The sequence below is a fragment of the Nomascus leucogenys genome, chromosome 25 (genome assembly GCF_006542625.1).
Source record: "Nomascus leucogenys isolate Asia chromosome 25, Asia_NLE_v1, whole genome shotgun sequence".
Classification (NCBI taxonomy): domain Eukaryota; kingdom Metazoa; phylum Chordata; class Mammalia; order Primates; family Hylobatidae; genus Nomascus; species Nomascus leucogenys.
Genome location: NC_044405.1, coordinates 27,358,995 through 27,642,827, shown reverse-complemented (window position 1 = coordinate 27,642,827; position 283,833 = coordinate 27,358,995). Strand labels below are relative to the sequence as shown.

Here is a 283,833-nt window from a genome sequence, read left to right as displayed (position 1 = left end):
CTGCTGCTGCAGGGTGAGACCTCCTGCAATGTGGGTCCAGCCGCCACTTCAAGGCCCCGGGGAAAGCCCCCATTCTCTTTGCCGCCTGATCAGGATAATCCGGGATGCTGACAACCATAGGAAGGTATGAGGGGTGCCGAAAGGAAGGTTATAAACCTGGGGAACGCTTATGACCAGTCCATCTCCTCAGCATCTCAACGTCACAGGCTCTCATTAGCTCCTCATTAACATCAGTCATGTATCCAGCTGTCCCTAGATTAGCCTGTGCATCTCCACGTGCATTTCAGGGAGACAGTGACTGACAGCTTGTCCCAGGATGGCAATGCAGATAACAGAAGCCTGATCAAAATAGAATGGGCAGGATTTTTAGGACCCCACACACTTCAAAGCACAGCTTGTGCAGGAAAAAAAAAGCCAAGTGGTCTTGGGTGGCTGAGCGAGTCGAGCTGTAGAAAGTGACTTGGCCCTGCTGGGGGTGCTTCGTCCCCTTGAACCTCTTTTTCTGGCTGTCCCCTGACTCTGCTGGTACAGCAGGGTTGTAGACCCAGAAAATCTAAGGCAGGTCTCAGTTAATTTAGAAACTTTATTTTGCCAAGGCTGAGAACGCACGCCCGTGACACAGCCTCAGGAAGTCCTGGGAACATGTTCCCAAGGTAGTCGGGATGCAGCTTGGCTTTATACATTTTAGAGAGGCATGAGACATCAATCAAGCACATTTAAGAAAGACATTGGTTTGGTCCAGAAAGGTGGGGCAACTCAAAATGGGGGGCTTCCAGGCTATCGGTGAATTTAAACATTTTCTGGATGACAATTGGTTGAGTTTGTCTAAGGACCTGGGATCAATAGAAAGGAATGTTTGGGCTGCAATAAGACACTGTGAAAACCAAAGTTTGATCATGCAGGTGAAGCTTTTAGCTGTCAGGCTTCAGGGAGAACACGCTGTGAAATGGTTCTTCAAGTCTGTGTTGAAGTTAATGCTGGAGAGGTAAACATAATCAGGCATGTCTGACCCCTACTTCCTTCATGGTCTGAACCAGGCTTTCAGGTTAAATTTAAGACTGCCCTGCCTGAGGAGGGAGTCCGTTTAGATGGTTGGGTGGGGGTGGGGGTGGGGGAGGGCCTTAGGATTTTATTTTTGGTTTACAGGATCTCGATGTGGTTTTTCCCCTACTGGACCACAAACTCCTTGAGGACTGGGAGTATATAAGATATATAAGATATAAGATTTCCCTCTGTAATCGCCGCAGCACCCAGCATGATGCCAGACACACCATAGGAATTCATTTGTTTTAAAGGAAGGCGTGAATAAAGGCAGCAGTGTCTGGGCGGTAGATGGGCTCAGCCTTCTAATGAGAGGCACATGGCGCCAGACGCTGACGGATTCCTCCTGCCCTGCGTGATGACCAGGGAGACAGGGGAGGCCAGCTGGCATCTCCGATATGGCAGTGACCCATCCTGCACCAAGTTCAGTCACTGGCAGGCCGGTACAAGAGTGGAGGGAAGTGATGCCTTCAAGTTCACCAGCAGTGGATATATGACAGTGGCTAAATCTTGAACCCAAGAGCTTTATGCAATGCCCTTGTGAAGAATAATAGCAAATAGGTTGATGCACCATCTGTTCACTCATTCATTCAGCAGTATGATTTTGAATGTTGATATGTATTGGGCACTGAGCTGGGGCCTTGAGATCCAGGTTGAGAAACCACAGCTCGTCCTCATAGAGTCCTGGCGTGGAGACAGACACGGAGCAAAGAACTCCAGGGAGGGACTGGACTGCATGAGGGCACCAGGGCTTAGGGAAGAAGCACAGACCCTGTCTGGGGAAGAAGAGCAGCCCCCATTGGTGGACATCACTCATCCAGAGGAATGAGGGCAAGCACCAGGGTGTTCTTTCTGCTCTCTGGTGTTCTGACCACTTGTCATTCTGGCTAAATGGTGTTGATGTTAAAGGAAAGTAGAGAAGGATTGAAGTGGGAACTGTCTATACTTTCAGAGCATCTGTGCAGCCTGAATGGAACGGCCAAACAAGAGTGTTGGACTCACAGTTTATTTTATTTTTTATTTTTCTTGAGATGGAGTTTCAGTCTGTTGCCCAGGCTGGAGTGCAGTAGTGTGATCTTGGCTCAATGCAACCTCCACCTCCTGGGTTCCAGTGATTCTCCTGCCTCAGCCTCCTGAGTAGCTGAGACTACAGGTGCCCACCATCACAACCAGCTAATTTTTGGATATTTAGTAGAGATGGAGTTTTGTCATATTGGCCAGGCTGGTCTTGAACTCCTGACCTCAGGTGATCCACCCTTCTTGGCCTCCCAAAGTGCTGGGATTACAAGTGTGAGCCACTGCACCCAGCCTTGGATTCACAGTTTATAAGGCAGAATAAAACATCTACCCTCTACAAAGTTATTTAGAAGGCTGCTAAATCGCTCATCTTGGGTAACAAGAACAAGTGCATTTTTCCTGATTCCTGACAGTCAACTATAGCATAAGCTGCTTGAGGATGGAGATCAGGTGTTTCATAACCTATCTGGCACCTTTACTATTTAACCCATTTCTTGTTTACAATAAGTTCCCAATAAATTGCTGACAATGGACAGATGAGCTTAATGCCCACACTTACCCTATGCTGTGACAGGTGCAGCTGTCTTTGTAAATGTCTTTGTGTCTTAATAGTAGTTGTTTTCTTATTTTTAGCTTTTAATTGCATTTCTTTCATATACTAATACAAAAAATGGTATAAATTTCTGGATGTGCTTTAACTCATCCATATAGAAGATGGGATGTCTTGGACAGATGTTTACATTTATTCCTGAAATCTATGATTTCTGCCAGCTTTCTATTGCCAGAGCCAGTCCCTTATAAGTTTTTGAAGCAGGAATGAATATCACGTTTTCCACTCACATCACACACAACATAAAAGTACTGAGGGGAAAAAGATGATTTGACTTAAAGGGCTTACCTGTGCCTGCTGGCACCATTTTCAACCTTTTCAACTTTTGTCATGTCAAGTTGACAATAATTCCTGTGAGCCACGCCTTAATTCACCTTCACCTTTAGACCGTTTTGGACAAAGATTGTAGCTCTCTAGAGTTTCTGTGTTGAATGAATCATATTCATGTTAGGAATTTCCACTGCAGGCCACCCCATGGTGACAACAGGTCAAATCTGAGCATTGTCCTAAGAGAACATGAGACAGTGTGCCCTGCCAGCAATGAGGACAAGAGGAGGGCTTATTCCTCATAGGGGTATGAGTAGATTTTTCCTATTTCAGAAATCTCAGTAAGTACATACACCAGTTTGAGATTTGTGTCTGTATACGCGCTCAAGAATTCTCCGTGAGGTCCTGTCTGGGTATAAGGCCCCATTGTTTTAAAGACAGCAACTTATAATAACTTAAAATGTTTGTTTTGCCTGGGCCCACCATGGAAAGAATTGAATTAACCTAAAGAGAGTGTTGCCGTGAGTGGTGTGAAGTATAAATTGCTCCCTGAGAAAGGGATTTGGAAGCCCCTGAAGATCTTTTCAAATAGGATCATTGTGTGAAACCCACTTTCCATGCCACTTAAGCCCTCATGTCTTCTTTGTGAAAGTTTTTCAAGAGGTAATGGCTCATGGAGAAAATGCAAGCCTTCGGAAGATGCTGGGGGAGTAATGTGTTGCGAGGGAGTCGTTGGCACTGAGATGTCCTGGGAAACAAGCGGTGATTTGTATGTGGGAAGCAGTTAAGGACATGGTCTGTTTCCCTCATTTCTGGCAGGCAATGGTGGGTTACCTCTTTCAGATGCAAAAATAATCATTGAAAGAAGGCCCCTATGTGACAACAATCTCTCTTGGGGAGTAAGAGAAATTGGCCATGGCCTTACGATGGGTCTGAAACTAGAAATAAAAGCAGAGATTAATTGTTTCAGCATGTCAGTAAGACTGGACCTACAAAGATTGTGTGCCAGCCAGGGTACCAGCTCAGGTACCAGTCACATGTTAGGTCAGGGGTATGTGCTGGGAGTACAGTTAGGGATGCCTGCCTGGTATATGGTCGGGGGTATGTGCCGGGTGTACAGTCATGGGTGAGAAAGACGAACCCCTAAGTCCACCAACTGACTGAACAGACTCCTCTCGGCCCAGAGGAACTCCAGGGAAATCAAGTTCCTGGCCCTGATGGGATGGGAGGTCAGATATAACTCATTATGCCCCCTCCCACGTTAACTTCCCTTGTTTCTTTCCTCAAGGCTAAACAGAAACCAGCCTTTTCAACAGACTCCACCTGATACTCACCCACCGCTGGACTCCGCCCCTCCCTTGTGTGCTTTCAACAAGCAACCGACCAGCATTCCTGCCTGACGAGAGGCCGTGGAGTGGATCTAGATGGTCTACAGGGGATGCCCAGTGAGGGTTCATGCCCTCAGCTTCACCTTTTGATGTCAGAGGTCCAAACACTCCACCCTTGGATGGTGCTAATGCTGCCATTTTTTTTGTTTTTCTTTTCTTTCTTTTTTTGTTTGAGACAGAGTCTTGCTCTGTCACCAGGCTGGAGTGCAGTGGCGTGATCTCCGCTCACTGCAACCTCCGACTTCCTGGTTCAAGTGATTCTCCTCCCTCAGCCTCCTGAGTAGCTGGGATTACAGGCACGTGCCACCACATCCAGCTAATTTTTGTATTATTAGTAGAAACATGGTTTTGCCATGTTGGCCAGGCTGGTCTTGAACTCCTGACCTCGTGATCCACCCGCCTTGGCCTCCCAAAGGCTGGGATTACAGGTGTGAGCCACCGCGCCCCGCCTGTTTTTCTTTCTTGTTGTCACCCAGGCTGGAGTGCAATGGTGTGATCTTGGCTCACTACAACCTCCGCCTCCTAGGTTCAAGCAATTCTCCTGCCTCAGCCTCCCAAGTAGCTGGAATTACAGACGGCCACCACCATGCCCAATTAATTTTTGTATTTTTAGTAGAGACAGGGTTTTGCCATGTTGGCCAGTCTGGTCTTGAACTCCTGACCGCAGGTGATCTGCCTGTCTCGACCTCCCAAAGTGCTGGAATTACAGATGTGAGCCACCATGCCTAGCTTAATGCTGCCATTTTTTTTTTAACATGCGCCCCATGGAGAGGCCTGAAGCTCAGTTGCACATACATGTGTTTCTCCTTGTATAAATAAATATTCATGGCTTTACTAGAGCTAATTGAATATATATATTTAGCCACGCCACCAGCATAAATTCCTCTTCCCTTTGCTCCTCCCTTGAGGTGCCTGTTTGTGGCTTCTGGCTGGAGGCTACGCTTCCCAGCCTGTCATAATGGCCACCGTGCAGGCTGCAACACTATGAGAAATAAAACTCTCCTTCCCAAATTCATGAACCTCATCATTTGTCAGTTAACAGAGGTACCCGCCTGGAGTACAGCCAGGGATCCCATCCTAGTTTACAGTCAGAGGGTACCTGTCTGGCGTACGGTCAGGGTTTCCGTCCCGGGGTAGAGTCAGGGGTCCCATCTGAGTGTACAGTCAGGGGTCCCAGCCTCCTGTATAGTCATGGGAACTGGCCTGGGGTACTAGTGAGGGCCACCATCCCTACCTACAGCCAGAGGTACTTGCCCAGTGTACAGTTGGGGGTGCCAGCCCTGTGCACCAGTCAGCAGCACCTGTCAGGTGAGCAGTCAGGGAATCCTCCCTGGTGAGGGGCGTGGGCCTGTATTCCTGTTTTGAAACGACAGAAACCAGCCTCCCTTGAATAACCAACAGTCATGGGATTGAGGAAAAGCCAGAGAGCTGGCTGAGGAAAGGACAGGGACCCAGGCAGGCCCAGCAGCTGAGAGCATGGTCAGATCACCCACAGCCATCTGCGACAACATTATTGCCTGCAGACACCGTCACAGCACAGCCACCTCTGAAGACAGCCCCGGCCCCTCTCCCGTTCCTGCAGTGCAGTCACAGATACCCCTCGCCCTTGCTTTGCTTTGCTCTCAGCAATTTATACATCACAGAACTCACTGCAACACACTTCAGGTTAATTCAATTCTTTCCATGGTGGGTCCAGGCAAAACAGACATTTTAAGTTATTGTAAGTTGCTGTCTTTAAAACACTGGGGCCTTATACCCAGACAGGACCTCACAGAGAATTAATGAGCGGGTATACAGTCAAACATCTCAAACAGACGCGTGTACTTACTGACGTTTCAGCAAGCTGTCTGGCCGAGAGCCACAACTCCACATCTAAGCTTACAGGGAGAAGGGAAGAACTTCGTCTTTTCCTGCTCTTGTGGCAAAACTTGGGGGCCTTGCTCCCCAACTTGACGAGATTCCTCACCGCAGGAAAAGTGTTGGGATACTGCCTGGTCAGCCGCATTTTAATAAAGATCACAGAATATCTGATGAAGAACCACCAGGTTAATGAGACATTATTAAATTGTGCATCGGTTTATTTCTTTGGAAGCTTGCTTCCTTCCTTTTATCTTCAACTCTATTATTGGTAATATTGCTTACATAAGGAGCCGGGATAAAGATCACTATGTCTATAATACTGTCTGAAATATCAGTGATAAGTACTTAACGAATGTCCAAAGAATGAATGAATTACAGTGTTGGGCAGTGAACAACCAGTTAATTATTTTAGATACTAAATATAGACCCTGAGATCAGCACCATCAAAGGTCCTTCCACCACCTGGTGACGCTCTACTCCAGCACTGGTTTAATTCTCTAAGGGTGGAGGGTGGCAGGCGCTGTTGGCTGCAAGCCCTTTGCTGTTGCTAATGAACCTCTGTTTTATTTAAGCAGTGATTTCCCCAGCCCCAGGATTAACTATTTTCTGGTGCAAGCCAACCATGGCTGTCCAGTCCACCTGTCCCTGTGAACAAGCCAGAATTCTGCAGGTCACCCAGTTCTGACCGAGGAGACACGTGGAGAAGGCACCTAGAACATTTCTGGGAAGTATTTTCTTCCCTGATAAGAAAAGCAAGTTTTGTGAAAACGTCCTTTTGCATCTTCGTCCTTCCTGCTGTGGATTCTGTTGTGGGAGAACTGGAGGTTGGATGTGTGGCTTTTTGTTGTTGTTGTTTTGTGATGGAGTCTCGCTCTCTCGCCAGGCTGGAGTGCAGTGGTGCGATCTTGGCTCACTGCAACCTCCACATCCTGGGTTCAAGCGATTCTTCTGCCTCAGCCCTCTGAGTAGCTGGGACTACAGGCACCCGCCACCACGCCCAGCTAATTTTTGTATTTTTAGTAGAGACGGGGTTTCACTGTGTTAGCCCGGATGGTCTCAATCTCCTGACCTTGTGATCCACCCACCCCGGCCTCCCGAAGTGCTGGGATTACAGGCGTGAGCCTCCACGCCCAGCCAGATGCGTGAAATCTTTTGGAAACTGTGTGGGGGGCACATTCTGACACCCTGGGGGTGGCAGAGCAGGAGTGCAGAGGGAGCAGAGCTCTGTAATCTGTCAGTCCCGGCAACGCTTGCGGGGAGGTGGGGAGGTGGGGAGGCGGGGTGGTTCGTGCTGGTTTTAACATCAGTGTTGGGTGCTTTGCTGGAAGCTTCTCAGGTCATCGACTCCTAAGTCCTCCCTATGCTAGGGCTTGACATCTGGGCTTTCTCTGCACCTGGAATGATTGAGACCATGCAAGACTTCACTAGCCACAGCTGTTTTAAACATATTTGCACCTTAGAGGAAGCAGTAGAAAGACGTGGCAAGATCAACATAAATCCATCCCTATTTCAGGAAAAATGGCTGAGTGCGCGTCCACCGCCACCGTGGCTCAGGCTGCCTTCTCTAGACGTGGGGATTCCGCAGCGAGCAGCTCCCTATGGACGTGCCCAGCAGAGGCGCGGGGGAGGCAGGCGAGGCAGGGCAGGACAGGCAAGGGGGACGCGGTCTCAGCTGAGGCTCGCCCCCACCCTGGCCCACAGGCAAGCCCCGGAGTGAGGGAATCAGGAGCTGGTCCCCCACCTCGGCTGGGGACTGTCGTCAGTCACTGGCTGGGGACATCACCCGCGGGCGGGTGGCTCCCTGCCCACGGAGAGTGACCCCTTTGGAGAAGACTGCAGCTTAGCGGGCGCCATGGGATGTGCACACCGACCTGTGGAAGGGCTGGGGGCAGATACAGCACCCACCACAGTCTTTCCCCACACCATGCTGGGATCGCACATCAAGGGCCTCTGGCTTACCGTCGGGTGCTGTCAGATTTTTGTGGGTCACAATTTCTGGGAACACTTAAAAGAACAGAGCTGGAGTGATGGCTACGGCTCCGGGCGGCGGCGCCTTCCGGGCCCAGCACGGCTCCCATCGCACCTTCCTCTGCCATGTGCCGCAGGGCCTTGGCCGGCGTCTCCGTGGGTATGGGCGGCTGGCTGTGGTGCAGCCCAGATGCGTCCCGGCACCGCTGTGCCTTCACCGGGCTGCGCTTGTGCACTTGTCTGTTTACAACCAGAGCCGGCCGTGGGAGAGGCGAGGTGCCCAGGGGTCACACGGCTGCCAAACACGTCCCTTCCTCTACCTGCAGGCAGCAGCAGCCCCCAACTCCGTGTGACCGGGACGCCCATCCCCGCCAGGGGGCCCGTGCCCGTATGAGGAGTTCAAAGCGCTGCTGCCACTGGCCTCTATCTCTGGGATCTCATCACCCTATTGTTCCTATGGCTGCTTGGGAGCCCAGGACTGCAAGAAGCCCCCCCCTCCAGCCCCATCCCACGGAGGACCCTGGCACTCTCAAGTGGAGCCCTTCATGGGTGCACGTCGAGGACATCTGGAGAAAAACATCACCAGTAACTGTGATAAAGACTTCGGAACAGTCGCACTATGTGCACACAGAGGCTCTTTCAAATCAATGAAAGAGCTCTCCAAGGGCGGGGAGGATTCCACGGAGCTGCTGGCAAGCCAGCGAGCATGGACCTCACTGAAGTCCCACACATGCAACTGAAAAGAACGATGCGACACCGTCTTTCTCTATCAGGGGCAAAGATTGAAAAGAACTTTGGGTCTTTTCGTCCGCAGGTTGCCTGAGGCTCCAGTGGGTCTGCAGACGGTGTCTCTGCACCTGTCTCTGCACCGGGTTTCTGTTTCCTGGAGGGCGTTTTCTCGTTTCTTCTTGATTGTTCTGTTTCTTAACTGCACCCATTAGTGAGCTTTGCTGCTTCACGTTCACAAATCGCTCTTCATTCCTTCTCTACACACAGGACGTAGGGTGGCCAATATTACCACCCCCGACATGATACCTACAGAACAACTTTGAAATAGAAAAATGCAGACACTTCCCTGATCAGAGCAGTAAATATTGGTAGAACCAGAAAAATTATTAGTGACCAATGCAAAGTTGGGCATGGCTAGGGGTCATGTCCGTGTGTGTGTGTGTGTGTGTGTGTGATGTGTGTGCTCGTCTGTGTAGTGTGTGTACTTGTGTGTGTCTGTGTGTATGTGTGTGTGCAACTGTGTGTATGTATATGTGGTGTGTATGTGTGTGTGTGTATATGTGTGTGTGGTGTCTGTGTATATGGTTGTGTGGTGTGTATGTGTATAAGTATGTATGTGTGTGTGGTATGTGTATGGTGTCTGTGTATATGGGTGTGTGGTGTGTATGTGTAAGTATGTATGTGTGTGTGGTATGTGTACGGTGTGATGTGTGTGTGGTGTATGTGTGTTTGCATGGTGTGTGTATGTCTGCATGTGTGCATCTATGATACGTTTATGTGTGTGGTGTGTATATGCCCCAACATATTTCTTAAATATATTTGATTGATGTCTCATGTCTCCCTAAAATGTATAAAACGAAGCTGCACCCTGACTACCTTGGGCACATGTTCTCAGGATTTCCCAAGGGCTGCGTCACGAACCACTGGTCACTCATATTTGGCTCAGAATAAATCTCTTCAAATATTTTACAGAGTTTGACTCCTTTTGTCCACCAGTTCTATCAGTAATGCCAAAAGGGAGGAGGGGATAATAAGGTATGTCTGGCTCTTGATTCCCATCACAGCCTGAACTAGCTTTTCAGGTTAACTTTGGAATGCTCTTGGCCAAGAGGAGGCATTCATTCAGATGGTTGGGGGGGCTTAGAATTTTATTTTTGGTTTACATTGGCTTATGATTAACACTCTGGGGAGGCCTCTAAGATTTCCAGTTTATCTACCACTCCCTGTGTAAGAGCAGCTGCTTACTGTAGGTCCTGGCCTTAGGTCAAACAACCTTGACATCATCCTTCAATCATCCTGCACATTCCTCTGAACCACTCCTCCCTGTGCTATATAAGCTCTGGGTCTGGGGCTGAGGGGTAGGGATCCACCATCTCATCTCGCTGCCGCCTGAGACAAGGACATGGCTTCTCTTTGTGAGTCCCTATGAAACATTTCTTTCTAAGAAACTCAATGTGTCAGCCTCTCAGCTTCTTTGGACTTTGGGGCTGGTTTGCATAGACCTGCCCACTGTAAAACGTGGGCTGAGAGACCAAGAAATGTGCAAAGCGAATGAAGCATCTGTGGGAGAAATCCCAGGCAGCAGCCGCTTCCACGTGGAGCAGCATGGTTCGCCTTTTAGATGCATGTGTGTGAGTGCAGTGATGCCCCTAAAATGCTGGCATGTTTAGAGCAATCATTAGCTGAGAGCCGTCCATTACACAGTGGTAAGGAAGGGCGGTGAGCAGCTACTGCTGTGGACAGCTGCTTCTAGGGGCTGCCTGTTTGGTGATGGAGCCCAGCCAGCAGCAGAGGCAAAGTAAAATGGCTTTGGTAGGAATTACAATTGGGAAAAGGTTTTTAAAAGAGCTCGGCAGTCAAAAGGTAACTTGGTTCAATCTGCCATGTGGGTTTTATATGTGTGCACGCCTATTGCTTATTGCCTTTTTTTTTTTTGAGACGGAGCCTTGCTCCGTCATCCAGGCTGGAGTACAGTGGTGAGATCTTGGCTCACTGCACCTCCATCTCCCAAGTTCAAGCAATTCTCCTGCCTCAGCCTCCAGGGTAGCTGGGACTACAGGTGTCCGCCACCATACCCAGCTAATTTTTGTATTTTTAGTAGAGTCGGAGTCTCACCATGTTGGCCAGGCTCGTCTCAAACCCCTGACCTCGGGTGATTCACCCACCTCACCCTCCCAAAGTGCTGGGATTACAGGCTTGCACCACTGCGCCCGGCTTGCTTATTGCTTTACGGCCTCTGCTCTCTGTAAAACTTCTCAGTTGAGAACCCTGTCTGTTTCTCTGTTTGCTTCTGTCTGTCCCTCTTTCCTCTTGCAACCCTCAATGACACACGAGGGACCTAAACAAGGAAATTTCTGACAGCCTAGGATCCTTGGGGAACGGGGAAAAGGCACCAGTCTCCTCTCTTTGGGAGGAACCTGTTTTTCCTCATGGTATCTTAGGTTGTAAGCAGACAGGTTCCCCTCAGGTATAGGGCTCTGCTCTCTTGTACTGTTACTGGGCTGGTTGGCTGTTTGTAGGGCACTAGAGACTGCTCGGCACTGTGAGAGGACTTGACCTCGATGTGTGTGATGGCTGGTGGTTGATGGTGGGTGAAAGCCACAGTGTTGGAGGCGGCTCAGGACAGTCGTGCAATGGAAACGATCATTGATACGGGGGTACGTGGGTCTTTGCACGTTTGAATAAGAAAGTCGTGGTTTAGGTCCTAAAACCTGCATGCTTTCTTGGTCCTGGTCCTTAAAGGGCTCTACCTTAAAGCTAGTAATCTAATTAAGAAAAAAGCTAAATTGAAAAGACCGCCTATCGAACGAATCAGCCTTCAAAACGCTTTGTAAAGGAAATGTACATCTTTAGGGGAATCTCCATTTGTAAGGGCATCTCTGTCTCCGTACTGAAACCATCAGAAACCTTCTCTACGGAGAAGACAATGGCATAAAGTTTACATAACAGACCTTGCTTTTGCTTAGATTGAAGTTCTGTTCCTTTCTACCTGTTTCCCCAGAGTCCTGTCTTGGGAGATGCAGATTTAGAATTTTCTCCCTAACATTTGTTTAGGGCATGAAACAGGAAATCAAAAGATTAATAGTCTAAAGTAAGGGAGAATCTTTAAAAAATGGCAAAAGAAAAATCTTATTAAATGTGTAAGATCTGCTGCTGTGTCTGCTACATCTACATATGTGTCATGCGTATGTGATACTTCACTACTGTAGAAAGTAAAAAGTTTCCTCTTCGAAGTTTCCCTTCCTGTTAAAGAATAAATCATAAGTGTTAGAAATAATAGTTTCTTTTAAAGACTGACTTTCTTCAAGCCTCCTTGCTTTGTGCTAATAACTCTTTGTTAAGCCCTATCCTATGTAGCTGTTGGACATGCTCGCAGGCACGTTCCAGCTCACAGCCTATGCCCCTTCCTTATTTGGAAATGTTATTGCTTCTTTAAATCTTTCGTAAGCAACTTCCTCCTTTCCTTTGTTCTCCCTTTGCCTTTACCTATTTAAGAAAGTTTTAGGTTGTTAGCAAGTCGAGTGTCAGTTTAGACTGTGAGGTTCGGCTCCAGCCAATGGATGCAGGACACAGCAGTAAGGATGACCCAAATACATAAGGGATAAATACATCTGCTTTTCCTTTGTTCAGTGTACTCCTGTGGCAAGACTGCTGGTGAGTGCACCCTTTCTGCAGAAAGTGAAAATTGCCTTGCTGAGAGAATTAAATTTATGTTCAAGTGCTATTTCTTTTTTTTTTTTTTTGAGACGGAGTCTCACTCTGTTGCCCAGGCTGGAGTGCAGTGGTGCGATCTTGGCTCACTGCAAACTCTGCCTCCTGGGTTCACGCCATTCTCCTGCCTCAGCCTCCTGAGTAGCTGGGACTACAGGCGCCCACCACCACGCCCAGCTAATTTTTTGTATTTTTAGTAGAGACAGGTTTCACCGTGTTAGCCAGGATGGTCTCAATCTCCTGACCTCATGATCCTCCCCCCTTGGCTTCCCAAAGTGCTGGGATTACAGGCATGAGCCACCGCGCCCGGCCCTCAAGTGCTATTTCTTTACGGCACCAGGGAACAAGCATTTTGCATTCCTAACACTACCAAAACATGTGAAAGAGAACATTTACATGCTTAAATCAAATATTTTATCAGAAAAATAGATGGTAGCTCAAATGCCTTTTGGCACATGTGATTTTGGTAATCTTTGGTAAATAAAACCAGTTTCAAAATTCTCTTCAGGAATTTAAGATCTTGAAGTCATGTTATGTTAAATTAATCCTAGGGTTTTCAGCAGAAATTGGGATTACTCAGAGTGTGTTTGGTAAAGGTTATAAAAACGTGGTTTTTGCTGAAAGGAAAAGCAATTTTATCTAGAACAGAGGATATTTAAAGATTGTTTCAAAATGAAAGGAAGAGAATGCTGTGTTGGGCCTTGGGCCTGGACCAAGCTCAGATCCGGGTCTGTCCGAGCTCAGATGTGAGTCTGTCTGAGCTCAGATCACCAGCCTCAAAGCTACCCACAAAGGGGAGAATTATGCCAGGAACGAAAGAAATTACCTTTGAGACCTGTAGTTATCAAGAAGATAGTCAATGTTGGGGAAGGGAAAAACCAAGCAACTATTGAAACTAGAGGGGAGTGCGAAGGAATTGTTCCATTTTGTAGATCTGGATCATCAGCTCCCTGAAGAACCTTTATGAAAATGGATTGTGAGAGCGACTAATTTGGGAGCAGTGTCTCTGGTTTAAAATGCTGCAGAGGGAAAGAGCATGTTTGGGTTGATGCAGGACCCACACTCACCACTGAACAATTGCAGCTGGGTATACACAATCCAGACACACAGGAGAGTATTCCTGAGGGAGCAGCCAGCTTGGGGAACCAGATAAAAGGCACTGGAAGGTCTGTTTACCCTGAGAAGGGACAGTCTGACTCCACTATAAATGCCAAGTGCAGCACCTCAGATGAAGCAGCTGACTTTTTCACATGGGTCTTACAGATGCTGATAAAAACATGAGGCTAGTTAAGAGCAGGGGAAAGGCAAAAGGAAGAGTCAGAATCCATCAAAGGGAAGTGGACATTTTTAAATGGTTATTTAAAAATAAGGTAAATAGGCCGGGTACCATGGTGGCTCACACCTGTAATCCTAGTACTTTGGGAGGCCAAGGCAGGTGGATCACCTGAGGTCAGGAATTCAAGACCAGCCTGGCCAACATGGAGAAACCCCATCTCTACTAAAAATACACACGCACACACAAATCAGCCGGGCATGGTAGTGGGTGCCTATAATCCCAGCTACTCTGGAGGCTGAGGCAGAAGAATCACTTGAACCCGGGGGGACGGACGTTGTAGTGAGCCGAGACCGCACCACTTCCCTCCAGCCTGGGCGAAAGAGTGAAACTCCGTCTCAAAAAAATAAAAAATATAATAAAAGTAAGGTAAATAAATTTTTAAAAATTGATAGATGAGGCTAAGAGGAAAGACGAGAGAGTCCTGGGGCTTATCCAAGGGTGGCAATCTTTAGATAATTACTAAGAAATGGAATGAACTGAGGACTTATTTTGTCTTATTTTTTATCTTGCCCAAATTCCTACTTAAGGGGTCTGGGGAATCATGCCCTACAAACCATAAATTCTCATCAGATGGGTTTTATTTAACCCTATATATTGTGACTTACTTTCAATCTGACTCTGGCATAACATTATGAGACAAGGAAAAAATAACCCCAAAATGTATTTCCTTGCCATACCTTGAAATTGCCCTGCAAAGTCTCTTGTGGGAAAAATCCGCATTCTAAAGAGAATACTCTTCTCACTTTGTTTTCCTTCCTTTTTTTTTCCAGATCCCAGAGATAATCAACTAGGAGTCAGGCACCCTTTTAGGTCTGAAAAGAAACATTTTACAACCTGCTCTCTCTCTCTGAAGTCTGCTATCTGAGCGATTCCTCTGCACAATAAAACTTGGTCTCCACGATCCTTTACCTTAACCTAAACATTCCCTGCCATTGATCCCAGGTCTTCAGATAAACTCAACCAATTGTCAACCAGAAAATGTTTAAATTTACCTGTAGCCTGGAAGGCCCCGCTTTGAGTTGTCCTGCCTCTCTGAACCAAACCAATGTATTTCTTTTTTTTTTTTTTTTTTGAGACGGAGTCCTGCTCTGTCTCCCAGGCTGGAGTGCAGTGGCGTGATCTCGGCTCACTGCAAGCTCTGCCTCCCGGGTTCACGCCATTCTCCTGCCTCAGCCTCCCGAGTAGCTGGGACTACAGGCAGCCGCCACCACGCCTGGCTAATTTTTTGTATTTTTTAGTAGAGACGGGGTTTCACCGTGGTCTCGATCTCCTGACCTCGTGATCCACCTGCCTCGGCCTCCCAAAGTGCTGGGATTACAAGCGTGAGCCACCGCGCCCAGCCCAATGTATTTCTTAAATGTATTTGATTGATGTCTCATGCTTCCCTAAAATATATAAAAACAAGCTGTGCCCCAACCACCTTGGGCACATGTTCTCAGGACCTCCTGAGGGCTGTGTCACAGGCCATGGTCACTCAGATTTGGCACAGAATAAATCTCTTCAAATATTTTATAGCAGCAACAGAATAAAATGGAAATTGATGGAGTTAAAAGTTTTTTTTGTTGTTGTTGAGATTTAGTCTTGCTCTGTTGCCCAGGCTGGCACTGCACAATCTTGGCTGCTCACTGCAACCTCAGCCTCCCAGGCTCAAGCAATTCTTTTGCCTCAGCCTCTCGAGTAGCTGGGACTATAGGCATGCACTACCATGCCCTGCTATTTTTTTTGTATTTTTTAGTAGAGACAGGGTTTTGCCATGTTGGCCAGGCTGGTCTCAAACTCCTGACCTTAAATGATTCACCCACCTCAGCCTTCCAAAGTGTTAGGTAACATGGGGTACCTTAAAATGGCGCCGTACCTTAAGATGGGGCCGGTTCCGGGTTCTTCTCCCCTCCTTGACCAGGCACTGTCTGAACCCGCCAAAGGAGGGCCAATCAGAAAGAAGCATCTCCCGCCTTCCCTTGGGCCCGCCCCTAGCCCAATCCACGTAGGCCCAAGGGATATAAAACCCAGCACACCAGCAGCCCTCTCTCTCTTCTCCTTGCGTGGTGCCGCTCAATACCTCCAATAAAGATCTCTTGACCGCGACCAGTGTAGTTTGGTCTCTACCCAGCCCCTTTCATTGGTGCCGTGATTCGGATCGGGACTCCTCACCCCCCTTGGTGGGACCCCGATCCCTTTCGGGCTCAGTCCAGACCCTGGCTGGTCTTCGCTCATTCTCCTGCTCGCCAAGCTGTTCACCCAACACCGGCCTCGTCTCGGTAAGTCTTCCCCTCCGGGGTCTACCTCTCTAGGCAGGCAAGAGACCCCATGAAGCGCCTCGCCTCAAGCCCCTAAGGCCACGGTAGACCCCAAATAGCAAAACTGGCCCACATATCCCCTAGACAACCAAAGCAAATGGCCCACTTATGGGTCTCTCGATCCTAACATTCTCCAGGATCTCTGCAATTATTGCGAGCGAACAGGAAAATGGGTAGAGATCCCATATATCCACAGCTGCTTTCTCCTACGGGATAGACCTAACCTTTGTCTCCCTTGCAAACCGCAGCAGCTCCTTGCCGCTCTTAAACCGCCAACCTCTCCCTCTGCCCCTGACTTCAACCCAGCCGACGAACCCCCGCCATACCACCACCCTCCGCTGCATCCTTCGGCCGCCACCCATCTGGAAGTCGCCCAGCCTCCCGCTGCCCCCCTCCTCCACGCCCTCAACTGCCTATCCCGTCAGCCCCGGCCTTTAGCCCCTCTCACTCGCTCAAAGTCACACCCCCCGCTTGCCCCCCTTAGAGAGGTGGCAGGAGCCGAAGATATTGTCCGAGTCCACGTCCCCTTTTCTATGGCTGACTTATCACAAATAGAAAAACGCCTAGGCTCCTACACTTCCAATTCTGCTTTATGTATCAAAGAATTCCAATACTTCATCCAAGCTTATAGCCTTACCTTCCATGACATCTATATGATTCTCTCTAACACCCTCCTCCCCGAGGAGCGTAGGCGAGTCTAGGAACAAGCTCGAACTTATGCAGATGAGGTTCATCAAACAACCCCAGCCCTACTGCTAGGAGCGCAGGCAGTACCTGAGGATGAGCCCAATTGGGATTATAACACCCAAAATGGAGTATCAGCCCGAGACCATTTCGCTACTTGCATCATAGCCGGTCTACGGAGGGCAGCTCAAAAAGCAGTTAACTTTGAAAGACTTCATGAAGTCATACAGGATAAAAATGAAAACCCGTCCGCTTTTCTAGACCGCCTTACACAGGCACTCCAACAATACACCAACATAGATCCCGAAACCCCAGACGGTAGGCAACTCCACATGTCCCATTTTTTTGCTCAGAGTTTTCCTGATATCAAAGGTAAACTAAAAAAACTGGACAGAGGCCCCCTTACCCCTCAAACCGATATCTTAGCGACGGCATTTAAGGTGTATCACAATCGAGATGAGAAGGCAAAGAGGCAAAAGTACCAGTTACCGGCACAAGCCCTTCAAGCCTCCCCTCGATCACACGGCCATAAGTTGTCATCTGCCCGTCCATCCCAACGTCAGCCCCCAGGGCCCTGTTTCAAATGCGGAAAGGAAGGGCACTGGGTCCGAGAGTGCCCAAATCCCAGGCCCCCCAACCGGCCATGTCCTAAATGCCACCCATCTGGCCATTGGGGCGTAGACTGCCCCGGCTCCCGAAGGGCGGCCGGGCCGGCCACCATCCCAGCTCCCGATATTCTAGGCAAGACTGACGGGGCCTTGGGACTTCCTTCCCGACACAAATCATCACCACACAGGAGCCCAGGGTCTCTTTAACAGTGGATGGACGTCCCATCACCTTTACCTTCATCACCTTCAACCCAATCACCCTCCCGTAATCCACCTCACTCATTGCCTTGGTGGCGAGTTCCATAGATTCGCTCCCAGCCAGCGTCCTTAAAACCCACACCACTTCCCTAGCCAACTCCAATATCCTCTCCCTGTCTCCAGCCTGAAAGGATTACAACCAACCTCTTAAGAAAAGGGTTCCTCAGGCCAATCCATTCTCCATTTAACACCCCTAAAAAAACCCAATGGTAAGTTCCGCCTCATCCAAGACTTCAGCTCTTATCCTCTATTCCTCCTAGTGCCACACATTTCTCAGTCATAGATCTTAAAGATGGCTTTTTCACCATTCCCCTCTCCCCTCAGTCACAAGACCTGTTCGCCTTCACTTGGACTGACCCAGACACTAAACAGTCACAACAGCTCACGTGGACAGTGCTTCCCCAAGGGTTCAGAGATAGCCCCCATATCTTTGGTCAAACTCTTGCCTCAGACCTACAAGAATTACACTTTCCCCAGTCCACCCTCCTACAATACGTTAGTGACCTCCTCCTATGCAGTCCCTCTCTAACTGTCTCACAAACTGACACCACTTCTCTTCTCAACTTCCTTGCTGACCGAGGCTACCGAGTATCCCCCCAAAAGGTCCAGCTCTCCCTCACTCAAGTCACCTATCTAGGAGTCCTCCTTGCCCATGACTCAAAGGCCATCACCCTAGACCGAAAGTGCTTCATTAGAAGTCTTCCCATCCCAAAAACCAAACAAGAGATACTCTCCTTCTTAGGACTAGCAGGCTACTTTAGAACTTGGATCCCCAACTACTCTTTATTAGCAAAGCCACTATATGATCTCTCCCGAGGTACCCCATCTGAGCCTGTAGAGGCCACAGTCAAGCAGCCCTTCCTGTCACTCCAACAGGCACTACTCAAAGCCCCAGCCCTACATCTTCCAGACTTACAATAACCTTTCATTCTATATGTACATGAGCACAATGGCTTGGCTCTTGGAGTCCTAGGTCAGATGCACGGACCTACCTTTGCAGCAGTTGCATACCTATCCAAACAATTCTGAGAGCGAACTCGGCCCACAGGGAACTGAGTTTTCTCCTTTCCCTCTTCACTCATCCGGCCTGGGTTTCCTCCCTTCTCTCGCTCAAAAAATCCTGGCACCAGGTAACCCATGGCCCTCAGCCTTACAGAGGCCCATCAGTTCTTTCATTTCGGTGACGACTGGCTCAACGGTTCTGACTCACAACATGGCCATTGGCTACTAGGGGATGCCCTGTCCAGCCAGGCGCCATATACATATACCCCTTCCTCTCTCACCATGGGAGGCTCTGCATCCCTGCCGGCCGACTAGACCCCACTGTGCGAGGGTGGGCCCCCTGCCTTTGGGCCCTGGCTGCAGCCTACCTACTACTTCAAGAGTCAAAGAAATTAATGTTTAGGGCAGCTGTTGTCATTACCTCCCCCCATCAACTCAAGGAACTCCTGACCTACAAAAGTCTCCGCTGTAACTTTCCAAACATGTGCACCCCTCAATCCCGCCACCCTCCTGCCTGTCTCTCCTTAAACACAAACCCACAAACCCCTCTAAAGCCAGGCACGCCCCGTACCCCACAACCCTCTCAAAGTTTGCATTTGTAAAACGCCCTCCTTTCCTACTATTCCTAAGGCATAAGCTGCCACCCTCATGCCTGCTTCGAGCCTGCTCTTCTGGCTCTCCGCCTCTTACATCTTCTTCTATGGACCCTCCTCTGCCAACAGGCCCCCTTCACAACCCTACTACCTGTTCACCCTCAAAGAAACCTACAACGCTAACCGAAGGTCACACACCAATGTCATGTTACACCCGATGCTCCATCGACGCATCCTCAGTAAACCTTCCCCTCCCTAAACTCACCATAACAAATAGCGGTTAGGACCCTCATTTCCACATGTTCCACTTTGCCATTTGCTTTCCACACCAACAATCCCGCAGCGCCTGTAAAACTGAATGGCCCCAAAACTATAGGTGTCCCTGGACCAGCTGTGTTATGAATTAAATCACCAAAAAAAAAAAAACAGACAGACCCCATTCATATATTAAACACCTCTCAGGTCCCTACTTCTGATTGTTTCTTATGCGCAAACATCAACGAACCCCCTCTTGCTGCAGTTCCACTATCTAGCTCCATAAACACAAGCAACTCCTCCCCCCCGACCACCGGCTTTGTAATCTCCCATGTCCCCCTCCTTGCCAACCTCAGCATCCCTATTCCTACCTGTTACAACACCAGCTACCACCCCCCATCGCCCCACAATGTAACATGCAAACAAACTGTCACCGCCTCCCCCAACTTTCCAGCTCCAGACGGCCTTTTTTTTTTGGTGTAACGTCCATTAATTCCTCTATCCCTGGTCCCTGCATACCCACCACACTAGTCCCTCAACTCACATTGCTCTCCTTCTCTGAAGGCCTTCAAGCCTATCAGTTTAATCACCCTAAACCCAACTCTCCTGAGGACCATCTCTAACAACCTCTCTCATAGGTATACAGCGTATCCCAATTTTCAGACGGCCATTGAGGAAACGGCTCAGTCTCTAGCCGCCCTCCAACGACAAATCACATCTCTAGCTGGTGTCACCCTTCAAAACTGCCGCGCCATCGGCCTACTCACAGCCGAAAAAGGCGGTACTTGCATCTTCTTACAGGAGAACTGTTGTTATTACATGAATGAGTCCCAAGTAATCGAAACTAGCATTAAAACCTACATCAGATAAAACGTAAACTAATGAATGCTAGCACTACTCCCTCCCTTTGGGAAACCCTCAAAACCCCCCTCTTAGCTTGGCTCCTTCCCTTTTTAGGCCCCCTAATGGGTATCCTCGCTTTCTGCACACTACTTCCCTGCCTCATTAAGTTTCTCTTCCATATCTAACCAAACATTTAACCAGTTTCTCCTCAGAAACTACCAACTTTTAGCCACCAGTGAGGACGGGACAGATTCCACAGGCGGGCTCACAACCTGCTAACCCAAGCCAGTCATGACAACCGCCAACCGATTCCACAAATTTCTCAACCATCTCCGCGCCGACAGCTGGCTCATCGCCAACCCATCCCTGCCCCTCAACTGGCTCATGGCACTGGAGGATCTATACCTACAAGGAACATTACCCCATGCACAACCCTGACAGTTCTCCTGTGCCCCCCCCCCACAGCACCCCCCACTCAGCAGGAAGCAGCCAGATGAACCACGACGCCCATTTTCCCCCATTTAAGAAAACAAAAAGGGAGGAATGTTAGGTAACACGGGGTACCTTAAAATGGCGCCGTACCTTAAGATGGGGCCGGTTCCGGGTTCTTCTCCCCTCCTTGACCGGGCACTGTCTGAACCCGCCAAAGGAGGGCCAATCAGAAAGAAGCATCTCCTGCCTTCCCTTGGGCCTGCCCCTAGCCCAATCCACGTAGGCCCAAGGGATATAAAACCCAGCACACCAGCAGCCCTCTCTCTCTTCTCTTCCTTCTCCTTGCGTGGTGCCACTCGATACCTCCAATAAAGATCTCTTGACCGCGACCGGTGTAGTTTGGTCTCCGCCCGGCCCCTTTCACAAAGTGCTGGGATTACAGGCATGAGCAATCACACCCAGCCAAAACAAAGGTCTTAATTAACACTGTCAAAAGTTGGATGAACCAAAGGAAGCCTCCACTGGCCCCACAATGTTAAAGGGCCCCAAACCAGTTTTCTGTATTTATCCCAGATTGGATAAATTAAAAAAAAAAATCAGGCGGCAAAGATTGCAATGAGAAAGCTGAGCAATACTTGCCTAGGGCAATGCTGATACAGATAAGTCCAGATTAAAGTTTGGCAAGAGAGACCCTTGGCTCAACCCCTGCTGGGAACCTAAATCTTTTTTACAAGAGAGGGAAAAATGGTCTAGGGGTTGAAAAAAGAAGTTCCTGGTGCTGTTACAGGTGTAGTTAGACACTCATGAGCAGAGGGAGGAGAGAGCTCTTCTCCCACCCACTAGGAATGTCAGGTGATGGTTTGGCAATGATCGCATTGTCTCTCTAAAAGGGATAAATTGGCAGCCGGCACCAGCGAGAGGCCATTTCCTGATGGTCTACACCTGTTGCACTAAAGTGTTCATTGAATGCAGGCGCCAGGGAGAAGCACCTTCCCGGCCACGTGCATTAAGAGACAAAATGGCAGAATGTGACCTTCCAGGGGCACACCACAGGAAAAGGGAAGAAAGCCTCAGAGGGGCATGCGTACCACTTCCTAAACACACTATGTGTGCTCACCTCCCAAGGGTAAGGAGGGCATGTGCATGCGGGCAGCCCATCCTAAGAGAAGAACCATGGGAAACGGGCCATCCTGTAAAGCCCTAGGATCACGGTTAAACACTGCACTTGACCTTCATGTGCCCACTTGGGTCTCTTCCAAGTGTGTTTTCTTTCTTTCCTGTCCTAAAGCCTTTTAAAAGAAACTTCCATTCCTTTTCTGAAAGTTGCCTCGGTGTCTTTTTTTGCCTTGTGCCCCTCAGTCTAATTCTTTCTTCTGAGGAGGCAAGAATTGAGGTTGCTGCAGACCCATAAGGATTCACTGCCAATAACTCAGATACTTCCACTGGTAACATATTTGGTACCATGAGACTCAGATATTTTTCACCCCTAATAGGACCACAGCATACAAATGAAAAGTTGACAGGACTATGTAAGTTGAAATGTTTAAACAGGATTTATGCAAGCTGTTGTGACTCAGTTTTACTCTTAAGGAGCTGAAGGTTAGGGGTGGTGGTCTTCAATGTATCTCTAATTTACCAGGCTGGCCTCTGCAGAAATAGGAGACTCCTGGAGGAATAGAGTGGACTTCAGCAAGCTGCACCAAGGAGAATCCACAGTGGCAGCTGCCCTGCCAGGCGCGGGATCTTGGTCAAGGTGGATCAACACAGCCTCAGGTGTGTGCTCTGCCCCACTGAGATGGCAAGTGCATTCTTTTCTATTCCTATGAGGAAAGAGCATCAGAAAGAGCCTGTATTCACATAGGATGAATAACAGTGGACCTTGGCTTTGCCTCAGTGTTATGTGCTAATAAACCATGTGTTCTATGCCCTAAGGAAGCCCAGAGAGAGCTGGACAAGCTGGATATCCCAAAGAGCATGATGACGCTGGCCCACCACATTGATTACATTGCGCTGGCAGGGTGCTAACCAAGAAGCGGCTAACACACTGGGAGTCTTGGTAAGATGCCTGAGTGCCTGCAGCTGGCAGACAAATCCTACAAAGATTGTGGGTACTGCCACTAATAACACTCTTGGTGGGGAGGTCCCATAACCAGGAGGATACTGGGTCTCCTGTCCCCAGCAAAGAGCCAATTATTGCATCTTGCATCTCCCATGACCAAGAGAGACAGACAATGCCAGTATGCCTTCTGGAGGCAGCACATTCCACACACATGAAGACCACTCCAGCCTACGTACCATTGATACGAGAAGCTGTCGGCCTTCCCTGAGCCTGCAGCAGGTCGAGGCTGCAGTGCAGGCAGCCCTATGACTCAGGCCCTGCAGCTGGTCAGACCCTGTGTTATGAGAGGTATCAGACATGAGAAAGCAATGCTGTGTGTTTATGGCAAGCCACTATGCCAGAATCACACTGCAGGCCCCTGGGATTCAGGAATAAAGCCATGCCATCTGTGGCAGAGGATTCTGCAAAAAATTCTGAAAAGTCCCTGCTGATGTGCTCCTGGGGCCTGGGGTGATGGCATACCTGATTGTGCATGTGGACCTGCTCAGATGAGCTGGATTCTGTCACACCCCTGGGTCATGAGGTTGGGGACTCAGAAATAACCCATCACAGGTGGGAGTGTGCGTGTGGCAGCAGCAGAAGCAGGAGCAGGAGGCCAAGCAGTGGCAGCTGCCCAGTACCCCGCCACCCTCCACAGCAGTCCCCACAGCCCCAGTGGAGGAACCTTCCAGTGAACTGAGGAGGGAGGGACAAGCCCGGCCTCAGTTCATGGAGGTGTCTGCTCTGCCTCTGGGGCCAGCCCAAATCGCCTGGCTGCCATACTCCAGCCTCAGCAAGCTGCCCTTTAAAGAGGGTGATATGGTTTGGCTCTGTGTCCCCACCCAAATCTCATCTTGAACTGTAATCCCCAGGTGATGAGGGTGAGACCTGATGGGAAGTGATTGGATCACGGGGGCGGTTTCCCCCATGCTGTTCTCGTGTCGGTGAGGGAGTTCTCATGAGATCTGATGGTTTTATAAGTGTCTGGCAATTCCCCTGCTTGCACCTGTCTTTCTCGCCCGCCACCATGTAAGACGTGCCTGCTTCCCCTTCTGCCATGATTGTAAGTTTCCTGAGGTGTCCCCAGCCATGCAGAACTGTGAGCCAACGAAACCTCTTTTCTTTGTAAATTACCGAGTCTTGTGTAGTATCTTTATAGCAATGTGAGAATGGACTAACACAGAGGGTGATGAGGGAACATTTTCCCAGTGGTCATCCCCCCTGTGTAAGTGGCTGTGAGGTTAGAAGATCTCTGAACCCATGGGCAATGGCCGACTTTGCCAGCTGAACCCAGAATGGGAGTGATGTGGAGAGTGGGGATGGGCAGTCAGGGCTGAGGCATGGGGTAGACATGGGGGAGTGGGCAGGAGGTGCAAAGATCTGTGTGTAACAGGCAGCTGCTCCCAGGGAACACCTGCCACAGGGGAGGCCTGAACGACCCCTAGGGAAGGTCAGGCATGGCTGTTTGGGCCAAGTGTGATGGGCCGGTTCTCTCTCTCCATGGGGGCTCAAGGCTGCCATCCTCTCTCCCTGTGCCATCCTCTGCTGCCTCCTTTCCACGACCCTTGACCCCAAGGGAACTTCACGATGAGCCTCCTGCCTGCTAGGCTCCAAATCTGAGTCTGTTTCCTGGGGACCCGCCTACCACACTGCCACCCTCCCAGAGTAGAGAAACCAGAAGTAACTGAGCAGTGCTGGCGTCACATGGCCATCCCAAGGTCAAGCTTCTTCCCCTCACGTATGAAGAACATTCTCTCTCTCCCACCTGAAGTTCCCGCCAGTCCTGCCCAAAGTGCTGTGGCTGCCCTGGCGATCTAGGTGGTCTCTCCATTGTGGGTGGCGCCCAGTGGTCCTCAGTGGGTCTGGACAGGCCCTTTCTGGACTGGAGACCTATGAAGTGGAAAGACAAGTCATTCACTTTTCCTACCTGTTTACTATGAAATGCAAGAGCAGAGACAATAGCAACCAGCCCCCATTCAGAGAGGGGCAGAGTGGCAAGCACATGGCAATCGTGGAGTGTGGCCAGCCTGAGATCCCAGTATGGTAGAGGACACTCCTCGATGTGGCCCCAGCTCTCCTCCCTAGGCAGGCCCCAGTCCATGTTCTCGGTGGCAGTGACTGGCCCTTCCTTTGGTCTGTCCCCTGGGCCACCTGCATCCCAGGCACTGGAGAGTCCCCACTTTCTCAGCCTCTTCTGCCACTCCTCAAAGAATGGGAGCCTTGGGTTATTCTCAAGTTCTCAAACAACCACAAATACAGTCTGTGAATTCACCCGCTGGGGAAAACGCATTTGTAACCCCCACATCAATACTTGGGGCACTCCGGGTCACTGGACACACACAGGGAGGGGGAAGTTTGAGACATAGGATGTGCATGTTCCCAGCTGAGGTCGCACACAGTGGCGTTCTGCCTTCTCGTTCTAGCTCATCCTGTAAACACGGGTCTATCCATGGTCTCCTTAGTGACATTTTTTTATTTTTTTTGGTGGTTTTGCTGTCTAAGTTGGCCCAAGCATAGTGCTGAAGTGGTCCTAAGCACAGGGAAGCCAGGTACCCTGGGCCAGACAGAGAAAAAAGGCATCTTAGAGAAAGCTTCAATGTTAATGAGTCAACAATATTACACAGGTGTCTTTAAACAGAAATACACATAAAACAAGATCGTGTGTGGATTGATGAAAATTTAGTGACCAGAGCTCTCAGGAATCTTAACCCTGTCTTTCTCCTAGGAGCATGGCTCATTCATCTCTAATTCTGCGTTTACAGTGACTTTTTAGAATATGAACTGCTGCCGATAATGATAATCGATGATTTTCTTCTAGGTTTATAGGTCCTTTGGTGTTACCATCCTCTTAAAAATGCGTTTGTTTGGCTTCTTACTGAAATTATGGAGAGAGACGATTACAGGCCTCTCAAGGCGACAGAGCTTACATGAGAACGCCATACCCTTTATCTGTTTTTCCCGAGCCATTGTGTCCACCTGACATGATTCACTTTGGTCCATTCAGACATTGTAATATTATATATAAAAAACATATATATAAAAAAATGTGGACAAAACCCCATATAGATGTATATACATATATGTATATGTATATATACATATATACACATATGGCTTAATATATGCATATATGATTGTGTGTGTATATATATATATATATGGGGTTTTGTCCACAGTTCCTGGCTCATAACTCCCACAGCCCTAACAAACAGAATCTCTCTCCTTGACCTTCTTCTGCCCTCTTTTCACCTGCCTTGGGCAGGTGGAACCCTAATCTGCTTGTGGGTCATAAGTCCCTCATTCCAGAGGGGGTCCTACCCCACACCCTGGAGGACGGAATGCTGCCCAGAAAAGCCAAGAAGAATGTGACCAGACAGCCTCGCCGGGTTTAGACCATATCCCTTTGGGCCAATCACATTTCTACATGGTTGTCAATCATGCCCACCCCATGCGTCTCCATGAAAGGCCCAAGAGGACAGGGCTCTTCAGGATGGCTGAACACTGACCACACAGAGGCTCCTGGAGGAGGGTGGCCCCTGGGGAGGGCGTGGAAGCTCTGCACCCTTTCCCCCATACTTTGTCCTATGTGTTTCTTCATCTGTATCTTTTGCAATGTCTTTTATAACAAACTGGTAAACATAAGTGTTTTCCTGAATTGTATGAGCTGCTCCAGCAAATTAATTGAACCCAAAGATGGGGTTGTGGGAACCCTGATTTATAGCCAGTTGGTCAGAAGTTCCAGAGGCACCGGCTTGCAACTGGTGTTTGAGGTGGGAGAGGGGCAGTCTTGGGGATGGAGCCCCCATCCTGTGGGATACAAGCTCTCTCCAGGTAGAGTGTCAGGATGGAATTACAGGACACCCAGACGGTGTCTGCTGTAGTGCTGACTGCTTGCTTGCTGGTGGGGAGAAATCTCCACATATTTTGGGGTCACAGAAGTCTCCTGTGTGTGAGAGCAGAGAAAAAAAGATTTGAGTTTTTTCTTAAGAGACGTGGTGGAAGTGGACATGAGGCCATGGCTTGATTTCCCTGTTGAAGACGTTGAGCTTTTGTGGCAGCTGTTGCTTCAGGCATCTTTCCATTTTACCATTTTGCTGTTGGTATTTGAGGAGCTTCTGTCTAGTCCTGAATGTTCCTGAATTGAACTCTCCATTCCCTTTCATCCTGGCTTACAAACCACATAATTACTTTCTGAGTGCATCATTTCCTTATAATGTCTTTCTAACGCAATCCAAAGGCAACCAACACCCATTACTACTAACATCGTTTCCAGGCCCCTCCTCCGGAGTTGCGATTTTGTTAGGTGTGAGGTTGGCTTCCCACAGCGTCACAGGCACAGTGTTGTAAACGAGCCACCTCTGCCCACTGAGCACCACCCCGGCCTCCCCATGGCCGTCCTGTCACATTGGTTACCCAGTTACTGGGGGGCTACTGGGCGGGGGACTCTGCCTCACACTGCCACGCCTGGACCAGGCTCACTGAGCAGCCGACGTGTTGGACGTTGCCAGTCCCCATGGCCGAGGGGAAAGGGCTCTGCCACATGACCCATGCCCAGCCCAGAAGGTTCACGTGTCAAAATGTTGGCCAACATGGTAGGAAGCTGGGAGTGGAATTGCTGCAGGAGCCTAGAAGGGGCGAGAATTGGAAATACTTGGCAGAAAGCATTAGTGACTGTTACAGAGGACTACAGAGATGGGGCATTCTTAGAGGACTTGAGGGGACAGGCCTGCTTGATCCATGCCCCAGGGTGAGGGAGACTGAGCCCGACAGCATGGGCCTGCAAGGTGGTCTGGAGGGCAAACGCCATCTCTGAGTCCTGCCCTGCCCCACTCTGCTGCACAGGGTGGTGTCTGGATGGTGGCAACTCTCAGCTCACGGGCAGCAAGCCTTGGCGTGGACGTGGTCATAGACCTGAGAGGCCTCAGCATTCCCTCCAGCACCCCGCTCCGAGGATCCCAATTCAGGTGGGAGTCCTGGATTTCGGCTCCAGTGTAGTTTGGGAGCCCTGGACGTGCTCAGCCCGGCCTGCTTCCCACGCTGTGCTTGCGAATGGCTGGGGAGGCTTCGGAAGAGAGCCGGGTCTTTCCTGCAGGGTGACAGCAGTGCCATCAACTTGCCGCCCAGTTGAAGGGCCTCCAGGAGTTCCCTATCCCGATTGAATCCCACCCCAGCTCCTGTGAGTCATTGGCACTTGGGTGGTTTTCTTGCATTTCATATAATTTGGAGGCATGGATTTATCATTTCCCCCACTCGGCAGTCTGGAGACATTCATTTTTTTTCATTTCATACTGCGGTTTCTAAAAATAACGTTAGTGGTAACTTCAATTTCTTACTCATTTCTCTCCTCCTTCTGTAGGAGGCGAGGAGATTTAGAGTCCTGCTGCTGAGGGGACGCCAGGGGACAGAGCACCCGTGGCTTGTTCCTCTCACAAGGATCCACCCTCCTGCCTCATCCCGGTGGCATGCGTGTGATCACCTGGGGACAGTCCAGGCAGGGCTCATTCCCTCCTGCCATGCCACCAGGCACAACCAGCATCCCCAGAGGGCTCTGATCAGACCCTGATCCTGGGGGCTGCGCTGTGCCAAGTCACACGGCCTGTAGGGGCGTCAGTGGCTTCGTTCGTCTGGAAAGTGGAGAAGCCTGGCGATCTTCATCCACAGAACAGGAGGCTGGACAAATGGCTGTGTAACACAGCAGCATTGTTTGGGTGCAATGGTATGATCCAATAATTTGCTTAAAAATACATAATGAGGCCGGGCGTGGTGGCTCACCCCTGTAATCCCAGCACTTTGGGAGGCTGAGGTGGGCAGATTACTTGAGTCCAGGAGTTTGAGACCAGCTTGGCCAACATTGTGAAACCAACATCGTGAAACCAACATCGTGAAACCCCATCTTTACAAAAATACAAAAATTAGCCAGATGTGGTGGTGTGAGCCTGTAATCCCAGCTGCTCGGGAGGCTGAGGCAGGAGAATCGCTGGAACCCGGGAGGCAGAGGTTGCAGTGAGCCGAGATGGCACCACTGCACTTCAGCCTGGGTAACAGAGTGAGACACCAGCTCAAAAAAAAAAAAAAAAAAAAAAAAAAAAGCAAACCATATGAGATAAAATGAAGGCTTACATGGTGGGATAGATTTGAAGCAGGAAAGGCAGGCTGTTGACAACTGTCAAGGCTGGGGGATAGGAAGTGGCACTTATTACGCTGTCTATTTTTATGTACCCATGAGAATTCCCATAGTAAGAAAATGTGAAAAGAAAATCATAAAATGAAATCACAAGGAAGGCTGGTTTGTTGCAGCCTTTTTTGGGTGGGATTTGGGTTGAGTCTAGGCTTCCCAGCAAGCTCGAGGAAAGGACGAAGGTCAGGCTTGTGGCCTGGGTCCTGGCCCTGAGCGTGGAGTCGAGTGAGGCTGGCTCCCACCCCTGAGCCATGGACGTGGTGCCTGGGTCCTGACCCCGGTCAGCCACAGCATGGCTTTGGGAGCTGAAGCAGGTCACCCTCTGTGAGGCTGTTTCTCCACTTTTTACTAAAAGGCGGGGACAGCAAGGCCTCAGAAGGAGCGCTGGGAGGAGGGGTGGCAGATGGGTGGGGAGTGGGTGCCCCACGAATGTCCTCTTGCCCCCATCCTCTCTCCTCGGCCAGCCCCTGTCCCCAAAACCCCCGCTTCTGCCCTCCCCTTCTATCCTAGAGCCCAGGCTGGCTCTGGATACATTTGATTTCTGATTCGTCATTAAATGTGACAAGCGAAGCCAGAGGACCCTCTGACACCCAGGACTTTGTGCACCCCAGGAGGGGCTTGCCGGGGTGTGGTGGAGGGGGCAGCGTGGCCCAGCTGGGGCAGGGGTGGGGCCAGGGCTGGGGTCTCCCGAGCGCTGGATATCTGAGCTGCGGACGGGACAAGATACGCTCCTCCACAGGGAGGGCCTCAGTAAGCCGGGGCTGGGGGGCCCTCTTGTGGCAACAGAGGGCCTGGGTTCTATGTAACAAAGCAAAATCAAAACGCAGCTCGCCGGTCCCCTGAGGCCACCAGCCCAGCAGGCTGCAGGGAGCCTGGATCTGCAGGCGGTGGCCGAGGCCGTGGTACAGCCCACCCAGCGTTCACCCTGTGGTCCGTGGCAATGGCCAAGGTCCTGGAGTACTGGAGGTGCCCTCCCAGGTGCCAAAAGCAGCCTCCGCAGACACAGTTCCGTGTGCAGGGCTCCTGGCAATCGAAGCGCAGGGCCGGCCTGGGCCAGAGCACAGTTGAGTGCAGACACAGGCTGCCTTTACAGAAGGCACAGAGCCGTGGCTGGAACCCCTGGGTCTGGTCTCCACGGCAGCTTTTGGGGCCTTAGTTTCCTTATCTGTCACATGGCCTCTGAAGCTGCTGTCGGCTCTAAATTGTGATTATTGGACCAAAGTTGAACCTGTTACTCTTCTCTGAGAAGTGGCTTTCCTTCTGGTCCTCCCATTTCTGACTCTTCTCACTTACTACAATTTTCCAACGGCACCTCCCTCCAACCCCTTCAGTCTCCATTGTGAGAGTCACGCCCTAGGTCTCGTCATTGGCCACGCCCGCCGGTCTCCAGAACCTCCGCTCCCAGGACCTCACCCACCTCCCATCTGTCCAGATCAGCCCCCAGAGAGCCTTCCAGCCACTGGGACCACTCATTCCCCACTTGCTCCATCATCCACCTCTTCACCAGCCTGAGACCAGGCTTGGGTTTCCTGGGGCACCAGCCTCGCCTCTCCTTTCACACTCCTGTCCTTGCCCCTCCAGCCTTTCTGGTATGGAAAACCCTGATCCTGGTGAAATTGGTGAAATCAGTGACCCTCTGTGGCCTGTGCTTCTGAACTTCCTTCCTGGACCTCCTCCAGGGTCTGGAATGGCCTTTCCCTAGATCTGCAGGGTTCATTCCATCACGCCATTATCCCATCCTCGAAGACGACCGTCAATACACAATCACACACCCCCCGCTCCTGCCCTGGACTGTTTACTGTTCCTTTGTCAGTCGTCTATTGCTTCTCCTAGACTCGACTCCATGGGGCCGATTTGGCTTTCCCGGTTTATTACTGTATCCCTGCGCTTATTCTCAGGGCTTGGCGATACGAGTGTGCTGAATGAATGAACAGGCAAATGAACGCCGCTCTTCTACCATCAGGTTTGGAATCATGGCTCTGGATTTGGGTAAATTTTACAACACCAGGCACCCAAGAGGTGTCTTCATGGGGCTGGCTGCAGAGTGGGCCGTTCTGAAGGCAGAGCTTCTAGAGCTGGTGACCTTGCTGTCCCCAAAGCTGTGGTAGGATGCGGGGCTCACACAGAGTGGCTGCAGCAACTCTTGGGAAAATGTGTTAAAAATACAACTGTCCCAGGAAGAAACAGCCCCGGAATAGAGTGTTTACATTCTTTTTGGTACTCACCTTGACTTTTAAAATGAACTTAATTACTTCTGATTTTAAAGATAAGACAGGTCCCTGTAAAACAGGTAGACAATGCAGAAAGACGATGCATCCTCCAGGTTCAGCCAGAGGAACAGAACCAGTCGGAGATCACACACACACACGCACACACATGCACACACATGCACGCACACACATGCATGCACACGTGCGCACACACACATGCATGCACACGTGCACACACATGCACGCACGCACACGCATGCACATGTGCATGCACACATGGATGCACACATGGACACACATGTATGCATACACACATGCACACACATGCATGGACACACACATATGCACACACATGCACACACACATGCACATGTGCACACACAGATTCACTTCAAGGAACTGACTTATGTAACTGTGGGGGCTGGCTAGGCAAGTCTGAAATCCAGGGCAGGTGTCAGGCTGGAAAGTCTCAGGCCGGAGCTGAGGCTGAGTCCACGGGTGGAATTTCTGCTTCCTGGGGGAAGCCTCAGGTTTGCTCTCAAACCCTTCAACTGACTGAACCAGGCCCACCCAAGTTATGGAGGATAAATCTCCTTTAGTTAAAGTTGATGGATTGATGGTGTTAAGCACATTTATAAAATGCCTTCACGACAACATCCTAAGTAGTGTTCACTTGAATAACTGGGTCCTAAGGCCTGGCCAAGAGGGTGCAGAAAACTAACCCTCACAGACGTGAACGGAGCTCAGAAGGTACTGACACAAATTAGTTAGAAAGAGACAAAAGGCCCAGTATGACGGTGGGCAAAGGCTGTAAAGGGGAGAGGCGTGGCTGAGGGGATCCACATGGCCCACCAGGTAAAGTCAGTTAAAACCCCTGGGGCCAGACTGCCGTTTCCTCATAAGGGCTGTTTCCGGAGTGCTGGTGACATCTGATTTCCTGCCCGGGAGAGCGGTTGCATGGGTGTGCAGTCACAGCTAGTTATTAACCTGTGCGTAAAGGCTCTCGGGGCCCTGGGGGCAGGCCCTGAGTTCTCAGTAAGCGAGTAGGGGGACCACAATGCTGGCACTGGATCCTCGGGGTCTGACCACAACAGGCTGTGGGGGCGTCCTGCAGCCTCACCCTCCTGAGCAGGATGCCTGCCTCTCGGGTGTCCACCAAAGTACCCCGCGCTTGTGACACGGCACCCTCAAGTCACACTGGTGATTGCTGCTGCTGCCCAAACCCGCTAGCCGGGCCAGAGACACCTTTGGCAAGGCACGTCTGGGCCAGGATAATCGGCAAGTTTCAAGGCCATAAGCTTTTTTTGCCTAAAAGCAGTCAAATTAGTCTAAGGCAGTCCATCTGAATTCCAGGGAATTCCTGCACACTCACACACACGTGTGAATGCCTCAGAGCCCCAGGGGAGCCATTTGGTGCTATCAGGAAGTCATCAATAAAATACCCGAAGAGAAGACAAGGAGAAAGGATGACTAGGCCAAAGCTAGTGAGGCCTCTGGATTGAAAAGGCAAGAGGAAAATGCAGGCATAGATATAAACACGGTGGCAGGCCCGATGCAGGTAAGGGGAAATGCATGCATGGATATAAACAGGGTGGCAGGCCCGATGCAGGTAAGGGGAAATGCATGCATGGATATAAACAGGGTGGCAGGCCCGATGCAGGTAAGGGGAAACCCATGTGTGGATATAAAAGGGGCGGGAGGCTCGATGCGGGTAAGGGGAAACGCATGCGTGGACATAAAAGGGGCAGAAGGCTTGATGTTGGTACCCGCTTCACAGTTCTGTCCTGTGGCTACTCGGCCCTGATATTGGTCAACGTGCTGAGCTTGGCACTTCTTTTCCCCGCTGCTTCTCCTCAGGTGCTGACTGCAAGGGGCAGAATGAGTAAGGTCCTTCCCACAGGGTTCCCTTGCCTTCCTGCGTCTCAGGCCTGTTTCCCGGAAAGCTGTTATTCCGCCCGCTAAGTGGTGCCGAAAGCGTCTGAGGGACTCCAAACTCCTCTTCAGGCTTATCGTGAGCTGGTGTAGACAGAGGTGTTTCCATCCTTTAACCCAACCCTTCTACTCATGTAACTTTCCCAGCAGCTCCAAGAGCAGCCAAGGCCCCAGCTAAGGTTTTTGTTCTTACCAGAAGTAAATACAAAGAAATGTTGGTAACTTGCTGAGACACAGAAAGTGTGATGAGAGTCAGATATGCTGCATCCTGCTGCCCCAGGAGGCTGGGGTGACTCCTTCCCGTCTGCGGACATTTGGGGACACACCAGGAGAGCCTCAAGGCTTCGCTGCCAATAGCAGGTGGACGATCAAGGGGTCGTGGGGATGTGGAAGAAGAAAGCCTTATTGAAAGCTGGTGCCAAAGGGAAAGAGAGGCCAAAGCAGCCCCAACCATGGCCTGCCGGCCGGGGCCCCTGCTGTGGCCTGGTGGCTTCCGGACTGTGGCCTGCCTGCCGGGGCCCCTGCTGTGGCCTGGGGGCTTCCGGACCGTGGCCTGCCTGCCGGGGGCCCCTGCTGTGGCCTTGTGGCTTCCGGACGTGACAGCCCAGCCATGGTCCTGCTGGACATTTGTTTCCTGGGAGAATTCTTGGAGGTCTGGTCCCTGGTCCGTAAGGACGTGTAATTCTCAAGCCATGTTTCCACTGGAGATGCTAATTGTGAGTGTAGGCTCCTTCCCTGCGTTTCTTTAATGAATCAATGGCTTAGCATGGAAGGAGAAGCGGGGTCTATTTTTCACCTTGCTCCAGAATTGTAGTGCTCACAGGCACCCTGGGCCCAATCTCCTTGAAAACTCTCATTTTTAATGGGAGGGGAAGGGGAGTGATCACTCACCAGGTTTGAGTGACCTTCTGGGGTGATGAGACGTGTTGACCTCGAGAGAGCTGGTGGCTGCAGAACACTGTGGATGCACCAAATGCCACCGACCGTACGCTTTGAAATGATTATTTGCATGTTATGTAAATGTCACCTCAGTTCCAAAAAAATTAATAATAATAGCCCTTGAGACCGGGAGAGGCTGCCCCTCCAGAGCCACTAGCTCCTGCTTTTGGGCTCCAGGATGCCTGGGTGTGGCTGCCACTTCGCCGTGGGGTGCAGGGACTCCTTAAACGCATATGCCATTTTTCTGCATCTCCACTCCAAGTTCCTTTTAGAGGCAGGCAGGGTGTGGATTTTAACAGTAACAGAATGTCCAATGCCTGCCTCATTTTAGAATTTCAAAGAGAGACAGAACCGTCTTGGTTATTATCAAGTCAAGGAAGAAGGGAATGGAATATTCAGGATCAAGATGCCTTCAAAGTCCGTGTTCACTGTTGGCCCAAATGACACATGACATCCACTCACCGATCCTGTTTTGGTCAAAAATTGGCCTGGCTGGTCGGGCTCAGTGGCTCACGCCTGTAATCCCAGCACTTTGGGAGGTCGAGGCGGTTGGATCATGAGATCAGGAGTTTGAGACCAGCCTGGCCAACATGGTGAAACCCTGTCCCTACTAAAAATATGAAAATTAGCTGGGCATGGAGGCTCGTGCCTGTAATCCCAGCCACTTGGGAGGCTGAGGGATGACAACTGCTTGAACCCAGGAGGCAGAGGTTGCAGTGAGCTGAGATGGTGCCACTGCACTCCAGCCCGGTGACAGAGTGAGATTCCGTCTCAAAAAAAAAAAAAAAAAAAGTGGCTGTGGGCGTAAAAATCACAGGATGCCCAAACTTCTTATGCCAAAGGGAAGATTAAGCCTGGAGTGAGAGTCACGCAACACTGCATCCGTATGGACAGCTGTCATGAGTAGGATGCATCAGCCAGGTCCCCATAGAAAGGTGGAGGCCACAGCCGTCTTCAAGCGCTCCCACAGACCTTTCATCAGCACAGTCTTTGCTGGGCTCCCATAACCAAGCACAATCGTAACTTTAGGTGTGCAATCTAAGCCCAGCTCCTAAAACAAGAGTCTGTTCCATTCCACGCTGATAATGTCCTTTACAAGCTTGTCTTCCCAGGGGCAGGCTAAAGACGAGATCAAGTGTTCCTCCACCTACCCAGAGAAGTCTGCAGAATGGATTCCTCCTTTGCTGCCTTCTCCTCTTCAAATATCTACCTTATGTGAAATGCAGATTTACTGGGTGCTAACTGAAGTCTCACAAGAATGTCACCATTCACCTCACCTCAGTGTCTAAATACCAAACCTCCTGTAAGCCTCTTTAGAAAAACAGCCACAGATGTGTCTCGCACCTGCGCCCGAGGGTGGGTTGAGTGCTCCACCGTGGCTGTGTGGAGATTCTGAGAAGCGCTCTCTTTGCATCTGTGGTTTGTAAGGGAAGTCCAGGGGACAAATGGAGCCGGCACTGAGGGACTGGAACTTTGGCTCTTACGTGATTCTGACTTCACCACCTCCCCAGGAGGGGCCTAGGTTGTGCTCCCACCTCAACCCCCCTCCCCACCCTGGGAAGTGACCTGCCTACTGGCCGTGGTGGGCCTGGCAGCTGCCCCTGCCTGGCAGCCAGTGCTACAGCCTCTTCTACTGCCCTCCAGGGACCTGGGGTGTCCTGTGCAGAGACTGTGGGTCAATGCGGAGCCTTGGGAAGGGAGGTGGCCTGGTGCATCGGAGCCCTGTGGGGGACAGCCTGGGTGCCTTGTGGGCACAGCCTGCAAGGGACACAGTGCCCTCCCACCTGCTTCTCACCTGGCCCAGCTGTGCTCTGCTGAGTCAAGACTGGAGTGGTCCTGTGGCCATTTAGCAGAGTGGTTTTTGTGTCTGTTGAATGATAAAAAATCAGGGCTCATTTTTTTTCAGCTCGTAGTTTATCAAGCAATTTAGTTTTCTTGGATTTTACAAGCTGGCGATGGGAAAGCTGGCTCTGGTCTGACTGAGACGCACCGTATAGGAGCCACCAGGCATCTGTACTCGCGGCAGCTCTTAGACTCTGAGGTGCGTTCACTGAGGTGAGCTTCCAGAAGTAGTTTTTCCTGCCTACAGACAGGCTGGAGAGCTGGAGTCCCACCCTGAGCTCTTTCGTTGGCCCTGTCACCAGCTTGTGTTTCCATCATCCGGCATTTTTTTGTCAACATGAATAGGAGAGTCTTAAGTGATGTGCCATGCTTCCACATGATGACAAGTGCAGACGTGCGTGACAGGCAGAGCCACGCTTCCACATGACAGCAAGTGCAGACATGCTTGACAGGCAGAGCCATGCTTCCTCATGACGGCAAGTGCACGCGTGCGTGACAGGCAGAGCCACGCTTCCACATGACAGCAAGTGCACGTGCGTGACAGGCAGAGCCATGCTTCCACATGACAGCAAGTGCACGCGTGCGTGACAGGCAGAGCCACACTTTCACATGACAGCAAGTGCACATGTGCGTGACAGGCAGAGCCACACTTCCACATGACAGCAAGTGCAGACATGCTTGACAGGCAGAGCCACGCTTCCACAGGACAGCAAGTGCAGACGTGCGTGACAGGCAGAGCCACGCTTCCACATGACGGCAAGTGCACGTGCGTGACAGGCAGAGCCATGCTTCCACATGACAGCAAGTGCAGACATGCTTGACAGGCAGAGCCACGCTTCCACAGGACAGCAAGTGCAGACGTGCATGACAGGCAGAGCCACGCTTCCACATGACGGCAAGTGCACGTGCGTGACAGGCAGAGCCATGCTTCCACATGACGGCAAACTCAGACGTGCATGACAGGCAGAGCCACGCTTCCACATGACAGCAAGTGCACATGTGCGTGACAGGCAGAGCCATGCTTCCACATGACAGCAAGTGCACACGTGCGTGACAGGCAGAGCCACGCTTCCACATGATGGCAAGTGTGTGTGTCTCCGAGCTGGCTGTTTGCAGATGGAAGATACCTCAGCTATGCTCAAATGAAGATGTATTTTTATATTGAAATCATGTACTTTTTTCCTTAAAAGTCATGATGAAATCTTCCATCCATGAATCAAGGTGAATTTCCGCTAAATTGCTTTAAAAAAATAGCTGTGCGTATACTCTTCGTTTTAAAAAAAGGATCGACTCTCCATTTCCAAAGGTTCTCAGGGTTTAGCTCAGAGGGTTCAGAAATCGGAAACTGCTCTTCCTTTGTGAGTTGTGGGAGATTTTCTTCTAGTACTTTAGTTCATTGAGTTGGGGAAATAGCGATCGTCACCTCAAAGCTGCTGTGCTGAATGCTGGCTGGTGGCTATGGGCTGAGGAGGGTCCGCTCTGGCCCCCCAGCCTGGGCCTCTGACTAGATGAGGCCTCAGAGGGGACACTTCTGGAGAGGCAGGGGGCAGTGAATGCAAAGAATTTTGTTTATGGAAAAAGCCCTCTGTGCATTCTGTAATGATACTGTGCCATCTGCCTCATCCCTCACTTGTTCACCCCACGGATACGAATGCTGCACACACGGAGGGAAGAGGTGCCCTGTGGTGAGCACGGGGCTGGTGCCCGTCCTCAGGGATGGCAGCCAGCAGGGACTCAGGGCAGCCCAGGCCACTGTGACACCAGCAGGAGAGGGTTGGATTGGTGCCTGGAGCCCGGTCAGGGAGAGAGGGAAGGTGGGAGGCTCCCGGGAGCGTGCGCCCGGGCGGGGGAAGCACTGGGTGGGGGACCGGGAAAGGCCAGCGCAAGCTGAGTGCGCTGCGCGTGTGGGAAACACACTCCATCCATTTGGTGTTTAGGGAATTTCTTTTTTAGCAGAAAGCTTTTAAATGTATAAATAACTTGCCATTAAAAAGAGAGGGAGCCAATCTGGTGAGGCAGCTGGCACGCAGAGGCCGCCACAGCCAGGTCTGTTGCTCCTGTGGGCTTCTCCGCAGAGCTCGGGCAGGAGGCCCCTGAGAACCGCGGGGCACACAGTGTGTTGCTTCTGACCTTTGCCCTGCTGCTGTAAGAGGTCTTCAGGTGAACTTCCACAGCACTCCATCCGGAGGAAGCCCGCACCACGCACATCTGGCCGGTCAGCATTCTGAGGACGTTTGAAAGCCTGGACCCCACCATGTAGTTCCCAAGGTCAGCACCTTCCCCCACTGCCACGGGGTGTGACGTCTCCTCGTCAAGGACAAATCTTAGGATATTCTTTAAACTGTGTGATTTATAAAATATCCAGATGGCTGTTTACTTCAGCTTGGCCTTCTGTGCAAACAAGGGACCGAGAGGTAGGCCCCTTTTCTGCTGGAAATGGTCTTTTCCCAATATGTGTCCAAACCTGAGAAACCTGAATGTGTCCAAACCTGAGAAAACCCAAAACACACAACACGATTTGGAAGTTCTCTTTTTTAGCGTAATGGAAATGTGGGCAGAAATCATCACCATTCTCTGAGTGTTCTGAGATTTTTTTAACAAAAACATTTTATTTCAAAGGGCAGGTAAGTATTTTGCTAGACACAACTGAAAACAACGGCCAGAGAACAATTGGAGTTTGTCTTAATAACAAAATGCCATTTCTGTTTCTTACACTTCATATGACACAATACACATCTTAAATAAATAACCCACTCTGTTGCTATGTATTAAAAACAGTCCCAGGTGTGGTGTGTGTTGTGGAGCGAAGCCAGTTGCTGGGCTTGGACCTGCCAATCCCAGTGCTGGTGGGGAGGCCGCTTCCCAAGCCTCCGCCGTGCCCCTGTGCCTGAGCTGAACAGCAGCGCCGTGGCCCCGGAGGGCAGCAGGAAGGCCAGGGGCTGGGATGACGGTGACTTCGGGGCGCTCTGTGGCTGGCATGCCTGGGTGCCTCCAACCGGAGGTGCTTCCTGCCTCCTCACCCCTGGCTTCTCGACAATTAGTTTTCAGGTCAGTCCGGAACATCGTGGGTGCTGGAAAAGCCTCTGGGTTGATGTGGTGGGTCTGAGCTCCGGCTTGGTTTCCGACCTGGTTGTCGGCCTTCTTGATGTCGTGTGGCGCTGGCTCTCTGCTTCTCTGCTGGCCGGCACTGTCTTGTGGGCTCTGGTGTCCTGTTTTTCCACATGGCACATACAGGTTCTCTGAAGCCACAGCCAGCGTGGCCCTCGCTCACTTTGATGTTCTGTGGCTGAAATGCCTGAGAGGGTCGGGGCTACCTGTGCACCCCCCACTCTCCCGGCCTTGCTGTCACACATGCATTTGGGTGGCTGCATGCGCACACGCCTGCGAGGCCAGGGCCAGCCGGGTCTTCCGTCCTCTGGCTCGGCTCAGGCAGCAGTTCCTGCAGACTTTTCTCACTGCTGTTCAGCTCTATGTATCCTTTAAAATAGCACCAGGAGTTCTCAGGTTGGCTTCTGTGTCTTTTCCAGGTGCATGTGCAAAAGGCAAAGGGAGGTCGCTCTTTCCATGCAGGGTCCTTTGTCTGAACTGTCCTTGAAAGGCAGTTGTGAAGGGAGGGCCCAGACCCCCTCCACGGGACTGGGGGTGGGGTGTCACTGCTCCTTAAATCTGAAAGGATGAAAGAAGAGCTGCTCTAACAGCCAGCAGTGGCTCCGCAAGAGATGCTGAACCTCACACACCATGCGCAAATCCCATGGGGAGCCAGCTGCCCTCCCGGCCCAGCGGGGAGCCACCTCCTCTCCTGCAGGGGTGCTGGACACTGGATAAACCCTTGCACCTTTCCCACAGCCTCCTGGGGGCCAGGAAGGAGGGAGAGGGAGAACCAAGGAGGGGAGGGAAAAGAGGAGGGAGGGAGAAGGGGGCGAGCAGGAAGGCAAGGAGAGCTCGAGGGGCTGCAGCTCCAACAGAATGCCAAAGACGGCAATTCCCTCACATCTTCCACTCAGGGTTTGAGGAGAGATTACCACTAACCCATCCAAACAGAGGTATTTATTAGAAAAGAAAAAGCAAGACTGAAGGTGGCATGACGTGAAAAGATAAGCCACGCGTTTTCTTTCTTTTAGGGAAAGCCAGGTGGGGAAGGCAGATAGGACAGAAGGCGCCCTGGAGCCGGCTTTCACGCACGGAGACAGGGCCCAAGCGGGACTTACGGAACTTGGTCCCCCGTAGCCGACCCTGGGCAGCTCAGCTCCTTGTGTATGAGGCGGATCAGGAACTGCACCAAAACAAAGGTGAGCCCACCTGTTACTGGAGCAGGCACAGGGCGGCCCGCGCTGTGGGCACCGTGAGGACCTGGCCTGCAAGGCCCGGGCAGGTGGCTCTCTCCCCACAGCACCTTCCCTGGGGTCGCCTCCCTGCAAGAGCAGTGGGGCCGGCATGTTCAGCCCGAGGCCGTGGCTCCTGTGGGCAGGGCTGTCTGATGAGGGCCCAGGAAGAACCAGGAGTTGCCCTGAAAACAAGGCTTTTGGGAAAGATGCAGCCTGAAACACTTCTGGGTTCAAGTCATGTTTAGAATAAAATTAATCCAATCATAAAATGTCCACAGGGAGGAAAAGAAAATAAAGACAAGAGGACCATAATGCTGGTGGCCCAGGGGGTGGACCTGCGAGCTTCTCAGGCGACTCTAAAGCCAGGTGAGCGTCTCCTCTGATGCCACCCCGGGGTCTGAAGAGGCTGTCATAGGACAGCTGCACCCCACTGGGAGCCCCTTGGAGGCCAGGCCTGGCCAGGGCCCAGGGCTTTCCACCAACATCACTGCCTCAGCCTTGGCTCCTCTCCGGACCCAGAGCTTTAACTCCGTGCCCTTCACATGTTCGAGGGCTCAACGCCAGCCTGCAAATCCAGACAAATGATTGTGCTACCTCCAGTTAAACTAGTGCATTTTCCAGTGTGGATCCACTCTCTCCCCAAGTGTGACATCAGCCCACAGGAGGGCTCTCCCTGGACGTGGCCCCTCGTTCTTAGAGGGCAGCAGATGCCCTCAGACCCAGGGTGGATCACTGGTCCAGGGGAGGCAGGGAAGGGGTGCTGGAGGGTCTCGAGGGGCTACTTAAAAACCAAACACATGGCCCCACCCCCAAGCCTCAGGTCAGAGCTCTAGAAGGCAGAAACTCTTCTATCTCCTTAGGTGCTTATGGTTCAAGTAGGGGCTTAGGAGTCCCTTGTATGAAGTGAGTTCAAGCTGGAGAGAACAGGGGCCCCTCCTACAGATAAGATGAATCCAGCTGCTCTGCTTGGTGCATGAAAGGTGTTTGCGACAATTAGGTGGTAAAGGTCGTGGGAACACGGCAGGTACTAACAATAGTGCTGGTGGCAATAGCAAGAATTTTGTTCAATAAATCCATCTGTGTGAATCTGAACCTCTAGCTCCGACTATCGGCACAGGCTTGTTGTTTGAGCCGGTACCTTACCCACATCTGCATCCTGCCAAGTGTGATGTATGAAAAGTGCTAGCCCGAAGAGGCCTATGATTATGAAAAGCCGATCATTAAGAGAGAGAAAAAGATGAAGAATGTAGTAGCAAGTGTTATCTGTGGGTACGGGATGAACTGTAAATGGTGACAGTTCTGAAGAACAGAGATCCAATTTCAAAACATGCCCACATGTTTGGCTCACGCATGCAAGAATGACCAACAAGGAGGGGCCCTGCCAACTCCAGGAGCCCAGGCGACACGCACTGGAGACCTGAGTCTCCAGGGCATGGAGTTAAAGCTCTGGGTCCGGAGAGGAGCCAAGGCTGAGGCAGTGATGTTGGCAGTCCTGCAGGCCCCGGAGCTGGCCATCAGTGTGCGTTGTGAGGCAGGAAGCATGGTGCCCTCTGGCCCCCCAGGACACCTGCTCAGATCATGGAGGTTCTCAGCCCCAGACTTGGAAGGAAACACTTGTCTATTTTGGTGAAGATACCAAAAAGCATGTTGATCAGTGAAGAGAAAAAGGTATGTCTAGTTCTTAGGTTTGAAAAGCCCAACTCAAGCTCACGGGCCTGCTGCACATCCTGGTACAGTTCCTTCTCCACTGCAACAAGCCCCCATCTCCCAAGTGCTTCAGCTTTAGGTCTCTTTCTTCCAACGCAGCAAATCCAGCTTCCTCTGGTTATTATTTACCTGTCGTGTACTTTCCCATTCTTTTACTTTCGTCTTTTCAGAATTCCAGCGTAGCCGGTGTGTTTCTTGTAAATAACCAGTGCCTGTATTTTTAAAAGCAACCTGACAATCTCTGCTCCTAACTGATGAGTTTAGTTCATTTATTGTTACTGTGTTGCTGGTTTGCTGGGATCATTTTCATCCATGTTGCTCTGTATTTCTGTATTTACCCTGTTTTTTCTATGCTTCCCCTGACCCTAGGTTCTCTTAGATTAAGTCTTCATTTCCCTGTATTGCCTTGAAGGTTATACATTCTATTGCTATTGGCTTGACAATATAAGAACTGCAGTGTGCTGGAACTCTCATTGTCCCACTTGTACCTTACATTTTCAGTATTTCAGTTCTTTTTTATATTGCCCAAATTAGTCATTATTGCTGTTGTTTTAAACTAAGAGTCAGAAAGCTTTTTCTGTAAAGGTCTAGATAGTAAATATTTCAGGCTTTGCAGCCATATGGTCTCTGTTGCACATTCTTTTGTTGATTTTTTAAAGACATATTTAAAAATATAAACCATTCCCAGCTGGAGGATCATACAAAAATAGGCCACAGTTAGCTGGCCCCTATTTTATATGGTCAATACTCATTTAGATTCATCCTTAGGAATATCACTTTTTTTTGCTTGCATTTCTCCTTGCATCTCAGACTTTCCTTCTGGATCTATCTTCCTTCTTTAAATACATTGTTTAGCAATTTTTGCTGGGAGCATCTTTGGTTAAAAATGTTTTCACTTCACCCTTACTCTTGCATGCAAGTTTATCTAGTTACAGAATTCTAAGTCATTTGATTCCTGAATCTAAGAATGTTTATCTTTCATGTATCTGGAAAATTCTCAGCTATTTTCACTTAAAATATTGCTTCAAATCCAGTCTATTATCTTCCTCTGGAATTACTTTCAGATAATATTAGGCCATCTCATTTGGTCCTCCATTTTATATTTAATTTCTCTTTAATATTTTCCATCTTTTTGTGCTGAATTCTGGATAATTTCTTCATATCTATATTTCACTTCAGTAATCTTCTCTTCAGCGATATCTAATTTGCTTTTCTAACCCACCCATTGAGTCTTTTTCCAGGCTAAAGATCATATTTTTCATTTCTATAACTACTGTTTGGTTTTTTTGAAGCCTGCTCTGTCTTTTTGATAGTGTCTTGTTCTTTTTTCATGAGGTCAGTTCCTTTTTTTTTTATGTCATTAGTAACATTGCATAAATTTATTTTTAGTTTATATAACTCTTTTATCTGCAGTTTTGGGGGAGTCCAAGTCCACCATTTTTTTATGTCTGTTACTGTCATTCAAAGTGGATTGCTTCCTTATGTTTCATGATTTTGGATTGTGAGCTCATCTTTAGTAGGGTGTTAGCTACAGAAATCCTATGCTGCAGGGTTGAGATTTGTCCCTATTTGCTTCTGCATTATCACTGCCTAAGGACCAACTTTGCTCATTTAAAATATATTTATATAAGCTCAAAGATTAAAGCTGACTGTGGGGAGGTCTATGGCTAAAAATTTTCAAGGGAGATTTTTCCCCCCTAATCTGGCTAAGATGGGCAGATTCCCATTGTCTTCCTGTGCCGGTGTGCAGATATCATCTAGTACACTCCTTCACTGCAAGCATGGCTCTTCGAGGGTCCTGGCTCTATGACGAAGTCTCCAGTTCCAAATCCTCATCTTGTGCCAACCTAACGCCTTGTCTCTTACCCAGTGTGGGCACAACCACCCCAACCCGTTGATTCCTGAGCTTGTGTATTTATATTGCCTTTACAGTTCTGGCTCCTGGGGAATTCCTTTACTTTCTTATGAGTTTGGCTAAGCATCAAAACAATTTTCAATATATATTACCAGATATTTCTGAAGAAGATATTTCAGATTCTCTGAACAGCTGTAATGACAGGAATTTTACTGCTACTTAGTGGAAATCCATCTGGAGGCTTCATCAGAACATTCAGGCATTAAAAAAACCCACAGATGATCCAAAGAACAGCCATTTAAACCTAGTAAATTCATAGGTTGACAGTTGGTATTTGATTTTGTATGTGGTGGGGAAGTTGAGTTTTAGAATTTCCTGGAATTAAAATATAAGACTTTAATTGAGTTGATATTTCTAAAATTCTCAACTCATTTTTATTGGGATCAGCCTAAGGTTTTGTCTGCTGAAGTGAGAGGAGAGGCATGGCTGTGGGTCTGGGGACTTTGTGGCCAGGTGACTTGTAAAGATGTGTATGTGCCCCTCACAAGTGCATATCTATGTGACTGTGACATCATCACTGGTCTTCCCTACCTAGGGGAAAACCTCAAACTTTCTCAACACAGGAGGGCACAGAAGCAGGAGCCCAGAGAAAAGGGGGCAGAAGCCAGAAGGCAACTCAGCGTCTGCACTAGCAACCTCTTCCCTCCTTTATTCTCTCCCATCCCTTCAGGTGAAAGAAGTTGGGGCCGCTCCCGCCGTCTGACAGCATGGCTGCAGGAGGGACACCAGGACACTGATGACCACTGGGAGGCCGGGCTCTGTGTATCATCTGCTTTAATTCCACAATAATCTTGTCACTGGGTGCCATTATCATGCCCATTTTAAAGCTGTGGAAGCTGTGGAGCAGAGGTTATGAAACCTGCCCAAGTCACACGCATGACAGGTGACAGGCAGGATCCAGAGCCACGGAGCTCCGTGCTCCTGGCCTTTGTGCTATCCCGCCCAAGGCTGCAGAGCAAGACTGTCCTGCTTCTGTTTCTGACTTTTTCTAATCAGAGAGAGAAGGAGCTTTAGACCATGCATATTTAGAAAAGATGGGAAGACCCACACCTCTCTGACAACTCAGGAATGCATGGGAGAAAGTTCCACCAGTGTTTGGCCACAACCACAGAGATCTGCATTCAAGGTGGATTGGACTAAAAATAGGCCGACTTACCAGTAAGGCACAGGCATCTGCACACATCAGCATGTAAAACACATTGCTCCAGCCGGACGGGGAGAGGAGCCCAGCCAGCAGGGGGCCCAGGGCTGCTCCTGAAATCAGGCAAATGGACACACATGGTGCTGTTTAGAGACCACACAGAATGGGGCTCAACACCTCACTCACAATGAAAGGAAAACATGGAACTACACTACCTCATCCTGACCTATCAGATTGGGAGCGGGTAAAAGGCCTAGTATAGGGTGAGCCTTTCAAATCTGAAAACCTGAAATCCAAAATGCTCCAGAATTCGTAACTTTTTGAGTGCCGACACTCAAAGGAAATGCTCACTGGGGCATTTCAGAATTGGGATTTGAGATGCTCAACCAGTATAATGCAAATATCCCACAATCTGAAAAAATAAAAAGACATAACCACTTCTGGTCCCAAGCACTTCAGATAAGGATACTCCACCTGTACGCCTCAGTACTGGGAAGGCAAAGCTGGCACAGCCTTTTCCCAGAACCATCCTAAAAATGTGTGTTGACATTGCAATGTTCATTCTTTTCATCCAACACTCCCATTATTTTCTTGAGTACATGTAAGGAAATCCGAATTCAGTGCACAATCTTAGATATTCTTACGCCATAAAAACGTAACTGGGTAAAATTTGAATAAGATTTGTAGATACTAATATTCTTTCAATGCTCACTTTCTGATTCTGATCATTGCACTGTGGTCTGTCATGGAATTCCTTGTTTTTAGGAAGTACGTGAATAGTTATGAGTAAAGGGGCAGCATGTGTGCATCTTACTCTTAAGTGGTTCAGAAAAATTATGCATGTATGTGTGCATATATGTGTGTGTGTGTAAAAACACGAGGGGTGCATGATGAACCACATGTACTAAAATGTCTGAATTCTTTGAACTATTTCTGCAACTTTCTTGAAGTCTGAAATTATGTCAAAATGTTTTTTTAAAAGATGAAAAAAAAAATAAAGTATCCCCCTAAATGCCCAAGGACTGCTGTTTAAGAATGTGTTTTGTAGCATCTGATGCATTTTACCAAGAGGGACTGAAATTAATTCTGATACACATTTAGGATGGCCTGTTTTGGTAGATGCATGGGAAAAAGCATGAAGAATGCACCAAGCTATAAACTGACATTCGACTCTGAGAGGTAAGATAACCAGGGTCTTTCATGCCCTAGGCACTCATTTTTTTCAAGTGTTCACAAAGTGTACTTCCTATTTTATAATCCCAGGAGCAATTGTATGTTTTTTTTTTTGTTTTTTTTTTTTAATTCTCAGAACTTCCAGGTAAACATGGTCGGCTACTCATGTGTTATCTCCACACCCCCCAAGCAACATGAACTGCACCATCACTAACTTCTAAAGGTGATAAATCCTCCCACCGAAGGGCACGTAGTTTTGGAAGATGGACACAGAAGGGCTGACAGCTAACACAGCCTCCAGTGTTCCCTGCTCCACTGAGCATCCTCAGAGGGAGACAGCACAGGGACACCTGGAGCAGAGCGAGGCCCAGAGGAGCACAAGAGACGGGAGGGGAAGGCAAGGAAGGAGGAAGGCAGGGGGAAGGGAAGGGGGTCAGCAAGAGAAAAAGGGTGCATGGGTTGAGTCTTTTATCACAAAGTGTGAGCTACATTCCCTCTGCCGCACCTCGGATCCCAGGTCTCTTTTCTCATCCTCACTAATAAAGAGACTCCTCCTGACGCCCCGTGCAGGAGAGCGCAGCTTAACCCGTGGGGACACTAAGCCCAGTGCAGGACAGGGATGCTCACCTAACAGGCAACGGGGGATCTGGGGAAAGACACCAGCTTCCACCAAGCAGCCACCCATGGTTCCATGCCATGGCAAGGATGTCGGCAGCTGGACCCAGGCTCCCCTGGGCACTGAAGGAGTCTCCTCCTCCAGGTTCCGCAGGGTCCCACTGCCTGGAGACCAGCAGCCAGCACACCGTCCCCACAGAAAGACTTCAAACCACTATGCAGGGCCCCTTCTTCCATGGGAAGTGATGAAGGGGCAACCAAGGTCTGCCCTGTGTCTGGGGAACGCCCCAATGCGAAAGCAAGCAAGCTGGGAGGAGGGAGCCTGGAGGAGAAGAACATTCCCAGAGCTCATAGCACCCCCAGAGAGCCAACAGAAGACTAAGTTGAACCTCAGGACACTCCCCCCTCCCCCCTTTTTTTGTGGCTGAAAACCTGTTATCAATTTCACATGATTCAGTCTAACATGAAATAAAACAGGATGCACTGAAAGGGCAGAGAAACATCAGTAAACATTGAAAATATGGCAGGAAAAGTAAAATGGTCGATACAAAGGTGGAAAATACAGTCAAGAATCTCCCTGAGAAAGTATGAGAAAGAACAGGGAGACAGGCAGGAAGGGAAAGAAAGAAAGGAAAGTTGAAGGATTAATCCAGAAAAGCCTACATCTGACTAATACATTTTCCAGAAAGAAAAAACAAATCAGAAAATGGTAGGAAAACTTATCAAACGAATAGGGGCCCAATTTCCCTAAAGTGAAGGGCAGGTGTTTCCAGACTGAAGGCGCCACCAGGTGCCCAGGACAGTGGATGAAGAAAGGCTGCAGGGGTAAGGAAGGGAACCTGGAGATTTCTAAGAGAAAAAAGAGAGGGTCAGAAAGCAAGGCTGGGGTCAGAATGTCTGTGAACGTGTCAGTGATGGCAATGGGGGCTGGAAGACGGGGGTTCTGAAGAGAAGGTGTTTCCACGTCCACATTGCCTCAGGTGGGAGCAGAATCCAGCCATCACGCACTTGTAAGCTTGCAGAACCCACCTCCCCTAACTCAGGAAGCTGCTGAGACAGTTTCCACCACAGGAATGGTAAACAGGGGTCTAGACTGGTAGGGCTGTGTCGCAGGCAGGAGAGGAGGGACTCCCAGCACTGTGGTGACAGGTGCTCTGGGGCCAAGCCGCGCGGTGGGCAGAGTGAGGCTGATGGTGTGAAAGGGGTGGGGCAGGGCAGGATGGCGACCACGGTGCAGAGAAGGAAGAACTTTGTCTGAAATGTAGAAAAGATGAGATGTTTACTTACCCGGGAGAAAACAAGATGTATCTATTGAGGGTGCATAACTAAAGTTTCTTTCTTGGCTGGAAAGTGAAGGGCAGAAGCATGGCCAGTATAACTGAGGAGGGGGGGTAGGCAATGTCGGGGTGGAAGGGAGCCAGGTCCCCTCTTCCGTAAGAGGAGCACAGCTGATGATGTTAAGATGATGAACTGAGAAACATGCAAATACGGAGGTAAGCAGAGAGAGGCAGCTGAAATTGGCTGCCTCTAGAAAGAGAGGGCTGGGGAGGGGGACGGAACGCCACTGTACAACATAATAAGCTTGTAGGACTGTCTGGCTTCTAAGGTACATTATATTTTACTTTAATAAATAAAAATTAACTTAAAAAAATGCAGTGCTCTATTTAATTGCTCTGCATGAAATGTACAGAAACGGCAACCTCTGCGATTCTAAGCACTGCGAAGGTCCCAGGCGCACACCGTGTCAACCAACCGTGTGGCACTTGGGAGAAGGCAGGGGTGATTTACGATTAGTCATGTTTTGCCTCCACCCGAGTCACTGCCAAGGAGTGGACAGTGACACTAAATAAGCATGCGGCAACTCCCTCGGGAAGGGACTTGGCTGACATGGTGGCCTTCCCCCTGGAGCCTGTACTTTGTCTCGCTGGGCAGCACTCATGGAAGGAATCATGACCGAGGCGTGGTGGTGGGGGTGGGCAGGCCTGAGCGCCGTTTCCATGGTGACCATTTACTGAGCAGGCAGCAGGCACTGATGGGCAGTGGAGCCTGGAGGAGTCGGGTCCTGGTCCTGCCTCTGGTGTAACGCAGCAGCCATCAAGGTGGGCGCGGCAGCTCTACGGACAGTCAGGACTTGGTGCAGGTTAACAGAAGGCCAGAGGGGGTCCGGTGTGTGTGCCACCTTCCTTGTGAGGGGCCGAAGGCATTCAGAACTGCGCCTCCCTCCACCTGCTCGGGGGCAGTGGTGGGCAGTGGCCTCTGTTCACAGATGCAGGGTCTCCACCCTTAGCCACAGACTTCTGCTTCCCTCTCATTTTGAGAATATGAAGAAAAATGTGTTTTTTCACCTAGCTCATGATTTCCTTCTCTCTTTTTACGCTGATCCTCTGCTTTTAAAAACAGCCATCGGGGTTGCCAGTAGAGCGCCAAGTTAGCTTTAAGAACAGGGTTTCACAGCGGAGTCAGACTGAATCGCAGACCGCAGGCCGCTGGGGCACAAGGCCAAGAGAACGCTGCGTAGTCACAACGTCAATCAGAAATGAGCTCAGCCCCGCAGTGCCCCGACTTCCTACCGAGATGCCCAAGACAGAAGATCAGAGGGGTGACCACTGCTGCCACCCAGTACACTCAAAGCCCCTCTGGATCCAGTGAAAGGAAGGAACCAACATGAAGGGCAGAGACGAGGCTGGTCTGGTCTCACTTTGGTGAACAGCAAAAGCCAAAGCGTGGCTTTCTGAGCAACGGCCACCCTGCCCACCGCTTCTCAGAACGAGGCTGTGTGTCACATGACAACGGCCACCCTGCCCGCCACTTCTCAGAACAAGGCCGTGTGTCACATGACATGGCAACGGCCACCCTGCCCACCGCTTCTCAGAACCAGGCTGTGTGTCACATGACAACGGCCACCCTGCCCGCCACTTCTCAGAACAAGGCTGTGTGTCACATGATAACGGCCACCCTGCCCGCCACTTCTTAGAACCAGGCTGTGTATCACACAAAGCCAGCCCTGGCAACGCAGCAGCAGCCCTGCCCGCCGCTTCCCAGAACAAGGCCAGAACAAGGAAACGCAGAACAAGGAAACGCAGCAGCAGTGTGGAGCTGGGGTTCCCGCCACCCAGGGCTGGGCAGGGGCGCCTGGGGCCTGTCCGGCCTGGCTCCTCACTGTGCAGTCAGCTGCCTGGGCCCTGGCTGCGATTCTAACTGTCTGGGAGCAGCTCATTCAGTTCACTGGGATACAGCAAAGAAGCAGGCAAATCCCGTCCTCCTGGAGCTTCCGTTCCAGTGTCAGGAGACAGAGGAGACAAAGCAGAGGAGTGTACCGAATCCCACTGCGGATGGGGAGAGCGCTCCGGAGAAGAACAGACCTGGGAGAGGGGCCTGGAGGCCGGGTTAGAAGGGTTCACGTGTTCTCAGCAGGGTGGTCCCAGGAAGTCTCGCTGAGAGGATGATATCTGGGCAAAGACTCAAGGCACGAGGGAGTGCGGCTCGAGGTCACCTGTGGGGACCTTCCCAGGCACGGGGCGTGGCCAGAGCAAAGCGCCCGCACAGGGGCCAGCCTGGCCTTCGGAGGAGCAGCAGGGAGGCCATGTGGCGGGAGGGCTTTGCATTCTGCATCACTGAGACAGCAGTGGGCACCCAGAAACGTGCTGTGATGTTTCCACCTACTGGCACCAAGGCCAGGGGCAGCCAAGAGCAACATCAGCTCCCTGCATGAGCCAGCAGGAAGGCTCCAGCACCAGGTTCTGGCTGACCTGGGTTTACTGAGCCACCTTCATCTAGCAAACACTCGGCTTTACTGGAGACCCCCACGCAGCAAGTGACACACCAGGTTGGCACCCCAGACCCTCCTTATTAGCTGTGAGAGCCACACCAGGCAGCCCCCCATTACGTCCCCTATGTAGGAAGGACCCTCCTGATCTTCACCTGGCAGGTGTGGCAGCTCCTGATCTTCGCCTGGCAGGCACAGCCACTGTGGGTGCTCCCCATACAAGGGCTCAGGGAAGGCCACGGCCATGCCGTCAGGCTGCACATGGGCGAGGAGACTGGCGCTCTGCCAGCTCCCACCTGCCTGCTCCCTAAGGGGATGGCTTGCTTATTCTGCCACCTTTTTAAATTCCAGAATATGCCACTGAATTCTCTTCAAGAGCTTCGACGATGCTGGTAACACTCAGAACCCTGTATGCTTTTGGACCAATTAGTTTTTCTGTAATTTAAATAAGATTCTGCCTTTCTTGAGATGAAGGCAATAAATAATGAGTGGACTTGAGTTAGCCCATGGGCTGTAGTTTGCCAACCACTGCCTCGGGTGAAAACCTGGACACACACAGCTAGTCACACACCCATCTCTTTGAAGCCACCCAGGCATGCATGACCATCTCTGTGTGCCGATGTCCCCTGCTCATCTGCTCGTATAGTAAGAAGCCGGCCCACCCAATGTTATAGATGCAATTGGAACCCTGGGCACCTGTTCACAAGCATGTGACAATGTGATTTCCCCCAAGACACCAAACCTCCCAGAGCTAAAACTCTCGGCGCACCTACAGAGCCGGTCCCGTCGATGATGGCCGTCACGGTGGAGAGGGCGTGCGCGTTGCCTTTCAGACTTTTATGAGTCCCCTAGAAGAGAGGAAAAACAGATGTGCAGCTTGTCGCTGCAGCATGAGAAGTAAACCTAAGCCTCTGTATGACCATTTACTCAAACTGCTCTGCAGAACAACTCATCATGAGGGTGTTTCCCATTATTTAAACTCCACCCCAAGCTTGCCTTGGAGAGTTAAAACTTCAAGGGTTTTTAAGAGTCAAAAATCATCAGAAATGCTTGGTTCTAGTAACAAGAACTCTTAGGATTCTCTTCAAATAAAAAGTTTGTTCAGCACAGTCCTGCTCCTCCCTGAGGCCCCAGAGCAGTGAGCGTGAGAGGCATGAAGATGCGTGACGCGCGACCCCGCCCTGAGCTGCGCCGGCCTTCCTTCCCAGACACATCCACGTGTCTGCTGGATTCCTCGACAGCCGGGGCCTTCCTGGGACCCCTGTCAGATGTCTCTGCAGGACCTAAAATTCAACCTGATCGATAGCAAACGCCAGGGGAAGAAGGGAGGAGGGGAGAGCTGAGAAACCAAGGCTGGTGCAGGTCCTCAGTGAGCAGCCGCCAGGAGCTCTGGTTTTGAAAATGTTGCATAGATAACGGGAAAAAAGCACAAATTGAGGACAACGGGAGGGGAAAAAGATCAGGGGAAACAGTGCCTGGAAGCCTAAAACTATAAAAATGAACCAGCGTTCAAAAAAATAAATGCTTGTATATGCATGTAATATGTATATAAAATAAAGAACACACAATATGAAAATCATACAGAACCTACGTATTTTGAAGTCTAAAAAATAAGTGAAAGTCTCTCCTCTGCCTCTACCCCGTGAAGGCTGACCATTGCTAATGGTCTGATGTGGATCCTTCCAGAATTTTCCATGCCCATGCAGACACAAGTCTGCATGCTCACGCACACTCAGGCAGTTTCAGGACACGCCCAACACAAAGGTGACCAAGGCAGGGCATGGTACCTGGATGAGGAGGGCCAAATCCCCCAGCGCCTCTTCGTGGCCCCTCTCTCTCTGCAGAGGCGTCCAGGACAGGACCCCCTCCCCTGCCCCCTTGGATTGAAAAGGCACCTGAGTCATGAGGATGGCGCCCAAGAGCCTTTTGTTGTGCTGAACGGTGAGTTTCGCACCAACCTGCCCATGATTCTAGGAGAAGGGTAAACGGGGGGCAGGTGCAGGAAGGCTGGAGACCACAGGTGTAGGTGAGCTGCCAAACAGGTGCTTCTGCAAATGCAGTTTTACTAACGGTAATGGAGGCCACTTTTGTCATGAACGGCACAGGCACATGGCAGGGTGCCCACAGGGCTAGTGTCTCTCCCGGTTCTACTCACCAGGTCGGCGGAGACGGCGGTGGTGATGAGTGCGTAGGGCCCGCTGACCAGGGCTCCGCTGAGCAGCAGCATGGCTGTGGGAGGCAGAGGGGTAGAGAATGGAAACGCGCCCTCCGGAGAGCCCCGCATGCATAGGAGCAGCCTGAGGTGGGCGCCTGGGGAGCACAGGGAGGGGGTGCAGCAGAAACAGCTTCCTCTAAACTTGTCTAGTGAGGAGCTAAAGCAAATCGTACCCTCCCTAAGACTCAGGCTCATCCACCCTCGAAAGGCAGCAGCTGCCGCCATGAGGGAGCGAGCACAGGCCGGACCGTGGGCCTGACCCTGGGCCTGGGCTGACCCCTGCTTCATCTGCAGCAGAAAGGCCTTCCTCTCCTCACCCACAGCTGCTGCGGTACTCGCTGAGGGCAGACCCCCACCCTCTCTCTGGACCAGGTCACTTCCTAAACTCTCCTCTAGGTTCACACTCAGGTGAGGAAGCTTCTGGCCTGAGCGGTCACAGGAATTTCCGCTTCCTCTCCTGTGGGCAAGTTGCCTTCTGGGTAACGTTTCAGGGGACCACACACATCCCCACTGCTGGCTCATTAGGACAGAAAGCATACTTCTAAGTGCTGGAGGCAAAATTTGATAGCGCTGCCTGCAGGGTGTTCAAAATCGTCCTTCAAGGTTATGCAACCGCTCCTGGAGGGGCAGCTGACAAAGCTGGGAGGAGGTGGCTGGGGGGGCCACTTGCCCTGGCTCCTGGCGGGACCCTGTTCAGGTCACACCACCAGGTTCCTGGCTACCTGATGCGGCCCAAGAGCCAGCCTGGGCTGCTCTCACCACCAGGGGTGCAGGGTGCAGGTGGCAGGTCGCAGGCTGCTGCAGCCCCACCAGCCCCGCCAAGGCCCCAGGAGGGGCTGCCCTCAAGGTCACATCTGGCTTCTCCACTGAGCGCCCAGGGCCACTGCCCCAGACCAGGCTTGCACTCTCCCAGCTCACACTGAAACCCACAGACTGGCAAGCCTCGCACTGGGGAGAGGAGACCCCGGCCTCTGCAGATGGCTGTGCCCAAAGGAGGACATGGGACAATTTTAGCCACACCATGTGCTCCAGTTAAACCAGCTCAATGCGCCTGTTGATTTTAATATTTCATCTGGCCAGTTGTGTGAACTTTAAAAACGTGTGTGAAAGAAAAGCAGGAAGGCCTCCATACTCACCGATGGTGGCCTCAAGCCCCATCTTGCTGATGGTGGAGAAGATGTAGAGCTGTGGACATCAAGACACAAGGTCAAAGCCATGGCTGGCTGCAAGCAGTGTGAGATTGCTGGAAATGTACTTCTCAAAAGCTCGGCGGGTGATTCTCAGGCAGCCATCCCAAGAGTGGAAACCCCTAAAAAAGAGTGACGGCCACGCCCCCTCCCATCTCAGGCACTGAGCCTTGTCCCCACCACGAGAGCTTTGGACCAAGCACCCCAGGCGACCTGGGCAAGTCTGCAGGGTGCTCCCACTCTACACGCCCAGCCAAGGGCAGCCTTCCTGAGCTCCTGCCCAGCCAAGGGGCTGCCTTCTTGAGCTCCTGATTTGTGAGTCTGACTGCCAAGTCCTCAGGCTGCCCACCCCCAGTGGCAGCAAGGGGCCCACCCAGGCATTTCTTCACTCAGCATTCTTTCAGGTTCTGTGTTGGGCCATGTCCAGGACCCCAAGATGGCTGAAAGCCAGGCCTTGTTCTGGGGCTAGTGGAGAGGCTGACGTTCACAGAGCTATACCGTCCACTGACAAGCCTGTTACCTCTAAAGTTACGATGATAAAAACAGTAATGATGTGCATTGTTTCTAACCCACTGCAAGGTGGTGATACTGACATCCCATTTTCCAGATGAGGGAACTGGGGCATAGAGGGGGGTGTCACAGCCCAAGGTCAGGAGCTACGAAATGCTTGAAAAGTACTATGCACTATGCATCATGATGGGAGGGGTCAACGATGCCTAAGAGGTGGGGGAGGTGTTGCGGATCCCAAAGGATGGGCAGGAGCTTGTCTGGGGCAAGGGGGCACCCCAAAGAGAGGAGCAGCTTGCACGCAGCCCATGCTAAACCAGCAGCAGCTGTGCATGTGCAGGAGGGAGCCTGGTGGAGACCTGCAGGTGCCAAGGGAGGGGTCGGGGGGACAGGAGGCATGAGAGGGAATGAAGTGGGCTTGTCAGGAAAGTGGAGCACGGGCCAGATGGAAAGATGCTGGCTGGTGGGGAGCACAGTGGGGGACTGTCTGCAGGCTTTGGGGCCCAGGGAAGGCAGCACGGCTGACCGTGGGGGCCGCGAGCAGCAGCATCAGGCCGCAGGTGGAGGCCCTTTTCTCCAGTCGGTCTGAGATCACACCTGCCAGGATCCCACCTGCAACGGAGAGGCGGGCTTCAGGCGCTGACGTCCCGGGGTATGAGCCCATGGGGAGGAAGTAGAACTGCAGGAGCCCGGAGAACGGCCTCCTCCTTTCCCAAGCCCCTCTCTCCATGCATCACGGGCAGGCAGCCTTCTCAGAGCCCTGACCTCCCCACAGGCCTCCATTGGTTGTGGTCAGATGTGAGAGTCTTGGAGACATCTGCAGGTTCAGGTTTTAGGCCAGCCTCGAAGCCCCTTTACCTATCAAGGTACTAAGGTGGCCAGTCTGTCATCTGCCCAGGAGGCAAGCTGCTGCTTTTTTTTGTTTTAGTTTTGAGATGGGGTCTCACTCTGTCACCCAGGCTGGAGTGCAATGGCATGATCACGGCTCACTGCAGCCTCAACCTCCCAGGCTCAAGCCATTCTCCCATCCCAGCCTCCCAAGGCTGGAACCACAGGCTGGAGCCACCATGCCCAGCTATGTTTTTTGTTTTTTTTTTGTAGAGAGGGATCTTGTGTTGTCCAGGTTGGTCTTCATAACAAGAAGACCTCAAGCAATCCTCCCAACTGGGCATCCCACAGTGCTGGGATAACCGGCATGAGCCCCTGAGCCCAGCTGGCATGCTATTTCTAAGGGAAGCTGTTCAAGTGCAGTCAGGGCCCTGGGGAGGGAGGGAGACCATAAGACCACCCCCAGGTGACGGCCTGACCCTTTTGGGCTGGGTCCACTCAGGGGATATGAGACCTTGGGGAACCCTGTTCCCTCTGAGCAGTGAATCAACTCAGAGATCACGCGCCTTGCGAAATTATTGTTGCAGCAGAACAAGTCTTAATGAACTCACCGAAGATTCCGCCCACGTCAAACAGGGTGGAGAGCTCCCCCGCTTTTTTGGCATCAAGGTGATCTATTAAAATGACAACGGAGTGTGAAACAATGAGGATCTCTTTCATGCATCACAGCGACACACCATGGCAGAACAGGACCCATGCACGAGGCTCCGGTTCCATAGCTTGATTTATACCAAGGAGCAATTAGTGGTTAACTCAATTTAAAAAACAACACAGAAAGGATGAAAACACTCTTAACCAAAATCCGTGGCCTTCCTCTGCTCAGTCTAATTATCCCACCTTTGGTTCAGAGGCCCCCCAGGGGCCCCTCTGCCATGAAGTTAGATGAACACAGGACAGAAGTGGGGTGTGGAAGGCGCCTGGATGCTCGAGCATCCTGTCACACGTGCTGTCTGACCACGTGGCTTTAGAGCTGCAGATGAGGACACAGAGGCCTCCCCGCACCAGCTCAGGGTGCCCTCCACGAGGTTTTGTACAAGTTCTGGGCTTTAAGGTGGACTGAGCTGGCCACGGCGTGAGAAAGGAGACTGGGCTTTAAGGTGGACTGAGCCGGCCGGGCGTAGGAGAGGAGACTGCGAAGCATCTGGGGCGCGGGTCAAACCCAGCCGTTCCGAATCATCAATGGCATGGACAGGAAACTTTGCTTTTTTCAAACAGACTGGAAATGTCAGCAGTTCAAGACTCAAGTCCTGAGAACGTCACCCCTTTTGCAACCACAGGGGAAGAAGGGAGAAAGAAGGCCCAGCTGTGTGCAGCTCACTGGCCAAAGTGAGGCGGGGGTCATGAGGCAGGGAAGGAACCTCAGGATCCAAGGGTGCTCCTTGCTGCCTCCCCAGTCACTGGCCCTTGGGCAGGCCCTGTCCCTGCTAGGCTGTGGGACAGTCCTCAGACCACCTCCCCAACTTCCCTCCTGGGGTATTCAGCCTCCAGCCTCGTGCTGCCAGCATTCTCCTCTGGTGGGATCTGCATCCCCAGAATAGGTGGTCTGCGCTCCTCAGCCTCCCGCATTCTCAAAGGCCTCCTCTTTGAGACATCGCCGGACCCTGCCCCTCCCTGACGGCCCAGTGTGTGTCTTCTCCTTCCTCTCGCTCTCTCTGGCTCCCTGGGCGAAGAGCCCTCCACGTGCTCCTGGACCATCCCCGCTTCCTCTCAGCCAGGGTTCTGGTTTCCCCACTCAACGGCCCCTTCCCTTAAGTACTGTTCATGCCCTCTTGTCTGTCCTGTGGTCACACATGACATGGGGGGGCATGTTACTATTTCACTGGCACATTTTCTGATAATCTATAGCCGCAGCCACTGCGGGGCTTCTGAAACATAAAGCAAAACTGTCGGCCCTGCCAAAAATGAGAAGCTATCTCCCAGAAGCCATTTCCAGGTCAGAGTATCAGAGATTTCTTCTCTCAGGTCTCCAGAGGCTTTGCTTCTGCTCACTGGCTGCTAAGATCCAAAGTTCAGTGTAGCCCACATCTAAACGCAGGCTGCCCCAGAACAGGAAGTACCTCATGAACTGGTAGACCTAGCTGGGATAGAACGTGTCAACCGTTAAGCCCCATAAAGTTTACCATTATGGCAATACAATTTGCATATCTGAATTCTTTTTAGCCTATGTTTCATCATAGTACTTTATTGAAAAGTGTGCCTCTCAAATCACCCTTCGTGACCTTGTGTTTCCAAGACTCTAGAAGACAGCAGATAGAAGAGAGTTCAGACCCCAGTCACTGTGCGGAATTTAATGTGTTCTAGCGGCGGATACTCACCCACATTCGTGATGTACAGGGGCAGCCAGAAGAGGAAAGTATAGCTGACCAGCTTGGCGAACAGCAGACACAGCGAGAACTCTATCACACCCTGAAAGACAGAGCAGTCGGGCGTCTCCTCCAAATGTGGAGTCAGCAGGTGTGTAAATACGCAACAGAGTTAAATACGACTTCGCTCCCATAAAGACATCCTGTCTCTGGGCTGGCTTTATCACCTCCAGACACGTACTGGGGAGGGTGCTGCACCGCTGTGTGGTGTAGTGAGGACCCGGGAACAGTGGAGGGCTCACCCCAGCAGGGGCACCAGGGAGGGGCGGGGCCCCTGAGATGGGTGGGGCCGTAGCTGCAGCTCCTTGGCCACTGTCACATGGGGTGCAGGCCCAGTGTGGCCAGATTTTCTGCTCTCCAAGTGAAGACAGGAAGCCCTATTTATCTATGAAATTTCTGAATTTTGAAATGGAGACTACCTTTTAGGATCAAAACCCAGTGTCTTTACATCAGAGTAGAGTCAACGAAAACATGTACGGGTTTGATTTTCATACTACATCGCCTGGAAAACTTAGCTATTAAAGGAGTTCTCGTATAGCCAGGTGCAGTGGCCTGAGTATTGAATGGCTCCTTCTTCTTCCCTGGAACTGAAATTGTAAATTATCAAGCCACCTGGAAACACACAGATCAAACAATTCCGACCATTCTGTCAGCACACAGGCGTACAGGCTACTGCATCCCGCCTTGTGAGTACTACAAACCAGTCCATATCAGGGAAAACAATGAAAAGAGACACGTAGGTATGAGTGAGGAAATCGAGTGGTGGGTTCTGTAAAATGCCTGTTTGTGTTTGTTTTACATCTACTTTTAAAAAGAGGTGGCACTTGTGAGATAAAAATTCCAGATGCCATCTGAAAATTCAGAGTGGGAAATCCAGTAACTCTGCGGCACTGAATCCCCCAGCCGTCTGTGCACTGAAAATCAATCAAAATGGGGGCCGGGGGAACCCAGCGCTCTACTTCGCCAAGTCATTCTAAAATGAAACGAGTTGATGTCTTCACAGTTCATGAGGATGTGTACGTGTAATTTACCATATGCCTTTCACGGGCCTGGCATTGTGTTTAGTTGTCATTAAATGACCTCACTTCATCCTCAGAACAACGAATGGTATTACCCCAGGGATGGAACCCATGTGACAGATGAGGACATGGAGGCTCAGAGTGTGCCACACTTGCCTGGAACACTCAGCTTGGTGGTGGCAGGGGGAGGCTTGAGCGGGACCTCTGAAGCCCATACTGTCTATACCTCCACTATATAAACACCTGTATTTTTATACTAGTGTGCACCCTACTTTTAGTACAAGTATTTGGGGGTAGCTACAGAGGAAGGTATAGCAGAAAAGGTCACTAGTATTAAGGACACAATTAAAAACAAATCTTTTTACTTAAACCCAGCAGCTTCCACAGGCCGGCATGCACAGCCCTTTCCCCATGAGCTGGTGCCCAGCCTGGGCTGGGACGTTCTCCTCTGGCTGAACACTGGCTCCAGGGTCCGCCTCTGCAGGCCCAGTTTCTCCTGGGCACTGGAAGACTTTCTGTTCTGAAGCCGAGGTTCTCCCCAGTCTTTAATTTCTGTGATAGGATTCTGAGGTCTGGGTTGCATTGTTTATACTTCCAGCCCTGACCTGCTGAGGGGCCTCAGGCCTGTGCCCCTGACCCTCTGCCTTTCTCTAGCTCGTGTCAACAAGTGAGAGCTGTGTCTGCTCCCTGGTGCTGTGGCTGTCAGTGCTGGAGGGCACGGCCTGGACAGCCCCCGCTGGACAGCACTCCCTGGACAGCGCCCCCTGGACAGTACTCCCTGGACAGCCTGCCCAGCCCACACAGCAGGGTCTGGTCTCCCTCCCACGCCCCTGCTCTCAGCTCTCTGCCCCCATCGGAAGAATACAGTGTCTCCACACCCTGTGCACGGCTCCTTAGATTCTCTGCTGAGGGAGTCCATGAATGTAATAAAAACTGAAAGCAGCAAGAAATCTCCCTACAGTGCCCCTCCCGCTCATCTGCTCCAAGTCACCTTGTTCCTGATACTGATCACCCACTGAGGGGCACAGTGACGCCCTTCTAGTCTGGAGGCAAGGCCAGCAGCACCACCGAGGACCAGCCCGGTCCAGATTCTGAGGGCCCCAAGGCTTCTCCCGCCTGTGCTGCTCGTTCTTCCCTTGGTCCCCGCATCCTCCCCCTCACTCTTGGCGTCCTCTGCTCACATGCACAGGCAATCAGACCATGGGCTGTGGCACTGAAGGCACTTTTTTTTTTTTTTTTGAGACAGAGTCTTGCTCTGTCGCCCAGGCTGGAGTGCAGTGGCACAATCTTGGTTCACTGCAACCTCCGCCTCCCGGGTTCAAGTGATTCTCCCGCCTCAGCCTCCTGAGTAGCTGGGACTACAGGCGCCTGCCACCACGCCCAGCTAATTTTTGTATTTTTAGTAGAGACGGGGTTTTGCCATGTTGGCCAGGCTGGTTTTGAACTCCTGACCTCAGGTGATCCGCCTGCCTCGGCCTTCCAAAGTGCTGGGATTATAGGCGTGAGCCACTGCGCCTGGCCTAAAGTCACTTTAAAGGGAAAGAGAATCCAGCCGGGCTGGCGAAGGCCACGGCATGGCACTCAGTGACAGCGCCTCCCATGGGCTCACGCTCAAGGCCTGTGGGAGGGCAAGTGCACTGGGGAGGGGCCGGGACACAGGGGCCAGGTGGCAAAGTAGTCAGGGCCTCAGTTCCCCAACCTGTCAGGTGGGGGCAGGCCCAGGGCGCCAGGCTTTCCGTTTTTCCAGTGAAGGCAGGGAGCCCCATTTTTCTATGAACCTTCTGAATTTCTACATGGAGAAAACGAATTTCAAAGAACATTTAAACATGGTATGAGGCAAACCAAATATCACTGCAGACATATTCAGTCCCGAAGCTACCACTGTGCAGCGTCTAGCTTTGGCTATGGATTCGAATCCCCGGGTTCTATAACCACAGATTTCTTTTTAAGCTTAATCATCAACCGACCAGACTTCCCACAGCCAGCACAGCAGCCCTTTCTGAAACTCCTCCTGGGCACGTTTACTTACTGGAATTTTCAAGGCCCCTGTGAAGCTGATGGCGGCTGTGCCACTCCCACCGTCCCCGGGGAGAATGACGACGTGGTTCGGGTGGATGGAGCCCTTCCCATCTGAGAGCAGCAGGCACTGCATCTCTGGGTCCTGGAGGCAAATCCATTGGGAACAAAAAGGAAAGGTGTTACCAGCCGGGCAGTCTGGGTGAAGTGGGGCCAGGCTTCCTAATGACGAGGGTGCCTGGCGGCTCTCTCTTCCACTGCCTTGGAGACATCCTGGGTGACATTCCCACCTGGCCACTGCGTTAGAATGATTAGCATTCATGCATTTTCATGAACGGCTAGGTACACAGATCCTCTGATCCAGAAATTCTAGGAATCTATTTGCAAAAAGTAATTTGAAAAGTAAAAAGATACTTATAAAGTAAAATGGACGTCACATCATCGAGAAAAATCAGAAAATTCAAATACATCCATACGAATGACATCTTGTAAAAAAAAGCTTGGGAGATTTTAATGACAGGAAAATGCTTACGACACATCAAATAACACATCATTCAAAACTGCATGTCACTGTAACCTCAAAGAATGTATAAATATCTACATATATAACTAGGCAACTATAGGATCTATTTCTAGAAAGAAAGAAGCTAAAATCTAAGCCAACAATGGTTGTCACCAAGTGGTAGAATTACGTGTAATTTTTATCGAAATGCTAATAAGAAATTCTTTACATGATCCTGTATTTTTTAGGAGTTCACAATGGCCATATATGACCAGAAACAACATTATTTTAAAATACACCAACATTATTTTAAAATACACCTATTCTGATATTTAGGAATTCTGATTGTCTAGACGTTCCTAAAGGACAAAGTGTACATTCATTAAAGCAAAGAAGAGTGATTCCCCAACCTAGAGTGGGATTTCAAGTCAGAGCAAGGATAACATAAAAATAATCTTAGCCTGGGCCACACAGTAAGACCTAAAAAAAAAAAGTGGAATGTGGTGGTATGCGCTTGTAGTCCTAGCTGCTCTGGAGGCTGAGGCAGGAGGATCACCTGAGCCCAGGAGGTTGAGGCTGCAGTGAGCTGTGACTGTGCAGCTGTACTTCAGCCTGGGCAAGACCCTGTCTCAAAAAAGAATGAAAATAAAATAAAAATGCTCTTCATGAGTGAGCTATGAGGTTCAAGGTCTTACAAAGAAATGCTTCTAGGTATCTCAGACCTTTCACAAAATCAAACAGGCTTTGTGGTATTCATCTCACTATAACCTGTTATAAGTTGGACTAAAAATGTAGTTTAATATAAAAAAAAAAGAAAATGGTAATGTATTCCACATTCCCCTGCCCCTTGATATTCAGAATATTTAGAATTCTCTTCCAGTGGAAAACGGACATTTGGAAACCGGGTGGCAGGTGGCACCGAGTGCAGCCCAGTGTGGGCACCCAGTGGGTGGCCTCGGGGGCAGCCCAGCGTCTACATCCCCCAGGAAGCCTGGCTTCACGGCTAGGACTCTGGCATGGAGAGTGGGTCTCTGATGAAGATATTCATATGTGGCCACATAGTCAGGTGCTCTGGAATGAAGATGACAAGCCTGAGTGCAGATGCCTAACATGCTCCCGATGATAATTCCATCACGGCCCTTTGTGAAAGCAAAGAACAGCGACTCGAGTTTCGGAATAAACTTTTCTCTCATGAATTCTGCTAATCGTCCAGTTTAGGAAACTAAATCAGTAATGCTCTACTGTGGCTAAGCACTGGAATCTCCCCGGGGGGCTTTGAGAAGCCCCAAATTCCACCAGCCCCGCGGAAGCAGTCCCTGGGGCAGCCCCAGGCAAGTTCCACTCATAGCAAGCTGAGGGCTACAGGACTTCACAGGCTGTTCCGCAGGAAACAGGCTAAGCAGTGGGTGAAATGCAGCCAGCTGGAGAAAAGTCAAGTGGAACGAGGCCGCTTAGCCAGGAGAAGCACACCCTCCGACCCACAGAGAAGTGACCGCAGGTGGACACAGAAGACCTACTTGGCCTCAGGTAGGACCCAGGTGCCCAAGGGCCACCCACAGTCCTTGCAGGATTTGTAAAGTGCTCCAGGGTCCACTTGCTGGGCTGGTTTAAAGCCAGAGACACAGATCCTCTGCTCCTTATCTAAGCAGCAAGGAGCCCCCTAGACAGACGGAAGGCTCTGTTTCTGCTGAGAACAGGCCCTGTGCTCAGAGCCACTCATCTTAAACAGGGCTGGCAGCCACCACACCCCAGTTGTTTGCTCCTGGAGGAGATGGGAAAGAGTGTGAGGCCATGGCTGGTTTTCCAAAACAAACAGGGGGCTGCTGCTGCCTCCTCCTTACACAGCAAACAAGAAGCCACTGGGTGGACCAAGACAAGGCTGGAGGCCAAGAGGCACCTCTGCCTCTAAACAAGCAGTTTCCAGTCTGTGTCCCAAGAGCCCCAAATGGGATCTGTGGAGCCCCCGGTGGGTGTGGGGGCTTCTGTGGCCAGTGCGCTCCACGCTTACGGCTTACACTTTCAAAGAGAAAAGGGCTCCCTCTACTAAAACACACACACACACACAACAAAAATACACACAGACGCATGTGGGGGGACTGTGTAATAATGATCGCTCTATCTAAAAGTGCTAAGCTCACCCCGCTACCCGATGGTGTCTGCAGCTTCCCTTTGGGAAAAGCCATCACAGAGAGATTTGTGGAGCCCCACTTGGCGTGCAAAGTGCATGGTGGAGTCACATTCAACCTCCAAATACCCACTCCGCGCTCATGCCGTGTTTGGTGGGCCCAGCAGTTCTTGAGCCACAGCCAATCAGAAGGATCCTCAGAGACATCAAGGAGGAAAAGTGACAAGTGACTACAGGGAAGGCAAGCACGACCGTCCCCAAGACAATCCTCTAAAATGCCCATGGGGACTTGCGGGTGTGCCACGTGGCCAAGTGACAGCAGAGCCTCCTTCTCTTCCCCACATTTGCTCCCCGCCCTCCCAGCTTTCTTTACATGTCTCTTCAAGAGGCCACTGAGAAAGTGCCTGCTACGTGACATAATGTAGCAGCTCTGTCTGAAAAGGAGTGGAGGTCAGGGGCTGGGTGACACCCCACTGAGCCCAGCGGTCACTCTGGGAAAGGGGACATCCAGAGTGTGCAGCCAACCTCATGGGGCACTCTCCCCGCCTACCTGATCCAAGAGCAATGGCAAGCCTGCCGAAAGGGGATGCCACATAAGCGAGGCCAGCATGCGACCGGTCGTGGTCATCTGAAGCATCACCCTCGGCCTGAAACCAGGCCTGCCAGTGCCTTTACTTACGTAACTGGCTCCTTCATGGCAAGTTTGTAAACAGCCTTTCTTAGAGGGCCGGAAAAGGAAAGAGAGAATCTATACTCAGAAGCCAAGGCTAGTTCTATGGGTCAGTTACTACACCAGAAGAAAGGGCCTGTGGTCTTGATTCAGAGCAAGTGGCAGGCTTCAGTATCATCAGAGAGGGGTGACAGCCTTTTGGACACTGATTGGGACATGATTTGTTTAAATGTGAATTCAGAAGTAAGTACAGATTTTAAAGCATTTTGGTTGAATTAGTCACTGCCTACGGTCTCCCTAAAATCCAAGAACCCAGATGCACGAGACATCATTCTTCCCTTTTCTAATATTTCAGCCACTACAAATAAATTTCTCCAGTCAATAAAAAAGTGAGATGCATGTTTAGTACATTAATCCTTTAAGCTATTTAATTTACAAAGATAGGGAGAGCAACCCCTCACACTTGCTGGAGGGGTCTTTCTCACAGAGGAGAAGCCCTGTGTCTGCTGTAGAAGGTTAAACCTGATTTAGAGGCTGGGTGCGGTGGCTGAAGCCTGTAATTCCAGCACTTTGGGAGGCTGAGGCGTGTGGGTCACCTGAGGTCAGGAGTTCAAGACTAGCCTGGCCAACATGGTGAAACCCCACCTCTACTAAAAACATACAAAATTCAGCCAGGTGTGGTGGTGGGTGCCTGTAATCCCAGCTACTAGGGAGGCTGAGGCAGCAGAATCACTTGAACCCAGGAGGCGGAGGTTGCAGTGAGCCGAGATCATGCCACTGCACTCCAGACTGGGCGACAGAGTAAGGTCTTGTCTCAAAAAACAAAACAAACAAACAAAAAACCTGATTTAGAAAGAGAACAGCTTATAACTTCAATGATTAAACTCAAATTTAAAATGCCTGCTGCAGCTTGGTGTGGTCAGCTAAGCAGCAGCAATGTGAGGAGCTTCTACAAGGATCGAGGATGGGAAGGGTAGGGGACAGGAGGCCTGATCAGGTGCTAGGGGTGGGCCAGACCTGCACTGAGGCCTCCCTGCTACCGCGGATGACAAGGCAGATTAACTTAGCATTTCTGTGTCCCGAATTCCTCATCTGTGACATGGGGGAGGGGGAGATGCCTCCTTCTGTTACCTGCTTCTCCCTTACCTTTTCTTGGTCCCATGATGTCAGTTTTCTGTGTGCACCTCACGTGGCCAGCCCACTGTGCGCCCCTCACCCTGACACCCTCTGTGCTCAGGCACCTGCAGACTCTCCCTCCAGTCCCTCACAGCTCTGTTCCAACACTGCCTGCCTAGGGAAGCCTCCCAAGGCCAGCTGAAAATACAGCCTGCTCAGCCTGTCTTCCTGGCCCTTGGCACCGCTTGGGGGATGTCTCTGCCTGCTTTCTGTCTATGCCAGCACCGCCCCCAACACCTGGAATAGTGCCTGGGACATTGAAAGCTGCGGAGCTGCTGAATGAATGAATTGGTTAAGTGTAAAATCCAAAGAGAGCCAATAAGGGCAAACTCACACTTTACTAAGAAATAAAATGAGACACAATTTTTTTAAGACCTGGATGTTTGTGACACATGTCACATAGGCAGAGGGACAGAGAGCCGGCGTGGCTCAAAGGAGTTTTCCTGCAGCTCCGACATTCTAGGAAGTGGAAGTTGTGGTGACTTACCAGAGGCTTGTTCTTTTCGCTCTTCAAGATTTGCTTCTGGAGTCTCAATCTGTTTGTACCATTCTCATAGCCTTTTGAGTGCTGGGGAAAAAAAAGTTTCATTAGAGCAATACTGATTCAACAGCTAGAAATTAAACCTGGCTTTACTGTATCCCAAAAAAGCTACCAAGAGGACATAAGACAACTGATTTAAACAGAATAATGGTTGATCTCAACACTCCAGACTCTCAGATAATAGAATGTGAAAATAAAATCCTCTCTTGAAGAAAGAGCTAAGACAGAGGTGTAACCAAATGTAAAAATACCCATTAAGCCAACTTAACTTTTCTGAATGGCTGTGAGATTGTTTCAACGGTTTTGAAATGAAAAGGCACAGACCAATCTTTCCCTTTAACCTGTGAGGAACACCTGCCCTCCCTAGGTCAGCCAGATGCTTCTGAAGGAAAAAGCCTGTCTCTACGGAAGGAGAGTGTGGCTTGCTCAACAGCCCCAGAATGTGGACCTGCCAATAGGGGGCAGGGAGGTGGAAGGACTGCACTGATACACTCCAAAACTCAAAATCCTTTCAAAGTGATCTCCTGTTACCAAGTGAAAAGCGAAGAAATGAAGGCAGTTTCTTGGGCACTAGAATAAAGGTACCATTTCCTAACCATTATTTCTATAGGGCTCTATGTAGAACCCCTTTTGAAGATAATTAATGGTATAAAAATAATTGTTGAAATTCTCTAATGGTAAAATGTCATTGTTGTTTGTTGATGAAATAGTCCAAACAAACTTCCTTTAGAATAAGGAATCAGTCTGTACTTAGAAAGATGTTATTCATTCACTCTAGTATAAATCATAACAAAACAATTTCTAAGGCTTAGAGGGGCCCAGACGATTTAGATTTCTGGCACTAGTGCTGGATGCATTTGAGAAGAAAAACCACCAGGCTTGCACGCTACCTATGAGATCTGCAAGTAGAGATCTATGGGGCCTCCAAACGGTGGGAAACACGGGGAAGACAGAGCATGGGTTAAACTCCGTTCAGATGGACAGTTGGATCCCACCCTTTACATTTCGAGGCATTTCCCCTGAAAAGGTTTCTGAAGGTTAAGAAAAACTATTGATCTTATTACCTGAAAATGTAACAAAATACCTTTAAAAATACATTTGTTTTGTGCTCAGAGGGAGGGCAAAGCCTGCCAGGCTAGGGGCGATTATCTTGCCAGTTTATCACCCGATCATTCCAGGCAGAAGCAGAGATGGGTTCCCGCTCCCCAGCACTCGGGCCCCCCGCGGTGTGCAGAGGCTGCCAGCATCACCCGGGCCCTCTTCTTCCTGCTTTTCAGCCAGGAACGTGGGTGCTCAGGCAAACCCTATCTTACAATTCCTTTTCAGCTTGATGTGGTCAGCTAAGCAGAAATGATGTTAGGAAATGCTAGGAAGTCTCCTGAAAGAGAAGGGGCCTGTCCCTAATGTCCTTTCGCTCCTTCCTGCTGGCTGGAATACAGATGTAATGGCCGGAGCTCCAGCAGCCACTGACCAATCATTCACTCACTCATTCAACAAATAATTATTAAGCATCAACTCTGTGCCCAGCACTGTTCTAATTGGTTGGAATATATCACCTTTGGCATGAAGCCATGCACAGGGGAAGAACGAAAAGACAAGAGGAGTCTGTGTCCCTGACACTCAACACACACACCCCACATCATCCTGGGCTGGCTCTCTCCAGATTTCCTGAATAGAAGAGAGAAATACCTTCCCATCTTGTTTTAGTCACTGCTTGTGGGCTTTTCTGTTGCTTGCTGCTGAACACAACCCCAACTAATCTGAAGATATTAATAAAAAGCATTAATTTTGACACAACTGATACAGGGTTTTGAACCCAATGAGGTCCTAGATTAGGGCACAAGATAGATATCCTAAACCTAAGTAACCTAGGAATCAAATACAAATCAAAAGAACAGGTTCCCATGGCTCTTCAATAGCACAGGGCAGAAGCATAAAGAGACATTCTTATTAGCACCCTCAGACTCAAGGCAAATGGTAAATAATTGAATACTCTCTTTCATATTAATTGTGATTCATTTGAAACAAAAACTAATTAGAAAAATCAAATCTGGATCAGATCAAGGTTTCCAGTTTCCAGGAGATACAGGGGATAGAGGAACACATGAAACACACCCCAGGTACAAGGTCAGCAAAGCCTCAAATGTGGGAAACTTGGTAGAAAAAATGACCATTTTTTATTTTGACAAAAGCAATTCAAAGGAGAATAACACCATACCAAAAAAAAAAAAAAAAACATTGAGGTCCTATAAATTAGAAGAGGCTTAAGAGGCATATTAAATTAACTAATCAGAAGGAGTGGACCTTGCCTAGGCCTTGCTTAAACACAGTGCAAAATCATTTATAAAACAATCAGCAGATCTGACCATTGAGTAGTTGTGTGATAATAGAAAGGATTATAGATTTAAAAAATTCATAATAGCATTGTTGAGACAGAATTCACATACTGTACCATTCACTCATTTAATGTTCACAGTTCAGTGGTTTTTAAATTCAGAGTTTTGCAACCATCACTACAATCTGAGAACATTTTCATCACCTCCAAAAAGAAACCCCATACCTGTTAGCAGTCATCCCCCCTTTCTTCCCACCCTAGTCCGTGACAACCACTCATCTCCTTTCTGTCTCTAGGTTTGCCTATTCTGGACATTTCATATGAATGAAATCATATAATATGTGACCTTTTGTGACTGGTTTCTTCTGCTTCGCATAATGTTTTTTGATGCTATTGTAAATGAAACGGCCTTAATTTCATCTTCGGATTGTTGATTGCTAGTGTATAGAAATACAATTGATTTTTGTATACTGGTCTTGTTTCCTACAACCTTGCTAACTTGTTAATTCACTCTAACCATTTTTTTGAGGACTCCTTATGATTTTCTGCATAAAAGATCATGTCATCTCCAAAGAGAAGTAGTCTTACTTCTTATCCAATCTGTATGCCGTTTATATCCTTTTCTTGCCTAACTGGCCTGCCTGCATTACAATGGTAAATAGAAATGGCAAGAGCAGGCCTCCTAGTCTTGTTCCTGATCTCAGGAGGAAAGCACCCAGTCTTTCACCATTAAGCAGTGCTGTGAGGTGTGGGTTTTATTAGATGCCCGTTGTCAGGTTAAGGAAATCGCTTTCTATTCCTAGTTTGTTGAGTGTTTTCACATGAAAGGGTGTTGGATTTTGTCCAGTGCTTTTCCTGCTTCTCCTGAGATGATCATGCAGCTTTTGTCCTTTATCCATTCATATGGTGTATTACATTAACATTACCTGTTAAGCCAACTGTGTATTCCTGGGATAAATCCCACTTGATCATGGTATATAATCCTTTTGTAGGTGGCTGAATTCAGGTTGCTGCTATTGAGTTTTGCATCTACATTCATAAAAGATACTGTTGTACAGTTTTCTTAAGAGGTTTTAGTCTTCTTTTGTTATTACGATAACACCTCATAGGATGAATTAGGAAGTTTCCCCCTACTTTTATTTTTTGGAAGAGTTTGTGAGTAATTAGTATTAACTCTTCTTTCCATGTTTGGCAGAATTTACCAGTAAAGCCATCTGGTCCTGGGATTTTCTTTGAGTGAAATTTTTAAATTAACAATTTAATTTCTTTACTTGTTTTAGATCTATTCAGAATTTCCTCCTCTCTTGAGTCAGTTTTGGTAGTTTCTGTCCTTCTGTGAATTTTTCCATTTATTCTAAGTTTTCTAATTGGTTGGCATATAGTTCCCTCATAATCCATTTTATTTCAGTAAAGGTGGCAGAAATGCCACCTTTCCTGGTCCTGATTTTGGTAATTTGAGTCTTCCTTTATTCTTGGTCAGTCTAGGTGCAGGATGATCAATTTTGTTGATCTTTCCAAAGAACCAACTTTTGGTTTCATTGATTTTCTCTACTGTTTTTCTATTCTTTGCCATTGGTTTTTAAGTGTGATAATGGTATATTACATTTTGTTTCACATAAAAGAGTCCTTATATTTTGGAAACATGCTGAAGTAGTCAGAGACAAAATATTAAGATGATTGCTATTTGCTTGCAAAATACATCAGCAGGAGGTGGGAAGGGACAGTATTAGAAGGGGCGTTCATAGAATCAGATTGACCAACTGTTGGAAACTTGGGTAATGGGTACACAGGGGTTCATTATACTGTTATTTTTACCTTTTTATATGTTTAAAGTCTCCATAACAAAAACTTTAAAATATTGGAAAAAATTAGAACTTTATCCTAAAAATAACACTTCCACATGGGAACTTCCCAGAACAAGTCAGCACATCTGAAATCTCTTACAAATGCATTTTGCTTTGCCCAAAAGCTCCCATTTGTGATAAAGGGAAGATACTACAGAAGGACAGCAGCTGATGGGACATTGGCCAAACTGCCCTCGGCTCCCTCGGGAAGGCCCGTGACAAGGGTCTTGTCGGTGTCCTGCACAGAGCAGGTAACATTCCTGCAGGAAAAAGAACTTTGGGGCTGTTTGCAGAAGATCCCCAGATATCAGCCATCTCTCCCTCTGTGACCAGCCAGCATGGAGAGGAAAGAGGACAAGAAGCTGTTTCTCTGGACCACCTGCCTCATGGCACATCAGGGACACCTGGGCACCATTAGATCTCAGTGAACTGCTTGGAGAGGATTTGAACAAAAAGAATGAAACACAGGCTTCAGCCCCAAACTCATACACACAAGGAGCAGAAGCAATGCCTCTCGCTTAGATGTCAGTGAACTGCTTGGAGAGGATTTGAACAGGGAGAATGAAACACATGCTTCAGCCCCAAACTCGTACACACAAACAGCAGAAGCAATGCCTCTCGCTTAGATGTGCTCTCATATTCCTAAAAGCTGTGTTGAGGAAGACCTGCCCCTCCCCAAAACCTCCTGCACGCCTGCTTCCTATCCTCAGGCCTGGCCGCCCCTGGGTGGGAAAAGCTCTTCTTAGAGGACAGAAGATGTTCCAGGGCGGAAGGTGTGTGCCGAAGTTCTCCCCAGTCTCAAGATGGGTGGTCCAGGCAGCTTTAAGCTACTTCACAGCACGACTGTACAAGCTTGGAAATTGAAATTCATGCTCATGGCAGGAACACGGCTTTTTAAAACATTTTAAAATTTCAACCATAGTTTTAAAAACATCATATGGTGTTTGACCTTCCTGAAGGCACTGGTTTTCAAACTTCATTTTGTTTCTTTGTTTTTGTCATCAAGTATCAGAACCCTTCTTTCCACATGAATCACACCCAGGAGCCCGATGGATTAAAAGACAGAAAAAGGACTCTGGCGCCCTCTCCTGCACGAGGCCAGGTGGTGCTCCAGGCGCAGGGACCCAGTGATGATCCAGGCCCGAGGGGCTCGCACCCTTCTGTGAGGGTGACCAAAGATCAACCAGATGAACTGGTGAGGATTTCACATGGGGTGACATGGAGCCACTGGACTGTGTTATGCAAGGGCTGATGTGCTCTGACGTCTGTTTCAATGCAGTCTCTGCAAGTGAGGTGTGAAGAAGAGATTCTGGGGAGCAAAAGTGGATCGTTCCAGGAAGCTGATGAGCAGTGGCTCGGAGGAGAGCTGACGGCGGTGACGGGGACCAGGGGGTAGATGTGGAGGAGGTGAGAGGGTTTCCATTCCACACCCCCTCACAGAACAGAGTAGAACTGACAGAACATGGCCAAGGAGGGGGTGCGGGGCTGAAGGGAGGCGGTGTTAGGCTGGCTCCTCAGGTCTGGCCTGTCCACAGGGTGGACAGCAGCTTCCTGACTGAGATGGGGGATGCTGGGGGATCGGTGTGTTTAGGGGTAAAATCAAGAGATCTTCTCTGGTTGTGTTAAGTCTGAAGGACACTCAGACATCTCTGTGGGAAGGTTGAGTGGTGGTGAGGTCTCAGATTGTGGAGCTCAGGGGAGGGGTCACTCTGGGGACAGCATGGTGACTCGACATCAATGCACCTGGGGGCGCTGAAAGGCCCGAGCGCGCTCTCCTGCAGTGAGCGGGCAGACAAGGAGAGAGGAGGCCGCAGAGAAGCCTGGGGGCACCCCCACATCGGGGGTCTGACACTCGGCACAGACGTGACTAACATGTTAGCCCAGGGAGGGGAGCCTTTCCCAGAGGGAGGGAAGCATCGGGTCAGATGCGAGTGACAGGTCCAGCAGGGTGAGGCCAGAGAGCTGACCACCCTATGTGTCCAGGTGACGTTGCTGGGACCTGGATGGGCTGTTCCTGTGAGGTGGCGGTGGCCTGCAGACAGGAGGGGTGTCATGCCAGTAGACATGGGGAGCAGGGTGGCTGGGAGCAGGCATGAGGGCCAGAGGGACTTTCTTCCAGGACAGCCATCAATACTACATGAGTGTGCCAGGAATGGTATTTGGGGCAGGGGGTGTGTCTGCGGGAGTCAAGCCCTGGGCCATGAGAGGGAGGGGACCGGTACCACGGGAGGGCTGGCCTTAGCCAGATGGGGAAGTGGCCAGTGGTGACTGGCTGCGGGTGGAGGCAGCTAGGGTAGGGCTCGTTCATGGCAGCCAACGTGGTCAGCAATCCTGCCTGCAGGGCCTACGCTGGCTGGGCTAGGCAGGGGTACAGAAGAGAAGGAATGGCATGCTGGGCAGACCTCTCGGCCACCTGAGACATGCAGCCACCAACTTAAGTGATGGCAGCCAGCTGACACGTGCATTTTTCCCCAGTCACGCTGAGGCCCCTGGGGAAACCAGGAGGTCTCCACTCCTGAGGAGGCCTGGCCAGGATCCAGCCTTTGGTTCCCCTTAGCATGAAGTCCTTCATCTGGACAGCATTGAACCTCTTGTCTGGGTTTTGCTGATAAGGTTATTATCAGCAAAACCCAAAACAGAATATTCTCCATTCTTAGAACTGCCAATATTTTGAGGGTGGGACTTCTGTCTACCCTGTGTGTTTCTGTCTGACAGCGCACAGGCAGGAGCAGGCTGGGGAAGTGGTCAGAACTGCATACTGTTCTAGAAAAGGACAAGAAAACAGGGTCCTTACCGTCACCAGGGTGGAGGAGCACCTGACGTCCTTCGGATCTGAAAGAGCAAACATGAGTCCAGGCTGAGCAGGTCCACCACCACGGCAATGCCAAGTGAGCTACGTGACCCGAGGGCAGGGCAACACGGGGGCACCGGCGGTGAAACTGGACTGTGTGCAGGATTCACGTTAAATGAGTGGATTTGAGCTGCTCTTGCCACAAAAACAAAAGCGGGCAGCTGTGAGTTGCGATGGCTATGTTAACTTGCTTCACTTTACTAGTAACCTTTTTACTATCTCTATGTATCTGTAACACCATGTTGCATACCTTAAATATACACAATAAAATTTATTTAATAAAACACAAGATGCCATCTTATACCTTTACTAAATCGGCATTCGTTTCAGAAAAAAGCCATCACTATAGCATGCCAGGTAAGGGCAAGGGCACAGCTTGGCTGGCCCACCAGTGACTCCCACACACACCCCTGCCTGTCCCCAGTCACTCGGCCTGGCAGCCCACTTGTGTGCAAGGGGGGTATGGCAGATCACCGCCAGCCAGTGCCAACACTGTGAACGTGAACGCTACTTTAAATACGGAAAATACTTCCCAGCATGGCCAATAATCACAAGCAGAGCACGCGGACGCTGTGCGGACAAGCCTGTGACCCTCATTCAGAGGACGAGCTTTTCAGAAGAAAAGCAAAACCAGGAAAAGCACATCAGGGGAGCGAGGCTGGAAGAATGTCTGTAATGAGGTATTTCATGTTATGAAATTCATTAGAAATAAAAATGAGTGGAGATAAAACATCTATCTTGATATGGAACAAACATCTTTGTGTAAACGCAAGGAAGGGAGGAAACTTGAAAAGGAACAGAACCAGAAGTGAGGCTTCAGCGTGTCCTTTACAGATGCCAGCAACCTGCCCCGAGCAATGCGGGAACCCAGAGCCAGACCCCAGGCCTCTAGGCGCTGCGGGAAACCAGCCCTACTGCTTCTCGCTCCATCTCTGCAGCCCCCTCTGACTACCCAGCACCTTGGTCTCTTTATCACCTTGGATGAAACTGGTTACTGCCTTGCAACCCAAACGAGCTACAGGGCTGCAGGCTCCCACCGGCCAAGTCCATTCCCACACAACACAGGGTGACATCATAGTGGGGCATGCAGCCGCCGAGCACACTCCTGCTGGCCTCGAGGCCAGCATCGAACCTCTTGTCTGGGTTTTGTTGATAAGGTTATTATCAACATGCTGTAGGGCCAGGTGGGTCTGCACCCAGAGGTCCGTGGCTGGCTGCGGGGTGTGTTGCCCTCCTGTCCTGGGCACAGCCCATAGGGCAAGGCCACTGACCAAGGACACATGGTTGGCATGTTGGGCAGTCCCAATGGTCCACCTGTGATGTATGGTCACCAATTTAAAGGACATGAGCCAACTCGCCCCATCGGTATCCACTCACAGTGTGATGCCCCCAGGGGCAAGCCAGGGGGTTCCCCTGATATGGCTCTTCCTGGACTTTCACCTTCAGGGACTTGAGCATACACGTCCCTTGGCTGGGACACATTTGAGAACAGCTTCAGAAAGGAGACTCAGAGAGGCCTGAGAAAGGAGCAGGGGATGCCCTGTCCTTTGGGGCTCACCTTGGGCAGGAGACAGGAGTGAAGGAGCAGCAGAGAAAGCCACATTCTCTGTTGACCGCAAGAATGGCACATCTGATGCCTTTAGTACCTGCCCAGGGTCAGTGATTCGGGACAAGGAGGGGGCAGAAACAAACCAAGGGGCACTTGATGTTTCCTCCCTATCTGCAAAGTGCTCCTGTTCTCAGACTCAGCATCCAGCCATTGTTGTCACAGCTGGGTCTCATCATTCAGACACAGTGCACCTCCCAGGCACAAGGGGAAACTGTCAGAAGGATTCCCTGGGCAGAAGGTTCTGGTAGTTTGGTTTTGTTTGGCTAGAGATGAAGCATGTAGCCCTCCTGTAGGTGAGTGGGCCTGTGGCCAGAGAGCACCCAGGGACAGGGGGCATCTGGCTCATTGCTATCTGCCTAAATTGGATCAGGGAGGCTTATTCACAAGAGCCAAGCTCTCTCTGCTTACAGAGACAAGCATCAACATAGGGCCCTGAATGCCTGGAGCGGGTGCTGAGGTTCCAGCCATTGAGCAAGCTCCTTTCCCTTCCACATGTCCTCTTCTCCCCAGAGCCAGCCCCTTTCCAGTTACGGAAGAGAAGAGAAGACCCCACGGACTCTACCCTCAGGCAGGAGACACCCAGGGGCCCCTGTGTGCTAACAAAGAGAGGCACATTGTTCTCCGGGTGGCTGGTGTCTCAAACACTTGGAGAGCAGGGGCACAGAACTCCAGGTTCTAGGAACCAGAGCAGAAGAAAACAGGTGGTGGAAACGGCCTTTCTCAGAACTGCACTGACACACGAGCCAGAGCTGAAAGCCACATGTTGGCCCACTGGTGAGGGAGCCAGAGCCCCACCCATCCCACGAGGTCCCTGCTCAGGCTGTTTGCGGTGTGGCCGAAGGCTTACTCAGCCTCTGCAGAAGGGGGGAAAGGGGAGCTGAGTGCAGCCCGGGGCCCCCACTTTTCGCTCACACCAATGGGTGTGTCTGGACATTCCTCATCTGAATGTTTATTTCCATTTTCACCACATAGAAGCGTGGGGTGAGAGTCTTCAAACTCATAGCGTGGCCAGATGATGGTTATCTTAAAAATTAAAAGGTTAGCTTTTGCAAGACAAAAAAAGTGAGTGACTAAATGGAATATGGATTAACTTCTGCATGCAGAGCTGAAGTGATCTGCAATGCCCAGCGTGACTGGAGGGAGCTGGCTCTGAGTGTCCCTACGTGGCAGGCAGCAGGGGGGAGCTGTATCCTGCCATGTGGTTTCACTGTGGTTTAAACTCAATCAAAGAACTAAGTGTTGAGTACAGCTTATCAGAATGGCCTGCGGGATTCGAGCCCCTGTCGTGTGACCGCCAGGGCCACCCGGGTATCTCTATTCTTTCTGTAACTGTCCTGAATCTTCTCAGCACCAGAGCCTGCTGGATCTCTACTTCAGAAATGAATTTCAAATTCAATTAAATAAAAAGTTTGCTATTGAATCTGAAATGGAATAAGAGATTTGATTTTCCAAGAGATACTTTTTACCCAGTTAAAATATTAAGTAAGTCTTTTATAACCAAGATATATCTTATCAAAGGCAAAGAGCTGACTGGGTCCAATTCAGGTTGTGGTGGCAAGATGGGAATGAGAAGGAACAGCCTGTGGGAAGATGGAAGACTCCCAAGCACGACCGCCTGATGCTGGGGCAAGGGAGGGCAGGAGGACGGCAGGAAGGAATGTGGACATGGGTCACTCCAGAATCAGGGGAGAGTAGAAAATCCAGCAAAACCAGGAGAGAACCGGCTCCCCGGGGAAGTCTCCCTGGTAAGAAGAGCGCTGAGGCAGCCACGGGCAAACAGGGCACTAGGCCACGCAGCTCTCACACTCACCCCCAAGGCCCACCCGGGCAGGGAAACCCGAGGCCTCCCTTGGTGGGTGGTCTCCAAGGCCACGTGCACTTACGTTCAATGAGGAAGAGAAAGCACACTATCCCCATGGCTGCCACGATGGCTCCAGGCACGACGAAGGACAGGCCCCAGCATGTGGACACCCAGTAGCCAGCGATCAATGACCCCAAGATGTTGCCCACAGAGGTGTGGGAGTTCCAGACCCCCATAATCAAACCTCTCCTGCAACACAACAAAACAGAAGACAGAAGATGGAGCTGAGAAGCTGAAACGAGTCCAGCAGTGCAGGGCGCAGCAGTGCCTGTAAAGTAGGGAGTCGGTGCAGAATCAACGAGGGCCGTGCAGACTCTGCTTCTGTGCCATGCAGGACTCGTGATGCTCACAAGAGCTGATGTGTTTATGTAGCCTCAGGCTGTGCCATCACCCATGCCACCTCTCCCTCTGAGCGCATTCTGTACTCAAGAAGAAGAAAGAGGCCTTTCCCTGAAAGTCTTGGAAGGCCTGAAATTAAAATTTGTGCCTCTACAATCAATTAATACATACAGTCACTTGATGAACTGTCATTTGAACAAAACTCATGGATGCACACACCAGGTGAATAAGGCACAGTATCTAAGACTTAAGACCTGATGACGCTGGTGTTCCTGTTTTAGCTTCCGCATCTTGTTTGCGATCTTCCACCATAAATAAGCCTTTGGCCTGGCTGAGCTGAATGTTACACAGCCATTTACAAATAAATCTGGACTCGCCAGGCTGGGTCCCAGCTCTGCTACTTTGGTGCTGTGCGCCGGGTGACCCAGGTCGGGACTTCCCAAACTCCCATGTTAACATGTAGCTTCGGCTTCAAAAGGCCTGGGGCAGGGTCCTGGACTCTGCATCTCCCACAACACCTGGAAGGCCAGATGCAGCTGTCAGAGGAGCCGTCGAGTGACACAGACTCCACTGGGCCCACAGTGGGAGGGCGGAGCTCCCCTGTCTTGTGGGACACAGGCCATCTGAATTTCAGCAATTCAAGCCCCAGAGGTTTCAGCCATCTTATTTTAAAGAGGATACTAAAGTGTTTTTGCTGTAATCAGTCTACAGAAAAACTAAAAGTAAAATGGTCTAGTTTTCATCTGCTATTGGAAACAGGGCTGCTTTTTCTCACCTTCCTTTTCCAAACCAGTTGCCGAGGCAGGTGACGACGCTGGGCCAGCCGGTGGTCTGCACCAGCCCGTTGATGACCTGCAGGAGAGGCCAAAGGAGAGACTGACCCGTGGGAAGCAGGCCCGGGACAGCGCCGCAGGGAGGTGCACAGAGCTTGTTCCGTTTAAACAAAGCAGAGGGCACGACAGCCAGAGATGGACTGTCAATCGTATTATTTATATACAGTTTAAACTACATATGTATTTTTAAACCGTGTATACAGGTATCTATATATTTTTCAAAATAAAAGCAATGCATGCCTATTGTGGAAATTTTAAAATAAGTAGAGAAAAGCAAGAAAAAAAAACCCAGCCAGAACCCCACCACCAGGAGGTCACACCTCATAACAGTGTGGGGCCAAGCTTCCCGGTCTCTTCTGAATCCAAAAACTTCACAGAAAGAGGCTAGGGCAGTGGCTCATGCCTGTAATTCTAGCACTTTGGGAGACCAAGGTAGGAGGGTCTCTTGAGTTCAGGAATTTGAGACCAGCCTGGGCAATATAGAGAGACCCCCTTGTCTACAAAAAATTAAAAATTAGCCAGGTGTGGTGGTGCACACCTGTGGTCCAAGCTACTCAAGAAGTTGAGGTGGGAGGATTGCTTGAGCCTGGGAGGTCAAGGCTGTAGTGAGTTGTGACTGCATCGCTGCATGCCAGCCTGGGCAACACAGTAAGACCCCATCTCAAAAAATAAATAAATACAAACTTTTTAAAGAGAGAAAACCTTTCTTCTCTTTATGAACCGTTTATAGAACTATATGACAAACATGGCTTGTGAATTGCATGTTTCCCTTGCCATGCCATGGAGAAGGTACCGTTGTTAATCATTCTCTGGAATGAACACAAACTTGACTTCGTGCCTGGACAAAGTATCTCCGCACTTTTGAAGAATCCCTGACTTGAGTTTCATGAAGGGACTTGGGGAATGTATTGCTGAGGATGCTCTAGCGTTTTGAGACTCGGGGGTGGCTCTACGAGACTGCAGGAAACCAGGGCCAGCCTGGCAGCTCCGACCACCTCACTGCAGTAAGCCAGCTCTCTAGAGCAGGGTCCCCAACCCTGGGCCAGCCTGGCAGCTCCGACCACCTCACTGCAGTAAGCCAGCTCTCTAGAGCAGGGTCCCCAACGCTGGGCCAGCCTGGCAGCTCCGACCACCTCACTGCAGTAAGCCAGCTCTCTAGAGCAGGGTCCCCAAGCCCAGGCACAGACTAGTCCTGATCCGTGGCCTATTAGGAACTGGGCCACACAGCAGGAGGTGAGTGGTGGGAGAGCGAGCATTGCCGCCTGAGCTCCACCTCCTGTCAGATCAGCGGGGGCGTTAGATTCTCACAGGAGTGCGAACCCTACTGTGAACTGCACATGTGAGGGATCTAGGCTGTACGCTCCTTATGAGAATTGAATGCCTGATGACCTGAGGGGGAACAGTTTCATCCCCAAACCATCCTCCTCTCCCCAACCCTGGTCCCCAGTGGAAAGATTGTCTTCCACAAAACTGGTGCCTGGTGCCAAAAAGGTTGGGAACTGCTGCTCTAGAAGACGCCTGGGAGCCGCTGGTCTACCTGTTGCTGCCTCTGGGCTGGCCGGGCTGGGCCTTCACTCCAGAAACATGCTGGGACTCTCGAAAATTGTTTTCTCCTCCCTTCTAATTTTCTATATTACTACACAAGTGTGAATTGCTTTTGTAATTAAAATAGCCAAACTTTTTCAAGTGTTATGGCAAAATCTTGAAAAGCAAAATTAAACACAATCTGCTTGATGGTTTTATAGAATTCCCCTGAGCTATCTGGGGAGCCCCAGAAGCATCACAAAGCCCGAGATGAGCATCATTATTTCAGCAGCTTTCCTCAGCTGCTGAATACTGATCCACAGGACTGCTGGGAAGGGCAGAAGCCAGGAGATTCCAGAAGGGCTCCAGCTCCAAGGGCAAAGCCAGCACGGGCTGTCCTCAGGCCTTCTCCCCTTCTAGCACCTTCATGATCTCTCCTGTTCTCTCCACTGACTGCCTCACACCCCCTCCTGCTGCCCGACTCCAAAGTCGGCCCTTCCTTCCACCCTTGCATCCCTCTGTAGAGTCCTCAGGTCTCCCCCTTTTTCCTCTCACTGTGACCCAACCAGCTGCAGGTTTTCCTTTGTAGGCTTGGACCCAAGTTGGTCCCTGAATACTCCTTGGCACTGATAAAGGTGTTTCAGTTGTTGACCCAAAACTTGGAAAGAAACAAACCCTGGCCCTGAGCCAAATTCCTTAAACCCTCATATAAACTCCATATGCCAATCCCTCACTGTGGACAGACCTAGCTGGAACGCCCTGTCCCGCTGTGTGTTGAGACGATACACTGCAGCCCTCAGTATGTAAGTTCCCCTAATACATGCTTTAAACTGATCACCCAGCATTTGCTGCTTTGTTCTTTGGAATCCCAGCCAGCCCCATCTTGGGATGGTTTGGGGCGCTCCCTGGTGGGAACTCCCTGCCACCACTGTCAGGGTGACTGCAGCTGGGGCTTCAGCTGGAGGACACACCCTCCAACCCCTGAGTGGTCAAATCTTTCGCAAGATAAAACATCTCAAACTTATCCACATGAAGACACAGTGACTCCCAAGGGCTCTGCATGCCAGTCTCCCTGCCGGGGCACTGACAGACAGCATTCTTTACGAGGCAACTCCTGAAATTAAGGAAAACCTCTTGGTTGCTGGAATTTCTGAGCAGCAGAGAAAGGAAGGACTTTGTTACGTCAGCTGACCCTGACTTCCGACAGGACGCACTTCTGCCCCTTCCCAACATCTTGACAGAGGTGACGTGACATAAACACTCCACCCTATTCACCAAGGAGACCCCATACATGGTGAGCCATGGACCCAAACCCTTACCTGAGTTACCACGTAGAATCCGAAACTGTGGATGTTGTAGAAATACCCTAAGCCGAACAGGGCGGTGAAGACTCCACTGGCGAGCATCCCGAAGGTTAGGTAATACCTAATCGGCAGGCGTTCCCCAATTATGCCACTGAGGTGGAGAGAAGGAAAGACAAATAGGAATAACAAACACACCTGAATGTTAACAACCTGGTGGCTGTTTCTTGCCGGATGCTTTCACGCTGCTCTCTGAGCTTGGGGAACTCTCAAGCCTTACCATTTCCAGGAAGATTTCATACACCTATTTCCCTATGGGGCGTTTACTCACTAGAAACCAGAGACTGGCAACATCTTAGAAGATTTTATTTCTCGTAAAAGTCCTATCTGTCAAATAATAAAATTCAAATACTATGACTTATCTATGATAGTTGCCAATGAAAGGAAACAGGAACTTGTCTTGCTAGTTAATCCTGCTTTCACATAAACCATATCCAGTAAATGTATATAGTGTCTTAAAATTCCAATTGTCAAACTACACCAAATGTCATGAAAAGAGATCACTTATGACCCTGAGCAAGTCATTCGGCCCCACAAGCTGTAATTAAGTCACCTGTGTTAACACACCTGGCTGGCTGGGCTCAGGGGGGAAGTGGCTTTCAGCTGCTTTGCCACTACCGCTTCCTGCCACACCGCTTTGACCTGATTTAAAGGCAGAAGATTTGTTCTATGGAAAGGTCTGAAGTGCTGGAGTGGCATCTCTCTGATCCTTCTGAACAGCAATGCGATTCATTAAACAGCTACCCTCTTTGGTGTCTTATCTTCTAGAGCTGTCTGGGGACCTGGTGGCATAAGGGATGCTTAGTGCCTCACTAAAACAGCCTCGAGGCGGGTGGTAAAGCACGTCTCCAGCTTCACAGCAGGGAACAGACTTAACAGTCTTCAGCTGCCATCACAGGACAATACCTAATGCCATCCAAAACATCCCTTACTGTTTTATGGGAAATGTCACTATGGACCAACTTAACATTGTGACTTATTAAGTAAACAGAAAAGCTGTAGAGTGTCACGGATGGACATGAGCCCTTCGCAAGCATTAGAGACTCTCTGGGTCTCACTTCCTTCTGTAGGGTCATTCTAGGAGTCAGATAAACAGGAAACCTAACACACAGTGACACCTGCCTGCCATGAACCCCACTCCGGGAGTCAGCTCCAATGTTCTCAGCTTTCATCTCAAAAACCTACGCCAGAGAGCTTTTCCTTCTGAATTCACCAAGTAAAAAAGATCTACCTTGGATCATGCAAATGACCTTTTAAACACTAAAGCAGAAGAAAGTAACTTAAAATTATAGACAACATCCAGGTGAAAATTTCAGCTAAAACCTCACCACACACAGACTCAAGAGCATTCTAGAGCTAGAGAGTTACCGACTTCAACCTGCCCACTTCAGAGACCAGGAGATAGGTCCCTGAGAGGCTGGCTGACCTGCCCAGGTCACAGCACAGCTGGCAGAACCAGATGGGCCCCTGAGAGCTGGTGCTGCTGGCTAGGCTTAGAAGTATTCTCTAATCTTGCTACATGATTTGGGCCTACTTTGATCTCTACTGAAAAGTTTTAAAGAAAAGGTCTAATTGAACAAACACCATTTCACATTATATGGGACTCATACAGGGATTCAAGTCCATGCTGCACCTGCTTGATCCCACCAGGCAGTACCTGGGCTGAATGGCTGTACCCTCTCATATCTGATTTCATCTGACATAGCGAACAAAACACCACCCATCACTGAGACCTCAGGTAGGGACTGTCACACAAAAAGGCCCCTTCAATGCAGCAGCATGTGCCCTTGTTTTCAGTCATGAGTTTACTGTGTAGATGTCACATTAGACCAAATTTTGTTTTAATAACCTTACTGACAAGTTGCATAAGAATTATCTTTACCGATAAATAAGCAACAATAAACCAGTTTATTTACTTAGAGCAGGCTTTCTGAACCTCAGCACTATCGATACTTTGGCTCCGGTAATTCTGTGGCATTAGGGGCTGTCCTGTGTGTTGTAGGATGTTTAGCAACACCCTGGTTTCTAGCCACTAGATGCCAGCAACATCCCTTCCCTGGCTGTGACACCCACAAATGTCTCTAGACATTACTAAATGTCCCCTAGGAGACAAAACTGCCCCCAGCTGAGAACCAGATTTAAATACAGTTTTCTAGTAACTGAGAAAAACACACTCCCACTTTGGGTCTTTTTATACCACAGATTATTTGTGTTCAGTAAGACTGCAGTGTGGGGAATATAAACATTTGACCTCAAAATGGAGAAGGTCTGGCAGCCTGGCTGAGACCTAGGCCCTAAGGAAGCCCAAGGTACACACCACACTCTCTCCAGCTAGGTTCATGGTCTGCTGCACACCGCACACTCTGGGATTCCAAATCTTTATTATTCATTTGTTCACTCAGACAAGTTCTGCAGCAGGAGGCAAATACACACGTTCAATACAGGGAGAGCTATGCACTCTCCTCCAACAGCAGACACTGCCTGCCTGGGCACCAACCACCCACCAGGGCTCTGAGCGGGGAAGGGGGGCCCAGGTCTTGATGATCCCACACTCTGGGCGGGTCTCAGGGAAGCAGCTAAACATTTATGGGGATCCCTGGGGTTCTCCAGGCTGTAAAGACCTCTGTCTCTGAACAAAAGCCTCTTGGGACCACGTGCCTCAGTCCCTGGCTGTGGTTTGACTATGGTTGGTCTCCATCAAAACGTGTGTTGAGGCTTGGCCCCCAGTATAACTGCGTTGAGAGGTGCAGGGAGCTTTGAAGGGCATTTGGGTCATGAGGGATCCGCCTTGACGAAGGAATGAATCCGCAGGAGTGAGTGGCCGCACTCTCAGGACTGATGAGCTATCGTGAGAGGTGAGAGCTGGTTGCTATAAAGCAACGTGATCACCCCTGTGCTGTGTCTGTTTTGTATGCCCCGCTCATTGCTAACCCATCTCACAGGGGCCTCTGCTAGGTGACGCCCTCCACCACATTACAATGTGGTACAAGGCTCTTGCCAGATGCAGCTGCCCAATCTTGAACTTCCCAGTTAGATAAGAGCTAAATACACCTTTTTTCATTATAAATTACTCAATCTCAGATATTGTGCCAATAGCAACAGAAAATGGGCTAGAACATCCCTATACTGCCTTTAAAAAAAAACCTGGCTGGACTGACACAACAGCAGTTTTTAATCGGCCAATCATGTCCTATGACCCATATAATATTCACCACCTGCCTTGGTCAGTTCAAAAGTGGGATCAAGAATGGGCTGGGCTGGCAGCACAGGCCAGGCACCATTCTGAGCTTCTACATACATTAACTCAATCTTTGCCCCAATCCTATGACATAAGAACTATTATCTCCTCTATGTTGCAAAGGGGAAACTGAGGCCCAAAGAGTTATAGTAACTTGCTCAAGGCCACATCCTAGTAGGTGGTAGAGCTGGGATTCAGATCCGAGCCAGTCTCTCTCTGGAGTTCCCCGCCCACCACGCAGAGCTGCCTCTGCTGCACTCAGAGCTGGGACTCAGATCCGAGCTGGTCTCTCTCTGGAGTTCCCCGCCCGCCATGCATGGCTGCCTCTGCTGTGCTCAGAGTTCCAGGTAGAGCTGTTCCGCACATCCTGTGCCAACTGTTCCAATCATCAGGTGAAATTCATTATTTGGGGCATGTAAACAGATGGCAACCTCTGAACCACAGGAGAGGTCGGGCTCCGCTGAACAGGAAACTAGTCCTCTGTTCCTGAATGACCACGTCCCAGGATCAGCAGGATTCATGGTAGGTCCTAAACCTCAGGGCCAGGAAAGCTGAGGGCAGCCTGTGTCAATTGGCACAGTGCCCAGGACACGGAAATCTTCTGCCTCGAGGTCCTGTGTTGTGGGCACAGCACACGCACTTGCTCTCTCCTAAGCTTGGCCTCATCTTTGGGAAGGGAACAGCAGGGAAGCCAGTGGCAAGCGAGGGCCTCAATCCCGCGCGCCTGTGCGCTTGGGCATAGCGGATGTCTTCTCCGCACGGAGGGGCCAGGTAACCAGGCAGGGTCTGGAAAACTGAAGCAGACCTACCTGAGGTACATCCCCACGGCATAGGCGCACAGGAAGGAGTAGTCCAGGGCCCCAAGAAGCTGCTGATAGTTGTTCTTATCTATATGAATTTGAAAATCAACAGGAAAAGGTCAGTATTGTTTAGTTTATGTTCTAGAGTGCGGCTATAAAACACGAGCATCTGTTCCCGAAATCTGGGTGTACTTAGTGAAACGCGTGGTTTTCCACACAGAAAACAAGGCGGTGCATTTTCCGTTCAGTTTCTTGCAAAGGAAAATGAAGTCACCGCAGTTTCAAATAATCACTAAATATAATACAGGCGTCATTCAGATGAGATAAAATCCCCATTGTGCATGGTGGCTGCACATTGGATTGATGCCTTTTGTTTTACGTGTCCACTGGCTTTTCTGCAGCACGCCTGCCTAGGCCAGCACCCACACCAGCCCCTCATGTCTCTCTCTTTTTCCCACCCACAGAACTATGCCCTGCAAGTCCAAAATACAAAATACAAATGATCTTCAGCACATTTCCCCATGAAGAACCTTCTTTCAGGAGGAATAGCTCTGCACACAGGTGCTGTGGACACAGCGGCGGTGAAGTCATGTGCTTTTTGGTAGGAGAGGGCTGTCATGGAAATGCAGTTACATCTGGGAACAGCATTACTGCTGCTAAAATTATTAATAGCAAGGCTGGAAGGACAGCCGCTTCAGCTCCTGGACGACTGATGATCGACTTACCAAACGGTGCCCAGCCACAGTCGGTCTCATTGTCAGGGAGCTGGTGGGGGGCAACGGACCCAGACTTGCTGCTCTGGCTGCTGAATCTGACGTCAGCTTCATCCCAAGCAGTGCAATACTTGTGGAGCTCACCCTGGGATGTGATGGGAGGGCAGAAGCAAGGAGAGGAAGGGCCCTCAGTGAGGCTCAGCATGGGGCACAGAGAGGAACAGTCACCCCTCCTCTCCCAGCAGCCTGCCCAGGGCACCCGCACCCTGCATTCTAAGAGGGACACGAGGCGCTGCTGGCGGTGTGTCTGCAGGACCCACAAGAATGCCTGCTGGTGACGTTTCAGCAGGACTCTCCAGCAACCCCACTCCTGAGCACACAACGAACATAGGCCGTCTTCATACACCACCGGAAGACGAGCCTCGGGAGCAGCTTGAGTTCTAAGAGCTCCAAGCTGAAAGCCGACTGCCTGTCATCCTTGACCACCTGTCCACAAGGAAGAAGGGGTACATTTTCCTAGATTCACACAACTGAATGCTACACACCAGGAAAAAGAACAAGTTACAGGTCCAGGCAACAATGAGGATGAACCTCACAAACACAACATGAAGTAGAAGAAGCCAGACACGAAAGAGTACAGACTGTAGCATTCTACTCATAGGAAGTCCAAGGATGGGCAATGAATCCATGCAGCTAGAGGTGAGAGTCACGGTTACCTAAAGGGGGACAGTGTGGGACAGGGGATGGGGAGCTGTCTGGGAGCTAGAAAGGGTCCATCCCTTAACCTAGAGGATGACTACCCCTATGGGCATGTACAGATCTGCCAAACTGTACACTGAAGATTTGTATACTTTATTAAAGTGTAAATCATACCTCAATTTAAAAATATCCCTGGGGCAGGGAACCACCCACCCACCAAACTGTCCACAGAACCAGCAAGCAGGGCCAGGGTTGGAGGCACTTGTCTGGGAGGCGGGAGGAGGGGAAAGCCATCGCCCTGGAGTTTGGTGACTGGCTGTGTGAGCATGTTACTTGCTGCCCCTGCCTCGGTCTCCCCCTCTGCAGACAAGGCTGCTGCCCAGTTACAGAAGTCACTGGGACCCGTGATGCTTTTGCACAGAGCTTAGGATGGCACGGCCCTTGTGAAACAAACCCTGGGCAGAGAGGAAAGCTCATGTGTCGGGAGGCAGAGGGGCCTGAGTAGGCTCTTCCTCAGCGCATTCCTTGGGAAGAGGAACAACACTTCCAGGACAGCGCCACATGTGGCAGGGGCCCGTCTTGTTGCGGGGGAAACTGAGGAAGACAGAATGTGCTCTGTGACTGTGTGTCCCTCCCTGGTGGCCTCTGTCGCTCCCATGCCTCTCTTCTCAGGGGGCTCCGTAGTGATCATTCTGCACTATTCAAGACTCAAAGGAGCTGCCCCATCAAGCGTGAGTGATGGCGGAAAGTGGAGTCCTTGTGGTCAGAGGGGTGTCCCTTAGGGGGATCGAGTGCCCGTTCAGTGCCCATGATACCAGAGGGGTGTCCTCGTGAGCTGGAACCTGAGAGAAGCCAGGGGTCTGGAGGGCAGTGCACAAAGCTGGCTCCAGGTCAGGGCACAGAACGCTGGGCAGGGAGCCGCCCCAGTCACCAGGCAGGCAGCAGCCGGAAGTCCTGTCCCCCTCTCTTCAGGAGGGAGTGGCCAACAAGGCTGGCCACTTTCAAAAGGCCAGGGCTTTTGAATCAGGGCTAGACACCCTGATTTATAGCTGGCAGCACGTGGGCCACGTCACTGAGTCCTGGCATGGCACACGGGATGCAGCTGCTCCACGGTCACGTGACTCTGTCGTCATCACTGGGCTGTTCTGCTATAATTAAACACTGTCCCCAAAAACTAGCCAGGGCTCTACTTTACAATAATGCAGAGTCATCGTCTGCCCAGCAGCTCCCTTGGTAGAGCTGGTCCTCCCTGGAGGCGCCATGCTGACCTCCTGGCATCTCAGGAAGAGAGCGCTTTCACCTGCTCAGGGCCCCCTGGCTGCTCCTGCTTGTGTTTTAAATTCTCCACCCAAGGTGGACGTGAGGGGCTGGGAGTGTGACCGTGAGACCCAGAGTGGGTGCCTGCAGCCCTTCATCTCTGTATCAAGCTGGTATCTGTGGCCTTTCTCCATTCACCTGCCGCCTTGTTGGACACTTCTCTTTGGAGCCAGGTGTTTCTGCCCACCTTTCCCTGCTGCCTCTCATGGAAGCCAATCTGGCCACACCCAAAGGGCCTAAGCATCGCCACTACCGTTCACCTCTGACTGAAGAAAGCCACAGCTAGGACAGGAGTACAGGACATTCCCCGGCTGAGGGAGAATCATGTGCAGGGAGAAGCTGAAGTTTCTAACATTAACCTGGCACAGAAGAAAGGAAAAAGATTCTGCAGGCCGCTGCTTAAAACAGAATTTTATATCCTTTGTGATTTAATATTTCTGGGGAGGAACCACCTGTGGAAAACATATTCGATTAGAAATGCTCCCTTTCTTTCATAAATAAGCAGAAAAGATTTTCTAGTTTTGTTATGTAATGAGTGGGGCCTCACATCTGGTTAGGGATATAGGCTTCGGCAGCAGACAGGCCTGAGCTGGGATCTTGGTGCCTCTCTGTGGCTTCTGACCTTGGTGACATCACTTACACTCCCTGGCCATCAGTTATGGAGTTGGCATGACAATGCCTGTGTCCCAGGGTTACTATAAAGATGGACCATAATCGGAGGGTGCCTCTCTGGCCCTCCGCCCCTGGGAAGGGTCCAGGAAAGGGCTGCTGTGAGTCCGGGCACCTCTCTGGCCCTTCTCCTTGATGTTGGAAAGGTCACCTCCACCCGCACCCCGCAGCCCTGTTGGAAGGCTGCCGCCAAAGCCATCGAGATTTCATATTACTCCAGCACAAAGAGTTCTGAGGATATTTACATAACCACAGGCTTTCAACAACATTGCTATATTTCAGTATTTCTATGAGTTTTATCCCCCAAACCTGGTGTTCCAGAGACGATGCAAACTTAATTAGGTTAAGATGAACTGGTAAGCACACCCCTCGCCAGGTGAGCAAATTCTCACCAAAGCGCTTCAGGGAAGCACCCTCACCTCTGCATAGCCACACCATCCCTGCAGAAATACTTGGGGAGGGGGTCAAGTCCTTTGGGAAATGTCTGCTTTCATAAAAGCAGCTTTCTTCACACATTTTTACACAAGTGCCTTTCAAAAAGTTACATACAAACTCAGTCAACCTGCGACATCGGGTAGCTATTAAAAACTGATCAGGCAAACGCCTCTGCAGCAACTGAACTCCACACTTATGCGAGGCGGGAGGCTGAGTGGGCCCTGTGAACACGCGGGTGTCACGGCTGCTAAAGCGTCCATGCAACACACAGAACAGCAACAAAAATAAACAGCAGACGCCATCGGGGGTGGAGGGTGGGGGTGGGACAAGAAAGGTGCCAATCTTCTGGAAGAACACAAGAAACTGCCAGGAATCACAGCACGACAAGTGTGCGGGGAAGGCGGCGGGGCCGGGAGTCACAGCGCGATGAGAGTGCGGGGAAGGTGGTGGGGCCGGGAGCTGGCAATGTCTTCTGTCTACAGACGCCCTCGCCACATCCAGCCCTCCCCACCCCTCCCACTGGCAGCGAGAGTAAATCCCGTCCAGGGAGCAGCAGGCAGCTGCAGCGGGAATTTCATGACACTAGAAAAGACCGGACTCCTCAGCCTACACCTGCAGAGACCCATGCGGTCATTTAGGCACAAACATTCACTGTATTAGCCTGCATTCCACGAAGGCTCCATTCTTTCCATGCTGAATTTGAGCCACTTCGCAGACAGAAACCACTCATTCCTGCCCTGGGTTCTCAGCCCCACCTAAGGTGCCTAAGACTACAGCCACGCGACACATTCTCTGCAGGAGGCACGTGGCCTCCAATAGAGGAGATTATCAGGCAGTCTGGAGGGTTCAGGAGCCACTGAAAGGCAACAGTGAGAGGACAGGACAGGAGCAGGGGATTTGGGCCTCACTGAATCCCCCTGGAGGACAGTGGGGTTAGGTCAGTTTTACTCCACCTTCAGCCAACACAGAGGGTGTGTGTGTGTGTGTGTGTGTGTGTGTGTGCGTGTGTGTGTACCATCTGCATTTGATGATCTGTCTAGTCAACTTTACGTGGCTCATTAGGCTGTGTGGGTGCACTGATTCTAACTAGTCCTTCACATTCTTTTTATAAGGCTACAAGAATTCTCCAAAGCATTATCTAAGTCCTGGAAGAGCAATTAAAGTTTTGGTACCACAAGTAGGAGCGACCAGCCAGGCTCTCCCCCATGGACAACAGCACCTGCCCACGGCCAGCCTCCTGCGATGAGTCACAGGTGCCATGTGAAATGCATTATACACACTCGGGCACAGACACGCAAATGCTCCACTCATGAAGGATACAGAAATAGATGGAGGAGCTTCTTGGTCATTGTTTACTTCTCAAAAATGGAATCATTCTATACATCCTTATGCACATGTTAACTTCTTGCTCAAAATACCTCCTGGAAATGTTTCTGAGTCAACTGGTTTGCCTCTGATAAATTCTTTTAGGGACCTGCACATTTCATAATATGGACTTGTCATAATTTATTCAAACTTTTACCTACTTATTAGGTTCCCTTGATATCCAGAACGGGTTTTTTTCCTTTTTGCTTTTTTTGGTCACTACGAAGCTGCCATAAAGATACTTATGAAGATATTCCTAAGTAAGGTGCTTTTATTTTTAGGGTAAAATTCCCAGAAGTATGTCTGAAGGCTGTAGTATTTTTTATTTCACTGGTTGTCACCAAAAGGTGCTAACACTTGACATCCCATCAAGAACGCATGAAAAGTCCTCTCCCCTCACGACCAGTGAACAGCGCCTACTGCCGTGGGCAATGCTGTGCCAGCCCTTACTGTCCTGGGCAATGCTGTCCCAGCCCTTACTGCCCTGGGCAATGCTGTGCCAGCCCTTACTGCCCTGGGCAATGCTGTGCCAGCCCTTACTGCCCTGGGCAATGCTGTGCCAGCCCTTACTGCCCTGGGCAATGCTGTGCCAGCCCTTACTGCCCTGGGCAATGCTGTGCCAGCCCTTACTGCCCTGGGCAATGCTGTGCCAGCCCTTACTGCCCTGGGCAATGCTGTGCCAGCCCTTACTGCCCTGGGCAATGCTGTGCCAGCCCTTACTGCCCTGGGCAATGTTGTGCCAGCCACTGAGCACAGTGTTGCCTTAATTTGCTTATGGAATACCGGCAGACTTGAATACCATTCACGTATTTCCCAGTGATCTGAATTCCGTGTCTGTGAACTGCCTGTTCATCCCCCTTGCCCGTTGTTTCTTTGGGTTTCCTAACTTCACACTCACTCCTACGATAAACATAATTTTCTTCTTGGATTTTTACTTTTTGTGTTTTACATTCATGTTTTTAATCCATTTATTTTCTTTTATTTTTTTGAGATGGAGTCTCACTCATGTCACCCAGGCTGGAGTGCAGTGGTGTGGTCTCGGCTCACTGCAACCTTTGCCTCCCAGGTTCAAGCAATTCTCATGCGTCAGTCTCCCAAGTAGCTGGGATTACAGGTGGCCGCTACCATGCCCAGCTCATTTTTGTACATTTAGTAGAGATGGGGTTTCAAAATGTTGGCCAGGCTGGTCTCGAACTCCTGACCTCAGGTGATCCACCTGCCTCAGCCTCCCAAAGTGCTGGGATTACAGGAGTGAGCCACAGTGCCCGGGCCATTTGCTTTTATAAAATAGGGATTCAATATATATTTCTTCCTGACGAATAACCAGTTGTGCCAACACCATTTATTAAATTTATTAAATAAGCTCTGTCAAATATTCCATATTTTCTAATCTATTCTACTGACCTTTTTGTCTATTCTCATGTAATATTATAATTTGATTATGGTATTAAAATATGTTAATCTTTTGCATATTTTCATATCATAAAATGTTATCTTTACACTTTTCTTGATAATTCCTGGACATTTCATACAAACTTTAAGATTATTTTATTCAATTAAAAAAAACCCTGCTAAGATTTTCACTGGAGTTGCATTTTATTTAAATAGTAACACTGGGAGAATTGGAACTTTCCAAATAACAAGTTTCCCATCCATGGTACATACTTCCAGCTTTTCAGACTTTGTTTTCTGTCTACCACTGAGGATTATTTTATTTCGTTTTTTTTGAGATGGAGTTTCACTTTGTCGCCCAGGCTGGAGTGCAATGGTGCGATCTCGGCTCACTGCAAACTTCGCCTCCCGGATTCAAGCGATTCTCCTGCATCAGCCTCCCCAGTAGCTGGGATTACAGGCGCCTGTCACCATGCCTGGTTAATTTTTTTTTGTATTTTTAGTAGAGATAGGGTTTCACTATGATGGCCAGGTTGGTCTTGAACTCCTGAGCTCAGGTGATCCACCCACCTCGGCCTCCCAAAGTGCTGGGATTACAGGCGTGAGCCACTGCGCCCAGCCAGTTTTCTCCTTTTAAGTCCTGTGTGTCCAGAAAGGGGTGGGCACACTCACATTCAAATCAATGCTGCCATCCCCCTGGCTCCAGGGACCCCTGCAGTTTAAGCTTCTCTGGGAAGCCTCTGCTTTCAGGTTTCTTTTCTGGCCCAGTCCAGGGGGAAAGAGTTCCTACTAAGATCTCTGCTGGGAGAGTGCGGACCCACCTGTCTACCAGCTTGGGCAGACGCTTGCCTTGAGTCCTGAGGCTGGGCCACAGCTGGAGCAGCAGGTAGAAGGGACAGGGTTGCATTTATAACATCACTATCCTCCCAGCCCTGGTTTTATCATCATCATTGAGAAAAATACAATTAATCAGCAGTGATCAAAGGTAAGTCTAAACATTCCATTTAACTAACTTATATGTGACCTGGTGTGCCATGTCATTTTATAAATGACATAACAGAATGAGAATCACTTTCTAATTCACAGCCTCTGGTTCGATTTCAAGTAAGCAAATATATTTTGCTTTGGTTTTGCTTACAATATTCTAGGAAATGCGGGCTATGAATAATCACTCAACTGTTTTGTGGGTCAACAGAATCACTACTACTTTTGGTTTCGTTGATGCCATTTATATCATGAGCTCAAGCACCTGGGCGCTTCAGAAGGCACTATAAAGTTTAGTTTTGATGTGGTGTGATGTTCTGATCTATCCTGAAAGGTAAAGAAACCCACAGGATTCAGCGTCAAGCCAATCCATGCCCAGGCACATCACAGCTGCTAGGTCGGGAAATCTGTGCATTTAGGAGGCTCTGAGGGTGATGCTGGGACTGTACTCAGGTAATTAAACCCGGACAGACCCTGAGGCACAGAGAGGAAGAGTGGGGGCCCTGGAGGCAGCCTGACCCACAGGGAATTCTCGAGTGCATGGCAGCCCTGCCTGGGGAACGAAGCCCTGAGCCTCAGTTTCCTCACAGGGGCACTCGCAGGGTTGCTGTGAGGGTCACGGGGGTAATGTCTGTGGCGCTTTGTCATACCCCAGGGCTCTGTAAGCGGCAGTTATGTACACTGTTACTTATGACACTGAACTAAGAGCTGACCCTGACGCCGCCTCCTTGGAAGCCCTAAGCCCTGAGTGGCCTGGACACCACCACACACAGGAGTCAGGGGTGGAGGCTTTGAGATGGACCACCAGGGAAGCCGGGAGAGGGACCGGGACAGGGCTCCCACTTGCTCCTGGCTCACAGGGGCCCTCATAGTCGTCAGGTGGACCCCAACAGCTGCGGCCTGACAAAGATTCCCCCAAGGGCCAGCCCACCTTACACGCTACATCTGCCCCAACAGTCCCCCAGCCCATCAGGTGGTGGCTTCATGGAGATGCCCATCCCTGCACATGGTACTCAAGGCAGTTCTCTCACCTGCAAAGCTGTTTTTCTTCCCCTACAATCCACAGCCAACCTTTCCAGGTCAATCCTGAAACCCCACGCAGGCTCCCCGACTACACCAGATCCTTCAACTCCAACACGCTCACCAAGTCTCTTCAATAGCCACTTCCATCTTTATAATTTACCATTTTCTTGAGCTGTTTGTATACTTCTCTAACCAGAAAGACAAGAAGTAGTAGTATTCAGATTTATAATGACCGGCTGGTTATTGGTACCGATTTACAGCGGCTGGTTATTGGTACTGATATGAGAGTCTCCTGTCAAGCGGATGAGTATTTCTTAAGGCCCACCACCTCTTTTCACATTCTTCTCTCTTAAAAACCACATTTTTAAAGGTCTGCAAACATTTTCCACAGTCAACAACTTGAGAGGCATGGAAGTTTCTTTCTTACCAGGGGCCAAGGGGGAATTTTAGAATCTTTTGGGTAAATGAATGTTTAACCGCCCCTGAAAGCTGCTGGAGAGTGGGGAACCTAGGACTGTCACAAAAGAACCAGCCTCTGCATGGCCTCTGCCGACCGGGGCTGCAGGGGGCAGCCCCCCAGCGCTCAGCCACCGGCAGGAGTGGAGGAAGCACAGCTCCAAAGGTCACAGAATTGCAGTCCTGGAGCTGGGTCTCTGCCAGCTCTAGGGGAGTGAGCGAGGGGCCATCGGGCTGTGAGTGCGCTGTCTCTGGCAGTGGATGATTTCCTCATTCCTTCTACGACAGAGACTCAAATGCCTCTCAGGCCCCTGATGGTCTATAGGCAGGGTGACGTAATCCCAATGAGGGTAAGAAAATTATTCCTGCTTTTCTCCAGGTTGTAACTGGTGATTATGTAGGCTTGTCTGCTTTAATCTTCTTTTCTCAAAGTCTAGTAGAACACCTGCTTAACAACTTCCTGCCCACCCATCACTCAGACAAAAATGCAGCGTTCCAAGAACAACAGAGAGCCACCTCCGCGGCTAGACCTGGGGTCGGATCGAAACAAAAACGCAGCATTCCAAGAACAACGGAGAGCCACCTCCGCAGCCAGACACGGGGCTGGATCACACGAAGAGCTGGAATTTGGGGAACCACTTAAGACTGGATACATTTGGAAGGAACAGTCACATAAGATAAAATAAATATTTAGCTAAGCTTTCGAATTCTGGAACTGTCAACTAATAAAACTAAAAGTCTACTACCTCTGAAAGTAGAAATCCGAAAAACATTTAAAAGACTTTAATTTTAGAAAAGGGAAACTGAAAAGCCAAAGCAGCAGACTAACTTGTTTCTACATAATCTGTTTCCCCATGTACCTGCTACCATCCCCACCCTCTGCCCCACAAGCTCTTCAAGTGACGAACTCCTCACAGAGATGACAGGCAGTGCTTTCCATGATTCTTACCTTAACTATGCTGATAGGCTTTCGAGATAAGTGAAAACTTGCATACAGCAGAAATGTCAAAATAAAAATGAAGGCTCTGTACCTGAAACACAAAACAGTGGGAGAGGATGACATGAAATAAGAGAAGTTGTGTTAGGAATACATATCACTGTGTTCTGAAACGTTCTTATGCTGTGTATTATTCATTCAGTTCTACAGCCATTACCAATAGTACTTATGTCACTATAATATTGGAACATTAAAAAATATTGCCACCTTTGCTTTGTCCAAATGGAAACTAAACACTGTGAGACAGGAAAAACCAGACTGCTTTTCCTACCCTCATGCACAACACACAACATACCACACTTCTAACATCACATGTGTAGGGGTTTTCCCCATATACCAAGCAATTCTCCAGCTGACACTGGATGTCCTCTAAGTGAATTCAATTATCACACTGTCTTCCAGGAGTCAGCATCAGCTCCCACAGGGTGGGGCTCCGGCCGAGGCTGCCCCGCTTCACATGCCAGTGGCAAGCCCCAGGTTGTGACCTGCTCCTCCGACCAACTGGCTCTCAGGGCGGTTCCCAAGAACCCCTTCTCAGGTTCCATTAATTTGCCAGAGCAGCTTGCAGAACTCAGGGAAACACATTTACTGCTTTATTATAAAGGATGTTACAAAGAATACACACAGATGAAGAGATGCACAGGGCGAGGTATGGGGCAGGGAGCTCGGAGCTGCTGTGCCCTCCCCAGGGCTCCACCCTCCGGGAACCTCCCTGTGCTCAGCAGCCTGCAAGCCCCCAAACCCTGTCGTTGAGGGAGTCTGTGGAGGCCTCATTACACAGGCACGATCGAGCAGATCACCGGCCACTGGTGATCCACTCCACCTCTGCGGGCTCCCTCCCCTCCCCAGAGGTCCACGGGTGGAGTCCCAACCTCTAATCACGTGGTCGGTTGCCCTGGCAACCAGTCCCCCAGGAGGCTGTCCTGGAGCTCCAGCCACAGTCACCTCATTAGCAAACAAAAAGACACTCAGCACTAAAGGTGGTAGGAGCTGTGTGCCCAGAGCCAGGGTCAGAGACCAAAGTATGTTTCTTATTATTATGTCACAATATCAAAAACATTCATTTATTTAAAGAAATCATAACCAAAGGGAAACCTGGGACTCGAGATGCACACTTGAGTTTACAAAGCAGAACAAGCACGGTGAAATGTTTAGTTTACAACAAAACTAACCACAAGTTTCTTGCGTAGCTGCTATCCTGGGCAATCAAGATCATATTTATTTTTGGCTCTTTGGTTTCTATGCAACTTTTCAGAACCACACAAGCAAGGCAGACATATAAATATTTCATGGCCCTCAAAGAGAAAAAGTCAGTGACGCTGGCAGGCTCTCAATAGGCCAATGACAGAAACACTGGCACACAGCCCCTCGCTCAGTTTGGCTGGGAGAAAAGCAGCCAAAAGAGCAAGCATGAGTGTGAGGAAGAAAGAAGAAAAGAAGGTGCCTTAGAAAGAAGCTAAAGGGCAACTCCAGTCTAAGAGTCTCAACCACCGCATAGAAAAATACTTTTCAGGGCAACAAAATGGGTTGGGAGAAAGAAGTATTTGACAGGAGTGGAAGGCGAGGGGCAGCTCTTCTGTGTCCTAGGCACACCTCCCTACCCTGGAGAACCTGTCCTGCTTGTGGCCTGGGAAGAGACTTCAAATGGTGCCACCAACAACCTGAATCAATAATTACCTAAGGCGGTGTCCTACACAGGACGAAGAAAGGCAGCATTTCCGGGAGGCCCTGGGATAAGGGGTCGCTTCTCCCAGCTGCGCATCTACATTTTTAATGTTGTGATTTACTCCGAGGGAAGCTTTCCACGAGTAACTAAAATCATAAGACCCCAGAGCTGCCTTCTTCTCTGGTCAACAGCTAAAGTAGGGGTCAAATAAATATTTCCAGATTTTTCTTAAAAAAAAAAAAAAAGACCATATTTCAGGTGGGAAAGAAAGGTTGGTGGCTCCGTGTGACTCAAAACTACAACCTTTGGAATGCCTGTGCCTTTGGGGAAGGAACCAAACCAAACCAATTCACAGAATACCTGCTGACTGAAGACAGAAATTGCCCAGCGCTCTCTTCTTCATCAGGGAACTATCTTCCAGTGGCCTTTCTCCAATTCTTCCTCTGCAAGCCCATGGCAAGGGCCAAATGGGAAAAAAGTGAAACTCTAAAAGGCGAGCCTATCATTTATCCCAAAGCCCAAAGAACAAAGGCTATGTGGGTACAGCGGATCTGCTCCAGAAGCCCTGGCCTCTGTCCTCGTGTTTCTGAAAACCACCGTTTCCAGCAAGGAAAGAAAGTCTCAGCGCTTTGGATGAAGCTCTCTGTTAGGCCACCGCTGCTTCTCGCGCCTTCAACTGCCGGTACAGGAAGATTCCAGGCCACTGGGCTGCATCGGCCCTCAGTGCTCACTTGTCCAGCCCACAGCTTGACAAACTGTCACTTCCACCCCACCTGCTGCAGCTGACTAGGGCGAGTAAGGCTGATGGGTGACCCTGATCGGCCCTCATTGGAGTACAGGGGTTTCCTTCTCCAATCTCTTCAAAACAGGTGAACAAAGTTCTCAGGCCAAATTCCCTCCAGCACCTCCCCAGTCAGTCTCAGACCAGTCCATGGACCATCTCTCCTGCTCCATGCAGGAGGATTCTCCATCCACAGTGCCAGTTCTACAGGTGTTATCACCCAGCTAGGAAGGATTTTGAGAAGAGCAGCTCTGTCCTATGGGCTGTGGGTTCATATCTCCACTCTCCACCCAGACGGCCCAGAAGGAAGGCTGTCTCCCTTTGTCGGGCTAAGGTCTGAAGAGTGCTGAGGCCCCAACACACACCATGTTCCCGATGGTCAGGGCTGCTTGGGTGATCAGGCCCTGGCAATGAGTTCTGGGCTCCTGCCATCCTCTGAGGGGTGACTCCCGGCTGGTGCTCACAGCACACACCCAGAGATGCCCTGAGAACACTGAGGAGCACACAAGGGGCAGCACATGCCTCTGGAACCTTCAGTTCAGCCTTGTGTGCAGGGAGACGCCTTAATGAGTGAGCCCCTTTGGGAAGAGTCACTGCCACGGTGTAGCCGGGCTGAGAGAAGCCGTCCTGTAGAATTGGGTGGAGGGTCCATTTACACAGCAAACTGGAATGTTCCTAAAGACTGAAGAGGAAAACGCTGTATTTATTTAGCTGTTGTCAGGCCAACTCTACTTCTATTTCCAAATTCGTCTTTCCTCTCTCATTTCTTCATCTTCTGTACTTAGGACTTGGGGCTTGGGGACGGGGGAGGCAGTGGCTGGAGGCTAGACTTTCCTCTTTGAAAGGTCTGACTTCAGCTCCCATGACTATTGCTAAACCACGGCAGCCACACTCGGGCCGCTGCCTTGCTGGTGGTCACCCCGACACACCTGGCCTCTGGGTAGGCAGACGCTTCACTCTGCAGCATGGATGGGCTCAAACCCCCAGAAACCAAACAGCCCTCCCGAAGTCCTTTCTTATTTCGTAATTCTATCTACGTTTTCTTTATCATTTATAAAGCAGATGTTTTGGATGATATTTGTTTCCTTTTACTCATTTTGTACTGGGTTGAATAACGTCCCCCATAATTTCATGTCCATCCAAAACCTCAGAATGTGACTTTATTTGGAAATAGGGTCATGTAGACATGATTAGCTAAGGTGAGGTCATATTAGATAGAGTGAGCCCTACTTTCAATGACTGGCATCCTCACCAGAAGGCCACGCAAAGACTCAGAGACAGGAAGGGAGGCCATGTGGCCACACAGGCAGAGACTGGTGTGATGCAGCCACCAGCCAAGAACGGCAGCAGCAGCAGGAGCTGGAAGAGGCAAGGAAGGGTCTGTTCCCGGAGCCTGCACAGGAAGCGTGGCCCTGCTGACACTTTGACTTTGGACTTCTGACCTCCAGGGATGTGACAGGGTAAATTCCTGTTGTTTCAAGACACCCAGCTTGTGGTACCTTGTTACAGCAGCCCCAGGAGGCTAATATAATCCTTTCATTTTTGTTTTGTGTTACGTTTAGACTTATGAATATAAAACAAATACAATAAAAAAAGATCTAATCTATCCGTTCCTCAGTGTTCCGCTTACTTTTTGCAGTTATGACTACTTATAGCATGCTTGGCTTCCAACGATACGAAAAATCCCACATTTCTAGCAAAAAAGCAGGTCTCAGCAATGACAGCATTAGATGGGGGTGCCCCTCTGGGCCTCCTCAGAGATGTTCTGGAAGATCACGTGTCCTCAGGTGAACGGCAGCCTGCTTAGGGTGAGAGGATCCATGCAAAATATCTGTCTCCTTGTTTGAGTGTTATTACCTCAATCATATGCAAATAAGGAATAAAGAAACACTTTTGAGAATTACTGAGTGATATGATTTGGTGCAGAAATTAGTCCAAAGACATCCTCTGCTTCACTCTGCAGCATGGATGGGCTCAAACCCCCAGAAGCCAAACAGCCCTCCCAAAAACCTTTCTTATTTTGTAATTCTATCTACGTTTTCTGAGACAGAGAAGCGATGCCACGTCCTGTTCAGAGTATCCTGTCAGAAGGCACAGGATGGCAGTGACACTGATGTCGGTCATTGGTTAAAGTGCTGTCTGCCTCATAGTTCCTCAGTGAAACCACTACGTTTCCCTCTAAGTAATGAATATGGAATTTCTGGGAACCTGCTTTGAGATAATGTAGATATCCTGTTCCTCAAGCTGCTGCCCCACGGGGTGCATCCATGGCGTTCTGTGCCTGCGCTGGGTACCCTGCAGCGGCTCCATCCCCGCCCCACCTAGCGGCCAGCTTCCACTGTACAGAGAGCGTGCATTTCTCCTACTTATTTAGTTATATCAGTAGGACTCGCCGGAATCTTACGCTATTTAATGGGCTATCATTCATGAGTCTCATTTATTGTAAATCTCAGATTGTCCTAGATTTGACAAGTCAGAGTCCCTTTGTTTGTAAGCACTTCCTTATTTTCTGGCACAAGACGTTCCGGGCTCTTTTCCTTGCCCTGCCCCAGTCCTGGCATTGGCCAGGTCTCCAAGGACTCCTGGCTCCTTTTAGTGGGAGATGCCATGCAGAAACCAAGATCCCGGACCAAAGTGTGCTCACTTTGGTGCTCTTACTGTTCCCAGGACCTCCTAGCGGGGTGCATTTTACACATACACACCCACACGCACCCTTCTCTATTTCTATATCGACCATCACCAGTTTATCCCGAGACCTTTCATTCCAATCCAACCTCACTCAGTTCCTTCCAGTTCCCCTCCCTCTTCCCATGTCTGTAGCTCCTTCTCCATTAAAGAGAAAGCTGCCTCATTTCTATAGGATTTCCATCAAAAATGCATAATCTGAATCTAATCATGAGGATGAGGAAATAACAAAGTTAAACTGTGGCACATTCTATAAAATAAGTGGCTTGAACTCTTCAAACATAACAAGGCCATTGTCTCAGAAGAAGAAGGAAAAAAAGCCAAGGTCAGAACAGATGAAAAAAGGCCGAGGAACAGTGCTGGATGAAGAGACGAGACCCACAGGATAATTAAGTGCAATGTATGAACCTGAACTAGAGCTTGAACAGAAGAAGAAATGCTATCACAGATACTTGACATTGATATCGTTTTTAACATGGACTGTGGGTTAGATAACAGTATCTTATCAGTGTTAAATTTCCTGATTTTGATCTTTTTGCTGTGGTTTTATGAGAATGTCTTATTTATAGGAAATACACACAGAAGTATTCACAAATAAAAGGGTATGATGTCTGCAACTTACTCTCAAGTGGTTCAGAAAAGTGTGTGTGTACAAACATACATCTACATACATGCACACACACACACACAAACACTGTGGAGGGGCAGGGAGAGAAGCAGATAAGGCTAAATATTAATCTTTGACATACAGCGGTTCTACAGGAACATTCTTACAGATGTTAGTAAGTTACGTGAGTTTGAAATTGTATCGAAATAAACTTACAAAATGAAGAAGCTACACATTCACTAAATAAAACCTAAGTGTTCAGGCACTTGTGGCTAGACTCACAGCAGACAGGAAATAAGTCAAGAAGAGAAGCAATCTGGTTGAAGAACACAGATGCCCTCAAATCAAACCTGAGACACCCTGTGGATGCTCCACCAACCAGCAGGGCTGAGAAGCTGCACAGGGCTGGGGGCCGCCAGGGGGTTGGCGTGGAGGAGATGAATGGGCCCAGAATCCGCCGCTGTGGCATCAAAATTATTTTGAGCAGAAGGCATTTGCGCTCCTGAATTCTCTTAGCTACTGAAAAGCGGAGTTCCCCAAAAGAATTCGAAAGAATCCATCTGCTATAAACCCTGCCCCTTAGGAGCGGCCAGGGAGACTGGACTCTTACCACTGGAGGTGAGAAGCCTCCACGTGGCACTGAAACAGGAATAAGCACAAAACTACCACGTCGCCCGTCTGTTCTCTGTTCTCTTGAGGGCCCACTTGTCTTTCCAAAAAGCCGTTTGTTTGCCCACAGGTGCCTTTCTCTCACTCCCCTTCCTTGTGAAGGACGGACGGCGCATAAGCCCAGAATTCTAAATGCCCCTTTGAGGGACACTTTTCTATGACCTCTCGTACATAAGTGGTGAAATCTGTCTTTTCTCTTGCTAGTCTGTCTTTTGTCAGTTTAACTCCCAGGTCCCCCAAAACAGAACCTACGAGGGTAGAAGCAAAGTTTTTCCTCTCCCAGAAGAGGTGAGCAGGTTAGAGGCCAGGGAGCCCAGCTTCAGACTCTGGGCTCGTCAACTGTTTCCTTCAAGGAGAGCGGAATTATTGAGGCCACCTAAGAGAAGGAGTCTCAGAATATGCAAGCAGAGGCGCTCTCTGAACGGAAAGCAGCATTCTGGACTGCACCAGAACATTTCATTTTCTCTCTGAAAGTTGTGCCCCGGCGAGGCCACTCACCTGATCTCAGAGTTGTGTAACTTATTATATAAGTTATGTGCTTATTTCACCACAGCCGTCTGCTAACCCTGCTGGTAGTCAGGGGTCATTTTTCTGTAGGGACCATGGTTCTTAGAGAAGCCACTGGAGACCACGCGGAAGCCCAAACACTATCTGACAATGCCAGTACCAAGGACAAACGACACCTCAGCGCTGTTCCGGGTCACGGCTTCCACCACCAATAAGCAATTCAACGGTTATGGGCGAGGTCAGTGATTCAAGTTTTACGTGTTTTATAATGAAACTGGGGCAACACAACTACCTGCACGGTAGCCCTCACCTATACACAGCTCCATGCCAAGGGCCTGCCCCACCAGGACTCACCACTGATCCCTGGAGAATGAGATGATGAAGCGAATGCCAGCGGGGAGTCGAGCCATTTACGTCCCCACTGACCACCGAGCCTTGGTCGCAGAATAAGATGCTTCATAAACGGGTCATTAATCCTGGCTCCAGGTTCCCTCTCTGTTGCCCCTGCCGCTCCCACAGGCTGGAAAGCATGGAAAGAAGGTGTCCTGCTGGGTCTTGTCCCCTTCCTTCTGGCAGTGGCTCTGCTCTCTATAAGGAGGAGGAGAGGCATTCAGAGTCCTGTGTCGTGACATTCACACCTTCAGCATTACTGGCAGAAGTAACCACACACACGTACAGTAGCAGTACCCAGTCCTGATCAAAGCTGCATGTCTGATACAAGCAGTGGCCCCCACCACGAGTGTTACTAGGAAGAGGGGGAGTGAGGTGGAGTATCTACCCTCAAGGCGGTTTGTTCTGAGAACCCTGAAATGAATTTCAAATAATGTTCTGATGGTGGATAAAAAGGAACCAAGGAACACATCTTTACCTGGGAGGCATCTAGAGATCAACCCATTCACAAAACCAAATATGTGTCCAGCAGCCACGCTATGTGCCCAGATATCAGGGCATGCCAGGGCACTGGACTGCCTCAGTTCCACCCCTATGGACCAGGCCACCTTTGAACCGTAGTGACAGAGAAATGTGGGCCTAGACAAGAGGGCAGATCAAACCAATCATTTAATTGTGACTTTGCCATTTGAATCCAAAGGAGGAATGAATTTGCTTCTGTCTGCCTCTTCATTTTTCATCTCCTGTGGTCACCTCAGAGGTCACAGAAAATGATCTGATTATGAAGTCAGGGCTGAAAGCAGAGCAATATAGGAAGGAATGGGGAGGGAGGCCTGAGAACTGAGAAGGGGCCCAGCACAGCGGGCAGGCCTGATCTCCCATCCCAATGTCAAACTCATGACATTCCTGAGTCACTGCATCCTCCAAAGCCAATCGGTTCCCCACATTCACTTTTGCCTCCCTCGAGAGTGAGCTTCCAAAAATGCACATTTTCCAAGAATTTTCCCTTATACCACCTTTTACAAAAAGATTCAAAATGCCTGCTGAGCTTTTGTCCCAGGAGCCGCCCCTCGTCTCTTCTATCTGCTCCAGCCAGAACTACACCTTTCTCCTAGGTCCTCCAGGGCCTGAACAGGTGGGATTCACCCCACTCCAATACCTCCTACTTCCAAGGCTGACCCTGGGCTGTGTAAGCCGAGGCAACTCACTTAACTTTTCTGCTCCCTCTCCTTCCAGGCTAAACAATGGGGATGATAGCGTCTATGTTGTTATAAACATGCAATGAGATAACCTATGGGAAGCACTTGATAAGTGGCCTGGTATGTAGTAAATGCCCAACAAACACTAGCTGATATTATCCTCATTGTAAATTCAAAAGAGGAAGGCCCGGGACTGCAGGGCAAGGTCCTATTTCCATCTCCTTTTCCAGAACCTAGCACAGACCACGTGCTCAAGAAACTCACGTTGAATGAACAGCCACAAACACTTCAAAACCACATCTGCTCAGACCTCTAGGTTTAAGCAATATTTTGCTCAAAATGGGTGGGCTCCAGAATGGGTCTGGATCTACTCTGGGAAATGACTTTGTGATGACAACTTCAGAGTAAAGAATTTGGTTCAATAGTGTCTGGAAACGGATGGTCAGAAGCAAACGTCTTCCTCTCAAGTGCCGCTTCTCCATGTCCAGCGTGTCTGGAAACATTCCATTGCCATCTACTAAATAAATCAAAAACCTCCAACTCTGATAAAACCTGTGACAACAACATCAAAGGCCCAGAAGGCACTGACAAATCAAGAGGGGGAAAAAAACCTCTTTGATTTCTTTTTAAAACAATGATGGATTCTTTTCCCTGTAAAATGGGTGAAAGAAAAGTGCTATAAATTCTCATAGTGAGTGCAGTTAAGATGTGCAAAGACAGTGATTTTACATTTGGGATGTTAAGAGCTCAACTAATGAGGCCCTTCCTCCCTAGCCTGTGCAGCACCGCTAAAGACCACTTCATTTTGAGTGGGTCAAGACCTCTGGCAGCACGAACCATGACTGACATGCTCTAATTTGAGCCCCGTGAGCACCCTGAAGAGGCAGGGCGTTCTTTTCACAAGGGAGAAAAATGAGGCTAGGCGGCTCGCCTGGGTCAACTGGGTAAGTGGGGCAGATTCCAGTTTGTCCTGTTTCTCTGAGCCACCTCCTCCCTCCAGCCACTCTTCCTCCTGCCCATCCCCTGCAGAGGAAGGGCAGCAGAATGGGAGCAAATCACTTGGTTTAAACCCAGTTTTTGGCACACAGCCCAAGTACATAAAAAGAAGAGATACTTTTTTAAAAAGTCACTTTCTACAGGTGCCCCTGGAACTTACCATTCCAGGGAGGAAAAGCGGCAGAATGTCCAGTTTCATTGCACTGTCAAACACAGCAACTTAGGCTGGGCACGGTGGCTCATGCCTGCAATTCCCAGCACTTTGGGAGGCAGAGGCAGGCAGATCACTTGAGGCCAGGAGTTCGAGACCAGCATAGCCAATATGGCAAAATCCCATCTCTACCAAAAATACACAAAAGAGCTGGGCGTGGTGGTGCACATTCATAATCCCAGCTACTCAGGTGGCTGAGGCATGAAAATCACTTGAGCCCGGGAGGCGAAGGTTGCAGTGAGCTGAGACTGCACCACCACACTCCAGCCTGGGCGACAGAGCGAGACCCTGTCTTAAAAAAATAAAAAAGATAGTAACTTAGGAAACAGCCCATTAGAGCATCTTTATTACAACCTGTAAAACTTGCACATGTACCCCGAAACTAAAAGATAAAAAAACCCTGAAAGACACATGGTTTTATACCTATCTCTTCAAAAAACCCACCCTAGGCAACTGTAAAACAGAATGAGCGGAGGGAAAGAAACATTCACAAGCTCCACTCCCAGACCCACCCACATGTGATCTGTGCTGCCTAGAAGGTTCCAAGTAATCTGCAGAGACTCAAATAATGGGGATAGAAAGTGAGCAATAGCAGGAGTAAGGTTCAACAGTCTTTTTAGGGCTGAGGTGCCATTACACATAATCAAAGCGGCCCCACAGATATTTTAAATGATCTACTTCATGACTTTTTTTTTAACTGGGTCTCACTTTACAGGCAAAGATGGGTGAGAAATGCAATTTTCCTCCAAAAGTTTTCATGCATTTTTTTCTTTTCTTTTTTTTAATTATGAGATAGAATACAACTTCCTGTCCAGAGTGTGCTCTTTCTATGGCTTTTTGTTTTAAAGGCGCTTTCCATATTAAAGATGAATGAAAATGGTCACTATCTCTTTCCCCTTGGCTGAAGTACAAGGAACCTGAATTCCATTTGCACCACCTCCCTTACCTGCCCCCAACCCCCAACAAAGAGAACATCACAGGTGGGCTGCAGGAAACAGAACGTGTAAAAGCAGTTCCAAAATGACTTGGTGAATCACAGGTCTGGCGCCGGGGGTTTTCAAGCTTGCTCTCAAAGGGGATTAATAAAGAAACAACGGGGGGAAGTCTAAAATATTTATCCACTTACACAACTTCAGACAATTTAAGTTCAAGGGCCGGCAGGCAGGCAGGCAGGCACCTTCCAGGCAAAGAGCTAAGGGAGACCCGGAAAGGGCAGGCTTTAGCAATTCCTCCTTTGGAAATTCAAACCTGGGGCCGCGGGCTGGGGTGTTAGCGGGGAGTGGGGGTGGTAAGGGGCTTAGCCAGTATCCTTCGTTCAAATGCAAATCTTTAGACTGTACATACCTTCTCGGTCACCAGGATCACAGCGTGGGCCGTAAGGGCTGGAAGGCTGGTGGCCAGCAGCGAGGGGACTTTCCGGCGCGTCAAGCCCTTTATTATAAACCCAGAAGGTCGCTGTCACTCGCATTGGCCAGGAGGCCCACGGGCTCCGGGAACCAGCTGCTCAGCCGACAAACAACGCAAAGGCCCAGGGTGCCGGCGCTCCGAGCCAGCGTTCTGTGCCGGCTCCTCCCTGGGCGGCTGGTCCCCGGAGGAGGTGAATTCCGCGGGCACGCCCACGTCCCCATCGCGGCAGACAATGCGCAGGGTCCCCTCCTGCCGGCTCTCTGGACCCTCAGCTGTCACCGCGGCCCGCGCCGGGGTGGGCAGGGAACCCGGCCGGAAAGCTAAGCTCGCCCCTGCCGGGGACTCCGTGGAGCGCCTGCCGGCTCCGTGCCCGCTCCCTCTGCCTCCACTTCCCCGGAATCCCAGCGTTGCCCCGGTCCGGGAACGCCCAGCATTGTCGCCGAGGGTCACTCTTCTAGATGTCGTATTTCAAAGACTTCCCTCCGCGAAAACAGCTTGAGACCGTCCCCGGCTCTCGGAAAACATCCAAACCAGCCCCCACCTCTGTCCCCGAAAAAAAAGAAAAGGAAGGAGGAGAGGAGCCGAGCTCCGAGTGCGCAGGGCCGCGCGCCCGGCTCCCTGCGGGTGCCGCAGGTGCTGAGCGGCTGCGGCGCCTGAGCGCCTGCGGCCCCGCAGGTGCGGGCGGTGGGGCTGGGGGTCCCTGCCTCCCGGTCCGGCCCCGGCCCCGCGCCTCACCTGCGCTGCCGAGGCCCGCGCTCCGCAGCCCGGCCCGGCCGCCGCGGGCGCTTCCTGCTCGCGACTTCCTGGAGCGGCGCGCGGGAGGCCCCGCCGCCCTTTCACTTTCCCTGGCCCGAGGGGCGCCGGCGGAGCCGCGCGGCTCCTCCCCCTCCCCGGCCACCGCGACCCCCGGCTCCGGCCCCGGCCCCGGCGTGCCCAGGGTAGCACCAGCCCCGGGGCCACCGGGCGGGGGCGCCCCCACGTCTTGCGGCACTGCTCGGCCTCTGCGGGCGAACCCGGGTCGTGGCCCGCGCCTTCCCCGGCTCCGAGGGCGCACGGGCTTTCGCTGGCGCGCTCCCCACCAGCCTCTGGGCAGTCCCAGGCGGCCTCTGCACCGCTGGCGCTGTGTCCTCAAGGCAGGTCTTCCCCACAGGCGGCGAGGGTCACATGCCGCCGCGCCCCCACCCCCAAGGAGGGCCTTTCCTTGGCCTCCCGGCTTTTATTCCTATTGTGTCATGTCAAGGGGCACAATCATGAAGACTAGCACTCCATAGCGTGGAAATGCGGCGCGTGGACTTGGCTATGTCGAACCAACTTGTAAGCCAACTTGTGTCCCACCTCGCAGGCACGTGACAGAGGCAGCTCCCTGTTAGGCTGCGGGAGCCCGCCGGGTTCTTACCCTTGCGGGCCAGTGCCTTGGCACACAGGCTCCCACGTCACCCTAGAAACAACTCTTCTCCTTAGGCAGCCCCAGGGAGGAGCCTGGCCAGTCCCCTAGAAGCTACTGCCGAACACCCGCAGTGGACCCCCAGGATGGCTTCAGAGCAGAGGGGGCTCCGAGCCCACTCCTCGGGGAAGAGCAAAGTGAGGCAGAGGGGAAATTTTCCGGGGAAAAAGCCTGCCCCCGGATAAAACAATGCCAAGGATAAAACCAACCCGAGGCCTGGCTGAAAATGTCCCAACAGACCAGTGCCCCTCGCACCCTTCCCCAGGCACGTTGAGCTTCCCTCTGGAGAATGGAGAAGGCATTCTTCTCTGTGTTTTGCTCCCCTGCCCTGTTAGGCCTCGCAGTTTCCCCCTGGGGCCCTGCTTTGTTTCTAGAACACTCTGATATCTGTGTCTCTCTTTGCAGAGCTGGGCTGCGTGAAATCCATCACTTTGTTAGGCATTTGAGAAGCCTTCTTCAGGCAGAAAGAAAACCTGCCCACTTCTTTGCCACGCAGGGTTCAGCCCCAGGAAGCCTGCTGGCCCCTCATTCCACAGGCGAGATGGCCGAGGGCTCCAGTCTTCTCTTTTTGGCCAGGTTCTCTTCAGACCTTCTTTCTCTCCGCAGGCCCCCTCTGCCAGTTCTTTCTCCTCTCTTTTCTAGCTCTCCATTCCCGGCGATAGCCCAGTGTGGCTCCCATCCCTCTCTCCAATGGTCTCCCCAGCCCTGGCCCTCGCCATTGGTTCGGCTCGAGGCTACTCCTCTCTCACTGCACTTGTGCCACAGCGTTCTCACTTCCGAGTTCTACCTCCTGCAATCCAGTCTTTAAGCTGCCTCAAATTGCCCTCCTAAAGCAAAATCTGATCTTGTCATTCCTGATTTTAAAATTTCGGGCATCCCATCACCTACAGGTTTTACACTTCAAAGGCGATAATACAAGCTCAGGATATATAGGACACCTCGGCCTCATATCGAGACAGCTTCTTCCCACCCCCCTCCCCCGCCACCCAGCTTTACTGACGTACAACTGACAAATAAAAATTACATAATTTGTAGTATAGGATGTGATGTTTTGATATATAAATACATTGTAAAATTATTGCCACAGTCAAGCTAGTATATCCAATCACCTCACTTTTTTTTTTTTTTTTGGTGGTGAGAATATTTAAGATCTATTCTCCTTGCAAATTTCAAGTATACAATGTATTATTACTAACTATACATTAGAGCTGCACATTAGCTCTCCAGAACTTACTCATCTTTCCTAAGTGAAACTTTGTACTCTTTGGCCAGCGACTCCCCATTTCTCCCACCCTGCTGCCCCTGGTAACCGCCATTATTATATGCTCTGCTTCTCTGAGTTCAAGATTTTCAGATTCCAAAAATAAGTGAGGTCATGCATATTTTTCTTTTTTTGTTTGTTGGTTGGTTTGTTTTGAGACAGGGTCTTGCTCTGTTGCCCAGGTTGGAGGGCAGTGGCGTGAGTGCAATGGTCAAGGCTCACTGCAGCCTTGGTTTCCCAGGCCCAAGTGATCCTCCCACCTCAGCCTCCTGAGTATCTGAGACTACAGGCCCATGCCACCATGCTCAGCTAATTTTTTAAATTTTGTAGACACAGGGTCTTGATATGTTGCCAAGGCTGGTCTTGAACTCCCAGGCTCAAGCAATCTTCCTGCCTTAGCCTCCCAAAGTGCTGGGATTAGAGACGTGAGCTACCATGCCTGGCCTATATTTGTTTTTCCGTACCTGGCTTATTTCACCTGGCGTAATGTACTCCCGGTTCATCCATGTTGTTGCAAATGACAGGAAATCCTCCTTTTTTAAGGCTAAATAGTATTCCATTGTGTAGATATAGCTATACACCACATATTCTTTATAAACTTCCCTCCAGTACTGCTTTTGCTGCATCCCATATGTTTTGGTATGTTGTTTCCATTTTCATTTGTCTCGAGGAATTTTCTGTTCCCTTTTGATATCTTCTTTGACCCCACTGGTTGTTCAGGTGCGTATTTAATTTCCGCATATTTGTGCATTTTCCAATTTTCCTCCTGTTACTGATTTCTAGTTCATATTATTGTGGTCAGAAAAGATACTTGATATGATTTTAATCTTCTTAAATTTGTTAAAACTTGTTTTGTGGCCTAACGTATGATCTATCCTAGAAAACGTTCTGTGTACATTTAAATGTGCATTCAGCTGCTGGTGGAAGGAGTGTTCTGTATGTCTGTTAGGTCCATTTGCTCTAGAATGTTGTTCAGGTTCACTGTTTCCTTAGTCATCTTCTGTGTGGATCGTCTACTCATTGTTGAAAAATGGGGTACTGAAGTACCCTGCTATTACTGTATTGCTATTTCTCTCTTGAGTTCTGTTAATATATATTTAGGTACTCTGATGTTGGGTGTATATACATTTATAATTGTTATATCCTCTTGATGAATTTATCTCTTTATCATGATATAGTGACTTTGCCTCTTATGAAGTTTTTGACTTAAAGTCTGTTTTGTCTGATATAAGTATCTTTTTTGCTCTCTATTTGGTAACCATTTGCATGGAATATCTTTTCCCATGAGTTTACTTTCAGCCTATGTGTATCCTTAAAGCTGAGTCTCCTGCAGGCAGCACCTAGATTTTTTTTTTAATATCCATTCAGCTGCTTCTATCTTTTGATTGCAGAATTTAATCCATTTACATTAATTATTGATAGATAAGGACTTACTACTGCCATTTAAAAAATTGCTTTCTGGTGGTTTGTAGTTCTTTTGTTGCTTTCTTACTTCCTTACTATCTTCCTTTCTACTGTGGTGATTTTTGTAATGGTATGCTTTGATTCCTTTCTCTTTACATTTTGTATATCTACTGCAGGTTTTTGTTTTGTGGTTACTATGATGCTTATATAAAACATTTTAGGCCAGGCGCTATGGCTCTCACCTGTAATCCCAGCACTTTGGGAGACTGAGATGGGCAGATCATGCGGTCAGGAGATCGAGACCATCCCGGCCAACATGGTGAGACCCCATCTCTACTAAAATACAAAAAATTAGCCCGGCGTGGTGGCACGTGCCTGTAGTCCCAGCTACTCGGGAGGCTGAGGCAGGGGAATTGCTTGAACCCAGGAGGCAGAGGTTGCAGTGAGCTGAGATCGCACCACTGCACTCCAGTAATAAAACATTAGCTGCCTACAGAAATCCTCCACTTTAATTTCTCCCCACCTCAACTTGTATGCCATCAACTTAAGGAGCAGACATTCTCCCAGAGAAGGCCAAGGCAAAGCCGGTGACAGGCCTTGACTGACAGGGAACTGAGGTTTCCCTGAAGGGGGCTTTGAGGATACTGGGCTTCAGAGCTCAAGAAAATACCTCATGCTTAGAAAGCATTAGAGCATTAAACGCTATTAGAGAGAAAGAAAAGGGAAAATCAGAACCTGATTACTTAACATGGAGAAAAGAAACTCATTTTATCTCCACTGATCAAAAAGCAAGAATTCTAACGGTATGGTGCACTGACTGGCGAGGAAGGGTGATTTATATTCAGTTACTAGTGTTGTTGATAAGAAATACAATGAAAAGCCTCTTATTATTAAGCATGCTCTGTATTCCAGGCATTGTGCTCGGCCTACGGATATAAAACTGACAAGAGTCCACACACTGAAGAACTATAACCCAATCCAGCAAACATAATTAGGTGTGAAGGAGTAGGCGTTCCCAGTCCTACAGGAGCCCAGCGAGGAGACTGGCCACGCCCCCCTCCCCATGCCACACTTCCAGGACCCCAGCAAGGAGACTGGCCATGCCCTCTGCCCCATGCCACACTTCCAGGAGCCCAGCGAGGAGACTGGCCATGCCCCCCGCCCCATGCCACACTTCCAGGAGCCCAGCGAGGAGACTGGCCACGCCCCCCGCCCCATGCCACACTTCCAGGACCCCAGCGAGGAGACTGGCCACGCCCCCTCCCCATGCCACACTTCCAGGACCCCAGCGAGGAGACTGGCCACGCCCCCCTCCCCATGCCACACTTCCAGGACCCCGCAAGGAGACTGGCCATGTTTCCCACTCCATGCCACACTTCCAGGACCCCAGCGACGAGACTGGCCACGCCCCCCTCCCCATGCCACACTTCCAGGACCCCAACGAGGAGACTGGCCACGCCCCCCCATGCCACACTTCCAGTTGCAGTACTTTTGTCTCGCTTCCTAGTCGATTCACGTATGAAAACTCTGTTTCTTCCAAAGCATTCTCCTCCTTGATCGTAAGAACAGGCAGCGGCCATGAACAACAATGACTGAGTCGCCATGGGTGGGATAGACCTGTCAGTCCTACAGCATCAGGGGAAGTAGCAAGGGATGTAAGAAACTAGATGTTGTCTCTAAAACCAAAGGTCCATAGAAAAGCTTTAAAATTGGACATAAAAAACATAGTTTACTCGTATTATTTAGAAATATAGGGAACTACCAGAAGAAATGGGTAAAAGAGTAGAAAATGGTAGGGGAATGAGACAGAGGAGTTGAAGGGATAAAGCCAGGCCCAACTGTTTGTTGTTATATACCTTTAGTATCATTTGATTTTAAAACTATAGGCATGATATTTAAAGAAATATCAACATAAAGACAGAAGGCCGTGCTTAATTTAGGTAATGGCATTTTAGTGGTAGAATTTTAGACACTGTGATACTTGAATTAGAGACATATTTGGAGGAGAGGAGCTTTGCAAGTGTCCTGAAATAATAAAGGGACAAACACCCATTTATAAGGGTGGTTCTCTTTAAACTACCTGTATAAAATAGGCAAATTTTCTTGCTTCTAAGACTCCTTGGCAGTGTTTCCCAGCAGAGTAACTTTCTTGCTTTTCTTCTATATGTGTGGCAAGGGAAATAGTAACTGAGAGAGTACTCATGGCTCTTTGGGGAGTAAACTGGATTCTAACTGAAGTAGGACTTGATAAAGGCTTGAATCAGATTCAGGGACTTACATTTCTTTCAGGGAAGCATTCCTCTGTAGCTGAGCTCCACTCTGGGGCTAACTTGTTGCCTGAGCCCATCTGTTGTAAACTCCTCTTGATTTTATGCCTATAGGTAGAATGAGGTCAGGTATGTGGAAATGGGAAATTGACCCATCAACTAAGGAGTCATTCTTGCAGTTGAGCTAGTGCAGATACATGAGATAGGCAAGTTGGAAAATTTTTATGGGGTCTGCAAAAAGGCATACTCTTAGGCCGGGCACGGTGGCTCATGCCTGTAATCCCAGCATTCTGGGAGGCTGAGGCAGGTGGATCACCTGAGGTCAGAAATTCGAGACCAGCCTGGCCAACATGGTGAAACCCTGTCTCTACTAAAAATACAAAAATTAGCCAGGCATGGTGGCGGGCACCTGTAATCATAGCTACTGGGGAGGCTGCAGCAGAAGAATTGCTCGAACCCAGGAGGCAGAATTTGCAGTGAGCTGAGATCGCGCCATTGCACTCCAGCCTGGGCAACAGAGCGAGACTCCGCCTCAAAAAAAAAAAAAAAAGAGCATACTCTTCAGTCCAGTTATAGTTTGGTAAACTATGTGGCTTACATCAAGGGGCTGTTCTTTAAAGTTCCCTCTGGGCCAGCATTTGATGATTTATGGACATGGTACTTTTCTTTTAAACAAACACTGTCTGATGGGAGAATGAAATTACTCATATCCTCTTTATCAAACTGATATTGTTTGGGTATTTGTCCCCTCCAAATCTCATGTTGAAACTTGACCCCTACTGTTGGAGGTGGGACCTAGTGGGAGGTGTCTGGGTCATGGGGGAAGATCCCTCAGGAAACCTCTTGGTGCTATCCTCTCAGTAGTGAGTTCTCACTGTATCAGTCCCTGTGAGCACTGATTAGAAGGAGCCTGGCACCTCCCTCCAGGCTCTCTCTCTTCCTTCCCCTCTCACTACGTGAGGCCTGCTCCACTTTGCCTTTCACCAGGAATGGAAGCTTCTTGAGGCCTTCGCAAGAAGTAGGTGCTGGTGCCATGCTTCTTGTTCAGCAGGCAAAACCATGAACTAAATAAACCTCTTTTCTTTATAAATTACCCAGCCTCGAAGATTCCTTTATAGCAACCCAAAAGGACTAAGACACACACTTTAGTACTCTTTCCCAGGTTGCCTATCTATTCCCACCAGAGATGGAGTCTGGGAAAGGATGGCTTTGGATGGTGAGGCTTTCTGCTCCATCAGCTTAATCTACCCTACTCACCAGTGGCTGACAGTTTAGGCAGCCAGTCCCCCTCACAGCCTACACTGAAAACCTCAGCACTCACTGTGGCCATCAGAAGACGCATGCCCTGGGTTCCTCTAGGCAGCTGCTCCTTTCCAGTTAATTTATAGTTTTAACTCTTATGGTTAAGACCATTAGTATTTAACTCTTATATCTGAAATCCTTTCTAAAAAAGACTTACGTAACTCAATAATAAAAGCAACTTATTGGGCTGGGTGTGGTGGCTCATGCCTGTAATCCCAGCACTTTCGGAGGCCAAGGCAGGTGGATTGCCTGAGCTCAGGGGTTCAAAACCAGCCTGGGCAACAGGATGAAATCCCGTCTCTACTGAAATACAAAAAATTAGCTGGGTGTGGTGGCATGTGCCCGTAATCCCAGCTACTTGGGAGGCTGAGACAGGAGAATTGTTTGAACCCAGGAGGCAGAGGTGGCAGTGAGCTGAGATCGCACCACTGCACTCCAGCCCGGGTGACAGAGTGAGAGTCAGTCTCAAAAAGACAAAAAAAGCAACTTACTGAATTTGATATTCTTTCCTGAATATTACTCAAGATCATCTTTTTGAGCATCAGTTATGATTCCACAGTGAATACTGACCTAGCAAAAAAAAAGGCATGGGACTTGGAATCTGGAGTGACAAGTTCAAATTGTGACCCCAAACTTACTATTTTGGGACCCTGTGAAAGTCACTTTACTCTCCTGAACTCCAGTTTTCCTAGTGTGACTCTGTGGGGTTGATGTATGGATGAATGGGGAAAGTAAGGTGTTAGAATGTAGGCACCATGAAAGCAGAGATTTTTTAACCGGTTTTATTCATCACTGAATCCTTATCACGTATAGAGTCATGCCTGGCACACAGGAGACATTCAATAAACATTTATGCTAATATTCCTAAGGATGCTTTAGGAACTGTGAATTACTGTACAAATGCTTATGGCTACTCTAATTATTGGAAAGCACAGCTAATTAGTATGAATATGTAATAAGTCTAGGACTCATATCAGGAGCTGAAGGAAGGAGAGAACCGCAAAGTCCCTTTCATTAGCTTATTTTGATTTGCTATTTTTCTCTAAAAATGAAGTTTGATTCCCTCTCACCATCTTTAATATAAATCCTGTTAAGCTTTGATTATTTGACACAAAGTTAATAGAGGTTTAAAAATCAAATATGCCTACAAAGTTCTTATATGTCACTTCACAGCTATCCTTCTGATGGCAAAGGAAGGAACATCTGTAAGAGTACATGGAAATGCCACGTTAAATTCCGGAGTGTCAACATTGAACGAGGCCTGGGATGCCAGTGCTCATGTTCACTGTGCAAGTATACAAGGGAATCCTCTTACTGCCTGCACAGCCTCCACTTCAACAACATTAGCCTTATTAAATGTGTCACATGGGGGAACATTCAACCAATTTGTGCTCCAGTTTCTTCTCCTCTAATGTAGGGTCATTGAATGTTTTCATCTGTAAGACACTGTCCCTATCACAAAGATGACTAGGAGAGGTCCTCATTCTCAGGAAATGAACAATCTAGTTGGTACAAAACTACAGAGAGCCTCACATCACATAACTTAAAAATTCCCCTAAATCCTTAACCTGTCAGAAATTTTCTGGTTTTAACTTTTAGAAAACAAAATTTAAAAAGCTCTTTTAGAAAAAAAATCATGTTTTGGAGACTGTAATTTTCACAAGCCGATATTTTGCACATACCAGTAGCCTTGGCTGTGTCTCTGCTGTAGAGCTGAAGCTTAGTGGGCTCCCTACCTGCTGGGGGCTGAAGCCACAAGGATCTAGGTTGACTCTGAGGGGTCATGCCTCTCCAGCCTTCCAACTGCCTGACAGTGATGGAGTGTAGAGGGTTACTTCAGGGGCTAACCACCTGGGAGACACAGTCACCTGGAGGATACTGTGGACAAGGGTTGGGGATAAAGCCTGCCTATGGGGTTGTGTAAGTGACAGCTGAGCTGAGACCTGAAGAAGGCATCGAGTTACCCAAAAGAAGAGTGGAAGGTGTTCCAAGCAGAGAACAGCATGGGCAAAGGCCCAGCAATGCTAGAGAAAGTTAGGTTTGGGGAACTGAAAGTCATTATGGCCACAGCAGAGAGTGTGGTGTGTGAACATAAGGCAAGAGAAGAGGCTGGGGAGGGACTTAGTGGCCACGTCATTCAGAGCCTAATAATCGAATGAGGGAGTCTGGACTTCACTACTGAAAGATTTTAAACTGAAGAACAACGTGATTAGATGTGTGGTTTTAAAAGATTATTCTGGTCAGTGTGGCAAATAGATTAGAAGAGAGTAAGACTAAGGGCAGGGAGACCACCTGGGCAGTTGGCGTCTTCTTGGCAGAAGATGATGGTGTCCTGACTAAAGAAGAAGCAGTGGGAATGGAAAAAAGTAGATGGATTTGGAATAATTTGGAAGGAAGACTCTCCAGGATTTGGAGATTGGTTGGGGAAGGTCGAAGGAAAGAACTGGTCCCAGACATTGATGATGTTCAGATTCTGGCTTAGTAAACCGTAACAAGTGGGCCCTTCATTAAGATAAGGAAATAAAGAGGAGAGAAGTAGTTCAGTTTTGCCCTTGTTGAGTTTGAGGTGGATGATAAAAAGGTCAGCCCAAGAAGTGGCTTCTTTGTGGGATCTGGAATGTAGGGGAGGAAGCATAAGCAATAATAACTTGAAACTGTTCTCACAACCCTTTTAGAGTCAATTAATTCATTTATTCTGGTAGTGAACTTGGGAGTAAGACGCCTGTCTTGCAGGATAATGCTGGGCACAGGCAGGCTGATGAGTTCTTGCTCTGTGGGTCCTTTTTCTCCCTTGACTGTAAAAATTTTACTTTTTCTACTACATTACAATACATACCTTATATGTGCATGACTTAAAATAGTAACAAAAGAAAATATCATGACACACATAGAGAAGTTTCTAGAACTAAACACATACCTGGATGTCCAGCTTGCTGCCAGTTAGCTTGAAAAGGTTTTCAGGATTAAGGTGAAGAAAGCAACCTAATAAAGCCAAGCTGCCTCTTCACTCCAGAGAGTTTTCCTAAGCTATCACCCCTACTCTCTCTCCAGCACACCTTGGAACTGAGACCAGGGCCAAGATGACCCAAAATGACCAGGCCATCTCCCCGTTTCTAGCCATCCTAAAGCCTGGTGCCCTTCTGGGACCCTCTTTAAATGTATTAATATAAAGAACTGCTAAAAAGAAAGCCACAATATTTTGAACATACCAAGATAACTAAGTAATCAAATAAATACATTAGTGAATCACATTCTAAATGAAACAATCTTCACTTATCTTGTTTAATAAATACGTATTTTCACATTTCCATTCTTGTTCAATGGAGAAACTCTTAGGGCCCCTGAACTGAGACTCTGTTCTGGGGTCACAGATAACAGCACTGAGCTGTTCTAGTACCACCCGGATGTGGTTTCCAGGGGCCCCATCTGGTCCCTCCCAGTGCAGGGCCTCTGTGGTCAGATAGCACAAAGCCAGCTCTGGGGAACCTAAAATTACCAGTCCAGTTTAAAACCTTTTTGGCTTTCCTCTTTGTAGAGGGAGAGGGAAATGGTTCATTTAGCTCTTCTGATAACTATATTTGCTCCACAACTATTTAGAGGCTTGTCCTAGTAACTAGATAATTAAAAATGGGCTTGAGGAGAGGAGAAAGGCAATTCAAACAAGCAGGTATGCCAGCGCCACAAGAGGAGGACAGCAACCGTACCCAGAGCTGAGGAACGCCTGGTAGTCACCCAGGAAACATGAGGGAATGAGGTACTGAGAAAAGACACCCGAAACAACATTGTTTTCTTTCTTTTTTTTTTTTTGAGACGGAGTCTTGCTCTGTCGCCCAGGCCAGAGTGCAGTGGCGCGATCTCGGCTCACTGCAAGCTCCGCCTCCCGGGTTCACGCCATTCTCCTGCCTCAGCCTCCCGAGTAGCTGGGAATACAGGCGCCCACCACCTAGCCCAGCTAATTTTTTGTATTTTTCGTAGAGACGGGGTTTCACCATGTTAGCCAGGATGGTCTCGATCTCCTGACCTCATGATCTGCCCGCCTCGGCCTCCCAAAGTGCTGGGATTACATGGCTCACACCTGTAATTCCAGCATTTTGGGAGGCTGAGGTGAGTGGATCTCTTGAGCTCATGAGTTTGAGCCTGGGCAACATAGCAAAACCCTGTCTCTACAAAAAAAATACAAAAAATCAGCCAGGTGTGGTGGCAGGCACCTGTATTCCCAGGTACTCGGGAGGCTGAGGCAGGAGGATCACCTGAACCTGGGAGGTCGAGGCTGCAGTGAGCTGTGATCATGCCACTGCACTCCAGCCTGGATGACAGAGCCAGACCTTGTCTCAAAAAAAAAAAAAAAAAGGAGTATAATTTCCTTAAGTAATACCCCTTACCTTGTTCAACTTTATATTAAACATTTTCATTCATCCTCTTATCCAACATTTGTGACATAATAATTTTGGTATATCCTTAAGGTGAAATACTATTGTCTTTAAAACACTTTGGAAATTTTTTTTGACATGTTCACCATATAATGACATGTGATAATGTAAATGACAAATAGAATGATTTCAATTAAATAGACATATATATATATATGCATTTTTTTTTTTCGAGATGGAGTCTTGCTCTGTTGCCCAGGCTGGAGTACAGTGGCGCGATCTCGGCTCACTGCAAGCTCCGCCTCCCGGGTTCACGCCATTCTCCTGCCTCAGCCTCTCCGAGTAGCTGGGACTACAGGCGCCCGCCACCACGCCCGGCTAATTTTTTTGTATTTTTAGTAGAGACGGGGTTTCACCATGGTCTCGATCTCCTGACCTCGTGATCCGCCCGCCTCGGCCTCCCAAAGTGCTGGGATCACAAGCGTGAGCCACCGTGCCCGGCCATATATATGCATTTTAAAAGCATGAAAGGATTCACACCAAAATGGCAGTAGTTATTATCTTTGGGAAGTGAGATTATTGGTTATCTTTATTTTCTTCATTATACTTTATTGTATGTTCCCAATTTTCTAAAAGTATTCAGTAATATTTAATAATTGGAGCATCTGGTATGTGTCAAGTTCTGTGCGAGACTGTGGGGTGGAGGCCTTGGGAGGTGCTTAGGGAGGCTGACCTGGAAACACGTTACAGTTGTGTAGGGAATGCATCAGAAGCACAACCAGAGAGATGGTAAGAAGGGGCTGGCAGCAGTTAGAAACAGCATCCCTAGGAAGGTTACATCCCTAGGAAGGTAAGATATTAAAGTTGACAGATTGTTCACCAGGTAGAGAAACATGGGCATCACACTTCAGAAAGAGAAAACAACATATACAGATATATGAAAGTGGCCTGCAAAAAACTAATCTAAATAATTAACAAGGGTTATCATAGGTGAAGAATAAACATTTGGGGAAAAATGCATATCTTCTCAAATAATCGAGAAAATATTAATACAAACTAAAGTCACTATGAGACACTGCCTGTCCATCAGATTAGCAAAGAAGAAAAATAGGACTTACAGTAGGCCAGGGAGCAGTGAGTCACACACTTTGTTTTGGTGAGAGTGCGGATAGGTCCGGCCATTCTCGGAGGCAATGCGGCAACATGTATTTAGGCTCAGCAATTTCTCAATTCTATAAAGCTGCAATCCAAAGAACTGAATTTGAGATGTGGACAAAGATCTATGCATTCAGCTGTTTATATTTATTTCATTCACTCACTCATCTATTTACTTTGGGCAGGGGTTCACAGGTGTTCACTGTATTAGTTTGCTGGCATATGTGAATGTGTGTTCTTTTGTATGCATCAAATATTAAATAATTAAAAGATTTTAAAACCTGAGCTAAATACACACATTACATTTCTATAGCACTTCCAAATCATTTCATCCTCGTTATCTTATTTGATCGTGACCTTCCTATAAGTTGGGTAGGGGGAGCCTTATTCTGGGAAAATCATGGACACGTGGTTCAGCATGCCAGCTCTTTCCCTGTCCCTTTTCTAGAAAATCTGATCCACCCTTAGACCTTGAAAAGTACAGCCCCATATAGCACAGGATCTCCCACCACAACTGCTGGTTAGAGTGAGGCTATCTGCAGCATCAAAACTAGAACCAACCTTACATATCCACCAGTAGGAAAGAGTGACCTCCACTTTGGAATGAAGGATTAACATGTAGCCAGAAGGCATAACAGTTTTGGATTTTTTTTGAGACAGAGTTTCGCTCTTGTTGCCCAGGTCGGAGTGCAATGGTGCAATCTCGGCTCACTGCAACCTCTGCCTCCCGGGTTCAAGTGATTCTCCTGCCTCAACCTCCTGAGTGTCTGGGATTACAGGCACCCGCCACCATGGCCAGCTAATTTTTTGTATTTTCAGTAGAGACAGGGTTTCACCATGTTGGCCAAGCTGGTCTTGAACTCCTGAGCTCAGGCAATCCACCCGCCTTGGCCTCCCAAAGTGCTGGGATTACAGGCGTGAGCCACCGCTCCCGGCCCTGGTAATTTTTTTTTAACAGTGTAGATTAATGTAGAATTTGCCCCTCAATGGGTCTGTAATTTCTTTCTTATTTCCTTGTAATCCCCTAGTACTCGACCTAGAAGACACTCAGACATAGTTAAGCAACTGATATCCTGAGAGAGCCCTCGGAAAATGGAGTGTGATTTAAGAATAAAAAAACAAGAAAAAGAGAAAAAAATTCACGTCAATTTTTCTCTTTTCCTAGTGCTGCATAAAGCACAGCTCTGTTGCAAAATAATATCTAACATTCAATCTGATAAACCTGTGTTGGTTGAGCACTTACTACGTGCCAAGCACTGAGCTATGTCCTTGAGTTGCTACCCAACGTGAAATTCGAGTCTATCCAATTTTCTGACATCTCTTGTCTCCACACTGGTGTCCACTAAACTCTTTTCCCTACTGGTTATGATGCATCACTGAATAATCTCACTTCCTGGGTGAAAAATAATTTACATTTCTCTCTTGACAACTGTGTTTCGATAGCCTTCCATTGACCTACATACCTCAGGTATGGGCGTGTGTGTATCTGGCATTTTCCTCCTTGCTGGGTGCCAATTTTATGAGACATAATCCACAAACATTTCGAATACCTACTTACACTTAAGAATCTACCTGCCTATATATTTCCAGAAGCTTCAGTCTCTCCCCACCCTTATGTATATTAGTGCTAATGAATATGAGCATTAAAACTAATCTGTTCATCACAGACTAACTTCTGATTGTCACAAACAACTATCTGACTGAATCATCTTTGGCAGTTTGATTCTTTTCAAGAAAAAAACACGACTGAAAACGATTAAGATAAACTTGAGTTAAAATTCCCCCCCAAACATACTGATAGACAAAAGGTGCTTAACCTATTATAAGATTAACAACAGTACAATTAATAGTAATAGCTCCCATTTACTAAGTGCTTTACTGTGCTAGGCACTATGCTACTCTCATTATGAATATCTAATTTTGACCTCACAACAGTCCATTTTACAGATGAGTCGACTGACTTCAGAAAGAAGTATATGGAGCTAGGGCTCCAATCTCGGGTCTGTCTCTATCCACTAAATGGCAATGTGTGATACTACCAACACTGTTTTAGAAAGTTTTCGATTCTACATGTAGATAGAACTTTTTCTATCTATATACCCTAATATGTTTGTTTATAAATATGTATATATATGAAATTGGTAAATTTACCAGAGTACAATTATTCTAATAAACAACCTCATAGTTCTATAGTTAAGATGGACCTGAACTCATTTTGTTGAAAGTCCCTGCTTTTTATCTGAACAGTGCCTACAAAAAAAATCTGTTTGCATTTTACTGAAACCCCTCAGTTCTTAGGGCCTTTTCTCCACACTGTCCAGGACGGCTCAGAGGAGACACACTTAGGGACTCAGTCGCCATGGCAACTGCCAAGCTGCAGGGCCTCCAGCTGGGAGGTGGGCCTGGAAGGTTGTGGAAAATACAGAAGGCAGCCCCAGGGTGGTTTCAACAGTTTCCCCGGCCTGGGCCATCCCACCAGGAAGCAGAAGGCACCCTGACCAGCCCCTCTGCAGAGATCAACCATGGCCAGCCTGGGACTGTTTTTCTTCTTTTTGAAGGGGTTAACGGGTACAAGGAAATGGATCTCTCCATTTATACTTCAGAAGGACAAGAAGATCATTTCTTACGGAAGAAACGAAGTACAGAGGAACCGCGGCCACTGTTGCCCTCCACTCTCCCGAGGGCCTTTCCCTGGGCCCTCGCTCCTCCTTGCAGAGCCGCACTTGCGCGAACTTCCCGCTTGGGGGTTATGGGAAGGGCCTCTGTGGATGATGGGAAATCTCCGCAGGGGATAATGGGAAGGCCTCGCGGGGGATGATGGGAGACCCCTGCCACAGGAATATGGACAGCCCCTTTTGATTTTTAAGCAGTGGAAGAGGATTTCCTCTCATTTTCCAGTAGGGAAAAACCTCCTGATGATGTCCTCATCTTTCTGCCTCTCATCTCCCTGCCACTCCCATGCCCCAGGAGAGGAGGAAGGTGGGCTGAGCAAGAATTTTGAGGGCCTTCAGAATTGGAAAGCGCTGCTTCTGGCATCACCAGGCATTTCCAGGTCACTGTGGGGTTAGGGGTCAGGGATCCTGGGGCTCTGAGTGAGGCATCGACTTGGCTTGATGAAGTCCTCCTGGGGCTTACTGGGTGCGCAGAGAGGTGCCCAGCGCTCCAACTGCCTCTTGGCAGTTGTGGCTCTCAGCTGGATCTGGGCTGGGATGCAGCTTCTTTCTGGAAGGAGGAATTTAGAATCCAGTCCAGGTGCTGCTGCAGGAGGTGCCGGGAGGTCCATCCTGTTGTTCACCCCTTCTTGCCTTTGGTGTCAACTATTTGGATAATTGCTAAACCCACAGTGTAGTGAAATTACTATAGATTGACTGAAAGATTTGGGAGGGAAGACCCTGGCTAATTTGTATGGGATAGAAATCAAATTGTAAACCTTATGATTTAATAGCTATAGCTAGACGTCTAGCTGCTAATGATGTGGTCCAGAACAGGGTTTGCTTAACCATGTGGTTTGCTTAACCATGTGGTTTGCTTAAGCCACTCTCTGGTGTTTGCAATCCAAGGCATTTGAACCAGTGGTCCTCTGCATGGTAGATGGTTTACAGTCACTGCCAGAAAACTGTAGTTATTTCTTTATATCACAGATCTGGGAGGCAGTATAGTGATGGGCAACAATTGCTCTTGGGTCACATGGCTTGATTTGAATCCCACTAGCTGTATGATCTTGGGCAAGGATCTTAACTGCTGTCGACCAAAGTTAAGGCTGTTGAGGCAGAAATTGATAAAGGCTTATTGAAAGCCGAATTTGAAGATTGAATGGGGAAGACACACCAACAAAGTTGGGTGTGTTCCAAAGTCTGTTACAAGTTGCAATGCTTTTATAAGAAAGTTGAGGAATGGGAAGGGGACTCCTCATGTTGGAGTTGTCTTTTTTCATTGGAGGGACAATATAGAGGTTACAGTCGTTGGCTATGGATGACAACATACAGGCTAAAATGTTTTCTGCATATGCACAAGACAATCAGTGAAACGTCATGATTTAGAAACAAATCAGTATCCTTTTCAGTGCCAGTAGTTTACGTATTAATTAGTACATCAACAGTCTGAGGAACTCATGATAAGATTTGAAAGATTCACAGTAAGATTCTTTCCTCAAGTATAGGATGTAAAACATGAATCATAAGACCTTCTCCAGGTAGTTAAAACATAGTTTATTCTTTTAAGTATAGGGATGCATGACTTAACTCGTGCCTAGCATGGCCTTAGGTCCTGTTTATAAGTTGGTATCTTACTGCCACAGCATCCATTCTGTCAGTCTTATGATCTCTATTTTAACATTAATGCTTGTTAGTTGTTGTGTCTAAACTGCAAAAGGGTATTAGTGAGGCATGTTCGACCTCTCACCCATCATGGCTGAGAACTCAGTTTCTAAGGTTTCTGGGGCCCCCTTGGCCAAGAGGGGGTCCATTCAGTCAGCTGTGGTGGGGCTTAGGAGGTTATTTTTAGTTTATACCCCCCTATAACTCCCTTTCCTTAGATGTTCAGTGGAGAAATGATAGTGAGGATTTAATAAGATAACTCATATAAAATTCTTAAAACAGAGCCCGCACACAGTGTCAGAACTTAGTAAACATTGGTTACTGTCATTGTTAGGACAAATTTGAAAGCTAAATTTCTGACATTTTAAATGTAAAAAACGAGAATTTATTTGCATATACTTATGTTACCATTCTAGATTTCTAACATTTAAAATGCTTTTGGCATTTTATTGTAAAAATAGGACATGCTTAATTGTAGTAACTGGGAAACTGCCAATATGTAGAGAAGAAAATGATAATCATCTGTTATCCCTAACTGCCCACTTTTCCCCATAAGAAAAGCTGTTCAATTTTGGTGTTTACAACATTTTTATCTCTGCAACTAAAAAACGACATACTTTTGGAATCTTGCGTGTTGCTTGTAACTTGTGTATGTATTCAGTAAGTAATATATTTGGGCCTGATGATGGGTTATGGTTGTAACCTTTCATATTAGCGTTGGGAAGAATCTCTAGCGGATGTGTGCTCTGAAAGATCAGCAGCTTATTCACCGCGTGGATTTGGCTTCTGGGATTCTCCCATCAAGACCAAATCCTATGGTTATTCAGTCACTCATCCCCAGCTCCTGCAGCAATAACAAACAACACAGCTTTGCAGTCTGGGATGATGGCAGAGGAAATGGGAGATCGTGAGGGGCCTTGGGCAGGCGGAGTGAGTCGGGTGAAGCAGATTTCCAAGCCTGCCCGTGTACATGCGTGTGCGTCTGTGATTGTGTGGGTGTGTGACAGTGGAGGGGAGCCAGGAGCGAGAGGAGAGGACCGGAGATCGTACGGGACACCTGAGAGTCAGAGGCCCGAGGGGGCTGGGACTCATGTCGAGGTCGGGGAAGGATGTAAAACCCGGACGGACATCAGTGTAGGCCGCACCTGCTGAGAGGCCAGAGCTGCCTCCTTGAGAGTGAAGTTGTTTACAGACAAGAGAAGAGATCTTGGTGGACACATCTCTGCTAGCCGCGAATCCCGAAGGGTCAGCAGAGCCTAGAAAGGTAAGTGGGGGTGGGCAGCACCCCTGGAGGGGCCTGCGAGGCCCGGGGGCGGAAGGGAGCGGGCAGTGCCCGCACTGGGCAGGGGTAAAACCCTCTCGAGAGTTGGCTCAGACGCGTTTCCCACGTCCTTCCTCTTGAGGGCCCAGTACCCAGGTGGCTCCTCGTCGTGGCGTCACAGAACAGCTGACTAAAGTGATGGATTTCAGGGGCCAGCGACGGCGAGGTCCAGGTCAGAGAGCCGGTGGGCAGCCAGGCACCCACCCAGTCCCTGCCCAGTCCCCGCCCCCTCCCTTCCCGAGCAGTGATTGGCCGAGGCGGCCCCTCGTTGCTATGACGGCACCCGAGTGCTGCCACTGGCTCCACCTCGTCCCTTCCGCCCCGCCCCTCCGCATTCCCGGGCGGTGATTGGTCAAGGTGCCCTTCCCGTTGCTATTACAGTACGCAAAGGCTGCCAGTGGCTCCTCCCGCGCCGTCAGCATCGCCTGTCCCCATTCCCCATCTTTCCGACCGGGAGGGAGGCGGGGCCGGCCGCGTCTCCATGGCGACGCGGGACGCGGCGGTGGAGGCGGTTGCTACCCACCTGCTAGAAGCGCTGCGGCTGGGATCCAGGCTGGGTCGAGACCATGTCGGACCTGGGCTCGGAGGAGTTGGAGGAGGAGGGAGAGAATGATATTGGGGTGAGAGCTCCTGGTGAGAAGGGGCTTCCCAGGGTGCGCAGCGGCGGGGGAACCTCGAGGTTGGGTTTGGAGAGTGAGGAGGCGCAGAAACCAGAGGTCTGAGCCACAGCTCCCGAGGATCCCCGGCAGGGACGAGGGCCACGCCAGACACACCTGCGTGCGTCCTGGAAGTTGATGGTGAAAAGCGAAACGCTGTGACGTCTGGTTACCACATCCCGCCTCGTTGTTCCCCCACCCCCATCCTGCCTCCCATTAAAGGCAAAGATTTCCCAGCAGAAGGCTTTGGAAGTTTCCTCCTCCCTGTGTTAATTCCCATCGAGGCAGTTTTCTTGGATGAGCAGATGATCCCACGCTGCCATGCTGCCCTTGAATAAGTCATTTCTGTAGCTGAGATTTGCTCCCCCGGCATTTAGATGCATGGAGGATAGTTGCTCCCTGGCAGCCTCCAAGAAATGCTGAGGAGGCCCTGGGCTCAGGAGAGGGTTCCTGAAGATATTACCTTATAGGCCTATCCTCACGTGTGCTTTCTTCAGTCCCCATCTGAGCTGACCCAGGTCTTTGGAGTTATTTCCTGACTTAGGCAGCAGAGAGGAGAAAGAGCTGCACAGCCAGCCTGTGAGCTGGGTTCTGTGTGGGAATATTTCTACCACCCAGAGAGTAGTTCCTCCCTACTCCAGAGGGTGACCGCTCCATGGCTGACAGGTAGGGAACCTCAGCCGCTGTGGTCTGCATGCACAGTACAGAGTTGAGGTACTTTCAGAATTACCTGAAAAATCTAGCGACTCTGCAGTGGTGCTGTCAGTGCCTGCCCAGACCTTTTTGCTATCTCTGGGCACTCATCTCCCAGCTTCCGCCTGACTTGCTACTCAAGCTGGCACCTTTGTGCACTGGAACTACGTGCCCTGTATGGAGAGCCAGAAGTGCCTGAAATTCACATCCGGCCAGACAGCCAGTAGCTAGTGCAAGACGCAGGACAAAGTCTGCAGTGCAATTGATGTCCCCAGAGTCCCTGTTGGATTAGGCCAAGTCTGGGACTTCACCTGCAATGGCAACCTTCCTTAGCTGCCTGCCCTTTCATGTCTACTTCTCTGCCCTCTTTACTACTTTCTCCTAGGAGAGCACTTAAAAAAATCAGGCCAGGCGCGGTGGCTCACACCTGTAATCCTAGCACTTTGGGAGGCCGAGTTGGGTGGATTGCCTGAGCTGAGGAGTTTGAGACCAGCCTGGGCAACACGGTGAAACCCTGTCTCTACTAAAATACAAAAAATTAGCCAGGCGTGGTGGTGGGCACCTGTAATCCCAGCTACTCGGGAGGCTGAGGCAGGAGAATGGCTTGAACCCGGGAGGCAGAAGTTGCAGTGAGCCGAGATCGTGCCACTGCACTCCAGCCTGGGCGACAGAGCAAGACTCCGTCTCAAAAAAAAAAAAAAAAAAAATCACTTGTTCAGGGTCTGCTTCTAGGTGAACCCAACCTGCAACACTTGCCCAGCAAGCTTTCTAGTTTGTCTCCTCAAATGGCCCCACTGATTTGTAACTTTTTAGTGCCTATAATTTTTAGGTTCAGATCACATTTGGGGTCATTTTAAAGGATTTCTGTCTTATTCAGCCACCCCAGCGGCTCAGTGTTGGGTGTATTGGGAAGCCTCTTGGATGGAAGGAGGGGACTTTTGTACATTTTGATGTAAACTAACCCTGAAACAAATCTGTAAGTTCACAGATTTTTACCTTATATTCTAGGCAGGTATTAGTGGGCCAAACAGTGCTAGAAAAGGGCAAGAATTGCACAGATGTTTATTTCTGAAGTCCTCAATGTAGTGTGTCAGTACTTGTGTTATAATAAGTCTATATACATCCAATTCCATTTTTTAATTTTAATTTTTGATAAATTTTATTATGTATATTTAAGAAATACAGTGTGATGTTATGAGATACCCATGTTAAATCATTACTGGATGCTTTCAGCATTTTATTATCTACTATATTCACTCTATACCCATGTATTAGGTGCTAAGGAATGTTTATTTTCTGAAGGATAGGAAAATTGCAAGCTTCGATCACATTTTTTATTGATTTACTTTTAAGATAGACACACAATTGAGCTGGCATGGTGGCTCATACCTGTAATTCCAGCACTTTGGGAGGCCAAGGTGGGAGGATCGCTTGAGTCCAGGAGTTTGAGACCAGCCAGGGCAATATAGTGAGACCCTGTCTCTACAAAAAAATTTTAAAATTAGCTGGGAATGGTGGTGCATGCCTGTAGTCTCAGCTACTCAGGAGTCTGAGGTGGGAGGATCGCTTGAGCCTGGGAGGCGGAGGTTGCAGTGAGCTGAGATTGTGCCACTGCACTCTAGCCTTGGCAACAGAGTGAGGCCCTGTCTCAAAAACAAAAACAAAAACAAACCACAGATAGATACGTAATTATTGCAGCATTGGGTCATGAGTGTTTGAACCTTAAGTCTCTTGCTAGGGGTTTTAAAACTAAGATAAACTTAATCGACAAGGGAGCCCTGTGTACTCCTCAGTGCCCTCCAACCTGTCCCTTCCATCGGAAATTCCTTGCAGGGCAAAGGTCTCTTCAGGCCACACCCCGCCCCAGGGATCATTTGAGGGAAGAGTTGCTTCTCTCAGGGCATTTGCCTTTGAAATCCTGGATTACTGAAGGAAGCAAACGGGGAGGTATTTGTGTGGACTTGAACTGTTCTACCTGCATGTGCTATTTCAAGCATGTTCCTACTAAGAACACAGCTTAGAGTATCTAGCATTTTTCACAAATTGGTTAACCTTGCTTACAGGGTAAAAGATTATCACGATGAATTGCAAGCTCTGTGTTGGAGGGAGGGAATGAGGCTTCCGCCCTGGACATGTGCTGAGGTGTGGCCTTGGACCAGTGCCTCATCTAGCCCAGGCATGGTTACCTACCTCAACTTTAAGGTGGGAAAGGTGGGACAATTGAGTATAGTGCCGGGGGTTTAGCATAGTGGGATGACTCAAGGGTATGATATTTACAAAATGCTTAGCACCTGGTTAGCGCTTAATGAATGGTACCTGTAACTGTGTCAATTTTCATTACCCAGGAATATGAGGGGGGTCGGAATGAGGCAGGCGAAAGGCACGGACGTGGGAGGGCACGGCTACCCAACGGGGACACCTACGAAGGGAGCTACGAATTCGGTAAAAGACATGGCCAGGTCAGAACCGTTGACTTGACTGGATGGTTTTCTCTATTTAATGCTCTGTCAGCAAATGCTACATTCAGCAACGATATGAATGATTTAATCCATGTGTTTCAGGGGATCTACAAATTTAAAAATGGTGCTCAATATATCGGAGAATATGTTAGCAATAAAAAGCACGGTCAAGGCACTTTTATATATCCAGATGGATCCAGATATGAAGGTAAAGTGTTATCACTAAGCAGATTTTCGTGTTACAGAAGTTTGTTTTTCTTCCTTTGTGATTGAACTTGTCTGTGAATACTGACATGTATGAGAAAGCTTAAAGTGCTCCAGATTACTCATTCAACGAACACAGATTGTGGTACTATATTCACAGGGTTGATGCAGAAATATGAAAGCCTTGTAATTAACTAACTCACTAATGAATCTGTAGTGGGAAATCCATCCCTATGGCCAGCACGTCCATGTCCTGGGAGCAGACAAAAGGGAGGCTGCTGGGTGGACGCAGGCCTCGGAGCTGGTGGACCCACGGCTTCAGCTGCTCTGCGGCATTCATCTTCCTGAGCCTGTCTTTGCATTTTCCATTTGTGACCAACCCCGCATCTGACGGATGTGTTATTTCTTTAGATCGAGTGTTTCCTTACATCAGGGCTTCCTGTCTGGGAGTCTTCCTGCCTTGTTAAACTGACTTTTCCTATCTGTGCCATAATTCCTCACAGGCCAACGTTATGTTTGAGGAGGATTCTTTTTCCTTTATTTCCAAGAGCCTCCCTGCCGCCCCTTGTGCCATTGTCACCTGGTGTGACCAAATCTGGGAAGGGGGACTGGCAGGGAGCGTGTTGTGAGTCTTCAGAAAGTGTATATAAAATTCTGTGTTCTGGGCTTTTTGTTTTTTCCCCAGGAAGAAAGAAATTTTCTGGTTTTCTTCAGATTTCCGAAAAGATCTGTGACCCTAACCTTGGACTCTGGTGACAATAGGTGTGACCTTGCATAGGTGCCTTCACATCTCCTTGCCTCAGTTTCTCATCTGTAGCATGAAGATTCAATGGATAAATACAGGGAGACACCTGCAACCTTGCCTGATCCATAGTGAGCACTCAGTAACTGGGGCTAGGACTGTGATGTACCACTTGTGACAGCATCACTTCTTAGTGAGGAGGGCATATTCTTACAAAGTGCGAGCTATAGTTGCTTGCTTTGCTCCTAGATAAAATAAGAACCAGTAGGTGGTTCTTATTTTAATAGATGTCAGTGATGATTCTGTCCAATTCTGAGACCAAGATGGAGGGTGTTAATACCATCCATCCCTGTTAGATAGAATTTGTTTTGTTTTGTTTCGTAAATCCCAGAAGGCTTGCTCTATAAGAAGCACCATCTGCTTTTTAAATCAACTTTAAACAATTCAATTTGGGGCTTAATTTAATTCTTTCCAAGCCCTTATGCACCTAATCTCATTCTTGTCACTTTTGATTTTAGTGTAGATGTTGATACAATTTGAACAACACACACACGAAGATATTTAGAATAAGGGATTTAAGGAATTTTGAATATGAAGGTTAAAAAGGGGTAACTGTTTCTCTGACACCAAATGCATGGATTTTCCATGCTATGTACTTCTCCAGTCTTCTGTGGACACCAACTGAGTTTCCAATGATGCAACTCCATTCTGACACCACCCAGAGTTAGCACAGACCCCACAGGTTAAGGGCTCAGTTTCCAAGACTGCCCCTGTTCAGATGTCCACCTCAAGTTGTGGATCCCTAGGGTACCCACACTTCTATCTGACTCGGCTACAAATTGGGGGTTCCTACAACACCCTACTCAGGTTTGATATGTGCCATAGAGGCTCACAGGACTCGGGAAAACACTTTAATTAGGTTTACTATAAAGGATATTATAAAGAATATGGATGAACAGCCAGATGCAGAGGTACACAGGGCAAGGCCTGGAAGGGTCCCAAGCACAGGTGCTTCTGTCCCTGTGGAGGTGGAGTGCACCACCCTCCTGGCACATGATACGTTTATCACCCCAGAAGCTCAACAAATCTTGCTCAAGAGTTTTTATAGAGCTTAATCTCCAGCCCCTTCCTTCTTCTTTCCCAGAGTTGGTGGGTGGGGCTGGAGGTTCCATCCTTCTTATCACTTGGTCTTTCTGGTGTTCAGTCCCATCCTGAGGCCATCCTGGGTCTCATTTGCATAAGTTCAGGTGTGGTCAAAAGAGTCGCATTTTGAATAACAAAAACATTTCTATCAGTCAGGAAATGTCAAGGGTTTTAGCAGCTCTGTGCTGGGAACCAAAAATAAAGACCAATATTTCTTATTATGCCACACTAACATATAAAGCTCATCTGGCAATAGTTGGGATTTTTGATTCTCCAGGTGGCTTTGTATCTTAAAGGGTGCAAGATTTAGCCACTACCCAGAGATTTCTTCTCTGACAAAAGCTTAAATAAGTATCTTACTTCATTAAGGCAGCAATGGAAACTGAGGTCAAAAGTTATAATATTAATTGTAACATAGTAAGCCAATGCTCTTCCAATCACAAAATCTCAGTGAATGTATGGCTGAGTTATTCATAACAGTGTATCTTGGCTGGCTGCCATTACAATGGGCCAGAATGGTTTTGTGCAGGGCAGTGTGTTCAACGTCAGGACCCTGCGGCATAAAGCCCAGTACCCTACCTGTCTCCCAGATGGTCAGACAAGTCCAATTAGGGAGTCCAGGAACCAGCAGAGGCTACAGTGCTGCAGGACAGGAGTGGGGAGACGGTCCTGGGTGGCGGGTGACTTGGATACAGGCAGGAAGGCAGAGGTTTTTAGGGGTAGTGGGGGATGAGATGCCAGATGTTGGGGAGGCCTGGACGCCATGTACTGATGCTGAGGGTTGGGGTTGTAGGGCCAATTGAGGACTCTGAGGTTAAGGAGGAGAAAGAGCATCTCTATTCCCTGCTGGCCTTGTTGCCTGTCAAACAAAACTCATCAAAACAAAGACGTTTAATAATGACACTGTGGAGAAACAAGAATGATATGATAACTTGAAGCTGGGTTTTTTGGAAGCCCCTGAATGGCAGGAGCTGGAAAAAATGAGCACTTGACTATTGGGATGCTTGTGGAGAAGAGAGCGTGGTGTTAGAATCAGACAGACTCCAATTTTCATTTCAATCTTGCTACCCACCAGCTGTGGGACCGTGGGCAATGCATGCAGTCTCTCTGCTTTTCAGGTTCTGCATCTGTAAAACCACATTTCAGCTCTTACACATACCAAATGCTGTGGCAAGTGCATGGAACCCTGCCCAGGGTCTGACACTGAGTGTTTCCCCATAAGTGTGGGCTCCTTCTCTCCTGTGTTTGGCTGACCCAGCAGTTTAGGGAGCCAACTTGGCAAGACCATGGGCCAGCATGACAAACCAGTGACCAACCAGCATTTGAGGTGGGAGGAGCATCTTGGAGAGCTTCTAATTTTAAATTGTCTTCAATCCCAAGTGCCAGACAAACTGCTCTACCCAAGGAGCACCTGCTCCACACCAACCAACTGACCCACCATCCAGCCGATCAAACAGCCAACCAATCAACCAACCGCCAACTGACTAGCCAACCAAGCAACCAATCAACCAACCAATTAACCAACCAACTGTCTAACCAACCAGCCAATTAGCCAACCAGCCAACCAACCAACCAACCAACCAACCAACCAGCCAACCAGCCAACCAAACAGCTAACCAATAAACAAACCAGTCAACTGACTAGCCAACCAACCAAACAACCAATGAACCAGCCAACCAAATAGCCAGCCAATCACCCAACCAGCCAACTGACTAGCCAACCACCCAGCCAACCAATTAACTACCCAACCAACCAGTTAACCAACCAGCCAGGCAACCAACCAACCAATCGGTTAGCCAACTAACCAACCAGCCAACCAACCAACCAACCAACCAACCAACCAACCAGTTAACCAATCAATTAACCAACCAACCAGTTAACCAACCAATTAACCAACCAACCAACCAACTGGGAGTTACTCCTGAAAAGAAATATAGTTGGAAAAAACCTCAGTTGACAAGGTCAAGAATTATCAGAAAGTATAGGATTGGGGTAGAAAGACTTTAAAAAAAATTAAGTGCAAATTTAAAGCCACAGTAATAAAGTTTACAAACGTCATTCACCTCAAAAAAGGAAACTTGACTTACAGCTGTTAGAGATGTGCCTCAGCAGGTGACTTTTCTCTGAATTACCTTCTCTATTTGTGCAGGGTCCCTGTGGTGGCATTACAAAATGCTGGGCAGAGCCTCTTAACAGGTTTTTTAAGTAGATTGGGACTTTAAAAAATTTTGCTCACAGTCCTCATGGTGCGAAATTTAGTGTCTTTTGCAACTTAACTGTTCTCTTTTATTTTAGAGATTTTTCTGCAAAATATGTAATATATTTTTCTCACCATGACACCCTGGAGACCCTCTGACATGGCCAAGAGAGGAGGGATGTAATAATTTTGTCATGATGTTTTGTTGGGAAGAAACCAAATGATGTACCTGTTTCAGCTGAGGTCCCTATACCCCAGGGCTGTGCTGGAACCCCCTCATAATCGCTCATGAAAACCCATTCTGTGCATCTCTTCTCAGCTCCATGTGTAGCTTGAAATTGGCCACGGTGTGAGTATTTACACGACAGAAATTGGCAAATGCCACAAATCCAGGCACATCACTGCCCCTTAAGACCCAGACAAATCCCTCTAGGTATTTGCACATCCTCATGGTTAATTTAGGTTCAGGGACCTGAAGTATTTTTTACTGAATTATCTCAATTTGGGGATCTTCATCTCTCTTGTTTATGTTGTTCCTGTCACACATCATATCATGGGACCTAGTCCTCTTCCTTAATTGTTAGCAGTTGCCACCTTCCCTCTCTCCATGAATTTTTGGTAAGCCTGCTCTTTTCCGAGTGACTACCCACTTTTTGAAATTGTGCCATGTAGTTTTTTATGCTGCCTTCCCTGTCCTCGGCTGCTGCTCAGGTGCCAACAGTCCATCCCCAGGCTGGTGCTGGCGCCCTGGGGACATGCACTGTCCTTTGTACAGCTGTTCGTTCATCTCACAAAGTGCCCAGGACATTGTAGGTGCTGAGTAAATACTGGAATGATTGAGGAAATAAATATGTAGAAATTCCTTCTGTAGATAAATTTTGGGGTTATTCACATAAACAAATATTACTTGAATAATTAACATTTTCTTAGCCGATTGGGTATTCTTTATCTTCATGTGGAAGTGGGTCCAGTTTTTGTGTAAGCCAGAAGCTTATGTAAGTTTTGAGAACCCTCTTTAAAAAAAAGAAAATATGGCCGGGCGTGGTGGCTCACGCCTGTAATCCCAGCACTTTGGGAGGCCGAGACGGGCGGATCACAAGGTCAGGAGATCGAGACCATCCTGGCTAACATGGGGAAACCCCGTCTCTACTAAAAATACAAAAAATTAGCTGGGCGCGGTGGCAGGCGCCTGTAGTCCCAGCTACTCGGGAGGCTGAGGCAGGAGAATGGCGTGAACCCGGGAGGCGGAGCTTGCAGTGAGCCAAGGTCGCGCCACTGCACTCCAGCCTGGGTGACAGAGCAAGACTCCGTCTCAAAAAAAAAAAAAAAAAAAAGAAAATATAAAGTTGGTATAAAAGTGAATTTTCATTTGTAATGATAAATCAAAATAAGTTAAAAATACCGCAAGCATCACAGAATCTAAGTAGCCTGAGTTTTAATGTCTGACATACTTCTAGAATAGCTTTTTCTCTACCTTTGTTAGCTAATACTCTTTGAATGCCTCTCCATATGGCAACCATTTTGTAATGTTTTCTATAGAGAGAATAGAAATATAATTCCTTCTTTTTCTCTTTGATCAACAAATTGATCAACATTTGCTTTTTATTATTCATAGTCCCAAAAATATCATTTAGCTTAATGACTTGGTGTAATATGCACATTTTTAAGAGCTGTCACCTTTGGGAGACCTCTGTTAAGTTTCTTTCCTAAGTGAGCTGTAAGATTTGAGGACGTTTTGAGTTTTCTAGTGCAGGGATTCATACTGTGGTTGACAAAAGTAGTTTGCGGTTGTCCACATCATGGAGTGGTATCTGAATTTTATGATATCCTTGCCAATTTCAGTACTGCCTCCAAGCCTATAAGGACTCAGCAGAAGCCTGTATGGAGGTGAGGAGGTGAGGGAAGAGTTCAAACAGAGGCATGGGTCAGCCATGGCATGGCACCAGCGGATGGAGCTGGTGTGCAGCTGCGGTTAGGGTGGCATGTTGGAGTCAGATGATTGGGTGGGAGATAGACTGAAATGCTGGCAGGTGGCTGAGGATAGAGGGTCAAGGCCTGGAGTTGTTGCTGGATCACTAAACATTTGCAAGGCAAATGAAGTGTGGTGTTAGGATCACTGGCAATGGGTCAGACAACCTTGGTTTGTCTCCCTCCTCGTTGCGTCTTCATGGTGCCTCTGACTGACCTGTGAAATGTGCTTGTCAGTACATGCAGGTGGCTGTGGCCCACATCCATACACCTCACTCTGTACCCCGTGAACTCCTGACTCAGCCCTCCCTTAGGCCACTCTCCACCGTGGTTCAGCGCCTACGCCATCTGGCACAAAAGGAAGGGGTGGAGGGATGTCAGAGTGGAAACAGACAGCAGCCTTGGTCGGTGCTGTTAAAAATCTCTCTTCTGCAGGATTTCCTGAGCAGAAGGGGCCTGTGTGTGCTTGGGGCCCCGAATGTAGCTTCATTTGCTTCGCAACACGTCTGCCTCTGCCGTGGTTAACAATTTGAAACCATGGTACTGGGCATTGATCCCTTCTTCTCACCTGGGCTTGACTCTGTGTTGTTCCTTTCAGGAGAGTGGGCAAATGACCTGAGGCACGGCCATGGCGTATACTACTACGTCAATAATGACACCTACACCGGAGAGTGGTTTGCTCACCAAAGGTTCGGTTTCTGTCTTGAGTCTTCCGGGATTTGCTTATGTAATGAGAACACGATGTCTGCAAATTGTTTACGCTTATGAAGGATCAGAATCATAACAAAAGCCCAGTTACCAACTCTCTCAGGCAGGTCCAATCTTTCTATGGCTTTGAGGCAAGGATGCCTTTCTGTGCAGGTGCAGACTCAAGTAACTGACATCTGCACCTCAGTTGGGGCAGAGCACGTGAGTCTTTCACCCAAGAGCCCCAGGGAGTGGAGGGCACAGAAGAGCCATTGCGGGACCTGAGCCACAGCTCCCACTAGCTCTGCCTCTTCCCTGGGGAAAGCAGCTGACACACAGGAGGCTTGTCTCTGTCCAGCCGGCCTGTCCTCCGTGCCTCTGGCAATGTCCTGTACTTGGGGCACACTGAGCAGGGGGCACCTTCTGACTGGACACAGATACAGAAGCTACATCGCTTGTGAGCCTGCAACAGCCTGGGCCCCCCTCAATGTCAATGTCTGTGTTTTAAACCTGGGAGATTTTTCACCATGCTGGAATGAAATACCATGTTCCCCTTGTCTGAACCAGGCACGGGCAAGGTACCTATTTATACGCGGAGACGGGCAGTAAGTATGTTGGCACCTGGGTGAACGGACAGCAGGAGGGCGCGGCCGAGCTCATTCACCTGAACCACAGGTACCAGGGCAAGTTCTTGAACAAAAATGTAAGTCCATGGGAAGTGATATTTGCCAATGAAGTACAAAATAACCCCCTCTGGCAGCCTGTGCAAATCTGTGACCAGAGAATACCAAAAACTCAGAGAAAACTGAGTCCAGCCTATTCAAATGTGGGGAACAGGACAGCTGTGCCATTCGCTGAGCCTCTGGTACCCACAGAGCACAGAAATGGGGGGAGGGAGGGATTGGCCCGTTACTCTGGGTCTCAGTACAAACTCCCAGTGTCTTTCAGCGGGACCTGTTGCATTGTTAGATAACACGAGAGGGCATCTGAACTTCTTGTGTGTATTCCTTCTCATCGGTAAATCAGATACCAAATATCTATTTCCTGCAATTGAGCATGGGGTGTTTGGGTTTTGTTTCCCTGGAGGGGGAGGTGTGACATCCCTGGGGAGGAAGACCCCCAGCTCCCTCCTCATGCTACAGGCCAGCCTGCACGCTCCTAGTTGTGGTGGGAATTAAGGCTGCCAAGGGCCTGGCCCTGGGTCTGGAGGCTTGCCAGCTTCTAGCATCCACGGTGGGCCGTTTCTGTTTGGAAGACTTGGTGGTTCCTCTTGCTCTTATTGTACAGAGAAACCTTGAATAATTCAGAAGCTAATACGCAGGCCATCATGGTAGCTTTGATCAGGGGTTGAGCAGAAACTTTCCTTGAAGAGAGAATTTGCTGAGCAAATTGATGGTGTTAGAAGTTGACAGAGGGAATGTTTAGCTGATTTAATGAAGTCTCTTCAGACTCTCTTAGAACCCAGTTTTCGTTTACATATAATTCATGCCCTAACCACAGATTTTACTTTGTCTTCATTAAAAGAGCACATTCCCCTCAAACCCATACATTGTTCATATAATTCCCAGCAAACTTTCTGTGGGTCTTTTTGGAGGAGATGGGAAGGTGGTTGCAGAGGAAGAGAATTTGATGAAAATGAATCTGGAAGAATCAATCAGCTTGTCCAACCTAAACCAGTCTGAAAAATCAGGGTAAAAATGGAGGCTTTGTTTTGCTAGTTAGTAAAAAACTTTAAATTATACAAATAATACACAAGTACATTCCAATTGTAAAGCATTTAAAAACTAGGATCCTGCCCCACCGCCCTGGGCCCAATCCTTCCACACTATTTCTGTGTGTCATGTAAGCACATTCTAATACAGTCATCTGACACAGAATTATTGTTTGGGGGTTTTAATTACATAATTAGGATCATACTGTGTCAGGATACAAAAATATACATAAAGATACATCTTTGTCATTTTGCACATTTGGGACTATTATGTAGGTTAGATAATGGAATTGTGAAACCTTTGAGGATTGGCATTTAGAATCACAATCGGTAGTCCCATTTTCCTAAAAAGTGGTGTCAGTTTATACTCTTGCCAAGAGAATATGAGTCTCTTTATCATATATTCTCATCGACATTGGATATTCTCAGTCTTTAATGTTGTTTTTGTTTTTTTCCAATCTTATGGGTAAAAAATGTCATCTCATTGTTTTAATGTGTACTTCCCTGATTACTAGTGAGGTCAAACATCTTGTCACACGTTTATTGCTGGTTTGTGTTTCTTCCTCAGAAAATTCTCTGTACGTGTCCTTGTGGACAAGTTATCAATACTACAAAGCTTCAATAATTAAAACAGTGTGATACCAGGATACACACACACACACACACACACACACATACACCAATGAAGCAAATTAGAAAGTCTAGAGATACTTCCCAGTACATAAAATAATTTCACACACAATAAGGATGTCAAATTAACAAAGGGGTGATGGGAGGAGCCAAGACATAGTGCTAGGAACACTTGATAATTATTTGGGAGGAAAATAATAGTTTTGCCTTCACACAGATGAAGATACTTTCTAGAAGAAGTAAAGATTTAAATGTACCCTAGGAAATATAGAAAAAAATGTAGATGAATATTAACCTTGAAATGTGGAAAGAGAACTTTCTAAACAGAAATAGAAAGGAAAAACCAATAGGTTTAGCTTTATAAAAATAACTTCTTATAGATTAGAAAATGTTGTAAAGAAAATCTAAGAGATGACTGTTAAATGGGGAGAGAACATTTGCAACATTTAATATATAAAGTGTTTTATCAATCAATGTGATTTAAATGGCTAAAAATCTTGAAAAAAATGCAGGCTTACTAACAACTGAAATGAAGTGAATTAAAATTGTGAGACCCCATTGTTTTATATTAAAAAACACGTAAAAATAGAACATTTTTACACTCCTAAAATCAAGAGTTTGAGGATCTGGGACTCTTAAGTGCAGTTGTGGGAATGAAATGATTAGAGCCTCATCTAATCAAAACACATGTATGCTTTTGTCCAGAAATTCTGAGAATTTAAGGATGGTATCAAAAGCGTACATGAAGTTTTAACTTAGAGTACGTTTACTGCAGCGTTCTTTGTTAAAAAAAAAAAAAATCAGTATCCCAAATACCAACAATAGTAACTAAGTAATATAGGTTGCAATGCATAGATGAAATAAAATACCAGGTGGCAACTGGTATTAGGAAAGAATATTCGTAAATATGGGAAGTAGTTCATGCCATATTTCTCAGTAAAAATAGAGTATGAGTTAGTATGTACAATTATGATCAGATTTTTATTTAACAATGTATACTAGAAGCAAAGTTACAAAGAATGCATCAAAATATTAGTAGTAGTTCCATCTCTAGCTAGTTTGCCTATGGATACTGATTCACTGAGGTTTTCTGAAAATGAATACATCACTTTTATAAAAAAGTAAAATGTGGTTGAAGTTTTCAAAAGTAAACAAAACAGGGCATATAAGTCCCAATTCCATTAGCCACGAGTTCACAAAAGCATTCCTTAATCCATGTTACACTTTACCTAATTTTGTGATTTGAGGTGGGTATTGTGGTGGTGACATTTGTATTTTGTATTTTCTGCTGGGTGTTGACACTTAAGAATGGTTTCTCTTTACTCCTAGCCTGTTGGCCCTGGAAAGTATGTATTTGATGTTGGGTGTGAACAACATGGTGAATATCGTTTAACAGATACGGTAAGTTGCAGAGCACGTATGGTTTTTTTACATTAACAGGCAAGTAGCTGCTCAAAAATATTGATCCTGCAAGGTTGGAGGTGATTCGCCTAAAAGTTATGCCAACTCTTAGGAACTTTCACATTTTCGTTTTTCCTTATTTGCATGTGTTAGTACAGAACTAAACTGCCAGAAGCAAACAATATCATTTCCCAGTTATTGCAGAACTCTAGACTTTGTTGATAGATACCGTTTTTGTCCATAGAAACCAATCCTGGCCGGGCACAATGGCTCACGCCTGTAATCCCAGCACTTTGGGAGGCCGAAGCGGTGGATTGCTTTAGGTCAGGAGTTCGAGACCAGACTGGCCAACATGATGAATCCCTGTCTCCGCTAAAAATACAAAAATTAGCTGGGCATGGTGGTGCGCACCTGTAATCCCAGCAACTCAGGAGGCGGAGGCAGGAGAATCGCTTGAACCTGGACGGCGGAGTTTGCAGTGAGCCAAGATCACGCCACTGCACTCCAGCTTGGGCGACAGAGTGAAACTGTGTCTCAAAAATGAACAAACAAACAACAAATAAAAAACTAATCCTGAGTGGGAGGGTTCTAGACAGTGTTAGGTCCCAGAAGTGAAAACTGAATCTGTAACTGGTGTTGCCACAGTTTGTTCAATGACTGTTAGCGTGTCTGGTGTGCGGCATGCTCCTCTGAACGTGCCGTTGGTAAGTCTTTCTCTCGTTTTTTCCTTTCCAATATCTAACATTAACACTACATTGACATTCCCTGCTTAATAGTAAAGCTAGTCAGCTAATATTGCCATTATAAGGCATTGAGATATGTGTATGTATGTTGAGGTGGGAATATCTGTGTTCCTATTCCTCTCATTATTAATGTCTGACCAATCCCTGTAGATAATTAGCAATTCAGTAACATTTCCCGACCCTGGTACTAGTTTTGATCCTTTTGACTTATTTGTTTAGCTGAGGTCATTCTCACTGTAAGAAGTTTTGAGTTTTATTTAAGGAGGAGTGTGAACCTGGCAGACACGTGTGGAATCATGCTTTTGTTTGTTTTTTGGTCTCTGAAGTTGTTGAGGTGTCCCTTCCTAGTGAGTTAAGAATATATTATTGTACACAAACTCTCCCATATCTGCATACTTTCTTTCTGAAGAAAGCTAGGGAACAGCTTGTTTGGGTCTACCATCACATCAGTGCCCTTTCAACCTGGGTTAGTCCTTTTTGTGCTGCTATAAAGGAATTCCTGAAGCTGGGTAGATTATAAAGAAGAGAGGTTTATTTGGTTCACAGTTCTGCAGGCTGTACAAGAAGAATGGCACCCACAACTGCCTGGCCTCTGGTGAGGCCTCAGGAAGCTTCCACTCATGATGGAAGGTGAAGGGGAGCTGGCACCATAGCTCAAAAGAGGAGGAAAAGAGGGGAGGAGGTGCCAGGTATGTTTTTTTTTTTTAACAACCAGTTCTTGTGTGAACTAATAGAGCAAGAACTCACTCATCACCACAGGGAACGCACCAAACCATTCATGAGGGATCCGCCCCCGTGACCCAAAAGCCTCCCACCAGGCCCCACCTCCAACCCTGGGGGTCACATTTCAACATGCGATTTGAAGGGGACAAACACCCAAACTATGTCACAACCTGAGCCAAGTCACCTTGTTTTGTTTTTTTGTTGCTGTGTCCCTCATCAACCTCTTGGCATCGCCCAGAGGCCCTGCTTTAAACCGACTCCTCGTCACCTTGGGCTCAGCTGTGAGGCTGGGGAAAGCCACCCTTGGTCACAGGAGGTAGAAGCCACACTGTAGGGAGCTTGGAAGGCTGCGGGAGATCCTGTGCATGAGGGCCTGTCCCGCATCTGCTCCGTGCCACCCACTGCTGTCTCTACCTAATGCTCCATCCTTTCACTCCAAGGGCCTTGGCCTTGAATCCTAAGTCTAAACTCATCCCCAATTTTTCAATTCAATGCTCTTCAATGCTCTCCAGACAGGTTTTTTTTTATTTTTTATTTTTTTTTTTGAGATGGAGTTTCGCTCTTGTTGCCCAGGCTGGAGTGCAATGGTGCGATCTCGGCTCACCACAAACTCCGCCTCCCGGGTTCAAGCGATTCTCCTGCCTCAGCCTCCTGAGTAGCTGGGATTACAGGCATGTGCCACCACGCCAGGCTAATTTTGTATTTTTAGTAGAGACGGGGTTTCTCCATATTGGTCAGGCTGGTCTCAAACTTTCGACCTCAGATGATCCACCTGCCTCAGCCTCCCAAAGTGGTGGGATTATAGGCGTGAGCCACTGCGCCCAGCCCTCCAGACAGTTTTTTTTAACTTTTCTCATATTTCTTCCTAGAATCGGTTAGATTCTAAAACCGAAGGGAGTCTTTGAATCTTTATCCCTTAACCTCCCATGATCGAGTGACTGTCCATGCTCCGTTGCTGCCTCCCGAGTGGCCAGAGTCTGGACATCCCAGGGCTCTCGGCCCTGACCTCAGCCACCCTCTTTTCCTGATTCCTGCTCCTGCAATATTCTACTTTCTGCACATCACTCTGGCCACAGCTATTTAGTTTCCCCAAACAGCCCGTGGTTGCTCATGGTCTGCCTTCTTGGCTGACCAGAATCCTGTGTGGCCTCACAGTGATCTGTCTTCTTTGCCTCTTCTTCTCCTGCTTTGCTCCAGCTAAAAGGAACCACTGGCTAGGGGCACATCCCTAGCAAACCAGAAAATGAAATGGCCAAAATGCTTGATTTTGCTGCTAAGTATGAGGCCCTACCTCCTCTGAGCATGGATTCTTCATGGACCGCAGGGTGCTCTAGTCTGGGTGGAAGGAAGCTTCCTATAAGTCATCTGCATCTAACAAAACATAGAGGAATTTGACATACTGTCCTCCCCCGAGGTTCCACTCCATTTATGTGTGTGTGTGTGTGTGTGTGTGTGTAACCTTCTACACACATAGTCAGAAGCCTAAGAAAGACAGTCTGCTTTAGGATTCGATTGTGACAGGGAGGTATTTAGTATTTTGCTGGGATCTCCATGGGGTTGGACACCTCTCACCTGTTCCCTGAAGGAACCTATTGGTTAAATTGATACATTGTCAGCACTGGTAATAACTTTAGGTTTACTGGTGATTGAGCAAGTTTTTAAATTTGTGTAGTGATAAAAATAAAGCCCATCTTATTAAGTGCTTTGCAGCTTTAGACTCTACTGGAAAAAGTTCCTAGAAGTCAGTATTTCAGGATGATGAGAAGGTAGAGGGAGCATCAGTAACATCTAAGGGAGAATTACTGATATCAGCCCCAAGTCCTGCTGCTGTTTAGGAAAAACCACCCATGAAATAATGCAGCAACAACCTGAGGGCTTTGTGGAAGGCCTCCCCACTGTGCTGTGGGGATGGAGTAGGATGGTGGTGGAACAGAAGAGCCTCCGTGTTCTCTTTCCCCAGTAAGGGGAATGTATCCCCTCTAGAGTAGGGGTTGCCAAGCTGCAGCCCGTGGCTCACTCCCTGTTTCTTTTTAAATTATGGTTTTATATGTACGTTTATAGAGTTTGAAATTTGCCATTTTAAAGCATGCTTTCAGTGGCATTCAGTACATTCAGTGTTGTGCAACTGTGAGAACGATGCATTTCTGGAGCTTGTCCGTCATCCCAGACAGAAACTCTGTACCTATTAAGCAACAACTCCCCATTCGACCTCCCCCAGCCCTTGACAGCTTTTAATCTACTTTCTTTCTCTATGAATTTGCCTATTCTAGATGTTGCATATAAATGAATTCATTCTGTATTTGTCCTTTTGTGTCTGGCTTCTTTCATTTAGCATGACGTTTTCAAGGTTCTTGCTTATCCATTCGTCTGTTGATGGACAATTGAGTTGCTTCCACATTTTAGCTATTATGAATAATGCTGCAATGAACATTGGTGTGCAAGCATCTGTTCGAATCTCTATTTTCAGTTCCTTTGGTTATATACCGAGGAGTGGAATCGCTGGGTCATATGGTGATGCTGTTTCGCTTTTTGAAGAACTGCCAAATGTTTTCTACAGTAGCTGCAGCATTTTACATTCCCACCAGCAATGTAAGAGGGTTCCACCTCTTGGTTTTATACATAAAGTGGAGTGCGCTTCCCAAACTAGCGCTGTCAGCTTCACCTGGGAATCTGTTAGGAATGCAGCTTATTGGACACTATCCCAGACCTGCGGAATCTGAAACTCTGGGGGTGGGGCTAGCAATCTGTCTTTTAATGCTTTCTGGGTGATTCTGATCTAAGTCAAGTTTGAGGACCCTGTCCTGCATATTGGTGTCACCCTTCATGGGTGGCCATACTCGAACACTCTGAGACCAAAATGGAGAGTAATTGATTTCCCAGTGACTCAGTGGAAGAGGCAGGTGTCTGCCCCTGTCTGTCATCGGTATTATCACCTATGTGGCAGCGAAGTGTTCCATAATGATAGTGCTGATGCTCAGATCTTTGGAATTTTGTGATAGTCACAAAACTGAGAAGTAGGCAAATATGCTTGGCAAAATTGGCACATGTTGGCTGCTCACCATTGTTGGAATTGTACATTTTTTATTACAAAGTGTTCCACATTCGGACTTGATGAACTCTCATTCTGCTTTCCTTGAATTTTATTTTTCCCCATAATCCTTGACACTAGAGCTTTCGTGTTTATGCAAATCCATATCCTATGGACATCTTAGGAACCTCTTAGGCCTAAGTCTAAAACAAATGACTGTTTCTTTTATTATTTATATAAAGAATCATATAAATAATTATGTTTCTACTAAGCTCAATAGACATATAATTATATAATATAAGAATTTTTTATATTAGAGTTGCACAGTGTGGCAGAACAATTGAAAAGACCACTTACTCCTGGTCACTCAGTTCTGGTCACTTAGTCCTGGCCATGTCTTAGCTATTGCAGGCGACTGTGACATGCTCATCTGAAAGCCTTTTATGGCGCCCATTATAAAGCTCGCTGGCCCAGCATTGCTCTGGAGACCTTAGTTCTCACCCTGGCTCTTTCAAGATCCGTTCTCAACCCTGAGATTATACCACGGATAGTCGGCAACTGGTCTGATTCCTCAGTGACGTCCTAAAAAGGCTGAAACACAAGCCAAAACCTATCTTTCAAAACTTGTCCTTCCTCACTCACTTTTAATATTCCAGACCAAGATTTCACAAATGTTGGTAAATGTACATTTTTGCACTTAAAATAGGAAAGAGGAGAAGAGGAAGAGGACGAAGAATTAGTAACCGTTGTTCCAAAATGGAAAGCTACCAAAATCACTGAATTGGCCCTGTGGACACCAACTCTCCCCAAAGAGCCGACCTCTACGGATGGACCTGGCCAAGAGACTCCAGGAGCTGAGGGTGTGCGGCAGCCCCAGGCTGTGGGGTGGAGGGGGCAGAGGGTGTGGGGCAGCCCCGGGCTGTGGGGTGGAGGGGGCAGAGGGTGGGCAGCCCGGGCTGTGGGGCAGCAGGGGCAGAGGGTGTGGGGCAGCCCCGGGCTGTGGGGTGGAGGGGGCAGAGGGTGTGGGGCAGCCCCGGGCTGTGGGGTGGAGGGGGCAGAGGGTGTGGGGCAGCCCCGGGCTGTGGGGTGGAGGGGGCAGAGGGTGTGGGGCAGCCCCGGGCTGTGGGGTGGAGGGGGCAGAGGGTGTGGGGCAGCCCCGGGCTGTGGGATGGAGGGTGTGGGGCATCCCCAGGCTGTGGGATGGAGGGTGTGGGGCACCCCCAGGCTGTGGGACGATGGGTATGGGGCGTCCCTGGGCTGTGGGATGGAGGGTGTGGGGCGCCTTTGGGCTGTGGGAGTTGTGGACATCCTGTTTTCAGGCCAGGTGTGGTTGGACTCTCTGAAAATCAGATGCTGGGTCAGTTGAGTGTGCGGGATGTTATTAGGGAGAGACTTTGGGGTTGGAGGACGCTCCCGGGGACCAGAGGGGAGAGGAAAGAAACAGGGTTGACTGGACAGAGGCAGAGGCGTGGCCTCCACAACCTTGCTTCATTCCGAGGGGAGCACTGTGGCATCTCGGGGACCTTTATCCCCTCACCTAGGTCAGTGAGTGAATGTGGGTGTGACCCCGGGCTGGCACTGACAGCAGCTGGGGGGACTGTCCTTCCCTGAAGAAGGGTCCGCATGGCGCCTCCATGTCCAACCCAGTGGTCTTTCTGGAAGTCCTTAATGTGCTGGGGAAAGTTGAAGGTGGCTACCCCGGGTGAGATCCCTTCCATGGCAAGCGGAGGAAAGCCAAGTCCGATTGACCTCCGTGAAAGAATACTCATGCTGCTAAGAATTTCTTGGCTCACGTCACTGGGAAGCTCCGGGACAGCCCCCCAGAATGGCCGGGCAGCCTCTGCCCTCTGTCCCAGCTCTCCTCTGTGCTGGCTCCCTGGCCGGCCGGGCAGCCTCCACCCTCCCTGCCAGTTCTCCTCTGCGCTGGCTCCTCTGGCTGGCGGGGCAGCCTCGGCCCTCTGTCCCAGCTCTTCTCTGTGCTGGCTCCTCTGGCTGGCACTCTCAGGAACCCCAGGCGACTTCTCTTTCTCAAGAGTCTCATCAACACCCTCAGGAATGAAAGTTATCAGACTACCTGCTCCCATCCCCAAGCCACTGACTGCAGTGGGGCCTGGGCTGCTCCCCTGGCCAGGCCTGGGCTGGGCTGGGTGGATGTTGAGATGGGGAACACAAGGTGCTGCCAGTGGGAGGTGGAGGGTGGGGGCACGACAGCCCAAGGGACAGCTGCCCTGCACAGGTCTGCAGGCTCCATTGTTCCCAGGAACTCAGGCTTCTGTCCTGTGTTTTATCTCAGGTGCAGGAGAACCTAGGGAGGAAGCCCAGGCTCTGCTGGAGGGCTTTGAGGGTGAGATGGACATGAGGCCTGGAGATGAAGATGCAGACATCCTCCGGGAGGACAGCCAGGAGTATGACCAGGAGCAGTTCCGCTATGACATGGACGATGGTGAGGTCCCTGCGCAGGGAAGTGGGGCGAGGGCCCGCACACAGGGGCCACGAACAGTGGGATTCCCCTTCCCTCCACCAAGACCTGCCTTCAGCTGGGCCCCAGGGACTCGGGGAAGGCTTAGGGGGCTCCCTGTGAGCGCTCACTGGAGCCATCTCAGAACATTGCTCCCTCGCAGGCCCTCCTGCAAGCCTGGCTGCAGTGGGAACAGCCTGGGTGTGCAGCGGTGCCCATGCTCACTGTCACAAGAGGACCGCCCCAGGCTAGAAAGCCCCGTGAGACATGCAGAGCCTGGCTTTCTTTTCTTGGGTGATTTTTTTTTTTTTTGAGATGGAGTCTTACTCTGTCACCCGGGCTGGAGTACAGTGGTGCGATCTTGGCTCACTGCAACCTCCACCTCCCTGGTTCAAGCAATTCCCCTGCCTCAGCCTCCCAAGTAGCTGAGATTACAGGTGCATGCCAACATGCCTGGCTAATTTTTTTGTATTTTTAGTAGAGACAGGGTTTCACTGTGTTGGACAGACTGGTCTCGAACTCCTGACCTCACATAGTATGCCCACCTCGGCCTCCCAAAGTGCTGGGATTTGCATGATTTTTAGCAGGGCTGACTCACAGGAGTATGGTTTAAGACTAGTGGTGTCGGGAACTAGCTTTTTTTCAATGGGTTTGGATGTAAGATTAATCTAGAAACTTCTGCCTCTGACAGCTCATAGGGCAGGGATTTGACCTCAGTTCTGCCTGACTGAAGCTTCAGGTTCCTGGAATCTTTAAAAATCTTTCCCCAAGTGCTTGTGGGCACTTGCAGAAAGCCTGGAGAGAGGACTCTCTTCCCTTAACGCACTCTTCACATCTGACTGAAAGAGGGTGTCATGGTTGTGAGGGAAAGGGCCATCTGGGAACAGCCTGGGCACGGCGGCCTCAGGCACGGGGTCTGCAGTCCCATCCACTTAGTTTGTCTCTGTTGTAAATTAAGAATATACTTCCCATTCCTTTGAAAATAATACCTGAAATAATGAAATCACATAAAGCAGTTTCCTCTTAGATGCTTGAAGCACGCATAGACTTTCGTGATCGGTCATTCCCCTGAGCGCTGCAGCAATGCACCCAGTGATGCAGTGCTGGGGTGGAACGTGGGGTCAGGTGGAAACCTGGCTTTACAAGTGAGCATCATCTCTGCTTCTCTGACTTGCACAGGGTGGACGGAGGGAGCCTGGTAGGTAGGGAGTCCACAGGATTCTGTTAGGACTGAGTGGCTAGAGTATGCACTGTTACAGCAGCATCCAGGTGTGCCCACAGATGTCGTCAGTCCTTAGTCGCTGTGGAGGGGGAGACACTGGGTTTCATAGGCAGTGTGGAAGTGAGGGGCTGGGCTCTTGCCCTCCAGCACCTAATGGGAAGCTGGAATAAAGGATTCAGTGAGTTCCCTGCAGTGATAGGGACGTGTTACTAGGTACCCAGGAGAGGTGATGACTCACCTGGGGCAGGACCAGGAAACTCCGGGTTAGCTGGGAGGTAGGTGGCAAGGAATGGGTGAAACCAGGAAGGAAATTCCAGGCAGAGGGCAGAGTCTGACAGCAGAAGAGTGTGGGGGTGGGGAGGTGGCCCCTTTCCCTTGGAACCGGGTGGCCTTTGGACTTGATCCTGAGCCTGGTAGGTGGGACCTCTGGGGGCTGTGGGGATTACCTGTGTCAGGCTTGCTCTCTGAGCTTCTCTGGGGCAATGAGGATGGGTGCCGTGGAGCCAGGCAAGGCAGGAGGCCCCAGAAACTTTGGTAGAGGAAATAACGGAGGGGATGGAGCAGGAGGAATCCTGAAAACCGGACTGGGAGAGATGGGGCCGAGTGGATAATGCCCAGTACCAGCGGGCGTCTGAGACTGTGGGTTCATGCACCAGCCTTGGACAGAGGGAACACCCCCTTAACTCAGTGGTTTTGGGGCTCCAGGGGACATTTGGCAATGTCTGGAGACTTTGGAGGCTGGTGAGGGAGGTGCTGCTGGCATCTTCCTGGGTGGAGGCTGGGGACGGTGCCGAATACCCTGCAGGGCACAGGACAGCCCCCAGCAAAGGGTCACCCAGGCCACAGTGTCAGGAGGGCCCTAAGTGAAAAGGGAGTAATACAAAATAGGCTTAGTCGGCAGAACATTTATCAAAATAATGCAAGTTCAGCATGTATTCATCATGAATCCCACATTACATTGGACATTTACCCTGCTAATTTCTTCTTTAATATACCCAACAGTGAAAGTTATAGAGTTTAATTAATAATAAAAAATAACTCCACCTTTCACAAAACATTTAAATATAGCATCTTATAAGAATGTGGCAAATTTCTTTTTTCTTTTTTTTTTTTTTGAGGTGGAGTCTTGCTCTGTTGCTCAGGCTGGAGTGCAATGGCATGACCTCAGTTCACTGAAACCTCTGCCACCGGGTTCAAGCGATTCTCTTGCCTCAGCCTCCTAAGTAACTGGGTTGACAGGCATGCACCACATGCCCAGCTAATTTTTGTATTTTTAGTAGAGATGGAGTTTCACCATGTTGGCCGGGCTGGTCTCAAACTCCTGACCTCAAGTGATCCACCCGCCTTGGCCTCCCAAAATGCTGGGATTACAGGCGTGAGCCACTGCACCTGGCCTGCTTTTCTTTTAACTAATAGCCAAGCAATTACATGTTTTATCCACAAAGCTGGCTGTTTTGGACAGGTGTGCAGGCATAAGAGAATTACTGATGTTACATGGATAGTCTTGTCTTAGCATTTACTTTGAGTATTTTGCTTATTTTATTTCTGGTACCAAAAGAAAAAACTGTTGAAGTGCGTATGAGATAAAATTTAACATTCCATTTTTGACTGATGAATATTTAATAGTTATAATAATTCTTATTTGGCAAAAGATCTGTTAGTGAATAAAGACTTTAAAAATAGAACAGGCCGGGCGCGGTGGCTCAAGCCTGTAATCTCAGCACTTTGGGAGGCCGAGGTGGGCGGATCACGAGGTCAGGAGATCGAGACCATCCTGGCTAACACGGTGAAACCCCGTCTCTACTAAAAATACAAAAAATTAGCCGGGCGTGGTGGCAGGCGCCTGTAGTCCCAGCCACTCGGGAGGCTGAGGCAGGAGAATGGCGTGAACCCGGGAGACGGAGCTTGCAGTGAGCCGAGATCGCGCCACTGCACTCCAGCCTGGGAGACAGAGCAAGACTCCGTCTCAAAAAATAAAAATAAAAAATAAAAATAAAAATAGAACAAAGTAAATAGGAGATATACTCGTGTTTCTCTTTTCTTTTCAGGAAACATTAATTCTGAAGAAGAAACTAGGCAGTCAGACCTCCAGGACTGAGATGAAGTGAGCCGAGAGGAGATCGTATCATAAGAATGCTTCTGTCGTTAGCCTGGTGCGGTGCTGCGTGTATCTAGTTCCAGCTACTTGAGAGGCTGAGGCAGGAGGATTGCTTGAGTCTGGAAACTGGCAGTTGCAGTGAGCTGAGATCGCACCACTGCACTCCAGCCTGGGTGACAGAGCAAGACCCTGTCTCAAAAAATAAACAAAAACAAAATGCTTCTGTCCGTTAACAATCTTTATTAGAGGGTTTTTAGTCTTTCTTTCTCAGCTGTGTGTTAAGTTGGTTGACAATTGCAAATAAACCTCTTTATTATCCTTTCTTTCTGAAATAGCCTCTGCTTCAAGTTCTGTAAACTGAAGGTTACCAGGTGGTTTTGCCATGGTTTTTCAGTGGCGTCTTCTCCTCCGATAGAGAAAACTAACTCTGCAGGAGATGGTGAATGGAAGTTTGGCTTCTGGCTGAGCTAGGAGAGCAATTCTGTACCCAAACCTCTCTCTCAGATTTCCCACAAGGGAGGTAGAAAGCGCTTAGAACACGAGGATTGCTGTGTGCAATGCTCTTCGAATGCAGTGTGATGGGTACATGGCCGGCTTGGGTAGGAGACCGCCCGCTGCCCCACAGGGCTCCCTCCCACTCCTTCGCCTCTCCATGTGGAGCCCAGGCCCACTGTGGGGGCCCTGCAGGTGGCTGGGGAGAAGGGCCGCCCATAGGCCAGGCTTTGGCCTGTTTTGCAGACGCTTCGGTTTCTTAGTGTGCTGGAGGCTGCCACCTGCACCTCGTTCACATTTCCTGAGGACTGTCTCAGACTCTGCCTCTCCTTTCTCTCCCCAGTGCCAGGCCAACCCCTTGTTCCTGGGCAGGTAAGCGAGGACCTCCCAGGGGAGCCCGACTCCCCATCTTGCATGGCTCTCATGGCTCTGCTTCACGCACCCCCCCTCCCCTGAGTTACTGAGAGGACAAGTGTCTTCAGTTCACCCCAAAGTGTCCTTTAGAGTTAGTTTAACAAATGTCAAGGACATTTTCAGTTCATCCGAGACATCTTCAGTTCACCCCGAAACAGTTCACCCCAGACACTATCAGTTCACCCCAAAATGTCCTTTAGAGACATAATCTGGGGGCTATGTCTCTAAACAGGGGGCCCATGGAGACAAAAGTGGCTCCTTCTTGGATGCTAACCCACCATGTTGACGTCTGATCGGCCCCAGTCCTGTGAATGCCTCCTCGTGTCCGCTTTATCTACTGTCTCTAGTGTAAGAACGTGTCAACCTTGATGTTACCGCACAAATTAGAGGCCACAGTGCACATGGCATTCTTGCTGTCCTGGAGAGTTGCCTTTGTCTTGCTGGAGTGTGTATGCCCTTTCCCTGCGGTATATAAGCCCCAGGTCTGGGGAGTAACAGTGCAGAGAGCCACCTGTCCTGCGGCTGCCCGGGGCCACGCTTCCATGTGTAAGTTCCCCAATACATCAACCAATATCGACAAACTGGATTTGTCTGCCTTCTCCTTTGGTTTCTTGGCTCCTTTGGCATTTGGGGCCTACTTTGCATACACAGCCATTTCATGGAAGTGGGCCTCTTTAAGACAAAGCACACAAGCCGGGTGTGGTGGCGTGAGCCTCCAGTCCTAGCTACGCGAGAGGCTGCAGCTGGAGGACAATTTGAGCCCAGGAGTTTGAGTCTAGCCTGGGCAAAATAGTGATACCCATCTCTAAAGAAATACATTTTTTTTTTTTGAGATAGATTTTTACTCTTGTTGCCCAGGCTGGAGTGCAGTGGTGCGATCTTGGCTCACTGCAACCTCTGCCTCCCAGGTTCAAATGTTTCTCCCGCCTTAACCTCCCGAGTAGCTGGGATTACAGGCACCTGCCACCACACCCGGCTAATTTTTGTATTTTTAGTAGAGGCAGGGTTTCTCCATGTTGGTCAGGCTGGTCTCGAACTCCCGACCTCAGGTGATCCGCCCGCCTCAGCCTCCCAAAGTGCTGGGATTATAGGCGTGAGCCACCGTGCCCGGCATAAAGAAATACATTAAAAAAAAATCTAAAAAAGAAAGTGCATACAGCATTATGAATATAAAATTAGGTTAAAACAAATGTTTATTTAGAATAGGAAAATAAATTACAATAAAATTGCAAATGAAAAGTGGACAAGCAGCACAAAATCTAGAAAACTATCAGCATATTGTTATTAATTCACTGCTTAATACAACTCTGTAATACGTCTTTTCCTGCATTTTTTTCCAGCATACTCTTTGATTGCCTCTTTTTACGACTATTTTGTAATATTTTCTATAGGGATATTAGCAAGATAATTACACTTTTTCTTTGGTTTATTCATTACTGGTAATTGAGGAGCATAAAACATTCATCTTCACATACAAACATAACACCGTGCACAAAACTGCTACAGGATTGCGAATGACAAACAGGCGTGCTAATAAATCCAATTGCATGTGATTCTCATCCAAAATTAGATATGATAGGGGCAGGGCACTGTGGCTTACTTCTATAATCCCACCACTTTGGGAGGCCGAGGTGGACGGATCACTTGAGGTCAGGAGTTCGAGACCAGCCTGGCCAGCATGGTGAAACCCCGTCTTTACTAAAAGTACAAAAATTAGCCAGGAGCGGTGGCATGCGCCTATAATCCCAGGTGTTCAGGAGGCTGAGGCAGGAGAATTGCTTGAATCTGGGAGGTGGAGGTTGCAGTGAGCGAGATCGTGCAACTGCACTCTAGCCTGGGTGATAGAGCAAGACTCAATCTCAAAAAAAAAAATATATATATATATATATATATATATATATATATATATATATGATGGGCTGGTCACGGTGGTTTACTTCTATAATCCTAGCACTTTGGAAGGCTGAGTGGAGGATTACTTGACCACCAGGAGTTCAAGACCAGCTGGGCAACATAGCAAGACCCCATCTCTACAAAAAATACAAAGATTAGCCTGGTATCCCGGCTACTCAGGAGACTGAGGCAGGATGATCACTTTAGCCCAGGAGGTTGAGGCTGTAGTGAGCTGTGATCGCACCATTGCACTCCAGCCTGGGCAATAGAGTTGAGACCCAGTCTCAAAAAAAGAAAAAAAAAAGTATATGATGTATCATTATGCCCCTGACAGGAGATATTCTGGTTAGAAGCAGGCATCAGTGCACTCTTACAGTTTTCCACGTCTAATGATTGAAATAATCGCCATAGCACAGCTTCTGACTCAGTGCACTTCGAATCTAATTTCTTCTACACTCCCATGTGCAATGGTGCTGGAGCTGGAGGACAGGTTCATACTGGGATTTGAAGTTTAACCCTGCACTTACGTGTCTCAATTCTAGGTAAGCAGCAAAATGGGTGTTAGAAGTATTTCTGGAAGTGATACTACTCCAGGACAGGTGGCAGAAACTGTACATGAAAATTACTGCAAACCAGTGGCATACACAAATACTCTCCGGAACCCAAACCACCACATCCACCCTTGATTCAATTTAATTAGTGCCCCTGAAACAGATTCTAAAAGTGCCTGTGGCCGCTTCAATGCCCTTCCACCTGAGGGGACACATGTCTGATTGAAATCAGAGGGGAAAGTGGCAGAGGCACGATTATGGTTAAAATCCTTCACTAATGCAAAGTAGACAAAACACAGGGCCAGGTGGATACCCTGTCTGGACCTTGGAAGGGGCCTGTGCCTGTGCAGAGTCTGAAGCTGGAGGCTAGCAGCTTCGTGGAAATCCCTGCACCCCATTCTTTTCATTCAGTGCAGTCCTTTTCATGTTGCTGGCTTTGAAGGGACTGGGCGGGCTGCCTGGAAGAATATCTCATCTTCTGGGCTTGTCTGGGCTCTCTTGTTCTTCAAGCTCTGGGCGCTTCTTACTGCCAAAGAAGCCGGAGCTAAAGGTTTGGTGGATTCATGGTAATGTTCTTAGCTGGAATTCACATTTGTGGTGCTACAGACTTCCTCCTTCATTACAGCCTAAGGCATAGCCTATCTGGTTGATCCACTGTTAGCATTTAACCCCAGATAACGATTAGGGCCTGATATCTTTGCGGTCATGATTCAGCCCCACTACAAGTATGGTTTGCGAGACGGTGTTTTTCCAACTCCACTGTTCCTTCTGAATTTATTAGGCTGTAAATCACGGATTTATTTGGTTCCCATGAAATGCAGCTCCTCCTAGAAAAACAGAATAAAACCTTTCATTCTTTCCCTTGAATGACCAATTTTATAAGCGAGGAGTTAGTTTAGCAGATGCTTCAAAGGTGTCAAGTCCCTTTGTTCTGGATCTTTTTTGCGTAGTCACCGTGGACTCGTGGATGTCACTGAGTCAATGCATTTCAATCCACTCCAATCACTTTTCTTTATGATGCAGAGACAGTCGCAACTTTGGCCAGTGGTAGCTTCTTCATGCCACTGTTTTGTCCAGTTGACAAGACCGCATTGGTCCTTGAAAACTTCAGTACTTTTTAGTGTTTTTGATGTTTTGTAATTTATTTTTGTATAATTTTAAACTTAAAGAAAACTTGCAAGAATAGAGAATGAAACTCCTCTATACTCCTTAACTAGACTCAGCAATTATTTGCATCTTGCCCTATTTGCTTTATCATCTTGCTGAGAGAGACAGAGAGAGAGACAGAGAGAGAATAGCATGTAGAGAAGGTATAAATACACAGTAGACATATACCATTTTTTCACAACCTTTTGAGTATGATATGCCTATTTCAGTATCTATTTTGTAAAAACAAGGATATTCTCTTATATAACTAGAGTATAATTATCAAATTAAGAAACTTCACATTGATATAATTTTTGTAATACATAGTGCATATTCACATTGTACCAGTTGCCCCCATCATGTCCTTTTTAGCTAATATTAATGACATTAGGCATTATTCATGTACTTATTGAAACTTCCTTTGGGAAATGCCTGTTCAAATATGTTTCAAGTTTGTATTGGGCTGTCTTGTTCTTTGGATTGTAGAAATCCTCTACATTTTCTGTCCTTTGTCAGAAGCAAGGTTTTGCTTAATCTTGGCTCAACAACAAACTGTTGCTGTTTTCTCAACTGCATCCTTGATGAGAAGTTTGAATATTGTTTGTTTGTTTTAAAAAGACCTTGGTATTCCACTCTGAGTTTCAATTAGGACAGCTGGGAGCAGCGGAGAGTCGGAGTTGGGGGAAGAGCTCAGCCCAGTGGCTGGAAGTCTAGTGCACTTGGTTTTTGTACTGGGAATGCTCACTTCCCATTTCGCTGGGAAGATGTGCAGATGAGGGCTTCTGTCACCAAAGGCTGAAGTTCTGATGATCTAATGAGGGCGGCATTTGGCCACAGGATTTGAGGCTCCTCCTTGTGGCCTTTTCTGTCCTGGGTGCTCACTTGGTTTTTATCAGCTGCGGCTGCCATGAGCTTAGTCCACTGGCTCTGCAGACCAGAAAGGCTGTGGTTTTCTGTTTTCCTTTGGTCACTTGTCATGGCTACGGGTCCACAGCCTTCATGACAGAAGCTCCCTGCTGCCCTCCTTTCTTCCAAGTGTCAACTCCCTTCCAGAATTGGTTGCATCTTGTTCACTCTCCGCTGGCATCAGGCAGTTACTTTTTGTAATTTCTCCAGCATGGACAGCTGCTGTCTGCAGAAGGGTTGGCTCTGGCAGGAGCTGACCAGATACGGAGCCTACAGCATGTGACTCTGGGTAGAGAAAAGTTTCGATCACCAAATGTCTTTATCATAAGCTGAATTATTAAGATATTCATCTTGATCTAAAAATGTGCGTGATTCCTGTTTCAGATATCCCTACCACCTGGGGCTATTCCCAGCCTTTGGCAGCTCTCTTAAGTCTCCTTGGCGTCAGCATCCTCAGAGCAGGCCCCCTGCCAGTGTAATCGTCCGATGGGCTCTTCCTGTGCACTGCACAGACAAAATCAATTTACCGAGGCCACGGCAGTAGAGAAAAGGTGTCACTGACATGAGGCTGGCCCACGCAGAAGAACTGGAGTTACTACTCAAATCATTCTTCCCAAAGGCTCGGACACTAGGGTTTTTATGGACAGTTTGGTGGGCAGGAGGCTAGGGAATGGGTGCTGCTTATTGGTTAGGGATGAAATCTCAGGGGTGCAGAAAATGGTCCTCATGTGCTGAGTCCACATCTTGGTGGGGCCACAAGACCGGTTGAGTCGTGAGTCCCAGATCCCCAAAGGGTCAGTCTGGAAAAATAATAATAATTAAAAAAAAAACCACTTAGGTTTTACAATAGTGATGTTATTTATAGAAGCAATTGGGAAAATCACAAATCCCCACATGGCCCCTGGAAAGAGGGGATTATAGAAACTATGCCTACATTTTAGCAGAATTCAGGTCCCTCCTATAATCCTATCCTTGTGGCCTTTCGTTAGTCTTACGAGGTGGCTTTCAGTTCCTGAGCACGGATGGAGTTAGTTTTAGGAAGGGACGGTTATCCTCCTTGCTTTCAAGTTAAACTATAAGTTCTCCCCAAAGTTAGCTTGGCCTATGCCCAGGAATGACCAAGGATGGCGTGGTAGTGAGAAGCAAGATAGAGTCAATGATGTCAGACTTCTCTTACTGTCATAGCATACTGCAAAGGCAGTTTCACTGGAGCCTGTCTAGGGGATATCTAGCACCACCCTGCCTCAATGCCTTCTTGAGCGGGGGTTTTGGGACCTCCACCTTGGAGAAACCCTTCAACTCCACCTGCTCTTCCCCCAGCTGGTGTGAGGGCTGGCCTTGACCCCGGATAACTTCTCTGTTCTCCTGCCCTGAGATCGCAGCCTCAGGGGACACTCTCGTTGGGTCTGCACACAGCAGTTTGTGGTTATGGTGGCGGTTTTGAGTGGGCAAGTGGATAGTGGAGAAAGGGGAGGAACTGTGGTCAGGGCACCATTAATAGAGGGAGGCAGGGAAGGGACAGAAGGTAGAAAAGGGTGGAGAAAGAAAGGCGGAGGGTGAAGGAAGCTGCTGCTGCTATCTGAAATCATGGTGGAGTCACGGTTCAGGGTTAAGAATAGTTCTGGTCAGAAATATCGTTATAATTAAACATTAATCAGGCTGCACTTTGACCCACTTCCTTGTAAGGGAAAGTCCCATAGCATGAGATACCAACCACCTGCACCTCACTGTCCCTCTAGACAGGAACTTCCCTGCTGTTAGAATCCTAAGGCTTCTGTTTAAGAATTGCTTAAGCAGATCCTGAATTCCAGCAGAACAGCTGATGCCAATTGGTTTGAAGATCCCTACAACAGGAGCCGAGACAGCATGAGAACACCACTTTTTCCATCTCCCTGTCCACGGCCTCATTCCACTCTCCAACCTATCAACCCTCTCCACACTGCAGCCTACGCTAAAAACCCTTAAAAACCCTAGCCCCACACTCCTTGGGGAGATGGAGTTGAGGTTTCCTGCCATCTCCTCTTCTGGTAGCCCCACGATTAAGCCTCTTTCTCCGCTGTAGCCTGGGGTCTTGGCATATTGATTTGCAGAGTGCATCAGGCAATGGACCTGTTACAGGTACAGGGGAATCACACTGTGCGAATGCTTTTCTTTCTTTTTTATTCTTTCTTCTTTTTTTTTTTTTTTTTTTTAGAGATGGGGTCTCACTCTGTTGCCCAGGCTGGAGTGCAGTGGTGTAATCACAGCCCACTATAGCCTCAACCTCTTAATTCAAGAGATCCTACAACCTTAGTCTCCTGAGTACTTGGGACTATAGATGAATACCACCACACCAGGCTCATTTTTTTGTTTTTTGTAAAGACACGGTCTTGCTATGTTGCCCAAGGTGGTCTTAAACTCCTGGGCTCAAGCGATCCTCCCGCCTTGGCCTCCCAAAGTGCTGGGATTACAGCCATGAGCCACCAAACCCAGCTGAATACTTTTATTTCTAAACCTAAAGTAGCATGCAGCACTGGAATTCTGGAAGACCTCAAGCAGGATTACAGACCCCAGGCCCTGCTGGAGCTGGTCAGCCACTGCTCTCCTAAGTCACTCTTCCTTAGTGACACATGAGGGCTGCTGGCCTGTGTTTACTGCTGTCCCTGTCCACCGCTGCTGCTCTGTGGTTTACAGAGACAAGCGTCATTGCAGCGCCCACGTCATCGCGCCTTCCCCATCTCCACCTTGCTGCGCTCCTGCCTCACACTCACATGTGGTGCCCTCGCCCGACCTGACCCGTACTTTCTGCCCCATACTCCTCTTTTCCTCAGCCACTTCCTTCCATTTCACCCTGCACAGAGGCCTTCCCCGCCTCTAGACTCTTTAAGGCCTCTCTGGTGTCCTCTTTCCTAGCTCTTTTGTTTTTCTGTATGCTGTTAAACCAGGTTTAGCCTCCGTACATATTTAAGTTCAGCCTAAAGATTTATCTGTAAGTCGTCAACACTAACAATAGGAGGTGTAAGCAGATTGGCCTACACCTGTGCCAATCACCGAGTCTTGGCCAATCAAATGCAACCAACTGTTCGAACTGTATCCAAATAAGGCAAATGTCAAGCCGTAATCAATCCAGCTGCATCCCTACCTCACTTCTGTTTTCTGTACGTCACTCTCCTTTTTCTGTCCATAAATATGCTTCCATCATGTGGCTGGAGTCTCTAAGCCTACCCTGGCTCAGAAGGCTGCCTGATTCACAAATCATTCATTGCTCAATTAAACTCCTTTAAATTTAATTTGGCTGAAGTTTTTTTTTTTTAACCAATGCCACTTACCATAATTTGCAATTCATCCAGTCAATAACTATTTCTGGAAAGCTAAGGGTGTGCCAGCCACTGTGCCTGGGGCTGGGGTAGGCCAGGGAAGCCCTCCAAGGATTCGTTATTCGGACCCTGTATTAGAAAGTTGGTAGAGAAGCAAAAGTGGTCAGACTGCCTTGAAAATATTTGCCACAAACGCACCATTTAAAGGCTGCACCCTCACTGAACACCTGCTCTGTTTAGCGTGAGCATCTCTCTGCTTCTGACCATTGTGTCCACGCGCTTGGCAATCAGTTTTTCTGATTGTCAAATTTTCCACAACTCAATACAAATATAACACCAATGGATGGCAAAGGGAAATTTTCAATCTTGCAAATGCTGTAAGGTTTCATGGAATTGATTGACATTATGTGGGGGACTGCTCAAATTATACACAAAGCTACTGACAAAGGAGGTTCTGGAAAAATGAGACAAAGTAACAATAGGGTAGGAGACTGTCAACAACTAGTCCTTTGTTTCCTTACTTAGGGGGATAAAAGAAAAAACAAGCAAACAAACAGAAACAGACCAGCCCTGACAAAACAAGTAATTTAATTCAAAGGATGATGAAGAGCTCTTGGGAAAATTAAAGGCCATACATATTTTTGTAAAAATGACTCTCTTGCTGAGCACATGATGTATTATTAAGTCAAACATGAAGTTAAAAATGTTGCATTCTGCTCTCATAAAACATAGTCAGAAAATGTATAAGAACTCTACTGCCACCGTTAATGTTGACCTACTATTATTTTAAGAATTTGGGCATAGTTGCAATTTTGCCTAATTTATCTTTTTAAAACACAAGGTAAAATGGACCAATGTTCATAATTTTTAATTGATCAAGATAGACTCTCAGTCAAACCCTACTTCTCACTATTGACTTTGTATTTTGGTTTAACAGGATGTGCTGTGCACGACTTTGTACTGTTTATCTCCTGATAAGAAGAACTTCCTGCTGTATTAATTTGCATAATTACCTTTGTGCTGACCCTCCCCCTCACTGAAATGTGAGGTCTGTGAAGGCACCATCCTCTCAGTCAGGATCCCAGCAGGAAACAGATGGCCTCTCACCATAGGAGAGTTCAAGGGCCCTCATGTTGGAACCCCGTGATAAAGGTCGCAAACCGCCTTAGGTCTGGTGCCTGGGATTTAGCCATGAGGCGGGATTCTTCTTAGCAGACCTAGGCTTTTCCCACCTAAATATGTCAAGCAGCAGTTAGTAGGTCTCTGTCTCATGTCTGGGGTGCCTGTGACCAAGCACCCATTGCCATAGACAATTATGGGTCAAAATACTGTTACCTGCAATCCCTCGCTCCTTGGGACATTGAGACCTGCCTTGTCTCTGATGGTTAAGAGCCACCCCTACTCTGGTGCTTACAGTGGCGCTGCCACCAGCCCGCAGAGGACAGCCCACAGAGCTGGTGAAGGACTCACCAACGCATTTCCTCTCTTCCTCCGGGCCCCTTGGGGAAGAGGCATATTAGGGAAGGTCTGAGTCAGCTGCAAATAGTAGACGCCTTTCTACATTTCTATTTCCTTGAGCCTTTAAGCTCTGTTCTCTAGAGCATGCCAGGATTTCAAGCTTTTCGATCTCATTAACTTTGTCCAATTAGCCAACCTGGAGGATTATTAACCACTTTCTTAGGGTTTGAGCCAACATATTAAATGCTGAAACCCAGCCTAATCCAGGCTCGCTCTCTTCCTTGTGGGGCAGGCAGGCACTGTCAGACTCCACTCCACGCTTACTCCCAGGCTCTAGCCGCTACCTGCTAGAGTGAACCTACAGCTCCATGTTGAGGCAGTCTCCTCCCAGGGGGTTCTTGGGCCCTCCTCACCCTGCCTGTGCTGGTCTCAACTGTTTTCTGGGACTGGAGGCAATGAGAGGTGTGAGGTGGGTCCTGGGGAAGTGGCATCAGCTCAGGAGGCAGCTTCCCCAGGTGCAGTCATTGCAAGGCTTTTTAATAGAGGAGTGTTGGGTTCCATGGGGGATGGGAGGTGAAAGGAGGAAAAGAGGGCAAAAGGGAGGGGAAGGAGGAGAGAGGAGGGGAGAAAGAGAAAGAGAAGGCAGAGCAAAGGGGAGCCGCCTCTGTAGACAACAGGGGTTCAGGGGAATTGGCAGCTCCAAATTTCCAGCCTCTCTTTCATCTCTGCCCAAATCTCTCCATTGTGTCTTTCCCCATGGACACTTTGTATTAGTCTGTTCTTGTACTGCTATAAAGAACTACCTGAGACTGGGTAATTTGTAAAGAAAAGAGGTTTAATTGACTCAGGGATCCGCAGGCTGTACAGGAAGCATGGCTGGGAAGGCCTCAGGAAACCTACAATCATGGCGGAAGGCGAAGGGGAAGCAGGCACGTCTTACAAGATCAGGGCAGGAGGAAGAGAGAGAAGGAGGAGGTGCCACACACTTTTAAACCAGATCTCATGAGAATTCTATCAGTAGAAGAGCAAGGTGGAAATCCACCCCCATGATCCAGTCACCTCCCACCAGGCCCCACCTCCAATACTTGGGATTACAATTGAACATGAGATTTGGGTGGGGACATATCACACCCTTTCCTTGTAAGAGATCAAGGGTTGAGATCAGGATGCGTGGAGTCAGGCTTGGGCAGCAGTAGGGGTGGCTAGGTGGAAAGAACATGGAGTAGTAAACTCATGTTGCATCCCTGCAACGTCATGGCAAGATATGTATGTGAGTAAATAATAATACAGCAGCCAGGTGCGGTGGCTCACGCCTGTAATCCCAGCACTTTGGGAGGCCAAGGAGGGTGGATCAGGAGGTCAGGAGATTGAGACCATCCTGGCTAACATGGTGAAACCCTGTCTCTACTAAAAATACAAAAAATTAGCCGGGCATGGTGGGGGGCACCTGTAGTCCCAGCTACTCCAGAGGCTGAGGCAGGAGAATGGTGTGAACTCAGGAGGCAGAGCCTGCAGTGAGCCGAGATCACGCTACTGCACTCCAGCCTGGGCGACAGAGTGAGACTCCATCTCAAAAATATAATAATAATAATAATACAGGACAGAATGAAGGGAGGTGTGTGGAAGAGGGACTGGAAGGGGATTGGTGGCTAAGGGATGGAAGAACCAACCTGAGCTCATGTAATTACAACCCTAGACTTCCCATGCCACTTCAAAATCTGGCTCCTGCACTGTGCAAACCTGGTAAGAGTGTCGCTTCCAACCAATGCCCCAAGACGTAGACAACTCAGAAATTAACAAAATCATCCAAATACTCTAACGTCATAAAGATATATGTAAAGTGCACCATCAATTGCCATTGGCTACGGGTTCAGGGAACATTGGCCTCTCTGTGCCTCAGCCGGTGGGTGAGGTGGAAAAATTGTCTTCCACGACACTTGTCCCTGGTGCCAAAAGGCGGGGAACTGCTGCTCTATGAGAGGGCCAGCTGCTGCTGGGCTATGAAACCCACTGAAAAGAAGGACAAATGCCAGGCTCTTGGTAATGGGAGGACATTACCAGGGCAGAAACGCCCAATGTGAAGCTCAATTGCATGTGTGAATTTGACTTTTTTTTTTTTTTTTTTTTTTTTTTTTTTTTTTTTTTTTTTTTTTTTTTTTTTTTTTTTTTTTTTTTTTTTTTTTATTTGACTGGGCCGCGGGGTGCAAAGACGTTTTGACCCAGTGTCACTCTGGGGGTGTGTGAGGAGGTTTCTGGATGAGATGAACATTCGAATCAGGAGACTGTCAAGCAAACGGCTCTCCCCAGGGTGGGTGGGCCTCATCCAATCAGTTGAAGGTCTGAATGGAACAAAAGGCTAAGAGGAAACTCCTGGTGTCTGACGGCCTTTGAACTGAGGCATTGGCTTTTTCCTGCCATTGGACTTGAATGAAAACATCAATTCTTTCTCGGTCTCGAGGCTACTGGCCTCCAGACGGGAGGCCAACAGCTCCCGCAGGCCATGGGGCTTCTCAGCTTCTGTAACAGTGTGAGCCAATCCCCCTCTCTCCTTCCCTCTCCCAGCCTGTATCTGTATGTTTGTATCTATATGGATGTGGGTCCTGTTTCCTACTGGCTGTTTCTCTGGAGAACTCTGGTTCCTGCAGTCTGCTTTGTTGTTTGTGGCTCTAAGTCACGGTGTGTTAAGGTTCAGGTTTAAGAGTATGCGGGCTGCCATGTCTAAACATGTGGGGATAAGTACAAAAATCCTTTACATCATCAGATTGTGTTTCATCATATGGGCTGATTTCTTCCCACAGGCTAAGCTGCAAGTTCTTGTCTGCAGTCGAAGGACCAATAATATCGCCTTCACCTGCCCCTTCCTGGTCCACTCACCAGGACGCCAGGCAGGACTTTTGCTCCACCCTGACTGTGAGGCAATGCCCTGGGGATCCTGCTAAGACACAGCTACTGACATGGGAGACGGGGGTGCCTGAGGCCCTGCATTTCTAACAAGCTCCCAGGCAATGCCCGTAATCCTGGTCCTTGGTTCAGAGTTTGAGAAGCGAAAAAATAAATAACTTATAGGGCCCCTTGCCTTTCCTCAAAGTCTGGTTATATTTTCTAGATAATAAGTGCTATCAGTATGTGGCAAGGAGAACAAAATGGTTCAAGGATAGCTGGAGGCAAAGAAAATGCAGTGTGTCTTCCAAAATCACTAACTCAAATAAACGGGCTGCCCCTCCGGGGAGGCGCCTGGGAGGACAGTGCGCCTTCGGTGAGCTCATTCGCAGGCGTTTCTCTTTCGGGATTTACGTTGCTTTTGTGCTGTAGCGTCTTTGGAAAATTGCTTGGTTTATTGTCCTAACACAGTTTTGTCTCATTATGGGACGCAATGAAAGAGAATGAGTTAATGGTTGAAAGAAATACATTTTGGGGAGAGAAGGAGAAACATGACATTTCCAGATCATTAATTTTTTAATGACTTCTTGGAAAACTTTGCTTGAAGGCTTCACCAGGAAGATTGCATGCATGCATGTGTGTTTCTTAATTTATTTTTGTGGCCTTAAGTCCTAGGAAAAAATGGTACTGGACAGCTAGAAGTGGCATTTACTCGGAACCACACAGGAATAAGTACATCATAATTCTGGGAGTTTGCTGTGGCAACTTGCAAAGGCCTTTCGCACAGCTGGACCCCTCTCACTTTTCATGAAGAACCCCCATGCACCAGCAGACAGCAGCTACACACACATTCAGGAGATTGCAGGAAATAATTTCCAACAGCAAATGAGACATTAATTATTCAGTGCAGATAAACATCAACAACAGCGCTTCATCCGAAGGAATTCCACTGGGATCTGGGTTAAAGCTCGGTTTGGTCCTCTACTCATGGTGACCTCAGACACAGGCTCTGTGTGCCTCGGGCCCACCGTTGTAAAATCATGTGGCCTGTTGATGGGTCCACGTCACTTGCAGCATCTTAATTCTCATTCTGGAGGACGTGATGTGCCCTCTTAGCAGCGAGCCCTGGAGGGGCTGACTCGCAGCAGTGTTCGCCTGTTCTTGTGGTGTAAATGCTCCCGCCAGGGCTGATTCAATTACATCTCTAGCAGTGAACTTCAGCTGGATGGACTGACCTTCCAAGCCTGAACTTCAAGGTGAGTGTGTGAAGCATGCCGGCTGTGTCTTTCCTTGGGAGAGCAGGAGGCTCACCCCGGGCGACTGAGGCGATGAGGCAGGGAGAAGCAGGAGTGGGAACATCCGGTTGAATAGCAGGGCTGGAGAGAGGCGAGAGCTTGGGGCCTCTCTTCAGGTGTGCTCCAGCTGCCAGAGTCGCTGCTGGCCAAGGATCCCGGAAGAGACACCGCTTGGGATGAATCCCTGGAACCAAAAGTCTGTCCAGTGCCCCACAGGGAGCAGGCAGCGTTCCACTCAGTGCCCCTGGCCTGGCTTCACCCACCCGTCTTTCCTAGACCCAGGGACTTGGCCTCCTCTCTCTCCTGACCCCACCAGCACGTGGGCCTCAGCCCTTCTGTCCTTCCATCCTCTGTAGAGAGAATGTTGTTTCCTTTTACAGGAAGAGGTACCGGCCTGAAGCACACAGCTGTGATGATCCCAACAGGTCTGTGCAGCAGCTCAGCTGGCCTCTTCCTGCAAACTAACATTCGTGCCTGCTGCAGGGGTGGGCTGGGGTGGCTCATATCAGCTCAAGAGAGCTGAGTTTTAAATTTTCACGCAGTCTGCAAATCAGTTGTCAAAACACTGGCAGCCCAGAATCAGCCCTGGTGCATTTACATCATGGAAACCGGAAAACACAGCAGACACTGTGAGTCAGCCCCTCCAGGGCTTGCTGCTAAGAGGGCACGTGTCCTCCAGAATGAGGACTAAGATGCTGCAAGTGACGTGGACCCATCGACAGGCCCCATGATTTTACAGCAGTGAGCCTGAGGCACAGAGACTCTGTCTGAGGTCACCAGGAGTAGAGGACTGAACTGAGCTCCACCTCAGAGCCCCTGGATCCAGTGGAATTCCTTTGGATGAAGCGCTGTTGTTGATGTTTATCTGCATTGAATAATTAATGTCTCATTTGCTGTTGGAAATTATTTCCTGCAATCTCCTGAATGTGTGTGCAGCCACTGTCTGCCAGCCTTGGGAATGAGGGGAGAGGAGAAGCATGAGACAGGGTTGAGGAGAAGCGTCTGTTGAAGAATTATTGTGTCAGGGCTGCTCCCAGCTGGGCTAAAGGACTGGAGTCCAACAGTGTGGAGCCTCGTGGTGTCCCCGGTGCACTTAAGTGTTCTAGAATTTGAGTGTGGGGCCAGCCAAGAGGACTACGAGGCTGGACACAGGGCTCAGCTGCCACCACAGCACGGCCACCACATCACACGGAGGCAGTGGGGTCCGTGCAGGACTTGGTCCCATCTCCGCATGGCTCCCCCTGCCTAGGCCCACACCTACCTCCAGGGGGCAGTGTCCGCAAAGTTCCAGTGCTACTTGGACTTCCTCTGTAGCAGCATCACACAAGTATTCAGCTCGAGATGTGCACTGATTCCTTTCCAACCTTCGTCTCCATAGAGGACTGTCTGCTTAGCAGGAGTGCACATGTGTGACTCCAGACTCCTAACACAGCTGTGCCCATTCGCGCTACACCCGAGTGCCCTGGTGGGAGCCCTGAGGCCAGAGTTCCATGCGGCCCTGTGAAGGGAATACATTGGTACTTCTCAGCTGGGGACGATCCTGCTCCCCCAGGGACACTTGGCAACATGTGGAGACATTTTTGGTATCACACTCCTGGCGGGCTGGGGTGAGGGACGTACTGCTGCTTCAGTGGGGGAGGGCCAGGGATGCTGCTGGACATCCCACGATGCACAGGGCGTCCTCTGACAAAGATGTATCTGGCCCCAAATGTCAATAGTGCCAAGGCTGGGAATCCTGGCCTATAGCAGCAGAGAAGCTTTGCAGGGGAGTCACTGGTCCCACTGGACGTGGGGCTGCCTGGAAGCCTGGTACACAGTCACTGTTGCAACCCCTGGGAAGGAGCGACAGACAAGACGATGAGTGACAGCAACAACAGGACAAGGCAGATATGACTGACATGAATTGTGCAGAGGATGCCTGAACTGGGATTCAGGGGCAGCAAGGTGGGCTGGCGGCCAGGAGGGCTTCCTGGAGGGGGTGGGCTGGAACTGGGTAGCATGAGAAGCACACAGCTTTCCCAGCTTACCTTTTACTTTTTAACTCTATGATAGGTTTTATTTTTATTTATTTATTTATTTTGAGTTGGAGCCTCGCTCTGCCGCCCAGACTGGAGTGCAGTGGTGTGATCTCGGCCCACTGCAACCTCCGCCTCTCAGGTTCAAGTGATTCTCCTGCCTCAGCCTCCTGAGTAGCTGGGATTACAGGCACCCGCCACCACGCTGGGCTAATTTTTGTATTTTTAGTAGAGATGGGGTTTCACCACGCTGTCCAGGCTGGTCTTGAACTCCTGACCTCAAGTGATCCACCTGCCTTGGCCTCCCAAGTGCTGGGATTACAGGTGTGAGCCACTGCACCCAGCCCATGATTTCTTTTTTTTTTTTTAATATTTAAATCTTTGATTTTTTTTTTTTTTTTTTTTGGTATAAGGAATGAGGAGTGATTCCAACCTTCTTTTCCCCAAATGTGATCCGGTTGTCTTGGCATCATTTGTTTAACTTCCCCCACTGCTATGACTGCTGCCTTTACTGCATATACCTACATAAGAGCAGGTACTTACCATAGGTCCTGCCCTGAGGTCAAGTGACCTCGATGTTACTGTACTTTAGTTGTCCTGCACATCCCTTCTGAACCACCTCTCCCCTATGGTACATAAACTCTGGGTCTGGGAGTGATGGGTCGGGAGCCACCCATGTTCTGATGAACCCCAGTTCTGGGAAGGCCTCTAAGATTTCCAGTTATCTGCTGTTTCTGTGTAAGAGCAGGTGTTTACCATAGGTTTATATATGGCATGAGGATATGAGGATATAAAAAATACCATGTTTATAGGGTTAGGGTTAGGGTCCCTCCCCCAACACTGGGGATTACAATTCAACATGAGATTTGGGTGGGGACACAGAACCAAACCATATCAGTCTCCAACATAGCTTTTTAGGGAGACACAGTTCAGCCCATGATAGTGGTTCTCACCATGTCCTGTGGGCCATCCAGCCCTAAATTCCTCCGCAGCCACTCCCAGGCACCTGGGGCCATCTTGGGATTTGTGGCTGTGCATTTGATGCTGCCATTTTCCTTTCTTCCGACCTCTGATCCTTGCAGAATTGTTGGCTGGTTGAATTTGGGTGGGGGAGGGAGCATTCAACTCAGCCCATAATATGCACCATGTGAATCACGTCTAAAAAAATCTCAAATTTGGTTCTAAAATAAGATGTACTTTGGTGGACGGTTATGATAGCTCTTTCTTCTTGGATGAGTGCAGCAGTGTTTGCCAGGGGCAGTGCTTGGCTTGGTGGCCCCAGGCCTGTCCCTAAGCTCTTCAGCACCACAGGCTGTAGCCTGGAGACAGGCACTGGCTTAGGCCTTTGGCCCCTTGGCTGCCCAGCTTGAGGCCGGCTCCACCCCCTTCTCGCCACTTTCCACCTTTCCAAAGAACCAGCTCTTGGAGGGGAACCTTAAGCTACAAAGCAGCATTGTCATCCGCTCAGCCTCAGGGAATGCCGGTAGAATTCCCTTTCAGGCTTGTTTTTTCCTTTTTCTTTCTTTTTTTTGAGACGGAGTCTGCTCTGTCACCAGGCTGGAGTGCAGTGGCACGATCTCGGCTCGCTGCAACCTCCGCCTCCCGGGTTCAAGCGATTCCCCTGCCTCAGCCTCCTGAGTAGCTGGAACTACAGGCGTGCGCCACCATGCCTGGCTAAGTTTTTGTATTGTAGTAGAGACGGGGTTTCACCATGTTGGCCAGGGTGGTCTCGATCTCCTGGCCTCATGATCTGCCCGCCTTGGCCTCCCAAAGTGCCGGGATTACAGGCATGAGCCACCGTGCCCGGCCCAGGCTTGTTTTTTTTTCAAGCACTCAGTGAGGAAGTCAAAAAGAGAATGCGGGTGGGGCGTGGGTTGGGATGGCTTTGGTGACAGGACGGCCACTTCCAGACGGTGTCAGCAGGGGTCAGACTTGGCTCACAAACACCAAAGCGACCCACCCAGGGAGAGGAAGGAAGAAAGAGTGAGTCTTGTTTTCTTTTTTTGGGATTTCCTATTGGTTCGTAGAGTGGACAGTTTACACCCAGTCATGATGATCCCACCAGGCATTTCCGTCTCTGCCCTTTTCCAGCCCAGCTCTGCCCCCAAGGCTTAGTCCATACAGCGAATGGTTCCTTCTGGAGGAACAGAACCACCGAACTGGGGTCCTCTGCCATGGCGGGGGAATGAGAGTCTGACAGAACCAGAATCATAGAATATCAAGAAAATGCTATTTCTTGCACACTAGATCTGGAGATCTGGAGATCTGAGATTCAAACCCATCTCATTCTCCTTGCAAAACCTGTGAGCAGCCCAGCAGGATGAGAGGGGAATTACCTGTGTCTGGCTTTGCCCAGGGTGGGGGACCTGGAAGCTTCACCCCTGAGAAGGTGAATCCAGAGATTCGTTACAGACCACTCGAATACATGACTGGGATTTCAATGCCATACCTTGACTTGCAGCACTTTAATTCATCATCATGATTAGCGAGTGCGGCACTGTGGTATCCAGGAGGGACTTGGACCCAACCACACAGTTGCCGAGGTGAAAGAAGAACCACCCAGGTGCCCAGGGGTGGGGCGTACTTGTTGCAGGACGTACTGCCCATCCACCTACATCCCAGTGAATCCATCTCTTTTCTAGTCGGTATCTGCTGGGGTGCGTCTAGAACAATCTCCCTGAAGACGTCATCTCGGTGTGGCCTGGACTCGAAGCAGGCCTGTGAGTGGGGTGCACGCTCTGCTCTCTGTGGCTGTGTCAACTTCAAACTTCTTTATGTTTGGACACAGAAAAACTACATCATTAGTGAAATAAAACAAGGGACAGACAGATGTGTCTTTTTCTCAGGAGGTCGTGTTTGATTGACTAAAACAGCGAGGAACCTTTTATGGGGTCTGGCCTCCTGCGCATCCTACACAACGTGGGCCATTTTTGTCACAGTTCAGGGTGTTCACCGTCTTTATTTCTACAAGAGCTCCCTTTGTGTTCTGCCCTCCACTTGCCTGGGTGCTCACAGGGGGAGGCTGAGGGTGCAGCATGGGTCCTTCCTGCCCTGTCTCTGCATTCACACTATAAAAGGCACTCACAGAGCCACCACCACAGCCCCAAACTGCAATCATGAAATAACATCTGCACTGGATCAGGGGTCTAGAAAAGATGAAAGACCAATGGACTGTCACTGCACCGTGCTGGGATCTCTGCCTGCAGCATAAGGCACCACACGTGTGGGCTGTGGGAGCAGGTGTGACCTGTGGGCTGGGGCACGAGACTCCCCACTGGGGAGACCCCATCCCCTGCTGGACCAGCTTCCTCAGCATCGCCATCATGGACAGACTCCACTTTGCTTGTGGCCCTTCTTTTGGGGCCCTGTTAAATCGGGGGAGCCTACTTCTCCCACTGGCAAAGTCCTCTTCTCTCCTCTACGTGATCAGAAACAAGAATAGAAGAAGCCAAAAAAGGCCTGCAAGGGGAGTGTCTCAAATCCCTATGTCTGAGGCCCTGTACGGGCAGCTCTGCTGTGCTTGGAAGGATTGGGGTATGTTATGGCAGGCTACAGGATAACCCCCAAAGACGTTCACGTCCTAATCCCAGGGACCTGGGAATATGCAACTTTATGTGGCAAAAGGGACTTTGCATGTGTGGTTAAGGCTCTTGAGATGAGAATTGATCCTGGGTTACTGGGTGGGCCCAGTGTCAACGCAAGGGCCCTTGAAGGAGGGAGGCAGGAGGATCAGAGGCAGAAGGCGATGTGGCTGTGAAGGCAGAGACTGAGAGAGCTTCGAGGCTGCTATGCTGCTGTCCTTGAGGAGGGAGGATGCAGGTGGCCTCTAAAAGTGAGAAAAGGCAAGGATCCTCCCCTGGAGGCTCCAGAAGGAACATAGCCTGCTGAGAACATTCCGACCTCCAGAAACTGTAGGAGAGTCAGCGCGTGTGTATGTGCATGTGAGCATGTGTGTCCCTGTGTGTTTGTGTGTGTGCATTGCATGTGTATGCCTTTGTGTGCGTGTGTGCGAGTGTGTGCATGTGTGTGTGTGCTCATGTGTGCATGCATGTGTCTGCATGTGTGCATGTATGCATGCACGTGTTTGTATGTGTGTGTGCATGCTTGTGTACCTGCGTTTGTGTGCATGTGCATGTGTGTGCACATGTGTGTGTGCATGTGTTTGTGTGTGTGTGCATGCAAGTGTGTGCGTGTGCCTGTGTGTTTGTATGCATATGTGTGTGTGTATGTGCCTGTGTGTGTGTGTGTGTGTGTGTAAAGTCTGTGTTCTTTCCATGACCCCCAGGTTTGTGGTCATTGGTTACAGCAACCAGAGAGACATAGTAACATGAATGTTGACAGCACCGAGCAGCAACCCAGTTTTGATCTGATGGACGGTTTTCTGGGACCATTTTATTGACTATTACACCCGTTTTAGCCCATGTGTATATGGCTACAGAGTGATGGACGTAGAAAAAGAAAAAACGATTGGAAATTTAATGATCAGACCATGGAAAATGAAGTGGTTAGATCCTTCGTGTGTGGTGAGTCTTTAATTCCCAGAAGTTAGAGTCCTGGGCAGTTGTGTCCCCAGCTGCAGACACTTGGTGTACACGCTGCAGGGCGGCATCTTCACCCAGCCACCTGCCGTGTGCTCCCCACAGCCGGGCTGGTGGACGATGGGTCCACAGATGGGAGTTACAAAGGCGAAAGCTGGAGGGAAATATTCCAGAATATAAAAGTGCGTCTTGTGCTTCTGCAAATCACATTGGGTGAGACTAAGACGCCTCTGGAAAGAGCAGCATCTCCCAGCCCCTGCACGTGGTCTCTGCCTCTCCACTCTGAGGTTATGAGAACATCACCGTGACTCTCAGCTGCCTGCGATCCAGTTCCTCCAGTTAAATGCTGCGTTCGCCCCGTGGGTCAGCGTCTTCACCGGTGGGTTCACCAACTCCCATTTTCCTTCCTCTTTATTTTCTTCACAGAAGCACATGCCCAGGGAAGGGATCTAGAACACAGTTTTAAATCACTTGTTAATATCTTACAACAACTCCATCAATTTCAGACTAGCTCCAAAGCCAACTGTCAGGCGCTCCTCTACTTTGGAGGGTCTGCGACTGCCCAGGCTGGCACTGCCACCATCAAATGGCACCAACATCTGCCCAGCCGGTGCCCCGTGGGGGATGTCCTCTAGCCAGGGGACACTGGGTAATTCTGGAGACATTTCTGATTGTCACAACTGAGGATGGAGGTGCTGCTGCTGACACCTAGCAGGTAGAGGTCCTACAAGGTGGCACATCCTACAGTGCGTAGAATGGCCCCCACCACAAAGGTCTGCAGGCCGAGGTGGAGATTGCCGTCCACCACTTAAGGAGTGACTCGTATTCTCACATTCAGCATCACAAAAAGACACAGACATTGAGTTTTCACACCCAAAAGAAAAGCACAAAGTGAACCTTTAGACCTCCATCCCTTCATCTGTGAAATGGATGTGTGGGAACAGAGCTTTGTGGTGAAGGCTTTTTTGCTTTTGTCTTTTGCTTTTCTTTCTTTCCTTCCTCTTTCTAATGTCTAGAAATTCCTCAGGCAGATGAAATTTACAAAAATGCCAACTGGCAGGGGGAACTGAGTGAGGCTGATGTTGACTCTAGGGTGATTCTCTCCTCGTGCTTGTAGAGGCTGTGGGCGGGGGGCAGTGATGGGCTGGCTGGGGAGGGTCCTGAGTGCTCCCTTTCCAGCTGCCCTGATTTGGGGGCCCACCATTTGGTAGAGCCCCCTTTGTATTTTCTGACATGCATGAGCAAGTCCAGCTTATTTTGGGGTGGGGGCAGGGTGAATACCACGTGGCCAGCATAAGAAAGTCCAGGAGTTTGGAAGTTCAAGATTGGTGTCTATGGAAGGGGGTGAAGGGTCCAAGGAGCGGGTGAAGCTTTGGCCACAAGGGCTCATGGGTTTGGGGAAATGTCAGCAGCTGGTGTGTGCAGTGCTGCCACCCTTGGTTACATGGACCCCCAGGAGCGCCTGGGGCTGGAGGCTTGGTAGGTGTATATGGGGCTGTGGGAAGGGGGGAAGGGACAGGAGGGATACATCAGAGCACGTGTGTGGGAGACCCATTTGCAGAAGCAAGAGCAACATTCTGGGAGCAGGTGGTGCCGGGGCTGCCTTGGACAGTCCCCAGGAAAATCCATGCAGACTTCTACCAGTGTGGCCTGAGGGGGTTGAGCTGCCCTATTTGGACAATGCTCACCTGGTGGCTCAGGAAGCCAGGGCGCTCGGAAATGTCTGGATCATAATTGGGACACACCACCCTGGAGATATTTTGCAGGGGAAACATGTTTTTACTCGGGTGCAGGGGAAAATGGAGCAAGATAGGGGGGTTCGGGTGTCTGATGCCTAATTGCTGAGGGACAATGACCCGTGGCAGGCATGCTCTTCGTGTGTGTAACCTCTCATCCAGCTGCTGAGGCAGGCTCAGCTAGAGAGCTAAGCCCTCCTGCAGGCACCTGGCTGGTGTCACTGGGCTGGGCCTGGGAGTTGGGCTCCTCTGAAGCCCCCAACCTCTTGGGGGGACTCAGCAACCCCCTCCTGCCTACAACTTATGGCAAACAAGCTGTGGCCAGTGTGGTCCTGTGGCAGTGCTATATGAAGAAACCAGGTCAGGGCCTCAAGCACCTCCGATGACAGGCATTGTCTATGCTGCACGTGCTGCCTGGGCACTGACCAATGGACTGATGAATTTCATAAAAAGGTCAGGACTGTGGCGAGTCCAGCCTTGAGTAGATGTGCAGAGAATGGCGGGAACTGGGGTGGGATCTGCACTCCTGAGTTTGCCTGCCTCAATTCACCCATGGACTGGATGTCACCCTCTGGCTTTACTGAGTGATAATCAAGGTTGTCCAAGATGCCACGTGTGCATTATCCTCTGTTTGTCATTCACAAGGCCCTTGCCAGCACCTGAGCACTCTGGCAGCTACAATCAGCTCAAGCTTCTTCCATGCTGGGTGACTCGAAGGGCAAGAGGATCGAGGGGCTCCTTTTCATCCATCAGCTGCCCTGCCCCAGGTCCCCAGAAGAGGCCAGAATCGAGTCCCACAGTCGTTTCTTCCCTCCTCATCTAAACTGCTTACTCCTTCCTGGACCGTCTGTTTTTCTACGAGAGCTGCAAGGGGTTATGGCGTGAGCTGACTGGTAAAAAATCGGCAAGTGACCAATGATGATGAGGATGACTGACCTACCCACCAGCCCCAGCCCGAAGTCGCCCTTCGCACAAGGGCAGGTGGGCACAGTCTCTGGCGGCACGTGGATCCTGGTGGCCCTGGGTCAGCCGGACCCTTGTTTTCATTCTGAGAAGTGGGTGTGATAAACCCGTGTCTTCAGGGTGCGTGATTTTGTGGCCCAAAGAGCCAAGAGTGGGCACGTACCTTTCTCACGAGTTGGGCAAAATCCCCGCATTCCCGGGGTGGCAGCCCGAGCAGTGGCCGCGTGCAGGAGTCCAGAGTGGAGCCGTGACTCACAATCAGGATGACACCCGCTGTGGAAAACAAGAACACCTCCAGGTCAAAGCAGCCCCAGAGAGCACCTTTTATTAGACTGGGGTCCCCAAAGTGGTGGGGGCAGAGCTACCTCAGAGTGCCCCGAAGCCTGGCGAGACCCCCGAGCTAGAAGTAGTGTGGCTGGTAACGGCTTAGTGATGCCTGCATCCCACCCTCGCTCATGGATTCCTCTGCACGCAGCAGCTGCCCACCAGCCACAGGGAGGCCTAGGAAGTGAGCTGAGCCACACCCCGTGGTCACCGGCTGCCTGGGCACCGTCAGCCACAGACTGGGATGTAGCGGTGGCTGACGCCCAGGCCAGACCTGATTCACTTTAGAAAGGTCAGATGGTTGTTTTATCACACGAGCCTGCTACGACTCCTGCTTTAGATAAGAACACCTGGAGACCACAGGCCAAGTGGGCCTCCCTCAGGTGACACGCATGTCCCTGCCAGCTCGGGGGAAGGTGTGGGAAGTCAGCGCTTCTGTGTGTGCTTCATCCAGGACAAAGCAACATAGGAGGGTTAGGAGACCCGCGTGATGGGTCAGGGAAGGGGGCTCCACCTGGAAGTTGGTTGTTCTTTCTCTCTGTCTCTTGTTTCCCAGGAAGCTGACTCGAATCCCTTGGACATGGGTGATTTGTGCTGACCCTGCTGGCCTGGGTCCCATCAGCACTCAGTCCCAGCATGGGGGGGTCCCAGGGCCTGGGCAGCAGGGGAGTGCATGTCTGTGCACCCGGTTACTGCAGCAGCAGCAGCAGCGATGAAAACTTTGTTGCTGGAGAATTGGGGAGGGGGGCGGGCAGGGGAAGTGGGGGCATTCATAGGCTCAAAAATCGGCCAATTTCCATCTCAGAGATAATTCCCCAAGCCCAAGGGGCTGGTCATACTGAGGATAGTGAGGCACTTACTGTCCTGCGGACAGGTGTTGATGATTTGCACCACGCTTGCCGTGCACCTGTCCACGTACTCCTGGTAGCTCTCGGCCGGCATGAGGGCAGACAGGGGAAACGCGGGCCTGGAAGGATGAGAAGGAGAGGCTGCTGCCCTGGCCCTTTGGTAGGGATTAGGAAGGCTCAGCTGCAGTTAGCTGCGGAAGGAGAATGTTCTTCCAGGATGGCTCTGCCTCAAGGCAGGCTCATGGTCAACAGGGAGACTCCAGTTTTGTGCTGAAAACTGGCAAAGCACTGACAGTCAATCTCCAGCACACATTCTTACTCAACACCAGGAGGGCTCTGTGATGGCAGAGTCAGACATGGGTGCAGGATGACAAAGACTCTCTCCTTGACCAAACTCCAGTCCAGCTCCTCTGAACCTTCCTCTCGATGAGGTCTTGACCCTTGGGCTTCTGTGTCTATTCTTGCAGAGTGAGTTTAGCAAGAACCTCCTACCATCGATATCTGATCAAGTTCCTTGTCCTCTATCACCCTCCAGGTGATGTCTGATCGCCTTGGCCCGCCTTCAGCAAGAGTCCTCATTTAGGTCAGTTTAGCAAGAATGACCCACCTTCTCAGGAATTTTCCATCCACTGACCCCCACCCTGCTCTGTGGCTATAACTCCCCCCTTTTCCTTGTATTAGGAGTTGAGCCCCACCTCTCTCCCCTGCTGCAAAACCCTACTGCAGCGGTCCCTCTTGAATAAAGTCTTTCTTACCATTTCAACAGTGTCATGAAATTTTTCTTTAACAATGACTGGAAAAGCCCCAGTGGCAGAGAACTGCAGAACAGCATACCTGTAATCAGTGTCGATGTTGAAATTTGCCTCTTTCAGCTCTTCCAGGCTCATGAGGGTTGGGGTGGTTTTGCCAGCTTCCCATTTTGTCCATTCAAAGATTCCAGGTTCCACTCGTATCTTGATTTTTTTCTCCAGTTTGAGTTCTGGATTCAACAGAATACAAGTGTTTATCATCCTCAACATCCACCCTGACTTTGCATAAATGAGTCTCCTTTTATATCTCAGACCGTCACACACAAGTCTAAATCATGCCTTTTAAACAGTGTGATTTTCTTCTTGGCAAATACCGTTCTGTGATTAGGCATAGCCGTGCTATTTCTGAGGTCAAAACTGATGAGCAGTGGGAAGGTATCAGAGGAGTGATAGCCCCCTGTGTGCCAGGAAGGGCCAGAGTCTCCCAAGAGCTGGTGAGTGTCCCAGGCAGCAGGCTCATGCTGGGGCTCACCTGGGCACCCAGCACAGCTCCACCATGAAACCAGCCCACCGGCTGCATCCTCCAACATGGCAGACCCAATGATCAATGGACAAGATGTGACCCATCACGAAGAATGTCGGCCTCATGAGGCACTTTCCCGATAAACACTTACACAGACTGGGCAAGAGGTGAAGAATGGAAGGAGCCATCTTCTGGAACATTCTGACTCCCTGCAACTCACATTTCCTAAGCATTTTATATTTTGATTAAAGGAAGAGCCATAAAGTAAGGCCATCTCTTTTTGAGTGGAAAAAAAGACCTGAATGTTTTCCCACAGTCCCTGCTCCCACTTTCCGCTGGTGGCCTGACTTCCTAGGTCTCTGAGAAAGTCGAGGCAAGCCCTGTCCCCCATATTTGCCCTCCTGCTGCATCTGCGTCTGTGTGCTCTGCCCTCTCCCCTGTCACCATGGAGGTGACATGCCCTCTCGCATGTCACTCATGCTCCTGGCCACGGCCAGTCCCTGCCTGGGGACCTAGATCTTATCCCTCTTCCCAAAGAGGAGCAGGACAGGGTTCAGGCTGAAGGCAGAGCCCAGGCCTCTGGGACAAGCTGCTCTCCTATGGGCAGGAAATTTCTTCTTCCCATAGGTGGGAGCTGCAGAAGGGTCTGCCCAGGACTTCCTGACACACATCAGCCCTTGAGGACGCTGGACAGCTCCACTGGCCCAGTGGATTGCCCTGGGAAGGGTCGTGCAATTCAGACTTACAAGGAACCGTAGCAGTTCCCAGCTCTCAAGGTTTTCGAATGCCGCTTTCTAGGTGTATTTTAAAAATGCTTAGCTGATGGAGGCCAAAGAGAAACAGTATGAGGACAGGACCTGGCATTTAGCTACACTAGCCCCTACTGGTCTGACGGTCCTGGTATTCCAGACATGCTCACGGACCCAGCATGCCTGCCAGCATCCTTGGAGGGCTGGCTTGTACCTGCCTGACGACTTTGGTGTGGGCATTCATTGCCAGTCATCCAATTCCACCTCCACTCCCTTCCCACTCCCCTTGGAGAATAGCCCCAAGGTCAAGGCAGTAGGAGAGGCTCACCGAGGTTCTCACTGACCTTCCAGGATGAGTTTGGCCGTCTGCACACAGCGGAGGGCTGGGGAGGCAAACACAGAGCTGATTCTGATACCACTGTCCAGTAGCGCATCCCCTGGAAAATAGTGAAAAAGGCAGAAAATGCCCCTTCATAATTCTAGCCTCCAATGGCAGATGAGCCATGTGCTCCCTGTGGTAGGCAGGGTCCTCAAAGGGGCCCGGATTTCCACCCCCTGGTGTGACACACCCTGCACAGCCCCCAAGTATGGGTGGAACTCGTGACCAGGATGGTCTGTTGCTCCTGGGACCATTACATCCTATGGCAGAAGGGAGGGGATCCAAGGTGGGGCTGACCAAGTTGGTGAGCCCATTAAAAGCAGTGATTATCGCCAGCCAGTCATGGAAAAAAGTCAGAGAAGTGTGAAGTGAGAAAGATTCAGCAAAACATTCTCAATTGCTGGCTGCAAAGATGGAGGGGACAGCATGGCAAGGAATGTGGGCAGCCTCTACCAGGGCTGGGAGCAGCCCCCAGCTAACAGCCAGCAAGGAGCAGACCTCAGTCCTCCCACCACAAGGATCTGAATTTGGCCAACAGCAGAATGAGTCTGGAAGGAGACTTGAGCTCCCAATGAAAACTCAGCCCAGCAGATACCTTGACTTCAGGCTTTAAGACCCTCAGCAGAGCAGCCCCGGTGGGCCTGGGCTTTGGATCTGCACCACTGTGAGCTCAGAAATGGGTGGGGCTTCACATTTGTGGTCATTTGAGAAAACTCAAGACCCACTGAAGCTCGTGGAAGGACAAGCCTGTACACTGCCTTTCCCCCTGTGACATTGGAAGCCCTGCTCTCAGGGAAATATGGGAGTCCCTACAGCACAAAAATTGCACAGCCCGAATGCTGATGAGCGAGGTTTCAGTGGAGGCTCTTCTGGGTTAAACTGTACCCCCTTCCCTGAAAAACATGTTAGAGTCCTCACCCTTGGTGCCTTAGAATGTGGCTGATTTGGAAACAGGATTTTTACAGAGTGATAAGTTAAAATAAGGGTGTGCACCTCAATCAATTAAATTAGGGTGGGCTCTAATCCAGTATGACAGTGTCCTTCTAAAAGGGGAAATCTGTGCACAGAGACAAGCAGAGAAGAGGAGAGGGAGGCAGAAAATGTCACCTACAAGCCAGAGACAGAGGCCTGGGACCACCATCTCCTTCCGACTCAGTGTCCTGGGAGCTCACACTGGGAGTCTGGAATCAGCTGTCCAGGAGTGCAGTATTCTCACCACTGCACTCAGCAAGTGCTATAAGTCTATGACTCTATGACTCTAACTCTATAACTCTGTAACTAACTCCTCCATAATTCTATGACTCTATGACTCTATGAGTCTATAACTCTATAACTCTAACTCTATAACTCTATGACTCTATAACTCTATAACTAACTCTATAACTCTATCACTAACTCTATAACTCTGTAACTCGGACTTCCCACTCTGCCCGGAGCAGGTGGGTAAACATTTCCGAGCACACCCCTGAGTGGGGTCCTGGGTGAGTGGGCTGTGGGGGTCTCTGCAGTTAACCATTGGTGTAACTTGCTTCTCTGGATTCCATTTTCTGAATTTAGGAAATGAAGACTCAATGAACTCAATGGTCTCTTCTGTTTAAATAAACTCAGTTACATAGAAGCAGAACCGCCAGACATGAAACAAAAGCCCAAAGTGACAGATTTTGAAATAAAACCAATGAGAGGATGTGGTTTTCCATTTGTAAAGTGAGCTCCTTAGAGCTCCTTGGTTGTTGATTTTTCCTCCCCTCTCTTGTTTTTTTCCATGCCTTTCTTTCATTCCTGCCAACTTCCTGAATCATCCATTCCTAGATCAAACTTCTACACTGCCACTTTCTTGCTGTGTGACCTTGGGCCAGTTGCTTAACCTTTCTGTGCCCCAGCCTCCTCAGCAGACTGGAAACAAGGCTAACACTGTATCAAAGGGTGTGTAGCTAGGGCTCAGGCTAGATGCCTGCTAGCCATAATCACTGTTGCTGTTATTGTTACCTTTCCTACCAGACAGCCCTCAAACATACCTGCAATTCTGGACTGGAAAACGCCACACGATGATAATGGGGGATCATTTTCAAAGTCTTTGATCCCACGACTCCGTCTGGGCAGACTGCAAGGGAAATTCAAGTCTGGCCTGTAGTATTTCCCTGAAGTATAAATAAGCATCAGACGTTCAGTTTCATCAAGTTAGTACAGATTTGTTCCACAAAACTCCCAAGACCAAGACCCACTCTAACAGCAATGTTATTATTGAAATTATTGTCAACTGTGCTGTTTCTGAACATGCTCTGCAACGTGGCTTCAATTTGAGAAGAAAGTGCTGCTCGGCTGTGCACACAACATTTTCTCAAATGCAGAAAACTTAGGTTTCAGCCCCAGGAACTATGCAACCCTCTTTGTCCTCCCAAAATGCCCCACGAAGATTCACTCTTACATTTTCCTGATAAAGAACCTGATACAGTGTCTCTATGACTAGTTTAGTGTAACTCGGTAGGAATCTGAAGTTGGCATCAATGATCCATCCCCCTAGCTTTAAACGTGTCCTTCTTGATCAGGGGACAGAGTGCTCGAGCCGGCGATGCCTGTGTTGTGCATTCTTTAGTCAATTGCTTGAAGCCAGGCTGGAAGTCAGGTGAGCTCACTGGGACTCTCTCCCACCAGAGGCTGCCTGGTGCCAGCGTTCACGTGGAGTTTGACCTTGAGTTCTAAGATCTGACAGTCTGGTAGCAAATCCTGGCATCACCATCTCCTCACTGTGCAGCCAGAAACAAATGACTTCATCTCTCTCGTCAGTAAAAAACAGGGAAAGAGTAGCGATTGCAAGGAGTCAGTGACGTAACGCCCATAGCCCAGCGTCTGACTCAAGAGGGAGTGGCCAACGAGTCAAGGGGCTGGTCTCATGTCAGGATGACGGATTATCCTCACACAGGACACCACGACACACTGCGCCCTCCAGTGCACTCTGGTTTGCCTTCACATTCTCCAAAGCGACCCCAAGCCTCCTGGCTATTAGGAGGTTCCAGCAGCCACACTGACCTTCCTGAGACCTGCTCTGCCATACATAGCAGGCCCTGCCCTTTGCACCCCGGAATATGCCAGGCCCCTTCATCCTGGCCCACAGCCTTGCACAAACCCAGAGTCGGGGGGCAGTGGGAGGCAGCTAGGGGTCAGTGGGGGGCAATTTTTCATGCTTGTGTTTTAGGTTCCATATAGGAGTTTTCTGAAGACTCCCTCCCTGGGATTTCCATGGGCAGAGAGTCTTGTTTGAACCCCGCATTTTAGAGGTGTTTATTCAATGCCAACATTAGCTGTTGGGAAAGGTAGTTTTAAAATCAGAGAGAAAGTCCGTCAATTTCATTGTATTCTCAAAGGCATCTGTGATCCCCCCGCAAAATGTCAAGACACTCCATTTAGGTATTTTGCTGTCATTGCCACTTCAGCTGTGATCACCCTGGGGGCACAGGGCAGAGCTCAGGAGAAGACAAGGATGTGGGGCAAGGTCAGGTCCTGATGGGAGCAGAGTCTGTGTGGAATATGGGGTGAGGTGAGGGGCCCTGTGAGGATGTGGGTGCCTGGGCCAAAAGTGAGCTGAGCTGGGGAGAGGCCAGTAGAGCCCCCCAAATCTCTCTTGTGTCCCCTGAGGGGAGGATGTGGCTATACTTCCTTGTGATTTATTAAACCCTGCAATATACAAAATTCAGACAAACTAGATGTCATTCTTCACTTTATCAAGGGCCTCTCTGCCTTGGGAAAAGATCCACCAGGAGTTTCCTTGAAGTTGGGGATTTCTAGTGCCTTTAAAATATTTTCCCTTATAAGTGACTTGATCTTTTGTCCAGATGACCAAATATTTTTTCTTTTTCTATGAAGTTCAATAACTATTTTTGGTGTTGATTGTTTTGTATTGGTTCTCCCCACCATGGACAAGGTGTGTCAGTTCAATCTATAGTTTCAGTAATTCAATAGCTTAAAAAACTGTTTTATTGAAAGAAAGTTTCTTATATGTTTGTTAATGCATCCTGATAGCCACCTATTGTCTTATTGTTGCTTCTTTAAGCTCTTGTATCTTTACTTGATCTTGTTTTATAGAGGCAACCATATTATTAGCTCTGTGAGTTCTTGGAAATATGTTTGATCATGATGTTATCTGCTCAGAATGTTTTCTGGTGTGTGATTGTCATCTGCCAATGGTTTTCCCTACTCATTTCCCACTTTCTTGGGTCTGCTGGGCTTCTGGAGGGGGATCCCAAAAGGGTTCGGCTAACCTAGCAACTGTGAATTGATTTTGTCACTATGTTCAATGTCTTAATTTATGTAATGGGTCATGGCTTAGAAATTGTGACACTACAGGCTCCCTATTAGGAGATGAGCATTGATGTGGACATTGATCCTCAATACAGAGTTTGGCTTGTGGGTATATGTATTTATAAGCACTGTTCTTACTTCCTGGCATTCAGAGGAGAAAACCTGGGGTGTGCAAGAGGTATGTTCACGAATACGTCCATCTTTTAAGCAGCATAGCCAAAAATTACAGCAGTTAAGATTGGGTTGGATAGGTTTAGAGATGGGACTGAGAGGTACAGCATGTGCCAGAAGCGGCATGGTCAGAGACCACAGGTCAGGGTGCATTCACTAACGAAGTGGCATATATGTGCTGCTGGGATGAAAAGACCTGTCCAAGCATTCACACTAGCAGAACTACTTCCTATGGAGAACCATTCCTCCATCATCCACAGAGAAGTTGATGGAAGATTCTTACAGAAAACACACACACTCAAATGCATACATGGAACACCCCTGGAGGAAGATGTAGCAGGCACGTTTTCCACGTATACAGTCTACACATGGTCATTCTACAGAACGGTGCCTCAGGGGATCTGGTGCCATGTAAGGTCATTGAGAAGGAGATCTCATTGGTTAGATCTACAGTGTTTCTGTCCGTAAACCCACCTGAGCGTGACCTACCATCAGGAGTGGAGCACTGCTGCAGCCACGACTTCCCAAAGACCTGATCCACTCTCTCCCCATGGCGAACCACCAGCACGCTCTTCCTTGCAACGGTGGCCTGGGGGGGTGGGGCAGGAAGCAAGGCACATGCAGTTTAACATCCAACTCACCAGACTTGCACCAACGGCAGCTCTCCCAGTCACCCAGCAACTGGGAGGGAATCTTTTCCTTCGTTAGTCAATAGCTCAGCCCATTTTGCCCAAATCATTAGAATGAAAGAGGACAGGAAATTGGCAATCTCTTCAATTTCTTCCAATGTTTTATTTTCTGGGCATTCTAACATCAAGGAAATGAAAAGAGACAGGATTGGCCGCTACCATGACATCTGTTTTTCTGCTTTTCTGTCTTTTCAAAGTCCTTATCATTCCCATTGAGACGTCCTAGGACATTATCCCTATCTATATTATAACATGTATTGTTATAGTACAGATTATCTATCTTTATATCTAATCTCCTCTCTTGCTGGCACACTTCTTCTGAGAAGCCGTCCAGGACTGCCCTGGTGTTGATACGTTGAGGGGCCATCCTTTTATGGCTCCCAGGTATGAATTCTGCTTCTGAGCACCAAGGGGAGAAGCCCTCATCTATCCCCTTGTTGTTTTCCCGTAGCTGGTCATTCGCCATTTGGCTGAATGCTAGAGGAAAACAGTACTTTATAGTTTATTTACTTCTTCTTGGCATGAGACTGGCCTTGGCGGTGGCCAGCAGCTTCGAGCCAGGGACAGCAGCTCTCCGGCACCTTCCTCCCCGGCCTCAGGCAGCCCCAGGCAGCCCCAGGATGGCCTTGGAGACTCGCAGTCACAGGGCTCACGCCCTGCCTGTTTCTGGGGAGCCTGTGCTTTGGGGAAGTAGCCCAAAGGTCATGCTTGGGGCAGCGAGGCCGGCTATCCTTTGGGAGGGGCCTCCTCTGTGTGGGATGGTGTTGTGGGGGGCTCTGTCCTCAGGGGGCTAGGCACCCTTCTCCCCATGCTGTGCAGGGCTGATCAAGTGGAGGGACTGGCCTTGAGAGGAGCCCACTGCAAATGAGATGAAGAGAGTGTATGAGAGCTGAGGATGCCCCCCCTGGGACCAGAGAGCAGAGTGCTAGGGGCCAAGCCAGCTAGAGGCCACCAAGACAGCTGCGTGGAGCATAAGCCCTGCACCAGGACCCTGGAGGGAGACACCAGGCTCGGCTGCTTCCCTGGAGGGCACTATCGTGCCAGCTGACATCGGCCCTTCACCTACATTCCCAGCCCCAGAGCCAGGCCCAGGCTATCCAGGGGGGTCCATTTCAGAGCAAGAGGTGGGGAACCCTGCAGCAACACAGGCTGAGTGGTGCTGCCCTCTGGCACCCAGGACTCATGCCTCAACCTCCCTGTGACATGGCACCGCAGGAGGGAGCATGTCACATGCTGGGCCATGAAGCTGCAGTCCACAGCATCCCTGCTTTAGGGAGCTGCAGGTCTCCATGGGCCAAGGGATGAACATGGAAAGATGAGTCATCAACAGAGATGGTGGGGGCAGAGCGAACAGGGCCTGCCACGGGAGGTGGGCTGTGGGGCCTTCTGGGGACCAAATCCTGCCTGGAGCCGAGGCAACCAGGGATGGACAGGGTAGGGAGGACCCCTGGGCAGGAGGCAGCTCAGACAGGCGCTATCCCTGCCCTGCTCCCTCTTGGCCACACAGCTCTCTCTGGGCTAAAATGAGAGGGCGGCTCTTGTGTGTGTTTTCCTACTGAGCAGGGTAAGGAAGAGAGGTGAGGAGAGGTGAGCCTTGTCCACATAAACCCTCATACACCAGCCCCAGCATCGCCCTGATTCCCTCCAAATCCTAGAGAGGAAAATGCAAATGCCTTTAACATCCAAACACCCTCGAGGAGGAAGGGACTCATTTTCCACCTGGCCAGTGCAGCTCATCATTCCTGTCTGGACTTGCTTCTGTGAACAGTGATCCAGTCTCAAGGGTCTGCACTAACTGGCCACTGGCTCTGGCAAGAGTGGTCCCCTGTGGTGTCCCTGCACCTTGGGAAGTGATTGGAAACTACTGGGAAGGAAGGGACACCAGAAAGTAGGGTGGGGGCCAATTTCACCTGCCTTGCAAGCGTTCTTGGGGTCAGCACCACGGGCAGCTCCTGCCAGATCCCATGGATCCCTTGTGAAGTCCACACTGGCCTGGACAATGCAGAATTTCCAGCTGCTGAAATCTATCAGGACCAGACAGTTCTTGGTGGCCCTGACTACATTTGGTAGGTGCATAAACTGTGGGATTGGTGAGCCGGTGAGAACGTTTGCAGTCGCCATGCAAACACTTTCTTAGGGTCACCGGGCTGAGTCTTCAAAAAGGATATATAGTAAGGCCAAGTGAATAGTATTGCTTTCCCTTATTGGAGAACTTCAGTTGTTTGTTTCAGGATAGAAACACGCATCTCCCCGGGAAGAGCTTCAGGGGAAGGTTTGTCTTGCTGTCTTGCTCTCTTGCATGTGAAGTGTGATTATGCAGAGGTTGCCTACACTGACACCAAGAGGCAGCACCCACCGCCCCTATCCCAGAATGAATATTAAAACATCCTAGCCCATTCTCCTGTAGAGAGCTGATCTGCAAGTAGATTGCAAAGCACGCATGCACTTGGAACCTCATTCTGCCTAGTAACAAAGTCCCTGAAGTTTTCAACTTGTGGGCTGAAGTTTTGGATTTGGGGTGTTTTCTTCCTGAAAGAGCTCAGAGCATTTTAAATGTTCTTCTGTGGAGGTTTGCCACAGGAATATGATGATAAAGCAAAAGAAAGCCCTGTGGGGAGTGGAATGGACCAACCCCTGGGATCTGTGGAATGAGGCAGGGCTGCACCAATTCTCTAGACAGAAAGTGCTGCATTGGTGTCCTGGGGCTGCCATAACAGGCTGGGTGGTGCAAAGCAACAGACATTTATTCTCTCACAGCTCTGGAGGCTGGAATCCAAAGTCAAGGTGTTGGCAGGGCCATGCTCCCTCTGAGGTTCTAGCGGAGAATTTATTCTTTGCTTCTTCCAGTTCCTGGTGGCCCCAGGTGTTCTTTGGCTTGTGGCCACATTGATCCAGTCTCTGCCTCTGTGGCTGCATGGCCTTCTCTGCTGCTGTATCAGATCCCCTCTGCTTTTCTCTCGTTAGCACACTCGTGATGGGGTTTAGGGCCCTCCTGGGTAACCCAGGATCATTTCCCCATTTCAAGACCCTCCACTCAATCCCATCTGCAGAAACTCTTTTTCCTAATAAGGTCACATGCACAGGTTCCCGGGCTTAGGGCATCATCTCTGGGGCCATGATTCTACCAGACCTGTGGCCAGTTGTCTTTTCTTACTGTAGGGAAGGGGTGAAATCCCTATAGAGAAGACCATGTGAGGGGGGCCAGTTCACAGGCAGACGCATGTTCTGTTTTCAGCCATTGAAAGCATGGTTTAGACACAGGCTGAGCTATGAGCAGAGACTTCCATTCCAGGCTCTCCCCCTACCCCATAGCTGGGTACTTCTCCACAGTACCCAGGTATTGGGTCAAATGTTATTTTAGATGTCACTGTGAAGGTATTTTTTAAAAATGAGATTAATATTTAAGTCACTAGGCTGAGTCAAACAGAGACCACCCTCCAGATGATGGGGCTGTTGGACTCCATGGTGCTGGCTCAATCTTTTTAAATAGCTCAAAGTCCTTATTAAAAACATTTAAAGCTTTTTAAATCAGCTTTTTAAATCCCCAGGCCACAGCCCTGGGGAGTCTCAGCTCTCCCAAGTCTGGGCCTTTCTCACATGGTGAATGCTGATCGCCATTTCACATGAACCCAGCTTCAGAGACACATTCTTGATTTCTCAAGAAAAGACCTCCTCACCTAGCCACCAAGGCTGCAAAGACCTGCCAAGGCCACTTAGCTTTGGGCTGATTTGCACCAGTTGCCACAAGGCGCAAATGGCGACAGGGACACTGTGTGTGGGTTGACTGTTTAGCTTCCACAGCAGAACTTTGCTCTCCCACAGTCCTGGAGGCTGGAGGTCAGAGATGACAGTGTTGCCAGAGCTGGTTCCTTTTGAGGACTCTCTCTGGGGCTTGCCGGTGGTGTCCCCTCCCTGTGTCCTCACAGGGCCATCCCTCTTGTGTGTCTGTTTCCTCATCCCCTCTTCTTATATGGGCAGAGCTCAGATTGGATCAGATTGCATCACCTGTGTTGCCTCATTTAGCCTTAAATACCTCTTTAAAGGCCTTGTCTACAAATACAATCACATTCAGTGGGACTGGGGGTTAGGACTTCAAGACAGGAATTTTGGAGGCACACAATTCAATCCGTAACAGAGGGTGAGCGTTGACCTTAGGGTGAGCCAGTGACAAGTCCCGGCAAGAGCCTTCCTTTGGTTGTTCTGGAGATTTATGGACCAGGCACCAGGCTGGGCGCTGGGGACTAGGGAATAAGCCAGGCTACTGCGACCCCACCCTCTGGGCACAATAGTTCCTCCGCACCAGGGGCCTGGCTGTGGTGGGCACTGGATGGCCCATCTCATATAATCCTCCCAACAATCTGATGGGAGGGTGGTTAGGAGTCTGTGTGCTCTCTGACAAGCTTCGTAGCCTCCATGAGCCCCAGTTTTCAGATCTGTAAAATGGGTAGGGGGCAGGAATAGTGCCTCCTGTGTCGATTGGGGATAGCAGGGCACAGGTGGACGAATTTGGGAAGAACAAGGACAGAGAGGCATTTCCACTACTGTGGCAACCAGACAAAGGCCAGCAGCAGGTACAGCCCCTTCTTGAGGGCTCCTTTGTAAGGAGTGTGGAGCTTCAGATCACAGGACAGGGATCAGGGATGCGATGTCATTTGTTTGCCTTCAGGGAGGGGCTGCCTGCTCCTTGGTGTCCCTGCCTGGCAGCCTGCACTCCTGGATGTGTCCCATGAGGGTGGTTGGCTTGGGGTGCCCTGTTGTGCCCTGGACCCTGGCCTGAGTCTGCTGACCCCCAGGTTATAGAGAGTTTTGCCTCAAAAGATGGGGGGCCAAGGCACCGGGGCAGGTGACATCTTGGGGGCCGCTTGGCTCATGAGTGAGGGAATGGGATGAGAACTGAGGATTCAGGGCAGTGCTGCGTCCCTGCCTCTTCCTTGCCCCGTGTGCTAGTGCCATGACTGAAGCTGCCTTGAGGAGCTCAAGGTGGGGCACTCTGCCATGGAGGGGTGGCTCCCTGTCTGCCCAGAGCAGACAGACCAGGGCAGGACCCCCTGGCACCTCAGCACCGGTGGGAGGCCCCCTTGCTGACCCACACCTGGGTCTGTGCTCTAGGGCAGCAGGGAGGATGTGTCTGTGGAACAAAAGCTACACCTATGAAGCTGCGTCCACCGTGAAGTTAATACAAAGTGTGGTTTTGCTTAGTTTACTTAAAAGAAAAAAGGGAATGTTCTATTACCTGCAAGGCCTGTAAGCTGCTAAGACTCCTTGCGGTGTGTGGAAGAAATTCCCCGCTGCACCTGCTGCTGGCTTCACCATCCTTTCTGGAGTTCAGGTCCGTGGCTAGACTGAAGGTGTACATCCTGCGGGGGAAGGAAAGCATGGCTTGAACAGAGGTGAGACCATGTTGTTGCCATGGAGACCCAGCATCTGGTCATGTATGTACTTGAGAATGTCTGGGACAACCTCAGCAGAAAGGTTCCCATGAACACAGAATGAAGTATGCAAAGTGCTCAGGACTCAGGAAGTGTGGATGATGTGGTTGTTTTATTACAATGATCACCGTCTATGATGGATAATTTTACATGTCAACGTGGCTAGGCCACAGTACCCAGGTATTGGGTCAAATGTTATTTTAGATGTCACCGTGAAGGTATTTTTTCAGAATGAGATTAACATTTAAGCCACTAGGCTGAGTAAAGCAGAGACCACCCTCCAGATGATGGGGCTGTTGGACTCCATGGTGCTGGCTCAATCTTTTTAAATAGCTGAAAGTCCTTATTAAAAACATTTAAACCTTTTTAAATCAGAAAATGGTCGTTGAATGTCTCGACGCATCACTGTGGGTGGGTCTCATCCAACCAGCTGAAGGCCTTAAGAGAAAGCGAACTGGGGTCCCATGAGGAAGGGGAAATCCTGCCTCCAGACCACCTTTGGACTTGAGCTGTAACCTCAACACTTCCCAGGGTCTCCCATCTGCCAGCCTGCCCTGCAAATTGTGGACTTGCCAGGCTCACAGTCTTGAACCAATTCCTTCAACTAGATCTCTCTCTCTCTCTATTTCTCTCTCGATCACTCTCTGTCTCTCTGTCTTTGTCTCTGTCTCTGTCTCTGGGGAATCCTGACTAATACACCATCCCCTTTGATCCACTCTGGGAAGAACTGACACACCGCCACAGTTGACTGTTCTCAGCCATGCACAGGCATGTTTCTATTTATCCAGCCCATTTGCAAATGTTTGCATTTCTCCCATAGAGGTCTCAAGTCCCCACATTCTCATAAAACCAGCAGTAGCTCCCACGCCTCCACTGAGACCCGTCCAGAGCCAGGAAAGGCATCTTTTCTTCTGCATCTCAGCACCTGCGTTGCACCTGATCTTCTCACACTATTGCCTGCCCTGTCTCCATCTATAAACTGTGGCAGGTCCAGGCCAATTTACTCTGCATCTTCTCAAGCTGTCAGATGCCAGTAGATAGGAAACCACACTTGAGTTGATCCTAAGTAGACCAAGAATATAGATAGTCTCATTGGAACAATCGACAGTTTCCTCTTCAAATTAACACGCTCAGAGCGAGGCACAATTCATAGCCCCACATTAGCACAGGAAATGTTGGTTGGTTTCCCCTTCCTGAGGGCAAGGTGAGGGCACCCACACCCTCCCTGCGGCTCGCTCTGCAGACAGTAGGGCTTTGCTATCAACTGATGACATCTGTGAGGTTTACAGAGAGAAACGGAGCGCATTTTGCTAGTCTTTCAAATGAAATACGATCAAGATTACGCTGTGAACATGGGTGATGGAAGGAGAAAGAAAAGAGCTTAGCATTTTCACATTTCCATTTTTCTCTTTAACTTAAGAGAGCCTCTTGATGGTAACTTACACCATGAAACAGACGTGTTTGAATTCTCCCTGGTTCTTAAAAGGACATAGCTGCCACTGGGGTTGCATCACTACGTCCCTGTGCTCGTTTCCTGGGGCGGCCATAACAAAGTCCCACAGCTGAGCAGCTTCAACGACAGCCACAGATGCCCTCGCAGTCCTGGAGGCTGCGAGTCTGAGGTCAAGCCATCGTTGAGGCTCGTGTCTCTTGAGGCCACTCTCCTTGGCTTGTAGACAGGTACCTTCTCCTCGTGCCCTCACAGGCTGTCCCTCTGTGTGTGTCTGTGTCCTCATTTCTTCTTATAAGGACACAAGACATATTGGATCAGGGCCCACTCTAATGCCCTCATTTGAACTTAGTCACCTCTTTAAAGACCCTGTCTCCAAATAAGGTCACATTCTGAGGTGTTAGGGGTCAGGACCTCCACATATGGATGTTGGCAGGATGCAATTTAGCCCTTAATTATACCTTTCTTATGTCTGAGATATTTGCTGTAAACTTGCTCTGAGGTTTTTGAAGTGATCTGCTGTGTCTGTCTTCAGTGTTGGGAATGTCCTCATCTTGACTGGGGGATGGCACTTATTCTCCCAAGCCCTCACACTCAAGCCCCCCTGTTCTTTGTCCCACAGGGGCGCTCCCTCTGCTCTCCTGTACAGAGGATTGGAAGCTGCTGTGGTTTGTGAATATGGTCCTCCATCACCAGTCTCTCCAGGCCATCTCTGATCTTCAAAGCAGTGGACAAACTTCATGGTGTGATTTTGTGGTAGATAAGTCCAAAGAATCCCTGCACTGTTCGGCACGGAGGCTGAGGCTGGGGTCGTTATAGTGATGGGTGACTGATGTGTTAATTGACAAGTACTACACGTCAGAGCTGCAGACTCGTACCTGGAAAGGTGCTCTCTGTGGCGGGCAGGGGGATTCCTGCTGGTGCGCCTGCAGGTCTGTTTCCAGGCACTCTAACGCCAGCGGTTCTGCTGCTTGGATCGCACAAGTGTGAGTCCTGACCAGGGCTCGTAGGAAGTAATTATTCAACATCTGCACAGCTATCTGTCAGTCCATGGGTCAGTTGGCCTCTGGACATTGCCGTCTGACCCCATTTTCCACTAATGAATACGTCAGTGATGTGTGGAGACATTCAAGGATCATTTTCTGATTTTGAAAGCTTTAGATGTTTAATAAGGACTTTTAGCAGTTTGAAAAGATTTAGCCAGCACAGAGGAGTCCAGCAGCTCCCATCATCTGCCTCACTGGCTCATAAGCACAGATCACAGCTTGTCAGGGTGTCTTGCTGCTCCCCCAGCCACAATGAGGGTGCTTCCAAAGCAGGACCAATCAGACAACCCACAGCACCTAGCCCAGTGCTTATTTCTCTTTCCTTTCATTGCAATTTTCGTTAATACTGATTAATTCCCAAGAGAAAGTTCCTCTGGAAAGAATAGTCCCAGAAATGTCAGGCATAAAAGCTGGAATGGTTATGTTGACGGCAGGTGTCTAACGTATTAATTGTGGAGTGAAACGTATCATAGCCGCTGACTCATCTTCTGCAGAGTCTTTGTGGTTCCTCCGTGACAGTGAAACTCTCCCTTCCTGGGCAGACAGCGAAGGACATGCTGAATGATGCAGGGCCACAGGGGAGCCCCAACCCTCCTGAAATTGAGATGGTTAGTTAGGGTATAGCCAGCATCTCCTCTCTATTCCTTAAACTGTTGATTGAATCAGGTGATGAACTGAGCTTGCAAGAGAGCAAGAGCTTCCTTGATTGTGCAACGTCACCCGGCCTCCTGGGCCCAAGTCTTCTCAGCTCTCAAGCAGGGGAGTTGCCTTCGGTTATCTCTACAATCCCTTGTGGCACCCACATCCTGTGATTTTGATGTGGCCCCTGGACCCACGGACATGTCTATGTCAGCAAATTGTGTTTCTCCTGAACCGCTGGTCTGCACGCGTCTGGGATGGCCATGACTGTTGGTTGAACGTGTGTCCGTTTTCTCATTGGATGTGGGAAAGCTCGGAGCTGGGAGCTCACAGTGCATGCCATGGTGTGGACAAACCTCAGCCCTGGCTTTGTCTAGCTTTTCCACCTTTACTCTCCCTTTGACCCAGCTTTCTTATATTCTCTTCTTGAAATTTAAAATGGATTAATTTATGTTTTGAGTAAGTAATGCATTTATATGCTTCATACATTTAAACATTATGAAATGGTCGTGTTTGAAAAGACTCCCTCCCATTTCTGTTCCATTCTCCTGGCTCCCACTCCCAACACCCACCGGTAACCATGGTTAGAAGTTTCTAGACAGTCTCCCTTCCAGGGAACCTTTAGGCATACACATGTACAGAAATACATATTGTGCACATGTATTGACAGACAGTTATGTGTTTCTCTCCCCTTCCCCCACAAGTATATCATGCCATACACATCGTTCTGCAACGTGTTTTTTTCATTTATCAGTAAATCTTGCATATTTTTTCAAATCAATATAGAAAATTCTCCCTTTTAATTATTTTAAAGCTGCAAATATTTTATTGTATGGATGTGTCATAATTTAATTTATGGACTTATTTTTAAATTTTAATGATCTCTTCTATAGGCAGTTGAGGTCATAGTTGAAAGCCCAAGCATGGGATTAGGTATAAGACTGGAATCCGGCTTCCTCTGCTCACTTGCTGTGTGAACATAAGCAAGTGAGTTGATCTCTTTGTGTCTCAGTTTCATCAACTATAAAATGGAGCAATAAAAGTGCCTATCCCGGGGGTATTGGAGAAGGAAATCAGTTAATAAGGGAAACACATGGCACAGTGCCAGGCACAGGGGGTGATGTTAGTGTGCAAAGCTATAGGACATCTCTTAAGCTGCCTTAAAATAGAGTTAAGTGGATTAGGAGTCAACACATCAATAAACAAAGACGTGACTACGGCTGCATTTTTCATCCCATATTTGCATTTTGTGGTCCTAAGTTCTTATTCATTTAGGGTAAGAAGTTAAATGGCCTCAAGAGAAGATGATATGGAATGTCATGTATGCACAGCTGTGGGGCTTTGGCTGGAATCTGCTCTCTTTGAGTGTCAAGTGGCTATTATGTTTAGTGGGGGAGCCCAGGGACATAGGTGCTGTCCCTGGCTCGTTATACAAATCTCAGTGTATGAATAATTAGCAAAAAGAAATATAATACCTAAAGAAATCAGCCATAGTCACCAAATCTCCTTTCATAAATATTTCAGACAATACTTCTATTATTTTTACTACTATTTCTTGCAAATTCTAATCATTTCACCACGAGCTTCTATCAGGTACTATTAAACCATCTTTTCTTTTCTTTTTTGGGGGATTTGGATAAAAATGACCAATATCCAATCATTTATTTCAGCTCTTCAAAATATATTCTTTCTTAATTTACTCAAAATGCTAGTCTTATTAGATATCCATATAGCCTCCGACAATTTTTAAGTAGCTTTTAATGACTACTCAAATAAAATGTCACAATTTTCATAGTTTTGCCTTGTGTATGAATCTCATTAGGAAGGGTGCAGAAAATAATTCCCTGGATGTATAGGTGCTGGAAATAGATGTCCACAGCAAATGTCCAGCACAGATCTGAAAATCTGTAGATTCAGTAGATGCTGATACATCTGTGTTCAACTTAATGATTTATTTGTCAGGGTGGTGGTGGGGAACCCTAGAGAAGCTGTGGAGCATTTTAGGAGAGAATTAAACAAATGAGTGAAATATAAAATGGTTTTAAGGCCTCCTGCCTGGAGACAGAGGGATGGCCATGATGGTGCTTTTCCAGGCTCTCGTCCCCAGCCACACAGCTCTGAAGGTGCCAGGAAGCTCAGAACCACAACATAGGGTTTTTCTGTGTACTTCTGCCCTTCTCCTCCCACTTTCATCATTCAGTTGTTCCAACCATCAGTATTGACACCTGCAAGAGCTCCACCCCAACATGCACACCCATGAGGCTGAGCAGCTTTTCTCTTTTTTCACCATGTGTACTCTGACCTCTGCCTGCTCTCTCCACTCTCCTAACTGGAACCTGGGAGAAGAGAGTGAAAAAGCTCACGAGAGCCACCTTAACACTTTGCAATGCCTTTATGGTGTGGCAACTTGGCCAGACTGAACGACAGTTCCTAGACTTCCTTTTCAGCACATGTCTGACCAGGGTGGGCTACAAGAGGCATTCTCATGAGAGCTGGAGGATGGAAGGGAAGCAGTAGTCATCCTAAGCATCACACACAGCCTTCCCAGCTATCCCATCAAATGCCAGTCTAGGTGCTGCTGGAAGGAGATTTTACAAATGTGACTAGAACCCCTAATCAGTCGGACTTAAATTAATCAAAGCAAGGTTATTCTGAGCAGGCCTGACTTACGCAGTTAGAAGGCATTTTTTAAAAACTCAGGCTTTCCTCACACTCAGAGACTTCAATAGCAGCTGTGTCTGTGACTGCTCTCCCGTCACCCGGGTGGTCCTTCCAACTGCCACATGTGGACCACAGGCTTCAGCTTGCCCATGGGTTTTCAGCCTGAGTAGGATCCTCCCTTCCTGCCTCTCTACCCTTGCGTAGCTAGCCCCAGTAATTCCATAAGGCAATTCATTGTAGTAAATCAATATAGATGTGTGTATACATATATACCTTTCCATATATATATGTGTGTGTGATACATGTGTATATAATATAAAATATTATGTATGTACAGTCAGCCCTTTGTATCTGGAGGTTCTGCATTTGTGGATTCAACCAACTGCAGGCCAAAAATATTCAAAAAATTAATCGATAAAAAATAGCAATGCAATTTAAAAATACAAACAAAAAACAATACTGTATAACAACTATTTGCATAGTATTTATATTGTATTACATATCACAAGTAATCTAGAGATGATTTAAAGGATACAGGGTGAGGTGCATAAGTTGCATGTAAATACTACAGCATTTTATATTGGGGACTTGAGAACATGAGGATTTGCGTATCTCTGGGGGTCCTGGAACCACTCCCTTGCAGATTGCAAGGGACAACTGCACATATATTTACATGTATTATATATTGTATGAAAGTGGCTGGTTCTGCATCTCTGGTTAAACTTTTACTAAATTTGGTATCAGGAATGGGGTGCTGTTCTAACAAACAGGGGATGCTCTTCAACTTCAGATGGGGTTACGTTCCAACAAACCCATCATAAATTGAAAATGCGTTTAATGCACAGCTTAACCTACTGAACATCACAGCTTGGCCTAGCTTACCTTAAACGCGCTCAGAACACTTACAGTAGCCTAAGATAGGGCAGAATAATCTAACACAAAGCCAATTTTATAATCAAGTGTTGAGTATCTCATGTAATTTGTTAAATGTTGGACTGAAAGTGTAGCACAGAATGACTGTATGGGCGCTTGAAGCACAGTTTCTATTGAACTCATATCACTTTCGTACCATTATGAAATCCTAAGCTGAACCATTGTAAGTTGGAAACCTTCTGAACTTAAAATGTGGAAACAACTTTGGGACTTGGCAGTGAGGAGAGGCTAACAGACTTTTGAGTAGCACAGCAGAGAAAGCCCAAATCACCATGAACAGATTGCTCGTGGAAATAGGGTTGCTAAAGGTGAATCCTCCGGGGAGAACTCAGAAAGGAATGCGATATGTGTTCCAGGAAATCGGAGCAAGGAGGATCCTTCCCATGTGTGCCAGAGAGTTTAATGAAATTGTCCATGGAGAGCAGGACTTGTAAGTGATGATGTTGGTCACATAGCTAAGGGTGTTTCCAAACAAAGTGTTAAGTGTATCACCTGGTTTCTTCATGTCATTTATAGTGAAGCAGGAGAGGAAAGAGATAAATTGAGGGAAGAACACTGAATAAAAAAGAACCAGTATCCGATGATTCTGAAAATCTTAGCCACACCAGATGATGCTAAAGGTGCTAAAATTAAGAGATTCTTCAGCTGATGAAGAAGCAACTCACCAGGAGCCCTACAGCTTCAAGGAAATCACTTCCACCAACAACTGTGTATGCTCAGGCGAGGGCGCGAAGCCTCAGCGGGGAGCCCAGCCCCGGCAGGCACCTTGATTACAGCCTTGAGACCCCGAGCTGAGGACCCAGTGAAGCTGGACTCTGACTCTCAACCCATAAATACAATAAGATAATAATTGCACTTTGTTTTAGTGGTAATTTATTACACAGTCGTAGAAAACTAATAATACGCCCTAGGACTTTACAGTTCATACATGGAGCAGAAGAATAAATAAATCCAAGCTCAGGACCTCTGAGTATAATTTATTATGATTGTGATAAGGAAGTAGTATTTTGCGATAATTTGGGGATTACCATCTCAAATTACTCTAATGCAGAGTAATTCATTCTTTTTTGAATGTTATCGTCAGAAAACCATGGATGAACCAAGATGTTTACTATATACCTGCAGGAATAATTTTGCCAGCATAGAGAATGCAATTTTACCAATAATGGAATGGCCTAGAGGCACACTATTTGCAGGTGGGCACTCTCACGCAGTAACTCAGAGAGAGATGACAGGGCTGCAGCCAGAGGAACACTCACCTGTGCTTAACCCACGTGTCAGACTCGCTGGCTCGATCCGTGTAGTTTTCTGGCAGGAAGCCCTGGCAGCCCGTCCGCTGTGAGATCCCAATCACCCAGCCCTCGCTGGCTTCGTCCTGCTGCGTGGGGTCCACAAAGATGTAGTCGCCAGGACTTAGTGTCAGCTCATCCACGTTCTGGGGTTTGTACTGGAATAGGGCTCTCAGGGTCTAGAAAAGAGGCAAGGGGTTTCACGTCTCAAGCAAAGATTTACATTGGAAAATGGCAGCAATAGGAGGCCTATCACCTGCCACCTCCTGCTTTCTGCACCTCCAATGTGTTCTGTGTCTCCAAGACACCATCCAAAGCTTTGTCTGGCAATATATAGCATAGAATATAACAAAACTCAGCATAGAATTATTTGGATAGATTTGGAAATACATTTTGTGGCCAGGCGCAGTGGCTCATGCCTGTAATCCCAGCACTTTGGAAGGCCAAGGTGGGTGGCTCACAGGGTCAGGAGTTTGAGACCAGCCTGGCCAATATGGTGAAACCCCGTTTCTACAAAAAATACAAAAATTAGCCGGGCATGGTGGCGGTTGCCTGTAGTCCCAGCTACTTGGGAAGCTGAGGCAGGAGAATCACTTGAACCCAGGAGGCGGAGGTTGCAGTGAGCCCAGATCGCTCCACTGCACTTCACCCTGGGCGACAGGGTGAGACTCCCTCTCAAAAAAGAAAAAAAAGAAATACATTTTGGGATCTATCCATCATCCATCCATCTAGGTACTTTTTTTGTCTACAAAAGATCTGAAGGCATAAGCAGACTTTCACATCCGCCTTCCTCGGTGTGAGGTTATTGACACCTTCTCATATGATACAGAACATGGTGGATTCATTCACACATGCTCTCTGGGTCTGAAAGGAGCATCATACACTTCGTTTCTAAACCCATCAATTCATGGGCAGGAAGTCCCAGAATGAGGTTTCACTCAAATCATTCTTTAAAGTGAATTGTGCTCACTTTGGCAGCACATATAACTAAAATTGGAACAATATAGAGAAGATTAGCATGGGCCCTACATTTAAAAAATAAATAAATAAAAAAGAATTAATAAGCAAAACATGTATTCATAGATCTTTACAATATCCTTTCCTTTCTGTCTTTTTTTTTTTTTTTTTTTTTTTTTTTTTTTTTTTTTTTTGCCAGTCTCGCTCTGTTGCCCAGGCTGGAGTGCAATGGCACGATCTCCACTCACTGCAACCTCCACCTCCCAGGTTCAAGTGATTCTCCTGCCTCAGCCTCCCGAGTAGCTGGGATTACAGGTTCGTGCCATCACGTCCGGCTAATTTTTTGTATTTTTAGTAGAGACAGGGTTTTGCCCTGTTGCCCAGGCTGGTCTCGAACACCTGACCTCAAGTGATCCACCTGCCTCGGCCTCCCAAAGTGCTGGGATTATAGGCGTGAGCCACCTCACTCGGCTTCCTTTTCTAATATTGGAAATGCTTCTATTTTGTTTTGAAATGTCTGTGCATCGCCAACTCACATATAAAAGAATGCTGGTTGTAAATTGCCCAAGAAAGAGAATGGCTTTAGAGAAGCAATAGACATTTTCCTTGCTACTAACATATCTCCCTTGGAGGGCTCCACGGGGTACGTGCTGTCAGGTGAGTGGCGGTTCATTCATCTGCTTCTTTTTTTGAGACGGAGTCTCGCTCTGTAGCCCAGGCTGGAGTGCAGTGGCGCAATCTCGGCTCACTGCAACCTCCACCTCCCGGGTTCACGCCATTCTCCTGCCTCAGCCTCCTGAGTAGCTGGGACTACAGGTGCCCGCCACCGCGCCTGGCTAATTTTTTGTATTTTTAGTAGAGATGGGGTTTCACCATGTTAGCCAGGACGGTCTCGATCTCCTGACCTCATGATCCACCCGCCTCGGCCTCCCAAAGTGCTGGGATTACAGGCGTGAGGCACCGCGCCCGGCCCATTCATCTGCTTCTTATGAGCCCCTGCTCGGCTCTCTCACCTGGTAGTGCACAAAGCGCATATCCCGGGAGTAGAGTGCTGCGGTCCACTGGCAGCTGTGGCCCAGGGGGATGGCTCTGGCCAGCTGCTCCAGCGCCCTCTGGTGGTGGGGGTAGAACTTGTGGGCCAAGGTCAGATGCAGCTGCTTGGTGCAAGGCTTCACAGAGCAGTCTGTGAAATCAGGGAAACACAGAGGGTGCCAGGGCACCGTTACCTAAATGCCTCCTTCCTCCGACCTCCATGCTTCCTCAACAAGGCAAGGGCTCTCAGAACTCAGAGCTCGTTTGGCCTGCTCAGAACTCACATCATAAAGGAGATGGCTGGATCCCTGCAGATTTTTCCAGGAAGTAGAAAAGAGGAGGATATGGAGATGTGGGTTCAGGGTCTTGGGGGCCTATCAGTTTGCAGGCTAGCTGCCCGAATGCACGATTCAGATGCACAGAGTAAAACAGCTGCTCCATTTCCCCGGGGGGTGCACGTTACCCAGTGGCCTGGACTTGCAGGCCCGAGCTCCAGTTCAATGGCTTTTTGTTTAATTGTAGAGTTTCAAGAAGAAAACTCTTTAGGCAACAAAACTATAAAACACACAGTGTCTTTAAGGTTCACCTTGTTTTGGTGAAGCAGGAAGTCCTGGGAGTGGCTGAGCCTCAGGTCTTTTTGGGTGTCCTCTGCCCCTGTGGCCCTAGCCCTCCCTGGTCCTGCAAGGGGCTCTCGGGTCAGTGAGCAGAGCAGCTGGCATCACTGAAGCAGCCAGGATCTGACTTCAGTTGAGCCACAAAGTATTTTATGTCCTAGGGAGGCGGTCTGTGTCTTGACGGGAACAACACAAACTTTGGTGTTGGATAGACCTAGTTTTAGGCTGCACTGTGCCCTCTTTTGCAGGGTGACCTTGACCGAGCCTCTGAGCCTGGCCCAATTTCTGCTTCAGCAGCATTTGCTGGAGGATGGCAGCGCCTGCTCGCCAAGGCTGCAGTGGGAAATCAGCCTCCTAACCTAAAGTTTCCTGCTAGAGACGCTGTGTTGGTGCACAGAGGTCCCCTGCCCCCACTCCACGGCAAGGCACTTACAAACAGGATCTGCTCACCCCCTAAAAAAGGTCAAGGGTGATGCAAGCCTTTCCCTGGAGCCCTGAAGTTGGGGCCCACTGCTGTCTCCCACGTGAGAGGTGAGCCTTTAGAGGCAAATGGGAAGCTCCCACGGTCTCTAGGAAAGCCGGGGCACTGAGGCTGCGCAGCCCAGAGCGGCATGAGCGTGTAGGTGGTGGGGAAATTCCTTTTCTGACTTTTGTTTTTAGCAGTTGGGGAGGACCGCCTTGCCATGTGAGTGAGTGTGGCCTGGGAAAGACCCACTGCAGGTTGCTGACGTCAGAGTGAGTCACACCGACTTCTGAACGGGCCCTTGCGTTTCCTTCTCTCTGCAGACCTGTGCCTATGGGCACATTTCACTGGGGAGGGCCAACGCGGGCAGGGGGCCTCATGCATTTGCCCCAAGAGGGACCTCGGCCACTTCAGAGCAGTGACTGGTCACTCATCACTGAGAGAGGCCCTCCACCCCTCGGTGTCAGGCTGAGAGCATGGGCCATGGAAGGGCAGGACACAGCCTGCTCAGGGTCAGGGCGTGGATGTGAGGTCAACGCTGGCTCCCACAGGAAGTGGCGCTGCCCAGCATGAACCCAGGCAGCATGGAGCAGGACAGAGCTGGGTTCAGGTCCGAGCTCCACAAGCCTGGTTAGGGGACTAGATTGGTTTCAAACAACAGAAATTTATTCTCTCCTATTTCTGGAGACTAGAGGTTCAAAATCAAGGTGTTGGCAGGGCTGCGCTCTCCCTGGGAGTGAGTTGACTAATCCACAAAGACCGGGGGCGACTTTCTAATTATCCAGCAGATTCAATCTCCAGACTCACAAGCTGCCATCCAAGTGGAAGCCCAGGATTCACGGATGGATTTACAGGCCGGGATCTGTGTTTCATACACGTCTGAGCACAGAGACAGACACACTCCCAGAGAGAGAAAGTGGAGAGCCCTCCCACCAAGGCACTGCAGCCTCCTCAGATTTTAGAGTCGGCAAATCACGGCAATACCGAGTGCCTTCTGTGTCCTGGGAACTATGGCGGGATGGGCCACAGACTCAGGCAACATTGTTCTTGAAGAGTGAGAGCCCTCATTGTTTTGTAGAGAAAGAAAAAGAGACAGAGAGAGTGGACATGACTTGGTTAAGGTCGCGCCACTCATCAGGGACATGGAAAAAAATCACATCTTCTGACATCAAGTCCACAATCCTTTCCACTAAACGCCAGTGGTAGCCTTGGTCTCCAGACCAGGGCTGGTGTTTGGGGAGAAGGGAATTTTGATGATTCTCAATATGAGTCTAAATAATCTTTCCCCAGAGAGGCCAAGGAGAGAGCACTAAGCTCATACTGAAAATACAGAAATAAGTCACATAGGACTTGTGTGTCTCCCACTCAAGGCCGGGGTGGGGAGGCCCTGACTCCCTGTGTGCACCAGCCTCCAACCCCATCACGGCCACCCACTCAGGCTTGATGCTTTGCACACCCTTCTGGGGCACTTTCCCAGGCTGTTGGCATATAGCTAAGCATTTTGAAAACCACATAATGAGAACGTAAGGCTATTCCTGCCTAAAGAGAAGACCAAAGCTGGTCCAGAAGCTTTCTAACGGCTGACATTGTTGAAGGATGTAGTGGCTCACGAAGGAGGATCTAGTTAAATTGTTCAGCCTCAGGTTAAGGCCATGTCCAGGCACCTGGCTGAAAAGCCAGAAGTGGGAAACGGAAGTGCCTGGGTGAGGACAGGTGCAGCCACTGAGCCAGGAAGAAAGCCCACCCAGCCATCCCACCATTGCTGCTGGGCTCTGCTCCCCTGGAACCCACCCACTGCATCCATGTGCCGGGGGCTAGTCCCTGCCACAGAGGGCTCACTCACTGTGAATCCGGCCCTGTGTTTGCAACCGGCCAGGGCTGCCCACCTGCTAAGAGAGATGCTTCCGTGGCGAAGGTCATGGCGAATTCCCGGATGACGTCGGCGGGGCTGCCATTGACGAAGAAGCCGAGGTAGCTGACAGAGGAGTGGAGAGCCAGGGGCACGGCTGTGGGGAAGGAGCCCAGGAGCCTGTCTCCAGCTCTCTTCAGCGCCTCATACAGGCACTCCACCTTCTGGTCTTCACACTAAGGGGACAGAGACAGAGCCTGTGTTTCCACACCTCTCATCAGAAGTCATCTATTAATTTAATTAATAACAATCAGGCAGCAATTAAAGTGAGACTCTTTTCTGTTCAAAGCACTGTAACATAATTTATCGCGTCCCTGTTTGCCTGGGGTTATGGATTTGTTCTATACCTGGACCTCAGTTTTTTCAAATATTTCAGGGAAGTTTCTTTGCAGGATGGAGTCTCCTTTAGGTGCCCAGGTTTGAAATGCCCTGGTCCTTGAACTGCATCCCCTCCCTCCATGGCACGTGCTCATCACCTGCCAGGCCCTTTCTTCAGTCCCATGGCCCACTGCTTTGCTCAGGTTTGCGTGATTTGGCTTCTGGAGGTTTCTAGCGGACTCCAAGGCTGCCCAGGCACTGCTCAGAGCCTGTAGTGAGGGGGACTTAGCTGCACTTCCAGCTGCGGGGCCGCCCTCTTGTCCACGGCTGAGCACTGAGTCGGGTTCCACAGGGGACTCCTCTAAGGCACTGAGGCTCTGCCTGCCTCCAACCCTCTCCTCCTCTTTTGCCTTCACCAGCAGTCTCTCCCCTGTGCATCTCCTGCACTGAGAATTCTGCCTTGGGGTCTGCTCCCTGGAGGACCTGAGCCTGCACAGCCCCTGGCCCGGCCTCCCTGATGCCCCCTGAGTGGCTGCAGGACCCTCTTTCTGATGCAGCTCCCACCCGTGAGGCCGCAGGCTCTCTGTCACCTGGAGAATCCCTCAGGCCCACGGAGCCCGACAGGTGCTGGCCCGACAGCCTTGCCCATGGGGCTCCCACCCCTATCCTCCAGCCAGACGCAGCCTCTCCTGACATCTGGGCTTGGTGGCTTGGTGTTGCCTACCGCCCTGGGAAGGCTGCTTCCTGGGCTTGAAGACCTTCCCAGTGCCATTGGCCACATCGGACCACAGGGGAAACCTAGACACCACATCCTCCTGGCGGGAGATGGCCTGATCCCTTCTCTTCCCAGGACCAGGCTGCCCTCGGAATTTCCCACAGTGCTTCTTACAAGCCCAAGTATGAAGCCAGATCACAGTGTTTAATGCAGCTTCCATCTCCCTGTGGACAGGCTGGCCTGACATTCCTCCCTGTCTGTTTCCTCTGAAGCCCTCAATGGCACTCAACACAAAACCATCCAGTGAACACATGTCCATTCCTGAATCCATCTCACATTGTGTTTCTTGGCCTCAGATATGTAATTTTCAAGAATAGTCATGTTATAAATGTAGCTGTGATCAATATCACACTTCAGAAGATTAGTGTTTTCATTTTACAGCATCAGAGGTACCCAGTGAGTCTCTGTTACACTCTTCTGCCTGCGAGGGGAGCTCCACTAACCACGGCCAGGCCAGACCTGGGGTGGGGGACTGGGAGGAGCTAACGACAGAGGGAGGTGTGTGAGTGTGTGTGTGTCTGCATATGTCTACATGTGTGTGTGTCTGTGTGTGTGTCTGCATATGCGTATGTCTAAGTGTGTCTGTGTGTCTGCGTATGCCTACATGTGTGTCTGTGTGGATGCATGCGTGTATCTGTGTGCATATGTGTGTATGTGGTGCTTATGCATGTGTGTCTGCGTATGTCTACGTGTGTCTGTGTGTCTGCGTATGTCTATATGTGTGTCTGTGTGTATGCATGTGTGTATCTGTGTGCATATGTGTGTATGTGGTGCTATGTGTGTGTCTGTTTGTGTGCATGGTCTATGTATGTGCATGTATGTGCGTGTCTGTGCATGCGTGTGTATCTAATGTGTGTCTCTGTGTGTGTCTGTGTGTGTCTATGTGCATGTATCTGTGTATTCCTGTGTGTGTATATCTGTGTGTATCTGTGTGCATGTGTACCTATGTACATGTATGTGTGTATATGTGTCTATCTGTGTGTGTCTGTGTATGTCTGTATCCATGTATGCATGTATATATGTGTGTGTCTGTGTGTCTCTGTGTGTCTCTGTGTGTGTCTGTATGCATGTATGTGTGTATATCTGTGTGTGCCATGTGTACGTCTCTGTGTCTATCTGTGTGTGTCTGTGTGTCTATATCTGTGTATGTCCATGCATGTATGTGTGTGTATCTGTGTGCATGTGTCAGTCTCTGTGTCAATCTGTGTGTGTCTATGTGTGTGAGCTATGTGTGTGTCTCTGTGTCTATCTGTGTGTGTGTGTGCTTGCACCTCAGTGGGCTGGGGAAAGAGCGGGGGGCCAAGGCCTACTCTGATTTCTGGGCTGTGTCACATGGCTTGGGCTGCCTTGCCTTTACCCGTTAGCTCCAGAGGGTGAGCCAGAAGGGAGTCAGCTTGTCACAAGTGCCATTGATGTCGATGTAGGGTGAAACTCTCTCGGTTTTTCTGGGGCTTTCCCTGTCTTAGTTCTGTGCTCTGGGGATCCCTGCAAGTCTCGGGCAACCCGGGGTGGTGGTTGGAGGCTTTGGAAGGTGCTGCTTCTCCTGGGACATCTTCCAGAAATCTTTTCCCTTCAGAGATTTGCATTCCTCCTTTCCATCCAGCACCGAGGGGCCTGGTGTTGGAATGGAGGGTTCCTTGGGCCCTGATGGAATTCCTTGAAATGGGTGGAACAAATCAGTTTGCCAACAGCAGAGTTGGGGCCAGGCCGCGGTAGCAGAAGTGGTTGTGCCCTTCCTCAAGCCCCTCTGGCGGAGCTGAGGACGGCAGTGGCTGTCTGTCCCTCCCTTCTCCTTCTTTTCTCCTGAGCAGCTCCCACATCCTTCTTGTCTTCCCGGTGCCCCTGTAGAGCTGCCCGCTGGGCCATTGTGTGCGGCTGTGGAGCTACCCACTGGGCCATTTTTTTGTGTGAATCAGATGGCTGGTCCCTGAGACAGGGAAAAGTTCTGCATTTGGGGGTAGCCAACAATCACCCATCCTTGAGTTGACTAACCACACATTTTGGAAGCGCAAACTCTGTTTTAGGGGCTGTGCTAGTTTCTGGGGGTGCAAAGATGAATGAGGCATCTGCCTTCCCTTGAGGGACTCGGTCTGGTGAGGGATGCGGTGCTGCACCAGACACATGGCCCATATGATACAAAGTGCCACTAGACATGTGAATAAGAAAATGGGCAGCAACTCCTTTTGCCTAGGGAGCTGGAGAAGACTCAAAAAGGGGAGAGGATAAATGAGTTGGGTTCTGAAGGATGAATAGGAGTTGACCAGATGAAGGCAAAGAGGAAAATAAAGGACAGCTCATATGAAGGTGCCAGCTAATGATGCAGTTCTGGACCATCCCATTTAAATAAGTCAACTTTTTCCCATCATGGCCTAGTTAGCACAGAAAAATGCCTCCAGCTGCCGTGAGCATTGAAGGCACACTGGGTTGACTCACCGTGAAGAAGTCACAGAGTGTCACGTGTGGGAAGACTTCATGGGCTCTGTTCTTTGCACACTGGCGCTTGCTCTCTCTCCAGAACTCCTGAAGTTTTTCCAGCAGGGGCCCCGTTGGACAGAGGAAAAGGGCATACTCCTGGGGGATGGGGTCGTCCAGGGAAGGGTCATTGCAATGATCGTGCAGCCTGCAACAGAGAGCAAACCGGCTTCACCCACTGTCACAACAAAAAGAGTTTTCCCCTTTGAGGACACACAACAGAATGACAATGATAGCAATGCAGAATTATAGGGCACACTGAACACATCATATATGCTCATGACATAAATTAATCTCACAGCCATCCTACCGGTGGGAGGCACAGCAGCAGAGCTGTGTGTGGCACAGACCTGGTTAGTGTCCGTCCTGCTCTCAGACCCACCTTAGTCTGATTCCAAAGTCCAAGGTGGAAAAAATGAAAGAAAGTTGACAGCAACACCTAAAACCTGGTCTTCAAATGATCTGTGGGCCCAGCATCTCCTTGATGGTGTGGGAAAATTTTGTGGAAAAACCTCACATTCGTATTTTACCTCAAACTTCAAATTACATATAAAAACCAAAACCAAAAACCTAGACAAAATTTAGGTAGCTACTGCGTTTCTTTAGATTCAGTTATTTTATCTTATTTTATTTTGTTTTTGAGATGGAGTCTTGCTCTGTCGCCCAGGCTGGAGTGCAGTGGCACAATCTCAGCTCACTGCAACCTCCACCTCTCAGGTTCAAGTGATTTTTCTGCCTCAGCCTCCTGAGTGGCTGGGATTTCAGGCAGACAGTTATTTTAAATTAAAGGAAAAACAATGGATCACCCAACATAGGAGTTCATTGTCACTAACAATAAAAATGGAAATAAAATAGCTCCGAGGCAGCATTTTTCTCATCTGTCAAGTTCACAAAGATTTTTTTACTAAAAAGGATAAAAGTTCTGCTTAATGTGTGAAAGGTGCAGCAGGACTTCAGGACAGACCTTTCAACTTTTACGTGAAGCAATTTGCCAATAGGTATCGAGAGTCTTAAAATGCCCACACTCTTTGAACTAATAATTCTACTTCCAGAAATTTCTCCCGAGGAAAGAGCACAAAGTACTGTATAGGCAAAACTTTACCTGTGAAACATTTATTTAGGGTTATTTAGAAGAAAGTTACAAGGTTATTTAGGCTTATTTAGAAGAAAGAAGAAAAACTCCATAACTGATAGCAAATCTATTTATCGTGCATTCATTAGAAATCATGGTTTGGAAGAATTTCTAATTACTCAGCAAAGTGCCTGTGATATAATTTTCAATTTAGAAAGTAGTATTCAATCACTAGAGGAAGTAGAACTTATGCAAGACCATATTCTCTTCCATAAAAATCACAGAGGAAGTTACCTCTCCTCTCCATCGTGGTTCCCACCCTCCCCCTTTCCAGGGTTCACCCAGAGGGTGAAGCTGCTTTGTCTTCTCCCAGAAATTTAAGTAATGGACTTAGAGATAGCACTTGTTTTACATAAATCATAAGCTGTTATTCAAATTATTCTACCACTGGCATTTTTCCTCTACCATGTCTTTTCAATTAATCCCTGTTGATACACACATGTCTAGTGAAGTTTGTCAGCGTGAATTTGTTAAAGGCTGTGTAATAATTCATCGTATACATATGCAATGTTGCACTTGTTCATTCCCGCATTGATGAACATCTAAATTATTTTATTTTAAAACCATTTCATAACCCTGTAATCAAGATCTTTGTACATGTCTCTTTAGGCTCCTTGCGTTTCTCCAGGGAATCTGCTTAGATGCACGACAGAGGCTGGGGGGCTGTGCACGTTGCCAAGGTTGGCAGATACCCAGCACTGCCTTCTTCAGTGACACCAGTGACGTGTGAGGCCCCCACTTCCCTCACCCTCATCAACACTTGGAGTTCCCTTGTTTGCTCTAATGATATCTTAATTTGCACCACCTCCCTGGTTACTAGTGAGAGGTTGGGGTGCTCTTGACTGAGTCTAGGGGACCCCATTGCCTCCCTGTTTTTTTGATGGGGTTCCTAGTCTTATTGACTGGGTTGCAGTGGGCAGGTGCTGGCCATGCCCCTCACAGCAGTGGGCTTGTTTCTGATCCAAAATTGGCAACTGGCTTTAGTGGAGTCTGTGAAGGGGTTGCCCATTTTGCCCGTGGCCTACACTTTCTGGAGGAGGAGGGGGCATCCCATTGGGAACACTGCATGTTCAGAGACCCAGGATCAGTATCTGCCCTCCTGCTTTGGGGAGGGCACTCCAGCCTCCCGGGACCTGGTTTTTGTTGTTTGATTTTCCCTGTGGCTATCTCAGGGCAGAGGATGAAGGACTCCCCACAGCACATCCAGGTGGGAGAGGGTTTTAGAGAAACGGTGGCCCTCCTCTCCATCCCCAGAGTAGAGAACAGGCCCATGGCACTGGGTGGCTTGCAGAATCACTCACGCAGCTGATACCTGGTGAGGTCACCTGGAATCAGAGCCCTCACCCAACCTACACACCTGGTGCCCTTAGAGGGCTTCATGACCTCCAGTAAACTCCCTTCCCCTCAGAGGCAGCCTGAGAGCATGGTGGCCACTAGTTTCTATCAGCAAAGATGTCAATTATGTCTCGAATCTTTCCATCAATAAACACAAACATCCTCCTGTCTATGTCAATCTTATCCATCGCAGTAGGCAGTTGAGGACTTAATCAAACACAAGTGTGTAAAATCCCAGCCTACTCTTCAATTACTCAAATAGGTTGAATATCAGCAGTACAAATATAAAACCCAAATGTTACCATTTTTAACCTGATTACTTTATTCTAACAATTACCCTCATTTACGTGCTTATCACAACACAACAATTATGTCTTCCCCATTTACTCAACAAAGCACATGAACCTGTTCTTCTTAGCAGTCAAATTGGATCGAATCAGGTTTGTAAGTGAAGAAAGCCTTGTTCAAAGTTCTCTCTTTCTCTTTCCATGGTTAACCAAAGCCCTGTGCCCCTCCCTCAGTGCACTATGGGTAGGCAGGGAGGTTATTTTGTTTCACTTCCGTAGTGGCCCCATCCCACCCAGAGGCGCCCGGCTCTTCCTGGCGTCAACCCTAGTGGGAGGGAGTTGCACAGGGCATTCAGCCCAAACGCCCCTGGGTCTACAGGAGCAGCTGCACTCACCAGGCCAAGGCCTCCTCCGCCGTCTTCCTCCCTGTGGCTGCCAACGCTTTCAGCCTGCAGAAGAGCAGACACAGGCACAGAGTCACGTCGCCCATTCTTGGGAAAAGGGTCAGAAAGGCAGGGTGTAGCCTTGCACACCCAGGATCTTTGGGAGGTGCTCTGAAGAGGTCTTGATGCTGAACTTCCAGCTGGAAGGTCCAGTGCCTGTCCCCTGAGTGCTGCCATCATGGTTTTGGACAATGCTGACCAGCTAGCACCTCCCCCTCACTTTCCTTCCCTGGCTACCCACTTCAGCCCTTGGCACGGGGTCTCAGTGCCAAGGACCTGACCTCCGCCCGCTCTTGCAATCCCTCTCCCTGGCCTGCCCTTCCCCACTGCCTAGAGCAAATGGACCCACCTTGTGGAACGTGCCCCCGGCTTGAACACACGCCTTCCTCGCCCCAGCATCAGCGACTCTGATCCCCAGGCTCGCCTCCCACACCTCTCTGCTGGGAAACAGCCCTTTCCAAAGCACCCAGGCAGGCACTTGTCACGGCTCACACAGTCCCCTTGCATCCGTGGCTCTCCCCTGCTAGACCAAGAGCTCCCTGAACGCAGGGCTGAGTTTTATGCATCACGGTAACCCAGGACGTAGGTACATTGCATTGAATTGGGCAGAACTGGATCAAATGAAACAGAATGGAATATAGCTGAGGTAATTTATCAGGAATGCCGACTGGAAACAACGGGCGTCCATGAGGAACCCACCACGTGATGCCGGATGCTGCTATTCGGGTGGGCACCGATGGGGCTGTGGCCACCTGGAGAGGTTTGAACGGGGCAGCCTTGGTGCAGGGCCCTTACTTTGAGGTGCTCTGGTGTGGGGAAATTAACACACATTTCTCTTCCTCCAACATGTGCTTAATGTTTAAACTGGAAGGAATTTTGAGTAGAAGTCCGTGCTACAGGTTTAGTAGTAAAATCCAGCGTGGACTCCTTCAAAGGCATGGAGAGCTGGTTTGAGTCCCACCTCCGCCACTAATCCACTCTCTGGGCCCAGTGTCCTGCCTGCACTGGGTGGTGAGCAGTGGACAAAAGCTGCCTTGTCTGCGCTGCCTGGGCGGTGCCTGGTGGCCGCCCTGCACACGACTGACCCCATTCCCCATTCAAAGGGCCCTGGCTTAGCTTGAACATAACAGTGATGAAAATGCCCTGACTTGGGGAGAAGAAAGGGGTTTATCTAGCTTCAAAGTTACTTCACCCAATTTGGCCAAGCTTTTGTTATAGTGTGGAAGGAAAGTTTAGCTCCTTCCCCAACCCAAAGTTACCTGAAGTGTGTTTCTGATACATTTTTCCATGTGGAAAAATGAATGGGTCAGATCTAGAGTGTGTTTCTGATACATTTTTCCACGTGAAAAAATGAATGGGTCAGATCTAAGGCACTGGCTTGCCATGAAAGCTGTGACCCAATGTTGCTGTGGTGTCCTCCCTCTCCGAGAGCGGTAACTCTGAAGGCTGAGCTCTTCCACATGCAGGCCTTTCCCTTGGGTCAGCAGGGTCGCGCTCACACTGTGTCTGAAGTTTCCTACCCATTTGTTTCGTTATCAGACACTCAAGGGATTCTTCCTGAGGACAAGTGACTTTCCCCAGGCAGCGTGGAAGCACAGCCCTGCTGACAGTTGGTCCCAGTGTTAGAAACTCAGCGGGCTTTGGGGCCTTTCACGTTAGAGTTTGAACATCTTGAAATGCCACCTTCAGAGTCACTGAGCTGCACACAAAGAGATTACAACCAGGCCCCGAGCTCCTCCAAACCCCCAAAACGGGGCACCCGGAGTAACACACGGCTTCTGATTTTCACAAATTTCAGGGTCCCCCAATCAGTCAACAACAGAGCTGGTCTTTAAAAGGTCAAAAATATCAGGGGTATTCTTTTGCCTCCCTGGGCCACACATAACATACACTAACACTAATAATAGCTAATGAGCTAAAAAAAAAAAATCTCATAATATTTTAAGAAAGTTTACCAATTTGTGTTGGGCAGCCAACACAAATTGAACAGGGCAGCCTTAGGAGGCTGAGGTGGGATGATGGCTTAAACCCAAAGCTGTCCTGGGCCACATGTGGGTTGGACAAGCTTGGTCAAGATCACCTCATTCTTCGAAAAGCAGAAGAGGGCCCTGTGAAGAGGCAGTGTCTCACCCTGCAAGGTGCACTGCTTTGACAGGAAGCTGTACCCTACACCCCTGCAGCTCCATGCCGGGGGCCGCAGCAGGGTCTGGCTCCAGCCCCACTGGCTGGGCCCCAGGGTCTCTGGGCAGTACTCACGCGGTGTGCACCGGGAAGCCCATGGCCAGGAGGGGCTCCAGGAGCAAGGGGCTGCTGCGGCCCTTGAGCTTGTTGGAGACCTTGGCGTAGAGCTGCGTCTCCCCCGCTGCCATCTCTTCCTGCCCGCAGGCCAAGAAGCTCGCCTGCGCACAGAAATGAGGAGATAAAGCAAGAGGGGGAGAGGCAAGGCTGAGGCTGTGAAGAAAAACCTCAAGCTCTTTTTGATCTTTCTGACAAAAGTTGATATCCTGTTTGCATGAGATATCGGTTTTCAGAATTCTGTTTGCAGGATGCTGGGTGCAGCGTCCACCAATCCTAACTGTTTCCACCAGGGGGGTTGGAGGCTAAAGGTCCAACTGAGCCCCTGCATGGGATCAGCCTCTATAGGGACTTGGCTAGTATTTGGGAGCAAGAATGTGTGAGAGCATGGGGGAAGGAAGTGGAGGAGAAATCAGGGAATGAGTTCCCTCCTGGATCCTGCTGGCCCCCTGCCCTGAACCACCCTGGATCCCAGTCTCCTTGTCTGTGAACAAGACATTAAACCCCACTCTATCTATTGTCTCAGATTGCTGGAAAACTTACTGGTTCTTTCAGTCATTTGTTGACTTGTTTTTTTATTTTAAAAACTTTAAAAGCTTAATATGTGTACAGAAAAGTTCATGAATCATATGTGTATAGCTCAAGGAATTTCCATAAATGAGCCCACACCCCTAATTCCCCCACGACCCAAAATCAAACAGGGCAACCAAGGGAATTTTGTACCTCCTCCAACCAAGGGGACATTTGGCAATGTCTGGAGACATTTTTGTTTCCAAAATGAGGCGGGGGTGGTGGTGGGTGGGGTGGACATTGCGGTACTGGCACTAGTGGGTAGAGGCCAGGAATGTCACAGTGCCCTGGACAGTCTCCCCAACAAAATGTCACTAGTGCCAAGGTGGAGATAGCCTGCTCTGGAACATTCTCAGAACCTCAGATGCACCTCTGCCCCCAGCTCAGCCTCCTCCAGTTATCTCCTCCCTCCCGCAGAAAGTAAACTGCCATATCACTTGTGTATGAATTGTGCCTGTGTTTGAGCCTCATGTAAATAGAACCATATAGCATATTCTCTATCATATCTAGTTTCTTTTTCCTCAAATTATGCCTGTAAAATTTATCCACATTATTGCTTGTAGCCACAGTTAGTTCACTGTTATTGCTGTGTAGTATTTGATTAATAAATATACCCGCCAGGCATGGTGGCTCACGCCTGTAATCCCAACACTTTGGGACTTTGGGAGGCCAAGCGGGGGTGGATCACCTGAGGTCAGGAGTTTGAGACCAGCCTGGCCAACATGTTGAAACCCTGTCTTTACTGAAAAATACAAAAATTAGTCGGGCATGGTGGGGCATGCCTGTAATCCCAGCTACTCAGGAGGGTGAGGCAGGAGAATCATTTGAACCCAGGAGGTGGAGGTTGCAGTGAGCAAAGATTGCACCACGGCACTCCAGCCTGGGACAGAGTGAGACTCCAGCTCAAAAATAAATAACATTTATCCATTTCTCTGTTGATATGCATTCAGGAAGTTTTCAGTTGTTTTGCTATTGTAACTAATGTTGCTGAGGACGTTCTTGTATGTGTCTTTGAGTGCCTTGTGCACGCATTTCTGTTAGGTGTGCATCTAGGAGTGGGGTTGTTGGATCACAGAGCATGTGAATCTCCATTAGGAACTGCTAAGAAGTTGTACAAAGCTCTATATCCTCATTCACACTTAATATTATCAGTCCCTAATTTTAGCCACTCTGTGGTGGGGGTGGTGTGTAGTGGTATCTCCCTGTGGTTCCCATTTGTATTTCCCTGAGGGATAATGATACTGGGCACCATTTCACAGGCTTATTGCCCATTTGAATATCCTCTCTGGGGAAGTTCCTGTTCAGGTATTCTGCTCTTTTTTTTTTTTACTAGGTTGTTTGCTTTTTCTTATCAATTTGTAGGAATTCTGTTTAGAGTTTTCTGCATCCTGTTCAAGAGATTGTTGTTAATCCAACATTGATGAAGATCATCTATGTTTTGTTCTAGAAGTTTTGCTACTTTTGCTGTTCATATGTAGCTCTATGATCCATTTGAATTCATTCTGTGTATGGTGTGAGGTAGGGGTAGACTTTCATCTACTTCCCCATTGAAAAGGCCATCATTTGCCCAGTGAATTGCAGTAGGAGGCTTATTGTAAATCAAGTGACTGTATATGGATTAGTTTTTTCTAACTTTTATGCTCTCTTGTTTGATTTGTCCATTTTTGTGCCTATTCTACACTGTTTTAATCACTATAGTGCTAAATCTTCTGGTTTTGTCCTTTGCTTTTTCATAAACATTTACAAATCAGGTTGCCATGGTGTATCATAGTGTGTCATTGGGTAGTGCAAAAAGATTCACACCTACAAGCAATTGATTTTCAACAAGGATGCCAATGAAATTCAATGGGGGAAAGGATAATGCTTTTGATAAATGGTGCTAGAGGCTCATGCCCATAATCTCAGCACTTTGGGAGGCCAAAGTGGGAGGATCACTTGGGCCCAGGAGTTTGAGATCAGCCAGGGCGGCAGACTGAGACTCCATCTCTTAAAAAAAAAAAAAAAGAACAAAAAAAAAGACATGGTGGCATTAGTTCCAGCTACTCAGGAGGCTGAAGTGGGATGATGGCTTAAGTCCAAGAAATCAAGGCTGCAATGAACTGTGATTGCATCACTGCATTCCAGCCTGGGTGACAGAATGAGACCCTGTCTGAAAAAAAAAAAAAAAAATTAGTGCTAGGAAAACTGCATATTGGTATGAGGAAAAACGAACCTCAACCCTTACCTCACATTATATACAAAAATTAACTCAAAATGTAAATGCTAAAACTCTAAAACTCCTTAAGAAAACCTAGAAAAAAAATGTTTGCTATGTTGGAGTTTGCAAAGCTTTCTTAGGACATAAAGCGAATAAACCAACAAAAGAAAAAGTTGATGAACTGGACTTCACCAAAGTTGAAAACTTCTGTTCTTTGAAAGACATCATAAAGAGTATAATAAGGTCAACCACAGACTGGGAGAAAGTATCACTATACATATAGCTGACAAAGGACTTGTATCTAGAATGAATCTTTTATAGATACTTTTAACAAATAATAAGAAAACAAGCATCTATTTTAAGAATGGGCAAAATATCAAAAAAGATACTTTCAAAAAGAAGATATATACATAGACATGAAAAGATGCTCAACATCATTAGTCATCAGGGAAATGCAAATTAAAACCACAACGTGATTCCACAGCACACCCACCAGAAGAGCTGAAATGGAAAATACCAGTTTTACACAAGGCTGGAGAATAACAGGAGCTCTCACACTGTGCTGGTGGGAATGTGTAACTGCCCAACCACTTTGGGGAACATTTGGAGGGTTTCTTATAAAGGTACATATACATGAAAATGTGTGTCCACACAAAGATTGGTCTATGAATGCTCATGGCAGCTCTATGCATAATAATTCCTTCTATTTTTTTTGGCTTTATTGCACTGGCTTGGAACCCAAGTCAAATGTTGAACAGATGTGGTACTAGTGCACCTCCTTGTAGAACTCTCCATTTCAGAGGACAAGGTCTCAATATTTCACCATGAAATGTGAGCATATTATGATATTTATTTGTATAGTTTTATTTTCATTTTTTTGAGGCAGAATCTCACTCTGTCACCCAGGCTGGAGTGCAGTGGCATGATGTAGGCTCACTGCAACATCTGCCTCCTGGGTTCAAGTGATTCTCCTGCCTCAGCCTCCCGAGTAGCTGGGATTACAGGCATGCACCACCATGCCTGGCTAATTTTTATATATTTAGTAGAGATGGGGTTTCACTATGTTGGCCAGGCTGGAACTCCAGACCTCGGGTGATCCACCTGCCTCAGCCTCCCAAAGTGCTGGGATTACAGGTGTGAGCCACTGCGCCCCACCTGATTTTTAAATAATATTCTTTTGGGGCCGGGCGTGGTGGCTCATGCCTGTAATCCCGGCAATTTGGGAGGCCGAGGTGGGCGAATCATGAGGTCAGGAGATCAAGACCATCCTGGCTAACACGGTGAAACCCTGTCTCTACTAAAAATACAAAAAAATTAGCCGGGCATGGTGGTAGCCTGTAGTCCCAGCTACTTGGGAGGCTGAGGCAGGAGAATGGCGTGAACCCGGGAGACGGAGCTTGCAGTGAGCCGAGATCACGCCACTGCACTCCAGCTGGGGCGACAGAGTGAGACAGTCTCAAAATAATAGTAATAATAATAAATAAATATAATAATAATATTCTTTTTACTGTACGTATTTAAGGTGTACTTTGGGATGTTCTGCTATATTCATAATAGTGAAATGAGTGCTGTCACCAAGCAAATTAACATATCTATCATCTTGCATTGTTACATTTTTAATTTTTTTTTTCATGGTAACCGAAACTAAAATCTGCTCTGGGCAAATTTTCAGTATTCAATAAAATATTATACCTCTGGTTGTCAGCTGTACCTTCTGTCTCTGGACCTCCTCATCCTACACATCTGCAACTTTGCACCCTTTGACCCACACCTCTCCATTTCCTGCCCCCACACCCTCCCCTGAGAACCCCACTTTATTCTCTATGTATTCAACTTTTTTTTTTTTTTTTTAAGATTCCACATATAAGTGAGATCATGCAGTATTTGTCTTTCTCCGTCTGGCTTATTTCACTCAGTATAATGTCCTCACAGTTCGTTATCCTTTTTCTTTGAGGAATTCAAAAGATGAAATAATTCCACAATCAAATGATTTATCTTGAATTTGAAAGTCTGCAAATACAGAAAGCTTGTGACCCAGAGGGAAAAAGTAGATTTGGGTGTGAAATATAGTCTCTACTCAAGTACATTTTTCTCTTCTAAATAATAAACCCTGTTTTGAGCAATTGTATTATATTAATAACATATTAAAATGAAAAATGCCTCTATGCATTTCTCTTAAAAAAAATCTTATTTGTGTAAGCCAGGAGATGCCCTATCTCGCTTCATCCTGCCTTCCTAACTTGAAAAGTTCTCTTCCAAGCCCATCAGGGAAGAGTCTACCAGTTTCCTCCCTCACTTACTGAAGAGAGTGTGCCTGTAACTCAAGCTGTTTGCAAATCGTTACTAAAGCTTCAGGAAGCTCCCAGGAGACATCAGGATAGGATAAGGTGCTCATGCCCTGAAACCAAGTCTGCTTATGACACTGGCTGTGTAACTATCACGTGCTGGGCCTGAAATAAGCTTATTTGTCTGGTTCCTCAAAGTTTTAGTTTGAGCTCAGTGGAATTGATTTGTAGGTAAACTTCTGAGAGGATATTTGATAGCAAAGAAGACCAACCACCCGAGTAGGGCCTCTCCCTGCTACCCCCTGGGGAGCTGGCTTGACCTTTGACCTACATCTGACACACATGTTAACATGCCCTAGTAGTTGGTTATTGCATGTTGATTTGGTGTTATTTGTCCCCCCCAGCGTTTATCATCAGCTCATCCACGCATACAGAGCCCCTGTCACACACACATGGCTGTGCTGGGCACAGCGGGGTCTTAGGAGTGAAAGTGCTTTCCAGACTCTGTCCCCCCAGAGCTGTACTCCAGCGGCGAGCATCTCCTATAACACACAGGTAAAAGCGAAGAAAGAATGACATGTTAAATTTCCGGTCATTGCCTTTGAGGGCAAGCATTCGCTGAGGGACCAGAAAGAGTAGTCAGGAAATAGGTGAAGGAGAGATGTGTGAGCTTGAAGGAGACTGTAGATCACAGCCAAAGGCACTGACAGGTGTGTGGGCAGGTACCTACTGGGAGGGAGAAAGTAAGACTGTCTTAATCAAGGACTGCCTGGACGCATCTCTCAGGCGTTTGCCGTCAGCACATCCTGCCAATTCTGCCTTCAAAATCAACCTCAAGCAGCCAGTCCTCACCGTCATCACCACTCGTGCCGAGTCATGGCCCTTGTGGCCCATGAGGTGCAGCCTCCTTGTGGCTGTCCTTGTGTCCCCCCATCCTTACTCCACTCTATGCCCTGCCTGTCAATCCGAATTTGCCCCATCCAGATCGCCCAAGGCTTTCCACACATCAAAGGCAAACCAGAGCCCTTCCCATGCCCCTGGGCCGTGGGTTCTGCCATCGGCTACTCCCTGTTCCTGGCTCTCTAGGCTCATGGCCCCTCTTGGGATTCCTCAAACACTCCAGCGTGGCCCCTTTTCCAGGCTTTGGAGCTGGTGGTCGCCCTCCTTGGAGGAATTTCACAAGACTCACTTCACTGGTCACCAAGGTCTCTACTAAAACATCATCAAGGTCCCTGCTGAAACATCACTCTCCCTAGAGGCCGTCCTGTACCACTCTGCCCTCATCTGTCTCAGACCCTCCCCAGCCTAATCTCTTCCTAGCTCTTATCATCTGGGGCCCCATGGGAGCACTTTGTTTTTCTTGCTGGCTGCGCGGTGTCTAGAGTCTGGCTCATGGCAGATACTTGCTAAATATTTGCCGAATAAATGTATGGATTCGCGATTTTCCATCCACAATGGTAAATTCAGCCCTTCAAAGATGCTCAGCGCTCTGGTCCCCACAGCAGCAGTTAAACCCCTTTAAGCGGTGCTGTGTGCAGAAGCCTCTTGGGATGCAGAGGCCCCCGAGGAAGGAAACATGATGTGTCTTTTGTGGGGCGCAGGCTGCGATGAGCATCTTCAGGCTCCCCATCTTTTGTCTGCAGGGGCAGCTGCAGAATTGAACTTGGGGGCTCAGTTACAGGGAGGCACAGAAACCCCCACCAAAGAGTATGCCTGCCCTCTTGACGGCCACACGCTCAGCACTGGGTAGAGCCTACCCCTTCTTTCAAGTAAAAGGAGAGCCTGCGTTCCGATCACTCTCTGATGCAAAGCTTCTGAAAAGGTTTGCTCACCTTACTGACTAATTAAAGGGAAGCCACATTTTTCCCTCCCTGGTCTCTGCAGCCATACCACCAAGGGCTACTTGATAGGCGCACGCAGCTTGGGTTACACAGATGCCCGCGATAATGCCATTTGCTGTGATGATTGAGTCGACAAGGCTGAATGACTTGGGGAAAGTATTCCCCGATCGGGCTAACCTGTTGGCAGCCTGCTTACCATCACACTTGTTTTTATAATGAAAAAGGAAATTATTTCTGCTTTTAATGATGGCAGCTCCAGAAATGGTGAGTAAAATGGGTGTGAAGAGAGAAGATGCTTCTCAACGTTTCTCAATGTTGTACAGCCTGCCAACCACAGCCTGTTTGGGAGGGGAGGTTCTCACCCAGGTTCCATCTTTCAGAAGCCATTTGCCCACTTATTCTTTTTACATGGTTAAACTATGTAATTTTCTACATGCTGATAGTAAACAGAGGTATCAGCAGGAATGAAAGCCAAAAAATGGCCCAACATGAACTTCTTGCTTTTCTAAGATACTCTTTCAAGCTCTTCTTGCGATAGAAATGAAATAAAAATTTTTGGCACAAAACTCTTGTTTAGATTTTACTATGATCTTGAGAAACACAGTTTGTTTCAAATGACTTACTAGATCCCTTTGGAATTTCAAACGTTACAACAGGTAGTCACAGAGGGAATGAAAGCGGATGATCTGAGTATCTGTGTTGATGTGCCTGCTGGAGCCCCTGTGGATTTTAGCCCTTGGAGGAAGCAGGTTCCCAGAGCAGCCATGCCTGATACCTGGGAGAGGGAACTAGAATTTAATTGGGAAACTTCTGCTATTTCCCTGCTTCCTCCGCCCTCTCAGAGTTACAGGGAATGACTTAGAAAGGTCTCTGGTCTCCTTGGCATTGTGATAGGTGGAATTCTTTCATACGAAACACAGCCCCAGGGTTATTTTGATGCAAGCTGTTGGTCCAAAGCCACTCCCCACTTTGCTATGTGGGGGAAGGACCGGGCACCGGATGGCTTGGATACTTTCGTTCTTAATTAGGTCATGCCCGTGTGAGCCAGGAAAGGGCTGTGTTTATGGGAAGCCAGTAATTCTGTGGCCTACTATCTCTTCCGTGGTGGGTGCCATCTACATTTTTGGGACTCGGGAATTATGTGAGTACCGAAACTACTTATGCTTATGGTAGGTGTGCCATACGCACAGGGAAAGAATTGCGTTTATGTGGGACAGGTGAAAACAACCGCAAAAAAGCGATGGGAAGGGCTTTGAGAGTGATTTAGCTTCTGAAGAATAGCAATACGGCAACTTCTAAATGGTGAGAGGGAATCTCTCTAAAGCAATCGATTTGAAGATTGGTTGGACAAACAACGGGAAAGTCATTGTCTTAGCAGAATTAAGTTCATACTTTTTTTTTTTTTTGCTAATTCTAGAAGCTTTTGTGTTATCTGCTGTAGCTCAGCCAAAAATGCATTCTCACCAGACGACTGTTTTTGGTTAATCGATACTGAATGTGCTTTGTGTGGAATGTCGAATTTCAAAGATTTACAGTATGACCAAGATGCACCTGATGCTACACGTATAAATAGGGGAACAAATGCTTTCTGTTCTTCCTCGGCTAAGGAGGTAGAGGTGGAGGTGGAGCCGGATGTCAGAGGTCCTGAAATAGTTACCATGGGGGAAAATGATCCGCCTGCTGCTGAAGCCCCCTTCTCATTCCGCTCGCTTTTTGGCCTTGATGATTTGAAAATAAGTCCTGTTGCACCAGGTAAGTTGACCCAGGTGAGGACCCTGTGATTTCTGCCCATACCCTCATGTAGGTGACCAATGTGACTGACTGTCCCTGTGGGGGAAATATCTCCCTAGCCATTCTGACACCCACAGGCTGGACACCTGCACTTCCCTAGATCTGCGGAATCTCGGGGAGAAGGGGCATTGGAGAGGGGATGGTTTGGTTAAGCCCCTTGCTCCCTCCCTGGAGATGGGTGTTTTCTTCTCTTGTTGGAGGTTTTCAGAGACTGGGGCTCCACAATTGCCCTGTCAATCCTGAAGGAGGTCAGATCCTGGCCAGGAAATCTCTGAGTCCTCCAGGAAGTCCTGAGAAGCATGGCCACCGGTCCCTCCGAAAACTCAGGATAAACTGGATGTAGCCAAAAATATTAGAGGCCTAGATTAAAATCCAGCAGCAGATGACGGAGAGTCTCCTAACAACTGAAGGAAAAAAGTTGGTTTTGTAAATAAGTCACAAATGCCTGGTGAAACAGTGGACTCTCTAGCAACCTATACGGCTAGGATCTTTTTGACCAGAGATGGTCAGGACCGGTCAAAGGGAGCTGTGGGGTTGCTGGTTCTGGAAGTCAGGGCTTGGACGCAGGCAGATTCCTGACACACTGGTGCTAGGGAGGAACCACAGGAGCTCTGCCTGAGGTTCCAGAAAGTGGGAGTGGGGGTCACCCTAATGATTTCTTTTAAACCACCTGGATAATTGGTTTGGAGGACGTTTGGAAAGGATGGGAGGTGGGAGAAGAGGTTTCAAGTAACTGAAAAGACACACATTTAAAAATATGGCTCAAAATTAGCTAAGTGTCAATGAAAAAAAAAAAAACCTTGCAATCACCTGACCCCCAAAACTTACCCGGTTTTTATGGCTGCAAAGTCTCTTCCTGCTTTTGCCCGTATGTGTGGTTTCATGCACAGTACAGATATAGGCAGGTGGGTTCTTTTCCATAAAAGGTTTTTATAATTTTTTTCTTATGGAATCACAGTATTCCATCAAGTAGATATGCAATTTACATAGCCATTTGGTCATAGTTTGACCTATAGTTGTTCCTAATATTTTATAATATAAATAATATGAATATTAATAGCACTATAATATTCCTTTCTCTTACTTTTTGATTATTTTGCTATGACTAAGTAGTGGGGAGGAACAAAAACTTTTCCTCGTAAATAGAGTAATGTATTGTTCATTAGAAGAACAATTTAGAAAATACAGTTCATTGAAAAGATTTTTAAAAAATTACCCACAATGGCACCATTACTCAGAGATAATCCTATTAGCAATTTATTATTGAATTTCTTGCCTTTTTCTATCTATGTATCTATGTTTCCTTTGGAAGTAACATGTACTATTTGTATTATTTTGAAGCTTTTAAAAAATTTTAACAATATCACCTTCACCTTTCTATGGCATTAAATAATTAAATATTTTCTAGATGTTGACAAATTATGGCTGATGGGTCAAATCTGGCCCACCTCCTGCTTTTGTAAATAAAGTTTTATTGGAATGCAGACGTGCTCATTTGTTCACATACTGTCTGTGGCTGCTTTCATGCCATAACAGCAGAGTGGGGTCGTTAGGACAGACCGAACGGCCCACAAAGTTTAAGTGCTGTATTTACTATCTGGTCCTTTACAGAAAATCTCGCCACCCCTTTTCTATATCATCTTGTCCTCCTATAGGTATTCATTATATATGTACCTCATTTGTTATTTCACCCGTTCTTCTTTGTGGATAATTTGGTCTGTTTCCTGTGCATCAATATTATAAATGCCATTCTTCTAAGTGTCCTTGGGGGTCGATATTTGCATATATCTATGGTGACATTTTAGGATAAATTCCTAGAAGTGGAACTGCTAGGTCAAAACTTTCATCTGTTTTTGAGCTTTCCGGTGTCTAAGTTACACAGTTGGGAAGTTTACACAATTTCTACCCCTGTAGGTAGGGGGCCATTTCCTTTCACTTCATGTGAACCATTGTGAAGTTGGTATGTAGTTATGTCTCATTTGCATTGTTTTCATTTCTCAAGAAGCTGAAAGCTTTTTTTTTTTTTCTTTTTCTTGAGACGAGGTCTCGCTCTGTCGCCCAGGCTGGAGTGCAATGGCGTGATCTCGGCTCACTGCAACCTCCACCTCCCGGGTTCAAGCGATTCTCTTGCCTCAGCCTCCTGAGTTGCTGGAATTACAGGCACGTGCCCCCACACCCAGCTAATTTTTGTATTTTTAGTACAGGCAGGTTTCACCATGTTGGGCAGGCTGGTCAAGAAGTTGAAAGTTTTTTCATACTTGTGTGCCATTTGCATTCCTTCTTTGGAGAAATGCTGTACATTTCATTGTTTATTCCGGGCAATGTCCTCAAGGACCAAGCACAGAGGAGGCGTGGGGCCCCTACAGTGCCCTCAGGGCAGCCTGGCAGAGAAGCAGGGCAAACGGGAATTGATACAAGCTTTCGATTAAATGCCAATCTTTGATTTGACAAATTCGGGTCATTTTCTAAATCCAACTTAAATACAGAGCAGCTGGAATGCGAAGATGTCATTCCTGGGGTTCCTGCAGATTTCTAAGTATAAGATGGAGGGTGGGCATCCTCATAGAGGAGAATTGGTAGTGTGTGGGGGATCGAGGTGTGAGGGTGGAGAGAGGATCCTTTCTGCCAGCTCACCACCACAGATGGGCTGTCCTGGAAGGACTTGGTCTCAGACCCTGAGTTAAAACGGCCTTCATTATCATGATGTCATTCACTCATTCATCTAGCACATTTTTATCAAGGACTACTGTTTGTCCCCTGCTGTTCTAGGTATGGATAATGCAGCCTCAACAAACCACTGAGCTTGTCCAGTCCTAAAACACAGAGCTTGCCACGGTCTCTCATCCTCCCTCACTCTGCGTTCCTCCAAGCCTCCACATCTGCGACGTGCAGCTCCTATTTCCCTGCTCTTCCTCCATCTCCTGCTCACCCTCTCCTCCGCACACTCTTTTCTCCTCGCATTCCACGTGTTTTCATCATTTTTGTCTTCAAATTCTATTCTTTCTTAGGCAGCCTCAGCTGATATTGATCATTTCATAATCACACTCCTTATTACCAGAGGGTGAAGTTGTGAGCCTCCATGGACAGGCAGGGAAAGATCTTTTTACCTCTTCCATGAGAGAGCTCTCGGCTCAACATGTCTAAGACTAGGAGAAGAGAGGCAGGTGCCAGTCTCATCCTGGGCAATTGTGTGATCCTGGGCGGGCTTCTCTCCCCTTTCTGGATTCCAATCTTCCGAATTTTTAACAAAGACAACTTGGGCATTCATGTATTTTCAGGATTGAAGAGGAAATTTAGGTGAAATGGCCTGCTCTCCCCAGGAGGGAAGAGTGCTAGTGGGAATTCTCCTGTTGCCCAGAGAGGCTTATACTTCTGGCCAGGCATCTGGACACTCCTTACATATTGTTTCCACCAGATTTGTCTGGTTCTAGGGGCAAGAACTGTAAAGGGCCTGAGATGTCACCCTACTTGCAAGCCAAAATTTAGCCCGCCACAGTTTCATGGGTGCTTTGGAAGACACGAGAGTCCTGGGTCAGAGACAAAGGACTCTATTCCTCACGGTGCAGCAAGGGGCACAAGTATCCTGTATGTGCTGGCTGCCTTTGCCTTCTCAGTCCCACAGAGGCGTGTGGAGCAGCCTGCGTGTATGCTGCATGTGCAGGCAGTTTGCATTGCTGCTGCATATCCCAGAGTTAAGGGAACCCTCATCTTCATAGTGGTCTGCAAGCAGACCTGTGCAAACTTTGCTCTGGAGGAAGGCATTATATTTGTTAAACTGGACAGTAAACAAACCTGCCTCTTGCTCTGGAGGGAGATGCTATCTGTATCTTCCAAGGCTGTTTGCTCTACACACATTCTTGAAGAGATGGTCTGGAATGAAAGCTGTCAGTGTCTGTGAACAGCAACTGTGGAGAATGGTGTATCAACATCCTGTCCTCGGCTGGACATGGTGGCTCACGCCTGTAATCCCGGTACTTTGGAAGGCCAAGTGGGGAGAATCACTTGAGCCCTGGAGTTTGAGATCAGCCTGGGCAACATAGTAAGGTCCCCATCTCTATAAGAAAAAATTTAAACAAACAAACAAAAATCAACATCTTGTCCTTGCATCTCCTCTGGGAGATCCCAGCACTACCTCTGCCTGCAAGCCCCCCATGTGGGTTTCACCCCCTCCTCTGCAGGGGAACAGCCTTGGAAGTTGGGATGCTATATCCCCTCCATCTTAGTGCATAGGGCTGCTGAAACAAAGTCCTCAAAACTGGGTGTCTTAAAACAACAGGAATTTATTGTCTCAGTTCTGGAGGCCAGAAGTCCGAATTCCAAGGTGTCATCAAGGCCATGCTCCCTCTTAAACCCACAGGGCACTGTGCCCTGCCTCTTCCTAGCTCCTGGTGGTTTGCCAATTATCTTTGGCATTTCTTGGCGTGTAGATGCATTGCTCCCATCTCTGCCTTCATCTTCATGAGGCTGACTTCTGCCTGTGTCTCCTCCCATCCTCTTCCCTTCATGCATGTTTGTCCCTGTGTCCTGATTTCCCCTTTTTGTTTTTGTTTTTTGGAGACGGAGTTTTGCTCTTGTTGCCCAGGCTGGAGTGTAGTGGTGCGATCTCGGCTCACTGCAACCTCTGCCTCCCGAGTTCAAGTGATTCTCATGCCTCAGCCTCCTGAGTAGTTGAGATTACAGGTGTCTGCCATCATGCCCAGCTAGTTTTTGTATTTTTAATAGAGATGGGGTTTCACCATGTTGGCCAGGCTGGTCTTGAACTCCTGACCTCAGGTGATCCACCCGCTTTGGCTTCCCAAAGTTTTGGGATTACAGGAGTGAGCCACTTCACCCGGCTGTTTTCCCCTTTTTATAAGGACAACAGTCAACGTTGGATTAGGGCCCACCCTAATGACCTCATTTTAACTAGATGACTCTGTAAAGACTCTCCAGGCCATCTCCAAATAAGATGCAATTCTGAGGTACTAAGAGTTAAGACCTCAACGTGTCTTTCTGGGGGATACTATTCAACCCATAGCACCATCCCCTCATCCCCCATGGAATAACCTGGTCAGAGGTGGAGCAGGTAGGACTGAACTTCTAGAGAATGTGCCCCTTGGTGGGTGGCCCATTCCCTAATTAAGACACCTTTCTTTGGGCTGAGACTTCTCTGCAAAGAGGGGATGGGGAAAGGATAGCTAAATTTGTAAGTTTCATGCCACTCCAAGTCAAGTTCTGTGGCTTTCTGCTCTTCCTTTTTCTGGTTTTCAGATGCAGACGCCGTTGCTGCACAGATCCTGTCACTGCTGCCATTGAAGTTTTTTCCTATCATTGTCATTGGGATCATTGCATTGATATTAGCACTGGCCATTGGTCTGGGCAGTGAGTACAATTCATTATTTAGTAGGATCTCAAATACCTAGCCAAGTAGTTAAACTTTCATGAGTGCCCCCTCTCACCCCGGCATTTTGCTGCTGCCCAGCCTTAATTACTGGGGGCAAACATCCTTTTGGTTTGCTGACTTGAAGTTTTATTTGCCCACATGAATGTAAAGTCAGTCTGGGGTGCAGCGAGGGCTGCTGGCCGTGCTCATGGCTTTGTCACCAAGGAGTCTGCCCGGTTAGGAGTGGCCAAAGGCAGCTGATGAAATAGAATCCCGCAGGTGGGAAGGAGGCACTGACCGGGGCAGCAGGGAGAAGACAAAGAGACCCATTCATGCAATGCAGGCACACTAGCTGTTTTTACAATAAGGTGCATGTGGCTTTTGAGAAAGTGGGTCATTTGGATGGAGGGTCTGTAATAGGGAACAATTTTTCTTTCAAATACCTGAATCACAGGTCAGTTCAATTCGCCACCTGCCCCACTGTGTGGTCCACAGTTCATTCACTTTCTGCCCTCGGTAAGAGAAATCGGGAAGGCCAAGCGGTTCTCAGTCAGGACTCCTTGCTCGGCTGGCTCAGCAGGTCGGCCCCCCGCCATGCAGTTTCTCTCTTGACCTTGAGCCCTCCAGAGTCTAAATTCACCTTGCATTGTGGTTCTCGGGCCAGGCCACATAGCGAGATAAAGTGGGGCACAGCAGCCCCACCCCTTGGAATTCAAAACAGAAACTGGCTGCAGGAAACAGGCTGCTGACAGGGATGCAATTTCAATACAGGTTTCATTATTCACGGGCCAGCTCCGCGCTGTGTGGCAGGTGGACAGTTGTTAGTGTTGCACTCTGAAAGAGCTGTTGGTTAATTCCTGCCTTCCTCCCTTTTCCCAGTCCACTTCGACTGCTCGGGGAAGTACAGGTGTCGCTCATCCTTTAAGTGTATTGAGCTGACAGCTCGATGTGATGGAGTCTCAGATTGCAAAGACGGGGAGGATGAGTACCGCTGTGGTAAGGTCATGGCCATTCCCTGGGGAAGCAGAGGGAAGCAGCAGAAGCTAACCCTGACCCTTCCCATCTGTAAAATGGGTCCAAGTCATTGCCATTTTTAGGTCATGTCCTCAGCTGGGATTGAACTGGCATTTGCCCAAAGACATGTTGGGCTGGGGGTCAGGGAGGGCCTTCCATGGAGCTCAGACTCACTTGGGGAGACCACATAAGCCATAAGATGAGACCTCCGAGAAGTCTCAGGGGTCTAGAGTCACTGCTCTGTGATGGGGAGGCTGCTGTGGACAAGAAGTGGGTCAGATTTGGCAGAGGAGGGGTTTGAGCTGGCTGTGGAGAAACCCCTGCCTGTGGTCTCAGGGTTCCACTGACCACTAATGAGCCTTTCTTTCTGCGCATCGGCCAGTCCGGGTGAGTGGTCAGAATGCCGTGCTCCAGGTGTTCACAGCTGCTTCGTGGAAGACCATGTGTTCCGATGACTGGAAGGGTCACTATGCAAATGTTGCCTGTGCCCAGCTGGGTTTCCCAAGGTAAGTTAAAGAGCGATTCCAACCCATGGGCAAAACATAGTGAGGATAACAATGAAGAAAGACAACTACCATTTAGCTGGGCACTATTGGGTGGTTTAACGCTCTCAGATTCCATCCTCACAGCCACCTTAGGATGCCCGATATCATCCTCACTTCACAGGCAAGCAAACCAAGGCCAGACAGGCTAAGTGACTTGCTCAAGGCACGTGGGAAATGGCATGTTTGGGGGTTCCCAGGGCCAGGCCAGGATCGGAGATGCAAACATGCAATAAAAAGCTTCAAAGTAAAAAACAAAAAAACAAAAACAAAACCAAAAAACCCTCCAGCTCCTCAGCTTGCAGCTCCTAGAGTAGCTTCCTGGACACTTTCCTGCTTGGTCCTGGTGGTCACATCAATGTCCATGCACGCTTCCCCAAGAACCCCACAGAGCCAATTGTCGAAAGTCAGAAATTTAGTGAAGACACAATCATCCAGAACAGTTGTTTAGCAACATGTAGAACAAAGAACTATAACAGTTGACCATTCACTTTTTAGTGCTTGCGTTGCCTACATGATTTTTTGCATTGGAGTGACACATTTTTGGCCTAGGCATGGGCCTCCTTCTCTCCCCTGGCCCCTTCCTTCTGACTTCCTGCAGCCGCTGTACTTCCACGGGTTCCCCTAGCAGCCTCCTTACTCCCCTTTGCTCTCAAGTCTCAGCACTCAAAGCAGGCAGGCTGCATTCTGCTTTGCACTCAAGTAGATGGGGTCGTTAAAGCCACACTGCCCTGAGTCCTCCACAGAATCTCAGTTTTCAAATTCCATGCATCATATTCTCGGCTGTCTTTCCCCAAAGCCGGTGGAAGCCAAAATGCCCTCCAGCCTCCAGCCCTGAGGTCTGCCTCCCTCTCCCTCCACACCAACTGAGATTCAGAAATGAGCCGTAATTCAAGTTCAATGAAAAGGGCAAAAATCATCCACACTAATGTCTTCAGGAATGATGTATTACTCCTTAAAGACAAGGAGGAAGAGGTACACACACACACACACACACACTGCACACAGCTGAGAGCTTCCCCATTGGGCATTTCTCTTCCCCGCTGAGCCTCTTCCTCTGACTCATTGGGTGGGGGGTGTTGAGGGGCCTCCTTTTCTCTTCTCTCTGCCCTCCTCCTCTGTCCTGGAGGACCACCCCTCTGTCTGAGCAAACCCCAAGGCCTCTCTGCTCTGTCATGCAGAAAAACTCAGCTCAATCCCTCTCCTTCCCCACCCAGCAGACCAAAGTCAGGAGCCCCAGCTGTCCCAGGCACCAGGTAGAGGCCACCTCATGGTGGGGGCAGCCTTCCCGTCTCTCTTCCACCCCAGCCCATTTGGTAAAATATTCCTTGTCACCCTTAACATGCTCCCTCTACAAGGAAATCCAGGGAATGCAATGTCCCCCATCTCCCACCCCAATATTGCCTGCTTTATTCTCTATAGGCTTGTTCCTTTGTTCTCTATCCATTGCTTCAGTTCCTAAGATTTATTTCTGCATTTTGTTTTATTTTTTTAAATTCTCCTTGAAAATCCTTCTTTAATCTTCTCTGCTCTACTACATCCTATGTCAGATATCTGTGATTCAAAAATAAATAAATAAATAAATAACCAAAGGACGGTCAAGCTAGATTGCTTGAGTTCAAATCCCAGTGTAGACTCAGGCAAGTTTCACACACAGCTCATGCCTCAGTTTCCTTTCTTAGAAAAGAGGGATGATAATAGCACCTGCTCTGAGGGGAACTGAAGTTCCGATGACCCTGTGAGTGTGGAAGGGCCTGGTGGACAAGAGCACACTGGGGGCGTGTGTGGTTGTGGCTGTCATTGTTACCATTTTGAGACTCGGACAGTTTATGGGGCTCCAATTGCAGCACTGGGGTCCCCTTGCCTGGCACAAGCCCCGCCACCTGCACTGGGACCAAGCCATCCCAGCAACAATCGGCTCTTTCATGCCAGTGCCAACGGAATCTGTGCATTGAGCGATCCCTGGAAGGGCCGCGAAGGTCGTGCCCACCGCCTTGATTACATTTTCCTCAAAACTCAAAGTTGACTGAACTTTGTATTCTACGTACACATGCCCATAGCATTTACAGTAAGCTGAAGAAATCCTGTTGATAAGCTGGTGTGTTCACCATGAAAACAAGCCTACTGTACTGTGTTTTGTTCATTTCACAAGGGAAGGAGAACATAGCTGTTTATTCACCACCTTCCATCTTGTGACCCTCCAAACATGTGATTCTTTTTTAAAAACTTGCATCACTTTCACCGCTGTTCTCCAGAAGACCTGTGTCCTGGCACTGTGAACATGAGCTGGGCTCTGGTGTTCGTGGAATCGCTTTCTTGTATGTGTTCATCTCTTTCCAGTGGGGCCCTGCGCTGGTCCTGGGCAGGTGACGGACGTCTCTCCTGTTCCTCCAACTCATTGTTCTTGGGGAGCTTGGTGTCCCTGCTTGGGTGCCCCCCGACAATACTGCATCTAGTTTTGTGCTCACCTCCCCTCTGGACTTGCTTCAGGCCAAGCAAAGGGCATTTCACTGGAATGCGCAAAGAGTGACTCAACCAAGGACATCAGGAGGTGGTCACTCACTGTGTGGCGCAGCCCAGGGTGGGTGGACGGGGCCGTCAGGTGCAGGCCAGAAGTGGGGGTCATCCCAGAACACAGCAGGCCTGGACTGAATGCCTTGCCAGGGTGAGTGAACTTCATTCTCTTGGCAAAAGGAAGCCTTTGATGGGTTTGGGGGGACAAAATGACATCCCCCATGTACAATCCCCGTAATATTGTGACTCGCACATCGGTTGAATGCTTCAAAGTGTAAAGTTACCACGTCGGGTCTGTGTTTCCAATGTGCTTGCAGCTATGTAAGTTCAGATAACCTCAGAGTGAGCTCGCTGGAGGGGCAGTTCCGGGAGAAGTTTGTGTCCATCAATCACCTCTTGCCAGACGACAAGGTTACTGCGTTACACCACTCAGTATATGTGAGGTAGGTGGTCAGGCGATGCTGTTGTCTGCACAGGTATCGAGTCACCTGCTGGATTTGTGATGCTATGCTCAACTCCACAAGGACTTAAGAGGCATACATGTGTCATCTCAGATGGAAGGTGGGAGTTGGCCACCTTGATGAGACTGTTGGATGCACCAGGCTGGAGGTGCTAGAATCTGGTCCCAACTGGGCAAGTATGGCCCAACAAAGAAAGGGAAGGAAATAGAGTAGAAGGGTAACAATGCTGTGTGTGTGACCAATGTACTGTCATGTGACAGGCACTCTGGATGTATCTGGGCAATGAAAGCAGGCAAGCAAGAAGAGGGGTGGGGAGGAAAAGAGGAAGGGAGGGAGGGAGGAAGGAAGGAAAGAAGGGAGGAAAGAAGGAAGGAAGGGAGGGAGGAAGAGAGGGAGGAAGGAAGGAAGGAAGGAAGGGAGGAAGAGAGGGAGGGTAAAAGGAAGAAAAACAGAAATTAAAATAGAAATTTATCCTTCTTTGTTTACGAAGTATTTTAGCATTCATTATTTATTTTACATGTTTTCCCCAACAACTCATGGGGAAGGTAAAACCAGGTCCTTAAATAACCATCAGGTAACTGAAACTTACAGGGACCACTTGCCTTGCCCCAGGTTAGACGGTGTGTAGCAGATACAGCCAAGAGTTCTGAATCCAATTCCATATTCTCTCCCTGACACCTAGGCCCAAACCCTAAGATGTGTATTTTCTGCTCTGGGAACAACAGGCTTGTTGGTTTGTCCACAGGGGAAGAATAAGCACCCCGGGACCCACTTGCAGTCTGGAGGGACAGCTCATGTCTTGGGTGCTAAATCCACAGTCTGGTGACACTACTTTCTCTTGCATGATGAGCTGGGGCTCAAAAGGCAGAAAACATTACAAAGATTTTGGGATCCCTTTCCCTTCACTATGAGAAAAGCACACACCCTGGTCTCCACCTGTGTGTGGGGATGAGGGTAGGAGTGTCAATTTTGGGGCAATCACACTTTGTTGCTCTGAGGAAGGAGTCCTCTGCCAGGTGTGTGAACCCAGGCTACAAGGAGTCCTGGAGAGCTTGCCACGCTGTCCCTTGGGCACTCTTGTGTCCCTAGGGGCCAGGAGGTGGAGAACATTGGGCTGAATCGCCATGCAATGACAGCATGATATATTGATAGAATATATCTCTTCACACATCCTTTATCACTGGCTATCTAAAGCTTCGAAATACAGAACGGCCTGTTGCATACACAATACTTCATTGTTAGTCAAGTGTTTTAGAATGAATTGTGTGACCTCATCCTCATGTTTTTTTTTTTTTAACATAGACTAAAATTGTAATCTATATTCAAGAGAGGGAGAAATAGAATTTATTTTTCTGTTACCCTAAGATTAAGTTTTTAAGAGTGTTCCTTTCACAGATCTGGGACACTTTTCATGGAGCCTACTTTTTCTCCGCTTTAGGGAGGGATGTGCCTCTGGCCACGTGGTTACCTTGCAGTGCACAGGTAAGAGTTCTAGAAAGGCAGGGGTCCGGGGGAGCAAGCACATGCTGAGTCCTATCCCCTTGCCCTCAATGTCCTCTCTCCCCATGGGACTCTGTATCCCTTCCTCCTGGGTGCCAGGCGGGAGCTCTTTGTACCCCTACCTGCCGGAGGAGGGGAGCAGTGTCATCCTCACCAGTTGGCCTCACCTGTCAGGTGGGGGAGGCAGCCAGAGAAACTCATTAGCAGCAGACAGGACCAAGGCCCATGATGTCCCATCACTCTGTAGAGCCTTGAGTCCCTGACTCAGTTCCCACTTCCTCCTTACACGTGCACAGTGCCCACTCCAGGCCTTGGGCAGTGCCCCTTGTTCCTGGCAGAGGGGAGTGCTCACACCACAAGGGTGGGGTCTGAAGCAGTCAGAGAGGTGTGTGCACCAGTGGCAGTGAGGAGGGGGCTGCAGAAGGTTCCTGCCTGCTCCTGACATCCCAGGGTGTTGTCATCACTGGGGGAATAGGATGGGGAGTGGCACTGCCAATGCTGGGCACTGACCAAGCAGGGCAGGTGCTTTTCCCACCACATCCCCCACAGCACCCACCATTCTCAGGTCTCCCCAAGAGTCTGACCACCTCCCCTGCTGAGCTCCCCCTTGCTGCACTTGTCTTAGAGCTACTGTGAGCTCTGGGAGCGGGGGCAGTGAGGGTGGGGAGAGAGGAGCAGGTGTATGGTGGTGACACCATGTCCCCCAAAGAAATCTGCAGGGTGGACCCACAAGCCTTTTTTTCCCCTCCATAGCCTGTGGTCATAGAAGGGGCTACAGCTCACGCATCGTGGGTGGAAACATGTCCTTGCTCTCGCAGTGGCCCTGGCAGGCCAGCCTTCAGTTCCAGGGCTACCATCTGTGCGGGGGCTCTGTCATCACGCCCCTGTGGATCGTCACCGCTGCACACTGTGTTTACGAGTGAGTGCTGCTGACAACCTCCCCAGACCCCTGTTCACTCCTGGGTCATGCCGGGGTGGGGCTGCTTTGGGTGGTGAGAAGCAGGTCCAGAGGGAAGACAGGGAGACCAACCTCTAAGTAATGTCCAGTTGGAGAGGAGTCTCCAGCCTCACTGTGGACCCATCATCATCAGCTGGGGGTGACTTGTGACCCTGAGCTTGTTTTAAGGATTGTAGCTCCTACAGAAAGGGCAGACAGAAGAGGAAGGAAGCTCTTGTGCTGGAGGAAACCCACAAAAGTGAAAGGACCTAGACCTTCCCATAGCTAATTCCAGTGGACCATGTTATGGCAGAGACAGGATGAGATGGTGGTGTGGGAGGCTAGAGGGAATATGTTGGCGGCCAGGTACTGGGTCTCTTCTTAAAATCTCAAGAGCTTAGAGTGCAAGAAAACTACAGAAAAGACTTCCAAACACAATGGTTCTCCCTGATATTTTTACCCCCATTTTGTTGCTGTTTGATGAAGAATGGGCCCTGATAGACACCTTGCAGTGAGCAACGTTGAGTTCAGCCCTCAAATGCCAAGACGACCTCAGAGGTGCTGAGAGTGAGGCCTGTCTGGGAAACACATGGGGTATGGGTCTGTGTTTCTGCAGGGCATGGCAGTGCAGTTGCATATACAGCATAAACAAGTGGGGTGATGGGACCACATCTTGCCTGATAACCTCTCCCACCATCTTCCTAGGTTTTCAGGACACCTGAGGTCAATGAGTTCAGTGGTTGGACTTTTCCTGTGCTTCACCTCTTGTTCTTCTCATTTCAGCTTGTACCTCCCCAAGTCATGGACCATCCAGGTGGGTCTAGTTTCCCTGCTGGACAATCCAGCCCCATCCCACTTGGTGGAGAAGATTGTCTACCACAGCAAGTACAAGCCAAAGAGGCTGGGCAATGACATCGCCCTCATGAAGCTGGCTGGGCCGCTCACATTCAATGGTACATCTGGGTCTCTATGTGGTTCTGCAGTTCTTCCTTTGTTTCAAGAGGATTTGCAATTGCTCATTGAAGCATTCTTATGATGGCTGCTTTATAATCCTTGTCAGATATTAATAATTCCAACTCCTGATTCATGTTGGTGTTGGCATCAGTTGATTATCTTTTCTCATTAAAGTTGTGATGTTCCTAGCTCTTGGTATGACAAGTGATTTTCAACTGTATCCTGGACAACGTGGCTATCATGTTTGCAGACTTGATCTTACCTACATTTTCAATGTTACCCTGTTTAAATGTAGTTTGTAGATCCTGGCCTACAGAATGAATGCACTGATGACTCTGCCAGGTAGATTGGTGGGCTGTAGTTCCAACGATAACTTAATTTTAGAGCCTTCGTGGGCTGTGTGCTTTGTCTGGTGCCACCTTCTCCCAGTTGGTGCCACTGGAGGCAGGAAGAGCTTCTTGAGGTCAGACCACCTGGGGCCTCTAGGTGGTGGAAGAGAGTCATCCATCTGTAGGGACAAAGAGCACTTTCCTGTCCAGGAGCCTATTGTGGAGGGGTCACCTCAGCCAGTGCCTCCCACCTGCCTGGTTTCTCCAGGTAGAGGGGCCATCTCGGTTGAGAAACAGAACCTCCCAGGCTGGCCAGGTGGTGTGGTGGAGTCCTCTCATTTCTTTACAAGCTGAAAGATGCTGGGCACCCTCAGCTCCCTGGAAGTACAGAAAAGTTCTCTCCCAATCAGCAGCTCCTAAAGACCCTGTTTCTTGAAAAAGTCAAGCCCTGCCCTCTGGGCATTACAAAAATGCCAGAAGAGCCACACCTGATAAACTTTCAAACATCTCGTAGATGCAAACAGAGTACTAGGAGACTACTCCCAAATAAATTAAAGCCCTTTTTCCTTCTCAAGAAAGCAGGGAAAGCATAATAAATCGGTGAATTCCCTCTTATTGGAGCAGAATCCTGGCCCGAGACCAGCTGCAGGCTCTACCTAGCAGAGTCATTACTGCATCCATCACATGGACAAGTAATACCCGGAAACAAATATTTCCAGAGAAGCAGGAAAATGATTATGGTGGTGCCAGTTTGCCAACTATTATTAATGATATTGGTTATAGGAAATGAGGTGCCAGCACTTGTACTTTGCCAAAGTTTCAAGTGAGTTCTTTTATTCCTTCTCTACCTCTCCATTACTGTTCTGCACAGAAAAGCTCGGGGAACCTCAGGGTGTGTTCACATGAAAGCCCGAGGTACGTGCAGGGCACTCTGGCTTTGGGGGAGGCCCACAGGACCCAGCCCTACACACAGGCAAACTTGTCGCCTCCAGATATCCCAGGAACCATAGCAATATTCATGGAGCCGTGTTCTATAAGCAGCACACGCACTGTGATCTAGCCAGGAGTGGGCACGCGCTGGCCTGAGAACCAGGTTTGCCCCATCGTCTTTTGGTAAATAGACATTTTACTGGACACAGCCACACCTATGTGGGTACCTATCACCTGGGGCTGTCTTCATGCTCCAATGGCAGCCAGAGACTGCACAGCCCACGAAGCCTAAAACATTGACTATTCAGCCCTTTCCACAAGAGGTGTGCTGACCCTGGTCTAGGCTCCCTCACCCTGCCATGGTGGAGGGCTGTTTTACAGTTTTAAGTGCTCTGGGTGTGGTGGATGGGGTAAGGGGCTCCTGCTGTGAGCTGATCGTTTTCAAGTAACCAAGGGCTTGACCTTCCTTCCCTTGGGAGATAGTTTGGGCTCCTCAGAGGCAGAAGCATAGATGAGATTGTTTTCTCGGACTCCTGCTTCGATTGAGTTGAGAACTATTGTTTCCCTTCAAACAGAGATGATCCAGCCTGTGTGCCTGCCCAATTCTGAAGAGAACTTCCCCGATGGAAAAGTGTGCTGGACGTCAGGATGGGGGGCCACAGAGGATGGAGGTCAGTGGGCTGAAGCCAAGATTCTGAGTCCAGGAGCTCAGAACCCAGAGGGCTGTGGAGGGGGCTCCCCCAATGTCCCAGTGTGATGTTCCCATGGGCTGCCCAGATACCCCGGCCAGGGAGTGCATGTCAACTGCTCAGGACACACAGTCAGCTGAGGAACTGTGGGTCAGGAGTCATGGTTCCATTGTTATGGGGACAACATGACCCTGCAGACCTTCTCAGGAGAGAGTTAGACCTTCTCGAACACAGCAGGTGTTTCCCTTCCCCTGCCCGGAACCCCGGCCTTGTTAACTGAGGACATACAGAGCCCACCTAGACAACCCTCCCAGGCTTCATTCAGAACTCAAAGATTCGTGTTTGTGAAGACCCTTTGCCTTGTGGGACTTTGGAACTTGTGTTCTTTCATCCTACAAAGAGCAAGTGGAAGCAGCAGCAGATGAGATCGCTGTAATAATAAGGGAAGCAGGAGTGGCAGTAACCACAGTCCATGCAAATGAAGCCTGGGCCGCCCTTTCCTAAGTGTAGGTACAGAGCTGCTCATGAGTCTTAGGTTGTTCCATCAATCACTTTCTTTGTTAGTAGGAAGAGGATTCATTTTCTGTGGCTGCTATAACAAATGATCACAGTGTGGGTGGCTTAAAACGATGGAAATTGGCCAGGTGTGTTCGCTCACACCTGTAGTCCCAGCACTTTGGGAGGCCGACTCTATGCGATCCCTTGAGGCCATTAGTTTGAGACCAGCCTGGGCAACATAGAGAGACACCGTCTCTACAAAAGATACAAAAATTAGCCAGGCATAGTGGCATGCACCTGTAATCCCAGCACTTTGGGAGGCCAAGGCAGGAGGATTGCTTGAGCCCAGGAGTTTGAGACCAGCCTGGGCAACATGGCAAGACCCTGTCTCTATAAAAAAATTAAAAAAAATTAGCCTGGGCCGGGTGCGGTGGCTCATGCCTGTAATCCCAGCACTTTGGGAGGCCGAGGCAAGTGGACCATTTGAAGTTCAGGAGTTTGAGACCAGCCTGGCCAACATGGTGAAACCCTGTCTCTACTAAAAATACAAAAATTAGCCAGGCATGGTGGTGCACACCTGTAATCCCAGCTATTCAGGAGACTGAGGCTGTAGAATCACTTAAACCCAGGAGGCAGAGGTTGCAGTGAGCCGAGATCATGCCACTCCACTCCAGCTTAGGTGACAGAGCAAGACTCCATCTCAAAACAAACAAAAAGACAGACAAACAAACAAAAATTAGCCTGACATGGTGGTCCCAACTACTCAGGAGGCTGGGGTGGGATTGCTTGAGCCCAGGAATTCTAAGCTGCAGTGAGCCGTGATCATGCCATCATACTCCATCCTGGGTGACGAGTGAGACTTTGCATTTAAAAAACCAAAAAAAAAAAAAAAAAAAGAAAACATGGAGATTTATTTCCACACCCAGTCGAGGTGTCTGTTGTTGCAGGGTGGTTTTCCTGGAGGCTCTGACCCCTTTCCTTTGGCTTCTGGTGGTGGTGGCTGCAGCTGCATCCCCATTCCGGGGCTTGTAGCTGGATCTACAGCCTCAGCCTCCTTCCTCCTGTGGCTTTGCCCCCTGTGTCTCTGTATCTCAAACTTCCCTCTCCTGTGTCTTATAAGGACACCAAGTCATTGGATTTAGGGTCCACCCTAAACGCAGGGAGATCTCATGTTGAAATTCTTACCTTAATTACATCTGCAAAGACCCTATTGCAAACAAGGTTGGGCTCCATAGTGGCAGGTAGGCATATTTTGGAGGGGCCCACAGTTCAACCCAAAACAGGAAGTTCAGTGTTTTCCTCTCAACACCGATTACTTGAGCCCATCCCCGGCTGAAGGCACCCAGGGGCTGACCCGGATGCTTCCAGTGTGCGGGGCCTACTTACCCCCCACACACTGGCAGTGCTGCCCACCCGGCCGAGGGCACCCACAGCTCTTTGTAGTTTCCAATCCATCCACATGGCCCAGGCCCAGTTCTGTGCCAGTGTGGCTGGTCCAGGGCCCTTCCAGCTTCATCAGAACCAGCACCGCTGGTGTGTGGTGGGAGCTGAGAGACCAATCTATGCTCCCCTTCCTCTCATGGTGGGCTCTCATTCAGGACCACCCAGCCCACCAGAGTCATTCTAACGACACTGGGCTCTGAAGAGGAGGCTGTGCAACAGCTTCATCCTCCCAGGAGATTCTCCATCCCGCTGCAGATTTGCTTCTCGCTGTCAATCTGCTCTGTCCAACGCAAGAGGTCCGATGAGCCCCTGTCCTGATGCGGCTTCAGCCCCAGCCTGTGCTGGAATCTTCTCCCATAATGCATTGAGCTGTTTCACCACGTTCCAGGCAGGAAGCTGAGTGTCTTGTGATACCATGTGCTCCTCAGAGCAGCCCCTCAGGGTCCTGTCATTGTGTGATTTTGTTGTCTCCATGGAATCTATGGAGTCTTTAAAACACCAAGATGCCTGGGTCACAAACCAGCTGAGTTGGAGGGGTCCATCCCTCAGTGTCAGGGGCGTGCTTGGCCCACTGCACGTGGATTAAGTCTCCTGTGACTGTTGCAACAAACGACCCCAAATTCATGGCTTAAAATGACAGAAAGATATCATCTCATAGTTAGGAAGGTCACAGGTCCAAACTCAGTCTCAGGGCGCTGGCGTCAAGTGTGGCTGGGCTGGCTCCTCCTGGAGGCCCTTGGGGAACCTGTCTCCTGCATTTCCCAGCGTCTGTGCTCTGCCCGCACTGCTTGGCTCATGCCCCTCCTTGGTCTTCCGGGTCAGCAATGCCACGTCTTCAAATCTCTCTCTGACTCTCTGACTCTGGTCCCTGCTCTGTCGTCACAGCTTCTCCTCCGGCTCCTCCAAAGAAGCTGTGACTTCGTCGGGTCCACCCTCTTACTCGGTATCATCTCCCCACTCAAGGCCTGTCCCTCAATGCACCTGCAATGTCCCATTTGCCCTGTAAGGTGACACAGTCACAGGTTCTGGGGATTGGGGTGAGAATGCCTTTGGGGGTCATTTTTCTGCTGACCATCCCAGAGTTCACAAAGACAAGGAGCGAGTGACCTTCCTGAGCCTCAGTTTCCCTCCCATAACCTGGGGTGTTCTGATGGCTGATTGGGCTGGTGCCCTGGGGAGGTGCCTTGGCCACTGTTGCCCCCACTCTTCCTCCACTTTGGACACCTTAGGAGAGTCAGTGGCCCTGCCTTGAGGCAGAGTGGCCCCTTGGGGCCACTCATAGGTGGGCAAGCTCTGGGCTTGACATGCTTCGAGACAGTGGGAGTCTGCTCGTCCCACCCACGGGGCCCTGTCCTTTTCCGCCGTTGCATCACACCAGGGAGCATCCCCCTCGTCCCTCGTTCCCTCGTCCCCCTGGTCCCAGCATGCACCCTCTGTGTTTTGAGCCGGGCTTTCTTCTCACATGCATTCCCTCACTTGCTTTGAAGCAGGTGACGCCTCCCCTGTCCTGAACCACGCGGCCGTCCCTTTGATTTCCAACAAGATCTGCAACCACAGGGACGTGTACGGTGGCATCATCTCCCCCTCCATGCTCTGTGCGGGCTACCTGAAGGGCGGCGTGGACAGCTGCCAGGTACGGGGCCACGGCGGTGGGCGAGGCCGTGGCAGGGTGACTCAGCCCTTGGGACAGGCCGTTGCCAGCATTTCCCTGTGACGGAACAAAAAGTAAATTTACAGGGCGTGGAGAAGAAATTTGCTCAAGATATCACTCCTTTTCCTGGCTGCCAGGCCTGTGTTTACCTAGCGATCCGGCTGTGCGTGGGTGCTGGGTGGTGGGAGGGGTCTCATGCTGCTCCCCTCCAATTCTGACTTTGTCGGGGACCACAGGGGAGGCAGGTGGTGGGGAGGCAGGTGGCGGGGAACCAGTGAATCTGGCCCTCCGAAAGCCACAGTGGGTGGGACTCCAGTTCTACCAGGTGGATCACAGGTCACCTGAGGGCCCTGGCCAGGCCGACCCTCCCTCTCACCAGCTGCCCTTGAGCTTCAGAGGGCCAGGGTCTGCATTCTGGAAGGGACACACAGCTGGAGGAAGCACCTCAAAGAGGCCGAGAGACATCCTCTCTTGGGGATGCTGTGTCTGGAAGGGCTGGTGGGTTCCCTTCTGTAAGCTGGGTCATCCATTGTGACGTCACGAAGGGGGATCCCAACTCCACAGCAAGCAGCCCCACACGGCAGACTGTCCACAGAAAGCAACCTCGCATGGCGGTGCCTGTCCCCCAATCTTTGCTTATTTCCTGTCACCCAGGGGGACAGCGGGGGGCCCCTGGTGTGTCAAGAGAGGAGGCTGTGGAAGTTAGTGGGAGCGACCAGCTTTGGCATCGGCTGCGCAGAGGCGAACAAGCCTGGGGTGTACACCCGTGTCACCTCCTTCCTGGACTGGATCCACGAGCAGATGGAGGTGGGTGCGGCGCCCTCCCCAGCTCACGTTGTCCCTGGCTTTTGACCCTAGGGTCCATTAAATGCAACCCTGGTCTTGCTATAAAAACCAGGGAGTGACCGAGTGGTTGTCAATTCAGCAGCAGTGATTTGGTGGCTCCAGGGTGTCAGACGCTTGTGCTGAAAACAGAGATCACAGCTAGTCCTGGGCAGCTCTGGGTGGGTGCAGCCTGGCAGGCAGAGGAGCTGGGGCCGGGAAGAAGAAGGAGCCTCACGACATGGGAAAGGAAGAGGCAGCGAGGAGGAGGAGCCCCTGCTGGGATGGGGATGGGTCGGGCGTGCCCCGTGTGCCAGCAGCAGGGAGAAAGTGGGAGGGGGCGGGGGGCTGAGACAGTGCGGGGAGGGACCTTGCCTGCCTGCTGAGGGACTGGAACCTCGCTGGGAGCCAGGGATGAGAGGAAGCGTCCACAGTCAGGAGAGGCTTGGGGAGCTCTGCATTGGTGGTGTGGGGGTGGGGGGTCCTGGAGGGGGAGGGATGGAAGTGGGAGGGGCCTGCAGGGGGGCACCCAGCAGTGAGGCTGGCTTGGCAGGACCTGGGCATGGAGGGGAACCCTGAGACGGTGGAGGAGGAAGAAGGAGGCTTAGGGCTTCGCTGGGAGCCCGGCAGCTGCACGCTGGCAGGTGCACGCAGTGCCTTTCTCATGTGGGCGCTGGGGAAACATCTGCTGGCTTGATCTCAGCCGAAGTCTCTCACCCCCCTCCTTGGGATGGTTTCAAACACAGGAGGTCCTCACTTAACACGGTTGATGGGATCTTGGAAACTGCAGCTTTAGAAGGAACAGTGCACACAGGCCCTCCAGCAACGTCCTTGCTTGCCATGTAATTTTGTTATAAAGTCGATGAGAAAAAAACATTGGTTTCATTATATATCATTTTGCTTAAAGTCGGAGTTTCCAAGAACTAACAATGACGTCAAAGTAAGTACGGTTTTTTTTCCTAATTCAGGTGAAATTTATATAACATACAATTCACCATTTTAAAGTGAACAAACCTGTAGCATCAGCACATTCCCAGGGCTGTGCAGCCACCACCTTTGTCAGTTCCCAGCATTCTCATCTCCCAAAAGACACGTGGCACCCTAGAAGCATGCAGTTACTCCCCACTCCACACTTCTCCCCAGCCTCTGGCACCCACCAGTCAGCCTTCTGTCTCCAAGGCTCAAAGACCTTTTTAAAAAGCTCATTTAATTTGAAACAATTGACCAAGAAAGGACATCAAATGCTGAGTGTGCCTCAGGCGTTAATTCCCATTTTGCTCTCATTGATTCTGTGCTTTAAATGAGAAACGACAGAATGGTGCCCACCGGCACAGGGTGAGGCCTGGAACTGAGACCTGGGCTAGTTTCACCTCCAGCACTGCTGCCCTGCAGCCCTGAGCATACCCTCGGGGCGTGGTGCGGGCTGTGCTCGGGCTCGGTGGAAAGTGCTTGCTCCTGCTTGCCTTGCTGGGAGAGGCAGCCTGGCCCTGTACTAGGCACTGAGTGGCCTGCAGTGCTCTTCAGTATAAAGCTCAGCTCAGCCCGTCCGCACTGTAGAATCAGGACCAGGATGGACAACTGAATGGGAGACCTCCTCACTGTTCAGGGTGCTGTGGGAGCCTGGGGCACAGAAGGGTCACGTGGGCACAGAGGGCAAAGGGCAGGAAAGGAGAAACCGGTCCTCCGCATGGGTCTGCAGTACATGGAGACGTTCACGGGACACAGATCCCCAGGGGCTGAGCACTGAGCTGGTGATCCTAAAAGTCCCCCTTAAGACACTGAAGGCGCAAGGCAGCGAAGCCCACTGCCATGTCTTCCAGCTGTCGTGGGGGAGCTGGAGACAAACGTTCAGAATCAGTCTGGGGAGCCCGCTCACAACGGTTCCACGACGGGGCCGCCTCAGCCCCTCCCATGTCAGCACCGTCCTGGGCCACAGAGCCTGTGACCCTCCCTGTACTACAGCGGAGGTGACCTGCATGAGGCCCCCCCAGCTAACAAGGGCAGAGTGGGCGTCACATCAGATCCCCGACGTGGACCCAGTGTGACTGCACAGCAGAATCAACAGATCTCAAACTTAGGGGTGCAGAAGCCTCTCTCAAGCTGTTCGTTAAATGTGAAGATTGCAGGGCGTTTCTCTAGAGTCTGATTGGGAGGTCTGGGGTGAAGACCCTGGTGAATGTGTTGCATGGGGGCTTCAGGGCACACTGAGAAACGCTGGGAGGGTCTTGGAGGCAGTTTCCCCTGTTGTGGTGAAGCTGTGGTGGAGGAGCTCGTCTGTGACGCTGGCTCTGGCGATGCCTGGAGCCCCTGCTCCCTGCACAACGCCTTCGTCATCCGCTGCCTCCAACCCACCGGTGCATGCGTGAGATGCGCAGCCTGAGACACGCCCTTTCCCAAGTCCCTCTTCAGACATCCCAGGGGAGACCCAGAAGGGACTTCCTTTCCTGGGAGCTTTCCAGAGGGCCCGCTGTGCGTTTCAGTTGTCCACTGTGAAGAACGTCAACGTGAGGGCCTTCCGGGGACTCACTGTCTTGCGGGGAAGTGTCCCGTGTGCTAGTTGGTGGCATGCCCGTGGCCTCATCTTCATTTTCATCCAGCACTTTTCTTTATCTAGTTGGGGGTTTAAAACAAAATTGTTCTGACTCAAACCAGAACTTCGGAACACAGTGCCGAGACCTGGAAGGTTCCCATGGAAGTGACGGAACTGTCACAGGGCGGAGATGGGACCTGCGGATGCATTGCTGGTTGAAGCTTTTCATGCCTGCCTGGGATCCGCTCAGAGCTGGCAGCCCCAGGAGGAGGCCAAACTTGTCTTCACCGTGGAGAACAGCCCCACAATTCCCACAGGGCAAAACGCAGGTGCCCGCTCCATCATCATGTTGGACGGATGGCTGGAAGTGCTAAAAGCAATAACACCTTTGTTTTCATTTATAGAGAGACCTACAAACCTGAAGAGGAAGGGGACAAGTAGCCACCTGAGTTCCTGCGGTGACGAAGACAGCCCGATCCTCCCTTGGACTCCTGGGTAGGAACCTGCACATGAGCAAACACCTTTGCGTTCCGGCACCAGCACAGGCCCGAAAGACGCACCCTTCCGTCTGATTCCAGCACACCCTTCCATCTGATTCCAGCACAACCTTCCATCTGATTCCAGCACAACCTTCCATCTGATTCCAGCACAACCTTCCATCTGATTCCAGCACACCCTTCCATCTGATTCCAGCACAACCTTCCATCTGATTCCAGCACAACCTTCCATCTGATTCCAGCACAACCTTCAAGCTGCTTTTTGTTTTTTGTTTTTTTGAGATAGAGTCTCGCTCTGTTGCCCAGGCTGGAGTGCAGTGGCGAAATCTCTGCTCACTGCAGCCTCCGCCTCCCTGGTTCAAGCGATTCTCCTGGCTCAGCTTCCCCAGTAGCTGGGACCACAGGCACCCGCCACCACGCCCGACTAATTTTTGTATTTTTAGTAGAGACAGGGTTTCACCATGTTGGCCAGGCTGCTCTCAAACTCCTGACCTCAAATGATGTGCCTGCTTCAGCCTCCCACAGTGCTGGGATTACAGGCATGGGCCACCACGCCCAGCCTCACGCTCCTTTCTGATCTTCACTAAGAACAAAAGAAGCAGCAACTTGCAAGGGCGGCCTTTCCCACTGGTCCATTTGGTTTTCTCTCCAGGGGTCTTGCAAAATTCCTGAGGAGACAAGCGGTTATGTGACCTCACGTGCAAAGCCACCAACAGCCACTCAGAAAAGACGCACCGGCCCAGAACTGCAGAAGTGCGGTCACTGCACGTTTTTCTCTCTAGGGACCAGAACCAAACCCACGCTTTCTACTTCCAAGACTTATTTCCACATGCGGGGAGGTTAATCTAGGAATGACTCATTTCAGGCCTATTTTCATGATTTCTTTGTAGCATTTGGTGCTTGACGTATTATTGTCCTTTGATTCCAAATAATATGTTTTCTTCCCTCATTGTCTGGTGTGTCTGAGTGGACGGGTCATGTGAATCAAAATCATCCACTGAATTCCAGAGGCTCCATTACTGCCATCTCTCCTGTGTGCATTGCAGACTTGGCATTCTTCTGTCGGAACAGGGTGCTCAGCAGATCAGCATCAGCTCATGTCATACACAAAACTCAAAAGTAGAGCAAGGCCAGGCAAAGTAGTGGGTGTGAGCGGTGGCCGGAGGGAGTGAGCCCTGTACAGAGGGAGTTAGCAGTGGCCGGAGGGTGTGAGACCTGGACAGAGGGTCTCAGTGGTGGCCACAGTGTGTGAGCAGTGGCTGGAGAGTGTGAGCGGTGGCCAGAGGGAGTGCACGGTGGCCAGAGAGCGTAAGCAGTGACTGGATGGTATGAGTGGTGGCTGGACGGTGTGAGCCATGGCCGGAGGTTTTGAGTGGCACCCGAAGGGTGTGGCCGGAGGGAGTGAGACCTGGATGGAGGGTCTGAGTGGTGGCCATAGTGTGTGAGTGGTGGCTGGAGGGTGTGAGACCTGGACGGAGGGTCTCAGTGGTGGCAGTAGTGTGTGAGCAGTGGCCAGAGAGTGTGAGCGGTGGCCAGAGGGAGTGCACGGTAGAGAGCGTAAGCAGTGACTGGATGGTATGAGTGGTGGCTGGACGGTGTGAGCCATGGCCGGAGGTTTTGAGTGGCACCCGAAGGGTGTGGCCGGAGGGAGTGAGCTCTGGTTGGAAGGAGTGGGCAGTGGCAGGAGGGTGTGGGCAATGGCCAGATGGTGTGAGGGGTGGCCAGAGGGAGTAAGCAGTGGCTTGAGGGAGTGAGCGGTGGCCAAAGGGTGTTAGTGGTGGCCAGAGGGTGTGAGCGGTGGCTGGAGGGTGTGGGTGGTGACTGGAGGGAATGAGCAGTGGCTGAGAGGGGGACATGGCCTGTCCCAGGTGATCCCAGGAGGGATCCTGGAGGAGAGCCCCGGATCCACTTCCTCCCAAACTCCTCCCTCCTGCCGGGGCCACCTACAGAACCCCCTCCTGCCTTGGCACAGGTCGGGGGCAGTAGGCAGGTGGGGAGCATCAGGAGGAGACTGACTCCCCAACTGCGCGTCCCCCTTGTGGGGAATCTGGGCGGCTGCGGGGCCCCCCACTGAAAATGAGGGGCTCTTGCCAGACCGCAGGGAGATCGGCTGGGCGCAGGAAACAAGCAATGCCTGCACAGCCACAGACGCCCCCACAGCCATAGATGCCTGCGGGAGAGGGTCTGAGGTGAGGAGTCTTCAGATGCCCTGTGGCCCAGCCACTGCGTCTTTCAGATAAGAAAACTAAGCCCCAGAGCTGTGAAAATGCTGGCACAGGGTCCCCCACTGATGATGGACTGGCGCTCACCTCTGCATTCTCTCCCTGGCCACACTGGAATTGTCTTCAACAGGTTTTTATGGATAAGGTTATGTACGGTGTGGTCTTGGGTTCTGTCCACTCTCACAGGGATAAAGCTCTTGTCCCGAGAAACGGAGTCCCGGGGGCAGCTCCAGCCGCTCCAGCCCTAACGTGGGAGGCCAAAGTCCGGAACTTGGTAGTTATCTCACAGCTCTCCCAAGGAGACAGGACCTGGGCTTTCCAAGAAAGCAATTGCAAACATGTACAGAAAATGCTAGAACAACACCCGTGAATCTAGGCTGCCCCCCATTAATGGATGCTAACCTTTTTACCTTATTTCCCTCAGATTTTCTTCGACACAAGAAAATATTGTGGAGACATCGAAGGCCCCTTTGTACCCTACCCCGCAGCCTTTTCCTGCTTCCTCCTTCCTAGACAGACCCATCGTGCTGAAGTCAGTGACTCCTTCCTGTCTGCACTGTCATCATTTTGTTCATCTGGATGCAGTTCCAAGAGTATATCACATTGTTTCATATAGTTTGGAAATCTACATTATAAATGATATCCTACTTTACAAACCATTTTAACTGATTTTTTCACTTCGCCAATATTTCTCATTATTTATTCATTTTCATCTTCTGAAAGATACTCAAATACATACATATATAATATATGTAAAGTATAACACATGTATGCAATTAGTTCTCTGTATTCATGGGTTCTACATTCATGGATTCAAGTAATGTCAGATCAAAACTGTTTTAAAATCCAGCTGGGCGCAGTGGCTCACACTTGTAATCCCAGCATTTTGGGAGGCTGAGGCGGGCGCATCACCTGAGGTCAGGAGTTCGAGACCAGCCTGGCCAACATGGTGAAGCCCCCGTCTCTACTAAAAACACAAAAATTAGCTGGGTGTGGTGGCACACGCCTGTAATCCCAGCTACTTGGGAGGCTGAGGCAGGAGAATCACTTAAACCTGGGAGGTGGAGGTTGCAGTGAGCTGAGATCGCGCCACTGCACTCCAGCCTGGATGACAGAGCAAGACTCCGTCTCAAAAAAAAAAAAGTATTTTAAAATCTTACTTACAACATTTTAAAGATCAAAACTTGGGTGTGCCACAAGTCAAGTACTATGCAGAATCTGCAGAATGAAGGAGGTATAGGTATTGCATCAGGTATTATAAGTAACCTAGAGATGGTTAAAGTGTATGAGAGGATGCACGTGGCTTCTGCGCACTATGTCATTTTATACCAGGGACTTGAGCATTTGTGGATTTTGGCATCCCTGGGGGGTCCTGAAACCAGTCCCCCAGGGGTACTAAGGGATGACTTCACTGTATTTTAAGTTCATTTTCCCTTTCCCTGGTTAATGAATATTTATTTCGCTTTTTTTCCCCTCCTTTCCTTCCTTCCTTCTTTCCCTGTTTCCAGCTGTTACAAACAATGCTAAAAAGAATATCTTTGCCTGTGTTTTCTTCTTCCCAAGTATGAACATGTTTCTGGGATTAAGCGACCAGGCCTGGAACCAGCAGAATTTGCTGAGCTGTAAAATCTGTGTGGCTTAAACCTCACCAATCACTGCCCACCTTTTCTCCAAATGATTGTGCAATTTACATCCCATTTCCAAGAGCCCCCATTTTGATCCGAGAAATTAGAGCAGGGAAAACCCCTGTCACCATGAGCACCACCCTGGGCCTGGTGCCCCAGTCCTGTTTTCAATAAACTTAAGCCAACCACAGAGGACACCAGGCCTTGGCCCCTTCCTGGGTCCTGCGGTCAGGCCCCTCCTGGAGACCCCGGCCCAGGAGTGGAGACCCCAGCCCGGGAGTAGAGACCCCAGCTCAGGAGTGGCAGCCCTGGAGGAGGGGCTGGGTCCTGGGATGGAGCGAAGGGGAACATGGCCGCTCCCATTCTGGCCTGGACTCCCCTCCCAGAGGGGCTGCAGAAATGTACTGACTAGGTCACCCAAGAAACAAAGTACTTTTGTTAGGCTAGCATGCATTTTCCTCAGGGCCTAATTTCTTGCTGAAGAAGAAAAGATTTCTCCTGTTGTCCATTTCTTCCTGCAGCTCTTCAACAGCTGTTTCTCGAATGCCAATCAAAGCCACTGTTCTAGGGTCTGGGGCCACCTCAAGGCACTAGGAGATGAGGACCCCTGCTCCCATGTGCCCTCCCGTCTACTGCAGGGAGGAGTGCAATGAATAAACAACCAACATAATGTGTCAGTCACTTGTTTTATCCACCAGGAGGTAATAAAAGCTATGAAAGAGAAAGCCCCAAGCAGGGGAGGGGAGTGAGGCATGGTACAGGAGAGCAGGACGCTGTCCTCTAAAATACAGGAGTACAGGGGACTAACTGGGAAGGCGTGGGAGGGGGAGGGAGGGAGCCCCGTAGACACGGGGGAGTGAACCACATTCACTTTGTTAGTTTTTGATGGCAGCTCGTATATACTATTTTTTTCTACCCCCTGCCCCCAGCCCCTTCCAGAAGGAGACTTAATCTGTCGCTCAGGCTGGAATGCAGTGGCGTGATCTCGACTCATTGCAACCTCCGCCTCCCAGGTTCAAGTGATTCTCCTGATTTAACCTCCAGAGTAGCTAGGATTACAGGCATCCGCCACCATGCCTGGCTAATTTTTGTATTTTTTTTTTGTAGAGATGGGATTTCGCCATGTTGGCCAGGCTGGTCTCGAACTCCTGACTTTAAGTGATCCACCCCCCCTTGGCCTCCCAAAGTGTTGAGATTACAAGCGTAAGCCACTGCGCCAGGCCTACAATTTCATTATTAAAACAATTCCACTGTAAAAGGGAAAAGAACAGAAAAAGAATTAGCTTAGGCCTAGACGGAATGGGCTTCATGAGCTCCTTCCCTTCCCCCTGCAAGGTCACAGTGGCCACCCCGTGAGCCACTGTTGTCACAGCCAAGCCTTTTTCTGGCCATCTCTCACTATGAATCACTTCTGCAGTGAGTACAGTATTTACCCTGGCGGGAGGGCCTCTCAGATATGAGTAGGACCCGGATTAAGGTCAGGTTGGAGGAAACTCCCACGGGATAAGAGGCACTTTCTGAATCTCAGATCCCTCAGCCAAGATGACCTCACCACATGTCATCTCTCTCTATCAGCAAATCCTTCCATGTGGCTTGACCATGTCTAGGAAACACCTTTGATAAAAATCAGTGGAGATTAATGTCTTGGAGGATCCACGGGCCTCCTTAGGCTAATGTTATCTAACGCTCTTTAAGCAAACAGAGCCTGCCCTATAAAATGCGGGGCTCCGGCGGCCTCTCATCCCTGACTCGGGGTCGCCTTTGGAGCAGAGAGGAGGCAATGGCCGCTATGGAGAACAAGGTGATCTGCGCCCTGGTCCTGGTGTCCATGCTGGCCCTCGGCACCCTGGCCGAGGCCCAGACAGGTAAGGCGTGCTTCTTCCTGCTGTGTGGGGCCACAGCCAGCACGGGCAGCCTCCGCCAGGAGCCACTGTTTTACATACATATTTTTGAGCACCTATTTTATGCCAGGTGCTGTTCTAGGCCCTTAAAAGTATATCCAATTTACAGGATCGGCAAAAGCAGATGGAGAGTAACGCAGGGTGGCAGGGCCCCGAGAGACCTTCGAGAAGTGCGACGAGGAGGGGGCTGCCCTCAGTCGGGGCTGTTTTCCCCTGTTGGGAAGACGATACAATCCTCTCAAGTGTCATGTTTCAAAGAGGAAGTGTCAGTGTGGGCTCTCAGAATAGTGCTTCCGAGCGTTCGTGCCAACATCTCCCCCAGGGGCAGACCCTCCCAAGGCCCATCCAGATAGGCCCAAATGCCCATCCCAGTGGTGGCCAACTGGGAGACCCTCTCCCACAGATTCCTGGGCTCCCCTGGGATCCACGCTCTGGGAGTCAAAGCCACCTCTCTCATGAGTGCGTGGCTGGTACCCCCTATTCCCTGGTGTCGTCAAGTGGATCGGTTGCCTGGGTCCTTCTAGGGAGGGGAGGAGGAGGCCACTCTTGCTTCCTTGGGAAGTGTTTGCATCTCAACTCCTTTACCTGCAGAATGGATCAACAGTCTGCCCTAGGGCTGTCAGGAAATGCTGTGTGGCAGCATCTGCAACTTGCACTTTGCCAGCTGCAGAAGCTGAATAACTTATTTGCTGTTGTTAGGTACAGTTTCATGGTGGGGGCAGGAGAAAGGGCTTTCCACGTATCCAAAGCAAGGGTTTCCAGAGAGGCCTGAAGAGGGAGCGCCCAGTGGTGGTGTCCGTGCCCCCACCACCCTCCAGCCACCTCTTGATCGCTGCTGTGGGGTACGGGGACTGAGGGGTGGGCTTGGGCAGCATAGAAGAGGAGCTGGCATCGGGCTGCAGTGGGAAGACCCCCAAGCCCATGGCAGGGAGCTGGGGAGCTTTGGAACCCAAGAGAGGAAGTGGCCTCGGTGTACAGAACGAATTGGGTGGGTCCCCATGCTGGCCACCCCCAGGGCCATCTGCCTCCGCCCTTGCCCCCACCCCAGCCCCCAGCTCTGCCCCCTGTGCTGTGGGATCACAGAGGCCGTGGCAAGCTCCCCTCCCCACCCCACATGCCCTCTGGCTCAAGGCTCAGAGCGTCTTTGTGGGTCACTCAGGTCCATGATCCTGTTACAACAGAAATCTAGAAAATTGTGATTACAGTTTAGTGCATTCACGTGTGGAAACCATTTCCATTTATTTCCATCATGCTACAAAGTGGGTGGGCAAGACAGAGTCTGCCGGGGGCAGACCGCCGGGGCTGGAAATCTCCCTTCCTGCGGAGGAAACCCTCCCGACCCCCAGGATGATGATCCTCCCTCACCAGGGGGCCTCTCTTGACCCCCACAGTGCCCTGGGGGTGGGCAATGATCACCTTCACTTCATGATGGATCCAGACCCCAGGAGGGCAAGGTTCCCATGGAAGCTGCTGGGCAGCGGGAGGTGAACACGGATCCTTCCCAGCAAGGCAGGAACACTTTCTCCAAAGAGAGCTCAAGACAGTCCCCGATAGCAAAGCAGACAAGAGAACAGCCCCTCTTGGCCTCCCCTGGGGCGCCCTCACCTGAGCCAGCGTGGCCAGACTGAGCTCCTCCCCTCCTATGCACCAAGACAGGAACAGGGACGGGGGGGGGGGGGGGGGGCGTGCTCTGGGCTCCTCTTTCACCCCCTGCTGCAGGCTGTCAACCACCAGATCTCAATAGGTTGCTTTCTGAGACCTTTGATTCCACGGAGCTCAGAGCCTGAAGCTCTTGTGTTAGAACCTCTTGCATAAGATCCTGCGGTGGCCCCCAGCCAGCCCCGTCTGTCCACTGTCTTCCTCCTCTAGAGCCCTTTCCTCTCTGCCCTGCTTCAAGCTGTTTCACAGCTTGTACCCTCTGTCGGCTCCTCCTAGACCACCCCACCCCGTCCTCTCACCTTACCTGCAATGGGCCTCCACCTCCTGAACACACCTGGGTCTCCGGAACGGCCTTTGCCCATGCGGCTCCATCTTCACCTGGTGAACCTCCTCCTGCAAGGAGCCCCCCTGCTTTGTTCAGCCTGCTTGTCATTGGCCCCTCCTGGGAGTGCCCTGCCCCCATGGTCACCCTGGGCACCCTGGGACAATGGCCTTGCGTTGTCTCGCACATGCTGTTGCCTTTCTCCTCCATCAGATCCTTAGACTCTTTTTTTTTTTTTTTTTTTTTGAGACGGAGTCTTGCTCTGTCACTCAGGCTGGAGGGCAATGGTGCGATCTTGGCTCATTGCAACCTCTGCCTCCTGGGTTCAAGTGATTCTCCTGCCTCAGCCTCCCAAGTAGCTGGGATTACATACGTGTGCCACGACGCCCGCCTAATGTTTTGTGTTTTTAGTAGAGATGGGGCTTCACCATGTTGGTCAGGCTGGTCTTGAACTCCTGACCTCAAGTGATCCATCTCCTTCAGCCTCCCAAAGTGCTGGGATTACAGGCTTGAGCCTGGGCCCAGATATTTAGACTCTTAATCATGACTTCTCTGGTTTTAATTTCTGGGTCCCTCTCACCTGGCACAGTGCCCAGCTTTTGCTGTGCTAGCTCCCGCTTCTCATGCGCACAAATGGTGCTCAGTAAATATCTACGTATTGAGTAAAATTTAATAATCATTTGTTGAAATTAAAAAGTGAATAAATAAGTTACCTAGAAAGACGCAAAGTCCACAAACCCGGGGCACCTTGCATTTTCCCTGAGCGTAATGTTTGCACATCAGGATGTGAGGACAACATCTCCCTCTCATGTCCTGAGGGTTTTATATCTGCCTCACCGGACGCTTGCTGATGTCATTGGAGAAGGAAGCTGGATGGGTGTGTGCATGATAACATCGAGGAATTCAGCCCACAACTTACTTTGCTTCTTACCTGTGCACTTTCAGAGACGTGTACAGTGGCCCCCCGTGAAAGACAGAATTGTGGTTTTCCCGGTGTCACGCCCTCCCAGTGTGCAAGTAAGGGCTGCTGTTTCGACAACACCGTTCGTGGGGTCCCCTGGTGCTTCCATCCTAAGACCATCGACGTCCCTCCAGAAGGTACGGCCTTTTTATACCGTGGGTTCTGAAGATTTAGAATTAGTTAGAAAAGTTACTTAAGACTACAGAGGCTCTGATCAGCATCACCAGCTATGCCTTTACCCGGCGTCACGGCCGCAGGTGGTGGTGCAATGGGGTAGCCTGAGTCAGGCTGCATTCAGGTCTGGGAATAGAAAGACAGGGCTAAGGGGCTTGGGAAGAAACCCGATTTTCCCCCGGCTTCTCTTCACATCTTTAACCAAAAGCCTTGAAGAGCCACCGCTGGTAACGCTTTCTAGCTTGCCTAGGATAGAGGGGGAAGGCATGACAAAATCTGAAGACCGTTCATGTATTCTTTTTTTTTTTTTTTTTGAGATGGAGTCTTGCTCTGTTGCCCCTGAGCTGGAGTGCAATGGCGCAATCTTGGCTCACTGCAATCTCTGCCTCCTGAGTTCAACCTCAGCTTCCTAGTAGCTGAGATTACAGGCGTGTGCCACTATGCCCAGCTAAATTTTTTTGTATTTTTAGTAGAGACAAGGTTTCACCATGTTGGCCAGGCCGGTCTTGAACTCTTGACCTCAGGTGATCTGCCCGCCTCAGCCTCCTAGAGAGCTGGGATTACAGGCGTGAGCCACCATGCCAGGCTGACAGTTCATGTTTTCTAAAGAATGTGCCTGTTGATGCTTTAAAGTAAAAACTCTGTAATTGTTTAAATGTGAAAGAAAATATCCTCACTAAAGCATCTCTTCCTCCCTCCCCCTTCACCCCTGTAGAGGAGTGTGAATTTTAGACACTTCTGCTGGGATCTGCCTGCATCCTGACCCGGTGCTGTCCCCAGCACGGTGGTTAGTCCCAGAGCTCGGCTGCCACCTCCACCGGACACCTCAGACACACTTCTGCAGCTGTGCCTCGGCTCACAACACAGATTGACTGCTCTGACTTTGACTACTCAAAATTGGCCTAAAAATTAAAAGAGATCGATGTTAATCTGTGCTGTTCATTCTTTTAAAGAATATGAATGATTTTCCTTTCTTTGAAAGTAAAGCACAGCGTTTCATCCTGGGCTCTCACAGAGGTTCTGCATCTTCTGGGCTTCCTGAGCTGGGATACAAGTGGGCAGCTGAGGGCAGAAAGCGGGGACGGTGGGGTGTGCAGCAGGTCGGTGGGGTGTGCAGCAGGATGGTGGGGTGTGCAGCAGGTCGGTGGGGTGTGCAGCAGGTCGGTGGGGTGTGCAGTAGGACGGTGGGGTGTGCAGAAGGACGGTGGGGTGTGTAGTGGGACGGTGGGGTGTGTAGTGGGACGGTGGGGTGTGTAGTGGGATGGTGGGGTGTGTAGTGGGACGGTGGGGTGTGTAGTGGGACGGTGGGGTGTGTAGTGGGACGGTGGGGTGTGTAGCGGGACGGTGGGGTGTGTAGTGGGACGGTGGGGTGTGTAGTAGGATGGTGGGGTGTGTAGTGGGATGGTGGGGTGGGCAGTAGGATGGTGGGGTGTGTAGTGGGATGGTGGGGTGTATAGTGGGATGGTGGGGTGTGTAGTGGGATGGTGGGGTGTATAGTGGGATGGTGGGGTGTGTAGTAGGATGGTGGGGTGTGTAGCAGGACAGTGGGGTGGGCAGCAGGACGCAAGTCCAAGCCGCACTCTTGTCCAGGCATGAAAATGAACACCGACTCCCCTGGCATTTCTTAACTACTCACCGTAGATGCCCCAGCGACGAAGTGCTACAAGTTACCTTTCCGTTTATTTGCTTTCCCAAATAGAAATTGGCGTAGGAGATGAAACCTGTAGCAGAATGTCTGAAAGCATGTGTAATAAAAATTGCGGAGGGTGGCATGGACTGACCCCTCCAGAAAAACCCCTCCCCAACCTGAGATCTGAACGAACTAGAAAATAGAACAGCAGGGGAGGGATACAGAAGCCAAAATGTCACTTTATTCCCACTGGCCCCTCTGTAGCTTGGCGAGGATTGGGAGAGGGTGTCCCCCCGACCTAGTCGTCCTTGCTCCAGGGACCTCAGCTCAGCAAGCCCCAAGCCAACTGCACCCTGGGTTCCTCCTCCTCCCACCTGTCCCTCCATCTGGTGCTCTTGTGCTGGGCACACGTTGCACAGTTATACTGGAGAGGGGGTCCCGGCAGCTCTGGAAAGCTCCTGCTCTCTGCAGCCAGACGGTTCCAGGGAGGAAGAGGGAGGTGCAGAATTGAGCGGGGCCAGCTCTTTCCACATTAACCAGTCTGGCAAATCATTCCCAAACCCTTGGCTACCAGATTCAGCAGGTAAAGAGGCCTGAGAGGCCGGGAGACACCCACCGTGAAGAACCATCAGGAACGGGAAGCCCCTGCCCCCTGCACACAGCAGCACACACATGAGCCGTAATAGTACATATAGTCACATATGTGTCGGGTGGGGGGCCACAGACACCTCCTCTTACCTCTCAGATGTGCAAGCAAGTTTTAGCTTTTCTTTTCCATCTATGGTATGTCTGATCTTACACTCTCTGTCTGCTAATTACAGGTAAAAACAAGCTAACTTTATTTAGTCCAATTCCTCTTAAAATTCAGTTTGTCATAATAATTTGCACAGCTTCTGGCGGTCACAGTCTTTGGGGACGCATTGCTCAGTCTCTTACCTCGTTCCACCCCGTCTTGCCCTCTCTACCCCTGGGTGGGTTGAAGGAGCCCCTGGGTCTGCCCATGCCCTTTGGATTCCTGCTGGCCCACTGTGGAGCAGAAGCTGCGGGTTCTCAGAGCCCAGCTGGTGTGTGGCCTGTCCGTTCTCCCCACGGTTCCCCAGTGTCAGAAAGGTGGGCTTTCCACACAACATCTCGTAGCCGACTGTTTCCTGGCTGTCCACCATCCATTCCTTCCCTCTTTCTTACCTAACTTGCACTCTATGAAGGAAGGGGGAAAAAGAATTCACTTTCCCAGCCCCTCTTTTAGCCAGAAGTGGCTGTGCAATTCTATGTGGCCCATGAGACATAGGGGGCATCTACTTGAAGATGGGGCAGGCTTCTCCCTTGATTAATGAAGAGCGCCCTCTGGCTTCCTGGGCCAGCCCCTGCAGCCTGCCTTTGGGTGTTGTGGAAGGTGGGTGTGATGTGGTGTTGCAGGCAGCCATTATGTAATAATGAGGTAAGGCCCAAGAGCTAGAGCCTTAATAACCCTGAGCTGCTGATTAGATCCCCCCACCCACCTTCAGACATCATGTTAAGTAAACCTAAGTGTGCTTATGGGTTAAATCACTGCTGGTTTGGTTTCCTGTTGCATTTCAGTATATTACCAAGGCCCATATCTTCCAGCCACCATAGAGCAGTGAGCCTATGGCCCAGCCATGATGGCCTGGAACAACTGCTCTCACCAAGGACTGCAGGCAGAGCCAGTTAACAAGGCGGGTCACTGCCTTCCTGTGGTTTCCCTGGGCCTCCACTCAGTGGAGCCTGGGCAACAGGGTAAAACTCTGTTTCTACTAAAAATACAAAAATTCGCTGAGTGTGTGGTACATGCCTGTAGTCCCAGTTACTAGGGAGGCTGAAGTGGAAGGATTTCTTGAGCCCAGGAGGTGGAGGCTGCAGTGAGTCGAGACTGTGCTGCTGCACTCCAGCCTGGGTGACAGAGTGAGACACTGTCTCAAAAAAAAAAAAAAAAAAAAGGGCCCTTCCACTTCAGATCTGCTCAACGGAGTTACATGTCAGTTTACACTTTTCTTGTAAGCTGCTCCTTGGCTTGCAAGCAGCACCCTTGTGCTGCCTCTTCCCATGCTTCTCTGTCTGTATGTCTGGGGTCTGTGTGTCCAAATGTCCTTTTCTCATAAGGACACCAGTCAGGTTGGATTAGGGCCCACCCTAACAACCCCATTGTAACTTGATAAAAGAAAAACTTGGCCAGACGTGGTGGCTCACGCCTGTAATCCCAGCACTTTGGGAGGCTGAGGAGGGCAGATCACCTGAGGTCAGGAGTTCGAGACCAGCCTGACCAACATGGAGAAACCCCATCTACTAAAAATACAAAATTTCCCGGGTGTGGTGGCACATTCCTGTAATCCCAGCTACTCCGGAGACTGAGGCAGGAGAATTGCTTGAACCCAGGAGGTGGAGATTGTCGTGAGCTGAGATTATGCCACTGCACTCCAGCCTGGGCAACAAGAGTGAAATTCCCTCTTAAAAAAAAAAAAAAAAAGAAAAACTTCAGCTGAATTAAATTTAAAGAAGTTTAATTGAGCAAAGAACCATTCACAAATCGGGCTGCCAGCTGAGTCAGAGTAGGCTCAGACTCCAGCACAATCACGTGGTAAAAGCAGATTTATGGACAGAGACAGGAAAGTGAGGCACAGAAAATGGATATGAGGCACAGAAACAGCCGGGCTCGTTACAGCTCCGCCTTTCCCTCATTGAACTCAGTTCGGACAGTTGGCTACATTTGATTGGTCAGAACTCGGTGATTGGCACAAGTGTAGGCTACGGTCGGTTTACGCCTCCACCTGTTATAGTTCACGATGTACAGAGAAACCTTTAGGCCAAATTTAAAATACGTAAGGGGGAAGCTTTAGGCTAAACTTGATTTCACAATTTTAATCATTTCTTTAAAGGCGCCTTCTCCAGATGTGATCCCATTCTGAGGCGCTGGGGGTTCCGGCTTCAACATAGAAGAACAGAGTTGGGCCATAAGAGTGGTATCTGTTACCTGCACCTAAGGAGCTCTGGCCAATGCAAATTATTACAGAGTGCTGTCACCATTGTGTGAGACAAGGCAATTCTGCTGTGGGTGGCAAGAAAACAAAGTGGATTTTGGGAAACTGGAGGTGTGTCAGGTGCATATGGGGGCACACATTCATACGGAATATTCAAGGTGGACAGTGAAGGAGTGGTCCTCTGTGAGATATGCTGTGTGATGAGAAGGATGGAACCAACAAGAACGTCATGAGGGAGAGAAACGGATGAGAAGGCCGCGTCACAGGGAACTGATGGTGTGCTCTAGGCTGACAACGCCTTCAGCCCTGAACCAGCAGCTCACGGTGACCACCCACCGTGCGCTTGGCCCCAGAAATGCGCAGTAAACATGGGCTGCTCTGTGGATCGTGCGGGGCTGCAGCTGAGCTCAGGAGCCCTCACCCAGAATCTCTTAGACAAAGCAAGAGCATGTGTTAGCCCCAGGCTCCCTCCACCTCCTGGTCCCCAGCTGAGATCTCCATTACCATGACCCTGGTGGAGAAGGTGGAGAGACGGAGAGGACGCATGAGGGCCTCATGGCCAGAATTCAGGCGTGTGGTCCTTCTACCCTCCCACACCTCTATGAGGTGTTCACCTTCTCTTTCCCCTCATTTTCCACTAATCGATTTAATAAATAGCGGGTTTCACACCTTAATGTGGTCTACGCACACCCCTGTTCTGCCACTGGCTATGTACTCAGAGGCCACAATTGCTTCTAGATAATTTCCCACACAACAGCGTTCTGTTCAGGGCATGTATTGAACTAAAGGTCAGACCAGGAACTGATTCTCGAAGCCAAGCTGTGGCTTAGGTTCATATTTGTAAGGTCATTGGGAAAGATATTGTTAACTTAAGAAAACTCCCTCACCTTTCTTTGCAAGTAGAGGGAGTGGTGGTTTGTTGCAATATTTAATTTTTATGAGTCTGATAGGAAACATCAGCTCATAAGAAAGAGACACACACCTGGCAGATCCCAGTCCTTGTAACTTACCAGAAGGAAGGGATGGCCATTAGGAAGAAGAGGCTCCCTGACTTAAAGGTCCAAGCAGACAGAAGACACCAGTTGGTAACACAGGAATAAATAGTATTATTTTTAAAGGATTTCTGACTTGTTCTTTTCAGCTCTTAACAGTGCCCTGAGTTGGACATTTTTGAGGTAGCAAACAGACTAAATTAGACCAAACCATACATGCGCACACATGCACGTGCTACAAGGGGACTAGTGAAACTAAAGGCAAGTATTGGAAGGATTTTCTACATTTCATCTGATCTAGTCTATCAGTGTCGAGAAGTGGGAAGGGCTGAGCTTATTATATCCTATGTGCAAGCTAGCAGGTGAGTCTGCCAGTTTCCTGTTTGCTGGCAGAAGACAGGAGATTCCTGGTTCAAAGATAAATGACTTTATTACTCATGCTACAGCAAGCAGCATGAAGAAAGGTTACTTGTGTTGGTTCTGTTTGCCTCCAAGACCCCCAAGGAACTGGGACCGGGAATGGGCTCAGATGGGTGCCTGCACACACAGTGGGTTGCCTTACAGGAGAGAAGCCCTGGACTTAGGGATTCAAGTGTTTTATAAGGGACACAGAATTTGCCTGCTCTTTGCTTCAGAGGAAGACACTTTATCCACTTTCCAAGACTGTTTGCGACCCAAACATCCTTGGAGAGATAGTCTGAAAGAAAGAACTATTTTAATTGCCTTCTATGCATTTCGTTTGTGAGGGGGGGATTTCACCCTAGGATGATGGGATGACTGAACACACCACCCCCAACACCACATAGGTGAGAACAATAGCAGTTTGTGAGTCCCATATCCTTATAGCTCAGGGGCTGAGGACACTGTGCCACGTGGAGCCACACAGAGGTGGCATTCAGGAGCAGAGTGAATAAGCAAAGGCTGCGGGAAGCAGGCTTTGTAGTATCAAGAGGGCGTAGTGGCCAGTGGTTCCCACAGGAGGATGCAACTGGCTTGTTTAAATAACTCTGTGGGCTGGCAGAAAACTGAAATCTGCTACTCACGGATAAGAAAGCACGGTGCCTGATCCCTTGATAGGGAGGGTTGTTTGCTAGGGGACCTTATCCATGGGAGTAGAGATGGGAGGGGAACTTTCGGTGAGGCTGCTTGAGGCCGTCTCTGTTTCACCAGATGTCAAGGCAGCACTTAATATTGTGCCTTAAGTTTAGGTCTTATGCCATAAGGATAGTCAGTTTCTTATTCACAGGATGTGCAGAAATGTGAGAAATTTATGGAGAACTGTCTCCCAACAACCAGTATACTAAATATCTTATTTTCAGGACAAGATTATAGAGGGAGGAAAAAGGATTAAGGCTCATTTCTGCAACATTTTCTTAAGAAAAATAGAATACAAATATTTCCCTCCATTGTTATTTTTAAATTTCATTTTTAGACAGCTTAAGACTATAATATAGGGGTATGTGCAACCTCTCCTGAGTTCAAGTGATTCTTCTGCTTCAGCCTCCTAAGTAGCTGGGATTGCAAGCATGAGCTACCATGCCTGACTAATTGTTTTTATGTTTATATTCTGCCTGACATGTATTTTTAGTAGAGATGGAATTTCACCCTGTTGGCCAGGCTGTTCCTGACCTCAGGTGATCTGCCCACCTAGGCTTCCCTAAGTGCTGGGATTATAGGCGTGAGCCACTGCACCCAGCCTGGATTTTTTTTAAAGGGCTGGATAGTAAATATTGTAGGATTTGGGGGCCTTGCAGTCTTTGTCACAATGAATCAACTCTGCAATTGTTTTGAAAGCGTATTTTCAGAGTGTAGAACTTTTCCCTAGCACTTACACGTTATCCCATTGTCTTCTGGTTTGCATTATCAGATAAAAAGAAATACTTAATCAAGAATGAGTGTTGAGTAAATAATACTGCGTTATCAGTCATTATTGTTATTAAGTTCTCCTCCATGCTGTATGTCTTTGTCTTAGCCCATTTTCTGTTGCTAAGTTGAAACTGGTCATTTATAAGAAATCTCTTACAGTTCTGGAGACTGGGATGTCTAAGGTTGAGCGCCTTCTTGCTGGTGGGGACTCTCAGATGTGTCCCAAGGCAGCCCAGGGTATTCCGTGGCGAGGGCACTGAGTGTGTTAATGTGCTAGCTCAGGTCTCTCTTCTTATAAAGCCACCAGGTCCCTTTCCACGATAACCCATGAATCCATCATCCCATGAATCCATTAATTCATGAGTGGATTAATTCATTCATGCGAGCAGAGCTCTCATGATCCAATCACCTGTTAAAGGCCCCACCTCTCAATACGGCCACATTGGGGATTAAGTTTCGACATGAGTTTGGAGGGACAGTCAAACCATAGAAGTCTTTTCCTCCAGCTGCTTTAAGAATTTTTTAAATCACTGGATTTTCAACAGACGAATCATGCTGTGCCTTGATGTGATTTTTTTCGTATTTATCTTCCTTGAAGTTCTTTGAGTCTCTAAGATTTGTAGGTTTATACTTTTCATCAACTTCAGAAAAATCTAATGAATATTTACTCAATACTCATCCTTGGTCAAGTATTTCTTTAAAAGATTTTTTTCTCTCCTCTCCTACTGGTACATCAATTACATGTATGTTAGATTGCTTGACATTGTCTCACCGGTCATTGGAATCTTGTTTATTTGTTTAGCCCTTTTTCACTTTATGCTCTAGTTTGCATAGTTTATCTTGCACTGGCTTCACTTCATGTAAACTGACCGTTCCTCTGCAGCATCTTATAGTATCTAATCTAAAACCCATACAGTGTATTTTTCATTTCAGATGTTGTATTTTTTATTTCTAAAATTTGCACCTGGTTAATTTTTAGTTTCCATTTATCTACTGAGATTCCTTTTTGTTCCTTTATTATATTATGTTTTTCTTTCAATCTTTGAACATTTTATGCCATGTCTAAGTCTGTTTTTGCTCACTGATTTTTCTAATGATTATGGGCCATATTTCCTAGTTCTCTCCACACATCTAGTAACTTCTGATTTTCTGTTAGACATTAGGGATGTTGTGTTGTGTATTTAGGTTTTACTGTCTTCATTAGCAAAGTGTTGAAAGCATTGCTCTTCAGGTAGTGTTATCGGTTGAATTATTTTCCCCAAATTCATATATGAAGCCTTAAATTCCACCACCTAAGAATGTGACTACATTTGGAGACAGTGTCTTAAAAGGGGTAATCAAGTTAAAATGAGGCTTTTAGGGTGGTCCCTGGTTCAATCTGTCTGGTGTCCTTATAAAAAGAGAGACACCAGGGATGGGTGTGCACAGAGGAAAGACCATGTGAGATATGGGAAAAAAACAGCCATCTGCAAGCAGAAAGAGTCCTCAGTAAAAATCAGATGTGCTGACACCCTATCTTGGACTTCTGGGCACTGGAATTGTGAGAAAGCACACTTCTGTTGGTTAGGTTACACAATTTGTAGTATGTTGTTACAGCAACCTGAGTGAACTAATACAAGCAGTTAATTTACTTTCAGGTTAACTTGATTCTTGCAAGACTTGTTTTAAAGTTTTGTTCGAATGGATTTAGAGTAGCTTTCCTCTAGAAAGATCAGGCTTCCTTTTATGGCATGGCCTTTATTGAATGCTTGAAGTGGTCAACACCCCTGGCTGCTCAGAGCTCAAATGCTTTCCAGCCCCACGAACCCTACACTAGTTGTTCAGTTCAGCCTCCCTAGTGATTGTTCTGTCTCCAGGAGCTGTTTAGCCTGGCCTTGTGAGCATGAACAGCACAGTATTTGACAAAAAGCTCAAAGGACACCCTTTTATATTTTTGCGGCTCCCTTCTCTTACCCTGATAACCCGCCTGCCTCAGAAGCTTCCAGTTCCGGCCTCTGTCTCCTCAGCCCGATGGGACTGCAGTGCTATTCGGGTTCCCCTCCCTGTGCTGTAGTCTGGAGAGCGTCTCCAGGAAACCAAGGCAGCCGTGGGACTCCCCCTATTGTTTCCTTTCTCTCAGGGACCGCTGTCTGGCACTGCCTGCTGCTCAGCATCTGCAGACAGTTACTCATGTAGTTCTAGAGTTACTCATGGTGGGAGGCTAGCCTGGTACCAGTGACTCCATAGTCAAAAGCAGAAGTCCACATGGGTGATAGCTGAGGTGGTTCCCATTTGTTGACTTTCTATGTGAACTGATGGAAAGTATCATCCCCAAAGTGTGCAAAATGGAAGTGAGCAGGGGTGGAGAAGGATAGACAGAAAGAAGGAGGACGCCAGCCCTGAGTGCCTTGATGGCGCTGAGATCAGGCATTGAGAGTGGCAACAATCCAAGGTAGGTGTCAGCCACGCTGGGCAGATGGCGTAGGCACGGAGACAGTGTGAGACAGCAGTGAGGAAGACGTTGGGTGAAGTGAGCACCGTGGAAATCAGGCTGGAGAAGCAGGAAGGAAAGATAGACAGGAGGGGGCTCACAGGGGGATAGGGGATTGGAGGGCTTTAGGATTCAGACAAAGGGAGAATGTTAGGAGCTTAGGACATCCTGGGCAGAAAGGACATTTGCATACCCTCTTTCAGAGGTGGAGCTCAAGTTCTGAGTGTGGTCATGGGAGGGTGGCAGAAGTGGCAGAAGTGGAGTGGAGATGGAAGTTCCTAGAGATGAGGAAAAATAAAATCTGAGTGACTGTGAATTTGGATTAAACATCCACCACCATGTTGAAGACGCCTGGGATGTGACCAAGTCTTAGCATGACAAGGAACACAGTGAACTCAGTGCTGAAATTCTTAACGAAAGGGACAGGCTGCACAAAGGTTGGTAGATGACAGCAAGGCAGGGACTCTGGACATGGCGCCCTTCCCAGCCTGCATCTCCAAGGAGGATGGTTTTTGCATGAGGATGAAGACTTGGGGCTCAAAGTCAATGTCCAGCCCCCCAGTCTGAGCCCATGTGATGGGGATGTGGCCACGAGGTACAGTTGTGGAGGTTGTGAATAGCTCCACTTTCAACTAGCGATGCCACTTTATGGCAGATGTCCCATCTCGTGTAATGGTTTCCCAACTCTGTGGGCACTCAGTGTCCCTGCATGGGAGCCTGAGCAGGATTCCAGGGAAGCATCCCTAGGACAACACAGGCTTCCGCCAGGGCCAGGAGAGTGCGAGAGGCCGAGAAGTGGTCTCTTTTGCATGGGTCAGGTGGTTGCAGCAGGAATACTAAAGGGGCTGCAGTGAGCAGTGGGAAGTTGAGTTGATGGGGAGGAAGCAGAGAGGAAAGGTGGGTGAGAATATGAGAGAAAACAATGACTCAGGCATTTATGTCATGATGGTGACTAAAGTGACGGGGATGTAGAACAAGGAAACTGACCTTGCCAGAGTTTTCATGGATTGAGTCCCTGTGGCTGCCCAGTGGTGAATAGTCAGCAGTGAGCCTGGAGGCACTTGACCCGGACCCAGAGGAGCCCAGGAGGATGGAGCCTGGAGGATGAGGGCCTGGAGGATGGAACCTGGAGGATGGAGCCTGGAGGATGGAGCCTGGAGGATGGAGCCTGGGGGACGGAGCCTGGAGGATGGAGCCTGGAGGATGGGGGTGTGTAGTATGGGGCTGCTCTCCAGACCCTGAGGACAGCCCTGTGGTGGACCAAGGATTTTGGGTTTCCTGCATCTCTGGGTCCCTGACTGCTCAACCATCAGAAACAGACTGGCAACCCCCTGTCATTTCCCTGGTGTGGGGGAACTTCGCGTCCCCCTCTGTCCTTCCCACCACACCTTCCCCTCTTTCTTTCCAGGTGTCTACTCTCTGGCTTCTGTCTTCTCTGTCCGGTCCACAGACTCCTTCTCCAGCACATCCTACCCCAGGGAGGCCATGGGCTGGGTCCCAGGTGCCATCTTTTAGAAGATGTAGAGCATTCCCATGGAACAAAAATAACCCATTTCAGGGGTTGGCCGAAAAGGAACTTATTAAAACCTGCCTGTCACAGGCTGCTCCGCTGACCCTGTCAGCCTCATTTCCACGGAGAGCAGCCCCTCCTGCTGAAGATGGGACAAAGGGCATCGTGCTGTGGTTGGGGACGCTCTAACCACAGCCCTGGGAGCAGTCTCTTACCTCCTCTGAGATTCTTCCCTTCCTCAGGGAGGGGTCTTTTCTGTGCTATCTGCTGGCCTGTTCATTTTCCCCAGTAAACTTGGCCCTAATATTTTCTAAATTCCTGTGGTCCTCACCCACTCTATCAACAGAAATGCAGGGCTTATCCCTTCCTGGGTGTGACCCTGTGTATGCCCAGCCCCAGACCTGCACGTGGCCTGTTTTCCACGCTGGCATCCTGGCACGACCCAACTCCCTGGCCAGGGCAGGAGGAGGTCTCACCGAGCAGGGAGAGAGTCACCCTGGCCCGGAAGCCTCGCCTGCCCAGGGCAACGCTGCCACTTGCCTCCTCTTCGCCTCCACGGTGGAAGGGCTGGGGCCATGGGGCAGAGAAGAAAGGTTATCAAAGGGCTGGGGCCACGGGGCAGAGAAGAAAGGTTATCTGTGCTTGTTGGACAAACAGAGAGGAGATTATAAAACATACCCGGCAGTGGGCACCATGCATTCTGCAAGCCACCCTGGGGTGCAGCTGAGCTGGACATGGGACCGCGAGACACCCAGCTCCTGGCAGCGCTCCTCGCCCTGGGGCTATGTGCCCTGGCGGGGGGTGAGAAACCCTGTAAGTGAAGGAGAGGGTCTTTTTATGTGCTTTCTTTATTTCTCTTAAAAAAGCACAACCATAAATTAACTTGAGAGGGGAAATGGCTATAAAGGCATCTGGCAATGTGTGTTGTTCACATGGGATTTGCTGCTGCTCGGGAGGGTGGCTCCAAGAAGGGCCTCCCTCCTAGGCAAAGGCTGAGTGACGGCAGGTGTCAGCGGGCCCCGTGTCAGGCCAGGAGGGCATTCCCACCAAGGGTGCTTGGAGTCCCAGAGCACTCACCTGTCACCCGGATCTTGGCCTTGGGTCCATCTGTTCATCCTCCTCTAGAAGGGTTTTGTTTTTGTTTTTTTCTGAGACAGGATCTGGCTCTGCCACCCAGGCAGGAGTGCAGTGGTGTGATCTCGGCTCATTGCAACCTCTGCCTCCCGGGCTCAAGTGATCCTCCCACCTCAGCCTCCTGAGTAGCTGAAACCACAGGTGTGGACCACCATGCCCGGCCAATTTTTTTTTTTGTATTGCTTGTAGAGATGGGGTTTCAACATGTTGCCCAGGATGGTCTTGAACTCCTGAGCTCAAGCAATCTGCCCGCCTTGGCTTCCTAAAGTGCTGGGATTATAGGTATTAGCCACCATGCCTGGCTTTTTTTTTTTTTCCTTTTAAACTAATATAACAATTTCAGCAAAGCCCTATCAGTTTCTCAGGAGGAAACTGCATTGCTTAAATATGGGCAAGATAAGACTTTGTGTTTCTCTATGTGGCAGCAAGACAGTAGAGGCATCCCCTAAAACCTCTGAGAGAAGGAGCAGTGTGGTCTGGGGTACCAGGGCGGGGCCGACTGAGGGTCTTTCCACAGCCGCCTGCCAGTGCTCCAGGCTGAGCCCCCAAAACAGGACGAACTGCGGCTTCCCTGGAATCACCAGCGACCAGTGTTTTGACAATGGATGCTGTTTCGACTCCAGTGTCACTGGGGTCCCCTGGTGTTTCCACCCCCTCCCAAAGCAAGGTAATCTTCCAGGGAATCTTCCTGCGCCAGCAGCTGGCAGCCCAGGACCCAGCTTCACAGGCGGAGCCCAGAGCAGGGGCTAGAGGAGGCCCAGTTGCTAGTCTAGGGTTAGCCTGGGTGGGTTAGTCCGGAGCTAGCCCTGGTTGGTTAGTCTGGGGCTAGCCCAGGTTGGTTAGTCTTGGGCTAGCCCAAGTTGATTAGTCTGGAGTTAGACCAGGTTGGTTAGTCTGGAGCTAGCCCAGGTTGGTTAGGCTGGGGCTAGTAGCCCAGGTTGGCTAGTCTGGGGCTAGTAGCCCAGGTTGGTTAGTCTGGGGCTAGCCCAAGTTGGTTAGTCTGGAGCTAGCCCAGGTTGGTTAGTCTGGAGCTGGCCCAGGTTGGTTAGTCTGGGGCTAGCCCAGGTTGGTTAGTCTGGAGGTAGCCCAGGTTGGTTAGTCTGGGACTAGCCTGGACTGTTAGTCTAGAGGTAGCCCAGATTGGTTAGTCTGGGACTAGCCTGGACTGTTAGTCTAGAGGTGGCCCAGATTGGTTAGTCTGGGACTAGCCTGGACTGTTAGTCTAGAGGTGGCCCAGATTGGTTAGTCTGGGACTAGCCTAGACTGTTAGTCTGGAGGTGGCCCAGGTTGGTTAGTCTGGGACTAGCCTGGACTGTTAGTCTAGAGGTGGCCCAGATTGGTTAGTCTGGGACTAGCCTGGACTGTTAGTCTAGAGGTGGCCCAGATTGGTTAGTCTGGGACTAGTCTGGACTGTTAGTCTAGAGGTAGCCCAGGTTGGTTAGTCTGGGGCCAGCCTGGACTGTTAGTCTAGAGGCAACCCAGGTCAGCCAACAGTGAGATGAAAATTTCCCACCTACCCCATTTCTACACTGTTAGTTCTTTCAACAGACATGTGTGTGTGGAGCCATCAGTTTTATTTCAGTTGAGGAAAAAAATATATATATATATATATATATAGTAGGTCTCCTCTAGCTTTTGAAGTGTGACTTCTGATGAAGCTTCCATGGGGAAATGAAGGTATTTAATAGGACAGTAGTAACATAAGGGCTGACAGACCTCAAATGTTAGGGAAGGAAGTGAAGCCTTCTAGGGTTCTTTGGGAGTGAGTTTTATGTCAGTGCACGGGATCAGGACCCAAGTCGTAACGCCGACGAGTGCTCAAAGGAAGGTTGCGTGTGTGTCACGTACCTGTGTGCGTGGAACCAGGCACGTCCTCTGGAGAAGGGCGATTCTTCCCCAAGATTGCTGCTGGGAGGCTTGCTGGGCCCAACAGGGAAACCAGGCAGATGGTGGATTGTTCACCAGCACCCACTGAATGGCAGTGTCTTTGGGTATCAATACCATGTCCAAATGCTTTCCATCTTTCCAAGGTGCCCACACACCTTTTCTCATCTTGGCCTGGGGGACCACCCCATTTACTGAGAACACTGAGTCCCCAGATGCAAAATGATTTCCCCAAGGCGGGGGACTCCAGAGCTTCTGACTGTGACCACCCCACATGGGCCCCACCTTCGCGGAGGACAGGCCAGCCAAGTGTCACCGGGGCCGACACTTCCACAGTCCCCGGGGGAGGCCGTCCCAGGGGCCGACACTTCCACAGTCCCCGGGGGAGGCCGTCCCAGGGGCCGACACTTCCACAGTCCCCGGGGGAGGCCGTCCCAGGGGCCGACACTTTCACAGTCCAAGAGGGAGGCGGTCCCAGGGGCCGACACTTCCACAGTCCCCGGGGGAGGCCGTCCCACGGCCAACACTTCCACTGTCCAAGAGGGAGGCCATCCCTGGGGATGCTGCCCCTGGCAGCACCTCATGATCCATGGAGGCTGCAAATCAGCGGTGCTCTCAGAGGAGGAAGGGGTGCAGCTTTCCAGGGCACAGCAGGCCTGACTGGGTCTCCGTGTTGTGCCTGTCCCATGGCAGAGTCGGATCAGTGCGTCATGGAGGTCTCAGACCGAAAAAACTGTGGCTACCCAGGCATCAGCCCGGAGGAATGCGCCTCTCGGAAGTGCTGCTTCTCCAACTTCATCTTTGAAGTGCCCTGGTGCTTCTTCCCGAAGTCTGTGGAAGGTAAGATCGCTGTGGGACTCGCTGTCTGGTTCCCCGACACCATGATTCCTCCTCCCTCCGTAGAGGTGGGGTGCAGGGAGGGGAGCTGCCTCGCAGCCTCAATGCCATCGAGGCCAGGGCCCCTGCCTCCTATGGGATTCTGAAGGCAATTCCAGAATGTTCTTGGCAAAGACAGCGTCTTTTTATTAAGTTTATAGCCTCCAGCACTGCCACTGCATCATCTGTGATGGTTCTAGAAACAGCAGCTCATCCCTGTTGCCTCCCCAGGTGTTGCAACATTCAGAGGCGTTGCCTATTTTATTGCAAACCTATCTGCATTTGGAGGCTACTGAGTGTCTTGTGCCGTGCTGGGTACCAGAGAGGGCCCAACTCAAGCAGACCTGGCCCCTTCTCCCGTGGCTTCCCCGTTCTCCCCCACATGACCCCGAGTGACAAACGTCGTCCACAACGTCCTGCTCCGGGCAGTCCCGGGAGGGTCCCGCTGGCAGAGGTGAACGGGTCCACTTTTCCCACCTGCTTAGTGACAGTGTGTTCCTGACTCGGAGTGTGGCGAGGTAAAAAAAAGACCAGGCAGATCCAGGAAAATGGGGAAAGAGCTGCTGGTCCTTGAAGGATGCCTCTTCTTTTCCTTTTGTTAGGATATCAAAGCACTCCAAAGAGCAAAATATTTCATGTTCAGGATTTTCCGAGTGATTTTTTTATGTGACCTAAAGGTCCACCTAGAAAATGTTCACTTGTCTGGGGAGAAGGCGCCCCATGGAGGAAACTCTAGCCTGGGGTGGGAGGATTTGGTCCCTTTACACCGGCTCGCCGGGAAAGGGGCTCCTTCTTCAGTAGCAAGCTCCTGGGCAAAGGGACGCGCGCCCACCCCAGCTTCGCAGCCTAGGTGCCCCCATTTCTGGGGTTCCCTTACTAACCGTCTTGCATTTAAATTTCTAGACTGCCATTACTAAGAGGCTGGTTCCAGAGGACGCATCTGGCTCACGGGGTGTTCCGAAACCAAAGAAGAAACTGCCTTCTTATCAGCTTCATATTTCATGAAATCCTGGGTTTTCTTAATCATCTTTTTATCATTTTCAATGGTTTAACACATAATTTCTTTAAATAAAATCCTTAAAATCTGCTACATTTCTTTTTGGTTTCATTAACACAGAGGTGGTGATGGTGGTGTGCGTGTGTACACATGTATGGGTGTGTGTATAGTGAATGTGCATATGTGTGAGTGTATATGCAGGGTTTTTTTTGTTTGTTTTGAAACAGAGTCTTGCTCTGTCGCCTAGGCTAGAGTGCAACGGTGCAATCTTGGCTCACTGCAACCTCCTCCTCCCAGGTTCAAGCTATCCTCCTGCCTCAGCCTCCCAAGTAGCTGGGATTACAGGTGCCCACCATCACACTGACTAATTTTTGTTTTTAGTAGAGATGTGGTTGCACCATGTTGGCCAGGCTGGTCTTGAACTCCTGACATCAAGTGATCCTCCCAAAGTGGATCACTTTAGCATCCCAAAGTGCTGGGATTACAGGCGTGAGCTACCATGCCTGGCAGTTTTAATGTCCCTTCAATTTTTCTAAGAGAAAAAAATTCATCAAATACATTCAGGTTTCTTTAAAAGCAATAAAAACGTATTGCATGTAAGAAAATTTCAGAATTCACAATCACTTTGTAACTCCCATTCTCAGTCCTTTTTATAAAAACTCAAATGACTAGCCCTAAAAACCTCCTGGAGTGATAGGTGACTTCAGACTGCAATTGCAAAATCCTTTCTCTTTGACCAGATGCATCTCAGACCCCTTGATTTTGAGATGAGTGTGTGGCAGCCGGTCGTCTCCTATTTCTGAGGCAAGCAGGGAGGGGCCTTGACTAAATAGGCCAAAAATTCTCTCCCAACTCTTTGCTTCTGTGTTTTCTGGCCTCTGCCTGAGGGTAGCTTTGGTAATCTGCTAACATTTGAGGATATTCAAGGGAGGAAGTTGACAGCATTTCATTAAGGCAATGCCAGCCGTGGGGAGTTCACTGTGAAAGATTCTTATTTATTCATTATTATTATTATTATTATTGTACTAATTGACAGGGTACATGTGCAATTTTGTTACACGTGTAGTTGGCATAGTAGTCAAGTCAGAGCTTTCAGAGTGTCCACCACCTGAATCAGGTACATTGTACCCATTAACTAACTTCTCATCATCCACCCCCTACCCCTGTCAGCCATCCGCATGTCCATTGCCCACCATTCCTCTCTATGTGCACGTGGACACATTTTTAGCATCCACTTACGAGTGAGAACAGGTGATATTTGACTTTCTGTGTCTAGTTCGTTTCACTTAAGATAATGACCTCCAGTTCCATCCATGTTGCTGCAAAAGACATGATTTAATTCTTTTTATGGCTGAATATTATTTCATTGTGTATACATACCACTTTTTAAATCCATTTACCTGTTGATGGACACTTAGGTTGATTCCGTATCTTTGCTATTGTGAATAGTGCTGCTATAAATGTACAAGTACAGGTATCTTTCTGATAGAATGATTTCATTTCCTTTGGATAGATACCCAGTGGGGATTGCTGCATTGAATAGTAGCTCTATGTTTAGTTGAAAGATTCTTTTGTGTCTCCTTTAAGAGGTCCTGGTGTCACTCAGCTCAGTGGTGGGAGTGCAGAGTGGATGATGCTAGGCCAGCCTTTCTGTTGCTTCCCCCAACATCCGTCTCCCACCTCAAGCCAATTGGCTTAGCAAATGTGTCACCCAATAGCCCACTCCTGTTACCCCAGAAAATCCAAGGCCTCTGCCCTCCAGGGTGGGGTGGGGCCAGTGCCACTAGCTTCCTATTGGAAGACGGGAGTATTAGGAAGTGCTTCTTCAAGGAGTGGATGTGGCCTTACATCAACTCTCGGGATGCCTGCTTTGGGGAGGTGGCCACATGCTGCCGTGGGTCTCAGCTGTGTCTCAATCTTACTTACAACGTGTCATCAGCTCAATGAACAGTGGCCCTTGTTAGCAACACGGGGTCTCAGAAACACTCAAGATAATCAGGTGGCGGAGACGGATGCTGGTGTTTGTGAATTTATTCTTCCCAGACCGCCGTGTCCTCTCTCGTCTGTCCCCCCAGTACACTGAGTTTATGGGTTCCGGTGTCAGCCAGCCCTGGCCACACCGGCTGCAAGGCCAAAGCAGGCCAGTGGATTCCTGGAAAGGGTGGTTGGCATGCTCTCCAGGGGCATGTGAATTATCCGTGCCTCCCGGGTGAAGAGCGTGGAGGTTCTGCTCCCGGAGTTGGCACTGGGGCCTTCTTGGGTGCCGGATGAGGTGAAAGCTTCTGGTTTCATGCCTTTTCGGGCAGTTTCTGGTCTGCAGACTTTTGTTCTCAGGCAGTTGTCTGCAGGCTGCTTGGCACCAGGCTCTGGGTGCAGGAACATCTTTACTGTTTGGGCGCTTGTGTTTCCCATGGTGTCTTTCTGGGCACTTTCTTCTCATGCTGGCACTCCATTCCCATTTCCTCCTTCAGAAATTCTCTGACACATGAAGGCCCCCTTTTCTGAGCCAGTTCCTACATTCCCTTTGGATCCTTGAGCAGGGATTCTGAAGCAACTTCCATTGTGTTTGCCACGGGCCTGGGCTTGGGGGTCCGTGGGCCGTTCTGATCTGTTACCAATAGTACAGCTCCCGCTGGCTCCAGCATCATGAGTGAGTTAATTAACCACGTGACACCTCAAGATAGTTCAGAGTGGGCCACCCCCTTCCTCCTCCTTTGGGGGGTCCCCCAGGGGCCCTGGAGCAACAGCTGGTGACATTTGAACCCACCCCTTGAGTAAAACAAGGCTTTCTTTTCCCTTTGCCCTCTTTTCCATTTTCTCCCCCAATCATTGCCTCCCTTCCCCTTCCTCCTGGGGTCTCCGGCTGCTTCTCGTCTCCTCTGCTTACCCCTGGTTCCCTTCCCTTCCGTTCCCTCTCCCTGCAGAGGCTCCAATAATCCCCATCCAGTGCAGGCAGGGACTTAATGGGCGGCAGAGCCGGTGAGGCTTGGCGGGAGGGCCCAGCGGCCATCGACCTAACCAGGACAGCCACTACGGCCCTCGAGTCAACTGCCTGCTCTCACGGCTCCCTGGGCTCCTCCAGGTCCCTGCCTGGCTGGTCCAGGTAACACAGATGCCTTGAGAAGCAATTACAGGAGACGGGGTCGGTCAGCTCGCTGGGGGTGGGAACAGCAGGAGCCGTCACCATGTGTGCAGGTTGATGGCCCAGGTGGGTCCCCATGGGGAGGTTTTTAAAAATCTCTCAGATTCTCAGGCTTTCTGTTTGTAAAATATGAGTAATGATTACTTCCCTAGCAGGGTTCTGGTGAGAATTAAAAATAATGTTTGTGGCTGGGCGTGGTGGCTCAGGCCTGTAATCCCAGCACTTTGGGAAGCCAAGAGAGGAGGATTGCTTGAGCCCAGGAGTTCAAGACCAGCCTAGGCAACATGCTGAGACCCCATCTCTACAAAAAATACAAAAAATAGCTGGGCACACCTTTAGTCCCAGCTACTCAGGAGGCTGAGGTGGGAGGATTGCTTGAACCCGGGGAAGTGAAGGCTGCAGTGAGCCGTGATCACATCACTGCACTCCAGCTTGGGTGACAGAGTGAGATCCTGTCTCAAATAATAATAATAATAAGAAGAAGAATAAGAATAAGAAGAAGAAGAAGAAGAAGAAGTTTGTGAGCTGCCTGGTGCACACAGCAGACCCCCGCTACATGGAGCTCCTGCCAGAGGCTGCCGGTGGCCTTGTGGTCTTGTCCTGTGGCCTCCTATAAAAAAGCCTCTTCCAAGGAGAATGGCTTGAACCTGGGAGGCGGAGGTTGCGGTGAGCTGAGATTGCGCCATTGCACTCCAGCCTGGCGACAGAGCGAGACTCCGTCTCAAAAAAAAAAAAAAAAAAGCCTCTTCCAAGTACCATGCAGGACAGCCAGCTCTGCCTCCAGAATCCTGGAGAATACACACTTATTCTTTATATAATAAAGCACGTGAGATAAGGCGTTTGTTTCAAGCACCTGATGGGCCCAGAGAGTGTGGAACCAACCTGGGAAACACCAGCGCAGTACATGAAGAGCTTCCGTTCCCCGTTCCCCTTACTCCCCCGTGTCCTGCCCTTGCCCCAGCCACTGTTCCTACTCCTGGAGCAGCAGGCCGGGAGAGGGAGAGGGTTCAATTTATTAATTATGGCAAATTGCAAACATATATTAAAGTAGAGATAATAGTACGATGAACCCCCATCGATGAGTTTCAGCAAGTATCAACTTACGGCCAATCTTGTTTTATCTACACTTACTACCTCTAATTATCCTTCCTGAATTATTTTGAAGGCAGTCCCACAGATTATAAGTAATATTTCAGTCTATACTGATACATGTAAATATTTACATCCATATGTGTGTCATATACGTAGAGCTACACACTCACAGACCCACCCCATGCTAAAAATGACCACTAATTATTACATCAAATGAAAACATCTAATTTTAAGTCGAGTTCAGAACTTTGATTGTCCTGTGGGACTGGACATGTTAACTCCTCAATGGCAATTATGCCTAAATGGCAACTGTGTTTTCTGACTTTAGAGACCATAGGATTAACTGACTTTTCTTTCCAAAAGTGAAGGAACAAATCCCCACGGAATGGGAGACAAAGACACCTAGTGCTACGGTTGGCCCCGTGAGTGCCGTGTGGCTCCTCAGCTCCCCGACCCATTGCAGGGCCAGATGCACACACGTGCATCCGTGTACCTTCCCCATCCGTGCACGACCACGTATGGCAGGGCATGACGCTATGTCACACTTATGTTGGGATCACCTGACTGTGTCTCTGTTTCCAAAGATGGAGGAGTGCCTGCTCCTCCCTCTGTCCTAGTCCCACGGTGTTCAAGTCTCTGGAAATGACTGCAGCCCAGTGGGGGGCTTGTGGAATGCCCTCTTGGCCGGGGGTCCTGGTCCCAGTTTGCCAGGGACACTCCCTGGCCACATCTCTTGTGCTGGCATCATTATTCACAGCACCCCCACTCACCCGTCTGAAAAGTGTCCTGGCTTTGACAACCTCTCACAGGGCCACCTCTCTGTCCGGCTCTGTCCCGGGCATGAGCTGCTGCATGCCCTGCCCTCCACCGGGCAGAGCCCAGCCCAAGCCCCACCAGGAAGTGAGAGTCCCATAGCCCTCACCAGCCAGTGTTGTCTTAGCCTCCTGTGAAACAAGGAAATGGGAATGAAAGACTCCACTGAGGATAATTCTTGTGACAGAGGAGTTTGGGAAGGGATCCAGTACATGTCCGGGGATTGATGATAGCCAGGGACTTGTGGAGACCAGCAATCGGATGGGTGCCGGGAAGGACAAAGGCCGAGGCCTGGCGATGTATGGGGTCAAAGGCGTCCAGGCAGCCGAGTGGACCCATGGTCCTGGCTAGAGGGCACTGAGCACCAGGGCACAGCTCGTCCAGGGCCCCAGGGAACCAGGCTGGGGCAGGAAGGGAGAGGTCACCGTGAGACAAGCCATTGGGATCGTTCAATGTGTCCTTCCTTTCCCTCTCCCCTCACACCAGAAAGCACAGGCTGAACAGACCCTGCTGCCAGGTGCCCCTTTTTTGTGAGGGTGCTGGGCCATCATAACCAGCACCGCAAGCTAGGTGATTTAAACAACAGACGTTTATTCTTGTTTATTCTCTCTCAGCTCTGGAGGTCAGAAGTCCAAGGTCAAGGTGTCACAGGGCCTCCTCTCTCTGAGGGCTCCAGGCAAGGGTCCTGTCTGCCTCTTCCGGCTTCCGGGGGTGCCAAAATCCCTGGCCTCCTTGGCTTGCAGGCACGTCACTCGGTCTCTGCCTCGGTTGCCATCACCATGTGGCCTCCCCGCCCCGTCTGTGCTCATATCTGCACCCCTGTGTGTGTCTCAGTGTTTCTTCTCTTCTTATAATGACGCTAGTCATATTGGATTTAGGGCCCACCCTACTCCATCTAGACCAGGCCAGATGGCGAGCGGATCCGTCTAGACCGAGGATGTCCAGTCTTCTGGCTTCCCTGGGTCACACCAGGAGAAGAATAATTGTCTTGGGCCACACATCAAATACACTAACACTAACGATAGTTGATGAGCCCCCCCAAAAAAATCGGAAAAAAAATCTCATAACATTTTAAGAAAGTTTACGGATTTGTGTTGGGCCGTCTTCAAAGCCGTCCTGAGCTGCATGCGGCAGACAGACCTCACATTGAACAAGCTTGATCTGGACCTTATCTTAGTTTAATTACAACTGCAAAAACTTTATTTCCAAATAAGGTTACATTCCGAGGTTTCAGGAGGGACGTGAATTTTGGGGAGGACGCCCTTCAACTCAGCGTACTTGAGAATCACTTGGTGGTAAAGGCTTGGCTCACAGGTATGAGCCAAGTCCGAAGGCCGAGAGTGGCTGCGGCCTCCCAGTCTTGTGGTGGGAGGACCTGGCTCCCCATGGGGTCTCCTGTGCTGTCTGGGGCTGTTGAACTTGGCTGCCTGCACCAATGCATTCAGGGACTGTCTGTGAGAACTGCATGTCATCAGCCCAGGTCTGGTACAAGAGGGGCTCCCAGCTGTCAGCCCAGGACTGGCTCAGTGCAGGACTGCAGACTGGAGTGCATCACACGGAAGGTGAGGTGACACCGTGCCTCCGGTGCCTGGGCGAGGGCCTTGCACCTTCCTCTCAGGCTCTGCTTCCTGGTAGAGCAGGTCTGGCTGCTGGAGAAGAGCCCATCTGGGTCCAGCAGGTGGGGCTGTGGGTGAGGTGCTCCTGTCCACGGCGGTCAGCTGCATTATTTCTGGCCATCGGTCCAGTCTTTCTGGGAACCTTTCCTGTCCCTTGCACGTGGGGCTGATGCAACGGTCCCAAACCCACAGAGGCTCTGGATTTAGAGGGCTCTGTAGCTCCTTCTCAAGATGAGTGGCTGAAACATCACCAAGTGTTCCTTGAGCTGCACAAGGGAACCCTGGAGCCCATGCCCCCTCCCGAGCCCACTGGGCCGCTCTGTGTTCTGACCTTCCTGTTCCACACTTGGTGGTGGCATTTGCACTGCTCCTGGTCCCCCACTCCCATTTGTCCTCAATGGACTGTGTGTCAAGACAGAAGCATCCTTGAATGGGTCACTGCGTTTGCTTCCCCAAAGCACCTACATTCAGCTCGTGATGACTCAGGAAGGGTCTTCCAGCCTCTGTCAGGGAGGCAGGAGGAAGTTCTGTGCAGAGGGAGGGTGGCACCCATGGCAGCTGCAGACTGAGAGACAGCTGGGCAGCGGCGTGTTCCTGGGAGGTTTGCGGCCCGGGTCCACCCGGGGTGCTGATTAGCGCAACTTCCTACTTCTTTCCTCCATCGGACTGTCTGCTGCTTGAGTAACCGAGTGACAATACCAGAAAACTGAGCGGTGATGCAGACCCTATAACCTGCATGTGCCACATCAACTCTAAGTTTTCTGTGGGGCGGTGAGTTAGTAGCAAAGTAGGCAGTGTTATGGCCTTACCTGCCCCTCTGCACTTTGGGAGGCTGAGGCAGGCAAATCACTTGAGGTTAGGAGTTCGAGACCAGCCTGGCCAACATGGTGAAACCCCAGCTCTACTAAAAATACAAAAATTAGCCGGGCGTGGTGGCATGCGCCTGTAATCCTAGCACTTTGGGAGGCCAAGAGAGATGGGTTGCCTGAAGTCAGGAGTTCGAGACCATCTTGGCCAACATGATGAAACCCTGTTTCTACTAAAAATACAAAAATTAGCCAAGTGTGGTGGCACGCACCTGTAATCCCAGCTGCTCGGGAGGCTGAGGCAGGAGGATTGCTTAAGCCTGGGAGGTGTAGGCTGTAGTGAGCTGAGGTCGAACAACTGTACTCCAGCTTGGGTGATGGGATGGAAACCCTGTCTCAAAATAAAATAAGATAAGATAAGATAAAATAAAATAAAAATAAAATAAAAATGAAATAAAATAAAATAAAATAAAATATGGCTGGGCGCGGGAGCTCGCGCTTGTAATCCCAGCACTTTGGGAGGCCGAGGTGGGCAGATCACGAGGTCAGGAGATCGAGACCATGGTGAAACCCCGTCTCTACTAAAAAATACAAAAAATTAGCCGGGCATGGTGGCGGGCGCCTGTAGTCCCAGCTACTCGGAGAGGCTGAGGCAGGAGAATGGCGTGAACCCGGGAGGTGAAGCTTGCAGTGAGCCGAGATTGCGCCACTGCACTCCAGCCTGGGCGACAGAGCGAGACTCTGTCTCAAAAAAAAAAAAAAAAAAAAAATTAAAATAAAATAAAAATAAAGTAAAATAAAATAAATAAAATAAAATTAAAATAAAACAAAATAAAATAAAATAAAATGAAATGTGCCCTTCTGACATTCACCCCTCCCATCTGGTGAACTTGTACTCATCCCTCAAGACCTAGTCAGATTTCACCCCACTCTGCCATCTCTAATCATACTGCACCACAATTCATGCTTGAAGGCTTGTTCCTCCTCGCCAGCCTGTGAGCTCTGAGGGCAGGGGCTCTGCCTGATGTTCTGGGGCTCCTGCATCTGCAGGTCGATTGCCTGACCTGGGACCCATGCTCAGCTTGTGCTTGTTATATGCATGTGACAATGACCACGCATCTGGGAGGTGAAAGGTTGCAGCCTCGGCATGGGGGACCAGACTATCTTCTTCTTGGATCCATCCGGGAGCCCCTGCCTTTCCCTCGGACACCAGTGCACAAAGCCCAGGGTGGGAGGGATTTGCAGGGCTCCTGGGACGGCCCACACCGCACACGGCTGAAGAGGCTGCTGCAGGGATGCGAGATGCAGCTCCCAAGGAGGAAGGGGAGAGGCTCCTTTAGAGCCAGTCCTGTTCACCCGCAGGTCTTGGGCTGCCCAGGGGAGCCACCTGTCTGCGTGGGGCCCGACGCCCACTGCCCCACGGCCTACAGCTCTGACAAGAGCTCTGCTTTTTCTCTGGAACTTGAACTCCCCCAGGGGAACAGGGCGGCTGGGGAAGGCTGTGGGAATGCAGGCTCTGGAAGGGAGGGTGGGCTCTCCTGTGCCATCCTCTGTTCCTGTACAGAGCCCAGGGCTCCTGGGGAGGGGGCTCCTAGAACAGAGAGAGGGGAGACACACAGGCCTCCCCATCTCCCTCTCCAGAGGCCCAGCCCAAATCCCCCTTCTCTGAGAAGCCTGTGCATCTCCACCTGATGGGAGCCAGCTCTGGCCCCCTTGCCACAGCCGCCGCTCCTACCAGAGCTGGGACCAGGAATCCTCTCCTCTGCCGTCGTGGCTGATCCAGCACACCCGGCAGGCGGTCAGTGTGTGTCCCAGGCACCTGGCTGGGCTGTGCAGCACCACTTCATGCTGTCCTGTGGGGTGAGCACCCTGCGACAGGTAGGGAAACTGAGGTACAGATGGGACGTGACTTGTCCAAGGTCAGGCAGTGCAGGACTTGGGACCCAGTCTTGGCTTCACCATCTTAACTCTGACACGATCCTGTCTCCCTTTGCGGGGCGACTCTTCAAGGACAAGAATGTGTCACCTTTGTTATTCCTTCCCCAGCCCTAAACCCTAGGTGTCGGCAGTAGGAGCTCAGTCAACATTCACTGAGTTAAACCGAAGCAAACCCCAGCGGGGTTCTCGGTGCTGGCCGCAGAGAAGAATCACAGGCGGCAGAACCACCTGTCGGGGCGGGGCCCAGGCATTGATAACCTCCCCACTCCAGGCAATTTTGAGTGCGGCAGGTGGAGACCACATCATCTGCAGAAGCCCCTTTTGGGGGTCCTTTCCCAGCAGATCATGAGGGCCGGAGGGGCAGCAGTCTGTTCCTGGGGTGTTTGCACCCTCCCGGAACTCAGCCCTGCACCATGACCTGGCCTGGCCTCTGGGTATTATGAGCACTGGGAAGGCAGGGAGAGCTCACCAGATCCCCCAGGGATTTCCCCTACAATGACCTTTTTAATAACATGAAAATCCTGCTGTCCATTGATGAACCTGGGTCCACTGTCTCCCGGAAAAAGTGAGTGCCCTGAAAACAAGCAAGGCAATGCTCTTTCCTTCTTCCCCCTTCGCTGGCCTCAGTGGGAGTGGCACATCAGAGGTGAGGGGCCCTCAAATCCATCCACAAAGGGCTTGCTGAGCGCAAAGGCGGGGCCCGGGAGTCACAGGGCAGGACACATCCTGGTGCTCAGCAAGTGCACCATCGGGCTCCCGTGGGTCACTCGGGGAAGGGCAGTTTGTGGACGCACCCTTGGAGGCTCAGGGCCGCCCTGCACACACCACCAGGGACCCCAGCTGGAGGTTAAATCCGAGCAGCCAGGAGCTCCCATTTCTCGGGGTGATAAACCAAGTCCACCCTTCAGACAGAGACTCCTGGAAGGGTCAGTGGGGGTCATCAAAATGCTTCCCTGGACAAGAAACACGGAGAACACAAAATCTAGGAGCCCGTTTTCCTGGAATGAGATTAGTCTCTTGCCCACCACCAGCCAGTCCACTGCAGGAGGTTGGGGGGTTGGAGGGTGCTGCGGATGCCAAGGGCGGAGGCTTAGGGTCCTGGGAGTGGGTTAATTACCAGCTGTACCAGGGATACTGGAGTAATCTCTGATAGGCACCAGAAACGTTGAGTGTTAGTTTCTTCCTCTGGAAAATGGATATAATCATCGCTGTCTCATCCGACATGTTGTTATAAAACAATTCCTGAGATGTAGTCTTTAGTTTTTAAAAGAGTATGCTGGGCAAAGGTGGAGAGTCAGTTCCTGTTTGTGTTAAAAATGTGGCTGAGTGCAGTGGCTCACGCCTGTAATCCTGACACTTTGGGAGGCCAAGGAAGGCAGATCACTTGAGTCCAGGAGTTTGAGACCAGCCTGGCCAACATGGCGACACCTGGTATCTAAAAAAATACAAAATATTAGCTGGACCCATGCTTGTGGCCCAGCTACTTAGGAGGCTGAGTTGGGAGGATCACTTGAGCCCTGCGGGGGCAGGGGTCTCAGTGGGTTGAGATTGTGCCACTGCACTCCAGCCTGGGTAACAGAGCAAGACCCTGTCTCCAAAAAAAAAAAAAAACAAAAAACAAAAAAAAAGCTTAGCTCCAGAGAGAAAAATTCTGAAAGGATACCTACAAAAGTGTTCACAATAGATCAATAGATGCCAATGGATAGGAGAGGCTCTTTTGTATTATTTGATTTTAAAAATCAATTATGTGTACCATGTTTTTACTAACATTTTCAATCAATTCATTTCATCCACTTATTAAAATGTAGTTAATAATTTTTAGGGGAGAAAGCAAAAAGGAAATACAAGGAATCTCTGCGTTTCAGGGGCTGTGAGAGCCGTGGGGTCCTGACTCACTCAGAGCTGCCTGTCTCCGAGGCTGATCCGGGATGGAGCGGCCTGGGGCTCTCTTGTCATGGGACCAGGGGTGTTCTGAGGGATCCTGGCTGGGAGGCTGAGATGGACACCGCGCCCTGGTCCCGCAGCCCCACATGGCTCCTGCACCCTACACCAGGCCAGGCTAGGAGGGCGACTGACACACGTCCGCTCCCCAGTAGAGGACCCGTAACCAGAACTGGAATCCGCCCTTACCGCTTGCTGCCAAAACAGCGGGGGCTGAACTGACCTCTCACCTTTGGGAGAGAAGAGCTGTCTGGGAGCTTGACAAAGGCATGCAGGAGAGAACAGGAGCAGCCAGAGCCGGGAGGGAGAGCCTTCCCCAAGCAAACAATCCCGAGCAGCTGTGCAAACACCGGTGCATAAATGAGGCCTCCTGGACCATGAAGCGAGTTCCGAGCTGCATCCCAGAGCCCACAGTGGTCATGGCGGCCAGAGCGCTCTGCATGCTGGGGCTGGTCCTGGCCTTGGTGTCCTCCAGCTCTGCCGAGGAGTACGTGGGCCTGTGTGAGTACTGCTCTGACTGTTCTGGTGGCAGGGTGGGCGTGAAGGGAAGGGATCCAGGGTAAGGGGGGATTCTGCATTCATTTAATAATGGCCACCTGTCACATATACACTTTTTCCTGCGCTAGCCCTATGAAGTGGGTCTTTATTGTCCCCATTTCACAGACAAGGAAACCGAGGCTCAGAGAAAGTTAACAACTTATCTAAGACAGCCCTGCCCGGTCCGTGTTGAAATCAGGGTTTGAGCCTGAGCCCATCCCCTATGACCCCATAGCCATCTTTGGCGGAGATTTCTAAATTACAATATAGGTCTTTATGCATTATTTCCACATTTACAAAGAAAAAGGAAAGATGCAGGAGAAAACCCTGACTTCAGAACACTTTCAATACCTGCAGGCACACGGTTCACTTAGCCATCGCATAGCAACCCTACGGCAGGGGAGTGGCTGTTTGAAGGAATGAGGGTATGGCTTTTACCCAGGTGTCTTCTGAGCAGGGTCAAAGGCAGCGGTTTCCCGAACTTGCAGCCCATTAGAATCACCTGGAGAGCCTTAACAATCCTAATGCCTGGGGCACACCAGTTACATCAGGGCATCTCCGGGCGAGAGCCAGGCCTCAGTTGTTTTGTTCTGAGATAGCCTCGCTTTGTCACTCAGGCTGGAGTGCAGTGGCACAATCTCGGCTCACTGCAACCTCTGCCTCCTGGGTTCAAGCAATTCTTGTGCCTTGGCTTCAAGTAGCTGGGATTACAGGCATGCACCACCATGCCCAGATAATTTTTTGGATTTTTAGTAGAGACGGAGTTTCGCTATGTTGGTCAAGCTGGTCTCAAACTCCTGGCCTCAAGTGATCCTCCTGCCTTGGCCTCCCAAAGTGCTGGAATTACAGGTGTAAGCCACCACGCCCAGCCAACGTCAGTCATTTTTAAAGCTCTGCAGCTGATTCCAGTGTGAGCGAAGTTTGGACGCCACGAGGATAAGCAACTACGCACTGGGAGCAATAGAAGGGAATTTAAGATACTGCACGTGATTCCCATTTTCCTAAGGAAATAGTTCATTAACGAAACAAAGTGAACTTCTGCTGCACATACAGACATAGAGGCTTGCCTGAAACATGAAAATATGGGGGACTGAAGGATGTCCCGGGAGGGTGGGACATGCTCAACCATTCAGGGAGGGGAGATGCAGAAAAAAATGAAAAGCAGGCAGCATGCGTTGCAATGATCTCTATGGCGTGTGTGCCTCCCGTCACGGTTTTCATTTAAAAGAAAGGGGCAAGGTTTTGTTAGTCAAACAATGAAGGGGAACTTTGTTTCCGGGTTCATGGGACCCCAGATTCCCCAGGGGTTCCTGCCAGCTGGAAGGTACCCAGGTCCGTATGTGACTTCCCGAGAAGGTGATAAGAGTGTGCCAAGGAGAAAGACGCTTAGGCAAATGGCCAGAGTCCCCGAGTTGAGCATTTAACAGACTGCCTCTCTAAATATTCACAGGGAAAGCCCATCTTCCTCAGGGCGAGGGTTTCAGCAGTGGCTGAACTCGGCGGGGGGGGTTGGGGGGGGCAGGGGGGTGAGCGGGAGGATGCAAACTCGCAAAGTGATGCAAACACACTCACCGCAGCCCAGTAAGGGCTCTGGCAGCTGACGGGGCTTTGTCTGGGACAGCTGCAAACCAGTGTGCCGTGCCAGCCAAGGACAGGGTGGACTGCGGCTATCCCCAGGTCACCCCCGAGGAGTGCAACAACCGGGGCTGCTGCTTTGACTCCAGTATCCCCGGAGTGCCTTGGTGTTTCAAGCCCCTGCAGGAAGCAGGTAAGGCCCCAGTGGCATCGTGGTCTGGGCCCAGCCCCATAAGGCAGGGGGTCTCAGGGCCTCCCTGTGCTCTCTGGGCTGGAGATGGAGGCACGAGGACCCTGGCAAGCCACACACACACACCTGTTCCAAGGCCTCAGAGCAGAGGCTTCACACTCAGGGCAGCCATGGCCAGCGGCTGTCCTCTTCTGTCCCCTTTATGTAAAACATAAAAGCAATTGTTTCAAAAAGGTGTTCAAAATGATGGCATCGCATAGAGGGAACTAATTTAGTAACTCTTCTTGAGAGAAGTGGAAACGCATAGGTGTGGAAAGCCGGGCCAACTTTTGGGCTGTTTTTGCAAACCGGCCCCCCAGAGTCTTGTCATTTGTGGCATCCCCTCCACAGATGGCAGGTGGTACCAGCCCTGGGCGTCAGGCCTTGGTGCCATACCTCACCTCCCCCACTCTGCCCCCCGCAAGGGTCATCTCCTCTCCCTCTCTCTGCCGTGGTGGAGGGCAGGGGCAGGTGCAGGGGCAGGTGCAGGTGCAGGGCAACCACCCTGCGGGTTCCCTCCCGAGGGGCGGAGAGCCTGCGTGCTGTGCAGGTAACAGATGGCCCTGCACACGGGTTTGCCACCCTGGCTCCACCAGGCTTAGCTGCCCCACATCGTGGGTGGGGCGATCGGCCATAAGCCATCTGCCATGTCCAAGTGCCAGCTCAGCCCCCACGAAGGCCGCACCTGCGTGAGGTACCTTCCTGGAACCAGCATCCAGAGGGGCCTCTCTTGCCCTTTGTCCCAGGGTGAAATGCGCGAGGCTGAGTCCTGCTGGCCCCGGCTCCCTGATCAATCATGGGCCCCTGCCCTGCCCAGGGCCTCCCTTCATCCTCCCCAGCAAGTCCAGGGTGGGGGTGGGGGGGTCCAGAGCAGGCCAGGAGAGAGAGGGGTCTGTCGACTGTCCACTGCCGGTCCTGTTCCTTCGGCTCCACTGGAACTACACTCTCCTCTGAGTGCCAGCCATGGCCCTGCCAAGGCCCATCTCACTTGTTATCTGCCTGACCCCTGGGTCCCACTATCTTGCTTAGCAACCCGAGGTGGGAATCTTGGCTATTCCCCCATGTGCCTCCTCCCCGGTGACTCTGGGGAGGAGGCAGCACTAGGTGCTGGCCTTGGAGCCTGCCCTGACCTTGGGAAGCTGGGCAGCGTGGGTGGAGAGAGACTGCTCACACAGGCCTTTGCTCTGTTTGCAGAATGCACCTTCTGAGGCACCTTCAGCTGCCCCCGGCCGGGGAATGCGAGGCTGGGAGCACCCTTGCCCGGCTGTGATTGCTGCCGGGCGCTGTTCATCTCAGCTTTTCTGTCCCTTTGCTCCCGGCAAGTGCTTCTGCTGAAAGTTCATGTCTGGAGCCTGATGTCTTAATGAATAAAGGTCCCATGCTCCGCCCGAGGACAGTTCTTCGTGCCTGAGACTTTCCGCGGTTGTGCTTTATTTCTGCTGCGTCGTGGGAGAGAGTGGGAGGGTGTCAGGGGAGGGTCTGCCCAGGCCTCAAGGGCAGGAAAAGATTCCCTAAGGAGCTGCAGTGCATGCGAGGATATTCTGAATCCAGACTGGCACCCACGTCACAGGAAAGCCTAGGAACACCGTAAGTGCCACTTCCTCCGGAAAGCAGAAACAATACATTTCAAGTAGAAGTTTTCAAAAATCACAAGTCTTTCTTGGTGAAGACAGCAAGCCAATCAAACCATCTTCCAAAGAGCTCCTTTATTTCACAACCGCTCTCGCTATGGTTCGATACTCGTACTATTCCTGGGTTTTGTTTATTTGTACAGTAAATGTTATGAACAAACTGGCACTTTTTTGTATTTGCTAATTAAGTTTAAACATCTGTGACACATTGGGTGGCCTTCTTTTCTCTTTTTTTTGAAAAATGGATGCAGCTATAGGAATGAATGAGCTGGTGGCAGCAGGGATTCCATCTCACGTCCTCATGAAGCCTTATCCACCTCTGGACCTGAGTGTGGTTCTCTCTCCATCGCACTGTCCTGGGACACGGCAGCTCTCCACTCCCACCAAGACGTTTTTAGATGCACAAAGGCCAGTGAGCACTGCCTGGCTGGGCCTCCTGTGAGCGCTGCCTGGCTGGGCCTCCTGTGAGCGCTGCCTGGCTGGGCCTCCTGTGCTGCTCCCACTGCTGGGGTTCTCTTAGGGCCGGATCCACCATTCCACTGCAGTGCAGTCACAGCGGTGGGGTTCTTGCTCTGAGCTATCTCTTCCCTTTTGAAAAGAGACAACTGCTCCTTTAAAACAGCAGCCTTTGTTTTTGAACTTGCACTCGGGGCCTGGTCCCTAGAGCTCACAACATCCCTAGAAGGGAGGTAGTATTGCCCTTGTCTTACAGATATGGAAAAAGACTTTCTTGAAGTAGCTTGTCCAAAAGCCCCTACTGAGAGGGGACACTGTCAAGATGTCCTGGTCTCTGAATCTCAAGCCCTGGGTGTCCCATCCAATGCCCCGAAGCATCAGCTGCCAGCCCTGGGAGTGAAACTATCTCAGGCCTCAGAGCAGACGCCAAGTGTGGCCTCCCTGCTCTGGAGCTCTGCTACTGAGAGCTGCTCTGGCCTGGACATCCTCCTGGGCGGGGCTCTGTGTCCCTCTCCCTCACAGACCATGTCCAGCCTTTGAGGGCTGGAGGGATGGAAAGGTTGGTCCCAGGCCCTGGCCTCAGCCTCAGGCCACCCCGCCACCAGCTGGATGACCAGCTCCGTTTTCCTCCTACCCCACCTGGTGCCCTCTCCCTGGGGACAGGGCTCTGCTGCCTCCTTGCCTCACTCATGGGCACCCCCCACCTACATTTCCAAAGAATTTCTTGACTTGCCCCACCCCGCCGTTCCCGGCATTGCCTTCTGCAGTCACTGCAGACACCTCCTGCACTGTGGTCCCCCCGGCCCAGACTCCTTCCCGCTGTGCCCCTGAGAGGGAGGGCTCCCCCAGAACCTGAGCCAGGTGGGACTCCTCCTTCACCCACCACAGAGCTGCTCCCTGTCTCCAGCCCGAGCCTGTGCCTTCCTCAGACAGGACAATGCTTCATGCACATTCTAGAAGCTTCACCATTGAATCCTGCTGCCCGTATGGGCTGGATCGAGGTTGCTTCCATCAAATGAAACAGCATCAGATGCAGAGCTCTGCTGGCAACAACCGGCAGGACAGAGAATCCCCATAATCCAGCTGTGCAGGGCAGACCCCAGTGAGGAAAGGAAAGGGGCTGAGGAGGGCTGGGGTCCTGGAATGAGCTGGACTGGACCCCCGTCCTTCTCTGTCTCCGGTGTCCTGCCTCCGACCGTCTCTGCCTCTCCCTCCCTTCGGCTTCGGTTGCTTTGGGGACCTTGGAAGCTCCCTACCTTCCTCTCGAGCCCCAGGCATGGTCGCGGGGGCTCTCAGAACCCCGGGTAGGCTTCATGCTATGAGAAAGAGCGCAACGCCCCTGACAGCACCCACCTGGGGGCTGTGACATTCTCATAAGAGATCACAGACACCAATGGGGGAGCAAGACCCAAAGCAGCCCACCCACCCCGCAGCCCGACGCAGAACGGAAACCTGGTCCAAACCACAAAGTGACCAACCAGCGCCCTCTACTGACTGCTGGAGTCACTGCGGCTCGCCACCAATCACAGCTGTGCCCTGCCACTTCTAGATACAAATTAAGATACTCAGCCCCAGAATGACCCTGGGCTTCCTGTTGGTGAGGAGGATCTGGGCCCCAGGACACATGATCTAAGCCAAGGGTTCCCAGTGGAGGCTGCTGCCACGGGGATGTTCGAGAATCTGCGGGCGTGTTTATGAATCATATGAAAGGAGGCGTTGAGTGGACACAGGCCAGACATGGCAGGACTCTGTGATGTCCCCAGGTGTCCTGAACAGACCACCGCCTCCACCTGATGGACGTCCTAGCGTCCTGTTGGACACTCATGGCTGCAAACCTATTCATGACGATTGAAGCCCAGAGACTCCTTCTGTGTTACATTTTAACACAGTTGTTTTGGTTGTTGTTTGTTGTTTCAAATGGCTTGAACATACCTGAATTCTCCAGGAGTGTACGTCATGTAAATCAAGAAAACACTGCATTTGTTTGGTTTGCAGCGTTAGCCGAGTCGTTCATTTCAAGCATGTCAGTGCCAGGACTGCCTGTGTTCGTGGGTGGCCCACCCAGGGGGATTCAAGCCCTGGACTCCTTCATCCCGTCCTCTGGTGTAGACATGGGGAACACAGTGCACTGAATAGGAGTGTACTGAACATTACTCTCCTTTTATTTCTTGTATTTTCATAAGGCCTCATGCATATTTAATTTCCAGCACTGGGCATCAGTTGACAACAGTTGTCCAGAGCCCAAGTGGCCTCAACGCCACCTGCTGGGCCTTCCCACCTCCTGGTCTGGGCACATCTGAAACCGACATCCGTCAGTGGCTCACGGTGAATTGAGTGGGGCAAGGACTGGGGAGGAAGAGCCTCCAGCAGGCTGATGGG

At 49.5% G+C, this 283,833-nt stretch overlaps 7 protein-coding genes, 1 long non-coding RNA gene and 1 pseudogene across 14 annotated transcripts; 6 read left to right on the top strand and 3 right to left on the bottom strand.

The window, feature by feature from the left end:
- Positions 1 to 38,677: 38,677 nt before the first annotated feature.
- On the bottom strand, positions 38,678 to 106,601 carry SLC37A1 (solute carrier family 37 member 1). 2 transcript variants are annotated; one of them, XM_030806156.1, is made up of 20 exons: positions 105,650 to 106,601; positions 101,864 to 102,097; positions 94,547 to 94,628; positions 85,270 to 85,402; positions 84,554 to 84,632; positions 80,465 to 80,600; positions 77,564 to 77,640; positions 76,472 to 76,638; positions 72,923 to 72,960; positions 65,896 to 65,976; positions 60,949 to 61,080; positions 57,853 to 57,943; positions 56,089 to 56,151; positions 55,176 to 55,261; positions 54,092 to 54,140; positions 52,896 to 52,969; positions 51,510 to 51,588; positions 45,202 to 45,299; positions 40,307 to 40,371; positions 38,678 to 39,764 (listed from the first exon to the last, which is right to left on the bottom strand). In XM_030806156.1, exons 2-20 carry the CDS (start codon positions 101,917 to 101,919, stop codon positions 39,749 to 39,751), a joined length of 1,602 nt encoding a protein of 533 aa, XP_030662016.1. In that variant the 5' UTR covers positions 101,920 to 102,097; positions 105,650 to 106,601; the 3' UTR covers positions 38,678 to 39,748. The 2 variants fall into 2 exon arrangements, with proteins under 2 accessions (XP_030662016.1, XP_030662017.1); XM_030806157.1 differs by lacking the exon at positions 45,202 to 45,299 and having other exon boundaries at positions 38,680 to 39,764; positions 105,650 to 106,213.
- A 17,262-nt stretch (positions 106,602 to 123,863) lies between these two features.
- LOC101177137 lies at positions 123,864 to 124,766 on the bottom strand. Its single transcript, XR_001114586.2, has 3 exons — positions 124,645 to 124,766; positions 124,377 to 124,487; positions 123,864 to 124,075 (listed from the first exon to the last, which is right to left on the bottom strand). It is a non-coding gene; the product is annotated as an uncharacterized LOC101177137 (long non-coding RNA).
- Positions 124,767 to 124,950: 184 nt separating this feature from the next.
- On the top strand, positions 124,951 to 149,647 carry RSPH1 (radial spoke head component 1). The gene is made up of 9 exons (XM_003280669.4): positions 124,951 to 125,172; positions 128,247 to 128,360; positions 128,463 to 128,568; positions 135,213 to 135,303; positions 135,869 to 136,004; positions 138,972 to 139,043; positions 144,244 to 144,397; positions 145,831 to 145,980; positions 149,266 to 149,647. Exons 1-9 carry the CDS (start codon positions 125,119 to 125,121, stop codon positions 149,313 to 149,315), a joined length of 927 nt encoding a protein of 308 aa, XP_003280717.2. The 5' UTR covers positions 124,951 to 125,118; the 3' UTR covers positions 149,316 to 149,647.
- A 20,373-nt stretch (positions 149,648 to 170,020) lies between these two features.
- Positions 170,021 to 209,238, bottom strand: UBASH3A (ubiquitin associated and SH3 domain containing A). Of its 4 annotated transcripts, XM_030806299.1 has the most exons (15): positions 209,067 to 209,217; positions 206,763 to 206,816; positions 203,575 to 203,761; positions 200,026 to 200,224; positions 199,725 to 199,838; positions 197,044 to 197,213; positions 195,044 to 195,252; positions 186,860 to 186,983; positions 181,427 to 181,526; positions 178,486 to 178,608; positions 176,436 to 176,528; positions 174,905 to 175,049; positions 174,083 to 174,189; positions 173,062 to 173,171; positions 170,021 to 170,648 (listed from the first exon to the last, which is right to left on the bottom strand). In XM_030806299.1, the coding sequence occupies exons 1-15, from the start codon at positions 209,177 to 209,179 to the stop codon at positions 170,511 to 170,513; spliced, it is 1,986 nt and encodes a 661-aa protein (XP_030662159.1). In that variant the 5' UTR covers positions 209,180 to 209,217; the 3' UTR covers positions 170,021 to 170,510. The 4 variants fall into 4 exon arrangements, 3 of the variants coding, with proteins under 3 accessions (XP_030662159.1, XP_030662160.1, XP_030662161.1); XM_030806300.1 differs by lacking the exon at positions 199,725 to 199,838; XR_004028601.1 differs by lacking the exon at positions 199,725 to 199,838 and having other exon boundaries at positions 170,511 to 170,648; positions 174,083 to 174,347; positions 209,067 to 209,238.
- Positions 196,036 to 196,132, top strand: LOC115833187 (annotated as a pseudogene).
- A 7,747-nt stretch (positions 209,239 to 216,985) lies between the features above and the next one.
- Positions 216,986 to 240,412, top strand: TMPRSS3 (transmembrane serine protease 3). Of its 3 annotated transcripts, none has more exons than XM_030806296.1 (12): positions 217,633 to 217,750; positions 223,040 to 223,150; positions 224,031 to 224,147; positions 224,548 to 224,671; positions 227,539 to 227,664; positions 229,121 to 229,164; positions 229,936 to 230,101; positions 230,903 to 231,072; positions 232,908 to 233,003; positions 236,450 to 236,595; positions 237,268 to 237,420; positions 240,370 to 240,412. In XM_030806296.1, exons 1-12 carry the CDS (start codon positions 217,657 to 217,659, stop codon positions 240,385 to 240,387), a joined length of 1,365 nt encoding a protein of 454 aa, XP_030662156.1. In that variant the 5' UTR covers positions 217,633 to 217,656; the 3' UTR covers positions 240,388 to 240,412. The 3 variants fall into 3 exon arrangements, with proteins under 3 accessions (XP_030662158.1, XP_030662156.1, XP_030662157.1); XM_030806297.1 differs by having other exon boundaries at positions 217,634 to 217,750; positions 236,453 to 236,595; XM_030806298.1 differs by lacking the exons at positions 232,908 to 233,003; positions 236,450 to 236,595; positions 237,268 to 237,420; positions 240,370 to 240,412 and adding an exon at positions 216,986 to 217,139 and having other exon boundaries at positions 217,606 to 217,750; positions 230,903 to 231,261.
- A 5,643-nt stretch (positions 240,413 to 246,055) lies between these two features.
- On the top strand, positions 246,056 to 250,255 carry TFF1 (trefoil factor 1). The gene is made up of 3 exons (XM_003280668.3): positions 246,056 to 246,174; positions 249,137 to 249,289; positions 250,042 to 250,255. The coding sequence occupies exons 1-3, from the start codon at positions 246,090 to 246,092 to the stop codon at positions 250,056 to 250,058; spliced, it is 255 nt and encodes an 84-aa protein (XP_003280716.2). The 5' UTR covers positions 246,056 to 246,089; the 3' UTR covers positions 250,059 to 250,255.
- An 11,135-nt stretch (positions 250,256 to 261,390) lies between these two features.
- TFF2 (trefoil factor 2) lies at positions 261,391 to 265,771 on the top strand. The gene is made up of 4 exons (XM_003280667.3): positions 261,391 to 261,600; positions 262,439 to 262,588; positions 264,499 to 264,645; positions 265,585 to 265,771. Exons 1-4 carry the CDS (start codon positions 261,522 to 261,524, stop codon positions 265,596 to 265,598), a joined length of 390 nt encoding a protein of 129 aa, XP_003280715.1. The 5' UTR covers positions 261,391 to 261,521; the 3' UTR covers positions 265,599 to 265,771.
- An 11,458-nt stretch (positions 265,772 to 277,229) lies between these two features.
- TFF3 (trefoil factor 3) lies at positions 277,230 to 280,756 on the top strand. The gene is made up of 3 exons (XM_003280666.4): positions 277,230 to 277,527; positions 279,185 to 279,331; positions 280,562 to 280,756. Exons 1-3 carry the CDS (start codon positions 277,296 to 277,298, stop codon positions 280,573 to 280,575), a joined length of 393 nt encoding a protein of 130 aa, XP_003280714.1. The 5' UTR covers positions 277,230 to 277,295; the 3' UTR covers positions 280,576 to 280,756.
- The last annotated feature ends 3,077 nt before the right edge of the window (positions 280,757 to 283,833 follow it).

Bases quoted from the DNA above. Each gene is read 5' to 3' on its own strand.
- UBASH3A (XM_030806299.1), bottom strand. From the start codon at position 209,179: ATGGCAGCGGGGGAGACGCAGCTCTACGCCAAGGTCTCCAACAAGCTC. The intron at 200,225-203,574 runs GTGAGTCAACCC...CTGTCCCCTTAG, and splicing joins CACTCTGTGACTTCTTCACG to TGTGAAGACCAGAAGGTGGA. The intron at 176,529-178,485 runs GTATGTTTGAGG...ACTATTTTCCAG, and splicing joins TTTCCAGTCCAGAATTGCAG to GGGATGCGCTACTGGACAGT.
- TMPRSS3 (XM_030806296.1), top strand. From the start codon at position 217,657: ATGGGGGAAAATGATCCGCCTGCTGCTGAAGCCCCCTTCTCATTCCGC. The intron at 217,751-223,039 runs GTAAGTTGACCC...TCTGGTTTTCAG, and splicing joins AATAAGTCCTGTTGCACCAG to ATGCAGACGCCGTTGCTGCA. The intron at 227,665-229,120 runs GTAGGTGGTCAG...TCTCCGCTTTAG, and splicing joins CACCACTCAGTATATGTGAG to GGAGGGATGTGCCTCTGGCC.
- TFF1 (XM_003280668.3), top strand. From the start codon at position 246,090: ATGGCCGCTATGGAGAACAAGGTGATCTGCGCCCTGGTCCTGGTGTCC. The intron at 246,175-249,136 runs GTAAGGCGTGCT...GTGCACTTTCAG, and splicing joins CCTGGCCGAGGCCCAGACAG to AGACGTGTACAGTGGCCCCC.
- RSPH1 (XM_003280669.4), top strand. From the start codon at position 125,119: ATGTCGGACCTGGGCTCGGAGGAGTTGGAGGAGGAGGGAGAGAATGAT. The intron at 128,361-128,462 runs GTCAGAACCGTT...CATGTGTTTCAG, and splicing joins TCGGTAAAAGACATGGCCAG to GGGATCTACAAATTTAAAAA. The intron at 135,304-135,868 runs GTTCGGTTTCTG...TGTCTGAACCAG, and splicing joins GAGTGGTTTGCTCACCAAAG to GCACGGGCAAGGTACCTATT.
- SLC37A1 (XM_030806156.1), bottom strand. From the start codon at position 101,919: ATGGCTCGACTCCCCGCTGGCATTCGCTTCATCATCTCATTCTCCAGG. The intron at 80,601-84,553 runs GTAGGTCTGCTT...TCTCCACCTCAG, and splicing joins GCCGTGGGGATGTACCTCAG to TGGCATAATTGGGGAACGCC. The intron at 77,641-80,464 runs GTAAGGGTTTGG...CCTCTCCTGCAG, and splicing joins GATTCTACGTGGTAACTCAG to GTCATCAACGGGCTGGTGCA.
- TFF2 (XM_003280667.3), top strand. From the start codon at position 261,522: ATGGGACCGCGAGACACCCAGCTCCTGGCAGCGCTCCTCGCCCTGGGG. The intron at 261,601-262,438 runs GTAAGTGAAGGA...GTCTTTCCACAG, and splicing joins GGCGGGGGGTGAGAAACCCT to CCGCCTGCCAGTGCTCCAGG. The intron at 262,589-264,498 runs GTAATCTTCCAG...GTCCCATGGCAG, and splicing joins CCACCCCCTCCCAAAGCAAG to AGTCGGATCAGTGCGTCATG.
- TFF3 (XM_003280666.4), top strand. From the start codon at position 277,296: ATGCAGGAGAGAACAGGAGCAGCCAGAGCCGGGAGGGAGAGCCTTCCC. The intron at 277,528-279,184 runs GTGAGTACTGCT...TGTCTGGGACAG, and splicing joins CGAGGAGTACGTGGGCCTGT to CTGCAAACCAGTGTGCCGTG.